The sequence below is a fragment of the Astatotilapia calliptera genome, chromosome 16 (assembly GCF_900246225.1).
Source record: "Astatotilapia calliptera chromosome 16, fAstCal1.2, whole genome shotgun sequence".
In the NCBI taxonomy this organism is placed as follows: Eukaryota; Metazoa; Chordata; class Actinopteri; order Cichliformes; family Cichlidae; genus Astatotilapia; species Astatotilapia calliptera.
Genome location: NC_039317.1, coordinates 13160365 through 13444159, shown reverse-complemented (window position 1 = coordinate 13444159; position 283795 = coordinate 13160365). Strand labels below are relative to the sequence as shown.

General features: G+C 42.7%; 16 protein-coding genes across 44 annotated transcripts; 4 read left to right on the top strand and 12 right to left on the bottom strand.

The window, feature by feature from the left end:
• Positions 1 to 5167: 5167 nt before the first annotated feature.
• bcor (BCL6 corepressor) lies at positions 5168 to 37004 on the bottom strand. 5 transcript variants are annotated; one of them, XM_026144033.1, is made up of 14 exons: positions 36132 to 37004; positions 27253 to 27334; positions 23916 to 27062; positions 22345 to 22401; positions 21618 to 21777; positions 20204 to 20542; positions 18836 to 19120; positions 17229 to 17554; positions 15735 to 16019; positions 8991 to 9157; positions 8107 to 8252; positions 6176 to 6253; positions 5849 to 6002; positions 5168 to 5763 (listed from the first exon to the last, which is right to left on the bottom strand). In XM_026144033.1, the coding sequence occupies exons 2-14, from the start codon at positions 27253 to 27255 to the stop codon at positions 5433 to 5435; spliced, it is 5478 nt and encodes a 1825-aa protein (XP_025999818.1). In that variant the 5' UTR covers positions 27256 to 27334; positions 36132 to 37004; the 3' UTR covers positions 5168 to 5432. The 5 variants fall into 5 exon arrangements, with proteins under 5 accessions (XP_025999818.1, XP_025999821.1, XP_025999819.1 ...); XM_026144036.1 differs by lacking the exon at positions 36132 to 37004 and adding an exon at positions 34598 to 34637; XM_026144034.1 differs by lacking the exon at positions 36132 to 37004 and adding an exon at positions 34311 to 34569.
• Positions 37005 to 46597: 9593 nt separating this feature from the next.
• LOC113007509 (cyclic AMP receptor-like protein A) lies at positions 46598 to 98383 on the bottom strand. Of its 2 annotated transcripts, XM_026144142.1 has the most exons (13): positions 98068 to 98368; positions 93012 to 93064; positions 91471 to 91525; positions 90264 to 90320; positions 90101 to 90161; positions 88174 to 88261; positions 85223 to 85312; positions 84693 to 84731; positions 79163 to 79241; positions 75948 to 75995; positions 70655 to 70737; positions 55985 to 56132; positions 46598 to 47821 (listed from the first exon to the last, which is right to left on the bottom strand). In XM_026144142.1, the coding sequence occupies exons 1-13, from the start codon at positions 98146 to 98148 to the stop codon at positions 47660 to 47662; spliced, it is 1044 nt and encodes a 347-aa protein (XP_025999927.1). In that variant the 5' UTR covers positions 98149 to 98368; the 3' UTR covers positions 46598 to 47659. The 2 variants fall into 2 exon arrangements, with proteins under 2 accessions (XP_025999927.1, XP_025999928.1); XM_026144143.1 differs by lacking the exon at positions 55985 to 56132 and having other exon boundaries at positions 98068 to 98383.
• Positions 98384 to 101513: 3130 nt separating this feature from the next.
• On the bottom strand, positions 101514 to 103540 carry LOC113008344 (mid1-interacting protein 1-B-like). Its single transcript, XM_026145703.1, has 2 exons — positions 103386 to 103540; positions 101514 to 103159 (listed from the first exon to the last, which is right to left on the bottom strand). Exon 2 carries the CDS (start codon positions 102811 to 102813, stop codon positions 102319 to 102321), a length of 495 nt encoding a protein of 164 aa, XP_026001488.1. The 5' UTR covers positions 102814 to 103159; positions 103386 to 103540; the 3' UTR covers positions 101514 to 102318.
• An 8396-nt stretch (positions 103541 to 111936) lies between these two features.
• On the bottom strand, positions 111937 to 125723 carry tspan7 (tetraspanin 7). The gene is made up of 8 exons (XM_026145328.1): positions 125536 to 125723; positions 115506 to 115694; positions 115086 to 115160; positions 114887 to 114982; positions 113541 to 113696; positions 113214 to 113297; positions 113036 to 113121; positions 111937 to 112936 (listed from the first exon to the last, which is right to left on the bottom strand). Exons 1-7 carry the CDS (start codon positions 125599 to 125601, stop codon positions 113053 to 113055), a joined length of 735 nt encoding a protein of 244 aa, XP_026001113.1. The 5' UTR covers positions 125602 to 125723; the 3' UTR covers positions 111937 to 112936; positions 113036 to 113052.
• A 13101-nt stretch (positions 125724 to 138824) lies between these two features.
• On the bottom strand, positions 138825 to 148249 carry katnal1 (katanin p60 subunit A-like 1). 3 transcript variants are annotated; one of them, XM_026145543.1, is made up of 12 exons: positions 147929 to 148249; positions 147201 to 147374; positions 146362 to 146522; positions 145421 to 145574; positions 145174 to 145298; positions 144968 to 145073; positions 142491 to 142649; positions 142133 to 142259; positions 141777 to 141911; positions 141466 to 141592; positions 140262 to 140291; positions 138825 to 140124 (listed from the first exon to the last, which is right to left on the bottom strand). In XM_026145543.1, the coding sequence occupies exons 2-12, from the start codon at positions 147360 to 147362 to the stop codon at positions 139926 to 139928; spliced, it is 1485 nt and encodes a 494-aa protein (XP_026001328.1). In that variant the 5' UTR covers positions 147363 to 147374; positions 147929 to 148249; the 3' UTR covers positions 138825 to 139925. The 3 variants fall into 3 exon arrangements, with proteins under 3 accessions (XP_026001328.1, XP_026001329.1, XP_026001330.1); XM_026145544.1 differs by lacking the exon at positions 147929 to 148249 and adding an exon at positions 147681 to 147871; XM_026145545.1 differs by lacking the exon at positions 140262 to 140291 and having other exon boundaries at positions 147929 to 148247.
• A 289-nt stretch (positions 148250 to 148538) lies between these two features.
• On the bottom strand, positions 148539 to 151217 carry LOC113007810 (ras-related protein Rab-33B). 2 transcript variants are annotated; one of them, XM_026144756.1, is made up of 2 exons: positions 150917 to 151217; positions 148539 to 149783 (listed from the first exon to the last, which is right to left on the bottom strand). In XM_026144756.1, the coding sequence occupies exons 1-2, from the start codon at positions 151172 to 151174 to the stop codon at positions 149232 to 149234; spliced, it is 810 nt and encodes a 269-aa protein (XP_026000541.1). In that variant the 5' UTR covers positions 151175 to 151217; the 3' UTR covers positions 148539 to 149231. The 2 variants fall into 2 exon arrangements, with proteins under 2 accessions (XP_026000541.1, XP_026000542.1); XM_026144757.1 differs by having other exon boundaries at positions 148539 to 149777.
• Positions 151218 to 152555: 1338 nt separating this feature from the next.
• On the bottom strand, positions 152556 to 156509 carry kbtbd7 (kelch repeat and BTB (POZ) domain containing 7). Its single transcript, XM_026145708.1, has one exon. The coding sequence runs from the start codon at positions 156070 to 156072 to the stop codon at positions 154201 to 154203; it is 1872 nt and encodes a 623-aa protein (XP_026001493.1). The 5' UTR covers positions 156073 to 156509; the 3' UTR covers positions 152556 to 154200.
• Positions 156510 to 157376: 867 nt separating this feature from the next.
• Positions 157377 to 159920, bottom strand: LOC113008168 (p53-induced death domain-containing protein 1). Of its 2 annotated transcripts, XM_026145391.1 has the most exons (3): positions 159096 to 159920; positions 158823 to 158986; positions 157377 to 158491 (listed from the first exon to the last, which is right to left on the bottom strand). In XM_026145391.1, exons 1-3 carry the CDS (start codon positions 159114 to 159116, stop codon positions 158257 to 158259), a joined length of 420 nt encoding a protein of 139 aa, XP_026001176.1. In that variant the 5' UTR covers positions 159117 to 159920; the 3' UTR covers positions 157377 to 158256. The 2 variants fall into 2 exon arrangements, with proteins under 2 accessions (XP_026001176.1, XP_026001175.1); XM_026145390.1 differs by having other exon boundaries at positions 158823 to 159920.
• Positions 159921 to 159990: 70 nt separating this feature from the next.
• slain1a (SLAIN motif family, member 1a) lies at positions 159991 to 172983 on the bottom strand. 3 transcript variants are annotated; one of them, XM_026145386.1, is made up of 9 exons: positions 172376 to 172981; positions 170885 to 171021; positions 167320 to 167436; positions 165702 to 165812; positions 165355 to 165504; positions 162738 to 163073; positions 161811 to 161999; positions 161328 to 161670; positions 159991 to 160869 (listed from the first exon to the last, which is right to left on the bottom strand). In XM_026145386.1, the coding sequence occupies exons 1-9, from the start codon at positions 172804 to 172806 to the stop codon at positions 160794 to 160796; spliced, it is 1890 nt and encodes a 629-aa protein (XP_026001171.1). In that variant the 5' UTR covers positions 172807 to 172981; the 3' UTR covers positions 159991 to 160793. The 3 variants fall into 3 exon arrangements, with proteins under 3 accessions (XP_026001171.1, XP_026001173.1, XP_026001174.1); XM_026145388.1 differs by lacking the exon at positions 161811 to 161999 and having other exon boundaries at positions 172376 to 172983; XM_026145389.1 differs by lacking the exons at positions 165702 to 165812; positions 167320 to 167436; positions 170885 to 171021; positions 172376 to 172981 and adding an exon at positions 165641 to 165700.
• Positions 172984 to 174641: 1658 nt separating this feature from the next.
• On the bottom strand, positions 174642 to 183466 carry scel (sciellin). 2 transcript variants are annotated; one of them, XM_026145899.1, is made up of 27 exons: positions 183383 to 183466; positions 182016 to 182047; positions 181194 to 181260; positions 180936 to 180998; positions 180726 to 180797; positions 180607 to 180639; positions 180461 to 180496; positions 180331 to 180366; positions 180193 to 180237; positions 180033 to 180104; positions 179887 to 179955; positions 178933 to 179007; positions 178773 to 178841; positions 178629 to 178685; positions 178018 to 178074; positions 177673 to 177726; positions 177538 to 177579; positions 177356 to 177424; positions 177214 to 177264; positions 177066 to 177116; positions 176832 to 176894; positions 176675 to 176728; positions 176516 to 176578; positions 176341 to 176415; positions 175492 to 175600; positions 175159 to 175261; positions 174642 to 175024 (listed from the first exon to the last, which is right to left on the bottom strand). In XM_026145899.1, the coding sequence occupies exons 2-27, from the start codon at positions 182032 to 182034 to the stop codon at positions 175008 to 175010; spliced, it is 1521 nt and encodes a 506-aa protein (XP_026001684.1). In that variant the 5' UTR covers positions 182035 to 182047; positions 183383 to 183466; the 3' UTR covers positions 174642 to 175007. The 2 variants fall into 2 exon arrangements, with proteins under 2 accessions (XP_026001684.1, XP_026001685.1); XM_026145900.1 differs by having other exon boundaries at positions 177214 to 177261.
• Positions 183467 to 187891: 4425 nt separating this feature from the next.
• Positions 187892 to 250971, top strand: mycbp2 (MYC binding protein 2). 16 transcript variants are annotated; one of them, XM_026145393.1, is made up of 84 exons: positions 187892 to 188689; positions 190727 to 190802; positions 197417 to 197632; positions 198834 to 198987; positions 199188 to 199384; positions 200436 to 200678; positions 201024 to 201095; positions 201302 to 201398; positions 201495 to 201568; positions 205400 to 205538; positions 205760 to 205836; positions 207032 to 207236; positions 207337 to 207501; positions 207645 to 207803; positions 207937 to 208141; positions 208280 to 208425; positions 211576 to 211686; positions 212070 to 212174; positions 213684 to 213803; positions 213913 to 213994; positions 214243 to 214360; positions 214524 to 214882; positions 215023 to 215195; positions 215666 to 215791; positions 216017 to 216144; positions 216356 to 216447; positions 216572 to 216706; positions 216837 to 216920; positions 217034 to 217130; positions 217221 to 217413; positions 217687 to 217961; positions 218143 to 218364; positions 218531 to 218722; positions 219780 to 219986; positions 220100 to 220237; positions 220721 to 220899; positions 220985 to 221127; positions 221217 to 221317; positions 221416 to 221634; positions 221738 to 221960; positions 223043 to 223161; positions 223282 to 223369; positions 223448 to 223497; positions 223620 to 223792; positions 223945 to 224089; positions 224207 to 224413; positions 225407 to 225462; positions 225535 to 225650; positions 225792 to 225889; positions 226912 to 227028; positions 227645 to 227785; positions 228973 to 229050; positions 229915 to 230139; positions 231096 to 231228; positions 231326 to 231451; positions 233550 to 233729; positions 237953 to 239590; positions 239676 to 239845; positions 239937 to 240184; positions 240268 to 240435; positions 240933 to 241090; positions 241191 to 241387; positions 241535 to 241684; positions 241768 to 241928; positions 242356 to 242512; positions 242605 to 242829; positions 242933 to 242998; positions 243155 to 243394; positions 243484 to 243573; positions 243659 to 243739; positions 243843 to 244109; positions 244746 to 245029; positions 245120 to 245243; positions 245338 to 245457; positions 245543 to 245644; positions 245738 to 245866; positions 246048 to 246180; positions 246320 to 246423; positions 247003 to 247191; positions 247276 to 247383; positions 247590 to 247799; positions 247883 to 247990; positions 248181 to 248346; positions 249533 to 250971. In XM_026145393.1, the coding sequence occupies exons 1-84, from the start codon at positions 188418 to 188420 to the stop codon at positions 249646 to 249648; spliced, it is 14280 nt and encodes a 4759-aa protein (XP_026001178.1). In that variant the 5' UTR covers positions 187892 to 188417; the 3' UTR covers positions 249649 to 250971. The 16 variants fall into 16 exon arrangements, with proteins under 16 accessions (XP_026001178.1, XP_026001179.1, XP_026001181.1 ...); XM_026145394.1 differs by having other exon boundaries at positions 187893 to 188689; positions 211600 to 211686; positions 241188 to 241387; XM_026145396.1 differs by having other exon boundaries at positions 187893 to 188689; positions 245147 to 245243.
• Positions 250972 to 252309: 1338 nt separating this feature from the next.
• Positions 252310 to 259540, top strand: fbxl3a (F-box and leucine-rich repeat protein 3a). Its single transcript, XM_026145298.1, has 5 exons — positions 252310 to 252590; positions 253347 to 253724; positions 253851 to 253973; positions 255483 to 255654; positions 256801 to 259540. Exons 2-5 carry the CDS (start codon positions 253347 to 253349, stop codon positions 257439 to 257441), a joined length of 1314 nt encoding a protein of 437 aa, XP_026001083.1. The 5' UTR covers positions 252310 to 252590; the 3' UTR covers positions 257442 to 259540.
• Positions 259541 to 260980: 1440 nt separating this feature from the next.
• Positions 260981 to 264826, bottom strand: cln5 (CLN5 lysosomal BMP synthase). The gene is made up of 4 exons (XM_026145611.1): positions 264620 to 264826; positions 263235 to 263409; positions 262765 to 262990; positions 260981 to 262282 (listed from the first exon to the last, which is right to left on the bottom strand). Exons 1-4 carry the CDS (start codon positions 264721 to 264723, stop codon positions 261795 to 261797), a joined length of 993 nt encoding a protein of 330 aa, XP_026001396.1. The 5' UTR covers positions 264724 to 264826; the 3' UTR covers positions 260981 to 261794.
• Positions 264827 to 265101: 275 nt separating this feature from the next.
• LOC113008074 (glutamine amidotransferase-like class 1 domain-containing protein 3A, mitochondrial) lies at positions 265102 to 270698 on the top strand. The gene is made up of 4 exons (XM_026145224.1): positions 265102 to 265360; positions 267325 to 267496; positions 267651 to 267849; positions 270231 to 270698. The coding sequence occupies exons 1-4, from the start codon at positions 265166 to 265168 to the stop codon at positions 270424 to 270426; spliced, it is 762 nt and encodes a 253-aa protein (XP_026001009.1). The 5' UTR covers positions 265102 to 265165; the 3' UTR covers positions 270427 to 270698.
• On the bottom strand, positions 270699 to 273332 carry acod1 (aconitate decarboxylase 1). Of its 2 annotated transcripts, XM_026145221.1 has the most exons (5): positions 273284 to 273332; positions 272948 to 273109; positions 272428 to 272517; positions 272126 to 272325; positions 270699 to 271789 (listed from the first exon to the last, which is right to left on the bottom strand). In XM_026145221.1, exons 1-5 carry the CDS (start codon positions 273293 to 273295, stop codon positions 270832 to 270834), a joined length of 1422 nt encoding a protein of 473 aa, XP_026001006.1. In that variant the 5' UTR covers positions 273296 to 273332; the 3' UTR covers positions 270699 to 270831. The 2 variants fall into 2 exon arrangements, with proteins under 2 accessions (XP_026001006.1, XP_026001007.1); XM_026145222.1 differs by lacking the exon at positions 272428 to 272517.
• Positions 273333 to 276850: 3518 nt separating this feature from the next.
• Positions 276851 to 278506, top strand: kctd12.1 (potassium channel tetramerisation domain containing 12.1). The gene has a single exon (XM_026145223.1). It carries the CDS (start codon positions 277082 to 277084, stop codon positions 277946 to 277948), a length of 867 nt encoding a protein of 288 aa, XP_026001008.1. The 5' UTR covers positions 276851 to 277081; the 3' UTR covers positions 277949 to 278506.
• The last annotated feature ends 5289 nt before the right edge of the window (positions 278507 to 283795 follow it).

The window sequence follows — 283795 nt, the reverse complement described above, 5'->3', positions numbered from 1 at the left end:
TTTTTTTTCTCTTTGTTCCTTTGAACATTATTATGATCATGGGAGAAATATGGTTTGTAAACAGACATAAACCCATAGACCACCACTATATGCTGACAATCAACAGTGATAATCAATAATCAGACACATAAAAAACACGTGAATATACAGCATAGACAAAAACACACAGACACATAAAATAAAAGGCAGCAAATCGAGACAAAAATAGAAACGCTACTTAATGCTACTTTCGTTTTAAAACCAGCAGCAAACTTGCTGTAAAGTGCAGGTGTTGTGGTCTCCATTATGTTAGAGATTCAGTCTTTCAGGAATAAATGGAATCGAATGCACTTTGTCTTTATGTTTGGGAGAAGGTGTGTGTGTGTGTGTGTGTGTGTGTGTGTGTTACTATACTTGTGGGGACCAACTGTCACTTATGGGGACCAAATGCCCATCCCCATGAGTTTGAAGGCATGTTTGAGACTCAAAATGTGGTTTTAGTGTCAGGGTGACAATTAGGTTATGGTTAGGTTTAGAGGGTTAGAGTTAGGCATTCATTTTTCATGGTTAGGGTTAGGGTAAGATGCCAGGAAAAGCATTATGTCAATTAAATGTCCCCACTAAGATATGAAAATGAGTGTGAGTTGTGTGTTAACTACAGTTGGCAGTTCCTCATTTTCATCTACACGCCTTGAATTCTTAAGTTATGACTTGATCAGAGCGTTTCATCGGGGAAAAAAAGACTACAGAAAAGCTGGTGATAGCTCAGCACTTAAAAATGTATGGTAGAAGAAATGACATCGAAAGATGTTCAAAGGGACGGAAATGGTTCTACAGCTGCACTTTGTCAGCATTGTTGGGAATGCGGTGTAACCAGGGTCCAAATCAATGTAGTAACCAAAGCACACAAAACTTGCCAGTTGTGGATATGTTCAATCAGTATTTGACCTTTATCATTGTGGCCCTACTGGTTTGTTTAGAAGCTGGCACAAAGCAAAGCACACGCCTGTTTTCTGACTTGGCCTAAGGCGGTTCCGTATTTCCACACGTTCAGTGTTAAGTCGCCGTGATTTTATCCCTAAGTCATTGTGTCAAAATAAGATAACCGCTCCATCATCTCCAGAGATGATGATGCGGTGAAAAAAGTCATCTGGTATCCGTTATGCTGTCTTAATTCTAAAATGATTACAAATCGTTCCATGCAAAGCTCGAAAATCGAACCCAAGAAATGTCTGAGAGAAAACATGACTTTTCATAAGAATGCCGTGCCAAATAGAGAAAAAAAAATGACTGAGGGTTAAGTAAGAGCGTGTCAGAATTGTGCACAAGCTGAAGTGTGTCCATTTGCATCCCTGTAGATGTCAACAAGTCATCCAAATGCACTTTGACAGGAAAAGAAAAGTAGAATGCATGCAGAGTGGCACTCAGAAATGGCCCCCTGGTTGGTTTGCCTTTTAGTAAGAGTGGTAAGCTTTTCTTTCTGTCCTTTGTCAGGGTTGCAGTGGCTAAAAGACGTTTCAGCGCTGATTTATCGACACTGCAGATCAAATTTTATCACAACACTTGCTTGAGATTTTTCAGTTCCATAAATCAGTTAAATCATCAGACTATTTCTGGGAGCTCATTAATAATGGAGAAAAACCCCAAGATTCAGACATTACCAACTAAATCGAGCTGCACGCAACCGTTCATTTTTCAGTCTGCTTGGCTCCATTCTAATGAATTTTACTGACAATTAGGAAGAAACAAAGCCTTCACCGTGGGTGACGAGCATATCCACGCCGTATTCTGTGTCATCCCAATTTTTCCACTTAATAGTGCCCATAATAAGTGCTTATTAGAGGTTTATATTCAGAGACAAAGCCCTTATCTGCAATTACATCCTGCTGTTGAGTAAAGTGGGAAGTTAGTCAGAGTAGAGATCCTCTTGACACTGAGTTGTGACCCTCCTGCAACCTCTGCCTCAGGATATGACTCTTCAGAGTCTCAGCTGACAAACTAACGCCTTCAGCATCTAAATTAGCTGTCTGACAGACTCTGACACCTGACACGAGTCTGACACCTTTACCAGGATATCTGCAATGGGCCGTTTCCTCTCGACCTGCATGCAGAAAGCAGTTCATCTCAGACTTTCCTCACCTAAGCAAAAGCAAGCAGTCACACTGAGCATTCTGAGTGATGTTGCTGGACTTAAAAAGAAGTCCTAAGATCATCTTATATCCCCACAATGATATTAGTTTGTCTTTATCTTTAACTTTGTCTGAAGAACTTGATTTGGTTTATGCTCATGTACTGCAATTTGCTGTTTCCATCCACAGCAGTCTGTCTATCCAGATATTTATTTCCTGAACGGATGTGTCGATGTTAATCTAAACATTTAGGGGATGTGGAAGTTGTGATGCAGACTGCAGATTGCTTCACTGTGGGGCTGTGGGCTAGTCCTACAAGTCCAGCAAACCCTGTAACGTGCATGCAATCATTGCTTATCTAGTAGAGTGCACACAGCTGACAATTGCATTGCGTTTTTTTAATATATTTTATAGTTTGCCCGCAGCCCTGGATAGCAACTGTTATTCCTATACCGTAAAGGCGTCTGTGCAGTCTGTCAGAAATGCTCACCGAATGCTCAGATGCCTTAGGAAACCCCCTTTTTCCACACCTGTCTGACTTTCTGAAACTACCAATTTGACATTCACCACCTTCACTGGCTATTGGCCAACTGTGCAGGGGTTGGAAAGCAGCCAGAGTCTGAAGTGGTCTTCTTTTTGTTTTTGAACAAATTTACAGCATTTCTGTCTCTTTTCACATGGAGTGAAACATTATAAATATCTTCCAGGAGACAGTGGCAGAAAATGTTGTCTATTAAAACTCCAATAGCACGAGTCTAGCAAAAACAAAAGCCTGCAGAGCCCAGACGAGATTTTGAGTCCCATCCCGGACCACTTGAGTAACAATATGCTGAAATGTTACCGTGGATTATTTGTTCAGTGACGCCAAACACGTGTTGCTTATCGCTACGGTAACTCCTGAGTGACAGCTGGCTTACAGTACGAAATAACACTATCAAACACAACCTCACCTTATCACCTGGCTCCAAACTGCTTAGCTGAAATATACATTTCCAGGATTATGTGCCACAGAAACACAGCAGCACTACAAGACCTAAACATGTGAATAAAGTAACATATACGTGCTCTTGGCAAACTCCCACTGCACGTGCCTGTGGTGCTTCCCACTCTCGTTTTCGTGCTATGGAAGATGGACACTGTGGATTTAGAAAACATTTCTCAAACAATAGTAAATAGTGAATATATTTCGAACATATTGACATGACGGCATCACAGAGTTTCTGGAGATTTTGAAGCTGCTTATTCACAATGTGAATCTCCCATTTCAAATCTGGCCTGGTGACGATAGAGGCCATTGAAGTAAGTTGTCATGTTCAAGAAAACAGATTAAGGTGATCAGAGCTTTGCGACATGGAGCGTTATCCTGCTGGAAGATGGTGCACTGTGGTCATAAAGGGATGAACATGGTCAGCAACAATGTTTTCAGACCAAGTGCCGTTCCAACCTTTTGTTGTCCAGTTTTGTTAAGGCTGTGTGAACCGGAGCCTCAGATTCTTGGTCTTAGCTGACAGGAGTGGGAGCCGGTGTGGTCTTCTGCTGCTGTGGCCCATCTGCGTCAAGGATAGACTTGTTGCGCATTCAGAAATGCTCTTCTGCATACTTTGGTTATAGTGTGTGGTTATTTGAGTAACTGTTGGCTTCGTATGAGCTGACCTCTGGCATCAACAAGGCATTTTCACCCAGAGAACTGCTGCTCACTTAATATTTTCTCTTTTACAAGCCATTCTAAGCATTTGTGTGGGAAAATCCCAGTAGAGCAGCACTTTCTGAAACTCTCAGACTAGTCTGTCTGGCACCAACAATGAGTCCAAGTTTAAAGTCACTTGTGTACAACAGTAGAGCTCTGTGGCACAAATGAATAGAGATCCGCAGCCTCAGTGATACTGCTCATTTGAAGGAGAACTTCATTGCTGATTTTGCTGATAGTAAGAAGATCATTAGGTGATTATTGCCATTGAAAAAAACCCAAAACTTTTAATTTGGCTAATCAAGTAATCAAATCATGACACACACTCACATATTGTGTTTTCCAATCCTGCCTTGATGCAGTCAAAAACCTCCTGGATTTCCATTAACATTAAAAAGCATCGGCACCCACACAAAAGTTGGGATTTAGAATTGAAGCCCCATTGAATGGGTGGCGTTTGCAGAATTATACACTAGAGGACGCTGCAAGCCAGCAGCTGTTCACCACATAGGCGGCAAAAGGGGAGTTGGCACATTGTTCTCTCAGGGTTGCAGCAATAAATTGCACTAAACCTACAATACTTAAAATTTCCAAGAGATGGCAATAGAGGATCGTGGTGGATCGCACTTCCATCAGGCACAGGAGTAATTATACACACAGATTGAAATCGACAGGGCCCCCATCACCGCTCAACTTCTCAGAATTCAAATGACTTCATGAATGACTTAATGAGGAGCAGGACGCGTAGATCATCTTGCGGTTTGTATATTTATTTTAAAGCAACTTCGTTTGTAAAATATAAATACAAATTATGAGATATTTTAATTACAAAGTTAGAACAAAAAGAACAAACAAACCCAAAACAAAACAAAACTGGACACACCAAAAATTACCTTACTGCAGTAGCCTCCTTGTTATGTACAAGCTGTGCCAAGGGGTGAATATCAACATTATCTTAAAACTTTATTATACAATTTTGTAGTTTGCATGTTAAATTACAGACTAAACAGGAAGCAACATTTGAACATCCAGAAAAAAAACCCAAAAAACAACAACAACAGAAAAGCCCCTGAGGCTCAAGCGAGCACTAAAGTCTGAGGAGGGGATGGCTGGGGGGAGAAAAACAGGACATCATGTGCTTCCTATAAACACAGATACCACATTCAATAGCACAGCCTCGGTACTATTCTGTACAACTACACACATGCGCAATGTGCCGCGCGCTCATGCACGGCATCCAGTTGCTGACAACACGCTTACGCTCTGTTGCCATACAAAATCTTTCAGAGGGGCGTGTGAGCAAAAAAAAAAAAATCTCTTGATATTATATATTTATTTATGTACATATATATATATATATATCTATATATTTATTTATACATATATTAATTTATAAAAATAAGACCATTATTAAGTCTATTGAGTCACAAATATATTGATCCTCAGTTAACAGAGGGAAATGTTTCAGCAGCCCATCAGCCAGTAGGTCAGTCCATCTGTACAGTGCACCAGTGCTGGTCCAGAGTCGGGCCGAAGCGCAGGAACTAAAGGTCAGGCTAAGGCATATCGTCATAACCCCTGCTCGGTTCTAAAGCAAACTGCAGTCGATAATGATCAAGGTTCAGTGGGTCAAAGGGTCAGGATGAGCCCAACTTTTCCACAGCCTTGATTTTGTCCTTGAGTTTGTCACCGGGGTGATCCCAGCGGTCGTCCAGAAACTCCAGCGTGGAGCCCAGCAGGGCTGCGAGCTCTGCGCTGTCTTCCACCAGGTCCAGCAGCTCCTTGCTGTCGGGATGGAAGCCCTCCAGCTCTTCTGGGCAGGAGAAGAGCTGGGACAGAGATGCTTGCCGGTAAAACTCCGCCTCCGCTACCGTCACCACCTCCATGTGAGGGAAGGCCTGCCGGAAACCGCGAGCGGACATCCGCAGCCGACGGAGCACATCGGAGAATAGCAGCCAGTTTTTTGGCCTGAAAGAGAATAATTAACAGACGTTTAGGAATTTAGGAAAAAACAGAGTTGAAAATGTAATCTGCTTTTGAGAATAATGCTCACCCCTGGGAGAGGGACACCTGGATGTTGTAGCAAGGCAAAAGAGGTCGGTCGGAGAACTCGAACTCAAACACCTCCCTTTTATCATCCTCATCTTCATCATCTGGACCTGGGGCGTCTGCTAAAATGTCATAGACACCGCCCTCTTCAGTAGACTCTGGACACAGAAAAAAGGAAAAGCACGGATCGTTTTTTAGTGAGCGTCAACATTACCATAAAGCTGCCTTGCCTAAAAGAGGCCAGTGCGACGTACAGACACTGATGATGTTTAAAAATAAAGACTTTGTAAGCACTAAAGGACACACACGCAGAGTGCTGATCAGTACTCACCACACACAGCGCTGCCATAGAATTCCCAATAAAGCCCTGGGTCGTCATCTGAGCGGCCCTGAAGGTCGGCAAAATAATCTACGGACAGAGGAGAGGAGCGAAGCCTGTTATTCAAGAGCCAAAGCCCTGGGGACAGGCAACGAGGCAAATACAATTGCCCTTGGAGAATACAGCAGAAAAATGGATAAAGAGCGCAGGAAAAAAAAGAGGAGAGAAGGAGGGGGAGGGTGAGGGGGAGTGTCAAGAGAGAAAAGAGAAACAAACAGCAAATGTTTTTGGGGGGAGGAGGGGAGGACGGGAGGGCTGATGGTCAGGGGCCAGCGGCTCTACCACGGGGGAGGAGAGTGGCTGTCTCCGCTGGGTTAGAGCTGGCTCAGTGCAGAGCAGGCCTGCAGACTGCTGCCAGGAATCAAACAAGAACCACACACAGTCGCCGAGTGCGCACACACACACAGAGCGATGGAAACAAACAGGCAGAGGGAGCTGGATAAGCACACCCAGCGAGAGCAAAGTGTGTATTCAGCACATGCGCGCGCACGCACACACTTGCAGAGTGAGAGCTGGGCTTTGTGCCAGTGCTGAGGCGTGGGGCGTCTGGCGTGTGTTTGGAGGGATTAACGGCCTCCAGATGAGTGGGACCAGGTGGAGGGAGGGCAGCAATCGCTTGCACTCGCTCATTTTCTCCGGTGCTCGATCTCCCTGCCGACATCGATCCATCCACCCGCGTTCTCTTCAACATTCAGCACCAGCTTTCGCAGGCGTCTACCTACTCGCATAAACCTCCTCCTGCCACCTGTTTTATTTTCGCCTCCGTTCCGCGATCGTCTCTCCTGCTCGCTACGAGCCCCCGAGTGTCTCTCAGGCAATAGCTTTTAACTAGTTCAGGTAATGCCAAGCAGCTGGCTACAGGGGAAACGTGAGCCTGTTTGTGTGTGTGTGTGTGTGTGTGTGCTTTCATTTCCTCCTCCTCCTCCTGTGCACAGATTCGTGTTGACTCAACCCGAGTACAAACATCAAGCCCTCACAACACACACGTCAGACTGTAGCGTGGCAGCCTTGTGAAAAGACAGGCGCTCACATGCACACGTACAAAAGCAGAGTCTCTAGCCAGAGCAAAGCCCATTTCCGCACGTACGCTGAGCAAACACAGTTGCCGTTGCTAAGTAACCAGATAGAGGAGCTCAGAGGCAGCAGCACGCACCCTGGCGGGCTCAGACTCCCTGTCTAACAGGTGGTCGAGGGAGGAAGGGAGGGGGAGAGGAGGGGTAGGGAGGTCGCTGGAGGGGAGACGGGGATGACAGCGACGGACGTGTCGAGCTGTAGTTGGGAGGATTTGCGGAGGGGGCCTCACACCAACAGGTTGCACAGAGGTCAGAGCGCTGAAAGAACAGCAAACAAGCCAAGATGGGAGCTTTCGGGAACCGGGCTCGTGACCGATCTCTTTAACAGTTTACCCTTGCCTCACCTTTTGATGGCCACACTCCGGTGTGCCTTCTGGTTTTTGTTTTTTTGTGTGTGCGTGTGTGTTTTTTGAAAAAGAAATCCTTGCTTCGCGTTGGCTTTTATTTCCCTTTTCTAGCATTGCTGAGTTTTATGATCTGTGGTCAAAGGCACATTAATATTCAAATTTTGTGGCTTTTGCATTTCATTTTGTCTGCATGAGAGAAGAAACATTCTACCAACTTTAGCTCTTACTACACTGCGATTTTAATAAGGATCTTAAATTAGGTATTAAGTAACCTTTTTTTTGTTAAGATCCGTTTTGTCTTTCTTCATATTGCAGATAATTCCTACATATGATGGCCTAACTCAGAAGGCTTTGTTTGCAAGCCATCTATCACACGTGCCAAAATGAGACTCAAATGGAAGAATCTGAAGTCAAGGACTCAATGTCAATTTCTTTCTTTCATATGTAAGAAAATCACATTTACCAGTGAGGAAGCGCTCCATGCTGTCGCTGTGGGTCATCTTGAGAAGGCCACGGCCAGAATACGTTGCCAAGGTGGGGTCGGCGCCATAAGACAGCAGGACTCTCACCACGTCCAGGTGGTCGTTCTCCACGGCATCATGAATCGGTCTACACACACAGGGAAGTAAGTTCATTGATTAACTATTGGAGTGGTTTTCCAGGATGAGATTAGGGGGGAAATTGCATTTTGCATCATATCTTTACAAATACATATCAAATTAAAATTATAAGAGGGAAATGTCTTCTTTACCTTCTTCAGAAAATATTTTAAACTCGGATCCACATATCCTTCAAAATCTATGGATAAAATTTATACATGGTGTGGAGGATATTTTTGGGAATTCACTTCTGATCAAACTTACAAGAACGATCTATATTTTCCTTTTTTAGATTTTCCCTAAACTCAGACGTAGCGAGACATAAAGTAAAATGAAATTCAGATTTATAAGACTACTGTTGTTCTTACTGCAGATGCTGCAAATCTCAAAAGCAAAACTGCATGGGCAATACTCCTGTAAGACCTGAGCACAGTTTCTTAGAACAGACCCCCCAGTGTAAATTTTAATAACACTGCAATGAAAGTACTAGCCTTCCCTTTCCAAAAGTGCAGCTAATCAGCCAAATCACTGCTCTTGTACAATAATGTAAAATAAATCCCAGAAATTTTAGTTATGAGAAAGCTCGCGTCACTTTATTGATGGCCAAGCCCTGGTTTTCTTTATTCGGGAATTCATGTAAAACCAAAAAAAGAAAATCCCTACATTTCTGCATTTTCCTAAGAGGGGTGTTTATGTAACCGTTGGTGTTTGTGATCAAGTGTGCACGTGCATGAAAGAGTTCGTTTACCTGGTGCCGTCCTGAGCGCTGCAGTTGATGTCAGCCCCGTAATCCAGAAGGTGTTGGACTATGGTGAGCCAGCCGCGGGCGCATGCCTCGTGGAGCGCGCAGTAACCGGCGTAATCTCTGTGATTCACCTCACACACTCTGTTCTCCAGACAGTACAGCACAACCTCCTAAAAAAAATTAAAAAAAAGAGCCAACAAAGAGAGCAGGGCTTAGTGTGTGAGCATCTGCGAAGCAAACACTGCGAGAGCAGCCACACAAGTCAGATGCATGCGCAAACAGTCCTTCCCTTTACGGTTCCTGAGGGAGAAAAATGAAGGAAAGGAGGAACTGAGTGTGTTTCCTGTGCTGGACAAACATACACGCTCGCACACAAATGCTCCATAATACTGGAGCTGGCGCCAAACACATCGAGGAGACCAAGTGTGACTCAACTGTATTTAGCCTGCCAGATTCTCCTCATGCACGTGTGTGTGTGTGTGTGTGTGTGTGTGTGTGTGTGTGTGTGTGTGTGTGGGGCATGGTTGGGCCTGGACGCTGCTGTGGCAGCCAGTTACAATGGCTGGGCTCTGAACACAGCATAATGGAAGCGGAACAAAGAGATTTGATAGCGCCGCTCAAGAGCTGGAAGCGTTTTCTCTGGTCTAGGGCTGTGACAGTTGGAGGTCCAGCACTAAGTAGTCAGACTGGTTTTTATTGGACTGGAGCAGCGTCTGCTGCCATTAAAGAGAGACGAGCCAGAGAGACAGAAAGCAGCCTAAAAGTGTGTCGATACAGGGCCCGTTTGAGTCAGACAAGTGTGCTTTTTTTTGTTAGTTTGTGCCCTTTTGGATAGGCAACTTAGTGTGGCACTGGCTATTACTAGTATTTGTAAACCCAAATAGATATATCCAGACGTTAAAATAGCTTTGAAATCCAATATGTCCTTAAATTCGCATGAAATGAGCAGTTTTGTGACCACGAGTGGCCCGTCTCCACGACACCAGTAAATTGTCCTTTCACTTTTGAGCCTGTGAAAATGGAAATGTCACGTAGAAATATAGAAAAAAAAATAGCTTGAACTCGTTAACATTAACACAATATTTGTCTTAAAACCCCTTGAATTAAAGCTGCATACATTTACATCTTTATTGCTATGTTTCATATCAATTGTAGTGGTATATAGAAGCAAAATTATATATAAATATATCGATTTTTTAAACTTATGGATCCAACTGTAACCACACACACACACACACACACACACACGTGACTCTTATATCCAGACACATTCATACCCTGTCCTGCTGACAGTCCTGTGCCGAGGGGAGCAGAGCTGCTCATCTGAACCTGGGAAATGACTCCAAACTTCCATTTCTATGCTAATTCTAGGCTGCCATCTAGTCCAAGTGTTTATCTCTCTCTCACTCGCGCTTTCAGAACAGGGTGGCTGGAGGGAGGAAGAGGGAAGGAAAGGCAAGCGGAGAGAGAAAACAGACTGACAGAGGGACGAGCAGAGGGTTAGAGAGGACGCGGAACGGGACAGACGAGAGGCAACACCCCGACAGATGACAGATAAATGAATCTGTGGATGAAATCTGCCGGGGCAGTCCTCTGGGCTGCAGCTGATAATAACAAGAGATGAAGGGGTGGTGGGTGGCGGTGTGAAAACGGGGAGGGGTGAAAGGAGTGATAGAGCGAGCGATCGGACGAGCCAGAGAGGCGGGAGAGATAATGGAGAAAGAGAAGGAAGAAGGAAAGCAGGCAAGGAAGAAGTGCAAAATAAAAAGAGGGAGAGAGAGAAATGAGGGAAGGTGGAGAGACGCTCCAACTGGTTTTCTTTCACTGCCAACGCTCTGTTTGCCTGCTGGAGAGAGATTCAGGAGCACTGTGCTCAAGCTCCCCTCTGGGGGATTCCACTTGCTGTGTGTGTGTGTGTGTGTGTGTGTGTGTGTGTGTGTGTGTGTGTGTGTGTGTGTGTGTGTGTGAGTGAATGAGAGCAAGTGTTAGAGAGACTGACGGGTAGAGAGTGTTGATATGCAGCTTTCCTCGGTCTGTGTCTGTGCGCTTGTGTGCCTTTTTGTGTGTGGCTGTGGAGGAGGCGTAGCGCTAAACCTCCGGAGCCGTGTTTAATATCGCTGGGAGAGAGCGAGGAGCTTAGCATGAGAGCCCCGGCTTCCCGCCAGACAGACACACACACGCACTCCTCCGCAGTAAAATGAGACACCCCTCCCCTCCTCCTCCTCTCGCTCTTTCGCTCCGTCCTCTAATCTCCCTCTCTAGAATGCTTCCCTGCGCTCGCCTGCAATCAATGCATCACTCAGACATTTAACCCCTCGCGGCTCGCAGAGTCCTCGCATACAGCACATGTGGTCATGTCGAGATGAATCACGTGCGCAGATGCACGAGTGGCTTTCCTTTGAATGATGAAGTCTAGGCAGCAAAGTTTGTGCGTGCTCAGAAAAGTGAAATGTGCGGATGATTGAGTGCTTGTGTAAAGTGTGCGTGAAAGCCCGGCCCTCCTAGAATGGCACCGCTGGAGGGAGACGGGAAGCCTCAGTATGCAACTACTCATGATGTCAGTCAGACTTCATCTCACACTCAGCCACACATATGCTATTTAAGCCAATTTAAAAAGAAGAATGAAAAACAGGAGGATGTCCCATTCTCATCAGTAACCTGCACATTAAAGCTTCTCCACAGGTGTCTTTTAAATGGGTACGTCCACACTAATCCAGTTTCATTTTAAAACTTCTGCTTTCACATCCGCTGTCCAAAATCTTCGGCCGGTTTAAGAGCCCCGAAAATAAACCTATGGAAGCTCTGCTGACCCAACCTTTGTGTGAAAATAATGAGATATTGTTTTAATCTGGATAAACAATGATAACGCAACACCCGCGTTCACTGATCAAACCATAACAGCTAAGCTTGCGTACTTTTCTTTTGAGGTCGTCCTTCTTGTGCCAATGCCAGTGGCTTTTACTAACGATGAAAAATGGTCCTGCCACTGTCCTTACATTTTCTCTGCAACACCGCAAAGTCTGTTTTGGTTTTCTTGTTGCCGCTTCTACCTTCCACCTCGTTGGTAGTCCAGGCGGAAAAACGAAACCTTGTCTTGAATTTCGTCAATCCTGTTGTGCCGTTGCCTGCTGCACATGCATACCCTGTGGTATGCGAATGGTCTTGCAATAACCGTTTACAGTTGTGTTATTGTTTACCATATTCTGTATATTAGACATAGACGGCCCAAAATGTTTTGCTAATAACCAGCAGGGGGCGACTCGTCTCGTTTCAGTCGAGTTGTACTGAATCCTCAGACCCTCATGCTAACCGTCTGATGATGAAATTTACGTCAAGTCCCAAGCAGACTCGGAAATATAACCCCTGCTTTATGCTTCTTTGAAGTCCACCACTTTGTGAGCATGCGTAGCTGCTGCACTGTAATGTAAATTCTCCTTGCAGTCACCAAAAGCAGGTAGACGCAGACGCCCCCACGGAACTTCACACTCACCGTCTGATGATGAAATTTACATTACTTGGACCCAAGCAGGCTTGTGGATACGGAAAGCATAATCCTTTGTCACTCAGAGATTAGTAGCTATTGGTATTTCGTTGGATCAGAAGATGACAGAGTGCAAATGTAAGTTTGCAAAAAACGTTGATGTTACGTCCGAAGCTAGTTAGCAATCTTTTGCTAACTAGCTCTAGTTAGCAAGCGATACTGCTACTTCCCAACAACATGATGGTGCGAACCCGCCAAAGCAGTTGTCATAGCTAGCTGGCCTGCGACGAGTAAGCTAACGACCCTAACGACCTCAGCTTAAAATTGTTTAGTTAAAGAGATGTGCAGTATTAGTCTGTTTAATGAAATGCAATACAGTTAGTGTGATAACGTGTTAAATTTTGGACTTTTTGGTCTGTAGTTCCATCAAAGGTCAGCACTGTCGGGACTGCTTGCCATCGGTCAAAGCTGAACTTTAAGTCACTGTGGATGTACTTTACCACAAAAACCACTGATCACAGTGATTTCATTTTCCAAGTTTTTCCATCACGCTTTCTGGTCCAACTACGCACTTAAAATGCAATCCAGTTTTTTCCTCTTTGCTTGGATCATACATGGATTTGAGGAGAAAAATCAGAAGCGATTCATGGGGAGAATAAATGACAGATTGCACCTTTATCTGAGCTTTCAATGGGCAGAGAGCTGAGGGGCCCCGAGCCCCAGCACTAGAGGGATGAAGACATCCGCAGAATCTCTGCTCATTACCATTTCAAATGCTCGGAGAGCAAGGGAGAGCGAGAGAATAAAAGGGGAGTGAGGGAGGAAGGAAGAGAGAGAGAGTGGGCTTTCATGTGCAGAGGCACGGATTGCAAAACTAAATGAACGTGAAATATGCACAGTGTCGGCCCGGGCAGCGAGAACAGCACGGAGAAGTGCATGTGTGCTAAAATCGCATGCATGAAGTGATTCTGCATCCTGCATGTGCCGATTTACACACAAACACGCACACAAAAAAGATGCAGCGGTGTATTTAGTGGCTTGTGCGTGCATGAGGAGACACTGAATTTGCATGTTCAGGTCTATGTGGGTGTGCGATAGCGAACGCCGAGAGTCGCCTTGTCTGTGTGGCATATGGAGAAGAAACATGTCAGGATGCCTGTGCATGTGCTTACTGGGTCAGAACGTGCGTGTGTGCGTGCGCGCACGTATTCCGTCGCATGCTCATAATCGGCATGTGAGCTGTGTTCGTGTGCGTGCCTCCGTCTCGCAGGCCCTCATATCTCTCTGCCTGCATGTGATAAGCCCAGAGCTCGCGGCGCTTAAACACCAGCGTGAGACAAGCGCTGTACGCATCTACAGGCTTGTATGCAAGTGTGTGTGTGTGTGTGTGTGTGTGTGTGTGTGTGTGTGTGTGTTAGGCCTTATGCATAGTTGGTGTGTGTGTTCCTGAGCACGTCCTTGTGTGTGCATGTGTGGGAGCCCCAGGGGCCTGCCCCAGGCTTATCGCACACAGGCAGTGAGAGACGAGCTTCCTGAGAGAGAGAGAGAGAGAGAGAGAGAGAGAGAGAGAGAGAGAGAGAGAGAGAGAGAGAGAGAGAGAGAGAAAGAAAGGGTGGGAGAGAGGGGGTTGTTTGCGCAGCGGTCAGTGCCTTGTTTGTGTAGTCTCAGGTTTTCTCCTCCCTCCTCCTTCATTCCCTCTCCACATGCAGAGCGCAGGAAGGGAAAAATGCGAAGGGGGAATGAAAAAAAAAAAAAGAAGGAGAGGGAGGGAAAAAAAACGTTCGAGAGAGACGCATAAATCAGAGAGACGAGCCAGCTTCTCTCCAGCACGGCTGACTGAACCCTGCTGCTGCGCTGCACCCTGTTCGTGCGCGTGTATCTGTGTGTGTGAGAGTGTGTGTGTGTGTGTGAGTGAGAGAGAGCGAGCGAGCCAGGGAGAAAAACAGCCACCGCCACTGCTAACCACAGTCACCACGGCACATTAGAGGGCCATTAGAACGCGATTATACTCCCAGTGCTTACCTCTCATTCACACTCTCGCTCTCTCCCATTCAGACTCACACACATAATCACTGACACACACACACACGCGCGCGCGCGCACGTACCTCATCATCATAAACGTGTCCAAACACACACACAACCATAAAGCAACTGATGAATGAGCAACAAAAGAAACCCACACCTATTTACAGTTTCTGAGAAGATTCCTCTGCTGGTGATAAAAATTATCACGCACGCACACAGGCGGCATCAAAGGAGATACCGAAGGAGTGGACACGCATACAGGCGCCCACACACACACACACACACACACTGAGAGAGCAGGAATCCGCAGCTCAAGTAGCATTAAAACTACTCAGATCAATAAATCAATTTGTAACATCTGTCAACAAGGGGGAGAAACGTTTAGGCTCGCGAAGAGAAACACGGGGGATGAGGGAGAACGAGAGAGCGGGCCATCCAACTTTAATTAAAAGCTTTCGGAGCAATGGGAGTTGCGAGAGAGCGAGAAAGAGTCGGTAAAATATACACAAGTCTCATTCTTTCTTGCGTGTGGGGAGAATGAGGATCTGGTTTAGGAGCAAATGATCGGCAGCAAAGAAAAAAAAATCTCCCGATGCTACGGAGAGGCAGCAAGCATCAGTCTGCGCATAATGATCCCACCGATCCCTTCATGCTGCCTGCGCGTGCTCGTTTCTGTGCGTGTGTGCGCGCCGGGGTGTGTGTCACACTTCGCCTCACGGAAAATTAATGAGATGTGAGAGCGGAGCGAGGCGAGAAGAGGGGAGGCTGTGTGTGTGTGTGTGCGCACTTGTGGGGAAGAGGAGGGGTGCCAACGACAATCTGAGTCACAAAGAGAGGAAGAGAAAGAGAGCGCTGAGAGGAAAGGGGGGGAGGGAGAGAGCGGAAACCTGAGAGAGAGAAAGAGTAGAGCGGGCGAGCCGAAAAGATGGAGCATGTGAAGTAGAAATCGCGAGTGAGGGCGAAATAGGAGGAAATCATACAAGAAGGAAGAAGAGGAAGAATAGGACAGATGAAAGAAGAATCTCAAAAACTCTGAGAAGGGGAAAAAAAAAAAAAAAAAAAGAGTAAAGCGACGTTTGGCAGAGTCACAGACAGGAACAAAGTAGGTGGAGAAAATGAGCTCAATTTAAGAAGGGAGAGAGAAAGCGAGAGATTTGGAAAAGACAAAGTCTGAGGGTGTAAATTGCGAAGAGAGAAAGCAGATAAGAAGGGAGGATGACTTCGACTGAAGCCTATTACCTCGTAGCCCAGTCGCGCTGCTCTCTGAAGGAGCGTCTCCCCGGCGTTCTTGTTCACAATCAGCCGACGAGCCTCTGGCGGGATCGGACGCACCACGGAGGGCTCGGCAGGGGGGGTTCTGTGCAAGCCCGCCGGCTCTGGTGGAACACCGCCCGCTCTGTCATTAGCCTGGAGCTGCAGGGAGGGTGGACAGAGCGCGGTGGGGGAGCAGGGCTTGACTGGAGAGCAGGGATAATGATTAGGAGAAGCGGCTCTCTTCCTCGGAGCGCTGCACTGCTCACTCAGCTGAGGAGAGAGTGAGAGATGGGGAGAGAGCGTTACAGTCCCTGCCACGAAGCAGACGGGACATTGACAGACACACACGAGCACGAGCATCCAAGGGGACAGGGATGAGACTACGCACACGCGCACGGAGGGAAATTAAAATGTGCATCCATGCACAGGAAATGATATCCACTTTTTTAAATAAGTTAAAAGGAGAATCAATTAAAAAGGTGGTTTAAGTATTCAAATCAGGGCCCAAAATTCATACTGAAATTTGAAGCTCAAATCTGTTCTTAAGCCATGTGTTTAGACCCCCCCACCCCACTTATCCTCACATGACTTCCAAACTACCTCTTTAACAGCATACCTACTCTATATATACACACTCAGATTGATTTTTTATCAACAACATCTGTGTTTATATATGACTATTGTGTCTGGGAGATACGCTATGCATCGCTGAAAACACACACACACACACACACACAAAGCTTTCACGCCCTAAAACAGTGCAGGTTGGCACGCCACTTTTCTTTAACTGCTAAACCAACAGAGCCCTCTGAACACAACACACGAGAGAGGGAGTTGCCTGCTTGAGTGTGTGCGTGTCTGACTGAGTGTGTGCGAACACTGCGAGCCCTCTCAGTGGAATTCCATGTCGAAGCAGCTGTCAGGCTGAGGAGGAGCAGGGGAGGAGAGCAGCACGGGCGGAAAACGACTCGCCTTCTTTTTTCTTTTTTTTTTCCCCTCAATTTTTCCCCCGTGCTCTCCCCCCTCCCTCCTCCTTTTGAACTCGGCGTTTCAAACGCTCAGTCGTAGCTGCCACATTCCTCATTGTGCGAGTGCGAGAAAGTGTGCGTGTGTGTAGCTTTGTGTTCAGGAGTGAGTGTGATATATAATTGCTCCAGGGTTTTTGAATGCTTGCGAACACGCAGACACTCGCACCCCTGTCTCTCACCTACCTACACACACACACACACACAAAAAGATGACACGCGTTCGACAATTAAGGCCAGAGACACAAACACATGCATGCGGGGCCCTCCGCAGGGAGCCGCTGAGGGCGCGGGGAGGTCAAAGCTCCAGCAGTCCTCTAAACATTGTAAACATACTTCCTTCCTCAGTCCCTCCCTCCCGTCCCCAGCTGCATAATCAGAGGCGCCAACAGGCATACTGAAACAGAGTCTGCCGCTGCAAACATCCAGACGCCTGCGTCTTGGTCGCACTCACCTTGTCATCCTCAGCTTTTCCCAGCTCAGTCCCGCAACGCTGGCCCGGGCTGCTGGCGGCTGCCTCTTTCCTTTTCTCCCTCTCCCGCTCTCGCTCCCTCTGGCTGGTGTGTTTGGTCTTGCACGGCCGCTTGCCCTTGGGTTTGTCCGTGTCACTATGGCGACGGACCTTGAGGGGAGGGGTGCCTCCCACGGACTGTTCTGGGGCCGGAGAGGGGGGGCCCCTCCTGGACTCCTTGAGGCCACGGTCACCTGAGAAGGGGTTCGGCGGGTGCGCTCTGTCCTTCAGCTGGCTGGGGGGGAGGGGAGCGACGGCAGCAGCTACTCCTGGAGAAGGAAAAGAGGAAGGCAGAGTGAGCGAGTGCGAGGATAGGAAAGTATTGCAAGGCCATCTCTCACCCTCTGTTGGTTTATTAATGAGCACACAGAGCTGTCTGGGAGCGCAGCATGCCTGCTCGCCCAGGGAAAAAAAAATTATAAATAAAAAACACACACTCTCGCACGCAAGCTCGCATAAACACCGCTATAGTGATTCCTGTGCACTTCTTCACTGCAGCAAGGACACGGCTAGGAGTAATCTCCTTAAACAAATGTGGCACTGTCTGGTTTCAGCCTCTTATAGTACATATTTACACAAAAATAAAAAAGCTGCCCTTGAAACCTCAATGTCGAAAAGCTTATTGGAAATACATTTGCTCCTAAGGATCGTTGCAAACCCGCTTTAATCTACTTGGCGATCTGGTCTAGGTCTGATTTCTGCTGCAGTACAACTTTTAGAATAACAATTTAATAACAGCAATTTGTTGCAGAGACAACAGCTTTTTACAATGCAATATCCTTAACAGGCAGATTCATGCATTTCATGTGACTAGTGGTTTTCTGAAGGGGGAAAAAAAAGAAAAAAACAACACACAGACACAGTGGAATAACCACAGTCATCAACACAACCGTTGTCACAGTCATGAGAGGTGAGAGGTAATTAAATAAATGTATATTATTTAAAAAAAGAAAAAAAAGAATCAGTGCCCAGTAATGGTCTGTGGTTTCTACAGAAAAATACTCAAACCCTCTTCTGCTTTATTCACTTCCTTTAATCTCTCCACTGCTCTTTTATTCTCTCTTCTGCCTCGGAGACGCCATTTTGCATTTCTCATAAGGGAAAGCCCTGGCTTTAGTAAGACCCCTCTACCTCACACACCCAACAAAGGGGAAAGAAAAAGAAAATCATTGATCACACATTAGTCACACTCCACCTGCCTACACATACCTCCACCAGCCACTTCCCCTCATTTGCTTTTTAATCATCCTCACAGAGACCCCGCTGTAGATCAGCTGAACATGAAAGAAAAAGCCTAAATCTTTGCGCACCGGGAGGGTGGTGAGAGGCATTTTATCTTGTGGTTCTCTGCGTCCCCCCTTTTTTTTGATTCCTCAAGCCTTTACCCTGGCAAGAGGAAGAATCTCCCCCCCCCCTCGTGCTCCCTGACAGCTTTTGGGAAATCCCCTAAAGACAGACTGCTCAACAAGAAAGTGAAACGTGAGCCAAAGATAGATTTCCGTTACCCTAGCTGAACTCGGCGGTTTGTACGGCTGGTGGTTCACTCTTACCATTAGGCAGCTTCTCGCAGCCCCATTTCCTGTTGATCTCGCTTCTCTGCGCCGCGGCTCTGTCCTCGTGCTCGCCGGGCCTGATCTTGCGCTCGCGCAGGCCCTGGGTAGGGCTAACCAATCGGGGCTGAGGCCATGCCCTCTCTTGCTTGATTTGGGACCCATCAGGTGAAGCAGCGCCCGCGGCGGGCTTGCTGAGTCGCAGTCCCTTGAGCTCTATGCAGACCTTAAGCTTCCGCACCTCCTCGTCGTCGTCGTCGTCCGCACTGGCTTTCTCACGCTCATCTGCAGATGAACACAAACACAGAATGTTGCTTGAAACGCAACAGTTTGATGGTTTTTGCGTTTAAACCTCGATGCAAAGATGTGAAGAGCAAGCTCTCGAGCCTCGGTTATTATAAAAAGGTGATTTAAAAAAAAAAAACGCTAGGTAGTCTGAAAAGTGCATTATGAGCTACTTAAAAGATTTCTTCTAAGTGTCTCTGAGTTGACATTTGGATTAAAAGGTTTTCTGCTTTCTAAAGCCGTCATTGTCACCGTCTGCAACGTGCAGAACTACTGTAGATATTGACATGCAAGCTACAGAGCACAGAGAACAAAGGCCATTAATCAGGACATTCTTATGGCTGGTAAAACCCCATCTAAGCCTTACATATGACACACACCCAGGCAAGAGAGGCAGGGAGCAGGATGTAGAGCAGACAGATTGCGGAGTGAAAGGGGAGAGAAGTCAAGAGTCGGGTGGAGAAACAAAGCAATAAAGGCTGGAAAAGCAGAGGGAGGGTTCTCCCCCATGAAATTCACAGGGGACGGGTATTTGACTCGTCTGCCAGTGCCGAGGAGAACAAGCACGATACCGCATGCCAGCGAGAAAAGAAATAAAAAGGAAACCCAAACAGATGAGGGAAAAAAGAAAGGAGATGAAAAGAGAAGAAAAGAGCAGCTTTGAAGAGGGTGGGTAAGCACAGCGAAGGAACGGCAGTGCTGAAAGAAGAGAGAGAGAGAGAGAGACAGAGGGAATAGCTGTCCCTCTTCGTCGCTTCTCTCGCACTCCACTCAAAGGCAGGATTAAACACTTCTCAGAGCTGGCTGCCACACAGAGCGAAACACAGGACAGAGAGCAGGAAAGGGGAGGAAGAGCGTGTTGTGATGGAACGGATGTGAGGTGGAATTGATTGGGATGGAAGTAGTGATTATAAAAGTGGGATTTTTTTTAAAAAGAACAAGGGATGAAACGGTGCTCGGCATCACACGGTGAAGGAAAACTAACTGGGCGGAATTCTAAGGATGCATGGAGAGCGGATGAAGAGCAGAAGGGGGATGCTATTTGAGGCATGCGAGATGCACGCTTGTTTGTGAAATTCTCACCCGTACAAAGCTTGGCTCTTTTCTCCAAGTGGATCACCCTTTCTCCCTCCATCTCTGTGTCCTCGTCCTCCGCTTTGAGGCCAAGGGGGCGTTTCCTGGTGACCCCAAAGCCAGGGCTAGTCCTCTCGTCGGGAAAGCCCTTTGATGGCGTCAGTGTGGGTGGCATACAGTGACCTTCCTCGCACTCTTTCATCCCCTTCCTGACACCATCCTTTAGCCCTCCTTGGCCCGGACCTCTGGCCCCATCTTGGGCTTCATGAGGATGGGATAAAGGCTCCCTCTGCCCTCCACACCTCTGAAGGACTGGAACTCTGTTGTTTGTGTATGCCGGCCGGACACCTGAGCAAAGCAGAGAAGACGGGGACATGAAGCGAACAGAGGAAATATAAACATAAGATGATGGGAAGGGTGCAGACACACGGGAAGAGATTTCAGACAGAAAACAAGCAGGGAAACAGGGTGACACAAGGTGTGGTTGGTGGGGGTTGACGGAGCGAGAATGCCAGTTAAACACCAGCCCGCTTTTATTCTGCTTTAAAGACAGGCAGTAAAACTTTGATGAGGTAAAGACTTTTTAATCTGATGCGAGCCGAGCCAGCGGCCTGATGGTTCAGTGCAGCCGTGCACACTTCCAGCAGAGAGAGGCACGAAAACATCCTGCGCACATGTTGTGCATGGTGACTCCCATCCCTCTTCCCTCTCCCTCTTTTCGTCATCTCCCTGCCCCCCCCTCCATGACCGCACCACGCCCTTCTCACACAGAGCGTGACTCTACCCCCCCCCCCCCCCTTTTCCTTCCCCTCTCTCGTCGTCGACTCCCTCTCTGTCTCTCTCCATGCCATAATTAGGCTCACACGTCAGCTGCGGCCTCGCTCCAACACACAGCTGGGCTGCCAGCCAATGTAACTACCCCGCTCCCCACCCCACCCCGCTCTTTCCGTTGCGCTCTCCCATCCGCTTTCACCCACCAACTCCCCCCCACCACCACCACCACCACCACAGCTTTCACTCACGCACTCCCTGCCCCTCCTTCTCCCCCATTGCCCTCCCCTCGCCATCGTCTCTCTGCGCAGATAAGCACAAAAGGCTTCTTGAAAATAAAACTCCCCCTCGCTGTCTCTCTTGCCCGCTCATTGGCTTGCGCTGCCTAGCTTGTGTAAAAGTGCGTGCACACACGGACACGCTTGTGTGTGTGTGTCTGTGTCTCTGTGTGTGAGTGGAAGAGTGTCTTTTTTTAGAGTGACCCGGTCTTGCCTCAGCATTTGCTGCAAGTGCATGAGAGCGAGTGTGTACGCTCCTATTGTTTGCGTGCGTGTCCCTTTTTTTTGTGAGTGTTCATTTGCAGAGTGTCTGCATGTATGTGTGTGCATGCCTTGTGTATATGTGTGTGTGTGTGTGGTGCTGGGTTACTCACCCTCCCTCTCTCCCTGCCTGGTGGTGTGTTGGCAGTACTCCAGCACTCTCTCTCCGCACTGGCCGTCTGCCAGCTCCCGTCCTGCTGCCGAGGCAGTCATACACACACCGCTGCCCTCCTTCTCCTTCAGCTCCAGCTCCGAGAACCGCATCATTGCCCGCTGTGCATACACACACAAAAATGCAGAGAAAACCCATGAAAACCACTCATCATCTGCCCATGCCGCGCACACACACGCACCTCTCTAAGCCTAAATCTGGCCTCAACAGCTACACAAGCAAAAAAAAAAAAAAAGCATGAGAAATCACATCGTCTTAAAAAACAAAAGAAGAATATGCCAAAAGAATTAACCCCCCCCCCCCCCCCCCCCCCCCCCACACACACACACACACTCACAACACACATACGCACACAAATACACGCAGGACACAAAGGAGGACAGATAAATCACAAGCACGGCGTCAAGACACAGGTTAGACTACTGCAGCCACTGTCAGTCCATGCGCTCTGGGGCTTAAATCCTGGCTTCTCCCTTCCTGAAACATAAACATGGCTTGGAAACATATACATCTAAGCCCTGAGGCGGAGAGAGGAGATGAAAAGGAGGGAAGAAGGAAAGTAGGGAGTGGGGAGGGGAAAAATAAAAAAAGAAGTGTGCAGCGATACACAGTACAAAGGAGACAGAGCCCGTCAGAGGCAGATGTGATAAGAAATGTAAAGAACTGACCTCCCAGTTAGCTGCAGGTTGACTTATATTACTCCCCTCTCGTGATATGACTTCCATCTAAGCAATTAGAACGGGGGGGGGGGGCTCAATATATCTGTCCAGCATTTCATCTTTTTCTTTTTCTTTTTTTTTAAATAAATGAATTTACGTTACGTTTCTCCACATGTTTCTTTTACACAGAACAGGTAGCCACAATCCCAACAAAAATAACAATCAAATTAAAGTGAATCAACAGGTCAATTAACACTGCATCAAAACCATCAAATAATCTCTGAACTGCACCAGTGACAAATTGGAAAATTTGAATGGAAATAACACGGGCATTTGAGGTATAATTGATGACACCAATTCAGTTTCAGCTGTCTTGCTTGCTTTCTTTTTTTGGCGGCAGGGGGGTGATCCAAGCAGACCACATCTGATTTTTTTTTACGCATCCAGAAATCCAGTGTTTGATAGCTTTGAGTTGCAGCTGTGGATTGACAAGCATGACAAAAGACAAAAACCACAGTTTTCTAAGGTGCATTCACAACATAGACAGACATGTGCAACCTATTAACATTTCTGCCCCTGAGCCAGTGGATAATATAGCATAGTGTGTCTTTGTGTTTCTGTGCTCAGCATTGAGCAAAAGGCAACCCCAAAAGACATAAACAGTTTGAAATGAATAGCTCAGTGTGCATGTATGAATGACAGTGGATAATAGCTAAATGTAGGTGATACTACTGTAATAGTATGTTTATAGAGGTCATGTGATCTTTGTTAGGAGGGCTGGTATTTTAGCCAATGGCGGGAGCGGGGATGAGGAGAATTATGACCTTAGACAGCAACCAGGCAGGACAGGCCATTGGAGGGAGGTGGGTTGGGTGAGGATAGTGAATGGCAGATGGGGGCATGCAGAAAGCCTTAGAGAAACCCTGAAGAGGGCAGCTGTTGGTTGTTAAGCACACTGCAAGCCCTCCACTGGCCCTAACCTTGGGGTTAAGCGTAGCCAAAGGCAGTGTGAACTGTGAGGGTGCCACAGTCATTCTCCCAAACTACTGTACATGTCTCTTTAGCACACTCAGCACTAACATGCTTTAGCCCCAAGGCAGTCACACAAGGACAAGCACATACGGAGACACAAACACGCACACACGCACAGAAATAACCTTTACAATGGCTGCTCACTAATCAACATACAAAGATAGCAGCTCTGGTTAACCTTTGAACTGCCACCCCATTAAGGAGGGTCTCGACTGGCCAGATCCCTAAGACAATGATAAACTATAAAGGGACAATCAAATCTACGGCCAGGACAGTAGCGTGACAGCAATTATATTGTATGCAAAGTATGCCAATTCCATGCAAGGTGTGCTCTATAGGCTGATCTGAATATTGCAGCAGGGGAAAACTGAGAGTGGCCTTTGAGGTTTTATTCCTGTGTGGATGTTAGAAATCAAAGTATGTCTGAAATGTCTGCACATAAGAAAAGTTGCTCATAACAACCTCTCCCCATCCCATCAATTATCTTAAACCCAGTTCATTACGTATTGCATGTATACACAAACGTGCACAGTTGTTTGCAGCCTTACCTGCAGAGCTCTCTGTTCACGGCTCAGCTTGCTCGAGTCAGCATATAGCTCAGTGGTGACACATTTAAAGCGGTCGCCAACGTAGCCTGAGGAGTTAGCAATCCTTTTGGCCAGGCTGGATCTACGAGAGTTTTTAGATGAAGTCTGGCTACCGTCTTCTTCCTCATCCCCTTCTCCCTGAGACTCCCCCAGGTCAACAATACTGTCTTCTTTTTCAGTCTCTCTCTTGGGGACTTTTTCCAGGTCTGATTTCTTCACCATATCTGTGCAGTGTTGTGTAAGGCGAGAAATTCTGCTGTCCCCCCTGTCCCCTTTGTCCCTACCAGAGCTGCGCTCCCCTGATGTTCGAGCACAGCGCAAGGTGCTCTGATCTTGGTCTTCAAGGTCTGGGCTGGGGCTCTGCTCCTCACAGCTCTCCTCTGCTTGGGCAACCAGGCACGGAGAAGCTGGGGATATGCTAGATGTTGCCCCAGCACAGCCAGTGTCCTGGGGAACCTCTGCTCTCCCAAAGGGAGCTTCTGGTTGTCTGTCACTGTGGTTGGGCTTAAGGTTAGGACTCTGTCTGGAGTGGATTGGATAAGGAAGGGAAAGGTGGTGTTTTGGTTCATACTCAGTCTTTGTGAGATTTTGGTTACTATGATAACATTCATTTTGGGAAGCCTTGGTGCTGGTCTCGGCAGAATGTTGTTTGTGGCCTGATGGTGTAGTCTCCATATCTGTGTCTGAGTGTACAAGGTCAATGCAGACAATCTTTTCTCTGGATGTTAAAGAGGAAGAGGGGTGTTTGCTTTGACTGCCACACTGTCCTTGTGCTCCAGCTTCCCTGTCAGGCTTCATTTGGTTTCCTTCGCCTATCTCTTTCCCACTGTTGTTATCTCTGTGGCTTCCACCTTCTTCAACAGTTCCCCGAGATTTCTCCTGTCCCCGGGACTTCAGTGTTGCATCTGCCCTTTCTGCCAGCTTGTTGTCAGAGTGTGTCTGCATCAAAGGATGGGCCATCTCCTGTGAGTTATAAGTGAGATATTCTCCTCCTGGACCAGGGAGATTGTGGTATGGTAAAGGGTGTTTTGCTGCCAGGTGGGTTGGATAAAGGCTGTTGCTGCCCAGCAGTACTGGGTGAGGGTAAACTGGGCCTTTTCCTCCAATTGGCACAGAATGTATTGTCATGTTGTCTGTGATGGGGTAAGGTAGGTATCTGTTGGCATAAGCCAAGCTGTGGTTTAGATAAGCCTCATTCTGTGGAAGGTAAAGATGGCCAGGAGGATGACCGTTCTCTACACAGTGCCTCTTGTAAGATGGCACATCTGGGGTTGTTTCAGCTCTCTTACTGGTCTGGGAGGGCTTCTCTGTTCCCTCTCTGTGGTGACCCGCAGCTGGTGGAGGTTCTGACTGGCTGGGGCTGTGTTTGACCCACTCACCATTATGTTTGGGAGAAAGAGCCCTGGAGTTGACCACAGAAGTGCCAGATGGTTGAGTCGAGGAGTGGTTGGGCTCTTCTATCCTTGGACAGGATGAGCTACGTTGCTGAGGGAGTACTCTCTCCAGACCTTTATTTTTGATAACAGAGGGTGAAGAGCCTTTAGTTTGTGAAAGACCCAGGTCTGTATTAGGTCTCGGAGAGGTGGGCAGGCCCGGTGTGTGCTGTGCGTGAGAAGGTGATGGACTAGGTACGACCCAGGTGGAGTGTAAAGTGCTGATCATCTCTGGTCTGTCTGAGACCTTTGAAGAAGTGCTGCTGACCACACAATGTGGATGGGGAGAAGGGGAAAGGTTTTCTTTTAAGAGCTCTCTGTTAGGGGGAAGTCCATAACGTGGACCTGAAGTGTCCATCTTAACTGGGAATCCATTGGAGGGCAATCCAAAGTCTAGCATTCTTCCAGACAAATCCAAAGGCTTCTCTGCTGGGTCTTTGGTTGCCTGTGGTTGGTGAGCTGGTCTCTCAGAGCTGGCTTTGGAGGGAGACCTGCTGGGTCTTTTCTCAACTCCTGCATTTCTGGGTTCAGGGGCCCCATCTCTTGGCCTTGATTTGTGGGGGCTGGGTCGGGCAGGAGAGGGCTGCTCTGATGCCATGCTGCTAACAGAGAACGTAAGAGGAATGGACTGTGCGGATGTGGATGAGGCAGATATTGAGGAAGTGGACGACACCGGTTGTCCTATCCTGGCAACCGGCCTTTGCAAATCCAGTGAATTGTCGATGAGAGCAGGAGGAAGGGGAGGTTGTGGCAGGCGAGAAGAAACACGAGGAGAGGAATCAGTAGGCAGACTACTGATACCACTAGTAATAATACTACTTGTATTAATATTGTTGCTAGAGCCCTTCCTGGACGGAGGTCTGCTCGGTCTGATACTCCTGTTAGGTGAGCGGTCCCTGTCTATAGAAGCTTGATGGTGCTGAGAAAGAGGTGAGGGTTGGTGAAGCTGCTGTGCAAATGGAGGTGCAACACCAAGCCCCTTGTCTTGGCAGTGTACCAGTGATGTTGGGGCCACGGTGACTGCAGGAATCCTCATAGGTGGTGCCACCAGGGGTGAAGAGATGGGTGAAGCAGGATAGGGAGGCATATAATAGAGCCTGTCAGCAGCAGAGACCGCTGCAGCAGGGGTAACACTGCCTCCCTGGGCTGCACACAGAGAAGGATAGGCCAGGTGCTGGGGAAGATAGGGGTTGGGTTGGCTGAGCAAAGAGGCTTTGTACATGCTTAGAGCTGCATACTTGGATGTGTCCATGAAGGGATACATGCTCGCTTCGGGGTAAGGGCTGAGCCATGGCATGCGGAGGTAGCTGCCACCAGCACTTGCCAAGCCCAGTTCAGATGCTTTCTCTCCAGGCCCTACTCTGCGTTCCAAGCCGAGACCTTCGGCTCCAGGAACCAACACGGGCTTGTGGAGACTTGGATGAGCGCCCTTATAGAGGCCTAGGTATCCATTCGCCGTCTTACGACTGTCCAGAGGGCCATCAGGCTTGTAGATGAGTTCTGGGAGTCCATCCCTGTTATAAGTAAGTGGAAGTGCAGGCGCCTCTCTGCCCTTCTCTGCCTGAAGTGCTCTGATCCCTGGATACACAACCCCACCATGGAGATGAAGCCCATCGTGTAAAAGAGTGCTTCGGTCCAGCCCCATTGCTGCCAGGGGCGTCAACCTTGCATCCACCTGCAGCAACAAAGGAAAAAGTATCTATTAGCACACAAAAAAATATATATATATATCCTGACATCAGCACAAAAACAAAAGAAAAAATACTACTAAAGATTGAAAAAGAAAATCTTGGCTTGTTTTTGCTAAAGTGACTTATGCGACAAATGAGTACAATCTGTACATGGGGATGAGCACGGGGACTTGCCATGTTTCGTGCGATATGGTTCCCTTGTCTTAGTTCCAGGTTGGTTTGTGCCTCAGCATCGACATCACGAACAGATGTTGCCCTGTGGAGATGAGCAAACAGTTAGCTGTCAGTGTCTTGGCTCCGTCACACACACTCACAAACAGGCACACACACATGCAAGCATGCACCGCAGCTGTGTTGCAATGCTGCTGCAAAAGCAAAAAAACCAAACAAGCAATTACAAAAAAGCGAATTCATAAAATTTCAAAAGAGGAAACACATTTTAATTCTTGCCAAGACTTAAACAAATGTGTCTCTGCTAAACGGGGATTAAACGCAGTCCAGGGATGTGCAAGTGAAACGAGGCAAGAGCAACAAAATGGCACTGTCCACTGAAGCGCTTGCTAGAGATGAAAGCACAGTGTGGGCTCCCCACTCCCGCCCCTTCTAATCTGTCAACATCTCCCCCATCCCCATATCCCCCTCCCGTTACCCCCAACCTGCCCACCCTTGGGCTAGACGTGCACTGTGAAGCTGCATCTATTCAGTCACGTTCCTCACACACTGGTTTTTCTATGCCCTCTTTGACCTGCCCCCTCGGCTGCCTCAGCCAGCAGAGCGAGGGAAGATTATGCATCACAGACCAATTCGGTGGGAGACCATTTACCACCCGCCAACACAGAGCTTCAGATCAACAAACACTCACACCAGAACACGCACACACACACACACAAGCACACAAAAAGAATATCAGGCAGCAAGAGAAAAGAGACGACTGTGCAAAATTTTTAATAAACCATAGATTTGAAAAATAAATCATAAATTTTAAAAATTAAGTTGACAATAGGAAACTTTTTTTAAACCCCAGAGGTAGTGACAAAAAGAAGAAGAAAAAGAAATCTTCATAAGACCCCCGTTTGTGTGAAACGTCCTTTAATGTCTTCTGTTTAGTATAGATTAGAATTTTCTTAAAGCACCAGAGTACAACAGGGTTGTTGTTGTATTTTTGTAATGACAGGGAAAATGTGAGAAGTTACAAGAGGATGGTTATCAATTATTCATTACTGCAACAAATTCTGAAGACAACAGATTCAACAACTGGTTGCTAAACCTGTGCTTTTCTCAGCTGGGTGCTGATGAGTTCGATTTCAAAAGGGGGAAAAGAACCAAACACGCCTAATTTAATTAAACTGCTGCGAAAGCAAATGTACAGAAACTTTCTGAAGAGCTAGGATTTTTTTTTTAAAGAGCAGTGGCAACCGACGTCAACCCTGCATGTTCGTTACTGCCTGAGTGACATCACAATGCCCTGAAAAACAATGTCTCACACACACACACACACACACACACACACACACACACACACACACACACACACACACACACACACACACACACACACACACACACACACACACACACGGTTTCAAAGATTTTAATTGCGCAAATGTCAAAGTATTTCGGACCCTTAACGGGTCATGTGGTATCTTAACAGCTTTTCCCTAAAAGATTAAAAATGAAATAAAACCATCAAACAGATGAAAGGATGAAAAAACTGTTTAAATTTGATCCCCTTTTCACGATTTGGGAAATATTTTACTTTGAATTCTGACTCGATCCCTAATTACGGTAAAAAAAACTAAAAATATTTTTTTTCTGAAGGGCAGCCGTGGTAAGCAAGCACATACAGGAGTGCGGTGAGAGACGGTGAGAGAGAGAAGAGGCTTTAAAGAGGGGGGAAATGAAGCTTTGCAGAGAAACACGGCCCCTCGATCATTGCAGTAAAACGCCTCTGCGCCTCGCTGGCACGCCACTTTTATTGCCGTGACCCGGGGCACATTAATCAGCCTGCTGTGGGCCCCTCGACACGGCTTCTCCCTGTCCCATCCTCCCCCACCACCACCCTAAGCCACAGCTCCGCCGCCAGTCCACCGTCAACATCATCCGCGTCGGAAGCGAAACGGGTAGCTTGTGTGAGAGTTCGTGGGCACAAGCGAGACGGTGTATACGCACGTGTGCACGACCACGTGTTCAGCTGCAGGAGTTTCGTCAGTGCACGGGGACGCTGTTCAGAAATCACACCGCTCCTTCCTCAGCGCGTTTCTCTGCGTGCCGCTGTCAAAAAGCGGATCGTGTTGCGCTTGCACTGAAAAGTCTGCGCTCAACCAGAGCTCAACAGCTACAACAGCAGCGGACACAAAACACCCTCATTCAAACCTTTACCGGCGTTTCTGTCCAAATGAAAGAAAACTATCATAAACACATAAATCTGCTGAGCTTCTCTGGAAGGAAAAAACAGCAACTTGGAGATCGAGCGTTTTATGACAGTACTATCTCTACCTAGACTATTTTTAGATGAAATGAGCAGCAACAGGGCCGAGATAAGAGGTTGTATCGGGGCAAAAGTCAGGATGAGGCACCTGATAAACGCTGAGGGGGAGAATGCGTGTCTGCGGACTATCTCCCGCATAACTTCAGAATTGCACGAAAACGCTAAAGCTTTCTTTCTGCCTCCTACATTAGTGGGATATATAGTCATATGTTTATGTTAATATGATAAATGGGCTGGTGTTTGTTTTAGACGCTTTAAAACCTGCTGCTCAGCTCACATCCACATCGCGTGTGCAGGCAGGAAAAGATTAAATCAGGGCCCACAGGCTATCAAGACGCGAGCAGATAAGGTGTCATTAGAACCCTGTAAAATAGGTGTTTGAGGATTTTCCGGGAGTAAGTCCTGACATACTTTCTCACTGTAAGTGGATAGATGGAAAGAAAAGAATGAAAAGAAAAGCAGGAGGTGGGAGAGAAGGGAAAAGGCAGCGTGTTGACGCCCAACCCCACTGGCTAAGAATAGTTTGCGCAACAAACAACTCCCGACGGCCGTCCAATCCATCACGCTGGCCTGCAGCAGGCGGAGGGGGGAAGGGGGGAGGGCAGCGGTCGGTGCTGCTGCGTTTATAAACCAGACCGCTGGAGCGCAGCCCCGACGCGCACCATTAAACTGAAAACCACCGGGTGTTTTTTAGCGGAACCTGGTTTCAGCGCTGCGTTTCAACGGAGCAGCTGTAAACAAAGCCGAAGAGACAGACTGATGAAAAAAAAAAAATAGGAGAGAGGGAGGAGAGGAGAGCCAGAAGACAGTCCCGCTTCTCCCTCCTTTGTTTCCCGTCTCCGATGACAGCGACTTGAACTCTCAGTGACCCGCGGCAGGCGCACCAGAACAAACACCGGCACCACTCATCATTTCCTCCAGGGCTGAGGCCTCTCCCCGCGCAGCGCAGTGGTTGTGTGCATACCAATAACGCGCGCGCGTGTACAGGCCTCATCTCCTTTTAAAAGTTGATAAATGACCGCCTAGAAACGTTTCAGTGAAAGAGCTCGGGGCATATATTAAGCACGGCTGTTCCGTTTTTACGATCAGCCCGCCGCGCGACCCTGTTGTTGAATTTCTCTCAGACTGAACGAGGAAACCGGGTGGCAGGTCTCTGCTGTGCGCCGGGGGAGAATGTAGGCTACATAGGCGCCCTCTCGTTCTTTGTCCCTGGAGCTTTGCCAGACTCTCTGAAGCGGCAGAGCTGCGATCAGCTCTGAAAAAAAAAAGAAAAAAAATGCACTGTGACGCAGGATAATCTCCGCAGCGACGGGGGTGGGGTGGGGATAAACATGGATTAAATGCGGGCGCGCGCGCACACGCACCCCCACCACCACACACACGGGATCACCGTGACGGCGGTGTGTTTACACGCACTCGAAACGAAAGGAATTTTTTTGCGCACACGGCGGAGAACATCTGCGGCAAAACACGTGAACAGCAACTACAGTCTGGCTACAAACTCCACAGCCTCAGGTCACCCGATCCCCGGCATTAACACCCAGCACCGTAATGAGCCGGGAAAGGGGAAAAAAAAAAACCTCGGAAGAGAACGCCGGCCCAATTTTAATGGTTATTGATTATCGAGCCGACGTGTGCCAAATGGACCAATTGATCATCTCAGCGCAGGCTGCGCAATCTATGGAAAGCTGACACGCTGTAGTTTCAGATTTAACAGAGCTGTGAGCGCAAAGTGGAGGGAGGGGAGGGGGGGAGTGAGCAGGAGATGGAGGAGATAAATGTTGTGCGGGGACTCGGAGGAGAGGCGCGCTGCTGCCGGAGCGCGGAGCTGGAAGGAGAGATGGCGGCGCCTCTTCAGCTGTCACATTATTAGCGGCGCAGTTGTAAACAAGGGCCCCCCGCGTCCTCCCGGGCCGCTGCACAGCCGCACGCAAGTCGGTGCACGGTTCAGTTCCCCCCCGCAGCAACACGGCCGTCAACAACGGCGACATTGTGAGCCCCCCTCCCCCCTCGCTCTCCCTCCAGTGCTGTCACCAGGGCTCGGGCGGCGGCTGCTGAACTGGCTCTATTCATCCCAGGCCAAATGAGGACTAAATGGCTCTTTATGCCACCAAAGAACCCGATTGTAACAGAGATGCGCATGCACGAGCCGGCCCGCGTTTACCGGAGGTTTTTGGAAACGCTGGCATTGCTTTCATGTGTTTCTGATAAAAGCACATGATGATGAAGGAATGATCCTCTTTCATGTGCCCTCTATTTGTTCGCTACTTTCCAAAGGCTGAAGTTCCAAAGTGTTTCGCGCAGACGGAGACAAGAGGATGTTTTGCCTCTTTTCATACGCGCTGCTTAATTAACTGCGCCCTGTAAATTAGGCCAGACAATCTCTGCTGAAACAATTAAGTGTTTACCCTCACGGTACGACCCACGTGACCACCTTCCCCACCTCGAGGTCAGAAGCTCCGCGGCCGACACAGGCTCGTGCGATGTTACGTGCAGACAGCGCATGACGCATTCCTGGCTTTGAAGACTGTCGGCGTAATAAACTCCTGTCGCTATTAACATGCTGCGTTGCCAAGAGTCTGTGGGATTTCGTCAGAGATGCCCGAGGCGCAACGCGGTCTAAAAAAGAGAAGGGAAAAAAAGCTTCAAGACCGAGCCTGCAGAGACTAGGGAGGAAGGAGGTGAGGTGTGTCATCATCACTCTGCCGCTAAATCAATCACACCGCGGGCCAGAGCGAGGTCAGCAAACTAAATCCATTCAGAGTGAGATTTAGACTTTAATTACAGCCCCCCACTCGTTCACGTTACATTAAGCCACCACTGATGACATTTATCAACGATCGCTGCTGTAAAATAAGCAAATGTCTAAAAAAAAAATCGCTATTAAACCAACATCCCTGGGTCATCGGCGCCAGAAAGCAGCTGCTAGAGGAAAGAATAATGCTATGTGCCCCCCCCCCCCCCCTCTCTCTGTGGGTAAAGCAGTGGAGAGAGGGGGGGGGAGGGTAAGTGACCCGTGAGCTCCAGACCTCGTCGAAACAAAAAGCTCTCTCTCAGAGAGAGAGAGAGCGAGAGGTGGGTGGAGAGGGGAGAGGAGGGAAAGGGGGAGAAAAGGCGGAGGGGAGGGTGGGTTCTCCCGTTTCATCGCGAGGTCCCGGGAGGCCAGCATGGAGCATAGCTTCAATCAAACCGTGACGTCTCCTCCGGGAGCTGCGCAGCGCCTGGAAAACCGATCTCTCCTCGGCTCTCTGCCGTGCCTCCCGCTTTTGTTCACACGCATCTCGCCTCAGCAGCGAGTGCAGCGCCGGCAGCGACGAGCCTGTTGTTTTATATCCATGCGCGTGAGAGACACACACACAGAGACACACACAAAGGAGCGCGACAAGAATAAGAGCGCCTTCATATTTCTGTCTGGATGTTTACCGGGACACAGGGCATTTCTTTTGACGAATTCCCCCCCGGACTATTTAGAGCACAGAAGGTTTGATAAGCAGGAGCGGGTCCCGTGATTGTAATGACACGCTCTCTCTGCTCACAATATTCCCCGCGTGTTCCCTATTGATTCCGGATTAGAAGCGGACAAACACCGGGGGGGTTAATTGGTTTAAAATGGAGGTGATGAGGGTTGTTTCTATTCTCTTAAAGGCAAGCAGATCTCCAGCCCCCCCGCGGGGCAATACGCTGACACGCTGTCACACATCATTCAGCGGGACAATAAGTCCGGCAGTCCCCGAGGCTGCTGTTGCCTCCAGGTGAACTGTGCGCCCACGGACCTCTGTGCTTTTTACAACTGCGGATTTCTCCACGTCTGCCTGCTCAAATGTCTTTAATGCTTCACACATCACTTCCCCACCTCTGCTGATTAAAAACCTGCACATGAATTGGCTGCACGTATGCAAGCGAGGTGACGCTGGCAAAGGTGAAAGTAATTAATAAACCCCCTCTTTTCTTTGCACGTTTCTGATTCTAAATTATGTCTAATTAATAAAATTAGCACCAGATGCAATCCTGTTTTGCTAAAGGGGGGTGGGGGGGGGGGGGTGTGGCACTGAACCGCACTCTGTCAGCTAATGGGCCTTGGCAATACAACACTGTTTGTGGAAGAAGTGTGAAGTCTTCTCGTGTGAAACAGAGAAAACTCAAGTATGTCAATCTAGCGAAAGCAGCCCTCCCTTTCTGTGTTCCGACACCTGGAAAACAGATCAGTCCCACACTGACTTCGCGGCGCACAGTGGAAAAATGATGCGCAAAACAGTCCGACGAGCTTTCGCTAAAAATAAACTCGGCCCACACAAATGCGAAGTATTTGTTTTAGGCTTCCACGGCGCGCAGCGCTTGGGAACCAGACTCTATTGCAGACGAACCAAACTAAGCAGCCGTCCAAGTTTGTGCAGATAGTGTTTATTCCACGGGCCCCAATGAAATCCGTGCGTAACTTTTATTTGGACACCGAGAAAAAAAAACCCCCAAGTCGGACTAAACCTGAGATCGTCACTGAACACACAAGCAAAAGTTGTTGAACAGTTATTTCAAGTATAATAGAAGTTAAACTTAAAAATACCCTTTCAGTAAGTAATTAGCCCCACTGTCACGCAAAGTCACATTTAACTTCAAATAAATGCCTTCCAGTTGTCCAGCTTTTCTCTGCCATCCCAAGTAAGACCGACGTTTAATTTATATATAAACAGCTCTTTTATTCTGACTCAAAGCCACCTGAAACTGACCCCTCCACCCACACACCCACCCCTTTACAGTGTCCCATCCTGCTCCTGCAGCCTGCCGGCAGCCGTTCGCGTTATTGCAAGCGTTTCTTCGACCGTTTATCCTGCGCGGTTTGGCTGCTGGGGGCTGAAGTGGTCTTTTCAGTAGCTGCTTCCCTCACTCAGCTCGTCAATGAGCTGGAGCCAGCCAATATGAGGCACATCGATCGTCCTAAGAGAGCGTCCCCTAATTAGTGCATGCGTGGCTCCAGGACAGGCAGCAGGCAGGGCAGCACGGAAGGAAAACTCCCCAGATACGAATCTCTCTCACCGTCTTGTCTGCGGTGGAAAATGTGGTCCGATAACATCAACCTTCTAATAAATGAAAAAAACAAAAAGCCCCACTTCGCATAAACGCGCGTGAAACGCAGTCTGCGTTGCTCACAGAGGTGCTTCAAAGAATCGCGAGGTAAAAGACGACTCAGTTTGGAACGCATCCAACGCGCCTCGCGGCGCTTATTTTCAATTAAACTGCAATAGTGGAAGAAGCGGATCGCGCCGATTGACGTCGCGCACAACAGCGTGAGGAGGGTGGCGAAAACGATTTTTAAAGTTAGCGCAGTGTAAGTCAGTGAAGTGGAGTGTGTGTGTGTGTGTGTGTGTGTGTGTGTAGGGGGGGGGAGAGAAAGAAACCGATAATTACGGGAAGTTTATTATTATTATTATTATTATTATTAAGTGTTTGGGTTTTTTTTTTTCTAAGTGAAAGCGTCCCGGCGACACATTCTGTGCAAGAGAGCAGCGCGTATCGGAGCTCCGGGAGGAGGAGGAGAGGTGGAGATGGTAGGAAGGGGGGGAGAGATCCAAACTGGCGCTACGACGAGTCTCCGTGCGCAAAGAATAATCCCCTGCATTGCAAAGCCTAGTCATACAGCAAGTGTGCCTGTATGAGTGTAACGCAAAGTCATATCCGAAAACACCTGCAAGACTCGGCGTGTGAGTGGGGAGAGAGCGAGAGACAAAGAGGTTTCCATCAAGTAGACACGAAGGTGAGCGGTGCAGCCCCCGCGTCCCGTTTCTTCCCCCAGCGCTATACCTTTGATGAGACAAGAGATTATCAGTCCACTCCGTCCAAACCAAACCTCCCCCGCGACACACACACTCCGCGGCACACCAACAGCCCACACACACACACACACCGCGGGGATGCCCTCCAACTGAACTGAACTGTGCATAAACGGAGCAGCAGCGCTCGCTCGCCTTTGGCAGGGCGAGGCTGGATTCCGTAACCTTGTTTAGCGCAGAAGCTCCCGTGTGCGCGCACGTACACGCGTACACACACACTACCTACCCTCAGCCCCACAGGCACACTCGCGCTCTTCGTCACACAACAGGGTGCGAAAAGCCTGAATAGTCACCTTCGAGGACGGCGCCACTTTCAAGTTCGCTAATCTCTGGGATGTCCTTCTCACCTCTATCAGCTTGACAGGGCAGTTGTTAAAAGGACAAACTCATGCTCGGATAATTGTGTGTGTGCGCGCGCGCGTGTGTGTGTTATTTATCAACCACATGCCACTGCCCCGCCGAAACGCACAAAGACCACCCTATGCGCTATTCTTAGAAGTGGCCGATCCTCTCCCCAGTCTGCGCACAACACTGGACGATCGCGCTTAGATTCAGCCCCACGAGGGGACTGTTTTTAATCAAAAACACACCACATGAAAACACAGGATAATTTAAAACACTTTGGACGTTATACTGCCATTAAAAAACAGCGCTACACGTTTCGATCGTCACGCGAGGGATTTCACATCAAAGACACACGTTAAGGAAAATAGGTTCTGATTTGCCATTGATTGCCTCACCTGGTTAATTGGTGCAAGTTCCAACCGTGCTCAGCGCGCCCCGACTCACGCCTTATTTTTTCTTTTCTTCTTTCCCCCCCTGTTTTTTTCCCCCAAGTTAACTGGAAGGGCAGCGATCCGTGCGTACGTAGACTTGCCCGGTCACGGTCCTGTCCGCTGGAGACAGACGATCCCGGCCAGAGGGAGAAAAAAAAACAACTAAAAGTGCCTAACAGGTTACTCACTTGTCATAAAACAAAACAAGTCTTACATATAAAGCTTTGGGTCTTTATTCTTTTGTCTACAAGCAGCTCTCATCCATTCCACTATGTTTCAAGAGGAGTTTTTGCTGCTGAAAATGTCACTTGGGTTTCCATAAAGCAAAAACAAAAAAAGATCCTGCGCCGAGCAAAAACAAACGGCAGGATAAAGAGAAATCCACTAAAGAAAATCCGTTAAGGTCCTTTAAGTCGTAGAGCACTGCGCCGTATGGCCCGGACCCCTGAAGGATACAGGTGACGAGGTCGGCGGAATCGCGGAGAAATTAATTCAGCTCGGCCGTACCGCGCAGCAGCGCCATGTTGGGTTTCAGCGGAGCACGCCGTCCTCGGAAAAAGCCCCTTTCTCCAGCTCTCCGTCACTCCATGTCCTCTCCGACGGCGGAATCTGTGTCGCAGAGGGTTTGCTGAAGGTTATTCCGCGTAGCTTTCCGTCCCGCGCGTTTCCTTCGAGGATCGTAGACAACAGCCCGGTCGGAGCCCTCGGTTCGCACCGAGGACGCACGGAGCTGTACGGGGAGTGCCGCACAGAATGGATGAGCGCTGCCGAGACCGTGCGGCTCGTTCCACTCCCACTCGCGCAGCTCTACCCAGAAGGCCAGTCGGGAGACCGCAATTACCATAAGCCTCCAGCTCACGGCACTCACTGCGCGCGCACGCGCAAAGAGAGACACACACAGAAACACCGACACACACACACACACACGAGAGTCGCCGAAACTCCAAAACAGGAATAGCTGAGGTTTTAACCGAGAATAATTCAGTGATGAAAAATGAAAATAGGTATTTGACTAAAGGAAAAGTTCAATGAAGAACTTGGGTTTCTAGATCTCAATGTGCAGTTTGGTAACAGATACAGGGACATTTATGTTTAAATATATAAAGAGACATAACGAAAAGTTACATATATGCATGTAAATCTGTTTCTGCCTCTTGATTGAGTGAAGGTAATTAAGATGGCCCGATACTCTAACCTAACCACACATACATGGGGGGTTATGTTTTTAACAGCAGCATCTTCTTAGCTTCCTTATTTCATCCACTTCTTCGTGAATGTTCTAATTTTGACTCCACTGTTTTATTTTCAAATTAAATGCCAGTTTGGTCCGTTTTCTCCCTGAGATGAGATAAGGTAAAATCAGCGAAGCACAAGGCAGTAGAGACACAGAGAGAAGAGGGGGAGAGAGGGGGAAGCTGCTCAAGGCTGGGGCACATCTGTTAAGGCTCCCATGTCAAGTAAAGGAGGAGGAGGCTATGAATATCAAGCCTGAGGTGTGTGGATCGTGTGCCTGCATGGGTGTGTGTGTGTGTGTAGGGGAGAGAGAGAGAGAGAGAGAGCTCCAGGCAGAAAGAGAGGAAAGCCAACTGACAGACACACAGACAGAAAAACAGACAGACAGAAGCAGAGTAGGAGTAGGAAAAGAGGGAGACTTGGCAATGGAAGGTCTGGCTGCATTTGCCACAGCTGTTGAAAGTAGGAGTTAAACCAGACAGTCACACACAAATAAACAAAGCTCACAGAGCACTCACATATGGACGCGTTTAGAAGCTCAATTCATCGCAAAGGCCAAAAGTTTGGCGTCAGAGCACGTGGAATTGAGAGAAGAGCTTCTTCTGTGAAATGAAAAGAAAAGGTAGCTGGGTGCGCGACAAGAGCAGTGCTTTTTCAGGCTGGACACAACTCGAGGTGAAAAAGCCATGGTGCAAGTTTCTATTGCAGGCAATTTAAAGATCCTTTTATTTTTTATTTTTTTTCTCCCAAACCTAAATAACTTCAGGGTGAACTGCCGGGCACGTTTGCTCTGATCAGCTCCACCTGTACCTCTCAAAAATGAGACCTATCCCACTGCAACCACAGCTGCTAAACCACAAGACAGCTGAGCCCCGTGTTCACGCTTAACCAACTCGATGTGAAAGCGCCGTTTGCGAGGTGTTAAAATCATTGTCATTCGCGTTGAAATGTTTAATCAATAGGAAAAATGGTTTAATTGCTTTTTATTTCTCTTTTTTTTGGTCAACAACCTATAAAATCATGCATCTCAGCCAACATCTGGCAAGAAGTGGGGCAGGCGGGTTACTCTGCTCAGTCTCAGCTGGTTAAACCTCTCTGCAGTTCCTTCCTTCATTTTATGACCACATATGTACAACCAGACACACTTTTTTTTAACACTTCTTTTTCGCCTGTGTGTCTTCAGACAAATGAAAAAGCTTGAGTTAGTGAACTGTCTATGCTGGTGCTGCTGTACAACAAGGCTGCATTCAGAATAATTTCAGCATAGCGTGAAAAAAGGAAACGCCTTGCTTCACTTAAATGATGCTTGTCCACTGACGCACCAGGTGTTGCTCTGCAGAACCTGAAAAAGTATAATCAATTCAATGTAGATTGATTTGTACAGGACCAAATCACAAGAACAGTTGTCTCAAGGTAGTTTATATTGTAAGATAAAGACCTTCAAAAGAAAAGAGAAAGCGCCAAACAATCAGATGATACCCTGTGAGCAAGCATTTGGCAATAGCGAGAAGGAAAAACTCCCTTTTAACAGGAAAAAATCTCTGTCAGAAGCAGGCTCGGGGAGGGGAAAGCTGTCTGCCTTGAGCAGTTGATGGTGAGAGAAGAGAGACAGGAAAACATTCATAAAGAAGCAGAAAAAGTCTGACAAAGAAATCTAAATCTGAGTCAGCTTTTATCAGATAAAGTAGCACGGGACTGAGTCATGCACTGTTGTTGACATAACTCTAAAGCTGCTGCAACAAGACTCCAATCAAATCACTACTGATGTGACTGCAAAATTAAGCCATACTCTGACATTTAAGTTGTCATTTAAGTTCACGGGCCACATTTAGAACATGAACTAAAATTTCATCTAGAGTGGGCTCTATCCACTTCAGTTTTATTTTGTTTGCATAAGGCCAAATCACAAGCGCAGGTGTCTAAAGGCACTTCACACTGTAAGGTATAGATAATACAATAATACAGAGAAAATCCTAACAATCAGATGATCCCCATATGAGCAAGAGCTTGGTGACAGTGATAAGAAAAAAACAAACCCTTTTAACAGGAAGAAACCTGTAGCAGAACCAGGCTCAGTGAGGGGCAGCCATCCACTGCAACTGGTTTGGTGTGATGGGAGAGAGACAGTACAAAAACACACTGAAAACACAGAAAGTGGAGTATAAACACGTAGTGAGTGAAAAGAGGTGGGTGAAGAAGAAATTTTCAGTGCATCGTGGGAAGCCCCCAGCAGCTTAGACCTACTGCAGTGTAACTAAGGGAGGATTCAGGGTCACCAGATCCAACCTTAACTATAAGCTTTATCAAAAAGGAAAGTTTTAAGCCTAATCTTACAAGCAGAGAGTGTGTCTATCTCCTAAACCCAAACTGGGAGCTGGTTCCACAAAGAAGGAACAGAAGAAACAGTTAAGAAACAGAAGTATGATGGGCTCTTTGCTCTCATTACAATGAAACACTACCATTGTGACCCAGTGAAACACGTGGGCACGGCCCTATGGTGTAACCACTGCTATGGTAGGCCATGGTTATTATCTTTGTAAGCAGGAAAGTTTGAAAAATGAAAATGATTCAGACCTCTTGTTTGGATTGCAACACAACACTTCCTGGTGCAGGAAAAAGAAAAATGCAATGAGAAGTCCTGACATCCTCCTCTGCCTTTCATTAGAAATCTTCACACTTTGGACAGATTTGGACCTTTTAGCGGACCACTTCTGAGCCCACAGGCCGCATGCTTGGCACCTTTGACCTTGAAGGTTAACGATGACAGAAAGCTTCACTGCCACAGAGCAGGTTCACGTCACGGTTTCCCAGGAGCTGTTGCCCACTCCTATTTCACCAGCTGGCGAGGATGTAGCTTGTCGTTCAAATACCTCACTTTAGGAGAGGCTGAACAGGAGCTGCTGACAGATGGGACTGTGTGTAACACATAACACACACCATCCAATAGACTTTTCATGTTGGTTTTAGGAGCATGACAATGAATGGATTACATTAAACAAGAATAGAAGAATTAGGCAATATTTGAGTCTTTCTTAAGAAAAAAAGAAGATAATGAACTTGGCTGAATGAGACTTGTAAGATAAACTTTAACATTCAGTCACTGCTGGTGTTTTGCTTTCTCCTCCACTTTTCCTGTGGATCTAAGGGAGGTAACGAAATTGCAATAACACTTTGAAGAAAAGGCCCAGGACGCACAATATCTTTTTATTCCATCAAACACAGCAAGCCGAGACTCTAAACTACGCATTCTGGACTATCCTGGTTAAGATGTATTATTTATGTAGTTACAAGCGGCAGCTGGCATGTGACAAACTGCCCTCGTAGCTCTGTAGCCAGATTTTGGTTCTGCTAAAATGTTTCTTTCCAGGCTAAAGAAATATGCCAACATTTATTTCCCCCCACTACATATAACACCATCTTTAGCCTTGGCAAAGTGAGTGTCATGCTCTACACGTTCAGCCACATTGCACCATATGTCCCATTTACTTCTGCTGCCCAGATTTTTGCAGGTAGGATCCAACCTGGCAACCCTGAGATCTCCTAGCAAAGCACGGGCTGTTTGTGCTGTTAGTGTAAATACTGGCTTATAAAGGGATTCGACGGGCTACTTTTCAGAACTGTCCAACCGTCCCGACAGTATGCTTTATTATGAGGCTCCATTTAATACAAAGTCACCAAGAATTCTCTATCGTTTACAAATATGGAAAACCTACAGTGCTCACGTGACAGAGTCTAGAGTCAGGAAAAAGGAAGTCAGAGGGTATTTTGGAAAGACAGACATCACTGCACACACCCTCCTCTCTCTTCTCTCCCCTCCAGCTCTGACTCAAGGGGCCCTGATGGCAAGTGGCTCTCTCCATCACTCACTGGGAAACTGGATTAGGATGAATATTGCTGGGAGAAACCGCAGGCCAAACCAGATTTCTGGCGCTGGACACAAAAACACACAGCTGCAGCTCCAGAAAAACACCTTCGCTGACAGAGAGTCTGAGGGAGACACATAAACAGGTCTGGGGAGAGCGAGTCCAGCCCTTTTTTTCTTTTTTCATAATGGCCTCACTTTTATGGCTGTGTGTGAACTTTGCGGTTTGAAAAGCCAGCCCCGAGAACAGCATGTGCCTTTGAAAACCCTCTCAGTGGATGAGAGTGACAAAAACATCCCGCTTTAAATCGTGATGCCTTCCTCTCACTGCCATTTTATGTCATGTCAGAGAAGCACGCATGTAACGTGTGCATCACGCGCGCAGACACAGATGCATCCTGGTGTGGAAAGTGCTGCACTCTGGGGGGTCACAGCGATCCAGCCATCTGCTGTTGCAATCAGACACTGAAGCAGCAGCGGCCTGGCAAAACACGCAGTTCGCATGGTGAGTTCACATGTGCACCTTCGGCGCACGTTTTGTCAGTTGCCTAAAAACGGAGACATAAAGCCACACAGCGCCGACACACATTTTTTAAAGGGGGCTCACTGCCAACACACACGCACGCACAAATGCACACACTCCAGTTAGGCAGGCGGGCTCAGATTGCAGGAAGCTCTTTGCACGCAGCTCAGTCCACAGCAGCCGGTACTAATCAGCACAATCCACCTGCAGATCGTTATGGATCGCTTACTGCAACTCAAACACAGAAACTTGCCTGAACACTCGCTAGCACGCACAAGCCCGGACATGTGCACGTGTGCAATCAATAGATCTATGCTCGCTTGCAGCACGCCGTTCACGACAGTCCACACTCACTGATGTTTTGCTTTGTTCGAGTTCACCTTAAAAACGGTGACTGCGCTAAAGCGTGGACACCTGGGGGGGGGGGGCTCATTTGCATATCTAATAACTAATCGTGACTTTTTTTTCTTTTCCTCTCCTTCCTAAGTGTAAGGCCCCGCCATCAGTTGCTTTAAATCACTTTTGTCTAATCTGCAATTCAAAGCTCCGCGGTTCGTGCGAGGACTCGAAATGCGCTCTGATACAGGCTACCGAAATATCAACACAGAAGCCGCTCTCTCTCTCCCTCTGTGCCACACCAGCGCACGATCACGAGCGCGCGCACACGCTCTGGCACGCACATGCGCGCACCGCTGCCCCCCCACCCCGGTGTTGTAGGGCTAACCGGTTCCCCACAGGCGCGCCACGCTGTGTTAGCGCGGCCTCACCGGGGATAATTACAGCCTGGCGCGGCAGGGCGAGCGTGGCTCCGAGCCAAAATGCTGCTGCTCGCGAGAGAAGCAGAGCGAGCGAGAGAGGGAGAGAGAGAGAATAATTGGAGCGCTGAGAGACATTAACCTATAGATTAAGCCCTAATCAATAGGGCTGCTAAATTCATCGATGCGATCAATCAGTGGGCTCATGACATAAAAAAAATGCGATCCCTGTCACGCATTTCTTATTTCGACCTTGGATGGGGTGGTGGGGATTAGAAACGGCAATCCCCGCTTCCAAATGCGCGCGCATAGAACACTGAACAGACCCGTCTCCCTCTCTCGCTCTTTTTTTTTTTTTTGGAGAATATGAAAACCTTCAAACGAACCTTATCTGAGAGGAAGGAGAAGCGGTGGCGGCTCTCAGCAGCGCAGTACAAGAAAGATCTCTCTCTCCCCCCCCCCCCCCCCCCCCCCTCCCTCCCTGCCTTCCCTCCTCCTCATCCTCCCCTCCTTCTCTCTCGTCTGTCGGCCTCTGTCGAGTTCCGCTCATAACCTCGCCACCCACCCTCCCAGTTCCCCGCCTCTGCCTGCTTTCCGCTGCTGGCTGGGAGCGCACACACACACGCGCGCGCGCACGGAAACAAGCACACACCTCTTTATAGCTCTCTCTCGCTCTGACACGCACCCACAAGCATGCACACACACACACACAGACACACAGGCAGACAGCGTCAATAAAAAGCCCAGCGCTGTGAGAGGCCGCCGGCACTCCACTCCCCCCTCCTGCCACTGCGATTAGCGGAGGCTGGCTGGCTGGGGAGAGGCGCCCCTCTGTTATCTGGGGCGGTGGCAGCCTGTGTGTGTGTTGAGAGAGAGCGGGGGTAGAGAAAGAGATTAATTTAACTCTTTCGGGGCCGGATCGCAGCGCTTAAAGCGCCGCTCGCTGCTGCACTGTGCTCAGGCAGCAGCAGTAGCGGGCCTGCGGTCGACACGCTGGGAGATAGGGACGTTAAACAGACGATTCGCAAGCGACAGCTATAAATAGGAAAGATCGCGGCCACCGAGGTCACGTCATTGGTGGTGTTTCTCGAATTTCAGGGGATTATTCGAGTCACACACAGGCAGGTTTTCTGCACAGCTTATACTGATATTTTTGGACCAAATCCTCAGAGGTTAAAATGAAAAACCTGAAAGGATCGTGCAGCCTGTTGGCAGCACTAGGAGTGACTGCATGCGATGTTTAGATTATAGGGCTGGAACAATGACGCCTGGTCGATTAACTGATCGACAGAAAAGAAGCAAAGCTGCTTCTGGCTTTGTGTGTTTGCGTTGGCAACACAAATATTAGATATAAGGATTTGGGGATATGCGTGATGGTGAGGGGCGTTTGGACTATTTTCTAGTACATTATACTGAATTCCGAGTGGATGCAACTTTTTTGTTTTCAAAATTCTCTTAATGTACTAATTTGGTCTGCGGCTAGAACTTCGTAGGTACCTCAGTGCCTTCTAGTAATATGACGTGATTTTGTCAAAGCCGTTACGCAGAAGGTGACCTTCGACATCTCTACGCAGCAGTCGTGACTGCAATGGCAGAGAGATTAGGGTCCAATTTTTTTAGTGGCAGGCCTGTTCTCCTGCAGACCAGCGTTTTTAACGTTTTTTTTCCTGATTGGTTTTCGCGCTAAAAACTACTTGGTTATATTAAGGCAAGGATCGTGGTTCCGTGTAAAACCCTCCCCTTCGAACTGGTAGCCCTGTGCGTTAAATATGAGTTGGGAACGAGCGACCATCTCAGCGCTTTACGCACAGAAGCCAAAGGACACTGTGCGTTAATGATCCGTGCCAGCAGTCAAAATAACACCCCCTGAGAAGAGAACCGGCTGAGTCGAAGCATCTGGGGGAAATTGATCATTTCAGCTTTTACGAAATCCTGGTTCATACTCTAAATGGAACCTGATGGTATCTGTCACATAAGTGGATTCACATTTGTGTAGACACTGAATCATTTTGTTCCAAACTGCACTGTGATTGGGCAAATCAGTCTCGTTTTTGGTGACGCCTGGAAAAACCACGTGGAACATACACTTAGAGCATTTTCACATCTTAATAAAGCTGTGCTCCCCAAAAATAGAATTTTGGTATTTGGTGATATTTGTTCTGTATTTACAGTTTGATCAGATCTGCTCTGAGCAAATGATCACAGACCCAAGGTCAGCGTTAAGAGGACCTGAGGATTTTGCACACTCTTCTTCTAGATATTTAGGCACTCAAACAACACCAATACCAACACCTTAAAAGAAGAGACTAGGCTAAAATCCATCTTTTGTGCCCCTATACAGATATCAAAAACAGAGTAGTTTCTTACTGTTACAGCAGAGTAAGAAACTTTTGCAGCTGCTACTCTGGTTTTGCCAGATTTGATGACCATGCGTGAAAGACAGTTTTAAGATTTTTGTACACTGCAGTCAACTTTTATAGCATTTGGTATTGTTTTTATGACCACAAAAAATGGCCACATTAACCTGTTGGTTGATCACCTGGGCAAAAGGTTAATAATAAGAAGAAGGGGGTAGGGGTCTTGCACTAGGCCACAAATTGAGAGGCATAGGGGAAAAGGAGCCCAGTTTACAGGTTTCTCTACATTTGCAACAACTTCCACTCAATTATTTAGATCAGTCATGCTGTAATCTCCTCATTAACCTTCTTCAGCCTTTTTTTTTTTTTTTTACTGTAAGCAGCCAGTGAGCTGGTATTAGGAGGTTATACCCTCCCCCAACGATGCCTGTAAATACTGCCGGGGCTCTAAAGAAACAACAACAAAAAAAACAACAACAACAAAAAAAAAACAGCAGACAGGGCTCCCTGTGGAAGCAGAGCAGAGCAGCCACAAACACCCATCAGGACTGCCTGCCTGCCTCCCTTTGGCTCAGAGGTGACAGAGCTCCAGCTTGTTTTTCAGCGTCTGCTGCTGCGCTGTCGCCTCTCCCCTCTCTCTCCACTTCTCCTCTCCTCTCTGTTTCTGTGCGTCACAGCTAGGTCATGGCCGGACTCCAACAAATGCTCCGGTTTCTCGAGCCACACGCACGCACACACACATACGCACACACACACAAAGGCACCAGGAGCACACAAACACTGATCTGACAAATGATAGGGTGGCGAGGCGAGGCGAGCTAATAGTAGGCAGTGCGCCTGCTGACATGCCCGTGGGCCGCGGGTGTTAAATTGTATCCAATTACGGCGCATGCGACGATATGAGGGGGGAATAATAATTCTTCTTGCGTGACAGGGAGATTCGCTTATTTCACGGGATCTTTATATGAAGTGGGGGCGCAGGGCTCGATGTGTTCACACGTTTGTGGGCAAGCTGTGTTGTCTATGCACGTGGAGGAAAAAGATCTGGTTTTCCGGAGGACACGTTGCCCATGATCCATTAATCAAAATCCAGTTAATAACGTTTGGAGATGGGCAGGGTCCGGTAGAGTCCGACCAATAATTAATATCCATTATTTAAGCAGGCCCCGCCTAAAACAGGCCTGAATGTACATACACATAAACAGACAAACACTTTGCAGGCAGGCAAGTGGGAATGAGGAATGGCATCAATGTGAAAATGAAATAAACAGGCCTAGTCTCAGCTTTGTTATGAAATGTCTCTCCTGCTCATTTATTTGATGGAGTGCGCAGCCGAATCAAACCAGCAACAGTGCCGGGGTGGGGGGGGGGCAGTGTGGGTGATACGGTGGTGTGATTGTGAACTGCAAACCAAAGTTTCACCCAGGTGTGGCTGACACTCGGCAGAAAAGATTTAAAACAAAAAGGTCAAGAGTTGGTTTTCGTAGTTCAGTTTGGCAAAGACGGAGCTGACGGCTGGGAGAGATCCGACCGTAACGAAGGCTTGAAACCAGAAAAAACCAAATGGGCTGTGGCAGAGCATAGCAGGTGGTTCACGCTATTAGCCTGACAATCAGCGACACTGTTCCTTACTTCAAAACAGGCTGGCAGAGGCACCTTAAAGAAACAAATAAAAATAAAAAAATAAAAAAGTATCCGTGTGTGTGTCTACCAGGGGATTTATTTGACCAAAAGCATCTCTCTGTAGTTGTTCATAAGGCTGTGTGTGTTGAATTCGGTTCTGCTTGACGGACACCGCCGAGCAGCAGATCTGGACCAAGAAAAAAGTTTCATCTCATCTGGTCCAAGGCAAAGTACAAAAATAGAGTGTACAGTTAAATATGTACAATACATTGATCTGTTAGAAATATTGTATAACAAACAAGTGTAGTATTTTTCATTAAAAAAAAAAAATACAAAATAACCTTCCAGAAGTGAATACATGTGCAGCAGTTGCATCAACAGGAACAAAAAACAGGCAGAAAACAAATACTGTGAGGAAGGTGACATGGGTGCTTTGGGATTTAGTTGCCCTGTTGAGGCATCTTGACTGTTTATAACCCCTCCCACTTCTGTAGTTCAACTCCGCACCCACAACCCCCCTGTTGGCAAGAAAATTGTTCAGTAGCAGGATCAATCTCAGGGTAGATGCAGATGCTTTCACGTCAGACACACGGGATACATCTTAAAGGCCTCCTTTTCAACTAATCTCCTGCAGAGACGTGAAAAGAGAATGCTAAAGGAACACCTTGTTATGATTGCCTTTCAGCGGTCCTTATGGGTTCTTTTTTTCTCCATTTTATTGTTGTGGCATGCCGAAATGCTGCAGACGTACAGAATACGATGCAGAGAGGGAAATCGTTTCAAGACCTTTTTGGGAAGAAGCAGATGCGTTTAACATCGAGAGGATCTTTACAGCGCCCTAGTCCTTCCCCTTCTCTTGTAGTAATGCGCTGAGCTGGAGCTCTGTTCAGTATGTGTGGTGTGTGTGTCTTTAGGATATTAAATAGTAAAGGATGGGGATTAATAATGGAACCTGACAGCTCATCTCCGGCTCCTATCTGCCTGACTGTCCCCCACAATCTTCCCTTCCATTCCCTCCCTACCTCTTTTTCCTCCCTCTCAGTTTCTAATCTGCTGCGTTTCTCTCTGGCTCTGACCCTCCTTCGTGTTCCTTCCCTCCATCTCTTTTGTCTCCCTCGCTCTCCCTCCCTCCCGCTCTCTCAGGGCCCTCGGTCTTTCAGGGTCATGTCAGGAGAGTAGAAGAGCACATTGGTGTCATCGTCATCGCTGAGGTCGGCCAGGTCAGCCTGCGTGTAGCGCACCGCCCCGGGGTAGTACTCTCCAATCCGTGTTCTGTCACAGAGCCGTGACTGCAGAGCCAGCTAGAAAACAGACACGCATACAGTTTGGAATTAGTACACAACACTTATACTGGTGTAGAAAGGATGTTCACACTAAAGCTCAAGACTCAAACGTTTTTGGCCATTAAATTAAAAACAGTGCCCCAGGTAGATAAAAATGAAAATATTAAACCCCAGATTTGCATATCCAAGGCGTCATCGTGAAGCTGTGGGTCGCCAGCCATAAGAACCAATAATCCCCTTCAAGTTCATTTTCTCATGCACCTCTGGACCGCTTTAACCCCGTCTGCTATTTTTTAAAGCATCCATGTTACAATCTTTAATGTGTCAAAACGTTGGCCATTCAACTTCAATTTCATTTTGGCTAAGAGACGAGACTGCACGGAGGGAGATTTGCTGAGCAGACTGAGTGGGAAGTGAAGGTCGCTGTGGTGTGACCAACAAAATCCCGCCTTTTCAAAGCTGTGTGTGCTGGAATAGGATGGCACGAGGAACAACTGAGGTCGTTAAGCATTGAATGTTCTGCCTCGGGACGCAACAGTAAAACTTTTGTTATGGTGACATCAAAATGCTTAAAATTCTATATACTAGTGTGAGAAGTACGAGCCGCTGTAAAGGCCCACTTATGCAGAGTTCATTTTAAGACTCATACTGTGGCTCTGCTAGAATCTTTGGTCATCCTGCACAACGCTAGATTCCAACTTTTGTAAATTCCATGAAAGCAGCGTACTTCAAACAATATGAAAAAGAAAAAAAAAATAAACGGCAGTGCAATAAAACTTTAATGAGCGTCTAAATCTGAAGAAGAAAGTGTGCAGCCCTACATCACTTAAGCATGAACTGCTTTGATGTGTGCGAGTAGCGGGAGAAAATAGCCTAACTGTCCAGTCAAGCCTGAGCATGTAAATGATATGCACGCTTCTAAACACGCTCACAAACGTCAGGCTCATGAGAGGCAAATGAGATTCTGCTCATTTGAGTTTGTACGTGTGAGCAGGGATATCGATGCACAGTGCCCTAGCCAACAATACTGAAACCGGGAAAACGTTTAGTAGATTACACTGGATCTGGAAATCTGGAATTTTCCTGTTTATCTCAGTCACCATTCCAAATGAAAGTGGGAATAACGGTCCACATTTTAACTTTTAAGCTGCCAAAACACCTTGTCTTGTGTTTTGGCTTCTGCTAAGCCCTGGAAATCATTCATAATGCAGTCAAACCACCCTTCCCTTCCTTGATTGCATTTAATTGCTTCACTGGTACTTGAAAATCCCCTCAGTGTGGGGCTGTTTTCGATCTAACAAAGAAAATTACCTATGGAACTCAAGAGTGAACAATTACATAAGCTTGTTTGGGTGAGAGGGGGGGGACTTTTGTCCCCTTTCAATCTCGCAAACATTACAAAATTCACAGCACAAATCTCGTCTCTGGGTTCCACTGACTTTGGTTCTGTCAGATGAGCTAGTGACTGTGAAACGGGAATGTGATTAATGCACAGCAACTGTTTTTATGCTTTTTGAATGGTGTGATTATGCAAACCGAATCAGATGTTTGGCTGTTTTATATTTACATTTATTCAACTGGCAGATGTTTTGTTTTTTAGTACTGTTACCGAGCCAAGCCAGAGTAGCTCACAGTTCACAGGTTTTTCATTGCAGAAGGACAATGTGAGCTACAGTAGGATGGAAAGATGAAGGGTGTTTAGACCAGTTTAGACTGGGATTTTAAAATCCACATTGCTACCAAGACTCTTGTTCCATTGCAGATCATATGAATAGGACTGCTCACAAACCTGCATGGGATTATTCATGTAAGTGGGAGATGTGCTGATGGCTACTCTGCTGAAATACCCAGAAAAGAGTAAAGAAACGCAGAGTGACATATGCCGTCTTTGGCTGGTTGAACCTCAGATGTGCTGCTGCAGTTTGGATTTATTTATTTATTTATATATATATATATTTTGCTGGGGTTTCACTGGCAGCCCTGCCAGAAGGGAATACAGTACACATACACTATAAGAGAGCAAGGGGGAGGACTGAACAGAGGTTTAACCAGCTGAGCCTCAGCAGCGTAACAAGGCTTTGTCTGCCTCTCCTTAACACACGACAGCTGTGATGCGCAGTTTCGGTTATTGGTGGACAAAAGGGGGCCATGCTCGTGTGGGCACGCGGTGTTTCCACTAAAAAAAACAAACCCCAAAACCCCAACAACAATCGTGTTTTAAAATCAGCCTGCTTTGCGTTAAGATTGCCACGATACCGAGACATGTAGGGCTTTGGAAGAGCTTCCTTTCCTGCGTGCACACTCATAAACACAGAGAAGGAGAAGTGAGATGTGAGCTCATTGCAGAGCCACGGGCGGTTCAGCTGTATGGCTAGAATGCAGATCAATATCAGGGTAGGAGCGAGAGGAAGAGGGAACGAGATGGAGAGTACGCAGGTGGGAGGGAGATGCTGGAGAGCAGCAAAAATAATGTAAGATAGATAAATGCCAGAGATGCTGTAACAGGGTACTGGGAACAGAGGAGACAGCAGAAGAGTACGGCGAGGCAGAGATGGGCAGAGAGAGGGAGAAACAGAAGAGCGGCTTCACTGCCGCGAAAGAGGAGGAGGGTGGGGGAAACCGAGGACTAGATAAAGAAAACGATGCCATGACAAAGAAGCAGGTTAATGGAAGAAAATGGGTTTTAAAAAACAAAAAAAAACAAAAAAATGCGCTTCTGTTCACAGTAATAACCTGGTTGTGTGAATGCATGAATCAGATCTGTAACCAGAAGAGGCCTCTCAGTGAAAGTGTGTTAGTTTTAGTTTTAGTTAGACCGACTCTCCTCACGCTTAAATTTAGCTTCAAGAGGAAGCGAGGAGGAATGGAAATATCTGCTAAAATCACGACCTGGTCCGATTTCTTTTTTTGTTTTTTGGTGTCATGATTTGAGTTTTAATCTGGTGTGTGCCGAGTCTTTTACTTAACTTTGTAATTCTCTGCACTGCAGTACGAAACATAACTGGCAGGTAGGCTTACTCACCTTAAAGGTCAGTGTCTAACTAAATTTAGGGGGAAAAAATGAATGGCAGTGAAAATGTGTGGGTGTATGCAGCAAAGGCTATTTGAAAAATTTAACAGCTACAATTTCTATGGCTCAAAGTAAACAGTGTACTGAAAGCCACCGCGCTTCCTGTGTTTTTGCTCAATCTCTCAACTGAAACTGGCCAATAGACATCGTGCAGGCAGCGTGTGCTGTGCTTTTATGTCTCTAGTGACGAGGACCCATGTCCACTACGAGTCTAGACTCATGGAAACCCAGTGGTATTCACAATCATGCATGCTAGCCTAATAATCAACCTGAAATGCCATTAAATTTAATCTCATTTCCATCCTGCAGTTTTATTTTTAGTTGACATGGGAGCTGCTCGAATGGCTGCCAAGATCATTTATTTTGTAAGGTTTTTAAAAAAACATGTAAATTAGTTATTTTTAGCAAACTCTGCATCACGATCTTTCACGTCACCATTCAAATCAAAGCAGCTACTTTTCATAGTGAGAGTGGAACAAATTGTGGATGTTTTGAGGGATCTAAATGTGGTGCCCAAACTCAGCGTTGCTGCCAATTTGCTCCAGTGGCCATTTGCAAGCACTGAAACAAATAAATGGCACATTTTTGCCATACCCTATAAAATGCGTGAGCCTTTCTTAGAACTCACAAAAGTGCTTTTATCTGCACTGTCTCATCCTAATGTGCTATCTATGCACTGAGCAGAACAAAACTGGCAGGGCCACGGAAAGCAATAATAATGCCTTTTTGCTATGTGCTGCATAAGCCAAAAGGGAACCTAATAAACTGAGAACAATTCAAAATCTTGGAGTCCAGTATCAAGGTTTAAAAAATACCAATGGCACAGTACCAGGCATGTTTGAATGACTGAACATATTGGATATTAAAAAGGTACTCCGCACTTAAATGTTGAGTTTATTGAGCTATAAACTTAATGATATTACTGTCACTATTACTGGGATGAAACACGTCAGTGCTGGTGGTAATGACATTTCTTTGCAAATAATAAAAACCTGAATGTCACTGTTTGAAAATGGCTCAATAAGCAATCTACTGTTTTAAACCTTGCAAAGCCAGACTGCCACAGGTCAGACTGTTTAGGGCTCATCAACATGTCTCAGATCAGCTCAAATCAGCTGTGGGAGAACCCCTCCCACCCCTTAGTGTTTCATACTTGAATGATGGAAACTCATTTACATGAATGTCTGCCATTTCCTGCAAACGCTCTACTTAGGGTTTTTCAGTTTTGGTGCAGTGGTTTGGACTTGTGCTTTTGAGGGCTGCGAAAGCATCACCAGACCCTCACATAGCTCAGCAATAAAGGTGGCAAGATGCCCCCTTTTTAGTGAGAGACAAAGACACACAGAAGCTTTAAGCAGTATCCGCGCTGGAGCCAAAGGCTTGAACTGATGCAGCACGAGACCAGGATGGTCAGGACCAGCATGGCCTTCCACCACATTAATGTCTGTTTCAGCTGATTACGGATTTCTTCACCTCAAATAAACCCTCTGTGGCAGACATGTGTCTCTTTCCATTTTCTCTGGACTGGAAAAGAGAGTGGGCAGCCCTCTCCTCACCCTTTCTCACCCTTTTTCCTCATTTTATTTTTAATACGTGGGGGTGGAGTTAGATTAAAAACTGTGGGTGAACTAACATTTTAAGAGGTCTCTACCCAAAGTACAGGTGCAGATGCAGATACAGCAAATGCATTACATTACAGTCGACGCATGAGTCCACTAGTGGCTTGAAGGTGAGCTGTGGTATTTGGTGCCAAGATGTTAGCAACAGATCCTTCAAGTCCTGTAAGCTGGGAGGTGGGGGCTCCATGGATCAGACTTGTTTGTCAAGCACATCCCACAGATGTTTGACTGGATTGCAATCAGGAATTTTGAGGGCAAGTCAACACCTCAAACTTGTCCTCCTCAAACCATTCCTGAATCATTTTTGCTTGGTGGCAGGAAGCATTATCCTGCTGAGAGAGGCCAGAGCCATCAGGGAAACAGTGCTTAGGGTAGGTGGTAATAATCATAGCATCATAGTAAAATCCACATGGATGGCACGACCCAAGTTTTCCAGCAGAACATTGCCCAAAGCGTCATACTGCCTCCACTGGCTTGCCTTCTTCCTATACCACATCTTGGTGCCAGGTGTTCCCCAGATAAGCAAAGTACACACACCTGGCCATCCACGTGATGTAAAAGAAAATGTGATTTATCAGACGAGGCCACCTTCTACCATTTATCTGTGGTGCGGTTCTACTGCTCGAGTTCCCATTAATGCTGCTTTCGACGGTTGACAGAGGTCAGCACGGGCACCCTGACAGTGTTGTTTTTCATTTTTGCTCCTGGTACTGTATGACGTCAAAGAGAGCGGCTGTCCCTAATGTAGTCATCTCAGGCACACAGCTCTGCCTGTGAGCACAAAGGTCCCATCCACCTGCTGTTTAAAGCCTCTGTTTATGAGGAGCAGCGAATCGGAATAATGATGGATCGTTATGAGCTGTAAATCACGCAAGACTACTATCGCGGAGTCCAGGAATAAAAACATGAAGGTGGGAACGAGCATAACAGGTCACCTTTAATTAAACTGATTTTCTCCGCCTACCCAAAGCAACAGCCACCAACAACTTTTCCAAAGTACGTATGGCACGAGAGAGCAGAGTGAAGACAGCCTAGGGAGAAGGAAAAAAGGCGCCTACCCTTTAAATCATGCAAATGTACTGCAGGCAAGCAGCAACAGAGGCAGAGAGGGAGAGAGCGCTGGTGAGTGAGCACGAGGAGACAGGGTTAGGAGGGCCAGGGTGGGGGTGGGGGGTAGGGTTGAAAGCGCAGATTCGTCGCTTTGAGAGAGGAATGTTTTGACGCTGTTGCAAAACCCTCCACACCACCCCCCCCCCCACCTCTCCCAAACCCCCCCCCCGCGCCCCCTTCTCTTCCCCGCCAATCTCACACCTGATGTGTGGGGGCTGCTGGGAGCCGCATGCCAAGATGAATAACAACCGGCTGTTAGTCACGATAGCGCACGAACACACGCCGCCTCTCTCTCTCTCTCTTTCACTCGCTCTCGCTCTGTCATCTTCTTTCTCACCTTCTCTCTCGTTCTCCGTGAGACGCGCAAACAGCGTTTTCTCTGTGATTTACGAACACATTGAGATTCCGTTTCACTTCTCTGTCTCTCTCTCTCTCCGCTCACCACAGTGCAACATTGACATTTGGGCTGAAGGTCACACTGCACATTCCAGTCTTCCACACTGCGCTCACGACCCGTTATCAGCGTGGTTGGTGGTACTGACTAGGCGACAATATGTGTGTGTGTGTGCGTGCGTGTTTGTGTACGCGTGAGCTAAGACCACAAAGAATTTTCTGTGTTTGCGGTTCAATATCTGCTCTGGCTCGTATCTGCAGATACAGTCAATGTTTGCAGATTGAGATAAATCTGTGGAGAACCCTATTGATTGTGGTGTTTATTGAAATGCAACCACGCAGGTTTGTGGTTCAAATTTAAAAAAAGAGAGAAATTAAATATAATATATACACGTAATTTTTTTGGAAAAGCTTGTCTTCATTACATGTTCCTAAGCCCTGAATTTGCCATTTTACACTTTAAAAAAAAGGGGGGGGGGGGGGGGGTTTGTACCAAAAACCCAACAAGCATTTTCCGTACAGGTGGCGTGTGAACACCTGTAACAGATGGTAACAGTCAGTGTGGGAAGTTAAATGGCCTAATTACAAATCCTGAAGCAATTATTTCTCACTGGGAAGAGGGCTAAGATGATGTTGCAAAAAAAGAAGGAAAAAAAAGTAAAATGACTTTTGTAGAATTACCACATCATTAAACTTAAACATCTTCCTTACGTAAGCATTTCAACACTGGTATAAACAGAAAATTCAGCCACTCATTTCGATGCCCTTCAATTCGTATGTCTTTGCTGGGATGGGCTTCAGCCACCTGAGTCCCTGAAAGGAGTAAGCAAAGGTACACTGCAGAGGACAGATGGCATTCAGAGCTTTATAAAGCTCCTTTCAGACGTGGAATCTGTGACATTGCCGACTGAATAGATCTGCTGAAGGAATGGATTTTAAACCACGCTAACAGCAGGAATAACAATGATGCTCAATCTGAAATTCACATAATTCAAATGAGTAATCCCAGCGATCATTTTTGCTAAATGTCACAGCAAAGCTGATGTTTTTTTCTTAGGACTAAAATGTATTGGAAAACTTTGGTGATCCCAGACTTTTAATCCGTCACCACAGATTTAAATTTGCCCATTTAATTCACGTGTCTATTACTTTACAGTTAAACTGAATTATACCTGCTAACCAGCTGCATATTGGGTGGTTGCTGAGTGTGTCTACATGCGTATCCTGGTTATGACAATCTTTTAGAAGTACTCTGTTTTTGTCTTTGCGTCTTTATTTCTGACACTTGAATGGGCCTTTGTTCTAGGTGTTAAGAAACCTGGATATGCTTCTGAACATGTTGAAGTACCCTTATACAGCACATCCAGGTGTCTGAATGTTCCAGCCAAGTTACCTCATAGAAACACAAATAATGGTGGGAGCAAGACATTCAAGTCTACAGAAGACAGTTTGCAGAATGCCTGTTTCTCAACATGTAGAGTGAGACAAGTCAGGTCAAAGCCACCTGGGCTTATGTTTAGTAGCTATGAAGATGAACTGTGAGAAACTATTTGCATGCCTAATCAAATGTATATAAGTGTCATATCCTGAATATGGTTAAAACCAAGATAAGCTTAGGTAACCTGGGATACTCTGTCCATGTAAATGCACACATTGTGACCATGTTTGCATACTTAGCGCTGAACTGTAAGCATTTAACCAAATGCACAGTTTCAACCAGTATAAGCCTCGATTGAGAGCTCGTGTCAGTGCAACAGCCTGATTGGTTCCTCGCGTGTTGGGTTAAATATTTTCAAGTGACACGGACATGTATTTACCTTTATTTTTTGTCACCCAGGATTGATTCGCATCAGTGCAAGTCTTTGAACAGACTACTGTATGCAATCACATGAAAGATGACTGAGTGTCTATTCAAGCGTAACCACTATGTATAAATAGCCTCCAGATTTAAATAACGATGCGGTTCTCACAGGTGTGTGTGAAGTTTACCTGCATGCCAGTTGGGCTCAGGAGGCTCCACCAATCCCTATTCAGGCCAAACACAAAGGCATTGGCCAAGCCGTGGAGTGGTGCCGACAGGACGTGCAGAAGTGTGAGGTAGAAGGACGGTGCTTTAGGGTAGAAGGCGTTATGGAGCCTGGAGGAGGAGGAAAAAAAGAGAAGACAGAGAAGTTTTAAGTTCTCCCGTAAAAAAGTTGTAAATACAGAGACAACTAGGAGCAGAGCTTTAGACGTGACGATGGAGTAATTCAGGGAGAAATCAGAGGGAGAAGACGGCAACGGGGGAAAGGGGAACGGCAGAGAGCGAGAGGTTGATAGAGCAGCAGAAAGAGAGGGAAAGAGAGGCAGAGGACAAGTGAGTGACAGAGTGAGGGACAGGGTGAGAACGAGAAGTAAGTGGCAGAGGCAGAAAAAGGAGAGAGAGAGGAAAAGGGGAGGGCGAAAGAGCGAGTGAGCTTTATATCAGCGTTTAAGAGCCCATTAGGCAGCGTGAGACGGCTGGGCTGACACATTCTTGGCTGCCGCTTCGACAGCACGCAGCACTTTACAAGGACAGGGAGATGTGTAGCGCTCAACTCCCTTCCTCTCCTTCTCACCCCCTTTCTCTCATCTCAGTTTCCTACTTCTCCTGACCACAATTTCGCCATCCCATCTTTCCCTTCTTTTTCATTCCGCGCACGTTTCCCCCGCACGCTGCTCGGCCTCACTCAGATATCGCCCCCATTTCTTTGCATTCAGTTTCATCTATCTGGATATCTCATTTTCATCTTGACTCGTGAGAGTGAGCCGCTATTCCTTTCTTTTCAATTTCCTTCCCCGCGCCTGGAAACCTGGGGCACGACTAGGAGAAGAACCTGATATTGTATGGTGCGGCTGAGAACTAATGGCTGCCTCTGAGAACGATGCTGCTCAGCCATTAACCCTGGATTAACCTTGTATTAGCGCTGCTCGCTGGGCTAGCCCGCCACTAATGTCTTTTATTGATCTATTAGCGTGAGAATCAAACCGCCGCGCGGCTCATGGCATTTTCTGCATGTGTTGTGTTCTTGGGTTTAGTGTGCAGCACGAACTAAGTGGCCACAGTGGTTGACCTCAGGGTCGCCAAAGTCATCTGTGTCTTGGGGGTTGGGTGGGCCACTCTTGTATTGTGGTTGCACAAAGTTACGTGGGACTCTCCAATCACCTATTCCTATGTGACTGTCTGACTCACAGAGATTTTTTTTCATTAGTTTTTGAAATGACAATTATATTGGGGAAATCTTTAGCAATTTTAACACCGCTGTGCTTTAAATCACTCTCTGTAGCAATCACTTCACAATAGCACCACAAATACTGAGCCATCACTGCACCCTGCACATGAACATGACGAGTCTTCGTGGCTGCAGTGACATCAGCCAGGCTAATAAAAATAACTCCTGGTGACTAACCAAATGTGTTTTATAAAAACAATGTTAAATGTCGTGATGCTATTACATCACTGTCACTTTCTAGTCGCACAGGAGGCAGATAATGTTTTAGAGAATACTACTCAAAAGACTGGAAACTTTCTACTTACAATAACAGGACACTGAAGGCCAGATCAAAAATAAACAAAAAGCTTTGTGTAGTGGAGACGTCCAAAGTAGGTTCAGGGCTTGCAACAGGATTTATTTCCAATAGGAAACACATAAACTTACATTGGCAGGGTTATCCTTCAGAGGAGTTTCATTTGATGGCAGATGGTTTAAGCACTGAAAAGGCAATGGATAAATCCATTTTAACACATTTAAATACAAAGCAAGCATTGAAAAGCACCCAGGTGCCAGGAAGAGGAGCGACTCTGTTACTTGCCGTGAGAATAAACTAAAATCGGAGCAAATTGATTTATATTTAATATTTGTCATTATTTTTTGGAAATGACTAAAAAGTTAATGCAATGTCTTACATTTCTAGAGACATAAAAAAGAAAAAAAGAAAAAACCAAACACTATATATCCCAAACAGGAGTCCTCTCTTTCTTACTGGGGATTTATGCTTCAGCAGGAAATTTGTCACCTCAATGTGAGGGGTGATAATCATAAGCATCAATATAAGGATCTCAGCAAATTTCTGCCTATCAGAAAAAGGAATTGGAAAACTTGAGCAACAAAAATGTTTTACCCCACAAAAACCATGGAGCAATTAACACACAAGTCCACCAACACAAGCATAAACACTTCGACGTCAGCCACGCACATGGGCCAAACTGTCGGCTCGATTCAGTCTAAATCAGGCCTCAGTAGTAGATGGAATTTCACAATTTTCTGCCCAGTCTGTCAGGACATCATGTCCAGAAAAAAAACAAATAAGAACTACTGAGCTCATTTTTGTGCTTGAGTTCTTTTGTGGATGTAGACTTCTTCTGCTTCTGCATCACGGTCTTGAAAAAGGCTGCGTGCACCACCCATTTTTAGACGGGAAGATTTTGTTCCCGGAGATAAGATGGAGCTCCAGTTGGGATGTCGCAGCTGTATGAAACTAATAGCTGGTGCAGCTTCTTTGGTACACACAGCTGCTTCAGGTGCGCTGTCAACAGCAGCCTCTTACACTACCAGCAGCAGCGATAGCAGAGCCTGAGTTTCTGCTTGATGAAAATATAAACGAGGCGCTGTACATGCTTTTTTCCTAACGTCTGATAACTTCCAAATTAGCCAGCTTTTTCCTCCACCTTGCTCTCGCCAACGTGACAACTAAAAACACAGCGTTGATTTATGTTACCCAAGCGAGATATGATTACAAAAAAACCCTGCATTTTCAAAATATTTTAAGGTTATACGTTTTCGGATCCATTTGTTATTCCTAAACTTAACCTAGCCTGGCCACTCGCACTTTTGTGTCATTACAGTGTGTTTATTTACAGCAAATTCCAACCCGATACTACAATAACGACCGTGAATGTTTTTTATTGTAGTGCATTTGCAGACACGGTTTTGCTAAATCTGCTTTCTGCTTCATTTTCATACAGATAAATTCCCAACCTGCAAGCCACTCTTAAATATGAAAAGAAAAAGATAAAACTTGCAACAGAGGCTATCCATCATTTTAATTGTGGTCTCTTGGAGCAATAATACATAAATGATTATTTTTTCCTGATGTAACCACACTCAATAATCTCAACGTTTAAGTGAAACCAAACTCTGATCCTTAAATGTGTCAATAAAGGCCTTCAGTCACTGGACACGTTAACATAATATTTGCAAATATCAAATCAAGCTTAATTTTTATGATTCAAATAAGCATATCTGACCAATCGGACCACTGCACATGGCAACAAGTGTGCTGTAGCTCAAAATGTGCACCAGTATTGGATACACAAATAGTAAAATAACACTATTTTACCTCTTACACACAGCTAGATGCTGCGGGTCAATCGGCTCTCTGAAATGATTTCCCCACCTCCTCAGATGTGCTCCCAGCTCTGCCAGCAAGAGTTCAAACTGCCCCACTAACAACATAAAATGTATGGAGGCTATGAAGACATAGGCTCCTTACAGCTGTTACATACACTAACATCTTTTGCTTGAACAACAGTCCAGTTCTTTTTTTTTTTTGATAATTTAAATTCTTTACACGCCATAGAATTTGACTGCTGTCTGCTCATTGCTAATTTAACAGAAACCATGAAGTTTAATGATGCCAAATTCCCTTTTCTAGTATAAATGAACCAACTACAATGTCTGCCAAAATCTTTCGTTATAGAAAACGGGGATGCACGATTCAGTGTTTATTTCTATTTTTTGCCTTGATACTGATCCCGAGTCTTTGTGTATCTGTTTGGCGCACCTTTCTGACCCAAATACTGAAGGTCCAGATTCAAGAACAAATGATCTTTAATTGCCAATATGGATTCGATTTTAAGCTTCTTTGGGCAAATGCAACTGCAGAAATTGAGAACTGCGTAAAGTGTCTCACTCTGTTTGAGTTGGGATGACAGAGAAACTCAGTCTCCTCGTGGTTTATGGTTGTTATTACAAATATGTTTTAAATTGGCATGCCACAGTGGAGGACCGTAACTATGAGAGCGGAGGCTTCAGCTCTGTCAAAACTTAGGCACACACACCAAAATAAAAGGAAAAGGGGAAAGAGTCGTAGTGGCTACAGACGTCATGCCCTGCCTTCACTCCATCTATGCTACAAGCAAGGTACGCCTGGCCATTTGGAAAGGCGACTGTTTCATGTACCTGTCACTTTCTAAACAAACACACACACGGCTATGGTCTTTGGCCCCATTATGAAGTCCTAATCAGTGAGCGATCCAGCTATGGTACCTGCAGCCGGCTGAGAAAGGATGGTATCTATGCCATTTTATGAAGGAAACCTGATAGAAAATTAGACTGAAATTCAAATTAGAACAGAATTATTATTATTAAACCAAAGAAGCTAAATGCAACAAATCCTTCTGAGAAAGTCTAAATGGTCCTGAGGGTTCCCCTCTGCTTTACCATCGAGTTGCTCAGAGAATTAATAATTACTCACAAAATGTATTAATTAATTAGTGAAAGCTTAAATTATGCGCTGACAGAACTCTTTTTTTAACAAGTGAATGAAACAGTCGGCACTGGTTGAAAACCAGACTGTTTCCCAACAAAAAAAGACTGCATAAAGATATAAGGGATACATGTCGCCATCTAAGCTTTGAGGATCTATATACATTTGTGGCACTGTGCCCATATGCTTTTGCCACATTCAGGCATTTTTATTTTTACTTGCATACTGAGGGAAATGCAGACAGTATAGCATCACCTGATGCCACGGGCTGGGTTAGGGCATATTGTAAACAGTGTGACAGTAAGCTTAAGCGTGGGAAGAGAGCTTGGTTCACCTCAACTCCAAGCAATTCACAAGAGGTTAGACTTCTTCTAATATTCTCCTGAACGATAGGTAGCACCACTCAAACCATACCGTCATATCAGTATTGATATAGGAAGAGAAGATGTTTTTTCCACAGTCTCACAGAAACTGTTGCACCATCTCCCTCTGTCTGAGCAGTAACTTTTATATCATTATTATGGCAGTAAAAACCATCATGGTCGTACCTCAACCCAGCTGCGATAGCAGTGGTACGATGTGCCAAGTAACAAAAGTCAACAGGTCAAAGAAAAACTAAAACAGCGGTGCATTTGACAGGGAATAAACGGTCACCAAAAGCGACCGGAGAGATGTTGTACTGTAGGGAAGAGAGAGCTCAGTGTGAAAGTGAAGCTGTCAATTTACTTGCCAATCTATGTTCCCACCCTCATCTTTAAGACCACAAGCTCTAGATCACAGGTGTCGAACTCCAGGCCTCGAGGGCCGGTGTCCTGCAGGTTTTAGATGTGTCCTTGATCCAACACAGCTGATTTAAATTGCTAAATTACCTCCTCAACGTGCCTTGCAGTTCTCCACAAGTCTGGTAATGAACTAATCATTTGATTCCGGTGTGTTGACCCAGGATGTTATCCAAAACCTGCAGGACACTGGCCCTTGAGGCCTGGAGTTCGACACCCCTGCTCTAGATAGTGACCTAAAGAATGAGACTGAGAATACAAGCTGCAGAAATCAGTTTCCACTAAAGGATGGCCAGATGTTCTCTTAGTGATAGGGTGAGTTGTGTCGTTTGGCAGGACCCACTACTTTGCCACATAAAACAAAACTAACTGAAATAGATCAGATATCTGACTAAGACGCCTCCTGGATGCCTCCTAGGTAAGATGTTTTGGGCATGTTCTATCAGGAAGACCTAATTCCCGCCGGATGAGCTGGAGAAAGGAAAAGGAGGTCTGGGCTTCTCTGCTTAAACTGCTACCCCCACGATCTGGAATCCAGAGCAGTAGAAAAACGGATGGATGGATGAATGAACAGATGGAAGGATGGATGATTAAGGAGATTTTAGTGTATTTTTTCTTGTCATTTGTGCACATTTTGTTTATTTTTTAGCAGTCTTACAAACAGCTCCTAAAACTTTTAGATTTAAGTTACGCAAACTTTGTCAAAACCAAGCAGGCACATAAACAGGCTGTTGTTTTTTCCCCTTAAAAGCCCAGTGAGAACTGCAGGAGAAAAGCACAGAAGATGATTATGGAGATTCATCCACAAATCTGGTTATAATCCTCTCTTATCCTCTTTTGCAGCGTGAGGTTGCAAGGTTTATTTGCCATTAATCTGTCTCCATTTACCTTCCAACAACCCTTTAAAAAGTTGTGACAGAAAGAAAAGCACAAGTTGAGTTGGCCAGAGGTCGAATATAAACCGGCAACAAGAATCTACCTGCCGTAATTCTGGATAAAGGTGTCGACTAAACGTCTAAACGAAGCTTAAAATAAAACCAACAGTGCAGCCAGTGGAGCGTAGAGTGGCGTATCCTGGTGCTTGTCAGAGTAGGGACCATTTCAGAACTGTTTTCTGGGTTAGCCTACCGCGATATCTCCGAGGACCAGACCAGCTGCTAGTCACATTCATTTCACTTCCCATTAAAGGTGAAATAAATCAGGAGTCCCCACACAACCTCCTAAGAGACGCAGGAAACACACACACAAAGACACACACACGGACACGCACGAAGAGGAAGTTGGACACATGTGGATACACATAAACACACATCACTGCCCGTGCGTGTGCAAAATAGGTGTCTACATTCAGTCTAACCTGGGTCACATACGCCGAGAATGTCAGAAGGAGAGGAAATGCAGTGGATGTGTGTTTGTGTGAGCGGCTGTGTGTGTGCGCCTGCCTGCGTATGTGTGTCTCTCTGACAGCACAGCGGTGAGAGTGAGTGGGTCTGTGTGAAGGGGGGCTATTTCTGGCGTCTCATTTTTTTTTTCCTGCTGCCGCAAAGAAACACGATCGGCGTCCGGGAAACGAGAGCTGGCAGCAAGCAATCATCTGCCTGCCACACACAAACACACACACACACACACACAGACACATGCAGGCGCACACACATGCGTGCGCACACACACAGACACACACACAGACAGCACCTCGCAGCGCTGAGCAACACGCGCCATGGCAACGGAACAGCCGCAATTAGAGGCGAAGAGCCTTTCCCCTCCATCGAGGGAGAGACGGAGAGCAAAATGAAAGGAAGAAAAAGAGCAGGCGAGGGGGAGAGAAAGGGAGACAGGAAGGCGGGGGGAGGGGGGAGGCTGGGCAGAGACGAGTGTCAGAGAAACGGCGCTGCACAGGAAGGAGAGAAGGGAGAGCGGGAGCGAAAACGGAGAAGACGATAAAAGAGGTGAAAACGTGGAAGAGTGAGGAGGCCGTGGAGGGGAACGAGGGGCCGAGAGCGATGGAGGAGGAGGAGCAGGGAAGAGGGCAAAGGGGTGAAGGAGCGAGGCTGAATGAAAAAGACTAAAAAAGAAGCCGAAGAGGCAGAGAGAGAGAAGGGAAGGGAAAGAGGAAGAGGAGGAGTAGGAGAGATATCTAAAAAGACAGATTGCAAGACATGAGTGAGACAAACAAAAGAGATTACGTGCGAGAGAAACCAAGATAAGACACGGGGGGGGGGGGGGGGGGGGGTGCAAGGAGGTTAGATAGAGAGAAGGGAGAGATGGAGAGGCTGGTGGAGGCGTGCGGAGGATGGGGGAGGATGGTAGGGGGTGGTAGGCTGTTTCTCCTGTGTGAGCCAGGCTAATGAAAGATGAATGAGGGAGGCAGTGGTGAGAAGGAGAGTGTGGCTGCGGGCGATGCCTGGCTGAGCTGCTGTGTGCGCGCGTGTCGGGGTTTTGTGTGTGCGGCGTAGTTGAGCAAGTCTCACAAAAGGGATGATGCTGTGTACACAATATCGGGAGCAAATGGTCAACAACAATAAACACGAAGACACGCTTCTGCGCTCACGCTCGCGGGCGCATGTAGCCTTAAGTCTCAGCCTGCTGCCACCTGTAAGCATGCAGTCAATCATTAGTACTCGCGCAGCGTCTCCGAAGCCTCGCTCACTTATTCAGACCTTCCATCTATCAAGCTGTCACTCACTCTTTGAACCCGTCTATCTCACCTTCCGCATTCTCTGCAAAATCCCTCATTTACTGCCTCTCCCTATCTCCTCCAATATCCCACCCTGCCAGTCTATACCACTTTCCTTCCCTCCGTTTCCATTTCCTCCTTCTATCAGCGTTCACCTTTTCTTTTTCTTTTTTTTGTCTGCCTCTAATTGTTGTGCCGAACATCCTCAGAGCTGTGGGTGAAACGCACTTAAAACAGCTTGGACGAGAACTCCTTCCCCAGAGTGGAGGGCAGCCAGACAGAGAAGTCATCCTGAACCCGATTGCACTTCCTCCGCTCTATGACTGACTGCCTTACTTCTTTTTTTTTTTTCTTCCCTCCAGACAAATCACATGCTTCGCAGTGCCCAAACAAGGCTCTCATTCTCCCTGCGGTGCCGCTGCTGACAGCGAATCAGAACTTTTCTTTGACTAGAAAGTCTAATTCTGTAAAATTGAATTTGATATCTAAGATAAATTATAGGTGGGACAAAATCAATGCAAGTATAGGACAGTAAAGAAGGAGATTTATATATAATTTTTTAAATGTATGCCAAGCTCACATGATATTCTACTGCCTTTCCTGAAGGTTTCAGAAAGATTTTAGCTTTTAAGCCCCTAAAACTAAATCCAGCTCAAAGGTTTCTATTATATCTATATTTCTAAAACATTTAGAAAGACAAACACTAATCTCAAACAGAGAGGATGAAAAATGAACTAGACATTGTCACAGTTTATTTTCGTCTAATTATTCTTCACAGTGCTTCGAGCCATGATAGCCTTTTAAAGGACTCAAAATATGGTAGAATCCACTTGTTGAATCCAGATTCTTCACACATAAAAACTCTAATCTTTGTGGTTTTTCCTCTCAATAATCTCAATAGACAAAGCAATAAAGAAGATTTTTTTTAAACACTCAACACTGGGTTTTTTAAACTCAGTGCCTGAAATTCATTTACATAAAGCTTGACCTGTTGATCCGTTGGTTGCTTGCGTCTCTTTGATACATGTGTGGTGGCCTTTAGGGCAGCAAAAACCCAGGACAGGCTTTTCTTTGTACAGTGACAACATGTGATCAACCGCGCAAACGTGTGTTCAGCTCTATTGCTTGGGAACTATCTGCTAGAGGATGGTGCGCTTTATCTTCTTTCTCCTGGGTGTAACGACACATAGATGAAACCACGGTCTGCATGTGCGTCGTGCTAGTGTGTCTGCATGCGTGTGCGCTACAACTGAAAACTGGAAGATGATCTACTTTGAGCATAAGGTCAATATGGGTGTAAATGCTCCCATTATAGACAACTGCACATGCTTGGTCCAAACACGTTCATTTTTGCCAAAATTTCTGGAATAATCCTGAAACACATAAACAGGCACACCTGCATGGGATGCGCACACACACACACACACACACGCACACACACGCACACACACGGTAACAGACAAAGCGGCATACACAGACCCCAGGGACTAAAGCGGCTAACGTTCACCAACAGAATAAAACCCAAACAAAGAGACATCCTGTTTCCTGGAACACAACACCGCTCAACGCACTGTGCTGGGAGCCAGTAAACGCACGCACACACACACACACAAACAAAATCTCTTCGTGCATCGAAGCATACGTGTTTCCCTGCACCTGATTCATGTACCTGCATGTGTCTGTGCGTCCAGTGATGCCACTGGCTGTGCCTCAGAGTGTTTGTGCGAGTCAGTTCGTCCTTGTGAGCGGCTGTGGCTAGAAGTGTGTCCGTGTGTGTAGGGGTGGGTGCGCGTGTGTGTGTGTCTGTGAGAGAGAGGAGGGAGGGAGGGAGAGCAGATGATAGAGTAGGCTTTAGCTATTCCCTGGAGTGTGAGGCAGCGTTTACGGCACTCACAGAGCAGCCAGAGTGATGAATATTTAAAGACGTGCCTGAAAGAGCAGAGGGAGGGGGAACAGGGTATGTGTGGGTGCGTGTGTATGTGTTTATGTTTGCATACGGCAGAGTGTGAGGGAGGTTATCCAGTATCTCCTTTAGGTTTTGCATGTGTATACCATATGCATATGTGTTCATGTGCATATACACCAGAATGACCCTGTATGCCTATATATGGATATTTGTCTACATGACCTACATGTATGTAAGAGCAGTCAGGTCAGTACATTTCAATGTGTTGGGGTCATGCAAATGTGTTTGTGTGTTCTGCTGGTGTCATTTACATGTATGCAAAGAGATACATGTTACAACTATGTTTCTACTTCAAAACTGAAAATTCAGCCTTGGTGTGTGTGTGTGTGTGTGTGTGTGTGTGTGTGTGAAGTACACACAGCCCTGTAGACCATCTCGCCGTCTCGCTAAATGGGGATGAATAGCGGAGAGTCACTGCTGCTCAATGGGAGACGAATGGCTGTGTGGCTCTCCGTCTCCAGCTGCACACCAATCACTGCCTGTGATGCAAATACAAGTGTGCGCATGCAGGCGCGCACAGTAGGCATGGTCACATAACCACCAAATATTATGTGGGTCGAACAGCTGTCTGTGGCTACGCTATCGCACAGGCAATCGGGTTGCTCAAAGAGCATGACATCTGATGCTACAGACAGGTCAGATTTGCAAACATTGATGTTCTCTGTGTGTAAATAGGTTAAAATAAAATGTCAAAATTAAAGGATTAGAGGTTTCACTCTTAAGTATGTGCTTTCTTAAAATGTTAACTTTCACTCTGCGCAATTACAGTTTAAACCAAGCTAATCTCAACTTTAGTGGCAAATCCCTATAGACTGTCATGTCACTCCTGCAAAACCGCAAATCAAAGCATCCCAAAAAAGACAAGAATGGTTCATTTTGCCTCTAGATCTGAAAAACAAAACAAAACACCACTTATCTGCAAGTTATATCAAGTTCAAAACTTATTTTAGCAAACAGGACAACGCTGCCACTCTTACACTGTAAATTGAAAGTGAGGCGATGGATAAATAAAGAAGGCTTGCAGACAAAGAAAGATGAGAGTTTGGAACCTCACATACTGCCTTTCAGCACCAGCTTACTTGTTCAAGTAAACAAAATACACCACAAAAGATAGTAAGGGTATATACAGTACGAACCACACACCAGACTAGACACACACGCACACACGGGGAGTCACAAACACACGTCCATATGCGCTGAATGCAAGATATTCCGAGAAGCGTAGAGGCAAGGAACGGAAGGAGGGGACTGTAGAAAGGGAAGAGAAAGCAGGAGTGAGAAAGAGAGAGGGAGAGCAAGAGCGCATCCTGGGATGCAGAATGCCGAATACAGTGTGATAAGAGTTAATGTATCCCCCCCACGCCCCTCCCTCCATCCCTCCCGTTTGGCTCTCTCTTTCTTCCTCCCTCCATCCATCCATCCCTCCCTCCCTCTCTCCTCCTCCCCCGCCTCCTCCCCGTTCTCTTTGAGGGATGAATAATAACTGCTGCTCTGAGATTTCCTCCCTCGTTTTTCAAAGCGCAGAGCGGAGATGGGGAAGGTCTGCCTGGCCCGGGTAGCGCGTGTGCGCACACACACAAAAGTGCAGACACGCACTGAAGCACACACAGATGCGTGCGCACACTGTCTTGTTCTCGCTGCTCGCCTGGAGCAGGGAAATCAGATCTCCTCCAGAGAAAGACGAGTGGGGGTGTAGGGGGGCTAGGCGCTGTAGGGAGCCCATACAAAAAAATAAATAAATAAAAAAATAAAAATCTTGTGCTAGCACCGTATAGGCCTATACACACACCACGAAAACCACACAGACAGCACTGAGTGAAACCAAGAATAACTAGGAGGATGCAAGCTACCTCCTGGAGCGGCAGGGTGAACTCAAGGTTACAGACACATCACCGGTTCAAGCCCTGCCGCCAGGGCCAATCTATCCACGCTGAAGCGCCCCCCTGCACAAGGCGCGTAACCCTGATTGCTCAAAGCCAAGCGGCTTTGAAAACTGGAGCTGCAGCTTCAAGACAAAGCTGTAAAGAAAAAGAAGGGGAGAAAAAAAAAAGCACTGAATGGTAAGGCCGATTTGGTGGTGCGCTTTGGTGTTTAAAAGGGGATCGGGGTGAGGAGAGCAAGAAGTCTTGGCAAAAGACGAGCAGGCTGTCCGGGAGGAGCACTTGCACATCGAGCTGCGACGCACCACAGAAATCGGCAGCTAGGTTCCGAAGAGAGGGCTTATTTATGCAAACAAGCGTACAAGCGCGCACAGTAGGAATCTAGACAAGCCTTGTAAACAAACACACACCCACACCATAAAGCACACAGGGGAGGCGATGTGAGAAGCAGACTGTGAAAACTCTAGTCGTGCCCAGGCAGTGCTTACACACACACGCACACAGACGCACACACACACAGACGCACACAAAGAGCCGAGAGAGACTGAAGTGGGAGAGCGCGAGAGAAAGAAGGAGAAGGAGAAAGGGGAGGAGAAGGAGGAGGGATGAGTGCGAAGGTGCGAGTGTCTGGTGCTACTTTTGTGTTGCCAAATGAGGGCAAGCGAATGAGTGAGTGCGAGAGAGCGAGAGAGCGAGCGTGTGAGAGAGATGGATGTGTACGGCGAAATGACGTAAAATGGCTTGTCCGTGCGAGTGTGTGCAAGCGCGGGCGACACGAAATAGGAGCGTTTTCCCATTTCAATTCGCAACAGCTGGTGTCGAATTAACACATTTACCAGTGTGCATTTGGAACAGATTAAAATTGCGTGTGGCGTGTGACTATGTGCGTGTATGTGTGTGTGTTTGTGTGTGTGTGGCAGCAGCAGATGAGGGCCAAAACAAGAGTGTGTTTGTGTGTGGGAGTGTCTGTGTATTAACGCAATGGATCAGGGCAGGGAGAAATGGCACAGAGAGAGAGAGAGCAGCAGAGAGGGTTGCACAGAGAGCGAGCGAGAAAGAGAGAGCTCTACCCGACGGCTTTAGCTGCTGCCCTGGGCCGTCTCTCTAAGCCCTGTTTAGGAGGCTTTGGAGCTCAGATAGAAATAATCCCCCACTCAGACACACACACACACACACACGCGCGCTAGGCATGCACACACAAAATAAAAAACGCACGCACGCAAACACATGGGAGCTGTCGCGGGCAGACGCGAAGAAGCACACACTCCGGTTGAGGCGGACAAACAAGTGCGCACGCATTCACGCCGACACACACACACACACACACACACACACACACACACACACACACACACACACACACACACACACACACACACACACACACACACAGGGGAACAAGCAGAGACAGCACATTCGCCTCGACATGAAACCAACCACCCACCCACGCGCACGCACGCTCTCATATACAACAAAACACACACACTAAGGCTGTCTGCCGTGCGGAAGCAGAGCACAGCGACATCGGCACGACACCGTGACAAACACTTTACACACTCCAGCACTCAGCAGAGGGGAGGGAAGGAAGGAGGGAGAGATGGAGAAAGAGAGGAGGAGGAAGAGGTGGAGGATATGAGGCAGGGGGAGGGAGGCGAGTGAGTAGGGGAAGGGGAGGGGGGGGGGCTAACAAATTAATAGGAGCCGGAGATATATACAGCCAGCGCTGCTGAACGGGGGAGGAGGAGGACGACGACGAGAGAGCAATTCATTCCCGTTTTCTACTCGTTCGCTCTCTGGAGAAAGGCAGAGCCGAGCTGAGCGAGAGCGTATTTGCTCAAGAGAGGGGAGAGAGAGAGAGAGAGAGGGGGGCTTTGTGTCGCTGAGGAGAGGAAAAGTGGAGGAGGAGGAAAAAGGGAGGGAGGGAGGGGGTGGAGTGGGGTGACATAAAAACACAGCAGCAGAAAGATGGAGCGCCTGAGCAAGGAAGAGTGAAAATAAGAGGACAATAACAAAGACTTTTTGAGCGTAAAAGAAGGCGAGAGGAAGGGAAAGTGGCATTAAGGGAGGGAAAGGGGGTGGTGTGTGTAAGGTGGGGGGGGGGGGGGGGGGCAGCGTTAGCGCAGGATGCAGTTTGTCATCTTCATCAGCCGACAGCCGGGGCACGGGAGGAAAGGGTCTGGAATGGATGGAGAGGTGAATGGGGGGAGAAGGGAAGGGTGAGGTGGCGAGCAGGGCCGGGGGGGGGGTGAAGGGTGATGGGCAGTGTTTGAGCAGAGCTTTTGAAAGACGTTGACCCTGTAATTGACCTGTGTCTCCGCCTACATCGCCGTGGCGACAAGCAGAGCCGCTGCAGCTAATCACTTAGTAACCCTGACCTGTCAATCACACCAGTGCTGTGTTGAGATGGGGAGGGGGGGGGGGGCAAATAAATGAAAAAGGAGAGGGAGGGAGATGAGGAGTAAGGAAAGGAAGGGAAAGGAAAGGGAGGGAAGGAGTAATAACAGCGCTGGGGTTATCATTTACTGGACCACCCGCCTCCTCCCACCCAACCCTCAGCCGACGAAGCTCAGGTTTTATAAAAGCCAATAAAACGCTCTATACCTCCATCTCTCTCTCTCTCTCTCTCTCTCCCTCTCACACACACACACGCACGCCCTCCTTTAGCGTTCAACTGCTACGAACGGAAAGAGGGAGAGCAGTGCTTTCCGAGAGTTAAGATAACAGAGAGAGCTAAAGAATGGGAAAGGCACATCAGGGCTTGGAGGGTGGGAGGAGATAAGATAGCAGAGTGAAGCCCCCATGCAAATAAAACAACAGAGTTTATAGCTGCACAGGTGTGTGTCTGTGTGTTACCTGTTGATGAGGGGAAAGATGGACACGAGCAGGTAAACTGAGGGATACCACTTCAACGGCTTGATCTCCTCCGCCAAGGAAACCTAGATGAGAGAAAATTGGCTGCTCACCCATGTAGAGAAACTCAAATGCTCACGTTAATGCTCTCGTCTCGCCTTTGCGTCGCGCACATACACGTGCACGCGCAGCGTCAGTGTCTTCACTGGAAGATCAGAGCGCAGGGGCGAGAAACAAAGGCCAATTAAAACCTAATAAAATATTAACCTGCTGATAATACGCAACATCCACACAGTTATGAGAAGAAAGCGGGGATTTCAATTAAACGAGAAGCAAATACTTTGCAGCAAATGTGAAGGGGATGAATTCAATATCTCGTGGACAAGCTGAGAGGAAGACAGAGACATGCTGCAGCAGCAGCTAAAAGTCGAGGAGGGGGGTGAGAGGCTGGTGGTGGAGAGCTTTTACAAGCCGTTATCTAATTCCCGGGAGAGGAGGACTCTTGCGTCCGGAAGAGGCTGAGAAGCGCGGCCCCTGGATTGATTTTCTGCGCTGTGCTGTTTTTTCGCCCCCCTCCTCCTCCTCAAGGCTAGGTCGCAGCAGCGGAGCCAGCGCAGAGCCTCCTTCTCTTTCTTTCTCCCTCTCTCATACACACACACTTACACACAGTTGGAGCCAGGAGGCAGGCCCACAAGCTCTGGTCTCTACCCCCACATGGAGGAAATTAATTACTCACCAGAAAAACCCTGAGGCAGTCAGGCTCTAACGCAAGCATTTTAAACAATTCAGATGAAATCCAGTGGTATTTTATCTTACGCATATATGCGTGTGTGTTCTTGAGGGGGGTACCGAATGCAAGAGGCGGTGTTTCACTGTGTGAGAAAGGCTGGCTGTATGTGATCTACTGAACAGAGACCAGTCGTATTTCCACATCACTGTCTTTAACAGCACAACCCCAAGGCAAAAACCAAGCTCAGCCCGATTAGCATCTATTATCACGGGAAGCCCTGTCGTCACTGGCCGTGTCAAGATCTGCCAATTGCTAACTTGTGTGTATGGTGTGTGTATGGTTGGGCACTTGAGTGTACGCATACTGCAAAGAATTTTGCAACGTGGAAGAGGAAAAGGACAGCCTGAAGGATGCTGCATGCAAAAGGCAATTTGTGGCTGTGTGAGCATGTGTGTGTATATTTTGGGGGGAAAAAATAAATCCAGAAAAAAAAACAACTTCAAAGACTGCTTGGAGCCAAGTGATCTCAGATCAGATTTCGGTGAGGCGTAGAAACAGGCATTTGAGGAATTTCAGTGAGCCAAGGAAAGGGTGCAGAAGGGTTGAAGAGAAACAGGAAGAGTGTGGGTAAAGTGCCTCCGCTGCCTCGTGTTTTTAATCACAGTCCTCCAGTGTCAGAGGCCCCTGCGCTGCTTGGGAAGCAGAGGGGGGAATGAAACCGTAATTATGTGAAGAGGGCGCAGCGGTCCCAACGTTAATGACACACGCTAGATTACAGACAGCAATCGGGAGCGACCCATCCCCTCCACCACCAAGCACAGCACTCACCCGGGCTTGCGCTCGTCTCAGGAAAAACTTCCTCTAAAAATAAGAGGATCGGGTTTACTGAGGGCACTTTAGCATTAAATTCAAGGACATTTTAAAGGATTTTTGGGAGTAAAATTCAGGAACTAAAACTGAATAACATAATAGATGGAAAATGTTTCTCCTTAAAAAGCTGTACCACATAAGGCGCAGCAGCAGCATCTGCTGCAGTATTTCAGACTTTCAGTTACAACTTTTAAGCCAACATGGCTGAGAAGACCCGAAAGTGCTCTTTTGCTGATTATTTTTATCTTGAAGATGTCAAACGTTGCCGATTCTTTGAATTACTGTGGTTTAGTAATGATGCAAACAGACACTCCTTTGTTGTGCATTCATTCGTAACTGATTACACTTCTGATAAAAAAAAAAAAAAAAACTTGGCTAGGTTTACAAGAAAACGGCGACTGATTACAATCCACACAGCTTCATCGCTGTAGGCTGAACACAGAAAAGTCACCAGCATCACTATCGGTAAATTTTGCCGGCGAACTGGCCAGCTCAAACCCTCAGGTGTGTGTGTGTGTGTGTGTGTGTGTGTGTGTGTGGCTGTGCTGAGCTCTGGGTTTTCCCCTCGCAGCTGAGAGGTTTGCTGGATGAGGGTTTGGGTCAAAATATTGCATCATTTATTTGCAGCTTGTGCATAAAAAAACGTTTAAGACAGGACATACTTTTGAGATAACTAACATTTAAAATAGAGCAGTGGAAGTTGGAAAGCCCGGTTGTTAATGACTGTGTCATTGCTTGGCTGCTTTTGAGCACAGTGGGGATTCTCGGCCTGTGTCTTTGGCCGGCTTTTGCATGCTGCATCACGTATGATGCTCACCATATCTAACATATCACGATACAGTGATTCTGCAATATTTAGGCTATTACAAGGCAGTCGTCAAAAATACATTATGATATCTGTGTTAGATTAGCATGCATTAGTATGCATGCTGTCATTATCTATGTATGAACTTTATTATACATTTTAAAAATAATTAAATTAATTAGCTCTTTAATTTGACTTGTGCCACTGTCTGCTTTTTTCCTCTTCTGTGAACTGCTTCATCTTCTTTGAAAGTTATTTCACTTATATTCATTTTACTACCATTAATTTGATAAGCCTGACTTATTAAATAGCGACTTTGGTAAGTGAAGCTGGTGGGGAATCCTTTTAGACACCCTGTGCGTTTAAATATAGAGATGTCTGGCGGCAGGGCATCGATAACGTAACACAAGAGGAAGAACTGCTTTAGTAATATTGTGTTCCAGCCATATATTTGTATATCACTGCTGATCGTTTAACAGCTGGACAGCTGATCCCTCAAAAAAAGGAGGCATGTGTGTTTTGTCAAAAAGTCAAACGTCCTACTGAGAGCCCTTAAGAGAAAAACCACATACTATTCCCTTTTGCTGGCCAAGAATAAAATAAAAAGTTGATAGACCAATTAGAATACACACGCATAGAGCGTACCCTCAGTGGTTTGCAAGGTTGTGCATGCATGCGCACACACACACACACACTTGTATAGACATAAAAGTAGAGGCCACTGTATTGTTACTCAAGGCAAAGCTTGTGTGGATCGGTAAACAAACATCTTGAGAAGATAACGAACAAGCGACTTGCTGTTTGCTCAGCCAGTTTTGTTGCTACCCGACGGGACTGAGCTGCTGTGTGTGCAGTTGTGCAAATGTATTTAAACGTGCGCACGCGCGCATGTGTGAGGGGTGCTGAAAAACCGTCATCTGAATATCCTCTCGTTGACCTGTGCCGCTTCAAAACCTTGTGGCAATCATGTGTGCTCATGCATGAACACAAACAAATTGCTCAAGAAATACACACACACACACACAGATGGGTCACAACATGTGACTTACAGCACTGATAACTGCCAGCGCTAGTTACGTACGTCACCACTCCAGCCAGATGCAGACGCACATGCACTCAGACAGCGGGAGGGGGGATGATGCTGCGCTGAGTCAGGGAGGAAAAAAAAAAGGGTTGGGAAATGCGTGTGGACACAGGGCATTAGGGGTTTGAGTGTATGTGTGCGTGTGACAGTAACAGAGAATGTGTGAGGCACAGAAGGAGGGAGACGTGGCAGAGTGAATGGAAATCACCAGAGCCAGCGGTCTTCAGACACCCAGCAGGAATCGCTTTCTCTAGTTTACACCTGCTGCTACACACTCGTACACACATGAGCAGGAGCTCACTGGTTTGGCAAGCACAATCTGGGAGGCTGTTGTTGTTGTTTTAAAGCATCGCAGCGCGTGCATAAACTCTCATAAATATTCATGTCCATGAACCTGGCTTGCTGCTTTATTCATGCTGGGTATGAGCACAACAGTGAGAGAGACAGCGAGAGAGGGGGTGAGAAAGACAGAAAGAGAAAGACAGGGAGAAAAAGAGAGAGAGAGCGTGAAGTGAAAGGCAGGGAGAGAGGAAAAAAAACAGATGGAAATGAGCGGAGTGACCGGGAAAGAGAAATACGAGGAAAGAGAGTGTGATAAAAACCACTGCTGACTTATTTACACTCTGTGCTACACATAGCAATTAGCCCACATGAAGACTGTGTGTGTGTGCATTTATGTGTGTGTGGTCACACATTCATGCACACGCGACTCCGCTTAAGGTTACGCCAGTTCACCGTGCAGTAATTATGTCTGCCACTTAGGGGCAGCATCTACATAACCTTAACCCTAACCTGCCCTCCGACACCTCACCCTGCTGGGCAGAGTGGCAACACCAAACAAGGAGGAGGGCGGAGGGAGTGCGAGGGATTGCTGCTGCTAGTTTTTCCTACTATGCATTAGTCATATTGTTTCAATAGCACCTGGTTAGGGAGAAGTAAGGCTTTATAGTCTTCCTGGTGAACAATGCATCATGAGCAGTCAATGAACCAGGTAAAAAGACGTGGCAAAAACCTGTTTAACGATCCACTTTCTAATACCAGGATTTTCAAGAAATCTACTTTTGTTCAGCTTTTCCAAACTCTGTGTCTCACAAGAGATGAGAAAATTGTTAAAAATCAAAGTAGCGGAGACAAGAGGCTTTTAATTTTCAAGTGCAGGTCAAGCATCTTAGATTTCCATCATGCAACCAGCTATTTCATAAACCCTTCCTGCCTACATCCTTTATTTAATTTCTGCAATATTTTGTGTTTTGTGGCAACACTATGAGAAGCTTGCAGAACTGACTGTCCTCACATTTAAACAGTGGCTTCATTGTGTAGTGGTTTACACATTTAAATAAAGTTATGTCTCCAGTCACGTTGAGTCCTGCTGCGATCGGAAAAATTACTTTCGCGAGATAGTTCTGTTCACGTATAACCCAGCACTAATGTGTAAAATCAGTGAAGTGCCCCTTCAGACTAGGCTAGGTTAACCCTCTCCCCAATTAATTTTCCCTTTTTCTATTCCCCTTATTTCTCCTCCTCCTCATGTCGCACTTCTCAATCTGTCTTGATTTACACCTATCTCCTGCTCCATTTAAAAATGAAGCTTAAACACACCTTTACGTGCATGCACACATTTATATACACATACACAAGAGCTCACACAGGAATAGATTTGAGAGGTCAAATTGCTCCCTGCTGTGTTTGACACCTACCCAGCGTGAAGGCAAGAGCTAATCCTACAGACACGCTAATCCTCACATTCTGTGTTTATACGTGTACATGTGCGTGTATGTGCTAAGAAATTTGATGGTCAGACCATTACCTTGCGCCTCTCTCGCTCTGGGTTGAAAGTTCCCAGCCATGACTGCATCTGTGCAGAAAAGACACAAAATAGGAAGAAAGAGGTCAGGGCAGCTAAAAAGCAGGGGAAAAAAAGAAAAATTGCAGTGATTTTCCGATTTTAATCAGATGGGTTTTCCTAGTGAGGAGTGACATTGTGCTTAGAGGTCATTGCCTGCAGTGAGAAACCTGAACAAATATCACACTGACTACCACATCAATGCAAAATCCCACCACCTTCTCACACGCCTCAGCAAAATTACCCAATTCACAACCGAGCGCACAGCTTAGAGGCAGAAGGGAGCTCTTAAACAGCTCCCAGCATCTTGCAAAAAAAAACCCTGATCAGCTTCAGTGCACACAATTTGACAGAGGAAGAAGAAAACAAGGCGGAGGGTAGGGGTGTGTGTGAGGGGGTTGCGTGGGGGAGCGAAAAAAGAGAATTTTGTTTAGAAAAAAGTGTCGGGAAAAAAAGAAGTGGAGCAAACATGGCAGACACGAGGCCTTTGGAAAGAACGTGGGAATAGTTTTCGCTCTTCCTCTGCGTCCTCTCTCGGGGGAATGAATGGAAAATGTCAACAGGCAGGCGCAGGAACACACATGCACACAACCATGCACAGGACTGGGGATTGGCGATGGTGGGATAGGAGGGAGGGGGCTGTATGAAGCCAGAAGGTTTATGTAACCCAAGACATCAGAGACAAATCTCTGGAGGCCCTGTGCGAGCTTCATACGCATGAACAAAAAGGCAGCATGAACAACATGCACTAACAGCTCTTCTATTCTGCTATTTATTAACTCAATGTTGCCATGGTTTCTCGGTGCTGACGTGATTGTCATTGTAAATCTATGCGTGACCGTGGTGTTTGTGCAGTGCGGGGATTAAAAAAAAAAAAAAAAGGACAGCCGTTTGGTCATTAGATTCAACTTGTTTCCACAGCAGCCCTCTGCTGCCCAGCTGAGCACCGCTATCCATCAAAATCAACAAACGCTGATAATAAGTGGCAATATCATTAGGCTTTGGCCAGGTCTCCACATACCCGGCTTTCGTTGCAGTCTCTCTTAAGCCACGCTACTGAAAGGGAAGCGGTTATGCTAGTGGCGTGTTGAGGGGTGAGGGCTGGAAGGAAGGGAGTGGACATGTACAAATTGCATCTGTAAAACAAACACACTCCCAGAGCTCTCTGTGTGGCCCGAAATGACTCATTAGCCTTCAAATCCCTCCAGTTATTATGAGCTCGCACAGCCACTCAGAATGTGTCCTGTTTCTTTTTGTTTTGTTTTGTTTTGTTTTTTTAAACAATCTGGGTGTAAAGGACTTGGAACCCCCTCCCTCGCCACGCCCATCTGCCTCGGTGAAATCGGAAGGTGGAAAAACTTCTCCGTCCAGCTAACATCCCACCTCTCCTCACTCAGCCTATTCGTCTCTATCCCTTTCTCCATAGCGTCGCCACCTACCCTGCTTTCAAAGCTTTTGAAATTCTTTCAAGTGAGACAGCCTGCAGCTGAAAAGAGATAAGGCTTGAGCTCTTCATAAATACGACAGAGAAAGCAAAACGGCAGAGTGAAAGGGGGAGACAGACGCGGAGGGGGAAAGGAAAAGGGGGGGGGGAAGAGAAAATGAGCGGGAACACAGAGAGAGAGAGAGAGAGAGAGAGAGTGACAAATGAATGCAAAAAAGGGATTCAGAATAAGGAAGGTGGGAAACAGATATAGAGACAAGAGGTAGAGGGAGTGATAGCTGAATACTGTGAGCTGAATGAGTTATGAGATGCAGGTTGGAAACCAGCGACATTCATTCATTCTCTTTATCGCAGGCGTGATAAAGAGTGTAGTCTCTTTCCCGTTCCCTGCCTCTCAGCTACCTGCTGTCTGTCTCCGTTGTCGTCTTCCTGCAGCCTGGCTATCTGCAGAATCTCTCTCACTCCACCGTTCCCTGTGCAGCCCAAGCAATGAATGCTAACATTCAACAGCAACACAACGACTGTGAGTCTGATGAGGCTTTGGCCTCGTCCTCCCTTCACGTCAAACGCTCACGAGCATACTGTGGCAACGCAAGTCTACCGTCGCTGTTCCAGCGGCCGCAGTGTGGGGTGTCGTCAGATCAGGGGAATGGCAGCTATGCGAACTTTGTGGAATGCTGCCCCTGGGCTCCTACAGCACCGAGCACGATGAAGAGCCACGCAAAACTACAAGCTACCATGGTGAGCACATCAACTAAGTGGTAAATGAACTTATCTGATTTCCTGCACAATTTAATGGATTGCAGTACAAAATATTGAATACGGTAAAAAATGCCCATCACACAAGAACTGAAAGTCCACAATTATATCAATTCAGACAATTTATTTGCCCAAACATCAATTCCAATTAGCCAAAGTAGACAATTTAGAGTCACACAAAAATTAGAGAAGCATAAAATCCTCATATTCTAGTAGTTAGACCAAGTAAATGTTAGCATAATTAATAAATCAAAGCCATTATATTTTATGTTTTGTCCAAGCATCAGTTTAAAAACCAATTTAAAATGAATAAAAAAGCAGAAATTGGCACAATGTAGCAGCTGCACCAAGTGAAAGAAAGGTATTCTTGCTTGATAAATTACTTTAAGTATAGAACCAGGACGACATTTTATGACACCGTTACTCCAGTATGAAAAAAGTCCCCAGAAATGCATCACGAAACACATTTCTCACTCAAAAAGTTAGATGAGATTATTCCTTGCTACCTTTAAACAATATTGCAAGCTTCTTGTAAACTGTATCTCAGCAGTTTTGACCTGTAGTCATTTCTCTTCCTTAAAGAGCTGCTTGACATTCAAACAACCATTATTACCTTTTCCAAATGCACTGGAAGCGAAAATGAAAACGAAAGCAAACTATGAAATTATCACAATTGTTTAAATGTGTCTAGTTGTCTGAATTCATGTACTTTTGCTAAGTATATGCCACACATTCTCAAATCTCCACAAACCACATTTATCCTTTACATGACTTTTGATCAACAGGATAGGATCGTTTCATAGCGCATAGTGTTTTGGGGAATTTTTTCTTATATCTGTACTTCAGTGAGAACATTTACACCCCCACCCCATCAGTACACCCACAGAGCAGTTCCACTAATGCCAGGTTTTAAAAGCTCACAGCGCCGTCACGTTCGGCTAAGTTGTCTTGAAATAGACGTATATTGAGTACTCACTCTCTTATTGGCCACGCAGATGATCCTGGCGTAGCAGAAGATCATCAGGAAGATGAGGCCGAAAAGAGGCACGTACCATCTGCAAAGCACAGGCGTAACAGATCAATAACAAAACTTCAAACGAGAAACATTATTAAAAGATCATTTTTGCTGTTTTGTCGGTGGAGGTTGTTTCTTTAGCCTCCTTGCTTCAGTTGTAGAAAGTGTGACATGAAATCACATGAACAATATCAAAAGTTATGATTACGGTGATATACTCTTATGCATTCTTAAGGAATTCACACCTTAGGAAAACACAAAAGCAAGCCACGTGTCCTGTTGCTATAGGATTTAGTCCAGACTTAAATAAAAGCTTATGTTTAGCTGGCGTGTCGCATAAAATCATTGCTCATGATCTGCCTACAGATACATTTTTTTCATTCTAGGCAGCGTTATCAATATGAGTGTATACACCAACTTACAAATTTATATAACATACATTTATGACATGACTATGTAAAAACATTATGATAAAGTAAACGACATCGCTTGGAGGAAAGAAGCTACAGCAAATGACCACCTCTGTGCTGCTTTCCTTAGCTTTACAGAGCTCTGCAGTTCAATTTTTAGCTGTTGGCCACCAGTTTTACTTGCAGAAGTGTTGCATTTTTGGAAAAAAATGTCTTGAAGTCCACTGCGTGCTACTTGCTCAGCACCAAAAGGAAATATAGTTAAAGACTTGCTGGTAAACACTTAAGAGCATTTACAAGCTGAGGAGGCAGCTATTTCTCTCAGAGGATTGGAAACGACCAAGAAAGAACAAATGGGCCGTGAATATACGACATGCATTCACCAAGCAGACAGGCACATTACTCTTATAATAATGTAGGCCCCTATAAGAAGGAATTTAAATAGGCAGTTGTTTGTTAAGAAGCTGATTATATCAACTTAACAGGTAAAAACTTAAGCTAAAAAAAAAGAAATTAAAGGTTAGAGTTTATCAGTACTTTTTCCATAACCAGTTCAGGTGAGACTGTTTCGCTGGCTGACACTAGAAAGCATTATTCTAAACAGCTGATGCGTAAAGGGCACACAGTATGTACACAGTCACCAAAGACTGTAAAAAAACCTGACGAGGCAACTCTGGACCTCACTCCATATAGTTTTACATACTGAGTCAAGAGGTAGATGAAGAACAAAAGATCATTCCAGCAAAGTCACAATGCTGTAAATGCATGGCATTCCTATGGGACAAGGGTTGCAATTTATAAAGGGGAGGTGTGGGAGAATAATATGTCAGGTATTTCAGAGCGGATGAAAGCGAGCAAGACGAGCAGGGGAAATGAAGGTGATTACTTTTGGTGGAATGGCAGTCTTATGTTATGCAACCTCTTGGGAGGGAAGCTCAGAGGAGTTTCAACCTCTCCCTGTAATTGTGAAACAGGTCTTTGTCTCACTTTGATATACAGGTTCCTGGTCACAACTTGTCTTTTCAGTCTAGGTAACCCTGAGCAGTCACAACTGTTGTGTTTGTCACCTACCTCATATCTAAAGAAGTCTCAAGGGCTGACATGAAATATGACTGGCCAATCCCCCACCTGTGTCGTCCTATGCATGCAAATTCAACTTTCAATACAACTTTCTGGCTTGCACCTGCACTTGACACAGGCAAAAAATACTGGACAGTACTGAACAAGGCCACCAAGAGTAATTATAGCACTCATGATAAGACAAAATGGTTCAGCTGACTATTAAAACAAAGAGTCTGTCTCAGACCCTTAAATTTACAGACACACGCTTATAAAATGGATGAATGTCCAACAGAGATCATCAAAGTCCTTGGCATAGGCAAATGCAGAATCCAAACATCCAATAATTCACCCATCCATGCATTTTCCTCTGCTTATCGAATTCAGTGTGGTGGAAAGGCTGGAGACAACCCCAGCTGAGAGGCAGGGTACACCCTGGACAGGCTAGCAATTTATCCCAGTTCTAACACATAGATACAGATGACCATTCACACTCACAATGACACCTATGGGCAATTTAGAATCACAAATTAACCTAATGTGTATGTTTTTGCACTGTGGGAGGAAGCCAGATTACTCAGACAGAACTCACGCAGACACTGGACGAACACGCCAACTCCAAACCGAAACACTGACTCGTCTGTCTATTTTGTGCTCACCCATGGTTGTCCTCCATGCCCGAGGACTGAAAGAAACTCACTGAGCATTATTAAATTAAACTTTTTATTGGAGGAGGAATCCGATACAGTAGGCGTTTGTTTCAATGCAGGAAACAGGCTGAGGGAAAGGCTCCTTTATGTGCCTTTATGTCTTGTAGGGAACATCGGCAGACAAAGGATACTGCCTGTCTTTGAAAGCTGGTATGACTGCATCTGCATGTGTGCATCTGTGCAGGTTCAATAACGGCATGGGACACTGATGAAAGCGTTTCAGGGGGAGACCTGTGCGAGCGTCACCCCGGTGTGATTTAATAACCCGCTCTCCGGAATAAACAGCGTCCAATTACGCCAGCGCACGTCCTGTTAATGATGGAAAGACGAGCTTGGGGGGTGGGTGGGTTGGTGGAGAGGGGAAAAGGAGGGATGGCCTTTTTAACGATAGTGTGGGGGGCTGTGAGGAGGAGAGAATGACGGGCGGCAGCTACAAAGTGCTCTAATTAGCATGATAATGATCTGCCATTAGAGTCCGCTGTGCTCTACAGCTGAGCACTACCCGGAGAGAGAGAGTCAGAGCAGGAGGGAGACGGCGAGAGACAGAGAAAGAAGTAAAAGCAGAGGGAGAGAAGATTCAGAGTGGGCAGAGGATGATAAAAGTGATGAGATGAATAGAGAAGAGGATGCAAAGGTGGATAGATGACTGCGGATTGCGGCTCAGGACCAGAAAGAGCAGAAATGAGAAAGAAGCTCTGGGTGATTAAAAGGCAAGCAGAGGGATAAGGTCGCAGTGAGAATGAAAGGAACAGCAGAAATTCGTTGCCCCCGATAGATCGACTAGGGAAAGATGGATAGAAATACGGATAACCACAGTGGGGTTTTCAGAGGACAACAGTGAGCAAGAGTGGATTGCCTGAAAGTGGCAGAAAGAAAGATCATCGCAGATGTGCACAAATTCAATCACTCGGCCTTAGCCTGGCCTTCCCTCCAGTACGGCTCTGAAGTGAAGAATGAGGCTCGGTTGAAAGAAGTCTTAATTGAAGTGCCTGCTAGAAGACGAGAGCATGGTAGAGACCCGTCTATGCAGGTTAATGATCAACTGCAGCCGTCAGCTTTGACCCGGGAGATCCTAGCACACAGGGAAAGATCATGATCAACCACTTACGCAAGAAAGGATGGCCTGACAGACAGAAAGAGAGGTGGAGACTTAGAAGCAGGGAAGGAGGAGAAGTGTGTTCAGGGTGAAGGTCGGGTCTCACTTGATGCACTAATGGAAAAGCCATAAGGTATCTACAGCCTAGCTAGAGGTGCTTTGACTTAAAGGCAACCCAAGCGTTGGGTGAACACAACAGAAATGGACAGCAAACTGAATTCAAATGGAGCCTCATATTTACCCACTGATCATCAAATTAACATCGCTCTGTCCCACCTGGACCTTTACATACTTGAAGTAAGCATAAGATCTACGTGTGAGTGCTAAAATTGTTGTTATTTAAAACCACAAATGGTAGCCTCATGTTAGAACTGAAGTAAAGAGCCAGGAGATCAATCAGTCAGGAGATCTATGGGTATGGGTCAAATCCCGGACAAGCCCCCACTTATGTTACATCCGAACTCATAGACTGCAATATAAAACCGACAGTGACAGCACTTTATAATAATAGGAGATTTACTGAAATTACTACATAGGCTAGGTTCAAATTTAGGGGCATGTCTAATAAAAACATAACTGGAAACACATGATGACCAAAAGCAAAGAAATGAGGTGTCCAGTCCAAGCTAACTCTTAGTGCCCTTATGCACACTTTCTCAGGTGTGGACAAAATGGTAAATAAACATGGGCAGCATAAAAAAAAGTCTTGCATTGCCGCTGTGAAGAACTTCAGTGCTGCAAAAGAATATAACAATGATCACAGGTATAAAAATGCATTTTGTAAGAAAATCTGCACGCATTTTTGCATAAATCTGAACCAAAGTACTGATCAGATCCACAGACTTCTGTAACATCTGTAAAGCAATGCAGCTAAAACAACCACATAACCATTAACTTCCACTTGCAAAGTTATTTTCACTGTTATTTCTCAGCCTTATGCTTGAGTGGGGCCCGTGGCACACACCGATGGGGGACCTCTAAGAGCGTTGACTCAGCTAAGCTCGAGTGCTTCCAATTGCTGACTCAAGCCCTGAAACTCTGCACCTTCATCACACAGCCCTGTCCTCCGCTTTGCTTTCTCCTTCCTTTTTCATTCCCTTTCGCACACCCCCTCCTCCATCAAACCTTCCCTGCCTCCTCTGTTCTGCCCGTGCGCTTCGCTGAACTCTGATGAAGACGCACTACAGGGCGTGGGCAGACACGAGGACAATCTATTTCTCTGACTCCCTTCTCCTTCCCGTCCTGCAATGCCGATCCTCTTTCCTTCTCGTGCTGAATAATTCCCTGTCTCCGTCCAACTAGACTATGTATGTTACCCCTCCCGTCTTTTCCACTTTTCACCTTTAATGCTACAGCCTCTGCCCCCCACAAGGTGTCAGCAGGCTGTGTGTGTGTGTGAGTGCATGTGTTTTTGTCCGTTGACGGGTGCTGCCTTGGCCTCTAATCTCTCGTCTGGTTTGATGTAATTAAGGCTAATGAAGATTCCCTGATCCTCTGAGCGGCTCGTCCCCCTGGGCCACGACAGCGTGGAAAACTAGAAAGAGCCGGGGAGCAGAGGAGCACTGATAAAAGAGACATGGGCTCGTTTAGCACAGCTGATAGCTATGTGTTGTTCTCTATATATGTGTGCGTGTGTGTATTTGTCTGAGTGAGTCTCCCTCTGTGTGTGTGTATACGTTTGTGTGCTTATTTGTTTAAAAAGATTGATTCCCTGCTGATGCTGCGAGCAGCAACGCGATTACCTTGGCTCATAGCAAAGTGTTGTTGTGTGTATGTGTGTGTGTGTTTACGTGTCTGCACCGGCAGATTGGCAGAGCCCTTGCAGACTTAGGGCCAGTTGCAGAAAGCAGTAGACAGGCATAATCCTTCATAGCCGTCCTAAACACTTAAATACACAGTGTAGCAACTCCCCTAAATCTGACAAGGCAGAGGCAGACACAGGAACATCCACACACACACGCACGCACGCACGCACGCACGCACGCACACACACACACACACACACACACACACACACACACACACACACACACACACACACACACACACACACACTTACTTCTTGGCCTTGCACCAAGGGGGAAAAAAACCCTGCAGGCTCCCCTGACATGCAACCCTTCACATTTCCCCGCAGAGACAGCCCTTCTCCTCCCTCCTCCTCCCCATCTCCCCCAGTGGGGGAAGCTTTGATGGCGGTGCTGAAAGGGTCTACTTACATCCCAAATCTCCAGGCTACGTGATCGTCTGTGATCCAGCTGGGGGAAGAGAGAGAGAGAGAGAGAGAGAGCGATGAGGGGGTTACAAAGGAAAAGGGAGAGCGTGAGCGGAAGAGAGACTTGTGTGACTGCAGAGGGGAGAAGCTGTGCAGCTGTAGCTATTAATAAGCCGAGAGTGGAAAGAGAGAGCCGAGCCCGGAGATTAAGGCTCTGTCCCAATTCTCATTCCACCGCCTCCTCTCCTTGGCCTCTTCCACTTTTCCTCACCCCCTTTAACAACCCTCCAAACAAATAATGCCTTTCCCATTTACCACAAGAACCGGAGAGCACGAGGAGGTGTTGCACTGTGATCAGATGTGCTGATAATTGCCAATTTTAAGCACATAAACTCCTATAATGGTTGAAGCAAATCTAGAGTTGGAATGAGGCCAGTGCTGTGGCCTCCCTTGAAAGAAAAGACATTTAATGGAAAATACACGGTCACTAGCTGACAAAACACAAAAACTACACTCTAGCTGGGGCTTACTCACCACCAGGCTCCTGCGGGGCCATAGTAACCCTTGAACAGCGGCAGCGAGGCCATGACCAAAGGTACCCCCCACGCCATCAGATGGTAAAACCTGATAAAAGGAACACATTTATTTCATTATGAGCACAGAGGGTTCGGCAGGTTTTTCCCTGGAAAAAAAAAAGCTTATAAATAAATCAATTCTTTTCTTCTTCACTTCATCCCTTTGTTGGCACTCACACTAGGGTCATTTTTCAGGTCCAGACGAATGTCTATAACAGCCAGACAGCCAATTACTCATGGTAATATAAACCATAATTAGCTTAACTGTTGGGGAAAAGATGATTTTCAGTGGAAATCCCTGCATCAAAACCACAAGCAGGACGCAGATTCTCACTCAAGGGGATCCTAGTGGATGGACAATTTAAGTGTAACTGTGTACCTAAAATATGTTTGTGCACTATAAAAACAGTCTGCTTTCAAAGGGAGGAGGTTAAGGAGGCTGGAGAGCCTCATACAGGCTATCGATGAAAAATGATAACAGTGACGGTGACGGCCTTTTGAGCGTGTGTGTGCCAGACGAGGTGTGTGCGCCAGTGTCTTCGGCGTCTGTGTGGGAGTCGATACTTCATAGAGCGTACAGCGTCGCCTGGTCAATAGAGTGGAAGTCCTGCCCTGACTTGTTCCGAGTACAGTCAATCGAGCAGTGGTGACACAGCTGACACACGCTCAATCCCACTCCAGTTGTGTGACACACACACCCACACACACACACTTTATCACTCTATTTCACTGGGGCGCACTGTACGCTCCCCTCTCCCCGACCCTCTTGCTGATGGACAGCCCTGAGTGTGTGGGAGGAGCAGGAAGAAAGGAAAGGCTGCTGGTTTAAATAGAACAGAAAAGTAGGCGGGAGAGAGACATAGTAAATATATGGACAGAGTTTGTCTTTAGATCGAACATGAGAAGGAAGTGTGTGAGAAAGATGAAAACAAGCAAGCAAGAGGCCAGAAAGAAAACAACAAAACAAAGAAAGACAAGGCGGGAGGATACAAACGGTGAAATCGGTGCTGCCAGTGTATGGCATGACAACTGGTGCATATGTGGGGGGGCTTGTCAGGAAATCAATGCTGAGAGCTCACAGAGCCCTCACTCCCCACCCCCTCCCAAACACACATGCACCAGCATGCACGCTGCAACACACGCATCACACACTTGCAATGCTTTGAGAGGGAGATGACGAGGTCCGGAGCTGCGCTCAACATGGGCTTAATGAGGCACAGCAGGACTGCTATGCGTGCTGCATTTCACACACCTGCATACACACCCACACGTGTGCAGACACACACACGCACGAGCTCATATAGAAATCTCTCTCGAGGCTCAATCTCATTTCTCACTGCCTCACACCACTCCTCTATCGCCCCCACCCCTTTAGCTTCTATCGCCCAGCACATTCGGTTTGCGCGAATTCTTACTTCAAATCCTCATAAACATTCACACACACATACACACACACACAAACACACACACATGAGCGCGTGTGCACACTTCCTATCCTCTCTTGCATCCACTTCAATCATTCTTAGATCATCCGGCCTCCATTCTCCATCTCCTCTAGCAGTTTGTTCATTCATAAACCATCGCGCTGTGTCGTCCCTGTGAATGTGAGTGCGAGAGCGAGAGGGTGGGAGGTTGGGTTAGGGGGCTGAGACGTAATTGCGTATGGATGCAAAGCCACATACTGCCTCCTAAACACATGCAGCTTCTCTCCGCAGAGTCAACACACGAGAGCCCCACTGACACGCCGTCTTTGCTTCGCTCTTACTATTAAAGCGCTGTGTTTTTCCCCCTCTTCACATCATGTGCGACCAGCCGCAAATATACAGATATATCCTCCTCCCACTTTGCTCCCCCAGGACTTATAAGAGGTATGCAGCAGATAAGGCTCTGAAGCAAGCTCATTTTGGCCTCCAAGTTTGCCCCTTGCCAGCACCCATAAAACCGTCACCTTTTGAGTTATACCACCATTATATTGTCTGGCGTATTGCTAATCAATGCAGGAAAATTCCCATGGGGGTGGTGGTGGGTGGCGTACACATCTTAATGGCCCACCCTCTCGCACACAAGGGTGGGACTTTTTTTTCTGGACCACCAAGACACATCAACAGGATACGCCCATTAACAATTTGGCTTGACGTAGCACGCATAGTTGCGTCTTTTTCCCCCCCTTCAGATTGTGCATTTCTCTCACAAAGCTTTCATTAGGCATTAAAAATGCAAAAATATTACACACACACACACAGGCAAATTCACACTTGCGCCATGGAAAGTGCTCATGGGAGTTTGAGCGACAGCAACATAGAGACATAGAGCCACAAAGCGTGAAGATGGGTATGCGCACCCACACACACACACACAGACACACACACACTAGAACGCACTTAACGGCTGACACTCACTCCCTTTTCAATTAGAGTGTCGGCTGGCTGGAACATAAAAGGAGGAGGAGGAGGGGTCTGTCAATGCTCTGTGGGGAGACACATGCTCTGGCAGACCAAACATGCATATGGACATACAAGACACACGCGAAGGAGGAAGAGCCCAAAACAAGACACAAATAAACATTCAAATGTGGACACAGAGAGAAAGAAAAAGAACTGTTCATGCACACGAGGGATAAACGGATTATGTTAAATTTAAATAACTGATCAAATTATTAATAACTGGCAAGATTAGAAAAAAATACAATCAGTGACATCTTTGATAAGTGATAAACAAGTGATTGCATCCTCTCCAATATGAGGAATTGTCGTTGCTCTCTTGAAACACTACAATTTGAATACATTTACATTTTGTGAAGCAGGTTAGAAAAAAGGACATTTAAAGACACAACAAACCAAACGATAAATCAAAAGAAGTTATACAAATAAAATAAAATAAAAAAAGATCCTCAAGTAGTTCCCTACTTACATTTCATATCTGTTGGTGCTTATTTCTCCGACCAGGTTGAGGTAGAGGTTTAGTGTGATGAGGCAAACCCAAGCCAAGGCACTCCAGTCTACAGACACACACACACACACAGAAAAACACCAAGGTCAAATTACAACACAGCTCGCTGCCACACAGCATGCACCTGCAAACGTGTGTCCAAACATACACCTATGTATGAAAGAGAGCGAGAGCGAGAGAGTGAGTGTGTGTGTGTGTGTGTGTGTGTGTGTGCGCGTGTGTGCATGTGTTCCACTTTTTGATAAATGAAGGCCCATTCAGCAGTAATATGAGGGAAACCTGTAGCTTAGGGTGATGGATGAGAGGTGGGAGCTCAAAGAGAGATAATGATGAACTGTAGAAAAGCAGAAGGGAGATAAGACTAGAGAGGGAGGGAGAAAAAAAGAGCAGTAAAGTGAGGGGCAGGGTAATCAGGGGTGGAGGTGGCGGAGTGGACTACAGCGAGTGTTAAAACAATGAAAAGAAGATATAAAGAAAGGAGAAGGAAGGCACAGTCAGCAGCACGGGAAAATGGGTGTACACAGAGACGAGGAAGAGTCTAGAAGGACAGCTTCGCATTTACACAAATATATTTTCCACTACGCATGCTCCCCTTATATTTAGGGAACCTTTGGGATTGCTGTGCAATTGCCAAGAAAGAAGAAGAATGGCTGTTTATGTCATTATTTTAATAAATTACTATCACTGCAATAGCTAATGCATTTTACATAAGCAGAAGGCAGCCAAAGGTTTTCTCGAGCTGGACAACATACAGCTCGGCTTCACCTCCTGTCCCGCTGCTGCCCCTGATACCGCCTTCCTCTATTTCAAACACATTTCATAAAATTTTATTGGTGGGAGTTAAAAGCGGAGCTGTGCTCTGCGGCTCCCGCCAGACTCGACGCTGTGCTACAGAACAAAGTGCCGGTTCAGCTGGTGTTTATGTGCGCCCGTTTGTCCTCAGCGCGAGGATCCTCATGATAAACCAAGGTGACACACACCAACCCTGCAGCACTAACTCACCGCCCATTACCCTGCATCAATCTGAGTGTGTGTTTGCGCGCGCGTGTGTGTTCGTGTAGGTGAGTGTCTGCCAGCGAGACCAATAAAACGAGCCTGGTGTAGCGTCGTATTAACAGCCAGTCCTAACTAAGAATCTTTAAACTAATCAACGCTAATTGCAACAAATGCAAGCAAAGCAAATACACCCGAGAATCCTGAAGCAAATGAACACTAAGAACCTTGAGGTGTGCCCGGTTGTCACAAATGAAATCAGAAGTCCTGTATTGTCATTGGCGGAGAATCGTCTCCTCATACACTTTTTAATGCACCGCCCTCTGGTTTGAAGGAGGTACACTAAAAAGGTAGCAACAGGCCAATGACTACAAAACACAGTCGCAAATATTACACACCCATACTTGGCACATATTTGTGTGTGAATACTTGTAAAAGCTGAGCCGGCCTAACCACTTTGTTAGCAACAATGATCATTGCCTTTTTTGGAGAACTCAGGGTAGGACGCGCTGGGTGGAAATTAACGGAATTTTATCTGGCTATCTATGACACAGTCCCTGAATTAATTTTAAATCCATAGCATAAAACAGAATAGCCACAATCACAATGCCAAATGCAACAAAAGCACATATCCATTCATATTATGACTGAGAAAAAACACACTGATTACCAACATATGAGTAAGCATCTCTAAGTAATGAATATTTCTGATTTAAGGATCTATTTTAATACCGAAAAGCAGGGTTGTAGCAGTTATTTGATCAACAGTGGAAAGCTCACTTGAATGCACAAACAACTTCCCTTATATTTATCTGATGTCTTTGCTTGATGTCTATTGTTACACATGCTTGTCATGCAAACTGCACCAATAAACACTCAATTAAACTGTTCTTACCAAAATACGTTAGCCACCAGGCTTGGAAATCACAAAGTGATCCATCTGGTTGGGACTCACCCTGGGCAGAGAAAGAAAAGCAGCACGGTTTTACATTTTTACAACCGCTGAAAACAAAAAAAGACTGCGTGTGTGTTTAGTGGAAGACACAAGAGTAACTCACCATGACATATGCTACGCTGTCAAAGGCGGCGGCTACAGTCAGGCTAAGAATCATCTTCTGTACAGTGGAAATTAAAAAAAAGACAAAGGATTATTCTCTAAGATAACATCCAAGGTGGAAAAAAAAGACTGCGTATTTATATTCACTTAGAGAGAAGGGGCAAATTATTGTTCGAATGATCACTGATGTAACTGACAGACTGGGATCCCTGGTGACAACTCAGTGAAAATATCAGATACGAGAGAGTCTTCGTATTTCCACTCGCTTTAGAGCAAAATCATTGTATTTTATATGAAATGAATCAATAATCTGTACGCCGCAGAATTTCCGGAGGGAAGGTTGTGCTCGCCAGATGTTAGTTAAATTCTGCCTGTAAAGGTGGTAACACAGTGTGGAAGTGGCTGCACACAAAAAGACACACACACACACACACACACACACACACACACACACAGGGTATTTTATCAATTTGCGTCCCACAGTGACCCGGCCAAGGCTACAGAGCAGGAGGGGTGGGGAGGATGGGGGTGAACAGAGAGAGGTGGAGACAGGAAAAGAGCGCAGGAGGGCCTTGAGAGCACTAAAGACTATTGACTGACAGATAACCTTTGAAAGTGGATGGACTAAAGGAGAAGGTTTATGTGGCATAAGAGGAGCAGAGGAGGAGGATGAGGAAGAGGAGGAGGAAGAGCATTAGGGATGTAAGGTCACTCCCTGCAACCTGCTCCAGAGGTAATAGGATCCATCAGAGCCCAACACTAAGCTGTCATTTACTTCAGATTAAGAGGATAATATGCACTGCTTCTAAACCTGACATTCCTGCTGGACCGGCTTTAAAAAACACAAAAAATTCCACATGGTCTCAAAAACACAAAACAGAAAGAGCAGCATACTGCAGAAAAACTCCCTTTGACTCGACGAATGAAAAAGTGGAGAAAAAGCTAGCCAACATTTTTTATATATATTTAAACTTCTTCATTTGGAGAGAGAAAAAACAAATAAAGAAAAAAAAAACCCAAGACGGCAACCACTATCGCAGAATGACCATTAAGTCAATTAACTCCACATTTCATTAATCTGGTGCATTTTAATTGGATTCAATTATGCCAAGATTTGCCATGGCTAATTAAACATCTTTCTGCTGGCAATGAAGCAAACAGGAAAAGAAGTGTCAAACACATACTGAACACCGTAGGTACAAATTTACCTGCGCCAAAGAGTGATACCTGCGAAGCAGCCAGATTACAAACAGCATGAAAACGCTGAGGAGAGAGAAGAAAAACATCAGTGAGATTGGCTAATTACAAGGGCACCGGTTTGAGCATTACAGACCAATTACTGCTCTATACATCATCACAACTCCAGCACGTAACCCTGCGGGCTCTCTTGTACTCTTAACTGCTAATACTGTTTAGCTTGTAGTAAGATCACTAAGCATGAAAGCTTGTTTAGGCTGAAATTAATAAAAACTAAACCGCTACGGCTTGCTTAGAGTCGTGTGGCGGGCCTAATCCGTGTCAACAAAGGACCACCTGGGTTAAATGTTGTAAAGTCAAAGCAGTATCAATGCTAGAGTCCAATATATGAACTGCTAACTAAAATAATTGTCCACTTAAACTCTTAATGCTACCAGCCTGGGGGTTCAGAAAATTTTGATATAAATTATTTAGTTTCATTACTATTTTCAACTATTTTTTTCTACCTACATAAGCAACCTCAAGGCTCACTGGAAGCTTTACATGGACAGTGTTCATTATTGGTATTATTCCTATAAAAGGTGACTGAATTTTTTGCTGTTATAATGTCATCCACCCCAACACAACCCACATCTTCAAGCACTCTTAATTATATTCTATAAATGTTATATGACTAATTCTAATTAGCAGCTTAGCCAAATATGTAATACTGTGGAAAGGCCAGTGACCTATTAAGCAAATTATCACCAACATCAAATACCACTAACACCTACATACTGTGTTGGAAAATATCACTGACTGTACTACATAATGCACTGATGGCCACTTGATTACCTTAATTTATCTATTCATGGATGAGTAAGTAATACTCTTAAAGAAATGTCAAGCAAACAGGATGCAGAAGGGTGATTTTTGGGTTTGATCTACAAGTTTGCTAAGTCTGAGAACACAAGCACTGCAATTTCATTTTCATTGTCAAAGTAGCTCAAAATACTGCAGTCATCCCTCGTGTTATGGAATCTGCCCCATGTGTTGCCTGTTTTGTTTTCTTTTTCTTTTTTGTTTTCAATTTTCATCAAGTCATCAAGTCCTCCTTCAACTCTGTGGCTCTGGTTAAAAGCACAAATTTTAGATCAGTGTGAGCAGTGCAAATGCGATGCATACATCATCCTTTTGTCATCCTTAATTTGAGAAACACCCTTCAACCATGTTTTGAGTATTGACATTGCATAATTTATCCATCAGAGGGCAGTCTGCAACTTCCTTGTCACACCTTTGGAACACCAAAAACAAAGCTACCAGTTGATCCATGCAAATCAGGCAGGGTGTAAACAAGTAAATAAACGACACATAAGAAATATTTTTTTTGTGTCTGAAAGAGAAAAATAAAATCAAATTTCTTTTTTATATTGCCAAACACCAATATTGGTAACGGTCTTCAAAATTCTCACATCACTCAGTCTGTATATCTTAAATACTTAGCAATGTAGAAAAAATCAACCCCTGAACACAAAGAATAATTTGAGGAAGATATAAGTCAAAATATATTCACCATCCTACTAACGAGAAGGTTCCTGTGGCTCGCTTTACTGTTAAAATCACCCCCTGCAAAACAAAAAAAATGAATCTTATTAGTGTCCAGGTCACGTGCACTAATCATAAAAATATATAAATCATAAATCATATAAACATCTTCAGCTGACTTATGCGTACTCCTTGTAGTGTACTCTGTATGATCTACTGGAAGCACTGGAAAGCACTAGAAGCACGTACAGCATCAGATGTACAAACGCTGTGCCTGATAAGCTCAGGCTACACGTCTGCCATTTGTTCTAGCATGTGTTCTCTGTGTTTGTGTACATAAATGCAAACATGCAAGCTTAAAAAAAAAGAACAGGATTTGCATACACTTATGGCAACCTGGGCATCAAAACTGGAGGCACCTGACACATCTACAGTGTCCATGAACCTATTTTAATGCACTATAAAGAAAGGGTTTCTGAGGAAGCTTTGGGAAATGAAACACAGACACAGCTAGAACCTGACACTCTACATTTTCTGCTAAAAGCTGTGTGCAACCTGAAACTGATCTCAGAAAGCGAAAGAATGATGAGAATGAATTATATGTGAGTCAGTCCTGTCAGTCTGGGTAGATGAACGAGCCAGCAGCAGAAGCCTTGCATACAAAACAGACAACGGCATGTCCGCACAATCCAACATGCAACATCGCTGCACTGGCCCTTTGCACACATCCAACACGTGTGTTCTCGGAAGGGACACATCAACAATAACAAGGAGCTCCTTCGATCAGTCTGATAATCACTTCCGCAAAAAACAAATGCTGCGTCATATCCAGCCCTTTCAAAAAAAGATGGAAATTTACTGCAAAAAATTAAGTCTTCCTTTAATGCATAACTTAGAAGTTAAGACTTTCAAAGGTTTTAAGATAGGAAAGATTTCATTTATTTAAAGGCATATTTTTCAAACATTCTTTTTTGTCTGTGTGGCCTTCCTGTTGTCTTCGTTTCATGTGAAGGACTTCCAATGTAGTACTGCAGGAATGTTAACAACACTCAGGGTACAAAAGCTCATAATTCCATTTTTTTATTTTTTATTTTTCTCCTCATATCATAGTTGTGAGTTTTACCTCTGAGTCTCATTCCTACTAAAAACTGACAAAGTAACGAACCTTCAGTGAAAACAGCCTTATTTTAACATATATGGCTGTTTACTTTGACTATGTAATGAAGGGTTAGACACGGGGGCTGAGTCAGAAAAACCCCCCAACAAATCCTCACAATTAAGCAGCTGGAACAAGAAAGTATTTATTAATTTTCTTATTTGATTGTGTATAAACTATACTGTATTGCTAATTATATTTTTTAATTGATGAACCCATCAGTTAAATACTTAAAGATTTCAGCTCTAAAGGTAATCAACCACACACTGTGTTAAATCCACCAAATTCTTTGCAAAGCATCCGATGTAGCAGAATCCATTCAGAGGGTCGGTGTATATTTGTTGCCATATGTCTCCTTCCACTTATCTTGATCTGGTATTAAATGATGACTTGAATTATTGAGGAAAAAGGCTGTTTATTTTCAAAAAGCCGCAACCAGACTTGATTACTGCTAGACCTGCTCAATTGACAAATCAGTTAAATATAATCTATCTAACTAAGTGAAATAGGCTAAAAGATCTCAAAATACAACACAAGTAACAATCATGCCAGGTGGTGGCCGTGTGATGGTCAGGGGCTGCTTTGCTGCTTCAGATGTTGATGTAATCACAACTTCTGCTCTCTACCATAAAATCCTGAAGGAGAATGTCTGGCCCTGAAGGTCAAGTGCACTTAAGTTATGCAGCAGGACAATGAAGCATAAAACACACAAGCAAGTCCACCTATGAATGGCTCACAAAAAACAAAAATCAAAATCAAATTGCAATAGCCTAATTAAAGAATTAAAATTAAATCTGATTTCACATGACCTCAAATGGGCCGCTCATGCTTGAAAACCCTCCAATGTGTCTGAAAACAAAACATTTCCACAAACTGAAAGGCTCATTGTCAAGGTGTTGCTAAGCCAACAAAAACATGTGCATTAACATCTTTCCCACAATCTTTAATAATGAGAGGATAAAGTAAGAAATCGATGAATAAAAACTGTCCAAAAACTCAGATAGCTACCTTCTTCACTGAGGAACATCTGTATGTGGGTTAGTCAGCTATTTCCCCGGAAATTGCAGTTACCTTTGCATCATTACTGATCTGGGCGCCGCACAAGACAGCCCTACTGCAGCACACTTTATCAAGCGCAGCTGAGCTGCTGCAAGAACTGATGATAACCTGCAGCCTGATACTGCTGGCACACGAGACCCACACCTTCTCACACAAGCAAATTTAGTGTACCAGAAAAAGTACTGATTTTGTCTTTCCAATCTAATCTCCCAAGCTCATGTCAACTTTGGTTTAGGCAGAAAGCTACGCCTGATAAATTTATTTATCAATGACCTTTTAAAGAGTGCACACTCCATACCACCTGTATGTCTAGTGCCTTATAGTATCCAGGTTTGGCACTTGAATTTGCAGAGAGGTGCTGATTGAACCCTCAAGCCGCTTTGGGTTTAAGGTGATTGTTTGCCATGTCTCTCTGTCTCTTTTTTTTGTTGTAAATATTAGCACAGGGCTGATAGATGCTGTTTTAACAGTTGCGCTTTCTGTCTATGTCATAAGGCAGTTCAACACCACTACAGCCCCAAAGCAGCAGAGGAATGACACAGAGTTTGAGCCGCCAGAGTGCAGGGTTTGGCCTTGGATTAGAGATAAGAGGAGCAGTTTCTATGTACCGGTAGCCTACCATCAGACTTTCAATCCAGATTACGCAAAGAACAGAGGGCCAGCAACAGGAACAAAGATGTGAAGTGATATGGGGAAATTTGAGGAGGTTAAACACCAGCAGTATTCTTAATTAGCTTCAAAGGACTGGTGGCAGGCAGAGGAGATTCAGCAGTTCAGACAGATGATGCCCTTTGCCAACCCCCTGCTGAGGAAGAGACTGTTCTTCCTGAAGTAACTGCTGTTGCCATAGTAAAAAAACAAAAAAAACCCCACAACTCTCTGACACATTTTGACACTATACAAACACCATAATATTCAAAGAGGTGGTGGGTTTTGAGAGGGCAATGAACAACAATCAGATATTCAGAATATAAAACTGGATCACTGACCGCAGATATGCTGCCAATATCTGCATAAAACTCTGTTACATTATTCTATCACTGCATAATTACTACTGATGTATTAACATGTTAGCACTACCTTCATGTTGTACAAACATTAACTGCTTCAAACAGACTGAGTAGTTTCATTTATAGGAGGATAAACAGCTGCTGCTAATAAATTAATATTGTGGAGTAAAAGCTACTGAGCCATTCTACAAGGACACTTCTGGTCCCACCCAGGAACTTGAAAATATTCCATGCACAAAATACTAAAACACGCATTTTCTGTGTAAACTACTCTTGCTCTCCAACAAAATGTAAAGTTAGCTTTATAAAGTGGTTCCAAAATATTATTTAAAATACAAAATAGCTCTTGAGAACCCCAAAAATGACCTGTTGTCTTGTCCCAATTTCTTGATGCCCAAACTGCATGTCAAGAGGTAAAATTAGTTATAAATACAATTTTTATGTGGCTTTCATTTCTTCATACATGTCTCTTATAATTGTTAAACAATTTTATTTGACACCAACCTATTTTAAAGAACAGTAATTATGCATGACCCCATGTGCAACCCCGCCACCAAAACCTATTTAGCGTTTAAAAGGAAGAGAATAAACAGTGATATGACACAACAAACAGAATGTGATATGATCGGATCATGTGCGAACACCACGGGTAAAACAAAGGTCAGTCAGTCTTTTGTGTTTCTGTCCTGATCAGATCGAGACTGTCGCTCTAATCAATGCAACTCCGTTACAAAAATAACCAAAACAAGACAAATTATTTTCAGTTTCCTTCCTTTGTTTAGGTAACTCCATTTAGCTGGCATTCTTTCCTCAGAAAGTGCTAATTCTAGGTCTAGCACTACCATAAATAAAAAAAATTTAAAAAACTCACTGCAAATAAATGTTAAAAATTCAGTATATTTAAACCTTGTTATATTATTTTAATTAATAACAATAGTTTATCTCAAATCTCAAAAGCGTTTAATCTATTGCCTCTTTATAGTTTGAATTATAAAATGTATTTGAACAAAGACTTGTGTATACATTGTGAAAATCTGAAAGAAAGAATAAAAGGTGCGACAATTTGAAAAGTTGCTTACATTAATATAAATTAAGCCTTGTCTGAATTTGCATTGAATTTGAATGAGTATTCAGCATAATGATGACTATCTTTTACTTACATTAACTTGGTGGTCAGGATTATTTAATGAATATTTTTCAAAATCGACTTTTTCTAGTTTTGGTAAAGTAAACAAACTTTGTTTTAGTAAACAAGCAGCCCAATGATAGCACACATCATTTAGGCCTAAATGGTTCTCCACGAACGATCCAGCGCTTCCTCAGAAATCTATGAGTGGTGGCACTCATTTAAAAAAGAACATTTAATTGAGTTGAATGAATTTAAATTCTAATTAACATCTAAAATTACTAAATTGGCTCACGTATCATTTTTATATAGACAAACATATGAACGTACTCTTTCCAAGCCTACAGCTTAGATATAAACTAAGATATGTTAACAATACGTATTGACAGTAGTGTTTCAGTGTAAGGCTGGTTAAGTGTGGGTGAGTGCAGTTATCGTTTAATGAGCCAGTGGACCTCACAGTAGGTTTCTGAAATGACGTTAACGTTGATTAGCCGCAGCTAGCATGGGAGACGCCTATGAAATCGGGTGAAGTGCCAAAGCTTAGCAGCAGGAACCAAGCAGGGGTTAGGTCTTTGTTTATCAACTAATCATTAACTAAAAACAGGATGGGACATTTCTTTTACTCTCTTTTAATCAGCAGAGTCCCCCAGAAGAGAAAAACGGTAAAACGTTTCGCGGCTAACTAGCTAATTAGCCAAAAGCTGAAGTTTAACTGACGTCAACTACTTACGCATTGATAGTCTCCTGAATGAGTGTTAAAAAATATGCAGCGTGAATCGTTACTTATTGACTTTGGATCTGGACTGGCCATATTTGATTCGCAGCGATTTTCAGCCAATTTCGCTTCGATTTGTTTTTATTTTGCTGTAGCTTTCCATTAACTTCCTGTTTCTACCGTGTGCGCAAGGGGACAAAACTGATAGACACTGTTTGCGAAAAAATCGAGTGCAGACGTTTTGCAGCCCATGTTTCTGAAAGCCATACAAAAATATGGTTTTTGAAAAGTACAGTGATGAGGTAAGATTTTGATCAGGTGTTCTGACCCACTATTATGTATGTTTATATATGTATATATCTGTAAATTTGTATATCTTTTGGTGTGTTAGTGGGGTTATAAATGCAAATACATTCAACAAAGGAAGAATTTATGATGGATGGGGCATAAACAGAAAGAAAAAGTGTTGACGATTAGTTATCAAATACTGGAAAGGGGTGGGATTAAATGAGCTTATGCTTCCTCCTACTCCCTTTTGAACATGCAAGCTATTTATAAGTATTATTGTTTTGTTTTCGTTTTGTTTTGCTCAGTTTTTGTGTCTCTCTTTTCTCTGTTGTTGTTGCACTATTTCAATATGTTCAAAATAAATATACAATACCATACCTCTGTTCTCCAGTTTAACAAAGGGACAATAAAGCAGAAACATTACCTGTCCTGATGTGTTATGGTGAAATGTGTAAGGTTTATATGGCCATAAAAATATGATGAAATAACAAGATTGTTTTTATTATAGCATAACATCTCCCCAAAATTAAAAGAACCTTTACGCTGAGTAAGCTAGTGAATGTTCACATGAACAAAGTTTTGCATTCTTATGTTTATTTAAGCAAGATATCTCATACCAGTTAACCTTTAGTATGCAACTAAGAGGTCGCAAAGTCCCCCATGTCTAACGTGATTATGGGCACAAATAATTAAACAAACATAAACAAGCACAACCCACAAAACATAACCTTGTGATTCCATTAAAGCATGTTGCAGCATTACTGTCTGGTGACTGACAACAAAAGCCTTTCTGGTCATTTCTGGTAGCCATTTTAAGGTTGAGATTAAGATAAGATTGTACTATCTCAGCGGATGTTTTTACAAACTGCCAGCTCATTTAGACTACTGATAAATGTAGCAAAGCATGTTACCTTTGTCCTTCGCATGGGCAGGGTTTAGATTTTGTGCAAAACCTCTGAGATGTATTTTCAAGGTGTGTATGTTTGGAGATTTTTTTATTTTTGTGGACTAGGCTCTGTTTATATGCATTTTAAAGGATGTGTAAATTTTATGTTTCTCTGAAACAAGATAGGCAAGAGAAAATTAAGCAATGTTTTCACTTCATTCCATGTTTTGTGTCTCAATATTGGAGTGGTTTACACATTCACTTAACAACCTAATGATTCCCAGTTCATTCGTAGGAGCAATTTTTCCTTTTGGGACTGCATCAGGAAGAGCATCTGCCATATCAAACAGGCAGAGATACCCAGTGTAGTAGCCATTAGTAGCTTTCTATTAGTTATTGTAGATTTTGTTCATGCATTGCATTGGGTATAATTAAATATACAAGTTAAATAAAAGTTAAAAAAAAATCTTTATTTCAGTTAGCTGTAGAGAGCTTGGCTGCATCACAGAGATGAATGTATTAAGTGCGCTTCATTCCTCAAATGTCACCTTTCCTTTCAAATTGCCTTATTTGCTGATGATTGTGGCTTTTTGTTTTCTGCAGTTCTACACAAGTGTGAATGAAACAGAGAATCAAAGTGGAAAGTGGGTGTGTGCATCTTTGTTGCCCTATTGTTACACTGGAACTCCAGCTGTACCTGCTGGTCTTTGAGGTTGTCACTACCTCAGTGAAGGAAATCTGTTTTCTGGGTGTTTTCTGGGTGTTACATTAGTGTGTAACACATGTGTAACACATGTGTATATTCACAACAGACTTGGCACTCCTTTTCATGCATTCCAAAATGCTTACATACTGTAAAATGTTAGTTTGATGAAAGTAGTTACAGAGCACACCTAACTGCCACAGGTATTCCCAGACTGCAGGAAAATGCTGATTGAACAATGTAATTTCAAATATTTTACATATTTTCTTTCTGTGTCATACACTTAGTCAGTTGGAAATATCCAGAGGAAACAATGAGATTTTAAGAAAAGGAAGTAACAAGTCTTTTTCGACGCATTCAAATACATGTAATAATTATCAGCCTTTTATCACACAGAGCCCAGTTGGGTTAAGGTGTTGTCACTCGAAACTTAACTGGCAGGTAGCATTCCTTCTACTTCTACTCTATAACATGTTTTTAAATTCCAAATGGCTGAATGCAATTGTGGTAAATCTGAAGGTCAGAATGCCTTTCTGTGAATCTTTTGGTTTTTAACCTGAGAGGTTATCATAGCACGGACAAAACTGCAGTATTGTTGGGTCAGGCTGCATATGTTGGCACTCTATTGACTGCAAATACAAAAAGATCAGCTAATTCCCTTGCTGGTTTTGAGATCCACCTTTCCCCAGAGATTGTCTTTAGAAAATGCAGACAATGCTACAGCGTCATAACCTATTTTTTTTCCCCCAACAACAACACAAATGATCAAAAAAGAAAAAGAAACAAAACAAAAGTGCAGTTGAGCAACAAAATATTTGGGTGTTATGATAAAATAACTCTAACAAAACTCATACTTTATCTGTCACCAGCTGATAAGAGCTCAGATCAATGACTTTACACAACCATCATCACTGTGAGATAACCAGTCGTTTTTAAAAGTCAAGGATTGAAGCTGAATGCAACCAGGAAGTCTGGATGTTTCCGTTCTCTCTCTTTTGTAATGTATAACCTGGCTCTTTCCATCTCTGGATGCATGTTCATGTTGCATATTATTTTAAAAAGATGGTTCAAGTTTATAATGCATAATTTGTGGCAACTCTTAACATTACCAACACTCTGAATGTTTAAGAATAGCCTACAGGCTTTCATTGTGATCAAAAGAGGAAAGATCAGTTGTGTTAGGTGTTTAGCTTTAAAGCAAATCCCAAGTAAAAATCAAGAAATAACTCCATTTTTTGCCGTCTTTACTCAATAGTTATTCAATTTGTATAGTATCTGTTCACAAAAGTCAACTCAAGGAACTTTAGATTGTAAGGTAAAGACTCTACAATAATATAGAGAAACCACAACAATCACACAATCAGCAAGTGCCTGGCGATAGTGGGAAGGAAAAACTCCCTTTTAACAGGAAGAAACTGAGAGCAGAACCAGGCTCAAGGCAGGGTGACCATCTGCCACAAAGGTTGGGAGTGAGGGGAGGGAGACAAAACAAAATAATACGCTATAATAATCTCCCACTTTTTATCTAAAATGTAAAACTGCAGTGATTTTACAAAAAGAAAAAACAAAACACAACAAGTGCAATAAGTTTCTATAAAAGTTTATTTTAAAGACAAATATTACCAAGTACAAAAATGGGGCATAAGGTGCATACAAAAGCATCGGCTTAAACTGACAGATGGACATAACAGGGTAAAATTACAATAACTAATGTATCTCATGGAAAACCTCATTATTCTCCATCCAGAAGAATTATCCATCGTTTCCAGTTCATTGACCATTTAGGACATGAGGCGATCATGGGCAGCTACAATAAGCATCTGCCTCCTTCCAAAGAACTTTACATGAGACACATTAGACTAAAACAACAGTCAATACAGTTCATCTGAACACACTAACATCATCAGTGTCGCAGATAGGACGCTAAGTCTTTTGTCAGTATCCCTGTCAGTGAGGTGGTTCAGAAGAACAGTCTAAGATCCAACAGACTACTTCTTCTCCAACTTTGAAATAACATCTGGCTCTTAAACATACAGAGTGAGGTAATAAATTACACATTAAATAAAAGGCTTAAATACGTTTCATCTGTGGATCACTTGAACTGAAAGCATTCTGCGTGTGACACTTTGGAGTGCAAAAATATAGTCAAGTGTGATGAGCACGCAAATGCTTTCTCCAAGATCAACACATCTACAGTCAAGACCACAAAGTAGACCAACACCATTTAGGCCTGTAGATAAAAATAGCTGCTTTCTTTTCTACCATTCAAATGTTTGTCCATGAATTTCATCAGTAGTAACAGCAGCAGCAGCATGAAGGCCTATTCAAAGAAGACACTTTTGTCATTCAGTTAACGAAAAGAGTCTGTGCGTCAGAGTTTATGTGGGCTCTACTGGCCCCAACCTCCGATGCCAAGCTCCTTCTTGTAGCGCTTGGTGAGAGAATTAGCCTGGTTAGTGAGCTTGGACAGCACCATTTGCAGCCCGGTGAGATGGTACTGGAACTGGCTCTGCAGATTCTCGTCTTCAATCTCGTCTTCCTCCTCGGATGAGGCTGAAGAGAGGGAGGACATCGACATCGAGGAGTGAGAGCGAGTGACTTTCATGCTCTCTTTGCGCGTCTCGTCGGAGGTGCCGTGCCTGACTCCCCACTCGATCTCCCCGCGGATAGATTTAAGCAGCTGGTAGTAGCTGTACATGTCCCCCTCGTCCTCCTCTGATTTCAGAGAGCTCATCTGGCTGTCCTCATCCAGCGGGACATCCCGCAGCAGGCTGGGTAACAGGATGGTCTGGTCCATGTTCTTTACGGCCCCGATGAAGCTGTTCATGGCGTTGAAGAGGGAGTTTTTCTGAGTTGTGGTTTCTTGCAGCTGCATCATCATCATCTTGGCGGTAGTTGTTTTTTTCCTCCAAACGTGAAAGCAATGATCCGAATGTCTTGTCTCGCTTTCCTCTCTTCTGTGTGTGCCCAGCTGTAATACCGCGCTGATCGGCTTTACGCAGAGGCTGCTTTTCTGTTAATGCTCCAGCGAAGATTGGCTGCCCTCAAGCAATCATGCGACTTGCTCTGGTAGTCGTGCTCGGTTCTTGAGCTTTATCGCTCAGTTGCTTGCTCTTCTCGATCGTTCTGAAACGCGTCGAAAGCGCTGGGATATATACACACAGGTAGTTTCAAGGCGGTGCCACAACCTGTTTGTCGAGTTCTACCAAGAGTAATCGGACCCAAATGACCTGAAATGGCACAGAGCAGAGAACAGAGGTTTGGCGCTTTCTCTAGAAAAGGCGTGGCTTTATGTTGACAGGTAGACTAGAACACATTCCACAGTAAACCTCAAACACCGATGCAAAGCTCGAGAAAAAGCTCAAAATCGAGTTCAGACGTCAATTAAAGCCCAATACACGCGATGTTTCACGGTGCGTATTTACGCGTAACAATTTCATCCCAAACTTCACTTACTGTGCAACGTGCCGTCCTGTAAACCTACAGTGTACCGCTGTCTTCCGGTAAAAAAGTCGCTGAGATTACATCACCACATCCCACATTCTGTTCCGATGAAGCACACAGCTGAGGCACGTAGGGTGAGGCTGTAGCGTGCGGACCGGTATTATGAATATTCATTATCCAAGCCATCAGCCCATCACTTTGGTTTCCAGGCAAACCAATCATGACCCGGAGGCGGGACAAGTCCGAGTTTGACCAATGAGGAGACGGTAGTCGTGCAAAGAGCACAGAAGCAACACGTGGAAGAAGTCCTTTCAACGATGTATATTTATAGTGTAGTTATTGGAATCCTTGAGAGCTCGACCACGTAGTGCCTGTTTTCTGTATGTGAAAGACACTCCGGTAGAACTGGTACTAATGTAGAGTTACTGGGTTCATGATCTGGAGTAAAAAAGCACAGGCAGCAAGTCTACAGCAGTGACATCAGCAAATTATAAGCAGCAGTATAATAGAAGTATTCAGTGGTTCTTTATCTGTATTAAACGTTAGTATAAGTGTTTACTGTTGCAGGTGGAGGGGGTGTAGCCTGTGTTAAATACTTTATAAAGCTGGGTGTTTCAACGTTGGGGTGTGTCAAGTGCAAACAGTCATTACACAATTAATGCTTTAAGAAAGAGGGGGCAGTAATGTCCTGCAACATCTATCACTCAATTATCTTTGAATTTTAATTCCTTTTTCTCTTTGTGGATCAGGTTTTATTTGGTTTAATAGCACAGGGAAGTTGCCTGGTGTCCTCTTATGCTAATCATATACAGTATGCTTACAGTCTATAATACTGTCAACTTGTTTTTTCATAAAGCAATTTCTTTTTTTGGTGTATTTTGTGTACAAAATACCCATAATAGGCAGAAATACCATGGATACTGTGCATCTATGGCAACAAAAATGCAATTAAAGTAACAAAAAATGTGATTAGAGTACAGGTTTACTCGTTACTGAGTACCAGTCTCACACTAACAGAAATATAACAGGCCTGCTGAACTCCTCTCGGGGTAATTTAGTCCATAAACCAGGTGCAGCGCTGTCAAGGTTTGTGAGATTACGCTTAAAATCTGAACTGTTGCACCAGCCGGTTTCCAGCAGTGGTGGTGGGTAGCTGATTTTCGTCTGCCCTTCAGCTGCTGGTAAACAGGGGAACTCCCACACAGCCCCTGCATCAGAAATAGCCCAGCATTAGTACTTGATACACTAGGTGCACCCGGTGGGAGTCTGAAATCTGAGCTTTGGTAAACACTTCTGGCCAAGGTGAAACTGTACACACATGTTTTCCACATACCACCGTCAGCAAAAATAAAATTCCACCATGTTGACAGGCATTAAATCAAAATGTGTTAAATCAAAACAGGGATAAGCTCATATGAATGATGTTAGGATGTGTCGGAAGTTAAAGCACGGATAAAGGGGTGGCCTGAATCATGCTGTGTGTCTTGGAGATGATGTATGCGGGCACGGTTTGTTCTAGATTCTTTGTAAATGCATCAGCATTCAAGAAGTCTCACTCAGCAAGAATTGTGAGAATGTGAAGACAAAAACCTGTTTGCTGGGTTTCTGTCTCTCTGTGTTTCGTAATCTACCTACAGCTTCTCTTTGTTATGTCCCTTGTCATATCGTTTCCACCGCACACCCAGTGGTGGAGGAAGTATTACTAATACCAATGAAACATACTTAAAGTTTAAGAATCAAACTACTCACTATGTAAGCAGAAAGGTTGTGTGTCATTATTCTATTGCTCTATAACATATTATTGATTCATACTCATTCATATTAAGCAAAAACCAATTTGTACTTTTTTAAATTATAATGCAAAGGTTAGCATGACAAAATATATTTCCCTGTGAAATGCAGTATGAGCAAAAAGTAGCATATAAGCATTAATGTAATGCTGCTTTTGTTTATTTTTGACTTTCACTGTACTCTGTGTTTTATCATCTGTTTCAGTGCCCTAAACATATAAATAAATACAGCAATATGCAAAAGTATCAAGCCAGCCTTCATTTCTTTATATTTTGCTAGGAAAATGAGAACTAGGCGCAGAGATTTATTGAAACGTGCAAACATGTATGGAAATACAGTACACAAGGCCAAAAGAGAGTCTGTGCAGCTCTGACAAGCTTGAAAATCAATAGTTTGACCACCTTTATTCTTCAACACAGTAGTCTTCAGGTAGAGATCTCTGACATTCTTTAACAATCCTTTTGTTCTGTTCTCTGTTAAAATGATCCACACTGCTTCAATAATGTTGAGGCCTGTGTTCCGGGGAGGCCAATCCATGGCTGACAGTGTTCCTTTGTGTGTTTTTCTATTCATCTATGCCCTTTACTGCATTCTCAGTGTGTTTGGGATCATTGTCATTCTTATCATTGTTTATCTGTTGTGTTTTAAGCCTGACATTTCTTCTTTTTCCTTTCAGTTTTCCAGTTTCCTCGAAAATCTTTTAAGGACACTCTGCACAGCATGCCGAGATGTGTAAAACTGTGTTTTTCATAGTCAACTAAAAACATGGGGGCAAATGATTTCTTTTTACAACATGCGACTAGTAACAAAGTGCCATTTCTTTGCTAAGTTGCCTCAACACTGGTTCATTCCTTGAGTTAGGTGCAATTTTTGTGCTTGAATGATTCATAGGTCAGTGTTAAATGGCTTAACAAACCCCGGAGAAGCCTGGAGAACTATCACTATCACAAATTAAAAGAAAGTCGAGCACCTTGGAAGGAAACTATAAAGAAAGGAGGGCGTCTCAAGATTTTTGCACAGTACTGTGCTGTAGAGTGAAGGCAAAATATTGAAGAAGTAAAAATGTGAATGCTTAAACAAAGGACCTTTTCTGGATAAAAGCAAATGTGCTTGGAGCCTTGTCCCTGTCCCACATCCCTCCCGCTCCAAAACTGCAAAGCCTCATGAAAACAAATGAACTAATCTTAGTGCTGCTTTGAAGATTAGCTGATCCCAGATCTAGTTAAGAAAAAAAAAAGAAACAGGTCAGCAGAGCAAATGTGCACCACTGCAGAGGAGAGATGTGAAACTGGAGCTGGCTTTGCTTTCTCAACAGACCTGTCAGTCATGGACCCCACCTCACTGAATTCCTCTATTCTACCGTGAAAGGCCTTTCCACTTGTCAGAGGACGTACCGCGCCTGAATGCAACAACCAAACCCGGATCAGTTCGGGAGAGTTTCTCGATTGTGTGTCATGTCAGGAGCTGAGCATCCACCGATTACGGCGGGTGTCATCATCATCCCCGAGGCTTCAAAGAGTAAGGGAGAGAGAGGAGATAGAGGAGGAGGGGGAGGTGGTTGGGAGAGAGGGTTAGAGTGGTGTGCTGAGCTATAGGAACAGGCAGCTTGAGTGGGAACTCTAGTACTTGTCATCACAACTGCATGTTGCTGAAAAGTGTGAGGCAGGGGTGTCTGAGTTAAGCGGGGAAGCTTGAGGCGAAGCAGCAACAGCAATTAGAACAACAACAGCTGCGAGAACAACAGCGACAACAGCTCCCATCACAAACAGACAGGTGGAATGGGGCAGGCCTCCTATTTTACTTTATAAGACAGTAAATAAGGCGTCACCGTGGGGTGCAGACGGTAGGGTGTGGGTGTGGGTGTGTGTCGAAGCAGTCAAAGTAATTCCTGTTGTGGATTTAATACGATTTTTAATCAGCCATTTAAAAGAACCCAACTTGTCTTTCATACTGAACCTCGTGCGCCGCTTAAGGCTGGCAGCCATCACTGAGACAAATCAGGAGCAGCGTCCAATGTAGCACATTAGCATTTACGACAATAAATGGGAACCTTCTAATGACATAATGTTTTCAGGTAAGAAGGACTTCAGATACTTGGGATACCACGACAGGGGTTTGAAAACTTTACAACAATACTGCAGTGAGTGATTTCCCTGTTTTTGTACAGTTGTTGGATTTCATGTAATATTGTAACTTATTTGTAAATTTTAAGCACATTTGGACTATTTAGTTACCCCAAAAGAATTACGTTAACACGCATTTCAAAGCTGTGGACTTTTGTGTTTTTAAAAGGCCTAAAAATAATGAAGCTGTTTGAGCGTCAGGAGGAGAATTTCGGGATTGCTGAATGTATCAACACCTTGCCACAGTGACCTTGGTTAAGATTGGTTTTTGGTTTTCTTTTCAGATTTCTGCATCTTTGAATTATTGAATAAAACATCTTACTGATGACTGTTTGTTGTGCAATGAACTCTCTAAAGTCTGCAGAGTAAACTGAACAGTGCAGTCATAAAACCCATGAAAACAATGACGTATGTCCCCGGCACAGGACAATGCGACTGCTAAAGCTCATCGGAGGAAAGCCGTCCTCAGTTTTAAATATGTCACTGTGCTTTTCCGACTTTGGTAGCGTCCCGATGCTTTTGAGAAAAGTCTCTGCCAAACTACAATAACTAGGTCAAGTCAAGCTGCTTAAAAGAAGGCTTAAAGTGAGGTAGATGCAACTTCATAGGGAAAGAGTCTTGTGCACACCATCGCATTTAGGGGAAAAATAGGATGCGGCATGGTTATACTAAGCTAAAATGAACACAGTCGTAGCAGTTAACTTTTTTTTCCATGATCGTTATTGCTCTAAACTGTTTAAGAGGGACATTGATTCAACTGTACGGTCATTTTGAGGCTTCAGGTATTGAACTTTATTGCAATACTCTGACCTAATTAACACAGCCCAACAAACGGGTTTTAAAGGATATTAAAAGAGACTTGAGGCTTTCCCACAGAGTCTGGTTATAATTTGCAGTCTGGGGGTGAGGGGGGGGGGGGGGGGTAGGGGCGTGGGTGGAGAGGGGCCCCCCAACAACTCCTGACCTCAGTAGTTTTCTCTGACCGCCCTGCTGATCCACCGCGCACTCAGAGCGGTCACATTTCCGTCCGCTGGCTCATTTCAGAAGGCAAAGACTCTAAATTCTCCTTATGTTCTGTGTTTTCTTTTTTCTTTTCTTTCTTTCTTTCTTTTTTTTTTTAAAGTGGACTGACGATAAGCAGACTTATCTCCTCATAATTAGACCCGCTGCACTGCGCACACACCGACGCGCTCTGGAGCGGCGCTTTGTGTGTCTGCCGTGCGTGTGAGTAATAGCGCTTCCCCAGTGAATGCCTCCCTCTAGCCTATAACCCATTATGTGCAGTCGGGAGGCGGAGGCGAGGGCGAGGCAGGGCGCGGGAGGCAACGGCACGCACGCTCCATTAGCGGACCCACTGCCGCGCCGCTCTGCCGGTAATTTGCGTAACGAGATTGGAGCGAGCCCAGTCGGTCGGCGCGGTCTCCCCGCGAGTACCAGCCTCTCTTCCCCTATCGTCGCACCGCTTTTTCCGGCCTTGTTTCCGACGCAGCCCGCAGCAGCAGCAGCTGCAGCAGGGGAGGAAAACAGACACACAGAGACCGGGGAATGTGTGTGCGGCGCTTTGACAAATGCGGTTTCCCCTCCGTGTTTTCTCCCCCCTCCCTCCGCACGCTCTCTCTCTCTCTCTCGGTGAAATCTCTCCACAGTTCCGTTTTGAGCTGATAACCAGGCGCCATCATGTGGACGAGCACGGCGTGATAAGATAAAAGAAACGGCCACCTGCGCCGTTAGCGAGTGTGCAGCGATGCGGGAAGAGGGAGCTTTTGAAAGGACTGGAAGAACATAAGTGAAATTATTTATAGGATGAGATCACGTTTAATGGAAATTTACATTTTTGTTCATTTATTTTATTTTCATTTGACTTTTTAGGGGGTATTATTATAACACCATATAGGTGCTTGTCGTCTATTTAGCCTACGTTTAACATGTTGTTACTTTTAATCCGATCTTTTCTCTACTTCTCGTTTAAACCGAGGCCCTATACACTGGTCAAATTACGAGCCATCTAGTGAATCAAATACGGATTAGATATAATTTCCCAATTTTAAGTGAATATTTTTAGTGAACCGAGTGGGGATTTTTTCGTGTTAAATGGTAAATGGCCTGTATTTGCGCTTTACACATTCAGTCATCCACACATTCACACACTGGTGATGGCAATCTACATTGTTAGAAGAAGTCTTATGGAAACAACAGGAAATCATGATGCAGAAATGGCTACAATGCTGTGCAAAATTCTTAAAAGTCAAAAGCAATAAAAAATAAAATAGACTTTATTGTAGTTTTTCTTTTTTTGAAGTGGTCTTGAGGAGCAGTTCTGAAGGTATTTCAAAGTTTTTCTTTGGACATTGGCTACTTTTTCACTCATTTCCAGTGCAGTCCTTGCACCTGAGCGTTTTCAGAGGAATGTTTCTTTCCACTTAACACCGACCCATGACTCATTCAAGCTTAAAAAAGACACCCAATTCAAGGGATGAGCCGGAACAAATTGTAAATCGTATCTTTAGGCATTTTGTTACAAGCAGCATGTCACAAAACAAATAATATCTACAGCATGCAAACGGTATCTCAAAGTCTTGTCACATTAAGAAATTTGAAAAAGTCCAAAAGAAACCTTAGAGATGCACCTTACTCTTCTTCACTGAAGACTCATCAGAAACGGTGTCAACGGAAGAGTGGCTGTCAATGTATGTTGCCATTTTCCCTGCAGCATATAAATAAATGAGGGATGGTTCAAACTTTTGCACAGTACTGTAAATGAAAAAAATCCCCAGTTACGTTTCTGTTGAAGCAAAATGACCACAGTGCAAACAAAAGTGTTATTCTGTATATTTATTGATAATAAGACCACTGATGGTGACTTAGTCGATAGTAGACGGCATGGTGCAGTTCTTCTTCGGGTGTCTAGTGACCCCATGTGTAAGCAGGATGGTATTACAATTTAGTATTTACAGGAAAATATCAGTTCAGAGAAAGGTAAAGTAAGTTTAAGGGTGCTGGAAAACATACATTCACTAAATAAATATACAGTTTCAAAAGCAACAAGCTTTGAAAAGCCACAACCAAATACTGACCAAAACCGAATAACAACAGGATCCACAGAGTCTAGACGCTCGCACTCTCTCGCTTACACGCACGCTCAAAGTTACAGAGATAGTCAGCTACAGAGGAACAAAGTCTCACACGCACACGCATACCGAAAGAGAGATAAAAAACCACTTGGTGAAAGTGTAAACTGAATGCCAACCGAACTCTAATAAATACACAGCTAAACTGCGCGTTACTCTCAACGAAACATCGGCCACGATTCTTTTTTTCAGTGCGGGGTCTTCCTATAAACTATTAAACAAATACAGCACAAAGTGTGGATTCAAAACTGTGACACAACATTTATACTGATTAGCATATTAGAATGAGAAACGGTATGTCATATAAATTACATTTCCGATACATATCTACAGCTGATGATGACGATGATTAAGCATGTTGCATGGCACCACACACAATACAGTAGATGAACACGTGTCTTCTTGCTAAATCTGGCATCCTTTGCCGTAGCAGACCGCTGACGTTAGCTCAAACCAGCAGAAAACAATTGGCGACCCTAATGATTCGACATGACACTAGCAAGCTGTAAAGCGCTGCTCTGCGAGCTCTTAACCACTAGAACGAAGCAAAAAGTAAGACGGGTCTCTTTAAAGCTAAAATCTGCCAGTAATTTCTACATTTTCTACATATAATAACACGAACACGAGTACTAAAACATCACTAAAGTGTCAGTATGCGTCATATAAGTGCTTGTTTCCCCTTGCAGACAACTTTCATCCTGTTTTCCATCTGTTCTCTATATCAGCAACACTCTAAATGTGCTTGCAGAGACTGTGTAAAAGTCAGGGCCTTTTTTCTGTATTTAATTCATTATCAGGTTTACAAGTATGACCCTCAAAAAACCCCAGCTGAAGCACATGTGGCCTTTGATTGCTCCTCAAAGGAAGCTGAAGAGCAGTAACCTTAACGATTACTAATTACTAGAGGTCTAATTCAGAGCCTGAAAAAACCCGGTCACACCAGTATTGAAGCAAAATCAGTACATTTAAATGAACTTGCAGTAGTGAAAAGATGTTTAGGTGACGTTTGCATGTTTTTCTGTTTTGGTTTTTTTAAATTTTAAACTGGATAGTCCAATTTTTTTCTTTAATATTTATTTTAACCCTCATCTACCAACCAAAAAATGTAGATACAGTTATCAGACAGCTTTCAATGGTATAATCTGTGTTTTGTAGAAACTGATTGAGTTAGCATCTACACTAATCTAAGGAGCTTGGAAAGACAAGCGTCTGGACTTCTTTAAGTTTCCTGGAAGACGTTTCACCTCTCATCCGAGAAGCTTCTTCACTTTTAAGAGCAACTAGTGAAGTCCTATGGGAATGTCCCCAAGAAGGTCATGGAACCTCTATTGATCCTCTACCTAATCACACGAGCCAAGGTGTGAAAACAGGTGTGGACCAAGGTTTCAGGTGAACCCACTGTGAAACCTAGCCCCACCCTATCATGTGATTTCCTGAGGTCAAAAAGCCCAGGATGTGAGTGGGCATTAAGGCGTCTGGGAAGGGATCTCAAAACTGGATTATAGACAGTTGGTGTCGTAAACCACCACCTCTGTTCAACGCTGGTTGTTCACAGTGGACATAGATGGCTTCCTTAAATCCTCTTTCAAACCGCCTGTCTTCTCTGTCCGACATGGGAACACTGGCATCCTTGAAAGAGTGTCCTTTTCTTTTAGATGCAGAGATGCTATCTACACTAATATGCTAATTGGCAATTGGTGTGACCAGGCCTTTTAGACTGACCTCAAAGGTGTGACTCGCTGAACGGACTGCATTTCATTCCATGTAAAACTAATGACAGACTGTAAAATGTGCGCAAAGTTGACTGTTATTTTGTAGTTTGGTATTTGTATCCCACACTAAAGTTTCCAAATACCATTAAACCTGTGCCATTCATATTTAAACTACCTAAATACATTATTTTAGACAAGAAAAATATATCATGCTTTGTCTTAAGGTTAAAAATAATCTTTCCCCTTCTTTTTCGGCTTCCTCACTTTTCATATAAACCTAAAACATACTCCTCAGTGCATGTAATCAATTCACAAAGTGTCACAACCAAAGGATACACAAGGATGAGCGACAGCAAAGTCAAATGCAACAACTGAATCTACCTAGTAAAAGGATTGCTCTCAAGCTTTAGCAAAGTCATTTAGTACAAACATGTGCAGTGTTTTTTTTAAGCATGCTGCAGCCAACTGAGAAACCAAGTTTGAGCCCGCTCATCTACCCGAGACCAACACCGCTGTCCACTCAAGACAACTCTGGTCTACCTGCTTGCCGTGGGCCGTCCTGATCTGAGATACGTGCCGGTGAGCAACTTCTACATCGAGCCGCGATGGAACGTGTGGTATAGAAAGCTGTGGTGCAAGTGAGTCATGGAATGGTGCTTTACAGTAAGATACATTAAGATATTACATTAAGATCACAGGCAGAGAGATGGAGGGACGTAAATTCCAATTCGGATGTTGGGTAGAGTTTCAGGAATTTACTCTGGTCGTGTGTCAAGAGTCTTCGTCTCTAATTCTCTTCGACTCCCTCTCTGAAAGATAAAGAAGAGTTCACGTTGTAGAATAGAGAGAACAACGTTTTTCTTTAAATTTACTTGGATAGGTGATCTTTGGTTTTTAATGGCTCCTACCTGCCACCTCACATCAGCTACACCATCTCATACTGATTGGCTGTGATGATCCTGGACAGACAGCAGGCCAGCAGCATGCCAATCAGCTGAAAGACAGAAAAATCGGCGCGTTGAGGATTTATTTATACACCAAACACCAAACGTGCACGCCGTCACCTGCAAAAACCTCAAGTCCTACCTGTGAGAACGCAATCCCAAACGTCACTCCTGCGATAATGGCCATGTTGGTCTCCATGAAAGAAGTGACCAACTCAAAGCAGCCCTGGAACACAGGGGGCAGGTTAGTCCGCAGAGTGTACGGGGACATGTTATATGAGCAAATCAGAGGCAAGAAGGGTATGTGGGAACGTATCTGAGGCAGGTGTTAGTATATGGAGAAGGCAGGGATTTGAAAAGGCACGTGAGGACGTCTGATGTAAACATAGCTACCTTCTAACCTGTGAGTTTTATCGACTGTCTGACAGCAGATAGATGAGAAGGAGGAAAGCAGAATACAAAAACTGACCTGGTGGTACACCTTGCTCGGGGCTACAGTCGCGTTGCGAAGGTCTTCGAGGTGGCAGTCAGAGGAGTTGAAGCAGCAGCTGGCAGGAATGCCATTTGAGGGATAATACACGCTCTCAATCCAACTCGTGTAGTTATAAACGCCACAGCAACGCAGCTGAAGAGAGGCGGAAACGGAGAAAGATCAGAATTATCCTTCAATAAATCCACATTAACGACGAGTCAAAAATACAGTTTCCTTTGTTCAACAATTTCCCACATCTTCTTATGTACATCAACCATTCACACCTACACCCACTTCAGTGTCACCAATTAACCTAGTAAGCATTTTTTGGACTGTGGGAGGAAGCCAGAATACCCACCCTGACACAGGAAGAACATACACACTGTAATGTTGTAAGACAATGGGTGTTAACCACCACACCACCACGCAGCGCAGTGTCATTTCGTTTTCAGCAAACGCTGCTTACAAAGGAGTGAGTTCAGCATCAGACCGACACACTTCAAACGCATGAGCCGTGTATGGCAGCTAAGCAACGGTGCCCATTGTTAATAGTCTTATGCCTGATTTAGACACTTTGTAAATCTTTCTAGAAAGATTTCTCGGTCTACAGGAAATGAATTTCTCACTGCATGACATCCACTAACTGGGGTGGCGACGGTTTGACCCTCGGTTCTTTGAAGCCAGGCAAATGTGGGTTGTGCTGTAAAGGGCTTCGAGTCATGGATCTGATTATAATGTGATGTGGCTTTTTGTACACAAACAGTGCTTAAAAAACAATTGTTTGATTGGCTTTGTTGGCAATAAGAAAAATAAAACGTGTACTGACATCTGTGAACCTTTAGCTTTAGTCGCGTGTTTTGATTTTCTGCTGCTGGATTCTTTAGCTGTTCATTCCTTCTTTATTAGCTTATGCTAAGACTATTTTTTTCATATCCTCTCTCTCTTTCTCATCCCATCTCTTGCTCCTTTCCTGCTCCAAACGCATCACATCAGCTGGCAGAGGCGTGTTCTTTCCACAGTTAAATCAATCTGATTTTGCCACAGTCCCTATGTGCGAGCCAATCATTTCCGTCCTGTCAAGATTTTTTAAAACTGTTATTTCCCCTGCTGCTGTCAGCTGTCATTGCAGTGTCAAATCAATGCAAGCCTCCTCTACCCTCTTTAACTCCACTGCCTGTGGGTCTCATGAGTAGTCCTACCCTACCCCCCAGAACTCCACAATCATCCTTAACCCTTTGCTCCACTGTCATAAGCATATGTAGACTCCAACGGTGGCGGTGGGGAAAAATACCACTTTAAAGTGACGATGTCTCATTTATTTAATCTTGAGGATGAGGGCTCACCTTGTGCTGCAAGTTATCGACGGCACGGCTCGCCTCATCCTCGGCATTGTAGTGCTTCACCGCTTCGGTGTACGTTCTGCGGAAGGTTCCCTTGATCTGCGGTTTAGGGGCGATCGTAAGCACAGGCATTAACAAGAGAAAGGCTGTTTACTGAGCTACAGTCTTAAAAAAGAAAGAAAATTGGTACATGCATACTGACCTCGTGGCGAAACACAAATCCAGAGATGCCCGCCACTAACTCAGCGAGGAAGACGAGTGACAGAAACATGGCATACTGCAGAGAAGGAAGGGAAGGAGGAGGGAGATTTGCATAGTTAGTGTGAAAACCCTCTGCTTTAGATGAATATCATTTGCCTATGGTTGTACTACTACACAACACACACACACACACACACACACACACACACACACACACACACACACACACACACACACTCCAACACATTTACTTGACTGTCATTAATGGAACAAAGTGCCCTGCAGCAACCCCTCTGTGGGATAGCGGTCAACCATTATTCCCTGTATAATGTGACCTGAAGCTAATTAATCAGCATCGACACCATTCACTGCAACATAACACCCCCTCCACCCTCCCCCTCCTCCTCCAACAGCCTCTCACCAGCTTCAGCATCCATGGGCTTCCTCTGCAGGTGGCGAAGCAGCCAAACAGGCCGAAAACAATGATGACTGTCCCGGTGCCGATGAGGACGTATGGGGCGTTGGTGGAGTTGTCGGCTATCAGAGAGATGTACGGGCCCAACATCAGCTTCCCCCATACTCCCACCGCCAGCAGGATAGCTCCTGTTATCTAAAGGGTGGAGGTTGTGAGCGAGACAGATGTTAAACAGAGAAGCACGGAGAACAAGAATGAATTTTGCGGAGCAGGCCTTTATTGCTGCACCTCTGCGATATTATGGTTTACAAAAAGTTGTGTTTTAGCGCCACGGCAACAGGGAGGAGGAGGAAGGGGATCAATACAGAACAAGAAAGGAGTGCAATTAGAGTAAGGAGGAGGAGACGGGAGACCGAAGACACACATTTATCTGGAGTACAGGATGGCGATCACCTGCTTTACACACACACACACACACACACACACACACACACACACACACACAGCAATACACAGAGGAAGAGAGAAAAGGAAAGAGGACAAATCAAAGAAGCTCTTTGATCCGAGGCGAGACGCTTCCTCCTGTTGCGCCTCTCTTAGCATTTCAAATGAAGGCTACGGATAAAAGAGCGTGTTGTACGAGGCAGCTGAAGCGGCGTGTGTCTCAGCTGGGTATGTCTTGCTGGCATCAGAAAGAGAGCGGGGTGTGGAACGGCTGCTGATGAGCTGACTCCAGCGAGGGCCAACTCATCATCCTAACCTCCTTTCTTCCAAGAGGAGGCTGTTCGCCGTCCTGCTGCCATGGCCCTCTGACTGGAGGGGGAGCAGCCTGTACAAAATGTCTCTGTGCAGCCTGAAACCTTTAAAGCTAATGAGAGAAATACACTCGGCTCTCTGCGGTTCCCTCTTAGCTATTAGTCACTGATGCAGAAGCGAAACAGAAATGATTAACAGCAATACGGAAACCGGGGCTGCCTGTAAATTCAGAAAAGCCTCCGCAGGTTAATGGTGGTGTTAACAACATTTACACTTTGCCCCCTTGGCAGGGTGCACACACAATGCCTCGACAAAGGTCTTTCACCGTGACTAATAGCCAGCCTGTGCTTTGACTGAGCTGCTTTGTTCTGACTTGTTTGTTTGCAGGTTTTGAGCAAACCTTAGGTGTCCTTTTGACCTGTAGCTTCAGAATATAATAATAAAATGCAGTTGCGGAGTAAAATGGCTCAACGTAATTGTTGCTCATGCAAAAATGCGCTTATGAATTTTCCTATCAGCATCATGGCATGCCCAGACAATGAGGTCAGCTACGGCCTATGGAGAGGCAAAGCACTTTAACTGAACTAGCGCTGTATCTTCAAATTCCTTGTTTGAGGCTGTAAAAATAATTTGCATGAGTGATTCATCCAATAACCCCTGGGACAGACTGCCGACCTGTCCAGGGTGTACCCCGCCTCTCGCACCGTGACAGCTGGGATAGACTCCACGCATCCACGACCCTGAATGGGATAAGTGTGAAAAAAATGGACGGCTGGATGGTTCTACCCATTATGTGTTCGATGCATCATGCAGCAGCATTGGGTCTGACAATGACTATTTCAGCACTTTACTCCGTGCATGCACATAAGTTGACTTGTGCTGTCTTTAAATCATTTGCACTGTAACAACACACAAAGCACTACAAATTGACATATTGTAACTTTAAAGTTGATCTCAGTACAAACATGAGGCAAGAACTGATGAATGATTAATTCAGTTTCTCGCTCTGTTTTGGTCTCTATCAAATAGCTGTCTTGTTATCTGCTCTACAATATTAACCACTGAGCTGCATAATTTATCTGACCCCAGTTTGATGGCGAGCATGCAGTGAAATGTAGCTCAATCACAGCTTTTTTGGCTGATACCAGTCTCACAGATTTGGAAAGAAGGTTGTTGAAAGCAGTGAGACTAAACCAAACTGTTAAAGTCACAAAACAAAAAGCTAAAAGACGCTAAAGAGCTGCAGAATCTCTGTGGCTTCATCACTACAACTCATATTATATACACTCATCCAATTATTAGTAATAGAGTAATGCTCATTATATGTATAATCAGGTGTAAGTAGGCAAGGAAAAAGACTTTTGGCAGCAGAAGCCTTCTGGTTTCCATCTGTGTGTGCTTATGGTTCTATTGACTATATTATGTAAACTAATTATGTTCGAGCAGGCTTGCAGGTAAACAGTCCATGTGGAGAGCAAAAGCAGGATGGCATTTGACAACTATGATCTTTTTTTTTTTTTGAAATACCTTAAAACAGAAATCTTTTACAGTCATTTAATCTTGACTAAATAATAAAATTCAACACATTTTTAGGCAACTTTCTGTGACATATGCATGGCTGTCTGTCGCCCTTATGAACTTGAATTGAACACTCTACAAATGAGAGACTTCAGAGCAGGGATTTCAAACTCATTTTTAATTGTACAGCCCACTTTGACTTTAAGTGGACCGGACAAGTGAAACTATATTATTATTATTATTCTTTGTTTTTCTTGATTGATGAACATTTTCTTCTTTTTCTTAACAGAAATCTCTATAATAGACAGTGAAAAACAGTCATTTAACTGTTTATCTATTACTTCGCTGTTTTGGTGCCTTATGAATGGCTGTGGAGGAGGTCTTTATCAGAGGAACAAGCGGTAAAACTTGTCATTTTTGTAAAGTACAAAAATTTATGTTCGACATCATATTTTCAGTCATCCAGTGGACCAGATTGGAGTCTTTGCGTGGCCGATTCTGGGCCCTGGGCCGTATGTTTGACGCGCCTGCTTTAGACCATCAGCAAAAAAATGATCGATTCGCCTACCTCTGTAATGCGATAATAATCGACGCAATTACATTTTGTTGAGAGACTGTTTTCGGACACTTTATAGATGGACGCTTCAAATTAAATAATTGACAAAGAAATGCACTTCATCACTTCACTGATGCAAAAATCATTTTAAAAATCCAATAGTGCCATAAAGCAGCTGTGGACAGTGATTTGCAACATTACCCCCTGAAAGCCAATACAGTGGAGAGAACATTTCTGGTTCATAAAATCTATTTTTTTCCCCTCCGCACTCTCAATTTAAATCTATACTGGAAAACCAGAGGACACTGAAAGCATTCAGATAACACAATGTGATATAAAGAAAGATATATGGGCTTCGAAATGTGGAAAGGAGAAAAAAAGCAGCATTTTTAAGAGGCTCCACAGATGCAAAAGTTTAAACACTATGACTAAATGGGACAGGCCTGCTATTATACTGTCATAATAGCAGACCTAATAAAAGAAGGTACAAAGTGTTGGCTAAACTGATGCAACTTAACATATGTAAGCAAGCTGTTTTTTTCAGTTCCCTGCTCAGCTGAACTGAAGGACTGCGGGCTGATGATTAGATTCTTTAGTAATGACAGCTACTCTTTCTATTAACAGTGAATCTAATAGCCAGAGCAGACTGTCATTCCGGAGAACAGTCCTCTTGATGACGATCTACTCACTGTTTATGGCCATCAGCGACAAAATGTCTCTCCTCAAAAGAGCCGCTGCCGCTGCATACCAATAAATGATCATCTTGTCACTGCTAAAGTGCTAATTTTAAAGTCAACTGGGAAATCAAGTCAGAGAAGCATGGGGCAAAATCGTCTCGACTTCACTTCTGCTGCTGAATTTCAAACACCTCTGCCTCCTCCTCCTTCTCCACCCCCCTCCACCCACCCACCCTCGGGTGTTTTGTTTGAAATTCAATGCCCGACTGGCCACCCTGGTTCCAGCACAGAGTTTAAAACAGGTCACCCTCCTCTCTCTTCCCTCCTCCTCCTCCCTTCATCGGCCTCATAAAGAAACAGAAGGTGCAATGACAAAATATATGACTCCACCACCTGCTCTGCGTTCCCCAGCCCAGTATGTGCACACCCATGTATGTGTGTTCTTCCCAATTATGACATTATTTGCCACGAGAAACCCATAGAAACACTTCTTCTGCACTAAATGTGGTGCCAGCGCTCTCTCCGAGCTCTGCCCTAAGGGGCTGAGGACACCCAGTGAGCCGCGAGACTCTTCTGCACTTTTGGCGCACGAAGCATGAAACCTGAAGCTGTTGATGTAAGGGAGTGCTAAAAGACCATCCAATCCAGACTAAATATAAAAGTTCACACGCGTGACACCGGTGCATGTCTACAATGTAGGAAGACACAGCACAACTCTTCTATTCAAGAGTTTTTCGACTACAGATCCTAACTCGAAGGGCTGATCTCAGCTTTAACGACGTTCTACAAAGTTAGGGTTAATTCAGTTAGGATTTATTCAGGTTTTGCTCAAAGGAAAGTATTGAAGCTTTTGGGTTTTCTTTTTTAGCTTTCTAGGGTGAATGTTCAGGGTGAGTGCAGAGGGGAGCTTTTAGATCATTTCCCCCTGGCTATATCTGGCTGCTACCAAAAAGACAGACGGGAATAAGTCTGTAATGCGCAATTATGGCTAAAAAAGATCAGTCACACAGTACTGTGTTCAGTGCTGCCTTATGTTTGTACTGTTCCCTGCATGATCATATTTGAAGACTGGGCTGATAATCAAAAGGTAAACAGAGGAAAATCCAAAGCACTGCAAATCAAACAGAGATAGCATTTCACTCCTCACTTCACGGATTAATCGCAAACGAATTTATCTCAAAATTTGGTTTTAGCGATTCCTTGAGTGATCTGCCGTTTCAAATCCTCGGGAAAAGTAGTATAAGGAGTGTTAAATACAACTGAGCAGAATCAATTTTTTTTGTATTATTTTCGAATCGGAAAAAGAATTTGCAGCTTAACACCCTAGTAAAAAAAGAGCTGGCAGAAATATTGATTGTGCACTACAAATTTAAGGCTTTTGTAGCGCTGTGTTGGTTTGCATAATTTGTATTTGCGCTTTCATTATTAAGCGTGTAAAATATTCAAACAACTCTAACAAGCTTGAATTTGGTATGACAACCTTTATGCTTCAACACAGCCTGACCCCTCTTAGATATGTTTTCTTGTTATTTCTTGTTGAGGCCCGGGCTCTGGGGAGGCCCATCCCTGACAAGATCTCTAACAACACTGGCGAAAAAGCCACCCCAAACCACGACAGAGCCTCCGCTGAGTTTTACAGATGGCTGTAGACACTCATTGTTTTGTACATATTGTCCATGATCTTAACCAAAAATTTCACATTTTTATTTATTGTTCTATAAGATGTGTTGCCACTGATTTTTAGTCTAGTTCCTGACAGCCTTTTAGGCATTTTTCATGGATTCATTAATAAATAAATGGTAATAAATCAAGTGCTTTAACAAAGTGAGTTAGGTGCCTTTTATTATAGTTGAATGACTCATTGGCAGTGTTGGGACTAACGCGTTATTAAGTAACGCGTTACAGTAACTACGTTATTATTGTGGTAACGAGCACGGTAACTAGTTATTATGCCAAAACCAGGAACGCGTTACTCGTTACTGGGATTTAGATAGGCTCGTTATTCGTTACTTCGTGTGGTGGCTATCACGGAGCTTCCACAGATTCAATAACATTAGCAAGTGGTGGAGGCCAGCAGGTGGATGAGGGAAAGGGGAGGCAAGAGGAGAGACCCGAAGCGACTGCCGGTCCGAGTGTCAGGTGAACTGAACTTCAGGTAAGAAGTTATGACCTGTAGTCCATCTGGGTCAGACATAAACCAAGTTTATTTTCGTTGTGCTGACTTTTTCCTACTGGGTACTAGCTAGCATGAGGGAGTTTCTATACAGCTGGGTGGGTGCTATGATGTTACTGATGTTGAACTTTGTTTTGTTCATAAGGTTAAATATTAGAGTTGCCAACCGTCCCCTAAAAACGGAATCATCTCATATTCAGAGAAAATATTACGCGTTTCATATTGAGCTTAAAAGGGACGTGATTTGTCCCGGACTTCAGCTACAATGAAAAAGATACAAAGCTGGAGTTTTTCTGTGTCTTTGCTGCACAGCTGCCTCTTCTCCTCTCATCCTCTCACCCTCCCTCTCCTGTTTCTACTTCAATCATTAAACTGATCAATGATCAGCTGATCGACTTTTCTCTCTTGTTTGTTTATCGCCCACAGAAAGGCGAAACCAGCTGATGTCGCGGTAAACAACAGCAGCACGTTTAAGCTTGATCAGCTGATGTTAGAATTTAATTAATATTAATTTCTAGTATCAGCTGATGTTTGCTGGAGCCACAGCTGTAAACCTGCTGGTCATGATGTCGGTTTGAATATGTGATGAGAGGGAAACATGAAGATGAAACCAGGAGATGTCCTTACTGAATCATCAGAGCTGTGATGGAGAAACAGGTTTACCTTTTAGGTGACATGAATGAGTTGAAGGGAAGTTATGAACTGTTTCTGAGAGACAAATAACACCAGGATCCTTTTTTCATGTAGCTGACAGCTGGTAACTGTGCAGGGGCGGATCTAGCAAAGTCTTACCAGGGGTCCATGTAGGGCGTTAACAGGGAAAGGGGGGCACAAAGAAATACTTTCTTATTCTCATTTAAAATGTCTCGCTTTTAAAAAACAATTATCTGAGTCTTACAACAAACGATTGATAGATTGATACATTGATACATATATACCATGAAAACAGTGTACATCACTGTCACAACAGTGTTTGTTTTCATTCAAAGGCTTTATGATTTTTCCTATGTCCTGGGCCGATTTTTTTGTCCCAGTCCAGCCCTGTATGCAGCTCATCTGCAGTCTGGTGTTACCTACATCTTCCTATTCAGAAGGCAGAATTTCCGAGTTCTGAGTACAATCGAAAGCACCACGACTGCAGTTTTTGTGTTGGATGTAAAAAGCGCACATGACGCTGTGACGTAGGCTAGAATCATAGCGGCGGTCAACAACGGTCTAGGCGTGGGATTTCTCTCGTGGAAATGTGCACATTATCTTTTCCTTTCTATTGGTAGGTGGCACAGTGCACTTGTGGCAAGTAAGCAAGCTAGAAGACTGGCAAAGTTATGGAAGAAACACATTAACAAGAGAATTCTGAGTAAAACCAAAGTTACTTTCCCTAGTAACTAGTTACTCTGAAAGTAACGAGTAACTTGAAGTAACTGAGTTACTTTTGAGAGAAGTAACTAGTAATGTAACTAAGTTACTAATTTAAAGTAACTTACCCAACACTGCTCATTGGTAATTATTTTGTGGCTTAACAAACAAAAATATTCCTCTGAAAATGGTCAGGTGCATGGGCTGGCAGCCAGTGTCCAATGACAAACTCTGAAAGACCTTCAGGAAGTCATTTTTTAAAAAATGACAAGAAGGTCTGGCTGCTCAGAAAAAAAAAGAAGAAAGATATAAGAGATGGCTCAAGACTTTTGCACAGCACTGTATCATACAACACAACAGCACAAACCCAAAGGACAACCCTAAAATTACAACTCTTCTGCATAGCCAGCAACTGAAATTGGAAAAATAAAAAAACCCTAAAACAATTATGTAGTCTATATATTATTGACTGATGTATATTGAAACACATTTGAATGATATTTCAATATAAATTAAATATCTTGTTCTGTCTTCTTCGGTGGGAGGATTTAATGAATTTCCCTCTTTATGTTATATTAAACTGAATATTTTGAGTTTATGGACTGTTGGGCAGACAAAAAATACTCTTTTTCTAAGTGTTTGCTACATAAAACAATAATTTGGAGTAATTGCTTATTGCATCACCGCTTTCAGCAAAGTGCTGGATATTTACATCCTTTCACAACCACAACAAAACAGGGAGTCAACAAAACTAATAAGCAGTATCTGCATTAACGTCACATTTAAAGCTAACAGGTATTTTACTGCTAACAGGAACGCTGTATCTCAATATGACACTGCCACTGTGTATTTACAATCCACTATTTCAGATAGAAATACTATCCTGTTGACTACACCGCACTTATATTTGTTATGCAGCTCTACAGATTATGATTTAAAAGCTGACAAAGCGCATATAAAACACACACACAACAGTTTTTATGTGGTTAGTTAAACCACACAAATCTACATTTAAATGAGTGGAACTAGTTCTGCTGCTTCAAACAGCAACACTGAAATACAGCAATAATTATGAAGTAGCGGTAAAACAATGTGAGGCTGACAGAGCTTACAGACCTTTTACTTTTCTAAGCTCATTTTTGCTCTGCAGTTGAGTATTTCACAGCGCTACATAATGCCAAAATATGTCATCACAAGCAAGACTCCTACATTGTAAAAAATAGGGATAAGGACAAGAATCGATACAGCATAGTACAGAGACACAAAATAAATAAATAAATTAAAACACTATGAAGAAGAAGACTCGTCTCATCTGACAGGAGGCAATCTTTCTGCAGGCAGTCGCAGTCTGACTCAGACTGACTGCATTTAATCTCAAATTGCTGTCTAATTTATAAATGCAGACAGGTTGCCAACATGCTACCATCAGTCTGAATGACTCTTTATCAATTAGTGCAGTTTCGACACAACTTGGTGCCCCTGGTTGTATCCTGGTTACATTCCTGTAGAACAGAAAGGTTGGTGAGCACAAATATAATAGTTAAATGTGGGTTTATGTCTATGCAGACAGCAAAGGATGTGTGATTTTTGATCATTTATCACCAATAAACGCTGTATTATCAGAAACAGATTGCATGTAATTGCTAACTTGAGCCCCTGATGCTGTCTTACAACATTTATTCCAGGTTTTAGTCAGAGTGTTGACAATATCATTTTGAAGACAAAAAGAAGTAAGATAACGTTATCTTATTGGATAAAACAGATCCTGAGTGTTTAACTTTGAGGACCTTATTTGCGATCGTAAAATCGCAATATTTAATATCATAAACCCTAAATCAACCCTTAGTTATTCTCTAACGGACTTATACTGCTGGGGATTTCCATGATGCACTGAGTGTTTGTCTTTCTCTCACCGAGTGTTTATGCACCACTCTGCAATTAATTATGAGATATTATTAATCTCTGGCTATCTTCCACAGCACGTCCTCTGTCTTGTCTCCCTACCCTCACCCCCAACTGGTCGTGGCAGATGGCTGCTCCACTCTGAGGCTGGTTATGGTGGAGGGGTTCTTCTTGTTAAAAGGGAGTTTTTCCTTCCCACTGTTGCCAAATCTCTTGCTCACAGAGGGGCGTCTGATTGTTGGGGATTTCGCTGTATTACTGTAGGGCCTTTACCTTTACATAAATAAAATGAACATCACAAAATGTAAAAAATAATTTTTTAAAAATCGCAATATGGTAGAGTGAAGTGTTTCGACGATAATATAGCGGGATGTCTGGTGAGCGCCACCTTTAGTAATAAGTAATTAGTACACAATGACTCGTTTTAAATTTGATGCCTTCACGCATTAATATGAATCAGCTAATCGCATATTTTTGGTCGTTTATTCATAATTTGTAGTCCTTTATGTAACGTTTGAGTCTGGAGCGCAACAGAGTAGCATCATGTGCACTTGTTTCTGACGATGAAGTAAAAATAAATTCCACCACTGAGGCTACACCGACGGTGCGAGGGCCCTTTAAGAATCTATACCAGCGACCCCGAAACCTATAGTATGTGGCCGGGGAAAATGGGCTCTAACCAGGGCCTCATTGCACAGACCAGGCCCTTAACGCCGGAGTTAAACCATCGCAGTGATGTTAACATCATCCACCTCGCTAACTGATACCAACCATGATGCTATATGTGATATAAGCTACGCACTGACGCCCAGCAGCCAAAACGGGCTGTGTGTAACCTTAACCCCCGTTACATAGCCCGCTAGTAGATAACAAATGTCCCACAGACGCCGAAATAGGCGGCTTTATTTCACCTGTGTGGATTAATATCAAAATTGAGCGTTTATTCAAACGACGGAATGGATCCGTCGATGATGCTGGCACTGTCCACTCCTTCATCGCGCACAACAAAAACAGAGCAGCGGCGGATTGAGATGGACTGACATCTTCCTCCGCAGGGTATTTCTTTTGTGTTTAAGAGGATAGAAAAAGGCTACCTACCCAAAATACGAACGAGTACACGATGAGGAGAGTTTTAAGGCAGGTGATGACCGGTTTGGTCTCCATTGTGGATCTACGCTGGACCCGCTGTGGTAAAAATTAACGGGAGCAGAAAAAAACAGAAACGTCTCCTGCGAGCTGTCGCGTTGCGCCCCTGCTCTGATGCAGCCGCACGGCGTCACTAGACCTGCTCACAGCTCTCAAATCATGATCACTGCTCTTTTTTTCATTTAGCATCAAACAGCAGCATCGATTACTGCATGACGCCAACAGTTTTTAATAATGCTGAATTTCCTCAGTGGCGGAAGAAAAATATAGATCCTCGGGGGTGACTCCAGTAAAAGCTTCTTAAAGTGAGTGAAAATAACAAATACTCCATTACCAGTCAAAATTTACACTCCAAAGGTTATTCAGGTAAAGTGAGTACCATGCATTGGTGTGTTGTTAAGTTTGCTGACTTACAAAGAAATGAACAGTCTCTAATTTTTATGGAGAGACAGAATATCAACCAGAAATTCCAGAAAAAAAGAAACCACATTATACAAAAGTTAGAAATTGATTTGTATTTAATCCCCGAGCAAAACATGACTTAGTACTTGGTGGAAAAACTCTTGTTGCTAAGTACAGTAGTAAGATGTTTATTGTAGTAGCTGATCACCAAGTTTGCACGTGTCTCAGTAAGGATTTTGTCTCACTCCCCAATTAAGGAAACTCTAAATCCTTTAGGTTTCTTGACTGCTGCTTGGCAACTTAAAGCTTCAGCCCCCTCCATAGATTTTCTGTAGGATAGTGGTCTGGAGACAAGTTCTCTTTCCCTTGCTGGAAGAACCATGACCCATCTTTAGTGTTCTGGATGAAGGAAGGGAGTTTTTGTCCAATATTTTATGGTACATGGCCCCATCCAGTGTGTTGGGGACCCTGTACCCTTAACAGAAAAAATAGCCCCAAAGTCCCAAACACAGCAGGCACATTTAATGCCTAAGAGATCGATTTTAGTTTCATCCGACCACAACACTTTCTCCCAAGCCTTGTCTAAATCACTCAGCTGTTCACTGGAACCTTGCGGTTGCTGCAAGATTTCAATCCATTATGCTGTAGTGCATTACCAATGGTGTTCCTGGTGACTGTGGTTCCAGCTACCTTCAGATCATTAACAAACTCCTCCAGTGTAGTTTTCAGGTGATCTGGCACTCTTTTAATAAGGCAAGATTTTGCATGGAGCTCTAGACCAAGCGAGATTGATAGTTTTAGATCTCTTCCATTTCCAAATAATCACACCAATAGTTGTTACCTTCTCACCAAGTTTCTTGATGATGGTCCTGTAGCAAATTCGAGCCTTGCACAGCTCTACAATCCTGTCACTAACATCCTTTGACAGCTCTTTGGCCATGCTCGTGGTGGAGAAAAATTGAGATAGAATAAGACAGAATAATACAAAATGTGAGTACAAAAGTACTCATGTTTTGCACTCAAAAGTGCAAAAAATTCCTAGAAGCTTAAATAAAAAATGTTGGTATATTATAATTACAACTGAAAATGTAAAAGTTCCTAGAACCCTTAGATTTTTTTTTTTTTTTTTTTTGGCCTGTCCCGTTTGGCTCTTTTGCCATCAGAATTGTTGTCTAAAGGCAAAGAAAGATGCCCAACAGATTTACTTTACCAAACTGACCATCCCAGCCTTGCCGTAATGGTCCATTTGATTCACCTTTTATTGTTTATTTTATTTTCACTTACTGAATACGGGACAGACTTGACTGGGGGAAAGAAGGGGAGAAAGAAAGAGGGAAAGAGAAACAGCTGAGAAGAGGGACGGGGGAGAAGGACAAAAGACAAAAACCAACAGAACGGGCAGAGAAAAAAAAATGCATATATCAATCACCTGGATCACCTGCTGAGAAAGAAAAAAGAAAGCAAGCAGAAGAGAACAAGAGTAATAGAATAAACAACATCACAATGATATATGGGAATATGACAGTAAATACTAAATGTTAAACATTATTGTGCAGCACATAAGATCAACAGAACACAGTGTGCTTTGAGGTAGGAGCCAAAAAGGGTGTAGTTTGTGGGTGTGATCACCAGTGTGTACACCTGTGAGCATGGACGCGCTTGTTTTTTTTTTTTTTTTTTAAAAGGTTCCTTCATGTAATAATCTGCTAGAGGGTGTGGGGGGGCCACAGCCCCGTCCTCCAGGGCGTGAAGCAGGTGTGGAGGAGATCAAAACTCCAGACATCCAGAGGCCCCCAGAACACAAGAGACCAAGGAAGACCAACAGAGGGGCAGCTGCGCCACTGTCCCGGAAAGAGCTGAGGAGAGTCCCAGATGAGGGCTCACTCAGCAGCCGCGGAGCAGAAGCCAGGGGGAGTTGCAGTGACGCGCCCGTGAGCTCCGCCGGCAGCCAGCTGGACGCCCATCCCCGGACACAAAGAACCACCAACGCACCGATGTCTGAGGGGGTCCGCCACTGGCAGGGAAAGTGGTGGTAGGGGGAGATAGGCCTCCAAACCTTGGAGGGCCTGAGATGTCCCCAGAGAGGTGGCGCCTGACACCCAACCTGACATATAGACACAGACATACAGGCACACACAGATACAAACATCCATTCCCACCCTCATGCTCTCATATGCACTTACTCCACACTCAACCAACGTGGAGACAGACATAAAGAGACGTTGTACACACGATCACACTCCCCAAGCGTACTCTACAAACCGGGTCTAGGTGCCCCTGCCCCTGGAGGGGGGAACTGCACCCAGACCCAGGTGGTGTTTCCCTTTTCGCAGCAGCAGGAAGGCTCCACACTCCAGACCGCAGTCGGACGGTCAACTCCTCCTCCTAGTCCTAGCCCCCCTGCTCCAGCAGGTCGCAGAGAACGGGGGTGAGAGAAGACTCCAAACCTCCCTCCACCCGCTCATTGTAGTGTTGATGCATGTGTGTTCTAAGGTGCATTTAAAACCCAGGAGGGCATGGAGCTACCTGCCAGAGAGCAGCAGGTAAGCGCATGGTCCCTCCTGCTAGCCCTCAATGTCTACGTGTATTTAAAATTGAGAGGTGGGCAACGATGCCAGGGGTGGGGTGTACACCCTGATGGTACTTTGGACTCCGTGCATCGTGCCCACCCCCAAGATCCTATATGTATGTGTAATGAGAGTGTGAGTAATGTGAATGTCTAAGTTGTGGGATAAAATTGAGGCAGAGGCAGCCAGAAGGGGACAGAGGGGGGGGGGGGGGGGGGGGGGGGGTAGCCTCCTCTGCACCCTGGTGACATACCCCTACTCCAAGGCCCTGCATGTGTGGGTGGTTGTGGTGGAGCGGGAAGAGGGAGGCAGCTGGAGATGGGGAGGGAAGGAAGGGAGGGGCAAGTGACCCCTCCCTGGGGCCAGCTCCCCCGCTGACCCCAGTAGGCACCCCCATACTCCGCGACCCGCCAGGGAAAGGGGGCCCAGGCCCATCCAGACCGGGCCCAGTGCAGCAGCGCCGCCCGGCCCCACAGAGCCCGGGACAGTCCACCCAACCCCACCACAGAGAAAACTGCACCCACCCCACCATCCACTCATCTTCCAGACTACATAAGACAATAAACACCCAGGCTGAGATCTTCCTCCACCTCTCCTGTATCTCCCCCTCCTGCAGAGGCAGCTCCTGAGGAGAGGAAAGCTCCTGCAAGATGTGACAATCTCCCCCACCAGTTGAAGAGCCCCCCAGGTGGCTCGACGCACCGGCGGCACCCTGCTCCAGGGCTGGGCCCCCATGCACCCACCCGCCCACAACCCCGGCAACACACCAACCAGGACCCAAGCCCCCGAGGCCCGGTCCGGGTCCCAGCCCAGAGACGGAGCGCCCCCAGAACCTCACGCCCATCCCGGACCCACCCAGGGGCAGCCAGGCTACCAGGTCAGTAACCCACGTCCATCAGCACAGACCCTCCCCTAGCCCCGCTGCACGCAGTCGCGAGGAAACAGTCACCGGAGAGCCAACAGAGCCCCTAACCGGACATGACCGCTACCCCGGGTTGAGCCCCCCAAGGAAGATGCCTCCGGGGAACCCCCCGACGCCCTAAGCCTGTCCCTACCCCCACACCAATCACAACAGTGAAGGCGGGACCAAACTATGACCCCCCCACCCCCACTAGGTGATGGAGCTGATCAAAGGAGCCCAGAGCAATTGATCTGATGTGGTGGCAGAGGCTGTATCAAGACTAATGTAATCTAATAGATAATTTCTATATTGGTTAGAATTAAGATTATTTTTATTTTTCCAGTTCATGAGGACTGTTTTCTTGGCTATGCATAGGGCAGTGAAAACCATATGGGCGATATTCTTTTCTGAAGTGACATTATCTAAGCTGCCCAACAAACACACTAAGGGGGAAGTTGGAATGTTACATTTCAGACACTTCGATAAGTCTTCACATATCTCGCACCAAAACTTCTGAACTGGTGGACAGAACCAAAGAGCGTGGATATAATTGTCCGGTGAATTGGTTTGGCAGTGTGAGCAGTTGTTGGTAGACGTAAAGCCCATCTTGAACATCCGATGACCTGTATAGTGCACTCTATGTAATATTTTGTATTGAATTAATTGAAGACTGGGATTTCTAATTAGATGAAAGGTTTTTAAGCAAATCTGAGACCAGAAGTTTAGGTCTAAGTTAACTGATAAATCCGCTTCCCATTTTGCAATAGGAAGTGATATTGATTCATCTGTTTTAGAAAGCATTCTGTATATTTTGGATAGTAATTTGGGGGGTTTAAGAGTAAGAAATTGAACCACACTTGGTGGTGTTTGTAGTTCAACTTGACCCGGTTTAAATTTCTTTTTTACTATGGATTTAATTTGTTGATATTCTAAAAATCTTTTCTTGTTGATCCCATATTGTGTAACTAGTCCGTCAAATGAAATAAATTCTGTTCCTTCTAGTATATGTTCTAAATATTTGATTCCTTTATCACTCCAATCTGAAAAGTTTATCATATTATTGTTTTGTAATATGTCAGGGTTGTTCCAGATAGGTGTACGTTTGCATGGGATTAATGAAGATGCCGTCAATTTTAGAAACTCCCACCATGCTGTCAGAGAAGAGCTGATGTTGATGCTTTTAAAGCATTCATGTCGTTGGATGTTTGAGCTGATAAATGGTAGGTCTGAGATCTCTAGATTATTGCAGAGTGCTTGTTCTACATCTAGCCAAGGTTCATCTAAGAGGGTGTGTTTTAGCCATCCTGAGATAAACTGAAGCCTGTTGGCTAAGAAGTAGTGCTGAAAGTTAGGCAGTTCTAGTCCTCCTTTATCCTTGGTCTTTTGTAGTGTTTTTAAGCTTATACGTGGGGGTTTATTTTTCCAAAGGAATTTGGACATACATGAATCTAGAGATCTGAACCAATCTTGTGGCGGTTTAGTTGGGATCATTGAGAATAAATAATTAATTTTTGGTAAGACCATCATTTTTATAGCGGCAACCCTTCCCATGAGTGATATGGGTAGAGATTTCCATCTAGCCAGATCATCTTCTACCTTCTTTAAAAGTGGGATATGGTTTAATTTAGTTAGATCTGCAAGCTTGGGAGAAACATTAATACCTAAATATTTTATATTTCCCGATTGCAGTGGTGTAGAAGAGGAATTATGGAAGGAGCAATTAATCGGTAGGACTGTAGATTTTGACCAGTTAATTGAGTAATCTGATATTCTTGCAAAAGAGTTTATCAATTCAATCACCCCAGAGATATTGGTTTGTGAATTTTGGAGAAAGAGTAACACATCATCCGCATAAAGGCTGATTTTATGTTCCACGTTCTTGCATTTTATGCCCTTAATTACTGAATTCTGTCTAATTGCTGCTGCTAGTGGTTCAATAAAAATTGCAAATAGTGAAGGGGAGAGTGGGCATCCCTGCCTGGTGCCCCTCAAGAGACAGAAGCTGGAGGATGTCTGGTCATTTGTTCTAACACAAGCTGTTGGGGAATTATATAATATTTTTAACCAGTTTATGAAAGAGGATCCAAAACCAAATTTGTGTAAAGTTGCAAATAGAAATTTCCAGTTAACTCTGTCAAATGCTTTTTCTGCGTCTAAAGAGAATATTGTAGTTTCTAGGTTTTTACTGTATGAGTAGTCTATCAAATTAAGTAATCTACGTGTATTTGTTGATGAGTGCCTACCTTTTATGAAACCAGTTTGGTCAGGATGAATTAAGAGGGGGGTTATTTTCTCCAGTCTCTTTGAGAGAGCTTTGCAGATTATTTTAAGGTCTACATTTATAAGGGATATTGGACGATAGCTTGAGGGATATACAGGGTCTTTGCCTGGTTTTAGCAGGAGATTAATGTTTGCAGAATTCATATTTGATGGAAGTCTGCCCTTTTCTTTAATTTCCAACAACGTTCTGTAGAAAACTGGTGCTAGAATCGACCAGAATTCTTTGTAGAATTCTGCAGGAAAGCTGTCTGGACCTGGAGCCTTATTATTGTGCATACTTATCAGAGCTTCCTGGAGTTCACCTGGTGTCAGTGGTGAATCCAGTGCCATTGCTTGAGTGTCCAATAATTTTGGAAGAGTTATGTTGTCCAAAAACTGATCAATTTCTTTTTTAGATGGGTTTATTTGTGGTGAATACAACGTTTTATAGAAATCCCTGAAAATGTTGTTTATTTGTATCGGATCATATATTGTGTTCCCAGATAAATCTTGAACAGCAAATATAGTTGTTTTTTCTTTATTTATTTTTAGCTGGTTTGCTAGAAATTGACCGGATTTATTACCATGTTCATAATTTTGTAGGCGTAGTCTTTGTACTAAGAATTTTGTTTTTTTTATCAATTATCTCATTTAATTCTAGTTTTGTTTTGCGTATTTTGTTCAATGTTTCCTGATCTTGGTGGGACGCGTAGGCTTCTTCTAGTGATTTGATGTTTTTTTCTAATTCCTGAATATTTTTGTTTTGTTTTTTCTTTTTATGTGATGAGAAAGAAATTATTTTACCTCTCATCACAGCTTTCCCTGCTTCCCATAGAACAGAAGCTGATGTTTCGGGAGTGTCATTATAGTTCAAATATGAAGTCCACTCTTTTTTAAAATATTTAATAAAGTCTTCATCTTTAAGTAGTGATATATTAAATCTCCAGTTTTTCTTGGCGTAGTATTATTCTTGTGCATTAGTGTTAAAGATACAGGACCATGATCGCTGACAGCTATAGGGTGAATCTCAGTGTCTGAAATGTCGTTCAGCAGTGAGCTGCTGACCAAAAAATAATCCAGACGAGAGTAGGAGTGATGGACATGTGAGAAAAAAGTATATTCCTTACTGGTGGGGTGAAGGGAGCGCCATGCATCGCAAAGACCAAAGTCGCTCATATACTGTTTGATTATATTTGTGGACTGCCAATTACGCTGAGTTCCCGCTGTATTGAGCCTATCCATGTCTTCATTTAGTCCAAGGTTGAGGTCACCTCCAAGAACAAGTGTGCCATCTAAGTGTTCAGAGAGTGCACTGAAAAAACCGTGAAAGAATGAGGGATCATCAACATTTGGACCATATACACTTGCAATACATAGCTTTTTATCACGTATAGATAGTTTAATGATTAAGAATCTGCCCTCTGGATCTATAACTGTATCGAGTACTGTGAAATTAATATTTTTATGTATTAAAATTGCTGCTCCCCTTTGTCTAGAATTATAACAAGCTGAGAACACATTAGGAAACTCAGGTGTTTTAAGTTCATTCGAACCTCTAAGAGGTCTGTGGGTCTCTTGTAATAGGACAACATCTGCCTGTAGTTTTTTGAGTTGGTTAAATATTTTTAACCTCTTTTCTCTGGAGCCAGCTCCATTTATATTCCATGTAATGAACCTCAGTGTACCCATAGATGTTTGTGTATAACTAGGGATGTATGCTGTGTGCGTTGCTTAGACAGGTGGAGAGAATACGTCACTTGTTCATAAATAAAGAGAAGGAGAGAGAGAAAAAATGTGTGGCGAGATGCTCCCTGAGTCTGACTTTGTGTATGCATAGTTACTAATATGAGTAGGCTTGGCTTAAGTGTGTGTGTATCTTATATGACTGTGTGCGCTGTCTGACTGATGTAAATGTGCTGCCGTTGAGCGCATGGTGCGTATGTGTCGAAATAAAGGATGTTTGTGGATGAGTGTCGAAGCAGGTGATCGAGGCAGTGAAAGGAATAAAGAAAGAAACCAAGGACAGGGGTGAGCAGCATAAAACCAAGAGGGGGAAAAGAGAGGAGGAAAAAAAAAAAAAAAAACGAGAAGAAAAAAAAAAAACAGAAACAAAACGTAAACATTCCAATTAAATCACTGACGGAGAGTGACGGTGTTAATTCTGCTATGAAATCACACTTTAAGATGCGATTTGATACTGGTAAGTTAAACAGATGTTAATGCAAGTTAGTGTGAGTGGATAGGGAAATGGTGTAGCTGATTCTTATCTGGTGTGAGGTTAATACAGCCACGGAGTGATGTTGGGGTCGCGGTGGAGCTGTCCGTCCACGTACAGCCGGTCCACAGCGATGACAGCGCGGGAGCCCTTCTGGATGAAGCCGCGTCGGATTGGGAAGAGGACCCTGCGTCGTTCCAAGATCTCTTTGGGGAACTGGTCGTTCACGCTGAAGTCCGTTCCTTTTAATTCCCTGCCGCGGCTTTTCACATGTTGCTTTTGTTTGAAGTGGCCGAATTTGGCCACGATAGGACGTGGTCTCCCGGCCGTAGCCCGAATGGGGCCGAGGCGATGTACCCGATCGAAGACGATGTTCTTCACAGTGTCCTCCGGCAGCTTCAGGTGGGTTTTGATGAAGCTTTTTACCGTGGTCTCCGCGTCCTCTCCAGCGGCTTCTGGAATACCAGAAAATACCAGATTATCACGCATGCTACGAGCTTGTAGATCGATAACTGTTTCTTTTATTTTTTTATTTTCTCTATTGAGCTGGGTAACATTATCTGTGAGACATTTCACCGACTCCCTTAGCGTGGCATTTTCAGCAGCAAGCGTTTCCACCTGCTGCTGGCTGTACTCCAGGGATTCTCGCAAGCATTTAAATTCTCGATGAAGAATCTCCACCAAGGACAGCCTTGCGTCGAAACTGGACAATCGCTTGTCGATTGACTCCAATATGTCGGCAATATCTTTGCCGGCTGGCGATGTTGAGCCGGGGGAATCTGCCGGGCGTTGTCTTTTCGACGACGGCGTCTCAGCTTTGGCCGGAGAAGCTGCACACGGGGTCTTCTTCATCACGAGATCCTGAAAGCACTGATCGATGTAATCTTGGAGAGTCTCTAAACTCTCCTCGTTGTTCTCCAGGGTGTTGGAGATTATTTAGACAAATAGTGTTAGTTATAAGACAATTGATAAGTGTATTTGGTAATGCTGAAGCTTAAATGAATTTGTTCAAATCTAAACTACCATTTGCTTTAATTTTCCGCCAAAATCTCCGGCGTCTGACGTCAGTTACAACATGAGTCGCTTACCTTGTCCGTCACTTACTCACCTGCCCGAACCCTTAGATTTTTAGTTTTTCCAAATCGTCTGTGGGGCTTTAACAGCAGTACAAGCCCCCACTGCAAAACAAATACTAAATGGTATGTTATCTGAGGTGAAGAACCTCAGTGGGTCACTCAAAGCTACAAGGCTATTAGAAAGGGATTCCAAGTTCACAAGACCACTGCGTATTCCTTCATAAAGAAGTTCAAGAGCACTCCAACTATGTCAAGGTTGTAATCCCAAAGTGTCCTCAGCCTTGGTCCAAAAAGGTTGTTCAAGTCAGCAGTAATCTAAGAATGACCTTCAAGGCCATCTTGGAGAACTTGTCAGCCTGAACCAGAAAGAAGCTGCAGTGTACCTGTTTAGCTTTTGGAAAGCAGCGCTTAGAGAAGAGTGAAGCTTTCTAGTCATCCAGTTTGTGATCTGGCAAAACAAAACTCGAGCTGTTTGGCCACATGGTAGCAGTCTTTATATAGAGGAGGACAGGAGTGCATGCAATTCAATTTTGCTTCCTTTAGTACAGGCACAGGATCACAAAAAGTGTGAGCTAGATTCTTGATCCTTGATGAGAACATAAAACAATCGGCCTCTTGTTTGGGTTTACGTGTAACTGTATCCCAGACACAAGGCCAAAGCTATCCAGAAATAGTTCACCAATAATCATATGAAGGTTCTTGAGTGGCCTATGCTGAAAAAGGAATGGCCTAAGATACTGAAAGACACATGCAAGAATGTGGTTGTGAACTACAAGAAAACACATCACTAAAACAATATTTTATTGATTATTAAAATGGCCATGGTTGATTATGAAAGCTAACATTTTGAGCACTCTGGCAGAAAAACTTAGTAAAAATTAGAGTTTTCAGCCACTGGTGTTGGAGATCTTGTCAAAATTAATTGAATTATGAACACAAAAAAGTACCATGAGGTTTTGATCACACATCCAATACCATCCGGGGAAAGGATCTAATTCGCAATAGCTTCATTTTTCAGCAACACACTGCCAATGAAAAGCATCCCTTGGATAGAAAAACACACAGTGGAACACTATCAGCCATGGATTGGTCTCCCCAGACCCTGGATTTCAACATTGTTGAAGCAGTGTGGGATCATCTCGACAGAAGACAGAAAAAAAGGCAGGCAACATCCAAAGAAGAGCTTCAAAAAGCCTGGAGAACTATTCCTATAGACTCCTACAGGAGCTTGCTTCAATGAGTTCAGCAGTGTCATAGAAATAAAGGTGGTCACACCAAATATTGTAAAAACTCTGTTCTTACCTTATGTTCTTTACTACCATGTATGTCTGCACGTTTCAAAACATCACTTTACCAACTGACAATTTTTCTGGCAAAATATAATGACACGAGGCATGTCTCAAGATTCTTGCACAGTACTATATATATAGTGTGGAAATATTGGAAAAAAAACTACTTTTGTGTAATCATATATTAAACAGATACCTTCAGTGAGCTCTCCAGCTGTATGGGTACAGTCCTTTCAGATAAATATAGATGCACACAATTAACTGGCAAGCAAGTGAATGTTACTAAAAATTTCCATATACAAGAGTTTGAAAACCTTTATAGAGTTATGTATTGTTGTAAAGAAGGATATGTCATATCATGCAAAAATAAATAGCAATGTTGGCACAATGCAGATAAAATCTGGGATTTAGACTCTAATACAACATATACGGTCAACCCACCTTCAGAGTGGGGACCGAAGACTACTGTCGAGATTTTAGTATCTGATTAGTAGGGCTGTGCGATATGACCAAAATCTCATATCCCGATATAAATCACAAAAATGTAACATTTTCTGTAAATTCTGTGAATGTCGGACAGCTCGACTTGCGGGAAGTGTTTCCATCTGCGCGTCATGTAGCTGGAGTCCAGTGTTTTAACTGATGCATGAAACTATACATTTTTAAACACAAGTTGTACCAGCCGCCGTTTTCTTTGTATTTATTACACGGCGTGCTGCGGGGAAAAGCTGTTGTTTGAGTCTAAGGTTTATTTTTTAGCACCTGGCGGCTCTTTTTTTACTTCTCATCCGTAAATAATCTGCTCTTTCACGTGATTCAGTTTATTTTGAAAAGTCTCAACAGGATCTTGAGCTTTATTGTGAAAGGTTTATGTGGAAAATAAACAAGCGGACACGCGATGGTGTTACCGTCGTTGTTGCTAACCACAACGCATAAAAACAGGCGGTTGTCCGTCTGTAGTATGGTTATATTAAATATAAGAGAAAGAGAGAACTTTAAGAAATTAATATAGCCACTACAGTGACCATCAAATGAAAAAATATTGCCGTAAACAGTTTATTTTGCGACACCACGAAACAAACGATAGTGTAAAATGAAAGATATCGTTATATGAACAGCCCTACTGATGAGGTTTTGTTTAGTTTTTTTGTATAGAATGACACTGCTTCTTCATTTCTGTGTGAAACTGTTTCATAATTAGTTTGTGCTTGTGGCAAAAAACATGTTTTGTGAGGTCACTCAAAAGTCTAGTCAAGGCCATCCTTGCACTTTTGTGAAGGTTTTTATCTCGAGGTTGTCAGAGTGTTGTTGTCAGAGTGCAGAGGCACAGTAATCTCCTTTTTCTTTCCGTTTGACCAGTCTTTTCTAATTAGCTTCCAGTACATTTCAGCAGTTGGAAAATTCGAGCATACAGACGCCGTTTGACAATAAATCCACCTGCAATAAAATCTGTTTAACATTTATCGGAGAACAAACAGTCAGGGCTAGGACTGCGCTTTGAACCAATTTGTGTGATGTCTGAATAAAAGACATTTCAGACATCAAATGCACATCTGTTGGCCTAGAAAAACCTATTAGCGCCTGAGCACTACACAGGAAAAACAGAAGAACAAAAGCCAGCATCTTAGAAAATCTTACAGCTCATACAAATCGTACGGTGGTCATAGTGTATTAAGTGTAGTAAACAGGCTGATGTACCATCTCTAACCCAATACACAGACTAATCTACACTTTGCTGCATTAACATCACACCTGCTGTCATGCCTTTTTAACCTGCACAGGAGCTTTACAGAGTTTTCCGAAGACACCTCAACTTTTGGCTCAAATGCCAACAGATCCATCTCTGTTCAGCCAATAGTGTGATGCAGCTTTTTCTGGAGAAAGAAAACGTAAGAGGACTTTCTTTCTTTTTTTTTTTGTGACTAGCAGCAGCAATTCCAAGAATAGCCGGTATAGAATTACATATAAAAACAAAAAGGAAAATATAAACATACCATCTGCACTCAAAAAATAAAATTCTGTTTTTTTCCTCATGTAATTTTGTTATACAAGTACAGTATAAAACATGACATTAACTTGAAATTGATCAAATGGAATTTACTTGCTTGGTATCTATTTGGTTCATACAAAGCATATTTTCCTTAATGATTAAATATTTGAATTAATAAACTTAAAAAAAACCCCAAACATTTCAAATGTCAAATAATTGCTTCATGTTTGCCTTTTTTGAGTGTCCCTTCTATTCTACAAGACATAACCTGTCTAAGTTTAAGTGTTTACATTAAAAACAGAAGTCAAGGATTTTTGGTGAGGTAAGTATTTTCTTTAATTTAACTAAAAACAAACAAATAAACAAACAGAAAAAATAATTCATGGTTCCAGTGCTCATGTCCTCTTTTCAAAAAGTATGACTACATATGCTTTTCTCATTGAAACATAACATTAATTAAAAACAGATATTAAAACCAACAACACAACATAAAACTTAACAGAACAGACAATCACTCAGTCAAAAGACACAAAGATATTGCGCCGTGTGCCAGTGCAACACTTTATTCTAAACCTACCACAATATTGAGGTTCAGTTCAAGTTTGTTCAGTCAGCAATAAATACATGAGCTCCTCAAGAAGTTTTTTATGACACGGGGGCCTCGTGCAAGAACAGATTTGTCCCTAAGTGACAGATTTAAGAGAACTTCTCACATTCTGAAATGAAATTCATGAGAGGTCCACTCGTGCACTTTATATAGAGATTTTTTGTTAATTTGAAAGACATTTTCTTTAATGTTGCCTGCTGTGCTGCAGTAATTTCACCAATATTTCTGTAAGACGGTGACCTATTTGCAAGTCACTGTCCGGGTGCAACGTGTGTCTGATAGGATATCTAACTCGTTTAGCTGTTTTCACACCTTGAATTATTCTAGACATTACTTCACAGAGGCGCATGTGATCGGAGACAGTTTTAACCTGCCCGCTCAAGCCTGTGTGAAATCAGCCTGCACTAATGTGAGAATAGCGCAGCTAAATGTTCGTCTGGTGTATTCACACATTTTGTGTCTTGCCTCCTGCCTTATTCAGATGGCCCCCTCACCTACAGCAAATCTAACTGGTAACTGTTTCCTGCTGTGTGCCACATGTAGGAAAGAACAACTATGGATAATTTTCAGATCTAATTCCCTCGACTTTTTCCAGGGAGTCTTGTGTGAAAACAGCTGTACACGGTTTCAAACGGTGTTCTTAGATGCTGGACTTGAAAGCTCTGCAGTGTAAAACTGTTCTTGCATGAGGTCTCATGTATAAAACCTTATGCACATTCCCTGTGTGTATTAAGCTGGTAGTTTACATAAAAGTTCCCAGTGTGAGAGGTTTACCCAGCCTTCATCGGGTCACCTGAGTGGGCTGGATGACTGACATCTCTACAAACACAGTTCTGGACAGCAAGTGAAATTGCAGGGGTGAAGCCACCTTTTTCATGTTCCCTAAAAGGCACCAGTCTTTCTGATCCCTGATGTGCTGACTTGTTGAAATACAAGCGCTCACTCCACTGCTGCTTTTCAAGGCCTTAAATATTTTCAAAGCTATCAGTCCTCCTCTCACGGTTTTCGCCTCTCTGGCTCTAATCACCACCGATCTCTATACTGACCCGAACTCAGCCATCCAGGCTTCGTATTTTTCCAGGTCTGCAGCAGAAACAGACTTTGAGATCTTCTTGAGTGTCAGTGTGAAGTCCTCCATGGTCACGGGCATCTGCAGCTCTTCTTTGGACAGAGCTCGGATCTCCTCGGGGCTCAGGCCTTGGATTCGACGACGCATCGCCATCATGGAGGCGTCCCTGACGTATGTGTAAAGAAACAAGCAGGGAGTGGACAGAGGCAGACAGAAGACAGTTAGTCTTGGCACGCCAAACATAATTGCACTGTTTTAAATTACACATTTGCTGTGTTTTAGCCCTGTCAGAAAGGATTGTACCTGAGCTGTGATGAAATCCTGCAGGCTACGCTGTATGTTGGACAATGAGCATGCATCCAAGGTCAATGAAACAATGTGAGGGAGAGATGAGCAGAGACAGCTTTGGATGCATGAAATGCCTGCCATTCCTGGCAGTGCTACAGCAGAAAGGATCCCCACATCAAGGACAGGACAGTGAGGATAAAAGTCTTACACTAAAAAAACTGCTACACTGCACTACAATCAAAACAGTGCTGCGTGTTTGAAGAGACAGAGCTGATAAAAACACAACAGGGACGACGTGACCTCATGATCTGACAGTCAAATTATCATTATCGTGTGTGCAGTTACTCTTTGCATAATTTGCTTATTTAGCAAGTAATAACAGAGTTATACATTTAGGTAGAGATGAAGCAAATTACTAGCAGCCTGTGTTCCTGAGTTGATTGGTATTTATATGGAAAGGTACTAAAAGAAGGCATTGCAGTTATGAATTAGATAAAATTATTTTTTCTCAGGGCCAGATTAAAGTACCACAGTGATTCAAAAATTGGAGGTTTACTAAAAAGACAACGATTTGTAACTTAAATTTAGTCTACATGCAGGTGCAGGCCACAAAACATGACAAAGCAATAGGTGGCGATATAACCCTAACTGTCCACTGACCAAGAAGAAGAGACATAAAGGCCCACACCTTTCAAATTGCAAGGTAAAATCCCTACCCCGGAAGGAGTTTTTCCAAAAGCTCTGTAAGGTTGAGGCTGCTGAGCACGAAAACTGCTTTGTGGCAGTACTTGTGAAAAACAGAGAGGAAAAAGCCTGAGCTTCCAGTGTGCTAGCAGGACGATCACTGAGGAAGCAGCACTACTCTTGCTTCAGGCTTTTAAAAAAGATAAATTGCACAGCAGCATTCATAAGCCACTCTGGATAAAGTGAATTAGGAGAATATAAAATCAGTCAAAGTCTAGTTTTACACAGCACTCGCAAATTGGGAACTCTGCTAAAGACCCAGAGCCAATCAGAAGTTTTTAGCTCCACAGCAACAGTTTGCCATCTCACCACTTATTACATGCTACCCCAACAGTAACGTGCAGTGATAACAATCTTTTAATAGTTTAGGTACGAGCATATTGAAACAAAGAACACAAAGCAGCATTTGCTTTACTGTGTTCTGTATATAAAACATGAAACATAAACTGATAATCAGTTTCTAAACCATGCACACCTGCAGACGTTGGTGATGTCTGCTCCAGAGTAGCCCTCGATCTTCTCAGCAATGAGGTCCAGATTTACGTCTGTAGCCAAATCCACCTCTCTCAGGTTGATCCTTAGAAGCTCGACACGACCAACAGCTACATCCAAATACACACAAAAATTGTTTTAATTTAAGGGCAATGCATCTGAAAACCAGTTAAGGAGAAATGGGAATGAAAAGCATTAGAGAGGCACATAAAACAATGATTAGAAGTCCACGGTGTTACAAAGTCATCAGTCATCTTAGTTTCTGTGCTGTCAGTCTGTGCCTGGTGAGGTCACCTGAGGGCAGAGGGATGTAGATCCGCTTTTCCAGCCGTCGTCGCAAAGCTTCATCAATGTCCCAAGGGAAGTTTGTGGCAGCCAGGACCATCACCATCTTAGAGGGGTCGTCACCCTCCAGGGCTCCCCCAACACCTGCTCGCAAAAAAACAACAAAACAAAATTTTCAGCTTGTTTACGCAACACATTCAGTTTCAAAGTATCTCAAAAAGTCATTTAGCTGTAATGAGGCGCCAAAGGGACAAATGCATTATGACACCTGTCCCGTTTGCTTCTAATTCAAATTTTTGCAATATCCTTGATTAACTGTAACAGCAAGCCGCGCACAGCTTCACCCATTTCTCTAATCCACTAACCATCCATCTGAATAAGAAGTTCAGATTTGACCCTGCGGCTGGCTTCGTGTTCATCAGATGTTCCTCTCCTGCCACAGATGGAGTCGATCTCGTCTATAAAGATGGTCGTTGGCGCATAAAATCGGGCCTGAGAAGGAAGAAGTTTCGCATTGTGAGTTTCCTTTCCGCTGCAGTGCACACACATGTAAATAGGAAGCGGCCGCATTCTTCTGTGCTGCTTTTATCCAAAGTGCTTCGTAATTTCACTTTGATTCACCCATTCAAAAAACATACACGCACACTCACAGGGAAGGAGATAAAATGCAAGGGTTCAGCATTTTGCCCATAGGCCCAAATGCTTATTTCCACACACGCTCACCATTTCAAATAGCAGACGGACAAGTTTTTCCGACTCGCCCCTGTATTTGGAGGTCAACGTGGAGGAGGACACGTTGAAGAAAGTGGTCCCACATTCTGTGGCCACGGCTTTGGCTAACATGGTTTTCCCCGTACCTGGAGGGCCGACCATTAATACACCCTAAAAAGCAAAATGTCACACAATCTTAAAACATTAGACAAGTAAACAAATGAACACGCACACACAGAGAAAGGATCAGGCTGCAAACACAGAAGATCAGTATTCAGTTCACTACGACCATTAACAGTTGTTATATCAGTATGCGGCTCCCACATTCCTTTTAAGAACTTCCTGGGAAATAGACTTAATGGCTGCCTTGTCAAGACTCACATGAGAAGATCGATACCAAGTTAAACATTACGATAGTTGAGCACACAGGAGATTTGGGGGGGAGGGGGCTAGCTCAGTCCAGATGTTAAAAAAAAGAAAAGAAAAAAATCCATTTACCAGCACCTCTAAAGCTCGCTCCTGTGAGAATAGGATATTAGTCTGAATGTGAATGGATTGCCTTCCCGTAGACTGTAATCCCTGTTTGAGACTGGATAATTGCATGTTATTTAAAAGCCTGTGATATTAAACAAAAGTGTCAAACCCTGATTTAAATCTCCTCTATAACCATTTTTTAATATCGCTGCCACTCCGCCGTCTAACATTTCTATATCTGCTTGGCGCCTTTTGCTACGGAGATTACAGAAACCACAAAAGGAAGCACGGCTGACATAATCCATTTCATTTTAAAGAAATTTTATTTTTATGCCTCAGTCAATTTAGGCTAGTGTGTCTTATGCTGACTGCAGGACTGAGTCGAGCGACTCGGAATATAAAACAGTACTGCGGTGGGTATTGATCAGAATCTCAGCAGGAGCAGATAGGAGCGTATGTGCACCTGCATTAGGAGTAGAAACACTCAGACGTGCTGCAGAGCACAGAACAAAACGGAACTGCGTAGACCTAAATGTGCGTGCTAACAAAACACATACCTCCACTCACCTGTGTGCTGAGAAAACAACCATTGACCTGTTTTCCTCTGCAACTGACTTATCGCTCTTTAATTTTACTTCACCTTCAGTGATTAAAAAAAGAAAAAGAAAGACTATCCATCTATTTAAAGTTAGTGAAGAATTTTAATTATGCATGCCTATATAAGACAAATGAAAAGCATTGTGCTGCTATAACTCCCCCCATAAAGTATTAACCCTCACATGGTTGGGCCTCAGGGGAAGCAGTCTCACATGATGAAAGTTTAAACGAGGCTGATGCAGAAGAAGCCTCCCATCTCTGTGGAGTCTGTGGAGACTTTGACTTTGTAAAAATATTTTAGCTGCCGCATTTTACTTGTGATCAGGCTACGTGATCAGCCAATCTCCGAAGCTTACTGCTCTTTCTGAATTTAGCCAACTGCATTCTGCAGTGTATTGGTAGATGTTACCTGTTTAGAGATAATATGAATGACATTACATATGCAAGTTGTTCCATTTTATCAAATGACATTTGCAGACTGGTTCTTATTCTTAAAATGTGTCTTCATCTTCCTCATCAGTCATTTATTTGAGGCAGAAGTTTTCACAAATGAAAACTATTTGATTATTTAATGGTTTTTTGTGATGTTTCTCAAGCTCTCTGTGTTAGCGTGCTCTCCCTCTCCACTCGCTGAACCTCGACTTTATGGAAATTTGCATGCATGAACACAAGACAGAAATATAAAGGAAGGCGTCACTTTCTGATTCTGAACAGGCACGACTTGTTTAACATTTACTGTTAATGTTACTGTTAGGCGAGCCAAAATATTATTATTTATTGTCTTTATTTAAAATAAGCACATGTTGACTGTGAACGCCTTCAACGTGATTTTATGCTGTATTTACTTGGAACTGTTAAGTTGTTGGTGGAATCTTTTATCCCACGGCAGAGTTGTTAACGTTAGAAGAGAAATGATAAGTTTGACATTTTAATTAGTCAAGTGAGAGAGAGAAATGTGCTGCATGAGGCCAAATCTCACAGGATCAGATACAATGAGACGATATTTTTTTAGGAAATTATACAGGAACGTTTGGAAACACGTGGACAGAAAGGAGCAAGATAAAACAAAAGTCTGCAGAGCCGAACTGAGGCTGACTTGAGTTGACAGTGATAGTGTCAACAGAAATGGCGCACTTGAATAAAGTACTAGATTTAGTGTGAAGCTAACTAGTCTTGATGTAGAAGTTGGTGTTGACCTTAACGCTCAAACTTTGATGTAGCTGGTGCAACATGCTGCAAGATACTCAAAATGGTAGGTGTGCTACTGAACAAAGTGAGTATCTCACAGCTGAAAAACATCTTTATATACTTCTGCAATTACTCGCTCATTTTTTAAAACCCCCAGTAAGGAACTAGATAAAGTTTGCATGTAGAGAATATGTGAAAAATCACAGGTGTGTGTGTGTATGTGTGTGTACCTTCCAAGGGCGGCGAATGCCCTTAAAGAAATCAGGCATCCACATCGGCAACACCACTGCTTCTCTCAAGAGCTTCTTAGCATCTTCCAAATCAGCAATGTCATTCCTGCAGTTTACCAAAGTAATTAGCCAGCAGCACTGTTGAAATGTGTCCTCGTTGCAGAACCTGAGAAGTATTATATAAGTATCAGAGGATACTTCCATACCAGTGCACGTTAGGGTTACGGGACACAATATCTCTCTCCAGCGAATCCACTAGGTCACTGTCATATCCTGTGCCATCAAACTTCTTATGCCCTTCATCCCCCGGCACATCTCCCCCTTTCTTTCCCTGATGGAGACAAAAAGGTGGAAAAGAAACAGAACAAAAACCTGATGTGTTTGGAGCACAGACTTACTCATTTCCTATTTATCAATATGTTCACTAAACCATGACACAGCTGGAGTCTGAACCTTATCATCTTTGCATTTTGTGAATCCCGGCCGGTCTCCTTTAGCATTGGCCTGAGCACGGCCTCCCGGCCCTGCCCCTCGATGCTGCAGGCCAGGGGACTCTTTCCTCTGCTGCTTCACTCCACTGTTGGGCCGCTTTATTGGAACAGGATTCCTACAGAGACACACGCGCAGGAATATACTAATGGATAATAGTGTGATAATAATAGGACACACCTACATAGAGAGCCATCAACCACAGGTTCCCATCGGTTTACCAAAAGTTCCTTTAGAGCATTAGTTATAAACGAGCTCTGCTACTTTTCTGCAGAGGCACATTGTGCTTGTAGAGATGAAAGTGATTATGCAAAATATGTCTCTTTGTACTTTAAAGAGCGCTTCCTTATGGAGATGTTGTGTTCCACAGAGTTTCTGGGTAGCATCAGTAACAATCATCTCTGTCAAAACTGATGTACAGTAAGTTAAATACAGATATAGTTTGTCACTAAGAAAGCATTTGTAATCTGCAGTTAAAGGGGAAAAGTCCATATTTTGTGTTTTTGTTGTTTTAAACTCAACATGAAAAGAACAAAAGAGAGAACTGACAAAAAGATAGCAGTCTGCAAGAATCTTTCTAAGCTTTCCTGGTATTATATGTATTATATATATATTATATATATTAATGGACTCAGAATAATAAAATTTTTCCTCCAGAATTTAGGAAGTGAGGCTAAGACACTGCACTGAGCATTTAGTTTAATAACGGGTGAGATTGGAGAATAGTTTAAAACAAAATTATAACCCAAACCTTTTTAGATCACAGTGTGACATGCTTACTATAACGCTAAATATGTTTGCTGGCTCACATTTTCAAAACTTCACTTATTTATTTTAACTGACCGCAGGAAAAGAAGAAAAAAAATCCATGAAGCTAAAAACGTAGCTCCAACACATCCACACACCTGTGCTCTGCAGGGATGGGAGGGGGCCACACAGCTGGATCTTCTAGTCTCTCCTCTGGCTGCAGGGCTTGGATGTCAGTCGGCTTCTCTAACTTAAAGCTCTCCAGCGTTGCCATGATACTTTTCACTTGCTCGTACTCCTCAGTCAGTTCCTTATTAAGCTGGAAACAAAGGGAAGAGGTGCACTGCATCACTGACCATCCAGCTGAAAATACAGCAGCTGAACTAACAAAAACATACAAAAAAAACCCAAAAACGAAACAATGCACAATGTTAGGCCAAAAAAAACAAAACAAAAAAAAACTCCTTCATGAAGCAGGGCGTAAAACACAATATACACACACACACACGCCATATATATATATATATATATATATATATATATATATATATATATATACACCACACACACACACACACACACACATACATACATACATACACGTGCGTGTGTGTGTGTGTGTGTGTGTGTGTGTGTGTGTGTGTGTGTGTGTGTGTGTGTGTGTGTAACAATTTGGGTAGTTAGTTTTAAATTCAGGATTCTTTGACTGCCGTGCTTCTCTCTTACAATGTCTCTGCATTTACACCAGCAACATTACAGAATGCTTTTACATGTGTTTTGTCCACCAGAGACGACCAAGCTAATAGATCGGAACAAACATGAGAAATTACACAAATGAAAACTTTCTTAAAATAATGCACCTTAAACAAAAAAAAAAAAAAACAAACAAAAAAAAACAGCCTTTGACATCAAAGGAAAGCTTTTCATCCAGGATTAAGTCCTACGTACAGTTGAACTGAAGTCTCAGGTTCAGTAACTAATATACCAGGGGACTCACCTGTTGCCATCTGACTATAAGTGCAGGGTCTCTGAGGGACTGACACTGCTTGTGGATCTGTTGAATGACGCCCTGGTAGTACACAATGGAGGAGTCATAGTTCCCAAGCAAGGCGTACTCACGGCCCTTCTTGGCGTTGTCACATATTTCTGCAAGATTCATGATTTATAACAGCTACATGGAAAAAAGAAACAAGCAATTGCATGACCTGATTAGTGAAACAGTAAGAGTTCAAAGGTTAATGCTAGTTCAGTGTTTCAATCTGAAAGCCTCCACATTTTCTTCCTTTTATTATTATTATTATTATTATTATTATTATTAAGTGTCCTCATTATAACCGAATCTCATAACAAGATGGGGCAGCTCCTTGAATGTCGGCTGCCCATCAGATAACTCAGAAACGGCTACACCCGGTAAAGCACGTTAGTTAAGCTAGCTGATGTCGGTTTTGAATGAACACATTTGCCCGGGGCGCTTTACCTGATTACTAAATGAAACCTCTGTTCAAATCAGCTTCTTTTTTAACACACCCTATAATATTACCGGCGTTAGCCCTTTGCTAGCTTGCTACTAGGCCACAGACGAGAAAACAAAACGAATCCTGTGCCAATAACCCAAACGGTACTTAATCCTCCCAGCTTGCGTTCAAATTTCCCGTAGACAAACACACTCACGACGAGCTAAATTAAATTTTAATTGCGTGTTCACAGAAAAAAAAAATCTCATACCTGTATGAAAAGCCCTCGCTTGTATGTTTTTAATCAGATGTCCAGCATTGAGGACAGTGTTACCATGGCCGCGGAGAGACGCCGCGCGAGGAATACAAACAGCTTTTTGCCGTGCTGCTTTCACGGATTTGCTGCAGGCTGGTAAATGTGACACCCTAGACGTCGCCGATGAAAGCAACTCAGCTGCCGACCTGTGATCGTATTAATCTAACCTAGTAAGGCCTAAATGTGTTAGATGTATTCTATGTATAACTACAAAATTAGCTACAAGTGACGGATTTGCCATTTTACATGTTTTCGCTAATTTATCAAGAACTATGTCGTGCACAAGTCTGCCACTGGTCGCCGCTAACGTGTCAAATACTGCAAGATATCGTCTTTAATTTCACTACAAAGCTTGTAGCTGTAGTTTTGGAACTTTTAATCATGTAACACGATCCTTTTCAGGTGATTAAGTGAGACTTTTTTTTCCTTAGCAGAAATTAAAGTGGATCTAGATTGTCTACAGGTCATGAATTAAAATGAAAAATAATTGCTGTGAAGCAATAACTGACAGAGCAGTGACATTACACTTCGAGTGGCAAACAACACCAGAAACATTCAGAAAAGATGACACTGAAACAACCACTTTTATTGATTTGCATCTGTACAGTGTATTATTATTATTGTATACATGCAACAAATGAAACAGTCAGCTGTGGTGTTTTTCCTCAGATCCACTGAGTTTCTTTTTCGGCATGCTTTTCAAGTGAACTATGTGGAGCAGCTATATTTTATCCCTTGTGTTCTTGAGCTTTCTTTCCAGACAGCTCTCCATGTGCATGAGCTGACACAAATACATTCAATAACAGCACCAAGTCTCACACTGCACTTTTAAGAACTAAAATATCACTTCAATTGCAATTGCACAATTGCAGTGTTTGTCACAGTATCAGCATATCTTATTGGTCCCTTTACACACACACAAAAAAAATCAAATTTTCTCTTCATTAAGTTTGTCTTTTAATTGCATTGAGAGCTGCAGATACATTGTAGTGCAGTAATGTTGCTGTACTGACGACGGCTGCATATCATTTATGATCATGCATCCACTAAAGTGCGCTCTGCAATCTTCAGTTTGCAGACTCGGCGATCGAAGTGCAGTTTGGGCTACAAATACTCAGCATACCTCCATATGCATTCATGCATTTTACGGACTTGTTTATTTAATTTAGCTGTGCCTCATACCAGGCAGGGAAAATTGTAAAATCTTGCCAAGCTTCTATCATTTCTAGCTAACTGATTTGAGAGTGCTTTGTAAATTTTAAGCCTCGTGTTGTTGAAATCTGCTTTTCTCAGCACACTCCTGAAGGACTGCCATTATAGTATTAAATAATCCAAGTACATCCATGGAGGATGTAGGTGACCTCAGCATTGACAAGTTGCTGCTTTCCCGCTCTCTCTGGTTCCACATTTGCCTCAAATTGCTCTCACTGGGTTGCTTTAGTCTCAGGGGTTTGTGGCTCTTCAGTCTGTAAGCTAAAGTCAGAAAGATAGCATCCACGTTTTCCTTCTCAGATGGGTCCTTGGCTGAAGTCTCAAACAGTGGGAAGTTGTAGCTGTCAGCGAGACACTGTGCGGCTGATGTGGGAACCTCCCGGCGGTCCCTCAGGTCACACTTGTTTCCTACCATGATGCGGGGCACAAGGGGCCCCACGGAGTGCCGGCTACACTCCTGAATCCACTCGGGGATGCTCTCGAAGGAAGAAAGGCTGGTCACGTCGTACACAAAGATGACAGCGTGGACGCTGCGGTAGTAGTGCTCCACCATGCTCTTCCTGAAGCGCTCCTGACCTGCTGTGTCCCAAATCTGTAACTAGCACAGCAGAAAAAAATGATGCCACAGAGTCCTATTTAAAGCATATGGCCAGTGTTATTTTATATTTGTGCTTTTGCCAGCCAGTTCAATAGGAGGCAGCAAAGCGTCATTCCAGCTTCCCTATTTTGTTTATGCTGCTCAGCTCCAACCTTCAACGTTTGTTCTTACTACATATGCTTTATGTGTGTGTGTGTAAATATACATCTCTATTTCTGCAGAGTTAAATACTGGTTTTTTCTTAATGATTCAGCATGATGCATCTTGATTTTTTTTTTTCAAAACAAAGTTTTAGCAGCTTCAGGGAAACAATGGAAGGATACTGCACAGCAGAATAAGCTATACATTATCACCACAGACTGGATTTTTGCACTTGCTCAAACAAATGTTGGTTAAGTTAGGATAGTTAGGGCATTTTTGCAGCAGACACTTGGGCATCTTACAGAAGGAGAACCTGAAGTTTAAATTATTAAACCAGAGATGGCTGAATTCCTTTTATCGGCAATCGGGTAATGTGCATCCTGGCTCACTGCCTTTTACTCACTCACTGTCATGGTTTACTGAAACACCGACAGACAGAGCTAACATTAGTGTCATTATTATAGACTGCATGTTCCCACTGTGATGAGTCAAATTGTCTGCTGTGGAAAGTGCTCCAAAATAGACCTTTTTTGACAGCATCTCCAAAAAATGGGTTTAAATTTGCGGGAAAAACTATTAAAAATCTACTTGGGTGACCTGTTATTGTGTTGCATCTGGATCACTTCATCAGACTGGGGCATGATCTGTTTCACTTTGACTGGAAGCTCGTAAAAAGGGGGGAAATCTCCAGGCAAATGAGGATAGAATGAAGATAAACACTTATATGTGGAAGAACAGAAATGACTATGAACTGGCTTTACACCAAGTTTCGTTATTCCCTTTCTTGTGAACAATGACAATGGCCTCATAGGGGTGACAAAGCCTTCATTTTAACAACTGGTCAAAGTAAGCTCCATCACATGCCTACAGGCTGAAAACAGACTCCAGGTCAGGCTCTGTGAGCTGACCTATAAACCTAACATAGCCAAAAAAAACAGTGAACGTTCACAGGTATCTGCCGTGTGCCTTTCTTGAAATGTAGGACTTCTCACCTTGATACTCTCTCCGTCCAGCTCCAGCGTCCTCTCTCTGAAATCGACCCCGATAGTTGCCTCAGGGTTTTTCAGGAAAGTGCCCCCGCAGAACCGGTAGGTCAAACACGTCTTCCCCACATTTGAGTCTCCTATTACTATTATCTTGAAAATCCGAGCGTGTGTAGTGTCGTATTCGTGGTGAGAGGAGAGCTCCAGGGAATCGTTTCGACTGAAAATTGTGTCAAATTCCTCCCCAGGTTTGTTTTCTATTGCCATTGCTCATCTTCTCGCGGTCTGGACGGCGCTACAGCTCTGAAATATCGCGAGACTCCAAAGGAGAGTACCTTTGAACCTATGTACTTAAATGTAGCTGTAGGCTACGTGCAGAATACAAGCAATTCATCAAATTCTTGTGTTATTTAGCTGTACACATTATTCTGTAGAGATCCGATAGAGAACTTGCTAGAGGAAAAGAACAATTAAAAAATGTAACGTGGAATATGGTTAGAGATTATTTTCCCCTTTCCTTTCTTTTGAATTATTCGTGGGGGGGGGGGGTTGTATCCTATTTTGAATTGAATAAGTGGTAAAATAAAAATAAAAAAATAGACGAATTCAAGTCTGAAAGTCAGTATTTCAGATACTTTCCAATAAAAATCTGATGGTGCTTTACTGCAGTCATAATTACTTTCATGAGTTTTGACTAGACCCCCAACACCGCTGGCTGAAGTACAGCCCCAGTTTAGAGCCTCCACTGTGTTTTGGAGATGCATGTAGATGCTCACTGTCATACCTCTCTCCTGATCTCCTCTGTAAATATTTATGATGACTTGAGTGAGAAATGTCAAATTTGGATCCATCACTTCGCAAGACACAGATTTTCAGTCCAGGTTTTATGTCATTTGGCCATACACAAAAATGACAGCACAGTTGTGTCGATTTTTTTTCTGTTTCCTCTCCTTGAGAATGACCTCATGGCAGCCAATCTCTCCAATCCCGATTTGCCTTCAAGGAACAGCAACAACCCACCCTCCGCTATTTCTTAGAAAAAACACTTACAAAAAAAAAGAGACTAGAAAGTCTAACTACTTGGAAAAAAGAAATGAGGGGTGGATCAAGACTTCAGCACAGTCAGTACAAAATATTTCAGAAAAGTTTTTTTTAAATCTATAAATTTTTATTTTTAAAATCATGTATGCTATTATACTTATTTACATACAGACATATCACTCAACCACAAACACTTCAGTAGGTATCCTCCAAGAGCACAAATATATTAACCTCATACAAATTTGTACAACTTACAAAACAAAGAGAACATCTAACAATGGAAATCCATTAAACAGAGACAGTCTCAAATAAATACAAACATAAGATTTTTTATTTAAAAAAAAAAAAAATCATTCTGCTTTTCTGTAGCAATTCAATCAGTCAACACATCATGAATGTCTCATAAAAAAAAAGTATTACCATTAGTTTCATTAATGACACATTTTTCTATTAAAACTCAATCCTCCTAGAATTAGAACCATGTTTCTGTTTTGCACCATATTAAACTCACAATACTCACAAGAACACTCTTCAGAATCCAAACCTTCCAGTTTCACCACGCAGTGGCAATAAATACGACTTCTGTAAAACTCAGCACTACACACACTTGTAACTCTGCAGCATACACTGATGTTTATTTGACACATTTACCAAAAACAGCTTTATAATCCACAGCCAAGCACCCCATCTACTTCAAGAAACTTCATTATTCATCAGAGAGACAGTCGGGACTCCACTATTTTAACAGTTTATTTTGTAAACCCAGCTCTGGAACCAGCAGCTCTATTTCTACCATGCCTTCGCTGCATGTCATTACCCACAGTTCCTCCCCCTTTACTCCCAAAACTGCTTGATAAAAACCCCTGACTAAGAGTCACTCATGATTATACTCTTCAGTGTTTTCAGAGGTGCTGACTCAACTTTATGGTCATTGTTTTTGTGTGATTCATTATTCTGCTGATGAGGATATGTAATATTTTATCTCCACCATTTATCTCAGTAAGTGCAAATAGCGTAGGGGTTGCTTGGCTGGGACAATGGCTTCTCTGCAGTCTTCTGGCAAGCAGATAAATCATCACACCCAAGCAATACTCAAAACCCCTCCCCCCCAAAAAAACTGTTGCAACACACACATTAAAAATAAAGTATAGATAAGAAAACACACACATACACTCTGTGATTTCAAACAAAACCATTTGTCACCAAAACATTGTGATCGCACTACATCTAAAAAGGAACCTCTGTCATCGCAAATGGGCTAAACCTGAGAGAGTGTACAGTACATTGGCTCCTAGACTTCACGCAGCAGTTTTTGGAGCACCGCCCGTGTGTGTGTGTGATGTCGCTGTGTGCATCAACTACATAAAAAGGACCATAAATTTTAAAGCCCAGTTCATAACCAGTTCGTTCATAGTCATAAACAAGAGGCACTTGAGATGTCTGATATGACAAACACTCAAGCCATGATTTCACGCTGATCTTAAGCTTGCATGCTCATTTATTCACTCTAAAGAGAAAAGGCTTACCCAAATAACTCTTCATGTAACATAATGTTAAAGCTTAACAGCGGCTCTCCACTTAGGAGTACTAGTGGGCACATTCGTAGAGCTTTAGGTTCTTCTGTAGCTCTCTGGTACAGCTTTGTCAAGCGACATCACTCGAATATCTCAGCTCGAGTTTGACGTGGACAAATCTCTCACAGGCTCTACGAGCTAGGAGAGAAGGGCCTCAGGAAGCATGTGACGAAAGCATTACAGATGTGGCATCCATGTGAAACCTTTAGGTGTTGCACGCAAAAGACGCAAAGCACTACTGCTAATCCATAATTTTTTTCCCCCTTTTCTACTCCTTAAACTTTTGTTTCACTTGCACTTTCACTGACACTCTGTTTCCACATGGATCAAGTGTAGTCCCACAGATTCTCTGACATTTTTGAACCAGGAAAAGCAAGGTTGGAAGTAACAGCGTTAAGTGAAGGCTCAGTTCCAGCAATTATTGCAATTATTCCCAATTAGTAACCCCTGTATTTGCCCAGCAGAAATGCTGTGAAAGAGGCACAGTAAACATTTTCTCTGGTTTTATGCATCCCAATATTAACATTACTGATCACACGTATGAAAATATTTTTTTAACAACCTGTGCTTCTCCTGACTGTTTTAACACTGAATAAATACTTCAATGCTCCCCGTTAGACAAAACCAACCTGTAAAAACCCAATAATTTAATTAATTTTGACACTGCAACACACTTCACTACCAGTTCTCATCAGAGAATGAGCTAGAGCTGCCAGAGTCTGAATCTGCATCTGTCAGCCCATCAAAATCCCAGTCTGCACTGGAGCCACTGTCATCGTCCTCCTCTGTGGAGAAGCTGTGGGCAGAGCTAAGGCACGCTGGGTAAACACGCGTTGAAACACATACGGGCCCCAGCGTGGACACGTACACCGCCATGATATTCTTCCACGTGTCCCTGGCCGGGTCGTACTCGTGGATGAGGACTCTGTTCTTGTTGTGCTGCAGTAAAGTCTGAGTGAGGAGGAGCAGCTTGCCGTTGTGTTGGATCACCTGATAATTTAGAGCTCGGCTGTCGATGGGAATGTCGCCGAGCCTCTTCCACTCACCCCTAGTGGGGCTGTAGGCTTTCACCACAGGGATGTCGCACACACAGACAATCTGGTCCTGGAACACACAGGCCTTGTGAAGCTTGTCTCGCCTCAGCGACCCACAGTGGCGCCAGCGGTTCCTCTTGGGATCGTAGCAAAGCATTCGCCTTTTGTTCACCACGTACAAGTGGTCATGTAGGGCTACCACCTGCATTTTACCCAGAGAATGAGGCAGAGGAGCCACAAACGTCCACTGGTTCCTCTGGACGCTGTAACACTCCACCTCCTTCAGTCTGGCATCCGTCACCGGGTTTCTTCCTCCCAGAAGGTACACATGCCCGTTGAGGTAGCCCATTCCAGAATGTATTCTGCCCAGTGGCCTCTCTGCCAACTCCTGCCAGCTGTTGAGCACAGGGTTGTAAAGCCAGAAGTGTTTCGAGAGGTGGGACGCCAAGTACAAGTTGTTTTCAGGGGTGGCACAGGCGATTAAGGACTCCATGGTGGAGCGTTTGTAATCCTGACTGCTCAGATCCTCTAAAGGAGGGGCCATGAAGTACAGGTCCTCCGAGTATGGGTCGCAGCACATTATGTTGTCATTAGGTAGGCCAAAGAAGAGGATCATCTCTTTTGCGCTCACACCTATTCTGTGTTTTGGCACATCCAGAGTAGCAGACATGACACAGCCGTCCTCGGGGGACTTGTTAAAAAATGATGCCAGGTATTTCTCAATGAAAGGCCTTGCCATGAGGCTCTCCAGGTAACACTTGTCCTTCTCAGTGAACAAGTTCCAGCGGACACACTTTAGTGCTTGCAGCGCATCCTCTTTTTTCTGTGCTGCGTTCACCTCGATCCACTGCAGAGCAGCCGAGCACACCTTCTTCTCACAATCCACATCCAGGGTGTCCAGAGACAGCAACTCCTTCAGCTGCTTCAGGTCCAGCTCGCAAAGATCCCCCCCATTACACACCAGGCCGAAGTTCCTGGCAATGAAAGCTTGCGCATTCTCCTTCAGCTCGGGGTTATCATAGGTGTCAGCAAATTTCAGTACCCCCACACAGTTAGACAAGTCCAGTCTCCTTGTCATGAAACTGGAGCAAGCTTTCCTGATGTACTCCAGCTGGAGCATGTTGGCCGCTGCATACAGCCTCTGCACGTTACTCTCCGTGATGGTCACCCTGCCCGTGTAGCAGTAATCGATGATGACGGACATAGACTCAGGATCGACCCCACGGATGACCACAGTTTCCTGCACGCTCTCGTTTAACCCACCGGTGAACATGCCTTTGAAGTAGGGGCTAGCAGCTGCCAGGACGTTGCGGCTGCAGAAGAAAAGTTGGCCGATGGCACCTCTGGTGGGGTTGCCGCTGTGCTCCAAAGACTCCTCTTCATACTCAACTCCGATAGTAACGTCCCCGAGCAGCCGGCAATCGTAAAGCAACTTCAACCCGTTCATCAAACCCCGAGCGTGATTGGCGTCCTCCAGCACCTCGGGACCACTGAAGCAACTCAGCGCCGAGGCCATTGTTGCAACTTAAGCGATTAGTTAGCTATTTCACGTCGGCCAGTGTTTCAAAAAGCACCGTGTGACGCGGTAAACATGCTCGGTAACGCCAAGTTCCCCGAGCTCTGATAATGACACGTCCGTTTACACGTGAAAATCAAACATAAGCAGTGTGGATAAATGCAACAGCGATTTAACAGCTGAACGGTCGCCGGGATGTCTGAAATCCGGCAGCTGTCGGCCTGTAAATGAGCATAATGTCACGGTCAAAGTAGAAAAAGACCCGCACACTACTTCCAAGGAGCTGCTTTACCGATAACGTTCATTTTCACTAAATTCCTCCTCGTTGCTGTTTTCTGTTTTGAGTGTAGCAGCTGGCACAAACGTCAACACGGCCAGGTTTTGAGCTACATATTCCGAGAAGAACTTCCACAATAAAGTACAGTTGTACGTATAGATATCGCGCGTTCTTTTAGTTCATCTTTTTAAGCAGTGCTATACGCTCTGGGTGGGTTTTAATATTCTATTTTGACCACGAATCTCATTTTAAAATACGCAAATTAGTATTTTAAATCAAATTAAACAAATTTAAAAAATCTTATTTTGAAGGCTTCTTTGATTAACTTCCACACTGGCTCGTTGCGCACTCATACAACCTTGCTTAAAAAAGAGTGCCCTCTGATTGGTTTGTGCAACTGGGTCAACTGAATTTGATTGATTGGAACATAATATGGTTCCTCCCACTACTTTCCCCTTTGCTAAAGCGGATAATTCTGGAAATTAAACAATGGACCTCTATGTCTTTTGTGTTTACTTGTATTTTTATATAATTGTGTTATATATATATTTTTAGAAACTAATACTATTTTGTAATAATCTTAATATATCTATATTTCTTATATGTTTATTTGTATTTTTATGTAATTGTGTTATTTCATTTTTATATCATTACCATATCTTCAATTAATCCTTATGTATTATTTCTAATTGCTCACGTGGTCTCAGTCCTTACTGCCTTTAAGCAAAATTATTAATGTAATCCTTTTACAGTCAAATTTTACATTTTGTCCTCAGATAATAATCAAATCAAATCAAATCAAATCACTTTTATTGTCACATCACATGTGCAGGTACATTGGTACAGCACATGTGAGTGAAATTCTTGTGTGCGAGCTTCACAAGCAACAGAGTTGTGCAAAATACAATAATGTAAACAAGCAAAATACAAGAATGGCTACATCTGAAACTAATAAATATATGTACAATATATAATAGTATATGCATTTCTGGATGTGTATACTAAATATTTTTCTACGTGTGTGTGTGTGTGTGTTAATTAGTTAATAAACTAACTAATAGAAGTTTAGTAAACTAAATTCTAAAAATAGATAATAGATTATTAAGCTGAGGTGAAGGCGGTATCATCATCTGTGGTGTCATCCTTTCATCCAACTCTCAGCGTGAATCAATAAATGTGTTTTATGAGTCCCTGCTCTCAGTTAGATAGTTGTCCAGCACATATTGCCACTATAAAACTATAATATTTTAATTTAATGCTTAATAACTCCCCAAACCCCATTTATGATTAATACTGAAGTCTCTATAGTCTGGCATGGGCTATTTATTTGATTTGCTGTAACACATTAGAGCTTCTTCTCTGTGGTATATGTGACAGCCAGACACTATGCATAAAAAATATGAAATATATTCATACCATCATTAAAAAATCATGTCCCTTGCACTGCAGTTTAGTATATGCATCATTCAGCCACATGTGCATATTGGCCCTTTATGGTCAGATGTTTGTTTAAATGCAGTATACATATCCACCAATAATTATCTCTCCTTAAAATGGTCCCATCAGCCATACCTTACTACAGACTTTTCCATTTACACCTGTGCTCTTTGTAGCCAACTATAACAACATATATACACAGTTGATCCACATAAACTGTCTTGACCTTTGTCGTTTGTACATCAATTAAAATAAATAAACTTTTTGAAATCAAAAGTTTATTTAGGATTCCAAAGACAGCCTTTATCCTTATTGCAAAGCTTTAATTTCTTGCACTACAAAAAGTAGCATATATCATGATTTGTTGGTTAATTGACTCTGAGTCCATTTGCTTCTTTGCAGTATCACATATGCACATGTAGAACACAAATTACAGACATAGCCACAGCTACTTGCGTTTTCACCCAGGTTTAAGTGAATCTACGACTTAGGTCGTTGATTTTACGTAGTGCGTCTCGGTTGTCGATGGTCCTGTGGACTGTGATGAGGAAGGGGAAGGCAGAGGGAAGCTCCACCCTTTGACTCAGTTTCTGGTGACCCCAGTGAAGGCAATGCAGTCTCTCAGCCAGGTCCCGTCTGCCAGCTCGTTCCAGTCCGTCTTGCAGCAGCTTGGTCTTATTTGGCTTGTCCCATGACTTCTCGTACCTGCAAATAAAGAGGGACCTCTAAAAAGTATTTCATGGAAAGAAGAGAAATTCACTGATGTATAAAAAGCCAAAAAAAAAAGAACTGTATAAAAGTGACAGAGTGTCTAGAGAGCCCAAGTGACCATGATAAAACACAAATAAGTTATTTAAGTTTCTCACATGAGATTGCTGGGCATCTGCTTCAATTTCTTAAGACTACAATGATTTCAGATGACGTATAAAATTGGACTAAACACTGCTAAGATAAACAGATGTTGCCTTTTGATTTAGAAACACCAGTTTCTAAACAAAGCACATGCTACTTTCAAAAGTATACACACAGACTTTACCAGCTTTCCAGCATGGCCTTGGCCTGGACACTCTTCTCTGTAGAGCTGGCGTGGAAGCGTCCTATCTCAGTTCTGTTGAAGCCAAGCTCATATGCCAAAACTGTCCACTCAAAACCAAGCTGCCTGGAAATCTCCTGCAGCGTCTTTAGATTGATCACAGCATCCTGTAGGCAAAAAAATAAATAAAAAAGAGGGGAGGGGGATTCCATTGAGAAAAACGATCTAGTATAAATGATCTGCGCAAAAGTGCAGAAGAAAGCAGATTAGACATACCTCCTGGGCTTTGTTGGGCATTATCAAAAACTCCAAAAGGTCAGCACTGTGCACTCAATATCTGTCTTCAGGTCTGGTTTAATGATTTTGCGCAAAAGATAAAAGATAAGAGATTTTAGTCACCTTTCCTGAGGTACAGTATGTTAAAGTAGGGCGTGTTTGAGTGTTACTCTGGAGATTTAAAATCAACATACTCACTTGTTAAACATTAGTCACTTTGTGACCACCTTGTGACACTAACAGCTGCCACAGTGAATCTTCCAAAACCTCAAAACCCCCTAACTGTAATGTGCTAAAACTGAATTCTACATTTATTTTTTGAGCAGTAGCTTCCATAATATCAGCGATATTAGCATTCAGATATACTTTACACTTGAAGGAATATAGGACTGAACTTGGTTTAGTATTGTATTTTTACTAGGGAAGAATACAGGAATATGGTTTCACCCTTAGACCACCATTACTCCAAATGCTTTTAAGCTGAGTCATATCTGAGTTAAAGAAGGCATAGAGTTTGAACTGCAGTAAGTAGAGCTACAACTCCCCATTCATCCATCCCTTCGCAACTTTTCAATGGCCAGGTCATGGGGGGCAGAAGTCTAAGTCCCCAGCCACCTGTTCCCAAACCAGCCAGGAGACATAATTTCCTTGGTCTGCTCAGGCATCTCGTACTAGTGGGAGATGCTCAAAACAACTGGAGGCGTTCAGACATAAAAACAAAAAGAATTGAGGCGTTTCTGTGTCCTAGAGAGCCTATAGTTATGCCTTCGTGGGCAACATGCTCCTGGTAGGGTTTCCACAGCTCATCACTGGCTGCAATCCCTTTCCCCTTTTGCAATTTACCTATTTTCCCCCTCGATTCTTTACAAACAATTTTAATGAAGAAGAATGAAAAAACGTTTTGAAATGCTTTTATTCACTTTAAAAATTCACTTCCTCTTTAATTTCTTGCCATCCATTAAAAGCATGAGGGCTCCTTGTGCAATATCACTGCAGCAGTTACGCTTATCAAAGAACATTTCGGAATTGAATGTAAACATTAAATAAAAAGAAACTAAACAAAAGATAAAGTGTGTACAAGGTCATTAATGGATCTAATACTGAATGTGTTAATCAGAATTCTGATCCAAAGTGCTGCAAGGTCCAGCCAATAAGTATAACTAACATAAATTACATTACTTCTTCTTCTTTTTCACTTTTTTTTTTTACAGGCACGGGAAGTAACAAAATTCCAACTTCAGGTTCAACTTCATATCTGACACCACAGCCTGAAAAAAATAGTACTTCCGAAACTAATCATATGAAATCATTAAAAGCATGTACAAAAGCATGGGATATATTTTTCTAAGCTTTCGGTTGGAGAGAGACGTTTATTCTGCTCAATGCAAGAATTAACAACGACAAACCAAGAAACACATATCAGAGAGGATCTGTTTCACATTTAACAGCTGATTATCAGAGTATTGCCTGGTTGTTTCATGGTGTGTCAAGTCAAGGTTAAGATCCAGCCTGCTGGACCTGCACGCTCAACAGTCCTCACTTTGTCCTTCAGCAAGGAGTAGTGCTTATATTCATGATATCTGTCACTCTCACAGGTCGCAGCCCAAGTCTAGAGACCTGCTGAAAGAGACATTTTAAATCAGCTGGTGCCTACACAGCGATACCCTGTGCACCTCTCAAATTTCAGCTTATTTGGGTTCAGTAGCAGCCATCTTTCCAGCTGCCGTCCCTCAGGGCACTCAGAGCAGCCAGGCTCTTTGGAGGAGTAAGCAAACTGCAGACAGAAAAAAACCCAATATTATATAAGCATATAAGTTAATCAAAGATAAATAAAAAGATCCATCATCCCACAAAGAATCTTGTCTGTTTCTTTTAAAAGTTTCAGGAATCAGACCTGTGAATCCAGTGTGGTAGGTGAGAATTCTACCATTGAACCACCGATGCCACACCTAAAGATTGCTACATTACCACTCACCCACATGCTGAAAACACTAATAGTCTGACCAGGTTTGTCATCATATACTTCAATTGATTAACCAATTCATGGCTCAGAAAATTATTTTTTTACTGTCATCAGAGGATGAATTTTACCACCTCTGGTGATCCCCTGAGATAACCTTCTCATCAGGTCTAAATTTGAAGTTATCAAGTGCCTTTTTGCACATGCTCGTCAGTACTCATGTTGTTGTAGTTCTCCTTTAAACCCAAAGGAGTTAGCATATGTGTGCTTACCTGCGCGTGGGTTGGGTGATTTTACTGGGACGTGGAACGCCACTTGTTCCTATGAAGGAGGCTGGCCGAGGGAGGGAACTGCGGGGGACAGCTGACTGGTTGGTGCTGGTGGGTTTGAGGGCCTGTGGCAGCAAACTAATGCTGCTGCTGGGTTTGAGGGGTTGAGGCAGCGCGGCACTGCTGGAGATGGAGTTCAGACTGGCAGAGGTGGACAGAGAGGTGGAGGTGGGTCCCTGCTGGACTGTGGGGCTTACGTAGGCTGTCGCTTTTAGAGTGTGTCGCGCTGTTGTAGGGAAACTCCCGACACTCTGGACTCGCTGACTGAGCTGGCCTGGGGAAGGAACTGAAGGAATATTGTGAAGCAAAAGTGTCACTGCAATCCCTAGATTTTTAGTTGTCATCATTAGGCTGAGCGTTAACAGTTTATAAAAGTGATTTTTTCCTTTCTTTGATCATTCGCACACATAAAAACAGGCGTCTTACTGGAGGATTGAAGTCGTGCAAGCCCACTCGATGAGTCAAAGCTCTGGCTGTTCCGGAGGGAGGGCATCGTTGGCAAAGAGGAGGGACCGTGGGAGGGTGGGTTGACAGGGGAAGCCAGGCATTGAATGCTGGGGACACTAGGCATGCTGGGAGCTCGGATCAGGTTGGGCATGCTTCTTCGCAGCTTGTCTATGCAACAACATCAACAAAGCTGATCAGGTATTGCAGGTGCCCAGTTAGCATTTTTTTTTTTTGGCTTTTCAAAGTTTTAGGATTTTTTAGGGGACATTTTGGTGAATATGAAAGTAAGCGCTTTTAGCAAATATTTAATACATAGCATTTTCTCCTGTAGAAACACATCTTAGTTTTACACTTTAAATTTAAGCAGAATGACACGTCATATCCATTAATGAATGAATCTTTTCTTGTGGTCCACTCAAAATGTTGCACTATTCTTTTATCTATACTGACTTAATTGAACTTAGGACTTTAAAGAGGGGGAAAGTCTAATACTTGCTCCTTAAAGTAACAGCAGTATCAGTCTTAGACAGTCATGCAGTTATCTCTATAGACTGATATCTGCATATAAAGACACGCAATCTGTAGAGAAGGGACAACTGTGCTTTAATAGCTTTCTGTTTGCATTCCTCTTTTAGTCTAATTACATCTGAGCGGGCCTTGGTTGCATGCAGATAAACAGTGTGTGAAGAGCAAAATGATTGCATTTGCTGAAATGCAATCTTGAAACACTTAGCTATCACCTGATTAACATTTATCAGATTTTAAAATCTCTTCAGCATTTATAAAGATTGACATGCTGATAGAACAAGAAGTGTGGTCTACTGGAAGTCCAAAGATACTGACTGATCACTGAGTTTTTAACAGTCCTCTATCAGACATGTTCCCAGATCAGATCAGGTCACTCACCTGTGCTATTTGTGTATGCTGTTTGTGTCTCTGTGATCAGGCTAGAGGGTCCAGAGTACTGGGAGTGTCCACTGAGTGAAAACTGATGGGTGGTTGAGCTGCGTCTGCAGTCTCTGAAACTGGAGAAGGTGTGAGAGTGGGGCAGGCTGCCCCGCTGCATAGAGCCTGTGCGGAACAGTCGAGGCTGGGGAGGTGGGAGCTGGTCGTAACCCTCGTCCTCCTCGTCCTCCTCCTCGAGATCCATCTGACTGCGCCTGAGGGTGTGCAAGGAGAAGCTGGAGCTGCGACGGCTGGCCGTGGCTGTGGCTGAGGTAGAGGCGTAGTCTTGTCGGAGGCCTACAGGGGCGACAAATCAATGCATTTGTCCGAGGAAAGCACGAACCCTACGTGGTATAGGACACATTTCCTTCTGGAGGCGCCCCTCATTCATTATTCACTTACTGAATCGGCAGACCAGACTGATATAGAGAAGTTTATTCTGAAATGTCCTGCATAATTTAATAGCACACAAGCGCATCAAGATATCACTTCCTTTCAACTTCGTAAAGGTCAAACATTTATGTTAGTGTCAGCCATTTATTGGCAATGTTGCACAGTAATCTTTTCCAGTCTCTCCACAAGGCAGTGCATTACTGTTTACAACCAGAGTGGCTGTCAAACAAACACAAAAATCTCAGTCCACGAGGGCCGGTGTCCCTGTAGGTTTTAGATCTCACCCTGGGTCAACACACCAGAATCACATGATTAGCTCATTACAAGGCCTCTGGAGAACTTCAAGACATGATGAGAAGGTAATTTATCCATTTAAATCAGCTGTAATGGATCAAGGACACATCTAAAACCTGCAGGGACACCGGCCCTCGTGGACTGGGATTGGGGGCCCCTGCTGTAGTGTATATATAGAAGTGTTCACGCATTAGTGTTTAAAGCAATGTCAAACAATTTTCATGCCTTACAACAAATTTGTGGGTGGCTGCAGGTACGTAGAGAAGAACTTCAGTGTGACAGTTGGTGTCTGATTAAGGACTGTTTATGCTGAGGCAAGAGTGATTTGCAGCTCCATGCCATCTATCACTGTACCTGCTGGTGTCCAATCAACACCGAAAGACTTGATTCATACGTCTCAGATATTCTCTTATGTTTGGATGACATGAACTCCAACTGTGTTTTCAATCTCATAAAAGGACAGCATTGGCACATACTGCTTTGGCAAAGGGTCAGTTAATCAGTTTCCTATGAGCAGTGTTTCTACATGTTTCAAAATGTCACACTTTTCCACAATCAAGTTTTCAGATTTCTCGGCAGACTTTTCAGACCATGTCTGCCATCTAGATGCAAATAATAAATGTTTATTTTGTAAACAAACTGCCTTACTTAATATTTAATATTTTAGAAGAGAAGAAGGGTTATAAAAATATAGAGCATTATGTGGATGAAGCAATGTGTTAAATATTAAATTCTATGTTGTGACACTGACTGGATATTCTGACTGCAGTTTGATATAATGGCTGCATTGTAAAATTATTATGGGTAATTGTATATAAAAAACTATATTTTTAGATAGGTGCAGATATATAATCATGGATCACAGCATGAATATGTATATATTCATGTAGAAAGAGACTGTGTTTAGATATGTATATGTATTTATAGCTAGTGCATATGTAAATATTAGGCTATATAATCAGGAACACAAATATATGATAAATTAAATAGGGGGCAAGGAAGTGAACAGGAAATGGTAGATATTTGGGGGATTTCAGTCAATGGGGTTTCATCACAATAATATAATACTTGTCTTTTATTTTGTTCTTGTGTGAGTTTCTTTCAGTTATTAACATTTGATACTTAAATGTTCAAAATAAAGATTTCATTCATCCATATATTCTGACTGCATTCTATATATGTGCGGTTAGTTCATACCAATCATTTAACCCAAAATTCAAACAAGTTAAATGCACGGTATTTTACTCAAGTTGACCAAGTTACCTTCCTTTCCTCCATCACTAAGTAACTTATATGATGGTTATTATGATGTGACTGTGATGTTTTGTTCAGGGATCTTCCAGTTTCACACAGTTTCAGGCACTTGTGCAGAGCTGTTTTCCAGTCCTGTGATGCACAGGCGTAGAGGCAGCTCTGCGTAGGAGTGCGCTATGCGTCGGGTGTCGTACTTCTTGCCTTCCTTTTCTCGACTGTAGCCCACGCTTTCTAACACATTGGTAAACATTTTGGCTGCGATGGCTCCCTGCTTCAAATGCCTCGAAAAACATTCTGCTTATATCATTTTTATTAGCAGAGATGAGAAGAAATTAAGAGGAGCAGTCTAGAAACATTAACAGTTTCCTAGATTTTGCTTTTCTAATTCATTCAATTATTTGCTGTAACAGTTCTACAAAGCCTAGCAAAGTGCCTCTGCAAGCAGCTGCTGTCCTTTGCGTAAGCCATAATTCAAACCACCGACCACATTTCTATGTCGGAATATAAAGTGGACAAAACACACACAATCTGACAATACCATTGCAACCCATCACGACCTCTATCTGTAGCAGCGTTTCCTCAAATTTCTCCTATTTTCCCTCACATTTTGTATGAAACATCTAAACAGTCCACTCACTCTCCTCCTGAAGTCGTGCCATGACCTCCACATCTGTCATGTCCTGCAGTTTGTAGCTCATGGAGATCGAGTCATCTTCCAGCTCTGACACACCCACCTCGCTGTCCAGGGAAGACTGAGGGGTAATCGCCGCGTGCCGACGGCCCACGTCTAAAAAAAACAAAACAAAAACAAAAACATGCACGTCAACATCCCAACATTCACTTTCAAAGCATTTCTCTGACCACGTCTCTGAGTTGTGAAATTTATGTGTACATAACTGTCGCAGATGGATGGTAACTCACACCTGATGAAACTGTAGAAATTAATGACACGGCAGAGGAGACGTGTTGCGGGTGATTTCTTACTGTGGAGAGTGGAGTTTGACAGGAAGGTGGGTGTTCTGTCAGCGAGGCTGCAGCTGGCCCTGAGAGGGAGACTCGGCTGGAGATAGGACTGACCAGATGACGGCAACGGAGCTTCAAAGGAGAAAATCACAGCACGAGAGAGAAGAAATTCAATCACTGATGACTAGCCTAACCTGCACTCTCTGCTGTTTGTGTTAATATAGAACACAGATGAACGAGCTGAAGGAGCTGTCTTCTGGTGGAGTCTGAAAGTGCTTGCCTCCATCTGTTTGAGGGTATGACCTTATAATCTCCTCCCTGCAGTTTGGTGTAATCTGATTGTAAACTCCAAGGAGCAGGTTGTTTAAGAATCTGGGTTATGTAGCGAGTTCCAAAAGCATTTTGGAAGCAACAGATGCTTTTGGCTCGATGTTGTTATTACTTTTGGATGAGACAACAACTATGAGGTCAGCAGAAACGGTTTTAATACGAGCAATGACGATTATTGCGCCCTAAAGGCTAAAAGGCTTTGAATGTTGCCAATGCAAAATTTTAGCTTTTGCATTATGTGAATTTTTTCCTGTCATTTGCTTTGTTTTGTGATGTTGTTAGATTTTGTTTTCAAGGGGTTAGAGACGCAGGTTTGAGTTACCTTGCAAAAGTTGCCCAATTTAAAGAGAAACGAGATTAAACATTACCGTCAAGGTGTCACTATGTTAGCATGCTTCAATTAATTCTAATTAACTAATTAATTAAGTTACAATGACTCTTTAAAAAAGAAAACTGTTTTTTTAATGTTTCATTATCGCCCACTCGCACTAGAGTAAAACCTGGATGGCAACATCCAATTACCTGGTGATTGCACTGATAATTTTTGCTTTCAACCAATGGATTGGCCCTAGATGCATAGAGCATGCAACTCCCTCAACTTCTGAGCAACCAGAGGAATGTCAACTGCAAAGGTCTGGTGGGAGGCAACCTGTCTCAGACTGCCATCCTGTGTGCAAGGTGTCACTTTGCAATAGAGGACTTGTTTCCGCTGGCTGTGTTCTGGTTAAATTCAACTAATTGCAGTCGTGGTCCTCGTCTCCATTTCAAAAACAATGAGCTCATGTTCAAGTTTATTGTACACTTTGATCGTGCCACAGTCTCCAAAGACTGTTTCATCTAGTATGACTGTACCATTGTTGAAATCACTTCCAAGCATCTTTATTTATAAGGGCCAAATCACAGTCACCTCGAGGCACTTTATATTGTAAGTTAAATACCCAGTGGACTGGCTATATATGTGTGTGAATGTGCAAACCCATTAGGATTCATCTTTGTCTGTAGAAGATCATCAAATCAAACAGTTTTTGAGAGATTTCAGTTTGGGCCAAATCGGGGAACCAATCAATAAACTTTCATTTCCATCCACAGGCCAACTCTGACAGCATGCTTACAAATGAGATAATAAGAAACGTAATAATCCCCCACCCCCCCAAAAAATAATGGCTCTTTTAAATAGTGAAACTTACCATTTAACAAATTAGTTTGTTTAGTGATTTCAGTTTGTAGGTACATACTGACCCACTAAGCCTACCAGATGTAAGAGTGTCTGTTTTGTGGTTAGCAGGAATCAGATGTGTATTGGTGTTACCTGAGGACTCGGTTAGTGCAGCAGGTTTAGTGTAAGGCAGGATGGGGCAGCTGAGGGTGGAGAGCCCCTCTATGCAGCTGTACGGACGAACGGAGGACACTCCTCGCCACCGCTTTGCTAGAGACAGGATTGCAGGGAAGGGCATGTTAGTCTGATTGCTTTAGCATGTAGCACAAACATACAGTACATGGGTTATATATTTTAAGACACTCTGGCCAAATGTTAATCTGCTTCTAGCAGATCAGTACTGACCTTGCAAATGTCTGAGCTCGGACAGAAGAGGCTCATACAGTAAGACGAGGTTTAGCTTACCACTGCGGCTTATTGGGCTAAACCGCAGTTATCTTTTGGCTAGGTCTCAGGATAAGCAGGGATTGTGCATGTAGGCTACAACCCATTCCCAAAATCAGAATTAGATTTACTATGAACTAGTTTTTTTGGTGTACACGGTTTATTTATAGTCCTTAAATGTGATTTTCATTACTTTATTCATTTTATGGTTCAACACTACAATAACAGGGATAGCACAGTAGGTAGAGTGGTGGCCCCATGATCGGAAGGTCGGGGGTTCGACTCCACTGAACGGCTACCCTGAGGTACCCCGAGGTACCCCTGAGCAAGGTACCGTCCCTACACACTGCTCCCCAGGCGCTGCATTGGTGGCTGCCCACTGCTTCACTGGGTGAATGGGTTAAATGCAGAGGAGCTATTTCCCTATGGGGACTAACACACACACTTTACACTTTACACTTAACATGCACTTTATTAACGGCAACTAAGAGCATTTGGGTTTGGGTTACCAGATTGTTTGCTGTCATATCTATTAATTTCTGATAAATAGCCATTAAAGCAATTAGTTGCAATATAAAAAACCCTAGCTACAGGGTACACTTTTAGAGGATGATACTATTATTCTTGTTAATTAATGCCAACTAGCAGTGAGTAAATTCAGCTTGGTTATATAACGTGCATTCAGTGTGTCTGATTGGTAGTCTGAGAGGGTTACACCTGACAAAGTGGAGCATTCGGCACTCCTGACACAAATAAGCTCAAACTCCACTGGATGAAACTAGCATTCACAGCCAGTTGCACCAACAATGGCTGCTGGCTCTCAAATACAAGGATGTATTCATGACCCCGAGGAGGAGAGCCAGCCTTCCCCGAATACAGCTTTAAAGGAAGAAGAGAACCGTCAACGGCACAAACACACACCAAAAAACATCAACACAGACACTAACAAATATGCATTATCAGGTCACAGTGTGGAGACCACCCACAATTAATATGAAAATATTCCATCACAGGAAATTCTTTCGGATATTAAAGTCAAAGCACGCAGGTGAGCAGCATATAGAGCTTTGAAAGTACAAGTCTCTTGCACAGGCTCTTGGTGCAGGGAGTGCTGAGCGAATCTGACTCGACAACCCATTTAATGTAAGCATGTTTCTATGGTAACCATATCCCCATGCATGAGAGCAGAAACTATAAAGCACCAGATCTGAAACTGGGCCCAGCAGCAAATATATATTTAATAGCACGCAAGTATATGAGCCGTAATGATTTTGGATTTAGGTTAGCTCGTACATATGTCCCATTATCATTTCTGAAACCTCAATAAACCCCTTGCCCCACTTAGTGGAAACATGCTTAGAGAAAAGGATATTATAGCATGCAAAGACTTTGCTTTGGTCTGCCACGAGTAAAGGTTATGCAGCTGTTAGTAAAACAAAAACTGTGAGGATAATGACAGAGACCGTGTTAAAATGAAAGCAATGGTGGATAAAATGCACCGTCATTGTCAGCAGTAATATTGTTGGTAACTAAGTTGGGTTTCAACCATCTAATCCTTAAACAACTTTTGTTTCAATGACTTTGCTAAAACAGTATTAACATATACATTTAGCACAAAAACTAAGGAAATTTGAGTTTGGTCGACTATTTCTTTGTTGTAACAATGCTTCTTGACGATAACTGTTGGAAAGTCTGTTTATTTCCCCTTAAATGCTGCCATATTTGCAAGAAAAATGCATTTGTGTGTTGAGCAGCACAGCTGAGTATGTAGGTTGCGCCTGTGAAAAGCTGGTGACCAGCATGTGAGGAGGAGGTGGAAGGCTATTGTGGCCGTGTATGTTTCCTATACATGCTACAAAGGCCCCTGTTTGTTAAATGAATACATTGTTAAGCTGTCAGTATGTCTTGTTTCTTCAGACTTCAATCATCCAATCCAATAAACAACACGAAACAAGAGTCAAAAGCAGAATGAGCTGTTTGCTGTTGGCAGAGAAGATCTGGCAGGTTTTCATAGATTTGGCAAAAACTCAGAATCAGTATGAAGCTGCAGTGATTCAATCAGGCCGGCCGCAAACTGCAGACATACCTGTGATACTAGTTCATCATTCAAGAAAGTGACAACAGCTGTACGACATATATGTAAGTGACAGAGTTAAAATCAGCATGTGTTTTATGGGAATGTTTTTTCCCAGAAGAAGCTATGGAGAAAGAAAATTTAAGGCTGTGAGATGTAGTCATCTTACTTTGAACAGCCATAAAGCATATAGACCAGCACAGGCCAAAACTGAAAGGCTGTTAATGTGCTCATGGGCATATTGTTATTAATATACATGCTTTTAATATAAGATCAATAGTCTATGTTTTAATATCATAGTTACTGTCACTACGGAAACGCCATTTGATTCAAAGACTAAGTAGCTACAATAATAACAGATTTATCGATTCTAGATAATCACAATAATCAAACTGTTATGATCATATAACAGATAAAGGAAAAGATAAAATCAGATCAAGACTGGATCGTCCATTATGAAATCTCATACAGCACAATATTTGTAATACCGTAGTTTCATGCTTAATTCTCATAATGCTGTATGTGAAAACTATGAGTGGATTGAGTTATGAGTTACTCATGAAAATAGGTAATTAGGTGACATATAAGTCTCGCAAAATGTATATCAAATATGTTTTTTTAATAATTTATTTTGTAGGCTACACTTTATACTTTATTTTTATTTATAACCTGTATTTAAATTTAAAATGTAAAAATTCCATCACTTAAAATATACTTTTTTCATAAAATCCAGTAAAATCAGGCTGTTATTAGAGGTTCAGATGGTGCAATGATGATAACTTAATGAAAGCTTTATAATTATTTCTGCATTATTTTGCAGTGAACACAGGGTTTAGCCTTTCATGAACACACATCAAGCTCTTCCAAGGTGATCTTTCTTTAATTCATGTATAAATATCTTCATCTTTAGTGGATCTTAAGTACAGCCTGAGATGTGTACACGTGAGTCCTCTGCTACTCCAAAAATAACCACTCACTGAGAACACAGGGTGAAGTAAAACTCACAACTTTAAAGAGAGAGCGAGTGAAATGTTGGAGCCGGTGAGCTCTGTGCAGTGAAAACCTCCCACGGTTCACACGCTGCAGAAGAAATTCTGCTGCACATGGAAACATTTTGTGTGAAGTGTTTTTCAGCTTATGATCACATTTCAGCAGCCAGCGAGGCGGATGTGGCCACACCTGGGGCTAAGTACACTGTACCTTGGTCCAGTCTGTGACAGAGGGTCATTTTAGCGAGCTCCACCTCAGGCCCCGGGTGGTCCAGTACCTGCCTGCACCACTGGAGAGGGCTGAGGAAACTGTGGCCATGCAGCTTAGCTTTGGGACTCACATACAGCCTGGAAAATGCAGCAAAAAAACTGTTAGATCTTGTCACCTTTACAGGCAGCCCATGTTCTTTTTTTTACACACAAAACACAGATGATAAATTAACTCGGGGCTGCTGTGTATTTGCAGTGCAATCAAAAAATAGTTGCTAGAGAGCAAAGAAAATAAATAGCAGCTCAAGATCTCAAAGAGTGTGTTTTACAGCCCCAACATTTCTCAGCTGCTATTACCCAGTGAAATAAAACCACTGTGGCTGTGTGATTTTTATACAATCCAAATGCCAACCAAATGCCCTAAAAGCTTCTACAACATGGGAAGAATCTCTGGGACCCAGACTTGGAACTGAAACGGAAAATGGACGGACCAAATGCATAGACTTGCAAATGGCAATGTTATCTTTTCTGTTGTGAAATTTAGTCAATGATCAATTAGATGGAATTTATTTTTATGTAGTACATGAAATTATCAACCTATTTATCAGCAAATCTCTTCTTCTTCTTCTTTCTTTACGGATCGCCACAGCACATCTTCTGCCTCCATCTCACCTCATCCTCTACCATGAGTGAAAATAATTTAATTGACCTTTATCGTCAGCCAGAAAAGAAATTAAATAAATCCCAAGAAATTGCACGTTTGTCACTGTGTGTGTGCCTGTAAATCCTAGTATACTAGGTTCCCGGCCTGAAGCTAAATATCTAAGGAAAAGAAAACTTGCCAGACAGAACTGGGCTTTTTTCCCCTCCAGCAACTAGGCCACAGCATTACACTGACTTGGGGGTGGAAGGGTAATTGTGTTAAATGTAGTAAAGCTATACCAGCACAGCGGCTGAACTGTATCTCATCAGCACTGCATTCAGCTGTGTGCTACATTTTCCACATCGTCACACCAGATACATAAAGCTGGAAACGGTTCAGCAGTCAGATACCTTAGTCTACAGCCTGTGCTTCAAAGTAGTTCAGCCTATGGCTGAACACAACACACAAAGCCGAGCTGTTTGATCAGAGGCTGAAGGGGGGTCATTGTTTCTAATTTCATCCAGCGCTGCCTACTCTGAATAGATACCTATGCTGCACGCACAGTGCATGCTGGGATGCCCAAAGCTTGTGTCAGATCTGGTTTTTATTGTTTTGCTCCTCGTGTAAGAGTCACTCTATTTGCCAGAGTCTGTAAGTCTGTTCCACCAAAACAGATGCAATCAATACATACGATACATGACATACACTGCCTCAAAATGATGGCTGGTTCACTGTCATGTGGCCCATGAAGCATGTATTAGGGTCAGACCAACATAGGGGGAAACTGACTTTCACTGTAAATTCAAACAAGGCATGTAATGAACTGGTAGACATAAACAGAGCAGTTACCAGCTATCAGGCTCTAAGACGGGGAGCACGACGTTGAGGTCCAAAATCTCAACCTCATCCAAAACAGTCGTGTCTCCAGCGGCGCCGCTGTCCTCCACAGCGGCATCAGGAGACGCCGAGCTCGGCTGAAAATAGGCGAAAGGTTCCTCCGCTGAGCCTCGAGGTGCGGGGACACTTGAAACGTCATATTTAGCAGAGAAGCTGTCGCTCGCGCACGCCGTACCCCCGTGCAGACACGACAACGAGGTCTGAAGATGAGGGCCGATGGAGCAATTGTTTACAGCGTTCGCTCGAGTCCGCAATTGTTCGTTTTGCTTCTCCAATTTTCGCACCAGTTCCTGCAGCTTGAGCACCTCGAGCTCCGCGCTGGTAATTTTATTGTTGCCATTGACGTCTGCCATCATCTGGGGGTTCAACACCTCTGCTTCCATTTGGTAAAAAACACATTGAGATGGGCGGAAAAATAAAGCACGGCCTGCCTGCAGAGGGTCCTCTTCTATTCAGAGAGGGTGTCCAGATTCCCCCCTTTAAGCTGCTACACACACTCTCACAGATACACACTGATGATGCTGCTGCTGCTGGGATGACTGCACAGGCTCCATCTGATTGGTCAGCAGCTTGGAGTTCAACTCCCATCGCACCACTGCTGAGGAAGTATTTATTATAGGCACACACAGAGCGGATAACCTGAATGTTATTCTCAAGCTACACTTTCGGTCTTGCACACAAACAAAAAAAAAAAAAGACTAAAAAACGACCCCCCCCCCCCCAAAAAAACAAAAACAAAACAAACAACAACAACAACAACAACAAACAAACAATATAAGTAGCCCAGTACAACTGTGGGGGGGCATTTAAAAAAATACTCATTTATTTTTTTTTAAAATAACAAAAAAGTAGCTACAGCAATGGCAACCACTTCAATATGTACTCCCGTTTCGCTGCTTGTTAATGCAGTTATGTTTGCAGGTACATTTAAGCATGCAGACATGGTCAAGACAACCTGCTGAAGTTGCAACATAGCATGAGATTGGAAAGGAAAGGAGATTTAAGTGACTTTGAATTTGGCGTGGTTGTTGGTGTCAGACAGCCTAGTCTCAGTATTAGAGAAACTGCGGATCTACAGGGATTTTCCCACACAACAATCTCTAGTGTTTACAGAAAATGGTGGAAGTGAGCAAAACGTGTGTGGGTCAAAAAGCCTTGTTGATGTCAGAGGGTCAGAGGAACATAACCGGATTGCTTTGAGCTGATAAGAAGGCAGTCACTGAAACAAACATTCGTTACACCCAAAGTATGCAGAAGAGCATCTCTGAATATACAACGTGATGAACCTAAAGGGTGCACACACTCACCAAAAATGCACCATAGTGATTTGAAAAATGTTGCCTGGTTTGATGAGTCTCAGGGTTTTTTTGTATTCAGATGGCGGAGTCAGAAATTGTAACGAATGCGCAACGTGTCAGACCAGCAGCAGAAGACCACACCAGGTGTCACTCGTTAAGCTCAGCCTACAGTTTGCATGGATCACCAAAAGTGGACATCCCTTTATGACTACAGTGTATCCATACTCTGATGGCTGCTTCTAGCAGGATAACGTGCCATGTCACAAATCATCTCAAACTGCTTTTTTGTGACATGACCACAAGTTCAGTGTACTCAAATGACCTCCAGAGTCACCAGTTCTCATCCACTGAAGTACTAACAGGAGATTGTCATTATATGCAACTTATAAATCTGCAGCAACTGTCTGATGCTGTCATTACAATGTTCGGCCTCTTTAGAAGTTCAAATTTAGCATAATTTAGTCCTTATTATGGGCTATGTCACTAAAATAAAATATGATATAGTTTCTTGAATACAAATTAGTTGGGCTAATTGATTTGCATGGCAAAGCTAGAAGCATATCTCATGCAGAAAAGATGTTGAAGACTAAAATATGTATCGAATATACAGTGGATATATAAAATCGATGTAATGTTTCTTTTTTAATAACATAAACCCAAAATCTTCAATAAAAAGTCTTAATAAAATATGAAAGCATAATATTTTTGCACATAAGTGAAGACCGTAACCCAAATCAAGTTCCTGAACCCACTAAATTAACCAAACAGTGCAGAAGACATGAGATGATTTTATTATAATATATTGTATAATTATCCTAAAATTGTCAAATATATCAAGTTCCATTAACTGTAAATTATGACTTTAATGGGTAGATTACATTTCACTGGTATATAATTAAGGAAGAAAATGAACACAAATGTCTTAAAAGAAGTAGAATATTTTAATTTTATTAGATAAAGACACTTTATAGCTTTTATTGCACAAAGAAAAAGCCCCCGGCCCTCAATATTGCAATGTATCGTTTTAGAATGAAGTTTCCCTACAAAATGCAAGCCAAAGACAATAAGAGCTGATATGGTGCATAGAGGTAGATACAGAAACACCAATATCAAGGCAACACAGCTACTAAATAGTTTATTATATACTGCATTCATGTTATTAAAATGTAACTGTCATTTCACAAAACACCCACATAAAGATTTGTCAGCTCATTGTAATGCTAGTCCATGAGATCCCACGACACCCAAAGCTGATAATCAATAATCCATTAAGTATATTTGGAGCATCAGCGTTGCCATTTTTCTGTGGGGGAAGGATGTACAATTTGAACTAAGACCTTTTGAAATTAAAACAAATAGAGTAATACATACGGTACAAATATTTAGTCACTGGAGCTTTACATCCAGGAAAATGAAGAAATCCTAATAATTACTTACCTTTGGTGACCTCAAAGCAGTTCGAACAGTGAACCATACGCTTGTAAATCCACAAGCTGTCCCCAGCCTTTAGATTACCCAAAGTAATGTTACACACCTCACACTGCCAAAACACAAATGCTCACATGAGGAAACAGAATCCTGAGACAACAATGGCTGTATACATCAAAAATATTCTGTGAGGTCTTAATAATTAGGAGTTCATGAGTCACTGGTAATTTCAAAACAATACTAAGACTTTACTTTGGTAAAGTCTTGACATAGTTGTTTTTCAACCACTGCTTGTTGTTGACCAAAGAAAGGAAAGCCCCATCTTAAAATTATTTTACTCACTTTAAAGCAGGAAGCATGGCATTTCATATTTATGTCATCCAGGACCATCTTGGCATCACCAGTGAAGGGCTTACGGCAGACTGTGCACAGATCTTTCTCTAGCACTGTCCTGTGTGGGACAAAAATTTATCAAGTGTTTATATTAGAGTAAAAGAAAAGTGACTGTATATATGTGTTCTTGATTTAATTCTATTAATTTTGTTTCGGTTTTATTTATATAACACCAAATCACAGCAACAGTCGCCTCAATGCACTTTATATTTTAAGGTAAACCATACAATAATACAGAGAAAACCCCAACCCCAGTCAGACACCACCTATGAGCAACCCTTGGTAACAGTGGGAAGGGAAAATCTCCCTTTTAACAGGAAGAAAACTCTGGCAGAGCCAAACTCAGGGAGGAAGACAGGATAAATATCAAGTTTACCTTCTTAACTTTCAGCAAACTATAACAGCAACAATTGGATGGACTGGTGCAAAAACAATTACAGCAGAAATAAATGGTCCCCTAGTTCTACCTCAATTTTTTTTGATTGCCTTGAATGCTGAGCAATGCCCCCTACAGCTAGTTAGGTTTTTAAACAAACACGTGATCTTTAGGTTTACTTTAGGTGTATTTGCTAAAAAGCAATTATTAACATGCTGACATGCTGTATTAAGGTGGTTAATGTGACAGATGCTTAAAATCTGCATATCAGCACATTAGCATGCCGATATTCATGCTTTGCTCAAAGCAACACTGTATCCAAGTACAGCTTCACTGAGCTTCTAGATGACAGTCAGTCTGCACACTTATTTCCACACAAATGTTTTCAGTGTCTAAAAAGGCTATTGCTGCCCGATTCCTACCTTTCAGGAGGTGCATATGCACTCTTCACGGAAGACTTTGAGTAGGTTGGCTCTGACAGAATGTCATCTGACCTGCTGAGAGAGTTAATGAAAGAGTGTTGTTTTACTAACTCGTACAGTGTTTGTGTGCCAGTGATAAGTTTTGGATTCGTTTGTTCAAAAAATAATTTAATACCTGCGGCTCCTGTATGATGTAGAAGAGTAGATGGAGGGACTTGTGATACTGGTGTACTCATAACTGTAAAAAGATAACATGGCCCAGAGATTGCATGTGGAGTTTAGAATATGTTTAGCGCATACTGTTTATAATGTCTTTGTTTGCTTTGCTTCATACCTGGAGTCTGGTCTGGAGTAAGTATAAGTGTTGCGGTTGCTGCTATAGTCATCACTGAGTATGAAAAAAGGGAACAAATCAGGAATAATAGAAAGAGTATAACCACGCTGCACTATATTTTTATAACAAAAGGTTGAGAGACAGTGATAGTAATTACCTGGTAGTTATGGTATAGGAGGTGGTGCGAGTGGAGGGTATATCACTGGAGTATGAACTGTAGCTATAAAGAGGCAATGGATTTAGTTTGATAAGAAAGAGCTGGATGTAGAAAATATTGTTATGATTAAATAAATTAGAGTTTGATGAGGTATAAAGAAACAGAAATTCTAAAGGAGAATAATAATAATTTGAATAAGTAAATGGGTAATCCAGGAGTGCTCTGTTAGTTTACCTGGAGAGGCTGCGGGTAGAAGATGTTGACACTGGAGAGGGACTTTCTCCTCTAAATGACAAGATAAACAAAAAAGGTCAATTTGACAAAACTACACACAAACTACACAATTTTTTGGTCATTTTTGTCATTCATTTCTACTGCTTACCCTCTGCTGCTCTCCACAGTGACAATCTCTGTCTTTTTGACGCTTGAGCTGCTAAAATGGCAAAATGTGAGGTTTCATCCACCACAATGGTGAAATAGTTGTTTTGTTTTTTAATGACTAAATGTTCGCTGAGATGTCTCACCTGACTGGGGAAGAGGAATCAGATCTGATGGAAGTAGGCAGCAGGGTGTCATACAGCTGATCCTCAGCTCTGCAGTGACAGAAATGTAAATTTAGTGATTATACTGTATGTGCAGTTCTTATTTTTTTTAAATTCTGTTTTCTTTTGTACAACAGTTGAGGTTTATACAAGGTTTATCTTACTTAAAGGAAGTCTTTGTGGGGGTTTTAGCTTTAAAAACATCACTGAAAAAGTAAAAAGAACACCAAACATTTTACTGTACTGTTTGTGTATTTATATCGGTGCCACTGTTTGTGTATTGTGCTGTAGTAACTTACTCATCATAGCTGCTTTTCACTGTCACAGTCTTAGTAGTGGACACGATTGATTTGCTGTGACGAAGCCAATATCAGGTATTACATAATGATCAGTAACGTATGATTATAGTGTCAAATTAAACAGCATCAATTTACTTACTTTAAATGATCTCAATACACCATTTATAAGAACATACCTAATATATAACATATAAGGTATACTGTGACGTGCATTGTGTGCTTTTCAGCAACTCTACTTTCGACATCATTAAATTCAATAACAATTGCAACAATTTATTAGATTTTTATTACAGCGTGTATAAAGGCTAAACGGGAGGACTCATAATGAAAGAGTGTATGCATTACCTATCATCAGCCTTGACTGAACCTGGAATGAGTGTATCATAGAGTTGGTCTTTAGCACTACAACAGACAAAAGTAAGATACATTGTTAGTCGTTTTTTAATCACATTTTGCTGCGTCGAGCTTGGAAGCTCCCTAAACTTTATGGTGCTAATAAATATTTTTTTTTAAATCTCTGGCATATTACAGAGTTTAATAATAGTTATTTACATGGAGTCATGACGTCAGCAAACTTAGTCATGTCAGGAATATTTAGATTCCTGAACATTTACTCCAAAGTTACTGCATGCAAAAAACACTAATCATATTCACTCACACTGCTCTGTCAGATGTGTTGTGTATACTATTTATTTTCAAATGGTTTATTGATCAGCTATGTTTTGTTAAACACTAAAGGAGACTAATACTGTGGGACAACTACATTGTGGTAGCTCAATGTTTTGGACAAAAGTACATCTCATGGCACAGTGCAATATCAGATAGTAGAATAACAAATTAAATTTATTGCTATATAAAAAATGACTTTTATCTGACTAATTTGAATATGTCATCTTAACAGTATGCAGAGGGTCAGAGGAACATAACCGGATTGCGCGCGCTAGGATGGTACTCACTTTGTGTCAGTGCTGCTTTTCACTGTCACAGTCTTAGTTGTGGAGATAGTTGTTTTGCTGCATAGAGAAAAATGTGTCTTACTGAGAATGTAATTACTGAAAGCCTGGTGCCATGACCAATATAATCTAAGTTCTGGGCTTCACCTCTCTGTGGGTGACAGATCATCCTGGATGGATGAGGGGAGGTGCGTGTCGTAAACTTTGTCCTCCGTACTGCACAGAACAATAAAAATATAAATAAATCTGAAATTGCAGGTGACACATGGGTTATAATACTACACTAACTGAATAATCTGTGTCTTACTCTTTGGTGAGGGTAACAGTTGTCTCCGTCACTTTGGGTGTCGTTAAGGTAGGTGAGTAGGGTTGGTATTCTTGCCTGTTTGGAAAGATGGGGAAAAACTCAGCCTCTCATGTAGCATGATGTGCTTATATGTGGCCTCTTTAAGAAACTCTAAATATACATCTAAGTGCTGCAATTTCTAAGATGCTTTTAAAATACTGGGTTAGCTTGTAAAGCAAAAGCTGTTGTGACTTATTATATCTGAAGGCTCAGCCTTACTGGCCTATGACTTCTAAGTGAAAGTAGCAATAAGTCAGTATGAAAATATTCAGTGTTCAGTATACTACTAAATCTTAGTTTTAGCTATACACATACACAGTGAAATTGTATATTCTATGAAAAACTAATTACACCTTTCATATTTTCATTAAATTTAAGAGGGTAAGTTGCAGTTAGGAATCGATAATGAAATACACTTAATTGATCACCCAACCTGACTGACATGATGTTGCAGGGGACTCGTGACTGATAAAATCATTCGAAAATGTATTACTTCAAGTTTTTGCTGCTAAAGGTTGTTCTACAAGCTAATGAATCCGTGCGGGTACTTAGTGTTTTACAGGATTGCAAAGAGTCCTGTCAAGAGTTTCCTTCTCACAGGACTGGTGTATAAGTTCTGGCAAGTACAGTCTGATATTACTATTTCACAGGGTCATTATGATTGATTTCATTCCATAAAAACAATTGTTAAATGTTGTACTTGGTTTCAGTGGAGCTCTTTTTTAACGAATTGATGTATAACTGGGTAGTCTAACCTGTAATGATTAAAACTGATGTTGGTCATGTTACTAAATATACTTGTTAGTTGCTCGACTTCAGATTCAACAGCCTGATGAGTGACGATGATGCTGTTTCTCATACTGAAGTAAATAATTAAAATATTGCATCTACTATAAATCACTACATTATTTTTACCCTTTGCTGGAAGTCCTGACCCGGTCAGAGAATGTCCCAGAGCTGATTGGAGTTTTAGTCACAGGAGACCTATAAAGGCAAATAAATGTCAATAATATGATACGGATTGCATGTGTAATAATGTAACTTGATGCAGTGTTCCCTACTTGACGCTTTGGGTGGTGGTAGTAGTGGTCTCAGTAGTTGATCCATCCTTGGTGACTGTGGTTGTTTTGGTGCTGAAAAAAGAGAGACGTGAAACCCATTTACTTAACGTGTCATTGTAATGTGTTAACTTGCTGGTGTGTTCATGCATTCCTTGTGTACCTTGTCTTTGGATACTCTGTCACAGTAGTCTTGGTTGTGGTGGTGCTGCAGGGACATGGAAATACAAGATTACACATTATATTAATTTCTCCTCTGTTGATTATTGCATTAGATGCAATGGACTGGAGCTTTACGTACACAGTGGGTGAATCTGCCTTCACAGATGAATATGTACTGTAACAAAGAGGCAGATCATTCAGGTGATTTCCTATTCAAAAATTCCAGAAAGAGTCAATTTTGGGCTATGAGTGGTTTTACAAAAATGTACCTTTTAGTGTAGGAGGTCTTAGTGGAAGAAAGAGTGCTGCAAAACAGAAAAAAACTCTTACTTAATCTCATGCCTTGAAGTGCACAAATTAATAATAACACAACTGTAACAAAACTGTGACTGTAAAAGAAGAAAACTGTACTAACTTGGTCTTCAGGTCATTCTGCTTTCCACCGAACCTTCAGTGAGAGAAATGACTCATTATTGTTCCTGCCATTTATATGGCTTTTATTTAAATATATCACATGTGTCACACAAATGGTACCTCTTGCTGAGCTCTTGCACAGATGTAGCTGTGTTGCTTGGTTTGGTGGCTGTTTCTTCTTCAGGCTCTAAACTGTGAGAAATGCATAAAAATTTACAGGATGCAAAAGAATAAGAGACTCTTTTCTTAACTTGAAACCAGTCATCACAGAACATATTAGTGTTCCTTCATTTGTCTGCAAATTAAGGTGAATTTAAATGTTTGTTTTACCTCGCAAGAGTTTCATTGGATTTGTATTGACCTAGAACACTTCTGGCGAAGTTTGGATCTTGGCTGTAGGAGAAAAAAAACTATTTACACAGAGATGACTCAATGCTGTGACTCGCAAGAGGAATGTGAGAAGGCCTTTTTTAAGGTTGAAAGAAATCTGAGCTTTGACCCAAAAGTCACACCCAACAATTCTGCCATTCTCTAAATGCATGTGTGCGTAAGCATCTGTGTTTTAACTTTTATCCTTGTTGTACTTACTCAACAGGTTCTTCCTCATCATCTGGTTTTCTGATCCAGCTGTTGTCTTTTAGAAGAGAAGTCTTGCCTGGTAATACAGGACAGAAAAAATTACACATTTAAGGACTTAAAAGTTAATACCTGTTTAACAGAACATAATAGAGCCAATTAAAAACTAATTAGCACACTGCTCCTGAAAATTAAATGAGGAAGGTATTTATAAAGTTTTCTAATCAATGAATACTCTTTTTTTGCATCTCAGGTCTTGTCTTTACTGCTGCACACTGCAACAACTGCACATTGCTGTATTCGAGCTGTGGTTTCTCTCACTGTGATGCACTTAAAAATTAAATTAAAATATAGCATGTATGGGGCGAACATAAGTACTGGGCTTGTGCATTTGTAAGTATTTTAAGTCTTAGATGAAATAAACTACTCTGTTTTTAAAATTGATTGGTTCATTATTTGTAATTCGAATTTCTGTATCATTTATATCACTATTAATATACAAAAATATGTATCTTTATATATTTATAATATGCAATATATCCTTCAGTCTATTTTACTGTTTTTCCCCCATTGTTTTTATTTTGACAAATTCTTTTTAGTTTACATACTCATTTTGACTACAAGCAATAATCTAACCTATTTCAGTGAGTGTAATAACAAAGGGAAACAATTTCATGCATGTTTTAAATATATTAAGTATATTATTAACATAATTAATAGGCAGCAGAGTCATATAACTACTGGAACCTTTCAGTCTTGCATCTGCTATTTTAAAAATCCACATTACTTAGAATTTGATTTGTAAATTTTATTCTTTGATATTTCTCAACTTACCAGTTTTGTAAGCGCTCATTTTGAAATTTTACCTGTAAGTGTGAAACAACAAGAACATTGATGAGAAAACAGGGAAAAAATGGAGCACAGCTCATTAGCCACTGGGTGGCACGCTAGGCTAAAACCTTTTATGTGCCGTTGGTGTCTTTATGCTGCATAATGAAGTGAACAAGTAATCACTGCTTTCTGCCATCTGTATACTTGTGTCATGAGCACACACATGCCCTTCATGGACAGACTGGATTTATGAGCTTGCCTTGTTGGGTTTGACACTGCATCTGTAGTAAATCAAAAGTTCTGTTTAACCCCAGACTCAGGAAATATTAAGCTTAAACTGGTTAGTCTTGATTTGTACCCACATGTAAGACACACCCACCCACAACACACCTTCTCCAAACACACCTTTGTCATCAAAACAGAGACCTTTTGCTGAGAAAGGCGTGACAGGCCACAGTCGATCGATGATAAAGCTTGCGCCCTTTCATTTCACCCTCCAGCACGAACATACATCATAAACCTCAAGGTAGACTTACAACCCCAACAGAAGTTATAACTGTAAATGGCATATTTGTCTGTTCATGAGTCCAATTAGTTTTTTTTTTGTCATTGTTATGTGTTTCTGGGTATTTAATTATCGGACAAAAACAACAACAACAACAATCTTCTAGTTTCTAAAAGATAATTTAAATGTTTTCAGATAAGATATCATAAAACAGATCAAATCTCTCATCCAGTGGTTTATCGGATCTGAACTGTTGTGAGAAAAAACATTAAAGGCAGAATATGCTCAAAAAACGTTTATGCCCAAAATGCTGACTTTAAGTAATTTGATTACATGTAAAGTTTCCATGTAATTTTGTTACATAAGTACAATTTAAAATGTTACATTTAATGGAATCTGATCAAATGAATTTCACTTGATTTTATACATTCTGTTTTTACCAAGCATATTCTCCTTGATTATGATTCATGTTTTGAATAAAAAAACTTTTGATTTTATCGCTTTCATCACGTTTCACTCGAAATAATTTCTTCATCTTTATTTAGGGTGATTGTTTTTGAATGCACAACTGCAAATCTGTCCGTTCTGACTCCTCTTTGTATCTGTAAGGCACCATTATTTCCTCAAAAGAAATGCAATCTGACATAAACACTACAACGATATCATTACATAACCCGACATACAGTGTGTTCTCTGATTTATTTTCCTTTACGCCTCAATGCAAAACACCATCTCAAAAAACTCGTCTCATATACAATCTCAATTTATCGAGTATATTTTTAATACCTCTGAAGTATCATTGCACACAGTTTCAGCTAAAATAAAAAACTGATAAAACATTCACACACAGAGAAAGAGTACATACCTCCACAGAAACCTCTTTGACTTGATGGAAAACTCTCACTTCCAGCTCGGCGCTCAACACCTGTCTGTCACGCTACACAATCACACCCTTGTCATTCCTTTTGCTTTAAACCTTAAGGGAGTGGAGATTCAAGGCCACCCACGGGCGTGGCTTTACGGAAGAATCAGAGAATAGGTTTTCTCTCTCTGTCGCTCTCATTCTACATGTTTCTATCTCCGTCATCAGTGTTTCCTAATTGCTTGTTTTTCGAGAACATGGAACTGGGTGGAGTGCTGAAAGACCTGCAGCTCAACTTGAGTGATGAGGAAGCAAACCTCCAACGTGGGTGTGGGATTCTCTCTGTCCTAATCCTACTACAGGCTTGAACTTGCATAAATATATTTTTAACACTAGAAAGTAATCTTGTGGCTTTTTTATGCTCATTGTGGTATAATGTAAATTGAAGATAGAAATATAAAGCATGCGCACACACTTCACTCACTTCATTAGGTACACTTCTAACCAAATTAATCCAGTATGGTAGTTCTGCTATAAATTCCACCTATTAAGAATCCTCTATATTTTTGCTGATGTTGTCAGTAAAATGATAATTCTATTGGGGTCATGAGACTGAGAGTGTACTCAGTTGCCTGTGATTTTAAATGTAAATGCTGCCTGTGGTGGTGTTTTTATTGCATTCAGTTTTGCAGATAGACTAAATGAAGTGGCTTGTGTGTGTATTTGAATATTTTTGGAGGCGTTTTAGCATTTAGTACGACAGTTAAGAGTAAAGCTTGGAGAAAGACAGCACCAAATGGCATGGTGCAGATTCAAACCAGAGCCTTTGCAATAGCCCGACAGCTGAATGAAGGGAGCTCAACCAGAACCCTGTGTTTTTAATGTTGAATGTAGATTTCTGAAGGAGTTGCCAAAGGTACCAGTTATACCAACTTAACATGCAAAACAGGGATGTTAAACTTGTTTTACACTTGTTTTACACCCCTGCGCTAACTTAATATAATGAAAGACGTGCAGTTTGTCAGTATGTCCCTATTTTTCTCCATGATTAAGAAAATGCTGCTGTAGTAAATGAAACTTATATGCTTATCTTTGGGCTTAAAATGTAAGAAATAAATGTGTAAAATTACAGAAAAGGCTTTGGTAGCTCATTGCACAGACTGTCCAGTAATCCTTTCTTTCTTTCTTTCTTTCTTTCTTTCTTTCTTTCTTTCTTTCTTTCTTTCTTTCTTTTTTTTACTGTGGACCCATTGTGAAAACCAGAAATTCCTCATAAATGTCTTTAGCAGATATTGAAAAAGTGTTATCTTCTCTCATTTACTAATTACTTTCATGTAGCATGAACCTCAATGGGGGAAGTCTTTATCAGTAACAAAAGCTGTAAAACCAAAAGTACAGTTAAAATTTCAAAACTGGTGCCCTCCTTCATTGAATTGGAGTCTCCCCACAGGTCTTGTGTTTGAACCTCTGAGTAAAAAGATTACCCCGCTATATAACCATGTATCAACATTTCCTTGAATTTATAGCACTTTGGATGGGAGTGGATACTTTACACGTGTATAGTAATAAAGGTACTTGTTATCTAACATCACTGAGGTCCAATAAAATTTCACAACAACCCAAACTCAGACCTTATGCCTTTGAGGCCTGGTCACAAAGCAGCTTGGCTACTGATGATTGATTAGCTGTTTCTGTTGCCTTAAACATTTAGACTTTGAACAAGATTTCTTCTGATATGTAATTCAGCTGATTAAATAATGTGTTCTGCCAGCCAAACTGACATAGCTGACTTGCTCAATGACAGATTTGGGAGGTCTCAGACCGATGCTTAAGAATGTCAAGTGACAGTCAGTCTTGAAGCATGAATGTCACACTGTCTGTGTGTGAGCTTGATTATTGGGAGTGCCGTCTCTTGAATGGTCATAGGTATGAAAGGTGCATAACATCCATGGGTGTGACAACACAATACTGATAGGTGAAATCCTCCTAGTAACAGCGACAGTACGAGAGGAATGCAGGCTATCCAGACCTGAATTAAAGGTTAAAGCAGTCTGAAGCAAAGATTTTAAAAGACACATTTTTGAAGGAAATACCCTCTCAGCTATGATTATGATTTGTCTTTAACTAACTTGTCTGCATATTAATGAGCAGCTTGAGAACCCTCAGATTAATTTCCTTAGAGTTCGAGATGTCTCTGCTCTCTTTGCAGTCTTTACAACGTTTAAGTAAAAGATCAACACTGGGTGGCGCTAGAGCTATAATGATAGAAATTATTTTCCAGGTTGCTTAGCTACGTGGAAATATATAAATGTGAGACAAGTTGCTCAAGGCGAAACATGTCCTTAAGATTTACTGTTAGTGAGTCAGAAGAAAAGAATAAATATAACCTGTGCTATCAAGATGACTGAAAGAGTTAGTTGTAAATATGACTGTCAATACCAAACAGATAAATGCAGAAGCTACTTTCAGCTGCCCCTTTAGTAACAAAGTGTCACAGGTCTCTTGAATTTTGTAACGTGCAACAACTGCACTATTTAGAAGAAATTCAATCGGAAAAAAATCATATAATAATGCAGTGAATGCATTTCACTCTAATCCGAGCAATTTGAACATAAGAGGTTTGAGTCAACATCAGCACTTTCATTCAAGCATAAATGAGGCACATCGATGTGTGCGAGGAACCAATTAATTTCCTCTCCAGTCATGTAGAGAAACACATTAGGAGTCATTAGCTGCCATTAGAAACACAGTCCTACTAGGTTTTAGATCGTTAATATTCTCAATGAATGAAAAGAAACAAAATACGACAGATGCTTGAAAAAGATTAGGCACGTTTGAAACTAATTGCTTGAACTTTAAACACCACATTTCATTTCCCAGGATGAATGAAGGCTGACATAGTTCTATCCATATAGTTGATTTTGTCAAGGCACATTATGTCAGGTCAATACTGATGATGCTGCTGAGACACTATGATATAAAGAGATCAGAGTTAAAACGTAAAACCTAACAACCTACTTAGACTCTAATAGTAGCCCCATCTCCTATGTGTGTGTGTGTGTGTGTGTGTGTGTGTGTGTGTGTGTGTGTGTGTGTGTGTGTGTGTGTGTGTGTGTGTGTGTGTGTGTGTGTGTGTGTCTGAGGCGGCTGGATATCGTCTCTGTCAGCTCTGCTCATGTTTGTGTCCTATATGGACTTCTACTCTGCCCAGGCATCCCTCCCCCTCCTCCCTATATTTACTGTAACTGGCCAGAGCTGAGAAAACCAGGGGTTAATAAGGGAGCAGCCTCTGGATGCGACTGCATCTTCAATACCGAATCATGCTCTTTTCATATCCTGCCACGTAGAGACCATTACAACTGCTATGATGCACTTCAAGAGAGCTGCTTTTCACTTCTAATATTTCACATGACAGCTGTGAGAACACAATTCTTCAGGTTTTGTCATGGCAGATGCATGCTGGCACTCTGACACTGATAATCTCTGGATGCTTTCTCGGTTGCTATGAGAAGAGACAGTAGACCTACCTCTCTCTTGTCATTGGGCCACTGCAATACTGTGCAGCCAATAAAGCACCACTAGGGCCTGTGTACCCCTTTGTCATTCTTTCTCGCTCTCTCTCCCTAAATAAATGCATCACCCCTCCACATGCACAGACATTTAAAGGGAATGCAGCGAAGCATGTTTGAAACATGACCTGCTAATTGCATCATCCGTTGCTATATCATACATGAAAGTATAAACACCTGTTTCCTTTTCCACCTTATACTGCAGTAGGGTGTTTTTTTGGCCTTTGCTTCCATTTTGATGTTACCCAACACAGTGTTTCTCCTTTTTTCTTTTTCTTTTTTATCTCTCTCCCTGGAGCTCCCCTGCACCCCTGTGTCACCCTTTAAAATATCGCCATCACCATCGCAATCTGGGTAATGCATAGCTGACGCACTTCGGTAATGTGCAGCTTTACTCTGAGGCAGTAATGAGAAGATAAAACAACCACACTCAGTGAATAATCCCCCCACAGCAGCACGGTGAAGATCAATTAAGAGGGACGGCAGATCGATAACTGCAGTCCTGGTGCCAGCTAAGGAGAAGTTCAAGAAGGTAGATCAAAGGGCAGGGTTCACAGCTACACAGGGTTCACTGTGTAAATGGAGCAATGCTAAATGGAATAGTGCAGCACGCAAAAAAAAAAAAAAAAAAATCAAAGCAGTTTTAAAAATATGCAACTCTGTTTTTAAAGGCCACTCTTATTGCGGACAACGATTCCAAGAGCAATCCATCTGTGTATTTGTGTGTGCCAATTTTAGATCAACCTGGGAGGGGCCCTTGCTGTATTGACTTCTACAATTTAAATGTCCACAATCCAACTGTGCACAGTGTTCAAAAAATAGCCCTGCGGATTTGCCTTTGATCTATGAGGCCGTCCTTAGCCTCGACGATTATTTATCTGATGTAAAAAAGAAAAGTGAACTACGCATTTGCAGCGATTGTGTAAACAGAGAAGTAATTGATCAGCTAAATCAATGATAGCATCGCTCGGTTCAGACGTATGAAAATATCCCGGCATGCTGGCGACGCAAGGCTCGGCCAGGGAGGGGAGGGATGATGGAGCTAAGATGGCAGCCCAACTGAGGGTGCTGCCTCTCCGGGGTCAAGAAATATTCAAGAAACGAAGCAAAAAACGAAACTCGACAATGCGATTTTTCTAAATGAATGCTTTCGTTTCTGCTTTTTCGCGAGAAATTTCAGTTATGATTTGAGAGGATCATCCTTGGAGTCGAGCACCGTGTTGACGCTGCGGCCGGATCGCAAGACTACACTGGGTTTTTAGCTGCACCACCAGATTGGCTACAATTTGCGCTTATAACCGCTGAGGACCGTGGATGCTCGTTGTTGTTTTTTCGCAGTTCGTAGCGGACAAATGATGTGACGTGTGGCGGATACATCGACACGTGGATTGCGTCTGATGGCTAGAGATTATTTGGCTGTGATATCTTTTGTGTGATATATACATATATATGCATTGTTCTGCAAAACGATGATGTGTGCTGCTGCGGCAGCGGCCGCCGGTGGTGGGATTCTGCCCTCCTTATCGCCGTCGATGGGGCTGGGTGTCAGGGTCATTTCTGGAGCAGGAGCCGACCTCTCCACCGTCGGTTCGGGGATGGGTTCTTGCCCGACACCCGGAGTCCAGTCGGATTGTCGGACTCGGTACCAGCTTTTACTCTCAGGACGAGCCCTGGCGGAGAGATACAGACGGATTTATACCACCGCCATCAACGATAAAGAGCAAGGGATAAATCAAGGAAGGTGAGCGGATAAAATGAAATCAAAAATATCGCGGAGGCTGGGCTGTCATTCGTAGGGCTAACCAGGCTAACGAAGCTAAGAGTAACCCTTGCTCAGTGGTGCGTCAGTCAATACCAATGAGCTAACTTCCACGTATATTTCTTATTATATATGGTTCTGGTTGCATCTCATTTTTTGTCACACAAGCGCGTGTTTTAACTACGGGTAGTATTTCAGGAACTCCATAATTTGTTTGCGGGTTAGCTTGCTAGGTAGCAATTTTGACTTCGACTTCCTTAGCTTATGGGAGCCATCTAAGCTAACGTTACGTTAGTTCACCCTGATGCGAGGGCTTTGCATTCCCGGTGCAAACTGCTTCGGCTATGAACTGACACACTGTGACTAAAACGCAAGCTTTTTCTACTCGAGACATGTCCACTAGCGAAAAACCTCTCTGTGGGGTGGGTTCGCGTCCAAAACGAGCTAGCCGGCTAGCTGTCATGGGAGTAGTTTGTGATGTTTTGAGTGAGGTGCGATCCGGCTAAATGCAAACATGCGCCCCACTTGTGTAATATATTTGTTTACTTATGTATTTATTTATTAAACTGTCATTTTACTTCATTGTCACCGGCCAAGTTGTGGTGTTGTGTGTCTAATTAGGCCCAACGGCGTCATTGTGAGCTAGCTATTGGGAGCATCCGACCTTTCACCAGGTTATCTTAACTTAAACCGGTTAAAGGGAGAGGAAAAAAAGTCACGAGGCTGACTTTGGCTTGCTGTGTATTTAAAAAATAAACGACAAACAAATAAAGAAACAAACACAAAACATTAACTGCTTATTGCTACTGTGCTCACACTTGTTTGAAACGTGAGCCGTGTTTGGGTGAGGATGTGTGGGGAATTTGCTGAACTCATTTGCTGTTCTAGCATAAGCGGGTAATACACTTACGTCATTCTAGTAAGTCAGGTTGTAGACTGAATAGCTGGATCATCGCTGCATCCTCCCCTCACAAATCCAATTGCTGTTCTCAGTGTGTACAATGGTTGCTTTAACCAAGGACCAACATAATGCTGAACGCTACTCTGTTTTTATAAACAAATGTTGAATTAATTGGTGTATATGAAGGAGCAGGCAGAAGAAAATCCTCAGTCTGTCTAGTTGGTTGCTCATGTCCTTTTCAACTAACATCTGCCACCAGATGTTTATTTAAAAAGTGCTTATTTAAGAAGTTGCTTATTTAAAAAGTCATAGGCATGCTCAGTTGGCCTGTTTTGGAAGCTCTTTGGAGAAAGTTGCTAAAAAGGAGTATCTGGATCAGCCTTGATTGAGACCTGATATCATGCTATTTGTATGGTGCTGGAAAGCAATATTCAGCTATGCTATTAAGTAAAAAAAAAATAGGACACTTAAAACCTGTAAATATTTTATGCTTTTTTGTAGTGAGTAACTGTGGTGACTAATTTTAGTGGCGTTTCTATTTCTAGCTTCGTATTACATCTTATTGACAGGTGGATTTGTAAGAGAGACTGGCCACAAAAAGTCACTGCAAAACAGATTTCAGTGACAGCTCAAAGGCATCAAAGGGGAATTTCTGCAGTAACAAACTAGTGCCTATTTTGGGAAGGTTTGATATGAGAGGCAACAGTGAATGTGAATTTCCTGATGCACTTATGGCGGTTAAGCAAGATGAACTGTGCTTATAGATCTCTTTGCTCGCTCTGCAGAGTGAAACAAAAATGAAATCGACACAGTTGTGTGGGACGTTAGAAAGAATTTAAGATTTTGACATTGAAATAGTTTGAAACCTTGCATGAAGAAGAATTGTTTACCTTCCCTCATGTCTGAAGTGTTACTATGTGCTGTCTCTTTAAGTACAATGTTGACCTTTGCTTTAAAAATAAAGTGATCCAGTTGTGCACATTTCATTTTTACACTTCCACCTTTGGATGATAGCTTGAGCAAGCTTCTACATCGTTTGAATGTTAACAAGAAGTCCAGAGTTTTTGCTTAAAAAGAGCACAGTTTTGCAAAACTAACGGATCACTGTTTGCTTCCAGGGGAAAGAAGGCATTGAGTAAGAAGAAACTTAAAAGGCGACAGAAGGTCAAGTCAAAAGTCAAATCAAGAACAAAGGTAAGAGGCACTTCAATGTCTAAAAGCTGTTAGGCAATATTAAACTTTGACTTGGACAACCTTTGCTGTACTTGTAAATCCTTAATTCACATTGCTACTACTCTGTAAAAAGTAGTAGGAAATAATCACTCATAACCCTCTCAGTGCTCCTTAAAATATTTAATAAGCATAACACATACTTTATGTATTTAAATTTCTCTCCTCGTGTGAATGAAAACATCAGTTTTATTTGTAACTGCCATGTTTGCAAATGTGTTGGTATGTCTTTTTAGCTGGCTTGACTCTATTGAACGAATTGAACAGATTAAGGATGAGATTAAAGGCGAGATTAGCTCCTGTGTTGTCTGGAGGGTATTTGGCACAAACATTGTTTTTCGTTAAGTCGGGGCCGATCGGGCGTCAGTAAGCCCGTCCACACAAGAAGCTGACGTGGTGGATAGGCGGAATGAGAGACACATGGGAGTGGCTCTGACTTGTTCATGATGGCCTGTTGCCGAGCAACCTAATGTGTTCCACATCTCCACGGCAACTGTTTCCTGCTTCAGTCTCCTCCTTCCAAAGAGGGATTCTAGCCTGCATCAGATGATGCTGTTGTGTTTCTCTTTCAGGTGGAGACCTTGCAGGGCCAGCATTTGTTAACAAATCCTAAGATTTATACATTTTGACCTTGGACTGCTCATCTTTTTTTGTCCTACAAAACCATGAGTTCCTGCAGTCTGCCTTTGGTGCTGTTCAGTCCCAGTTAACTCGACTTAAGTTAACTTTTTATTGCATAAAAACTGCATTTTCTTCACGCAGTTGTAAAGTTGTCCAACTCTTGGTTTTTGTGGTTTTTGTTTGTAACAATTTTTGCTGCCCTCTTGGCCAGGTCACTCCTTAAAAAAAAAAAAAAAAAAAAAGGTGTGAAACTCAGTGAGACCTAATAACAAAATCTGCAATAAGCACAGTCACCTTTGATTATGTCTCATGTTATTATTATTATTTTTTAATTAATTTTTTCTCATGTTTGATAGCTTGGTCTCCTTTCATGATTTCTTGTATATTTCTTAGACTTTTTTTAAAAATTATGTTTTTGAGGAGCTTACAGGCATAAGCAACAGAGATTAACATGATAATAGCAGAAGAGAAAAGAGGCTTTACTTGGACTTCTTTCGTCATCTTTCTCCTCAAGTGTTCCAGACAAGCAATCCGGCGTAGAGTGGCCGAGTCAGCTCAGGTTGAATTGCTCACAACGCTATAAGATATTCTGTGTGGTAGGCAAGGCTGGCTGCCAGGGAGGCATAAAAATGTGGGCTCTTACTCTGGCAGTCGTGCTCTATTTGTATGTGTTGTGCTCACTCTTGCTCTTTCACGCCTCTGACACTCGTGTAGTCAGACAAGAGCGTGGTTTGAAAGCTTTTCTCTCCCCCCTCCCTGTCTGCTTCTGTGCTTACAAACATGAAAGTAGAGTGAGCATAAAGCCAGAGCATAAACACTTATCATCCTAATGAAGAGGATGATGTAATGTCTTGTGTAAAGTGAAATGTGTTTTCTGTGCCATTTAGAAAAACTGTCATTATAATACCAACATAATCGTGCAAAGTAATACATTGAAACGAATACTGTCAAACTTGTATATTAATGTCTTATTAAAGACAAACACGGGCAGTGAGCATGAGACATTTCATTCAGTGGATTTAAGAGATGTGAGGGCTTTCTAAATTAGTCATGCTATGGCAGATAATGTGATGCTGTCTTTGTACACTAGGAACTCCCCTACCTGTGTCACACACCACAGGTGATGTAGTGTTCTTGCAACAGTTCTTTTTTTGTGTAAGTAATACTTTAATGATTTCAAAGAAAGGAATGCCTAAAACATCACATCTAAATAATATATCCTAAGGTTATATTCATATACAACTATTCTGCACTTGCGAGATACAGTTTGGAAATGTCCATAAAGAGCACATTTCCAGTTCAGAATATTCAGACCGTTGCATCTGCAAACTATTTCCAGCTTTCTCAGGTGGTTTGTGAAATAATGCAAGTGCTGGGGAAGGTTAGGCATCTAAAACCTGGATTGAATTCATTTAAAAAATGAATGAATGAATGAATGAATGAATGTGAAGGAAATAAAGTCTGGGGACTGTTGAGAGTTAATGTGTTTGTCCCAGTCCTCAATTGCATGTACTTTAGTTGCCGCACTAAATAAATGTGACCACTTCCTGTATTTGAACTACTTTTTGACATTGTAACTGTATGAATGTTTTGATACATGGGAAATGTGAAATAATTTTGACGAATGACGTGGCAAATATAATCAATAGTGTCTCTGTTTCTGCACGCATTTCAACAAACGAAGAAGAAATAAATACCACAGCACATTAATGTGCATAAAGTATCAAAATGGAAAGGAAGTGATCAAATGTCACCAGTAGGTGTGGGTAGCTGGGCCATATTATTTGGGTTAATACTGGTTAAAAACAAAGGAGGTTATAAGGTGTTATCAGAGCAAAGTAATAATTCCCTAGGCAGGATGACAACACAATCCCAGACATGTCTGAGAATGAGAGCAGTGCATCAACCTCGAGTGACAATTTAGTACCTAAAAAGAAAAAAGAAGGCATGCCCTTCAATAAAGCGCAGTATTTTGCCAAATATACAATAAAGCTTTTCTAGCTAAAGGTGAAAACAACAAACTTGTTTGACCACTTAAGTCAAAAACACACAGTTCAGTATATCCAGGCTCTGAAGGGATGTAAAAGGGGGGGATGAACTGGTGATTGACCTAAAAGTAAACTAGTGACTCAATCAAGCGTTGCTGGAGCGCTCCTGTCAAAAGGAAGAGCAAACGTGGATGGAAACTAATGACATGGTTGTGTGGTGGAAAAGGAGGGCTTTTGCAATTAAAAGCTGGAACCAAGAAAAAACCAGGTGGAAAATATTTGTCAGTTTTAATATGTGACAGTATTGCGCAGTTCTTGAATGGTTACAAGGAGATGTCACTTTAGTCATGGTTAAAATAAAATGTTAAGATGCTATCTTACTACTTTTGTGCCTACATTACATTTGACTTATTCTGTGACACTGCATATAATGCTGTGTCACTACTATTTCTCTGTAATGCTGCTGGCACTTTGAAGCAGTAGATTCAGATTTTGAATGAGGTACTCTGTCCTCAATGACAGTGGCTCATTGGAAAAGAAGGCTGGAAGATGGCCTTCATTTCATTTGGACTAATAAATGCTACTGCCGTGCAAGCTTCAGTAATCGATAAAATCTTGTCCAGTATTTTCTATATCATCATAAATATAATTATAGCAAAGTTCTTTAAATGTTGAATTTTGAGGCTGTTTCCCATCACTGATCTGTTTATTACAAAAAAGTCTATATCAATCTTAATCACAGATTTTTGTAGAAAGTCTATCTAGAGATTTCCTGTTTGACTTCCTCAAAATTGAACAAAAGCAATTCTGCAAATTCATTTTTATTTTTATTTTTAATAAATATTGTAGGCTGAAGCATCATTGCTCATTTCCTTCTTTGGGGAATGTGCTGACAGAACTAAATACCTCAAATCAAAGATGCTCTTTGAACTGATGATTGATCTTATTTATGATACTATGTGCAACCAATAGGAAGAAACTGCAGGACAAAGCCAGAAAACATGATGACAATGATCAGCAAGTATAGCACCACACATTCAATTTAACATGTGTAGTGGAGGCACCTCTGTCTGATTATAAAGTTAGTGCAGTCCTAGAGAGTTGATATTTCTTTTGTTAATGCGTCCTGCATAAATCGCTGATTGAGACATTTCACCCTAATCACAAATGTAAATCACTGGTAGGTAGGCTTGGATGTCTAGCAGACAGAGGTGATCTGTCAAAAGACCAGGGACATGGTATAAAACCTGATTAATGGGTTAGCAAGGTATGCTGAACTTCATGTCAGAGTTTACATTGTTGGAAGTAGCTGAAGATAGCTCTCACTTAATCTGGCTAGATCACCATGGTAACTGATGGTGGACACATAAGCTGGTTTAAAATTCACAGCTTATTTTATTTTTTCTGTCTTTCTGATCAAATGCTACATCAAAGGCCACCTTTTAGCACGTACAGATTCTTGAGTTAAAAAGCTTGAGTTAAAACAGACAGTTGCTAGGCTGACTGGGGTTTGGTTTGAACTTGTTTTAGAGTACATCTGTTAGGCAATTCATGATGCTATGGACTAAAAGTCAGGATATCTTGTCTTCAATTTATCTTTCATCTGTGGTCCATGACTTCTTGTTGCTCAGTAAAGGGTTGGTTGCAGTAGCTTAGGACTGCTAATGTATTGCAAACATATATGGAAATTCTATACCACTCTCCATGATGGTGCTCTCCACACTGCTCTCTCAAATGGCATGAAATGATGAGTAATGCTCCTGAAAAATTTAATTTATCATTATACTGCTGCGGCTCTTGTAGTGATGGTGTAAAAAGCTATTTTGGTGAAGTGTGCTGCATGTGAACCCACAATATTGAGTTTGGCTGCTACTTCAAATATGTCTCAAAGCCTAGTGCTGTCATACAGAGATGAGCTGCAGAAGTAACAGTTAAAAATTAAATAAAAGCTACTGCAATTGCTTTATGTAGATGGAGACATGTCTATAGCGATCAGAACGTATTGTTTTGATCATATAAATCATTTTTATTCACATAATTGATACATGATATAACCAGATTTTTTTTCCCCTTCTTTTTTGTATTTAAGAACATTTATAAAGTAACAAACCGTAGGTACGACTTTATGTTGTAATTTAAGTACCTCTTTGCACTAAAGATTTTGGTTTCTTTTATCTAGCATTAACTCCAAATCTTTGAATTACATTTAATCAGATGACCATCTAGTCTAATAATGTCTTCATGCTTATTAATATAGGGTTGAAGCTTGAACGGTTTGGAAGCAAGACACAAAAAAAATTGTATAAATATTAATCAAACAATAAATGTCTTGGTATCCAGTTCTTGTAGAGACGGGCCAAAACTGCTGAGCTTCTTGCATTAAACCCACAGCTTCAGCTTGCAGGATTTTGATGTACCTTACCCTTCGGTTTTTACTTTATCTCCTCAGAAATCATATTTTCCTTGCTTCATGGGTTGTTACAGTCTTCTGTGTTCAAAAAGGCTTTAAGTGCTCCGTGCAGACAATGTGCTCCTTTGTAAATACTGCACAGTCACTTGGTCACAAGAGGCTAGGTAGGAAAGCAGGAGACATAAGTGTTAGATGAGGGCTGGAGGCTGATTTGAGCTGAAAATGAATGACCTTTCTTCCCAAATAGATGACATCACCCTCTGTGACGGTGATGCCAAAAGTGCAACACTGGGAGAGAGGGACAATCGATCAATGTGATTCTCTAGAGGTTGCCTCAGGACTGTAGATCAAAATGCTTTGCTTGGTGGGATGGTGAAAGCTTATCAGTTAGTTTATCAAGTTTCTCTGTGAGCTGTAGTTTCTCCAGTGATTATTTGGATTGGAGTCCTTAATCTTTGATGTAATGATTAGGATGCAAATTCTCCCTGTTGACTGGTCCAACTCGTTTACATCAGTGATGGCTGACTTGATATTACAAACAGCACTTAGTGTAACACAATTAAACAACATGCAAGAGGCACCATCAGCAAGACTTCTCTAAAATGTCTTTTTGTTTCTAATCCCAGTAGGCATGGGTAGAGATTGTAGACTGTTTGCCTGTTCAGTGTTAATAATTGAACCTTTTAATTATAATTGTGTAACATAATGAGGATTTTTAAAAATATTTTTAATTGAAGAATTATCTGCTTTAAATTTCTCACCTCACTGCACAACAGTGATGATTTACGTTTATTATTATCTTTTTATTTATTTTTTTAGAAATAACTTGGCCATGCCAGCTTATTTTCTCTTGAGTGCCTTTTAAAACTTTAATTTCACCACCTTTTTTGTTGCAAAGACATCCTTAAGCATTTTTTCAGTTTAACTTTTAAGTTCAGCTCGAACTAAGTGGACTAAAGGACACGTTTGCGCACTGTTTATTCAGAATATTGTGTAATTAATTTTGCAACCGCGAAAATGGTCTTGAGCGGTTCTTGAAATTGGGAAACGCTCGCCTAGTCTGTACAAAGCAAGTGTCCTTAGGAGTCTGAAGCAGAATGAAGAGTTCTTTATTTTCACAGTCACCACGTGAGAGGACAGTGATGGAACTAACCGTGTAAATATGGTGTTCAGCAGACGTCTTACACTCCCAATTTATTTTGGTTATATAATTTTGTTTCAACTTGCATGTAACAGAAAACATCTGCACAGAGTCCCTGAGGTGTAGATTTCGGGAGATTTTCTCTGAGGGATTCTTACCTCATTTGTTGTGGTCAGTAGGCAATGTGCTTTAGAAGTGGGGAGGGTATCGTCAGTGGGCCAAATTAAATTCCTTCTAAAGTAACTGAGTCATGAGGTACACAAAGGAGGAATGGATTACCTACTTGTCAATGTACAGCAGTTATTTTACTGTACCAAAGTGTATTGAATTTTACTATAAATATTGATGTTACAGTTTATAAATGTGGTTTATAATGAGGATTTTCTAACCGACCCTCCTCACTCTTGTTTCCACACAGGCCGAGAGTCTAGATGGAGCACTCTGCGTGCCAGACATCAAGCTACACAGCAACCCTTCTGCATTCAATGTCTACTGCAACGTGCGGCACTGTGTGCTGGACTGGCAGCAAAGAGAGGCCTCCCTGGCGCTGGCCTCCAGGAGCTCGGTACAGAGCGGCGACTCAGACAGCGAGGAGGAGGAGGAGTACCGCGAACCAGCCGTGAAGCTGCCAAAGGTACAAGCAAGGAAGAGCAATATCAGCTGCTTATGTTGTTGTTAGCTGCACTTCCTACTAAAGCGAGCCAGCGTATTCTTTTGATGGATCTGTGAGATCCTTTAGGGCTTATTGTTTTTATTGTCATAATTGAGGTTTGTGTTACCAGAGATTTCAAACAACCCCCACCCCAAATCCTGTGAGGCTTCCCCAACTATGTCCTTTTCTCCGTGTGCCTGTTAGAAAAATAAATTCACTCTGTGCCCCTGCTGTTGCCGGGCTGACATTTACACCTGGGAGCAAATTTTACAGTTTGATTTCTAATAAAACTGTCTAAATTAGCTTTCTAAATCTGCATGACAGAAAATTTTTGCTCAATGAAAATACTTGCATCTTATGAATACTGAGTGCTGCTGCTCCCTCGTTCACAGCATTTTTGGATTTGACTTTTTTTTTTTATTACTATTATTTTTATTTATTTTTAAAAACCAGATCCCCATCACGATGCAATCCTCTCAGGGATTTGTCTCCTTCTGGTCCCGATCTAGTGATCTTTCACTCTTTGTTTCACACTTCATTGTTTAAAAATAATCCTGACTAATCAGTTTTGTTAAGATAAATGTTGTTTTATCACTGATACCTATGAAATGATTGGTATTGATATATTTGCCAATTTGATCTTTAATTTTAGCTCAATAACGGTGGCTAACAAACACTGTGATCGTAAGCGTCAGTGAAGTCTCAGCTACAAAAATCTTGAAAGTCTTTTTAAAAATATTATGTGTTTTGCAATTTTCCATTATTTTTTCGTGCTGTGCCATTTGTATCCTCCTGTACATTAAAAAAAAAAAATCCATTATACTATATTCGTTACACTGATTTTAAGCTTTCACAAAACAAGTTCTTCAATGAGACATGAAAGGACATTTGAATCATTATGTGATTCACTAACAAGCAATTCTGAGAGGGGAATGCTGAATGCCTTCCACTCTTCTCCACATAGCCAAGTAGGTCTGTCATTATACAAAATCTAAGTCCTTCGTAGTCCTCTGCATGCTGTGGGGCCCTGATCAGATGTAGTGGCATTGACTGTAAACATCCACTTCAAACCTTTTAGGGCATGCTCATCTGTTTGTTTTAAAATATATAAAAGAAAGCAATTTAACTTGGAGTGCGTTGTTGATTAGCTCATAGAAACCGTGTTCCTTTGGTGCATCTGCAGATCATTGGCATTGGCCTGTGTGGGGTTTTTGAGCTGATAAAAGAGACTCGGTTCTCTCACCCTCTGCTGTGCCTGCGTAGCCTGCAGGCCTTGCTGGACATGCTGCAGGGACAACAGCCTGAGGGCTTCCAGACTGAGCCACCTGATGTGTTAGGTAAAGCAGTATGTGTACTGTCTAATGCATTCCAATGTAATTAGCATATTGTATTTGAAGTATAAAATGCTTATTTTTATGTTGAATCTACCAAATATATAACGTTTGTCGTTATTACTTTGTTCAGCCATCTTTACATATTACACTTTAATTGTTTCCTCAAATGGCCAACCTTCCAACCATTTGTTTTGCTTTGCCAGAGTCTCTTTTCCAGTTGTTGTTGGAGACCACGGTTCGGAGCACAGGACCCAATGACCCAACGGGACAGGCCATCACTGCGCTGTCCTGTGCCTGCCTCTTCAGTCTGGTGGTGGCCTGGGGAGACACGGGGAAGATCCTCCAGGCAGTTTCTGCCATTCTTACAAATAATGGCAGTCATGCCTGCCAGACAATACAGGTAAGCAACTAATTCAAACAAATTTGACTGATTGTACATGTGTGTCTTAACTCTTTTTACATGTCTATGATTCATTTTCGAAATCAAAGACAATGTAAGAAGAGTGTCAGTCCACCCTAGTCTTTGTACTTTTTTGTTATGCGTTTCTAGAACAAGTACATTCTGAGATTTCACAATATTTAAATGATTATCTGTTTAAATCTCAGTCAGATGTCTTGGAAGTAGACATTTATGTGATCCTCTTTGGTTAAGCACAAGCTGGAATCCGTTGAATATGATCTTTTCAGTTTCTAAACATTTTCCACCAGAACATGTAACCCTTCTCTCATGTGCTCCATATTGGTAAACATGTTTTTGATTACCAAAGTGCATGCTGAAGTGGATAAAGGAACCTGGCTCCATGCGTTTCTCAGTGCAGGGAGTCTCAGGGCAGTGTCTGGACAGCACAAATTGAGTTTTGGAAAATGTCAGGCTGCTCTGATCTCCGGTTTGATTATTTTACCCTGACTGCATTCTTCCGCCAATTACTCATTCTTCTGTTTGCTTCTGTCCATAGCTTGTCTTTTGCAATGTTTTTTTTATTTCCTCTGCTCTATACCAAGCTGTTCTTTCGAATTCTTTGCCAAGTTGAACAGCAAGTGCTAATAAGTGGAAAGGGTTTGTGACTGAAAACATACTTCTCCTTTTTCTGCATTTGGATGCAATTTCCACATGTGATTGTGGCATAGCGGGGACTTGTAGGCTCACACATTTTATCCTATATAAACACTGGGCTGTGTTTGTATTTGTTTTTTCCCCTTCTTTGCTTATCTTTTATGTATTAACTGGATTATGAATCATCACAATGGCAGTCAGGCTTTTTGGGAAATGTGGGTCTGCGCCTGTCTATGTTCCGTTTCTTTTTTTCTTTTGTGTTTGTTTGCTTTTGTGTTAACAGTAAGATCAGAAGTATGTGTAATGGCTGCCATGGGAGATTGTGTGAAAATGCCACAGACAAAAAAATGTACAGGAAACTGCAAGTTTTCCTTCTTGTCTTCCTAAATCTCACCAGGTTCCCACCATACTGAACGCGTTACAGAGGAGTGTACAGGCTGTTCTGGTGGGAAAGATTCAGATCCAGGATTGGTTTGGAAATGGCATCAAACGTGCAGCCTTGATGAACAAGTGGGTCCTGAAGGAGGTGACCATTGATGAAGATGAGCGCTGCCTCCTGCAGACTGATGGTTCCTTCCTGTATTTGCTCTGCAAGGATGGACTCTACAAAGTGGGCTCTGGATACAGCGGCACTGTCAGGGTGCGTAGCAAGAGCTGCATATCAGCTGATAGCAAGAGCTGCATATCAGCTTTGTGCAGTTATATTGCTTGAATTTTTCAAAAGCTTTCTGCAGCGTCAGAAAATGACTTGGCTTCAAAAAACTTCAAAATGTTTTATTTTTTTTAAAAATACCCAGTTTATGGAAAAAAAATTTGTTTGGAGCAACATGGTTTTTCTTCCAACTTTTTTACAGCAGTGCTTTAAAAGTGAAAATTAAGATCATTTTCATTATTCATCAAATAAACCTTTTTTGTTTTGTATGACTTTATTTAAGGCTTGTAACTGTTAGTTTTTGTCTTCTCGTGTGTATTCAATTCCTCACAGGGCCACGTGTACAACTCCACGTCTCGAATCAGAAACCGAAAGGAGAAAAGATCCTGGCTGGGCTTTGCTCAGGTGAGTAATGCAAATATTGACATGTACACATTTTTCTTACATTTTGTTGAATAAGAATAAAGAAAACGTTGAAATATGTGTACGTGTATGTACGTATTTATATACACATGTGTGTATATATGTACGTATACACGTGTGTGTGTGTGTATATAAACACGATTGGAGCTAGTCATTGACTTCATTGATCATCTGTGTTTTGTCTTCAGGGGTATTTGTTGTATCGGGACACAAGTAACCACAGTATGTCGGCCCTGAAGATCAACCCTGAGACTCTGGAGCATGAGGGGACGGTTGCAATGCCAGGTGATTTATTGACTTGTATTTAAACACCTCAATTAGGCATTAAATTTTCAGTGAACAAAATATCAGGTATATTAACCATCACATTGAATTTTGCAGGTCAGCATTCAGATGGACAGAACATCATCTTCACTGATGGAGAATATATTAACCAGATTGCAGCCTGCAAAGATGTAAGTTTAGTGTTCCTGCTAAAGCCCATCAGTATTCAGTTTTACAGTAACACACTTCATCTTTTTTAGACTCTTAGAAGAATGTGGTGAACTTAAACTGAAACTGATTCAGTATGCAAAATATATGTTTTTCCTGCATGTTTAACTAAACCCTGAAGAAGCTAGCTGTGCATCTGTACTGCTGAGTCTGCTGTAAACACAGGGGAGAGAGCTGGCTTTATTATGCACCCACTTTCTTTTTAATTCTAATGAAATTGTAGTTTTGAATTTTGAATTAAGATAGTTGCAAATTTATTCACATTAATATAAATCTATAGGCAAGGTAAAAGGCTTTCGGTGCAGGAAGCTATCTGGTTTCCATTTGTAGTTTGCTTATAGTCCATGGTCAATAGACAAATCATGTTTGAACAGGCTTAGATTGTCCATTAACATGGCAAGGCAGAGAGGCAGCGTATTTCGCCTAAATGCAGTTGTGAAATCATCTGTCAAACAACGATTTAGCTTTAAGCCTTTGAAAGTTATCTGCTTTCATTAACGGTGACTGGCAGATGGAACAGGAAGTCTTGCCCTACTCATCTGATGACTACACAGGAAGCATCAAGAAACTTGCTGTTGACAACAGAAGCAACTGCTGGATTTATGGCCCTGCATTTATAGCCATTTGCATAGCTTTTAGGCTCTGCAGAAAGCAGGATTAAGGAATTCAACCAATGCAGAGGCCAGCAGTGAGGATGCTATATGTAGGCTGACTGAAAATTAGTTGAAACATTTGCAAACGGAAAAACAGCAGTGTTCGCTATGGCGTGCGATCAGATATCAAGAATACATTAAGAGAAGCAAAAAAACGGTGGCTGCTGTGGACGGTATATGTTGTTTGGTTTGCTCTGCATAGCATCTATGGATTACCAGTGGAGTACCACGCTTGGACCATGAAGTTCCCAGATTCAAAAAACAAGTCGCTGATTCGCTCAGAAAAGCACGTCTTCCATTAGTACCTACTTGGATCGGCTCAGTGTGTTTTCCATTGCAATAGAGTACAACCTAAGTGTGTGGGGTCGTTATAACAACACAGCCAAGCATCCCGTGACATAATTTGTATGTGACATGAACGCTACAACAAAAGCAGACATCAAGGCAATGGTAGATGTGCTGATCAGTCTGACGTCACATTTTCGGATCGCTTTCAGGTACTAAAAAAAGTACCTGGTACCTAGGGCTGCTCGATTATGGCAAAAATGATAATCACGATTATTTTCACTGAAATTGAGATCACGATTATTTGACGATATTTATTTAACCCTTTAAGACCTACCATAGAACCAAGTCCACCAGAGCTTATATTATTATTTTTTTTACATGCTGTAGTGCCATTTGTGGGAGCATTTCAAGTTGCTATACATCAATACAACTGTTATAGCCCATATTTTAATAATATGTATGCATTAAGTCCATAGTAATTACATAAATTGCAAAAAAGTGCAATAAACTACAAAAAAAATTGAAAATCGTTTTTGTTTTGTTTACATATATTTCTACTTGGAGAAATTTAAGAGGTTTATCCCTCAAAACTTTAAATACAATAAAGTTGCAAAAAAATAGTTTCCCACCACAGGAAATTTATTTTGAGTGTCTTCATAGTTTTATTTTGGAGATACAGCAATTTTTATATACTGCAGGAAAAACAAAAAACAATCCTATGATGCAAATTTGCAAAGAAAACAGCAGGTGCATAATTTCACTGTGGGAAGTGTTACGAACAGCTGATAGTAATGGCAAAGCGTGTTTCTGGAATATTATGTTTTTGTTCCTGCAAGCGCTTTTTATGCAATTTTTGCAAAGCTATATGTGGAACGAAACCGTGACCGAGGACAAGCTGATGGCATCAGATGTAAGTACAACTCCTCCGGTTTCATATGCAAAACAAATTATTGCGCTAGCTTACACGGTTCAGGTTCTACAGGGATTTAAAAATAGTTACGCAAAACGGAGCGTGCTGCTCTGACCGGCTTTAAAGGGTTAACAATAACTTTAAAAAAATAATATAAAATAGTGTGCAACACCACTGAAGTTTTTTTTTTTTTTTTTTTTTTTTAAACTCTCTTTTCAACCAACGGCAGTCACTCTCCTCTCCAAATAACTTCTGCTTAGCTTTCCGGGCTTCCCTCGGGTCCTCTTAATCAGCGGTCTCCACCCTTTTTTGCGCCACGGACCGGTTTATGCCCGACAATATTTTCACAGACGGCCTTTAAGGTGTCGCGGATAAATGAGGGAGGGGCTAATAATCGGCTCAGTCATTTTTAATGATCGTTGAAAGCCCAGATCGTAATCGTGATTAAAATTCGATTAATTGAGCAGCCCTACTGGTACCTACCAGATATTACCACTTAATGGAAAACCTTAAAACCTGTGTCAGTCCGTACCAAGCCGCCCCAAGTAGGTAAAAATGGAAAAAGGGCTATACAAAGAATTGTTTTGCTTCTCTTTTGAATTGTCAAACTTGAATTGAATGGGGAAAGATGGCCACTTCATACCAGCTGGTATGAATTCTCATAGTGACAAATCATTTTTACACGCACTTGTGCAATGACATCCTTACCTTCTTAACAGTGCTATCTGCTTCGTTTCCTTTTGTTAGTTAAAATGAGGTTAACTTTTCAACTTGACTGGACCAGTGAGGCATCTGTCCCTCCCTCACTCCAAAAAGACTCTCAGCTGATCACCAGCTGTGCCGTACAGGGGGCCCAGCTGTGTTTGTGTGTGCTGTGTATATGTGTGTGTGGCAGTGAGGCAAATGGCACCACATGTGGGTATTCTCTGGAGAGCTTAATCTCTCAAGCAGTTATCTGCATAAGCACTCTGTAATGTGAGTGGGGGAGGGGAGTCTCTGAAATCCATATATCTGCCATTGCAGCAAGGCTGTTTCTACACTAATCAAAGGGGGTGGAGTACTGCATGGGGCTCAGAAGCTATATGCATTTATAGTGATCAGCTGGCAGCTTAAACCACCTATAGTTGGAGTTTAATGATTTGAGGCCCATATGCTCTGCTCTGTGGAAATTAAAGCACATTAGATGAGTCTGTCATTATCACCACGCAGTGAAAACCAGAATAGTCCCACGTCCCAGCATCCACCCCTCAGTTATATCCCTGTTATCTTATAATTATTTCCTCGAGGTCTTCCCATTTTTACTGTTTTCTTTTCTGTAAATCGTCACGGCCATAGTCATATGTCCTGCGCTCTGCCATGAATCAATGTGATCAATCAGCGTGTCACGCTCTACACCATGCTATTAATATTGTCACTGAAGGGGATTTCAGTACTTCTCTCCACTAATTTATATATAAAACACAATTCTGAGTTGATTAATAAGTAGAACCTGTGAAGAATGGACAAGATTTTTTTGCACCTAAAACTTTTTGTTTTCTGTTTGTAGTCCAAAATCTATTGACTTTATTTGAGAGGGCTTTGGCTGCATACATGTAAACAGCTATCATGAAAAGCAAAAGAGTGATTGAATGTGCTTTAATATACACAATGATGAGCAGATTGAGATAGAAGCTTTGGGCTAGATGTCCACACTAAAAGCCCCCAAAATATTGTCCGTTATCCCCAGAGGCTAAGTCAGCAGACTAGCTAATAAGTTGTAATGAATGAGTAATTGATTCTTCATGCAGTTCATTAGTTATTCACTTTGGGTGTGACCCATTGTAATGATGGGAGCAGGGATGCATTTTCTCTAAACAGAAGTGTCTTTTGTTAAATGGGCCTGGACCATACGTGACACTGTTGCAGTGTTTTGCCATGAAGCTAAGCTGTGTTCTTTCCTGCAGGATGGTTTTGTAGTACGGATCTATACTATGAGTTCAGACCCGGCCCTGCAGCAGGAACTGCAGCTTAAGCTGGCAAGGAAATGTCTGCACGCTTGTGGCATCTCTCTTTTTGACCTCGAGAAGGATCTGCACATCATCAGTAAGTGATGCAAAATACAGATAATATGTGTAATAAAGCTTCACATGCTTTTGTATACCTGCTGGAAGCATTCTGCAGTATACTTGTGTTTGCAAGGTTGCAAATGTGTCAAAAATTGCTCATAACTTAATGGGATTCTTTTTTTTAAAAAAAATGGTGCACAGTACTTCCAATCCTGTCCCCTTGTGTTTTTGGCTCTAAATGCTATGTTCTTCTCTCAGGCACAGGCTTTGATGAAGAGGCAGCATTGCTTGGAGCAGGCAGGGAGTTTGCTCTGATGAAAACTGCCTCAGGAAAGGTGAGACTGGTGGCGTGTCTGAAATGTTTAACAAAAATGAATGTTGGAAGCGCTTCAGCTGCTGAGCTTAAGAGCTTTTGTCTTGCCAATGACAGACCAGGCACTTTGAAGGGTGAACCTGTGGTGGGGGAAGGACTCAGTTGTGTTCCTGCTTGTTTGACTGCATTAAGCCCATCGTACAATTTAACATTCCTGCAGTTTATAACATCTGTACATAGTTAGCCTTAGTCAGATTTTCCAACATCAAGCTGCACAAAAGCCTAATAAGACAGACCTTTATGTTTAGGAAATGTTTGCTAGCCCTCTTAGCTAAATTATCTTTAAATAATACAAAATTACAGAGTTGTTTTTATGTCTTAATGTCTGCCTTTTTTGTGCTGTCAGGACACAGCCTTTATTAGTGGTTATAGGCAGGCTGAGCTAAAAAGCTTCTGAACTGGCGTTCCTGTATTTCAGCCAGCTATGCAGTGAGTCTCGCCCTACAGTACAATGTCAGCAACTTCAGGGAGGCACAACAAGGCAGACTGGAAGAGAAGCTTCCTATAGTTTTTGAATTTATATAAGAGTAGAATCAACAGGTGTTATCAAAACTGTCGATACAAGTAATTAAGTGATCAGAGGTTTACAATACTCTCTTGTATAATAAGATGAGAATGCTAACTATGAATGTGGTTTGGGTGTGTGATTGTTTGTGCCTTTTTATTTTTTGTAGGTGTGGCACAGTGTGCTTCTCTTCTGCAGTAGATAGCAGTCTAGGATAGTTGTGTGTTACACATTCCTTTGTGTAGAGACCTAAACTCACGACACGTTTTATCTGCATATTACCAAGAGTGGATGGGTACAATGGGAACAGATGAATTTTATCCATAAGAAAGTATAAGCATTTAACTCATGACCCAGATTGGGTATGCTTAATGCATGCTACTGTTCTCTCAAATGCTACTGGAGGTAGTGGAGTTGTTTCCAAAGTGAGTGCTGGATAATCTGAGTCATAAAAATTCTTTTGCATACCACACCAGACTTTTACATATATGACTAAAAGCTCTTGTATTTGAATTGGCAGCATACACACAAACAAACTTTAGTATAAGAGCCTCAGACTAACATTTTGTAATCTTAAATTTTCTTTTAAAACCCAAACTGTTTTCAGTCTTTTTGCATGTGTTTAAATGAGTCTCCTTGTGTTTTATTTTAGATCTACTATACAGGAAAATACCAGAGTCTGGGTATAAAACAGGGTGGCCCATCAGCAGGGAAATGGGTGGAATTGCCCGTTACGAAATCTCCGAAGATTGTCCAGTTCTCAGTCGGCCATGATGGCTCTCATGCGCTGCTAGTGGCTGAAGATGGAAGTGTATTCTTCACAGGGTCTGCCAGCAAAGGGGAAGATGGAGAATCTAGTGAGATGACTGTTTTCAAACATTCACCTTGTTAAAACCGGAATGAAAGCCAACTTGGCTGAGAAGCTAAATGTGATGTCTGTTGTGTTCTTTTTTTCAGCTAAAAGTCGTAGACAGCCCAAGCCGTACAAGCCCAAGAAAATGATCAAACTGGAGACCAAGACAGCCGTGTACACAGCATGCAACAATGGCAGCAGCAGCATTGTCACCAAGGATGGAGAACTCTACATGTTTGGCAAAGATGCTATATACAGTGACAGCACCTGTGAGTTGACAGAAACGGAGCATAGATATTTCAACATTCCCTTGTCTGGTTTAATCAACGCTCTACAATAATTAAAATTTGTGTCCAAAAGAATTGCTCATTCTCTAAAATCTTTATATTCAATATTATTTTCCTCTCTACAGGTCAGGTGACAGACCTCAAAGGTCATTTTGTAACTCAGGTTGCCATGGGTAAGGCTCACACATGTGTTCTGACCAAAAACGGTGAAGTGTGGACGTTTGGGGTGAATAACAAAGGCCAGTGTGGTAGAGACACCGGAGCCATGAGCCAGGCAGGAAAAGGTGAGAAGATGGACAAACACACACAGACAGATAAACATAATAAAATCACTCAATTTGAGTTTTCCATTTAAGTACCGTTTTAAATTCTGATCGATCTGATGATTTTCTTTTTTTGTGGACATATCTGTTGTAGCATTTGGTGTTGAGAACATGGCCACAGCCATGGATGAGGACCTAGAGGATGAGTTGGAGGAGAAAGAAGAGAAGAGCATGATGTGCCAGCCAGGCATGCACAAGTGGAAATTGGACCAGTGCATGGTTTGCACAGTGTGTGGAGACTGCACTGGCTACGGTGCCAGTTGTGTCAGTAGTGGACGACCAGACAGAGTGCCGGGAGGGTAAGAGACTTATGTCAGGACAGCATCTGTGTTCTTAGGAACCAAAAAAATACTCGTGACTGATGGGATCTTTTTAACTGCATTAAAAAAAAAAAAAAGTGATATGAATATCTGTTTTGTTTGTTTACTTTGAACCAGTATCTGTGGCTGTGGATCTGGAGAGTCTGGCTGCTCAGCGTGTGGCTGTTGCAAAGCCTGTGCCAGGGAGCTCGATGGTCAGGAGGCCAGGCAGAGAGGCATCTTTGACGCTGTGAAGGAGATGATTCCATTGGACCTGTTGTTAGGTATGCTAAATGATATCTTCCAGCATATTAAAGCCCAGATTTTAATCGTGTTGGCGCAGTGACAAATGCAAGGAGCTAGCCAAAGAGCTGCCCATGCTATTTTGGTTCATGTGAGTGTAAAAGTGCAAAGGGAGTGGGCAATGAAATATTCAAGTAAGGATTAAAAAAAAAAAAGGACTCTCTGTGTGCCACATATCTCGTCGTTCTGAAATTGCTCTGCCAATCACAGTGAGAAATAGAGAAACGGCATTTCCAAGAAGTCCTTAAGTCCTCTGCATGGTTTACACCTGCATTTGGGAGAGCAACAGTGGCACGCAGCATTGTTAAGCTGCAGGATATAACATTTCCCGCATAAACAGGAGAACACAAAGTTACATGGACTGCTGAGAGTAGAGGTATATGTGGTTATTCTGTGGCATCCAATCGTGGTAAATACAGAGGATGGCGGTGCATAACAGCACTACCCTCTGGTCTGGCAGTTCTAAATTAGAGGCTGCAATTCTGTCAACATAACAGAAGTGAGTACACGCCTGTGCAGTGTTGCTAGAGTATCAAACGATTCACTTTGCAGTAAATGCTTTACAGTAAGGTTGTTCTTCCTTTTTTATGAAACAAAAGGTTCAACTTTTTAGAATGATGGCTTTTCACAGCTCTTGCACAAAATTTCTGGAAAGAAAAATCTGCTCTTCAGAGACAAATAGTTTTAGCTGCTCTTTTCTAGAGTGGTTATGTTGCTCCATTTTTCTCTTTAAGACTCCCCAAAGGTGTTCTGTTGGATTCGAGTGAGGCGAGATAGTTTCTCCTCTTGTGTGGTTTTGGCAGTGTGCTTCGAATTGTTGTTATGCTGGAAGGGTTCTGGTGACCGGGTGCTATCTTGTCAGCCAGTATTTTAGTATATCCACAGGCATTTATGGTTGCCATCTATAAATGTTCTCTCCCCAAGACCTTTAGCTCTCATGCTGCCCCTTATTATCGCACTCCCACCTCACTGCTTCGCTGCTGGTCATTGCATTGACTGTTGTAGTTGTGGTCTTATTTGAGCTGAGCAGATTTATCTTGATGTCATCTGACTGAAGAATGTGTGCTCTCAATAGACATCGCATTTCTTTTCTCGTTCTTTAGCAAAGTTTAATCTTGTATTTTTTTTTTTTTTTGCCAAATAGCAAGGAGCTTGTTGTTTTTATTTTTTCTCTACTTTGACACCATCCATAGAGCCTGGTGTTATGCAGTGTCCTCGCATTGTTCGTTTTCTCTCTTGATGACCAGAGTTACAATCCATAGTGTCTGCTCTCAGTGGATGACCACTGCTTCTTCTCATTAGTGATACTATGGCTTTGGTTTAGCTGCATTCTTCCTGTATTGTGCAATAGCTTTATTTATTTATTTGTTTTTTAATGCTTCTGGTTACTTTTTGAGGAATAATGCAAACACAGATAAAGCCCATAAATCCCAAACTGAGAAAGATCCAATGTTCACAGGTCTATGTATTTTGATGATTATACAGTTGGGTTTAGTGGACATCATAAGTAGGGCTGTGCGATATGACCAAAATCTCATATCCCGATATAAGACATCTATCGTCCGATGACGAAATGAATCATAAAATTGTAACATTTTCTGTAAATTCTGTAAATCTCGGGCAGCTTGACTTGCGTGAAGTGTTTCCAGCTGGGCGTCATGTGCCTGGAGTCCAGTGTTTTAACAGATGCATGAAACTATACATTTTTAGTCATAAGTTATAATGGCCGCCGTTTTCTTTGTGATTATTTATTACACGGCGTGATGCGTGGAAAAGCCCGTTCTAACATTTGAGTCTAAGGTTTATTTTTTAGCACCTGACGGCTCTTTTTTTTTTTGCTTCTCATCCGTAAACGCTGCATACTCTTTCACGTGATTCAGTTTATTTTGAAAAGTCTCAACAGGATCTTGAGCTTTATTGTGAAAGGTTTATGTGGAAAATAAACAAGCGGACGGCAGAGCCACGCGATGGTTTTACCATCATTGTTGCTAACAACAACACATACAAACAGTCGCTTGTCCGTCATTATTGTGGTTATATTAAATATAAGAGAAAGAGAGAACTTTAAGAAATTAATATAGCCACTACACTGACCATCAAAACAGTGAAAAAATATTGCCGTAAACAGTTTATTTGCAACACCACGAAACAAACGATAGCGTAAAATGAAACGATAGACGTTTTTATATCCTCATCCGATATATATCGTTATATCGAACAGCCCTAATAAGTGTACTCAGTTTTGTTGTCCTTTTTGTTTCTACTTTAGGATCAGTATTAATAATAAAGCCGTTCCTTTTGGTTTTTAAGAGAGGAAGCACTCTGTTTGCCAACTTAGAAATAGTGCTATTTATAATTTGATATACATTTAAATAACTTGAGATTAAAGCGATTCATGTGTAGTCACTTCTGTTCTGTTCATTCTATATCCATAGTACCAAGTCTCAACCATTTTAATAAGAAGGTGATCAAAGAGTAGAAATCGGTCATAGATTAAAGTGCAGGTAAATGGGAATCCTGCTTTAATCACAATATCTCCAAATCTGTGCAAAGTATGAAATCAGATACATCGTCCATCATTAAACAACTCCCCATCTTAAAGGTCAGGGAAATGTAAAACAACTGGAGAGCTACTTGCGCTGGTTGTTGCGCCTTCATGAAAATATGCTCTTCTTTTATCCTTTATGCTCTGTCCTTCATGCAGTATATTCATCTTGGCTTAAACACCACCTGCATTGTTTACATTTCACTTAAAGCTGCAAAGACTGACAAATCATATGCATGTTAAAATCTTAATGCATATAGATGATGTGACTGTAGCAGCTATATGTTTAGCTGTACATACCTGAGAAAGATTGTCCAGGGCTTAATGTAAGCACTGTATGCTAAGCTTATGAAGGCATGGTGCTTATGCTACATGTCATAATGTTTGTTGCATTTGCTTGAATACATTGCGCACTTGTCACTCATCCTTGGTTATAATCCTTGTGTCGTGCAGAGTCGTTGCTTCTCCATCATGTCTCTCCATCATTCATTGATGTGTGTCTTGTTTTGTTCCGCCCTGCTTTGCCTTCCCTCCTCCTCCTGCATCCTGTCTGGGCTGGCTGTATCTGCGGCCTTTTTGTTTTCAGCTGTGCCTGTCCCTCCCCCTCCAGGAGTCAACATTGAGGAGCACATTCAGATCCGCCAGGAGGAGAAACGACAGAGGATCAATCGCCGGCATAGGTTGGAGGAGGGAAGAGGTATGATTCAGAGCTAGGGGACTAACTTTAATGAAGAAGTGTTTGTTTTGGGATGTAGAAAGGACACATTTCTGTGATAGACATTTCAAATAGGAGAGACTATGGAGATGGATGTAACAAATAGGCTTAATTGTATGTCCATCCTTTTTAAAAAAATAAATAAATAAATAATCAAGTCTCAGGTTACCGGTACTTACAGGTGCTGTTGTGAGCTTGGGTGTCGTGCCTTGGTGACTTCCCCCTTGCTTGTGTCTCTACTTTTATTTATTTATTTAATTTTTACATTTTCTAGCATATGTGTATGGTTGTGGTGTAGTATTATCATGTGTTGTTTCCCATTTGTGAGCATTGTGCATGCATGTGAAAGTTTCTTTCTCCCCCAGGCCCCCTTGTTTTCCCCGGTCCCATTTTTATGAACCAGCGTGAGCAGGCCCTAGCCAGAATAAGACCCCTTCAGGCACTAAGGCATAAACGGGACAAGCACAAAGGTACTACGGTCTTCACTAACTCAACGGGTGCAGAGACACCCCTTTGACTTATCTCCCAATCTGGCTGTCCCGCCCACCTCCTCTCACTCTTTGAAGGCAGGACTCTTGTATCTTCACCAGGTCTCAAAGTTTTCATCCACGGAGTACGATGCAGTTAGTAAGACGAAGGTAGAAAGCTATGTCATTGCCTAACTGGATTTACCGTCACCCCCATAGCAAATAGATAAAGCTACTGCATTACAAGCAGAGACACTGGGGAGAGTAAGCTTTGACAGTTGACAAGTCTGACACATTTTAAATGTGAAACATTTCGTGGAAATGGCTTAGATGTGTCATCTTAACATTAAGCTTTGTTTGGACACTCATTGTTTGGACACTCAAGTGTTGAAATTGTTAAGACATTAATCAAATAAGTCGAATATGGCCATATATTTGTAGGGGTTTTTTGTGGGTTTTTAAACCTTTTTTTTTTTTTTTTTTTTTGGAATAAAACATCACTTTCCTTTGGAAAAACAACTGCTGGATATGAAGATGGATCCTTGCTTCTTCCCCCCCCCCCCCCCCCCCCCCTCGTCTAACCAGCATAATCCTGGAGGACAGAGAACATAATATAATGTGACTGTTAAATACCTGTTGAACCCCCTTTTTTTTTTTTTTTTTTATTAAGAAAAATGTCATTTGGCTACAAAAATGTCAAATATATCACTTTGTGTGCAGATGTAAAGCAAAAAACTAATATGTGCCATCTAAAGACATAAGAAGCATAACTTGTCCCACTGGCACTAATCACTGAGTGGTTTATTAGTCTGTTTTGCTTTGATGTTTGATGTGCATTTGTAAGTGTAGGTCATTTAGGTTGCATCTAATAAGCATTTTTCTTCATGGTTTTCACAGGCATTATGGCAGTGCCTGGTTTTGACCTCCAAAACTGCTTTCATGTGCTTAAGATGTCATTTTAGGAGCACTCTTTTTATTCTCTAATATTAAGTGTAGTGACAATGAACTAATTTCTTAACCCCTCTAATTTTGGCACCATGAGCCAGTCAATATTTATTTTGGGCCAAAAAAAACAAGAATCCTGAATATATTCTCAGTCACTGTACTCACTGTAATGCATGGCACTCCTCTATCCCAACCTCCTCCTCTCACACACCACAGCTGTGACCTCCTGCAGGGCTCAGGGTAAACCAGACTTCCTGTTAACTCATAAGAGACAAAAAAACCCCTCAATTCTTTTTCAAAACTGTTGGTAAGCTATAACAGAACTGGTTATCAAAAGCCTTTGTTATGACGGTGTGTCACTCCTTGCTATCGTTTTTTTTTTTTTTTTTCTTTTTTCCCTTTTCTCCCCCCTTTCTCCTTTCGTTTTTTTTTTAAGACCTCTTTTCCCTCCAGCTCTGTTTTTTCGAGGATTGTGCAGAGGCTTCCACCTCAGCGGTCTAAAGCTGCTACTAAACTTCACTCTCTGTTCTGTGCTCAAATGTGCTGACTTCAGTGTTTGCCTTATAGATGGTAGCAGTGAGCGTGGGGAGAAGGATGCTAGCAAAATTACAACCTACCCCCCGGGGGCTGTGAGATTTGACTGTGAACTGCGAGCAGTTCAGGTCAGCTGTGGTTTTCACCACTCAGGTGGGTGCTTTTCCCTCATAACAATCACTCGGTTAGATTTACCTTGATAATTATAGAAGTTGTTTAAAGCAACTAGTAAGAGTACAGTAATCGTCATGTTGGTTTACAGTGGTGCTTATGGAGAATGGAGATGTCTACACATTTGGGTATGGTCAGCACGGGCAGCTCGGACATGGGGATGTCAACTCCAGGTATTCTTGTCAGATGACCTTGTTTTTTCTTTAATGTGATAGATGTATGTTCAAGTAAAAGTAATTATTTGTTAGCCGTAGAATAGTTTCTGTAATTATCCCTGTATATTCTAGTATTATTTAAACATTAAATAATTATAGCAGAACAGACAAATGTCATGGGTATTAAGAGGGAAAACTACATTACAATCATACATTAACTGCAGTTTTGTGGACACACAAATTCATTTAATTTTTTCCCTGCTTAGGGGCTCTCCAACTCTGGTGCAGGCTCTTCCTGGTCCGAGTGTGCAGGTGACAGCAGGCAGTAACCACACAGCTATTCTCCTCGTGGATGGGCAGGTCTTCACATTTGGCAGCTTCTCGGTGAGTAAACAGAATCTATTGCAATTCTACCGTAATGCAAAAGTAATCTTTTAAATGTAACAAATGTAACCTTTGTTTTAATCGGTCACGATTGCTTTTGCAAGTGCTGCAGATTTCTTTTGCACTTTGTTTCTGAAACTTAACACTCTCCTTGCTTTTCCAGAAAGGGCAGCTTGGTCGGCCGATCCTGGACATGCCCTACTGGAATGCCAAGCCGTCTCCCATGCCCAATATCGGTGCCAAATATGGACGAAAAGCTACATGGATCGGAGCCAGTGGGGACCAGACATTCTTGCGAATCGATGAGGCTCTTATCAACTCCCATGTCCTAGCTACTTCAGAGATCTTTGCCAGCAAACACATCATTGGCCTCGTGCCCTCCTCTGTGTCTGAGCCACCACCATTTAAATGCTTGCTTATCAACAAAATGGATGGAAGCTGCAGAACCTTCAATGACTCTGAGCAGGAGGACCTGCAAGGATTTGGCCTCTGTCTGGACCCAGTGTATGATGTTATATGGAGGTCAGTGTGAGGTCTATGCTTATGTTAACCAAGGGATAAGCTGGATTTCATCTCAACTCTTTGCTGCACTTTCATTAGTCCAGAAATATTTCTAATTCCTTGCATGTTTAATCCCTGTCATTATTTCCTCCTGCTTCTAGGTTCTTGCCAGCCACCAGAGAGATGTGGTGTTACAATGCAGTGATAGCTGATGCCAGGATGCCCTCTGCAACAGATCTGCAGGCTCGCTGTAGCATCCTTAGTCCAGAGCTTGCATTACCGTCAGGATCACAAGCAACCACCACTCGCTCTCATGGAGCCCTACACATCCTTGGTAATCCTTTACACTAGGCATTTACAGTGTCAAATTGCTTATGGGCCTTATGATCTTTTTGTAATTACCTTTTATTAAATCATTGACTTAACTTCTCTGATGGGGCTTTAGCTTAGTGTATGTAGCTCCCGGGTGTTTCAAGTTTTAGCTGCTGTTCATTCACTATTATCCAATGTGATAGACTGGTTGTTAACAAGTTGGACTTAATTTTATGCTTTTATAGAAATGTTATTCTGTATATAACTGTAGGATGTTAAGTTGTTTTTCTGGCTTTTTGTTTTTCCTTCTTTTTATGAGTGAACTCTTATTGTAAGTTTTTCATGGGAGACTGTAGTATCACCTTTTAATCAGTTCAAGAGAAAACTGATTTGACCTCAGTCAAACAAATGATGTGATTGCAAGAATGCTATGACCACTTCTGTTGATTGTCATTTGTTAGTAAGATGAACTATGCTGTTTCTTCCACTTAGGTTGCTTGGATACACTGGCTGCCATGCAGGAACTGAAAATGGGTGTAGCCAGCGCTGAGGAAGAAACCCAGGCCGTGATGAAGGTCTACTCTAAGGAGGACTACAGTGTTGTGAACCGCTTTGAGAGTTAGTTCTTGTTCATAAGTAATGACTGAAAGAGACAGGACTTGCACTGACTGATTGAAGGGATTAAGCAGCTGCCTAGTTTGATATATTGATGTTGATCTCATCAATATATCAAACTAGGCAGCTGCTTAATCTGTAACATTCAGTGAGAAAAAATGCCATGGAAAGTAAGTGATCATCTTTGTGACCTTCATAACCTGACTGTTCCCTTATGCGATGTTGCAGGTCACGGTGGTGGTTGGGGTTACTCGGCCCACTCTGTGGAGGCCATCCGTTTCTGTGCCGACGCAGACATCCTGCTGGGTGGGCTGGGCCTGTTCGGGGGACGAGGGGAGTACACTGCCAAAATCAAGGTGTGCAGTCCCTTGAAATATTTTTACAAAAAAATGCTTTAATTGCATGGATGTGCAAGTTTTTGAAAACCATAAGTCAAAACAAGGTTATGTAGGATTTTGAAATTACTACCATAGGTGTATCTTATAGGGGTCTATGGGTTAGTACGGGCAGTATTTTTCTTTTTTTTAAATTTATATAATATATTAATCAGTTTCTGTTGTTGTGCAGCTGTTTGAGCTTGGCCCCGATGGTGGTGACCATGAGACAGACGGTGATCTGCTGGCTGAGACTGATGTACTGGCTTATGACTGTGCTGCCAGGTATAGTTAATGTATTTGTATTTTTTGAAAGTGGTTTTAGCACTTAGTTTTGTGGCCATTTCAGTAAAGAAAATGTTGCAGAATCATTTTAAATGGCTTTAACTGATGGTGATCTTATTTTTAGGGAGAAATATGCAATGATGTTTGATGAGCCGGTGCTGCTGCAGCTTGGCTGGTGGTATGTGGCGTGGGCCCGAGTGTCTGGTCCCAGCAGTGACTGCGGCTCCCATGGGCAGGCTACAATCACCACTGATGATGGGTAAAACTGATTTACAGTCACCGTGATAAATCAGTAGAGCTGATGGTTTATTTTTCTATATGTTACATTCTTTTACATTGCACATGTTGATTTTTCATGTGTCATGATTTGTGTTTTTCCTCCCATTTAGTGTTGTCTTTCAGTTCAAAAGCTCAAAGAAGTCAAACAATGGCACAGATGTCAACGCAGGTCAGATACCTCAGCTGCTTTACAGGCAAGTACTCTCATTTTGTTAAAAGTGGTGCATGTTTTTTGGGGGGGTTTGTTTTATTTTTTGGTGCCTGTCCAATAAATAAGCTTTATTCTCTTTTCATATTTTAACGTTAGGCTTCCTTCAAATGATGGCAATGCATCTAAAGGCAAACAGCAAACCAGTGAACCAGTCCATATCCTTAAACGCTCATTTGCTCGTACAGTCTCAGTGGTGAGTACTGTCCAAGTGTCTCTCTGCAAGTTATGTAACAGGTCACTTAAAAAAAAAAAAATTGAACAACGCTGTGTCATCTCGTTGTAGGAGTGTTTTGAGTCTTTGCTGAGTATCCTTCACTGGAGCTGGACCACCTTGGTTTTGGGTGTGGAGGAACTGCGAGGGCTGAAGGGTTTCCAGTACACCGCCACCCTGCTCGACCTTGAGAGACTGCGCTTTGTTGGCACATGCTGCCTTCGCCTGCTCAGGGTCTACATCTGTGAGATTTTTCCCATTGCAGGTAGGAACACAAAGCACTTTATCACTGACAGCATGATGACTGATAGATGGACGACGTCAAAGTCTTTCTTTGCAACAACAAAAGAGTCTTATTCAAACTGTTACTATACATTAAACAAATGATATATAGTATGTACATAGATTTATATTTATAAAACAATTAAAAAGTTAGAAGACAATCAGTGATTGTGATGTTTTTGTTTCTTAAAAAGTGCATTTTAGTTAAACTGTGTCTTCTGATTACATCTCTTCTTTTCCCGTGTTTGATTTCTAGCCAGCACCAAGGCTGTGGTGGAGGAGTCAAGCAAGCTGGCAGAGTGCGTAGGAAAGACACGCAGTCTGCTGAAGAAGATCCTGTCAGAAGGCATGGACAACTGCCTGACCAAGCTGGACAATGACCCACAAGGCTACTTGTCTCAGCCTCTTACTTTGCTGGAAGCTGTGCTGCAGGAGTGCCACAACACTTTCACCGCCTGCTTCCACTCCTTCTATCCAACCCCGGCTCTGCAGTGGGCCTGCCTGTGTGATCTGCTCAACTGCCTGGACCAAGTATGATGATTTCATACAGCTTGTTGACACATTAAAAAAAATCTTTTAGTTTTAGATGACATTTTACTGTACTTTCATTATTCAAACCCTTTTTCTACCTAACAATGTTCAGATAATTTCAGATGAAGGCTTAAAGAGGGGGGAAAAACTGACCCTCACCATTATTTTTGCTGTATTTCAGGATATCGCTGAGGCTAATTTCCGTACATCCAGCAGCCGTCTCCTGGCAGCCGTAATGTCAGCTCTGTGTAACACATCGGTCAAGCTGACCTCCATCCTGCCCATTGCTTATGATGGGGAGGTGCTGCTGCGTTCACTGGTCAAACAAGTAAGCACAGAGAATGACTCGGCCCTTGCTCACCGCTTCCCCCTGCTGGTGGCCCATATGGAGAAGCTCAGCCATGTGAGTTGGCACTGCGTTAATGTTTAGTTGTTTATCGATACAGTCAGTGGACATGTTGAGATAACTCCATTTGATCACTATCACATTCTCATCCAAATACCTAGATGGCCTATAAAAGAAATCAAAACAATCATATTAAGTTAGTAATATTGCTTCCACCTTTTAGACGGAGGAGAACCTAATGGGCATGACCAGTTTCCGGGAAGTACTAGAGAAGATGCTGGTGATTGTGGTGCTGCCTGTGAGGAAGAGTTTGAGGAGGGAGGTTGAACTGTTCTCACCACATTTGGTCTCCAACACCTGTGGCCTGCTGGCCTCCATCGTTTCTGAGCTCACCGCCTCTGCCCTGGGCTCTGAGGTAACTTAATGTGCTCTAGTAGCCATTGACCTATGCTCCCACAGTACGCCTGTATGTGGGGCTACTGTTTTGGCTTTAAGCTATGGTCCTTGTGTGCGCTTGCAAAGCCCCACTCGCATTACCAGAAATTTCATCTGTACATGCTTATTGTTCTGGGCTTTGACAAAGCAACCTTTTTGATCACATTGATTTGTAGTTTTCAAAGGGATTTGATTTGCATCCCAGTCACTACAGTTCAGCCAACGTTTGAAAAGAAATCTGTCACTCGTGCATTTTCTCATTCTTTTTCTTTTGTCCTGTCTTGTGCCATATTCTTCATATTCTCAAGGCTCTATTGTTGTTGAAGTAATTTCTCTCAGTGACACACTATGTCCTTACTGCAGCTTTAAAAAAAAAAACAGAGAGCTCAGAGCTTTTCTGTATTGTCTATACAGCATGCCGAGTCATTAGGTATGAGTGGCAGACATCTGTTGGCCTCCATCGTTCACACTCTACATTTAATTATCATCACACTCTTTTTATACTCATGTACTGCAGTCATGACTCTTTAGCTCCTGTTGCCATAGTAATGTTACTTGACAACTGCCCTCAACAACTACTTTTTTTTTTTTTTTTTTTTTTAACCCTCTCCCCCCAAGTCTGTTGTCACGGAAACTACTTTCTCTCCAGAGTACCTGGATAGGTCCCTCTGCAGCTGTGTCTGGTTCTCAGCAGTCACAGGCTGATATAAATAGTAGTTACTAATGCATACCAAGCATGAAATGGTTTTATTTCACTTTCATTTATTCTTTTCTGTGAATGCCTTTTGTATGTTTTAGCAACCTTTGAATTATTTACCTTTTCCATCCATCATTTACAGTGTTTGCTTGAACTCTGGACATTTGGAGGGTTTTGGTCATTTTACACTTTATTACGAGTATTGCTACCTAAAATTATGGATTGTGATTTTTTTTTTTTTTTTTTATATATTTAAAAAAAAAACCATTTAGTGTCTTTCTATTTATCTTCGTCGTCACGTGTGTTTGGCTATATTTCTTAGTATTTCATCCTTTATTAGGTTGATGGGCTGAACTCGCTCCACTCAGTGAAAGCCTCTCCGAACCGCTTCACTAAAACAAGCCAGGGCCGCAGTTGGAACACAGGCAATGGCTCGCCGGATGCCATCTGTCTGACAGTGGATAAGCCAGGCGTTGTGCTTGTGGGTGTCTGCGTATATGGAGGAGGGGGCATTCATGAGTATGAGCTAGAGGTGCTGGCTGATGATGTAAGTGACTGAAGGTTTTTTGCTTTTTTATTTGTTTTGTGGTGCTGCTGAACTAGTTTCCAGTCAGTTGAATTATTTATTCTTGTGAATCTCTTTGTTCCCTTGACCTTCAGGCACAGACAGAGCACCCAGGGGACTCTGCGCATTCTCACAGGTGGACATCTCTGGAGCTGGTGAAGGGCACATACAGCACTGACGATTCCCCTAGTGATATTGCTGAAATTCGCTTGGATAAGGCTGTGCCACTTAAGGTACATAAGCAGTATACGACCTGGTACATAAATGTGTTTGGCCCTAATAACAAATTTCCTCTTTGTGACTGCTCTGTAGGGGGTGAATTTTTTTTAATATATATTGATCTGTTTAACTTATGGTTAGCTTTAAGATAATGTAATGTCTCCGAGGCTAAGTCATTAAACTAGACCTCTCAGCTGTGCTTCTGTCGTTAGTGCCTTCATGAGTGTTTTTAAGGCAGATATCTGACAGATAATATGGCTTGTGGTGCAGCTAATTGTATTTGAAACATTAGCGTGATACGCCCATATACTCTAAAGAAGGCCTTTAGCTTGCCAAGCTAGCTGATGAATTGGCACTATATGCTCAAAAAAAGAGAGATAAAGAGGTGTCAACATGCAAAATGCCAAACTCAAGAATTTAAAATGACAGTACAGATTTTTATATACAGTCTATAGTTAAAAGGCAAATATTTATTTAATAAATTTACCGTGTTGCAGGAGGGGGTGAAGTATGCAGTGCGATTACGGAACTACGGTAGCCGGACGGCTAATGGGGACGGAGGGATGACCACAGTGCAGTGCTCCGATGGTGTGTCCTTCACCTTCAGCACCTGCAGCTTGAGTAGCAATGGGACCAACCAGACCAGAGGACAGATCCCACAGATTCTCTATTACAGGTATGCATAAAGCTAGCATCTTGTAATTGCTTGTATCAAAAGTTGTTTTTTTTTTTTTTCTGACTTAAGTGTCTCATTGTTGAAGGAGTGAGTATGATGGGGACCTCCAGTCTCAGCTGCTGAGCAAAGCCAATGAGGAAGACAAAAACTGTAGCAGAGCTCTGTCTGTGGTCAGTGCTGTGGTTAGAGCTGCAAAGGATCTCCTTCACAGGGCATTTGCTGTTGATGGTAAGCATAGCAAATTTTACACAGCTATTACAAAAACATTGGTTGCTTGTATTTCGGCCTTTCTTCATTTTGTCCTTTCTTGTCTCCAGTGGATGATATTCCTGAGCTTTTAAGCTCTTCTAGCCTGTTCTCTATGCTCCTGCCCCTCATCCTGGCCTACATAGGCCCCGTGGCTGCATCTGTACCAAAGGTATTAGTTCACACTCAGATGGTTTACCTGTCTTCTTAAAATACCACATTTCTCTCTGGTGTAGCACTGCGGCTAACTGCTTGTTCTTTCACATCCAGGCTGCTGTTGAGGTGTTTGGTTTGGTTCAAGAGCTGCTACCCGCTGTCTCTGCCCTGAACCAAAAATACGCCCCACCCACCTTTAACCCAAACCAATCCACAGACAGCACTACTGGCAACCAGCCTGAACAGGGCCTCTCCGCTTGTACCACCTCTAACCATTATGCAGTAATTGAGAGTGACCACCCTTACAAACAAGCTGGGGTCACTCAGTACAGGGTAAGGCATCTCTTGCCATGCTTACTGGTTTTAAAATGTGTTAAGAGAAAATTCTAGAATTTTAAGTTGCAACTGATTTCCCTTGTGTTTCACCATGCTTCAGGTATCATTCCCGGACTGCGTCCGCTGGACCACGATTGAGTTTGATCCACAGTGTGGCACTGCACAACCAGAGGATGTCCTGCGTCTGCTAATCCCAAGCCGAACACTCCACTTGTCTAACCTAAGTGCCAAACCCTTGATCCACGACACCATCAACACCTGGACTGAGCTCAAAAAGTTCTCAGGTTCAACAGGCTGGCCAACCACTGTCCTCGTGCTGCCAGGTGAAAACAAACAAGCTGACCAACCCCAACAAAACAGCAGGATAGCAAGTTAACATTTATTGGACAATAAGCTACAACAGTGTTATTGAATCCCAATAAACTCCAATGTTTCTAAACCAAGAGGCTTAGAAAAGCCAATATACACTAGTGGAGTCAATGGGAAACTCTGAACTAAACTAATGACCACCGCATTTTGGTTAACCTTAGGGTGTACAGAAATGTACAATAGGCACAGATGTTTATATAACATATAAATAGTGTTATTATTTATATTACAATTATTAGTACCTTTTGGTAGACACAACCTTTGACAGCTTTTGTTTTCTAATCTTATTTCATTTTAACGTATTTAAAGCAAGTTTGGCTGATGAATGATGTAAAAAAATTTAAACTGGTCAGATTGTATATGACCAATATTTTTTTTTCATTTAACAAAACTAAAGCAATCAGTTATGAACATTATTGAATTAGTAACAAAAGTTATGCATCTGTCCTTTATGACTGGCATAATATTTCATCGCCAGTGACCTTTGTTCAAAGCTCATGTGGTGTATCAGCCTCTGCGCTACAGTGGTATTATTCTTTGCAGGATTATTATATTTCTGCCATAAGTCTTTAGTGGTTAATGAACTTCCTCAAGGCAGCGGAGTGAAATGTTGCCCTGGATCGTGCGTTACTTTCGACAGAAGGGAACTCCAGGCTGGAAGACACCTAAAAAAAACTTGTATACCACGGCGTCCACAGAGGCAGAGACAATGCATATTCTGTAGGAGGACCAGTATTCTTTGTTTACTGTGAGAGAGCTAGCAGCATTTTAATGAAATCTGTTGTATACTTAAGTATGAGCTCTGATTGAGTAGTGACAACATTCTTAATCCAACAGATGTTCATGAAGCCAGCTGCAGCTCATTGATGATAATTGTTGGCATCCTTTGTGTACTTTATTCTACTTAATGATGCTTCACTGAGCCACCTGCCGCAGCAGGCAGCCATTAGTTTACAAATTATTGTTTTTACAGAGCTCTGCCTAACTGTCTCGTGTTAGATGCATTACTGTGTATTTCTGCTCTATCTGGTTCCAGGAAATGAAGTGCTCTTTTCACTTGAAACAGCCTCAGATTATGTGAAAGATGAGAAAGCCTGCTTCTACGGCTTTAAGTGTGTGGCTGTGGGATATGAATTCAACCCCGGTCCTGATGAGGTACAGATGCTCTTCAGTGAATTGTGCCACCCACCCTGAGCCTGTAGTTTTACAGCACTTTGTATGTCCTCTGTAAAAAAGTAATAAATACCTTTCTGACAGATGTTTTGTAAATTTCAGGGTATTATCCAACTGGAGAAGGAGTTGGCCTACCTGGGTAGTGTGTGTGCTGCGGCTCTAATGAAGAAAGACTTGGCCCTTCCTATAGGTACAGAAAAAAGTAAAATCGGTGCATTTGAGGCAGCCTTTTGCATAACTCGTATAATCATGATTTAATTTTTTGTAGGCAATGAGTTGGAGGAAGATCTTGAGATTCTTGAGGAAGCCTCTCTTCAGGTATATTGTCTTTTAAGTTAAACCTTCCCTGATAATTTATTTAAGTTAAAAAAAAAGAAAAAGAAAAAAGAAGAAGCTATCTCTACTAAGCACTTAACTTTCGAAACTTTGTTGCCACTCAGGTGTGTAAGGCCCACTCAGGGATCCTTGGGAAGGGTCTGGCCTTGTCTCACTCTCCCACCATCCTGGAGGCCCTTGAGGGGAATCTACCCTTGCACATCCAAACCAATGAGCACTCCTTCCTTGAGGACTTCATCACCTGTGTGCAGAATTCAAGTGGGGGACGTCTGGCTAGGTATGCTTCCATCCTTGGATGAGAAAGCAAAATTCAAATTGAATGAAAATTACCTCAGAAGAAAATTATTCATATTGAATTTCAATTCTTTGAGATAAATAATACTTGGGCTGTTACTACATATTCGTTCCCTCTTTGTTTGACCAATGCAGATGGCTACAGCCAGACTCTTACGCAGATCCTCAGAAGACATCCCTGATTCTGAACAAAGATGATATACGCTGTGGGTGGCCAACCACTGTGGTGGTTCAGACCAAAGACCAGTATGGGGATGTGGTGCATGTTCCTAACATGAAGGTCAGGAAAACTCTCTTAAAAGAAAAAAAGAAACAATTATGTAATTGTGTCTCAAGTGCCAAACCTACAAAAGTAGTTTACTGAATTTGTCGGTCACCGTGTTTGTTTTGTTTGTAGGTGGAGGTGAAGGCCGTACCTGTTTCACAGAAAAAGTCAGTGCAACCAGAAAATGTGAAGAAGTTGCAGCGACTACCTGGAAGCTGTTCCCCTTCTTCCTCTGGACCCGACCTAACCTTTGGAGGTTTGCCAGTGCCCAAGTTGGAAGCCACCTATGAGCCCATGATTGTGAAAGAGGCTCGGTACATTGCTATTACCATGATGAAGGTCAGCATCGTGTAACTGGGGCGCCACTCGCTACCTCACCTGTGTATATTAGCCTGTTGCAGATTCTGTACCTCAGGTTGGAGCTGGGTGGTTAGATTCTGAAATACAACATTTAACATTTGGTAACATTAAATAATAATTATTTTAAAAACAGAGCTTTGTTAGAAATGGCTAAAGAAGATAATAACAATATACTGGGAAATTTAAAAAAAAAATCTGAATACACCTGCCAGTGAGTACAGATGTAAGCTGAAAAAAAAATGTTCCACATAAATGTGTATAAATGGATGCGTATGGCCTGTAGCTTGAAGACTGTAAAAGCTCCATGTTATTCTAATCCATTTACTGTGTATGATAATGAGAGAAGGGTGTTACAGGGCTTAGAAATTCTTCCACCAAGTGGTTCAGATTAGAGTAGCATTGACAGACTTTTACTGAAGGACGGCTTCTGTGTATCTGAAGAGGATAAAAAAAAGTCAAAAATGAATGGCTTACCTTGGGAGTGACAGCCTTTTAGTTTGTTATATAAAACATTCAAAAAGCCGGTTGTGCATTTTTGTTGCATGGTAGTAATGGAAAAAAGTGCTCCTTTGCCATCAATCAGAGGCTAGTCACAAGGCTGGTGTTCATGCTCTCCAGCTTATGATGTACTTAAATGGAAAGCCTGTATCAGTAGCCCAACTATGTCACTTTGAAGAAAGCTAAAGTCAAGCTCACGGACAACTACAGAAGCTGAATTAAAATTACAGTGTGCTACTTTTTCTTTCAGTTGTTGTAGCGTAATCCATTAATGAATATCTGATTGGTGCCGGTCTTTCAATTAACCAAACAGCAGTTACACTAAGTGTAAAGAGGGGTAAAAGGCAAATTGTTGAACCCATCATGAGTTTGTATCATAGATGGGGAATGTGACTTGACTTAAAAAAAAAAAAAAGTGGGGGGGAAACTAGTGTATTTGCTGTTGCTCTTACGTTACATCTGTGTCTGTTTTAGGCATATGAAAACTACTCCTTTGAAGAGCTGCGCTTTGCTTCCCCCACCCCAAAGAGGTAAGACGGTGCAGAAAAAAGAACAGACTTTCCTAGGAGACGCAGTCTACTTATTGTTCATTGCCCACACAGACCCAGCGAGAATATGCTCATCCGTGCCAACACTGATGGCACCTACAGTGCCAATTGGACTCCAGGAGCAGTCGGCCTCTATACGATCCACGTCACCATCGATGGCATTGAAATAGGTAATTCAGTCTAAACGCGCGTTCAAAAAGCTGGTGCGTTCTCTTAAGTCTTTCCCCATAGAAGCATGAAATTTATGTGGAGGCAATAAATTTCTTGTGAATTTACAAAGTCGAGTTGTAAATCCTTTTTAAATGATTTAGATGCTGGTTTGGAGGTAGAAGTCAAAGACCCTCCCAAAGGCATGATACCACCTGGGACTCAGATGGTCAAGCCAAAAGCTGAGCCTCAGCCTAGCAAGGTGAGTTTTTCTTTCAGTTGACCAACTAGGACATGAACATGAACAAACATGCTGAACATTACCATGCAGTCATCCAGCAAATGCAACTCAACAGAGATGGCAACAGGATTTCCTGCCAGCACCAAATTCTAACGGATTGAACCAGCTGCTTTATGCAGTATGTTGACATCAGTTTCATCAGAAACACAGAGATCCTTTTTGACCTTTTGAAAAGTTTTTTTTTTTTTGTTTTGTTAGCATTTCAGTTCATACTGAGAATTGTATATCACCTCTGTGTAGCTTTTGGCTGTTTGCGCCTCCTCTTTGGTTTGCTCTGCTGACTAACGATTTGCTGGTTCATAGGAAGCAATGAACCTCAGTCCAGTCAAAGATATTTTGGTCACAAAGTAAACGAGCAAATAAATCCAACTCTTTTATAATGCCACGGTAGATTTCGGTGTGATGTCCTTTCTTTTGTGATGCCTCTAACTAGATGAAGACAAACATTAAGTCTGAGCACTGTGAGTCTGGTTGTTAGGTTCTATCGTGCATGTATACAGACTGTGTACGTTGACGAGTACTTGTATGGTGTAGGAACTGGAAATTGCTTCAGATGCAGAAATTGCATCTACCTGATGTTATGCACGTTGGGGTCATCATCATTTTGTGGCCTTTTGAGTTTTGAAATCCATAATGGGGGAAACAAGCAACAATGTGTGCCTTTTTCAATCACTTGTGTATACTCCTTTTGGACATGTTTTAAAAGTTTTGTTTTGATTTTTTTCTTCATGCATCAGTGTAGATAACACACAACAAACTTCATAACAGGTGCTAATGAAATGAAGCTCCTTAAGATTGGTCATCTTTTGCTGTGTGTATGCTTGTACTTGGAAGCGGGCTTTGTCTGGATTAAAGCATGCGATCTATCACTGTCAACTGCTTTCTCCTTTTTCTTTTCCTACTGCTCTTATTGACTTTATTTTTCTCCTTTCTGTTCTTTACCCCTGCCGCTCACGGTCTCCATCTCCCCTCTGCTCTCTCAGGTCCGCAAATTTGTATCCAAGGACAGCGCAGGCCTGCGTGTGCGTAGTCACCCCTCCCTGCAGAGTGAACAGATAGGCATAGTGCATGTCAATGGCACCATCACTTTCATTGACGAGGTAATTGACTTTAGACCAGGCAGAAGACCTAGTATTCTATGTGGAACACCAGGGTCCACTTTTGTCCTGTTTCTGTGTTTCTTCTTGTTTGAATCAATAAGAGCCGACTCATAATTATTGTAAAATCTAGAGGGTTTTTTTCTAGATTAAAGTAATTTTGAGTCTTTTTACTCTTTTTACATGATTTCTGTAGTTTCTTTGTAATTACCTCTTTCAATAATGATTACTACTTCATAAATTTGTTGCTCTTTATGTTGCTTATTGCTCTTGCAAGGCACTCTGAGGCTCCATAAACAGCTTGAACACCATCCTCATGAATCCAAATGAGACGATGAATTCTTAAATTACTACGCACTTTATAACTGCAATGTAATGTGGCATGTATTGACTGTATTTGTCAGCCCTGCACAATATCTGCTCTCATCTTTTGTCGTTAGTACCGGAAACATTCATGTAATGTTTCACCTGCATCCTGCTTCACCATGAGCGTGGCGTTATCTAATTACTTTGGGCAGCCTCAGAGATGCCGTGCGTATGTATGAGGGCACTCCCCTCCTACTTCCCTAGTAACAGGATGGCATGCCTTTGCTCTACTCTGTTGCTTGTTTTCCCTTAGATCCACAATGATGATGGTGTGTGGCTCAGGCTCAATGATGAAACTGTAAAGAAGTATGTTCCCAACATGAATGGGTACACTGAAGCCTGGTGCCTCTCTTTTAACCAGCACCTGGGCAGGAGCCTACTGGTCCCAGCCGACGTAAGTAGAAGGCGGCCTGCTGAGTAGCCTGTCTCCGTTTACGATTAGAGGCTCCTGCACTGTTTATTTTGGGGAAGAGCTCATCAGTGTTGTTTAATGATAACGGCTTTTCAAGGACTTACCTGGGTTTGTCCTTGAAGCATGGTAAATCATCAGAGTATCTTATCAGAGTGTACCTGCTGGGGTGTTTCTTGTGCATGGAATATCTCGGTATGAAACTTTGACTAACACACTGTGCAAAGGAACAGCAGCTGGAGTGTGCATGCATTAACTCACGTTTGAAGGCAAAAGGTTTACTGTTACATGACCATCATGTGTTTAGCTGTGGACTCTTGGCTCACGTGGTGAGGCGGTATATGTTTAGTGCATTAAAGTAAACCCCAATGCAGGGCCGGTCAGACAAGGAAAAATGTAGTGAAAGAGCACTTGTGTGCTGTTTGCCTTTGCTTATTCTGCACTGTTGAGTCTTCATTTACTCATCGCTTCTCACTCACAGTTCATAAAGAGTTGCTCACTGCAGCATGTGATGGCAAGGAGTTCCCCCCCACACATTTTGCTCCATGCCGCAAAAACCACCCTAAAAGTGCCACTGACTCAAATGGGTCATTCAACTGGGTATAATTCAAGAAATTGATGCCGTTTTAAATGGGAATGTATCCAAAGATGGTGGTTTTCTGTCATGAAGCAGTCACTGGCCTGTGAAAGGTTTGAGTGGATAATTGTACCTCTGCATTGGGATGCAGTGCTAGGAGGCTTCCATGTCTGGTCTCTGTCTGAACAGCATGACACACTACATCATCCAAATGGGGAATTTTTTTGGAAGTTTCTTCTCTATATGTCTTTATTTTTACATTTTTTTTTAAGTCATTTGGTCATGGATTTGGACATAATTGCAATAAGGTGTTGGGAGTGAATTTTCAGTGCCCCTGCAACATTTTTTTTTTCTTTGTATGTTTTGTTTTGTTACTGCTTTTAATTCTGCACTCATTGGCTTATTTCAGTGCTCCACAACTAACTGGCCTGTCTGAATCTGTCTTCCTAACTTGACTTATCCTGGAAAATCCACAAGAGCCAAGAGCTTTTTTTTCTTCTTCCAAAAAAATACACTAGAACCTCCCCTTTCCCGTTTTTCTCTCCTTTCTTGAGTCGTCTACTGTTTCTTGACTGTTTTACAATTTGTTGCTCAGAATGTCTTTAATGCTAGCCAAGGAGTCAGGGATATCGGCTTTTTGTCATGGACCCCCTTAACTATATTCCCACCACAGGTGAGTTGTGTGAAGGAGGGAACATAGTTTGACTGCCCCATAGCCTATCGCCTGTTTCTTTTCTTGTATCCTCGAACACCTTGTGACTTTGTAGTTGTCCCACAGTGTGAATTTGAGGTATAAGAGGTCAAACTGTATTTGCATGGTTGTCTGTACCGTGATAATACATCATATCGGTGGCTACTGAAGACTCCGCAGTGATCACATTTAGGATTAATAGTAATTGTTTGTATTAAAGCTTGTATGTTGCATGGAGATGAAGATAATAATGTTCAGACTGTTGCATGAGGTCTTGTTTGAAAGGCTTGCCATATCTAGTCCTGTTTCTGTGTGTGCCATAGCATGCCCCCCTTTAACTGAAAATGAGAGCATTTTATTTAAGTTGTTGGTTGTTTTTAACTGGATTACTAAAATGCTAAAGTGAGTGTTTGTCAATTCTTTGTGGTTGAACAGTGTATTTTTAATATCAGGGGCAAATTGCTGTATGATTTTACTGTGACGACGGATACACTTACTTCCTTTCCAGTTTTGTGCCAAGCTCAGCTGGCTGGCTGCTGTGTGCAGCTTCATAGTTAGTGAACGGATAAGTGAGTTGCATCGGTTTTGTCACTGAACCGTTGGTTTAAAAAAAAAAAAAAAAAAAAAAAGCAAATATGCTATTTGAGACCTTAAAGATGGCACTTAATACACGTAAAGAGGGCTGAACTGCATGGTTTTTACAGCATTTCCCTGTGAGGCTGCTAAGTGCTTTTCACCTTCACATTTCTGGGCTTTGTAGTCTGAGCCCTGTGCTGGTCTTGAACATTTTTGCAGCCTATTTTATTGATGTGCGCTGACTCTAATCCATGCTCTTAACTCTTGCAGGAGGTCAGGGGCCAGTTGGAGGAGAACATAAAGGAGGTGAGCAGCTGCCCTTCCCACGAGGCCCCCATTCGGGTGCAGAACAGAGCAGGGCAGGGCGGCGGTCCGGGGCTTTATAAGGTAGTGAAGACCGGCCCCTCTGGTCACAACATCAGAAGCTGCCCAAACCTTAGGGGTATCCCCATTGGAATGTTAGTTCTTGGCAACAAGGTCAAGGCCATAGGCGAGGTACGCACTCACCCCAAATAATCAAATGTGTTTTCTGTGGCTGGAGCTCAATTATTCAGACTGCTTGGATCAAGCTATACTGATTTTTAGTAGATTTTGGCCTTCAAATGTAATCTCTCTTTCAAAGGGGAATACATGAGCTGCTTCTGGGTGTGTGTGTGTTCTCTATCTTTCTACCCATTGCTGTGGCAGCAACAATTTTCTGCTTGATTGACTAATTCCAGTTTGTCTATGAATCCACTGCAGTTTCAGGGTGTCACATTCAGCTGGCTTGAGGTCTCTCAGTGGAAGCCTAATCACAAAATGCTGGAGCCTTTCTGTGCCTTGACTGTACCTTTCCTGCTCTTGTAATGTTTTTTGTCAATATAAGAACCTAAGTTATTTCTTGCCTGGCGATGTGGAGCCTCTCCTCTTTTGGTTATGACCTGTCATTGGCTGCGGTGGTGGTGTGTCATGCTGTTCAGTAGTTTCCTGCGCCTCTACTAGTGTGTGTGGATCTGGGAGATGCTGCCTGCACATACTAATACTTTCATCTGTTTGTGTGTTTTCTGATTTGTTTTTTGAATTTCCAAAATGATAATATTTCAGGGAGTTGAGAAAACACAGCTTCATGCATTTACCTTTCAATAAACTAGCCCTTAGAGTAAGTTTTGTTTTTATTTATTTATTTATTTTTTTAATTTCAGCTCATCAGTTTTGTCTAGCTGTGTCTGCTAATACACCAAATTAATTTATTGTGATCTGCTGCTCTATATTCTGTATGTGTCAATCAGATGGGATGAATACTTGCATGTCAGTGATCTTGCGTAGAACCTTTTGTATGTGGTGGATACGGTGGATGTAGGGTGGGTGAATAAGAAAATTGACTGTAGCTGATTTTGAAAGTGGATTCACATGTGCTGTTTGTGCGTGTGTGTATGTATGAGCATGGATAAATAGTGTTGCTTATGTATCAGGTGGTCAACTCAGAGGGAACCTGGGTACAGCTGGATAAGAACAGTGTAGTGGAGTTCTGTGAGAGTGATGAAGGAGAGGCCTGGTCACTGGCCAGAGACCGTGGTGGAAACCAATACCTTCGCCACGATGATGGTAGGTGGCGTGGCTGATTAAACGGTTTCTAACCCAGATTTAAGCCCTCCTAATGCCAGATTATGATGAAACAATGTTATTAAATTGACTTTTTCAGAGCAAGCATTGCTTGAGCATGGGAACCAGACCCCGCCACCCAGCCCTTTCTCTGTGCAGGCCTTCAATAGAGCCTCAACTTCAAATGGAGCACAGGGCTTTGACTATGGCATCTCCAACAACAAAGGTAAGGTCAGCTTGGAGTAGAGTTAACTTTACAAAAATGCATCATGTGCAGATCACCTTTCCAAGATATAAATTCTCTTTGCTTCCTTTTCTTGTTTATCTTGTACTTTATTGTAACAAAGGCATCAGGACTTTTAGTTGCTCTTCTCACTAAAATCCTTTCAAATAAACCATTACTCACCAAACGCCACTCTTTGCGTATAAAAAATGAAACAATTTAATTCATTTTTGCTATGCAGATATGTTGCTTTATCAAATTTAATTTGTTTATAACGTCAAAAAAAGCCGAAATTTGCAGTCACAGTGTATACTAGTATCAGACCTTAGTTTCAGTGATGCAGTTGGAGTCGGTTGGTCTTTTCAAATCACGGGCGCCATCTTTCATCTCTTTTTGTTGTGCATGCTTTTTATTGTGTCTACCTTTTGTTATTTCATGCCTGATATTTCTGCATTGTCAGGCATAAATTTGCTTGCATGGGCCAGTCAGTGTGCCCCTGGTCATTTGGGCTACTAGGGGCTTTGTTTTCAATGTTTGTTTGCAATGTTTTCTACAATATATTGCCAAATACTGCAAACATCACCTAATTAAAGTCAGTGTTTCTGCTACCAAAGTAGCAGGGTTTTTGTTTTTTTTTTCAAATTGCTTTGCTCTTTCACAAAAAGGAGGTTGCCCCGTTAGGATTCTTAGTCATGCTAATCATGGAACTCTGGTTATGTTATGCACAATGATTGAAGTTGAAGGTTGTTTTACTTGTCTAGATGTCAGATGCAATAAATCTGCAACTCTAATGCTCCTGCATAATACCTTTGCTATGCAGATTGTAAACACATTGTCAAGCTTTCTTCTCTAAATGTCTGTTGGCAAGGAGTGCCTATGGATTACCGTTATACTTGGATGAAGTTAAGACTGGTTGTAATGTGGAGAAATGGATGTAGTTGCATCCTTTTAACAGGGGCTTGGGTAATCAATGGTAGTTTGTCGTGAATGTTTGTATTTACCTTGACCTGAAAAATCCTTCCCATTTACACAAGGTACATAGTCAACCAACCTGTAGAAGCGGTGTTAAATCTGTAATTCAATACAGATTATAAAAATAATAAAGTGGCGCTGAAAATATTTACTGAAACATAGAAAATGTGCGTGGAAATGCACGTCTAGAATAAATACTCAACTAATACAAGCATGTCCACCTCGATTTTACAACTCGTTCATGAGTTGAAAGCCCCCACTGAGCCATCTAATGGAAAGTCTGAATCACTAGCCACCTCTGGGTTTGAGTTTTCATGCTGTGAGGCGGCATTGTGAGTGGGCTCTGAGTGTGCAGGACAGAGAAACCTTAAAAAAAGAAATGGTGTGCTGATGGTTATCATCCCTCACTTTACAATGTATTTTATAGACATTTACAAAAAAACCTCTGGGAATATGTATCGACCAAGTTTTGCAGCTTGGTGCGCAGTGAAACCTTTCACTAAGGAGAAGCTATCCAGTGAGATTTTCCCAAGATGATGATCTTGGAACTTCTTGTGAGGACATGCAGGTTTTTTGTAAGACTGAGCCCTAAAATAAAAAGAACAATATACATTTTCCATAAACTGTTAGGAAAAGGGAGGAAGTGCTGCTGTGCTGTGGTGAAAAAAGTACAATTTGTTGTTGCTAATAGGAATAAACCATCTGTAGTTGCTGGAGTTATCTGGTAGAACATACCCTGTACTGGGCAGATTTTTAAAGTAACCAATTTGATTTTTTTCCCCCTTCAATAAAAAACTTGTTGGGAGTTGTTGTAGTTTCTTCCTTATATACTTCTTGGCTTGTCTTTTTTGATTTATTTTTTTTAAACCTAGGACCATACTAGAAATTTTTGTGCTCAGTTCATCCAGAATAGTATTAAGCCCACTTAGGCTTCATGCTAGTTTCCCAATTCCATCTATGAACACAACTGCTGGGACTCCGGATGCCCATAATAGCTCCTCCTCCTCCTGGCTGATGATTGAAATGATTGATAAGAAAAATAGGTGACTGACCTACATCCCCCATTTAGAATCCTTAAACCATAGTAAAAGCTTTAGTTTGTCCCCTTCCTCTGTCTCCATGTTTGCAGGTGACCGGTTGAGTGCCATACTGAATTCCATTCAGTCTGGGCCCTTCCTCTCAGCAGCTCCCTCCTCCTCCATATTTGAGCAAGCTGCCCAACCTCCCTCCTCTTCCTCCCTTGTCCACAGCCCATTTGTGTTTGGACAATCCCCCTCCCAACTGTCTCAGCCACAACCACAGCTTCTGAGTAAGTCTGTCCAGCTTTCTGACAGCGCTTGCTAGCACAGATTTTGATCCTTTTCCTCCCAACTTTTCGTTTCATGGAATTGTAATCTGTTTTTAATTTATCTGTACTTTTGGGGGAGAACAGGATGATATGTGACACATATCGGCACAGTTGTGTTGTACGGTGCAGAAATATCCTTAACAAGCCGACAAGTCTATTCCATGCTTAAATCTTGTTTCTTATAAAAAACAGGTGACATGACCTTTAAATAATCCATGAGTTGGTACTTTCACTTGTTTTCTAAGCAAGATTTCAAACATTAATAGACTCTATATCCAAGTCAACGGGATATTTTTGCCATGCGCTCAAGTAATTGGCCAAGTTGCTTAATTTTCTGCTTGCTGTGCTTGCTCTCTTGTTTAGCGTGCCTTTTACCCTGTTCTTCATCTGCTTCATTGCTGCTTTGAAATGAAAACTGCATCTTCCATCCTTTAGTAACAGCTTGTTTCACTTTCACCTCAAACAGCCCAGGCTGTGACAGAAAATGCAAACAGAAGTCTGAACACTTGTTTGTTTATAGCAATTATTAGGTTTGGGGGGGATTTTGTTTGTTTGTTTTAAACAATGAACGGCTTAAACAAAAAAAAATAAAATAAAAATCAGCTATTAAGTAATGATATTCTACGTATACCAAGTTTGCGCTTGAAGTGGATAATTCAAAATTTTAAAAGCCCTGCAATTCAAAAGACACTGTCTTGTAACACCATCCAAAATCAGTTCACTTGTCTCTAATATTTTCTGCCTGTGTAGCACCCTTTCTCCCTGTTGGTCTTTTCCTCTGCTCTACTGCGTCCTGTGTACTTGTTGTTGTTGTTTGTTTTGTTTTTTTTAATCTGTTATCTATTTGTTACGGAGCCCTGAAGATGTCATGGAGAGCAGGGATATGTTTTTGTTCTTTTAATGCTCAACTTCTTAATTTATGTTCTTGTTTTAGTATACTAGCAGTCTTCCAACCTTCAATAATTTTATAGTGGCCACCTTTTCTAAATGAAACTAAATAAATAACATTACTGAAAACTAGGGCTGCCACAAACGATTATTTTGATAGTCGACTAGTCACCGATTATTTATGCGATTAGTCGACTAATCAGATCATCATCCACTGGACGTAAAACTACAGCTTATTGCACCAGCAGCATCTGCTCTTATATAACTATCATTAGCTTACAGCTTTAAGCTTTTAAGGTGCTAACTAAAAATAAAGACAAGATGATAGTTTATTCAATTTTAATGAAATTTGCAGATTGTTTCGGTAAAGTTTAATAAACTCCTTGCTATCTAAAATATAACAGGACACCGGAGTATATTCTCCAGCATTTCACACTTCTGATAATCAGCTGTCTGCTTGACATTTATTCAGCTGTGTAAAAACTATAACTTTAATCTCAGCCAAACCGATTTACTCAGGAACAAATAAAATACAAAAAAAAAAAAAAAAGCCAAACAACATTTTTAATTTATCTAAGTGACTCATATATATTTAACCTGAGTCGCGAAAGACGGCGGTGGGTTTGAAAACAATTTGCCGGGAGTCCGGTGTTCTCACGGCGCTAGTGACCTAGCCCCCGGCTAGCTATCGAGCTAGTGGGTAACAGACGTCTCCGAAAACGTCGGAGCGCTTTTGAAAATATGTGGTGTCCTGATAAACTGAGCCGATATTTGAGGTTTACACAGCTACATTCTCGCCTGAAAATATGTTAAACGTTTATTTTGTGACCCAGAAAGAATAATAAGAGTAATATTAAAACTAACTAGCTACCGCCATTGTTGGAAACTGCGCTGGGCCGCGCTATGAATTCTGGGACACAGCTGCTTCTTCTTCTTCGGGGTTTAACGGTAGCTGGCATCCTTGTACATGCTGTGCTGCCATCTTCTGTTTCAGTCCGTTATTACACTCTTAAATCCTGCTATTATTCCTGCGTCTTTTGCGATCTTACAAAGCTTCAAACGACACGTCGACTATTAAATCAGTCGTCGACGATTTTGATAGTCGACGTAATCGTGACTAGTCGACAAATCGTGGCAGCCCTACTGAAAACACTGTATCAACTCAGATGGATGTACTATGAAGGAAGTTCAACAAAGTCAAGCTTTCTTTGCGTGAGCTGGCTTGACGAAACCTAAAACCCCAGTCGGAGATGAGTTTCATGACCATGGTTATCACGCGTCTGTTATGCTGGATTTTCTGCTTCATGTTCCGTCTTCACATAAAAAGGGATGTTTTGTATAAGAATATTTCCTCTTGGGAAATGCATGTACCTTCCAAAGACAGTGCATTGCACAGTGCTGTAACTTTATGGCTGGGCTTCATTCATGATGATAAGGTGTAGGCTAACAAGTTGCATTTGCCAAGTAGAGAATCTTGTACTTTAAAACATGCTGAAAATGAAAGAACTGGTTAAAACATGGCACTTTCAGTTGATTTCCAAACTTTATTTGAAACTGAACATAATCTGGTCTGGACCAGGTTAGGTTCAGCATAAGTTACCATGGTGATTTAGCCAGGTAAAAAGTGGATCACTTTCATGATACTGAAAACTCCAGTTTTGAGCTTGACATAGCTCACTAATCTATTAATCTTGCTTTTTCGTAGGGCAATCCAATCTTCACAATCAGTGCCTTTCCAGGAAATACAGTTTTAAATAAAATCAATATAACCCCCCCCCCCCCCCCCCCCAAAAAAAAACAAAACAAAACAAAACAAAAACAAAACTACCTGCTTTATAACCAAGTATAAAGCCTCCTACCAAAGGTTGTATTGTTGGCCCCAAAAGAGGAGAGGATTTCACAAATTAACTAAAACATGTGCACAACTTTGTCCATGACATTTACAGGGTTCTTTGTTTTTCTGTTATTCTTCTATAAGTGTTTCTACACGCCAGTCAGTTTGTCTGTTGATCCCCTCATCACTGTAACATGTTGTCCTTTTGCCACTTTCTACTCCACCTCCTTGACTCCATTGCCTCTATGCCTTCTTTCTTTTTCTCTGCGGTGGCCTCCTTGCATTCCATGTCTTGTTTGTTTACCTGCTCCACTGTTTTCCGCTGTAGATGGTTCATCATGCAGCCTTGCTTCTCGCGAACGTGTGCACAAAAGCAATGTGTCCGTGGCTGGGCATGGTACTGCTCTCTCATCTCTCGCTCTGAGGCAAAAGGGTGGGTAATCACATCATGCATCATGCCTCCCCTCAGACTGAACAGATGGTTGGTAGGAACTCAAGTCTGCTCTGTGGTGAATCGAGGGCTTTGTGCTCAACTTTTTGGGGGGGGATTATGTTAGTGCAAAGCTTTAAATTATGGTCTAATGGGAAGAAAATTGAGGAAAAACTGCATTTAAGACTTATTCAGTGTTGCACATGATTTTAAAGTCGGTTAGAAAAAAGGAATTTTCAAGCTGTTCATTGAATAGACATTTTTTGGATATTTGTAGTTGGTACATAATTACTTGGTTTCTGGTCAATACCAAGGCTATTTCTAGTATTATCAGGAGTGGTCCCTGAACTGGGCTGAGATTCATCTTTCATCAGTGCTTCCATTATCCAGTAACAATCTCATTTGCAAAACATCTGGATCAGAGGTGTCAAACATTAGGGCCAGAACTGGCTCGGAAAGACGGCAATCAGGGTCAGTGCATGGCTTTGGACAATGTTATCCTACTGATAAATCATTGATTCAGCTGTTGCTGTTTATACTACGCCACAGTAATTAAGTAATGGATACTTTTTTTTTTGATTCAGTTTTTACAATGGGTGCACAGTAAGTAGATTTAATTTTTTTTAATTAGTGTTAAAGAAAATGAACAAACTCTATTCTCATTTAGAAAAACCGAGACATGTTGTTTGAAAATTGCATCTTTTCGTATATATTAAGATATCTCAGGCATTTTAAACACTGCCAGAAATGGTCCAGCCCGTTTAAGATCAACGTGGGCTGCATGGGCCCATGACATGAGTTTGACACCCCTGATCTAGATGGTCACATAAGTCACTAGTTTGTTTTAATAAAATGTTTCACTGCCATTTACATTAAAAGACATAACTTCTTTCACATTCCTGACATTAGCTCTCTTTTACTCTTCATTCAGTTTTTCTGTACCTTTCTTTGTTTTTCTTATTACGTTTTTGTTTTTCACTCTTACTGATACCTTTTTTGTGGTGTAACTGAGTTTCACCTGTTAATGTTTAGGTGAGCGAGGGAACCTCATGCCTGGTGCACGGCCGATGTCCCCAGCCTCCAAACACCGTCAGGAGAATCGCTCAGCCAAACAGGAGAGCCGCGGAAGTCGCTCCTCTGAGCAGAGCAGGGTCAAAACAAGTGAGGGTGGAATGACAGCTAGCGAGGCCCTTATACTGCGGTCCGACACGGCCAAACTGAGGTCTGACTCGCACAGCCGCTCCCACTCGCCCAATCACAACACACTGCAGGCTCTAAAGGCAGATGGTAGAACTTCAGGAAATCGGTCTGAGTCTCCGAATCCTGGCTCTCGCTCTTCCTCTCCCAAACAAAAAAGTATATCCACGTCAGGCAGGTCTAGCCCCTCCAGCAACTCTTCCCAGCACTCTTCTTCACCCCACCATGACAAGAATCTCCCACCTAAAGTTAGCCCTTCGTCCAAAGCCCAGCTCGATCCTCCAAGAGAGAGATCCAAATCAGACTCTTATACTCTGGACCCAGACACACTGAGAAAGAAGAAGATTCCCCTTACAGAGCCACTTAGGGGCAGATCTACCTCCCCCAAACCTAAACTGTCTCCTAAAGACCCAAATAAAGGGATGACCGGCAATGCAGAGAACCGTGTTCCCTCACCACATGTTACCCAAGAGAACTTGCACAGTGAAGTCGTGGAGGTCTGCACCTCTAGCGCGCTCCTCTCCAATGAGGATGTCAATGATGAGAATGTGGAGCTCCGTAATGCTGAAGAAGGCTCGTGTAAGGTGCACTTCAGCATCGGCAAAGCCCCTGTCGAAGAGGAACTAAAGAGCCGCTCTTCACCCAAAGTCAGCCGCAAAACCTCCAGTCGACACACGCGTTCTAAAAAGGACAAATCCGGGCCTCTGTTTAAAGGAGAGAGCACAACTAGGATCACAGAACCTGCCAAACAGGCCATGTCTCCCTCGGTGGCTGAATGTGCACGCGCAGTCTTTGCAGCGTTCCTGTGGCATGAAGGCATTGTCCATGATGCCATGGCCTGCTCCTCCTTCCTCAAGTTCAACCCAGACTTAACCAAAGAGCACGCCCCCATTCGCAGCTCCCTGGGAGGACAGGGCGCTGAGGAGAAGGAGAGCAAATTAAAGAATCGCCACTCCTTGGAGATTTCCTCTGCACTTAACATGTTTAATATTGCTCCACATGGCCCAGACATCTCCAAAATGGGCAGCATCAACAAAAACAAAGTGCTGTCTATGTTGAAGGAACCTCCGCTGCCAGAGAAGTGTGAGGATGGAAAAGGAGAGTCCATTTCCTATGAAATGACTTCCCATCCCTCTATGAGGGCAAAATCAATCTTACCATTAACACTGCAGCATTTGGTTGCATTCTGGGAGGACATTTCTATGGCCACCATCAAGGCAGCAACTCAGAACATGATCTTCCCCAGTCCGGGATCCAGTGCCATCTTAAAAAAGAAAGAGCATGAGAAAGACAGTAAAAAGGCAAAGAAGGAGAAAAAGAAAAGGGAAAAGGCAGAGGTGCGTCCAAGAGGGAATCTGTTTGGAGAGATGGCCCAACTTGCAATGGGTGGACCAGAGAAAGACACCATCTGTGAGCTGTGTGGAGAATCGCACCCTTACCCTGTCACGTACCATATGAGGCAGGCTCATCCAGGTACAGTCAGTGGTATCTTGTAACACACTTTAAATTGTAAGTCTTTTCTGTTTCTTAACGTCCCTCCTTTGTGTTATTATGGCAGGCTGTGGCCGGTATGCAGGGGGTCAGGGCTACAACAGTATTGGCCACTTCTGTGGTGGTTGGGCTGGAAACTGTGGAGACGGCGGCATAGGAGGCAGCACCTGGTACCTGGTGTGTGATCGCTGTCGGGAGAAATACCTCAGAGAGAAACAGACTGCTGCCCGGGAGAAGGTACTGTTTTTAAATCTTCCTCCTTGAATCAGCTTCTGACATCATACTGACTTCCATGAAATAAACTCCAGTGTTTTCCTTTGTTTTCCAGGTGAAGCAGTCGAGGAAGAAACCTCTGCAGGTGAAGACTCCAAGGGCGCTGCCCACTATGGAGGCCCACCAGGTGATTCGGGCCAACGCATTGTTCCTACTGTCCCTCAGCAGTGCAGCTGAACCGAGCATGCTGTGCCACCACCCTCCTCGGCCTCTTCATTCCCACCTCCTCCCCAGCCTGAAGGAGGGTGTCTCAGAAGAACTCCCCAATAAAATGGGCTGCCTCTACCTACAGACACTAGCTAGGTAATTACAAGCTCAGACATAGAAAAGAAAACCTTACAGTGACGTGTTTTGATAAAGATTTGAGTCTCTTACTCTTCCTTTAGACAACACACTGAGAACTTTGGAGCCTACCAAGATGATAACCTCTTCCAAGATGAGATGAGGTATCTACGCTCAACATCTGTTCCCGCGCCCTATATTTCAGTCACCCCTGACGCCTGCCCCAATGTGTTTGAGGAACCAGAGAGCAACATGAAATCAATGCCACCCAGGTAATTGACAATGAATTCAATTTTACTTCTTTTATTTAAAAGAAGAGTTAATGGCAGCTCTGATTTCTTATTACAGAGATTTTTTTCCTTTTTTTTGGTTTATATGTTAGGTTATTTGTTTCCACGTTGTTATTCATAACTGACCAACAGATGATGAAATTGTACCAATAGGCACTGTTTGCACAAGTTGTTCCCAGCTTGTCTCTCCCCTGCACATTCTGACAGCCAGCGCACTTAATTAAAAACGTCCGCCTCTGTCATCGCAAACCACATCTTAAATTGTACAAAGAAGGCTTTGTGTTTGTGTAAAGGTTTTTGTTTTTTTTATTGTTAACATCTATACATTCATGCGTCCCTTCCTCCCACAGCTGCAGCAGCTGCTGAACATGTCCATGTACTGTTCTGTCAGCCAACACTTCGATATTGTGTTTAAAGTACTTGAATGTCCTTAAAAATATTTAAGGGGTAACCAGCATTTGTTTGTTTGTGTCTTTTAGTCTCGAGACCAGTCCAATCACAGACAGTGACACGGCTAAGCGGACGGTGTTTCAGAGGTCTTACTCAGTTGTCGCATCAGAATATGACAAGCAACATTCGCCCTCTCCAGCACGGGTCAAAGCTGTGCCCAGACGCAGGGTCCATAGCGGTGATGCAGGTAATCGCGTCTTGTCATTTCAAAAAGTGCTTATTGGTTCTTCCAGAGTGAGTTACAGCACCGTGTGTATAAATAAACTACTTTGTCTTCTGTACAGAAGTTGGCTCTTCCCTGTTACGTCACCCATCCCCTGAGCTATCCCGGCTGATCTCAGCCCATGGCTCCCTCAGTAAGGGTGAGAGGAACTTCCAGTGGCCCGTCCTGGCTTTTGTTATCCAGCACCATGACCTGGAGGGCCTAGAGGTGGCCATGAAGCATGCACTGAGGAAATCTGCCTGCAGGGTGTTTGCCATGGAGGTAAAGTTGTCCGAATAACACAACTCAGTCTTGCCTTAATTATTGTTTTAATTACAATATCTTGGGTTCGTAGGCAAGTATTTTAATATTACACCCATTTCTATATTATAATAAGACTAATACATTTTTTTTTTATTTCCCTGTCAGGCATTCAACTGGCTTCTGTGCAATGTGATCCAGACCACCTCTCTGCATGATATTCTCTGGCATTTTGTAGCATCGCTCACGCCATCGCCATTTGAACCTGAGGATGAGGAAGACGATGAGAATAAGGGGAACAAAGAAAATTTAGAACAGGTAATGAGTTGTTTAAAGTTACGGAGGGTGATAAGAAGGTGGCTTTACTGTACTTTCTAATTATGAACATCGACTCTGCACAGGAGCGAGACCTTGGCGTTTGCGAACACCCTCTGTCTGACATTGTTATTGCTGGGGAAGCAGCTCATCCTCTGCCCCACACCTTCCACCGCCTCCTTCAGACCATCTCTGACCTCATGATGTCACTTCCCAGTGGCAGCTCACTACAGCAGATGGCACTCAGGTACAGTTTCTCTTTTGGGGTGGCTGTAGCTCAGGTGGCAGAGCAGGTCAGCCACTAATCAGAAGGTCGGTGGTTCGATCCCAGGCTGCCTCCTCGCTGCATGCCAAATATCCTTGGGCAAGATACTAACCCCGTGTTTGCCTACTGGTGGTGGTCAGAGGGCCCGGTGGCGCCAGTGTCCGGCAGCCTCGCCTCTGTCAGTGCGCCCCAGGGCAGCTGTGGCTACAATGTAGCTTGCCATCGCCAGTGTGTGAATGTGTGTGTGAATGGGTGAATGACTGAATGTAGTGTAAAGCGCTTTGGGGTCCTTAGGGACTAGAAAAGCGCTATACAAATGCAGGCCATTTACCATTTTGTGCCTCCTTTTGTAATTTTAGCAGCTCTGAGCTTCTGTGGTAATATAAATGATTGTGACTCTTTGTTTAAGGTGCTGGAGTCTCAAGTTCAAGCAGTCCGACCACCAGTTCCTCCACCAGAGCAATGTTTTCCATCACATCAACAATATCCTATCCAAGTCAGATGATGGAGACAGTGAGGAAAGCTTCAACATCAGCGTGCAGTCCGGATATGAAGCAATGAGCCAGGCAAGAAAGTTAACAGCGTATTTAGCAGCCAGCACCTGAGCTTACTCATCTGTCATGATTTAACTTGATAAATATGTTTGTACCTCGTACAGGATCTCTGCCTGGTCACCTGTTTGAAGGACCTGACCAGTGTCGTAGACATCAAGACATCCAGTCGCCCTGCCATGATCGGCAGCCTAACAGACGGCTCCACCGAGACCTTCTGGGAGTCTGGAGATGAAGACAAAAACAAAACCAAGAGCATCACCATCAGCTGTGTGAAAGGCATAAACGCTGTTAAGGTGTCTGTTCATGTGGACAACTCCAGGGACATTGGGGTAAGCAGGCAACGGCACAACAAGCGTTGTGGTTAAAACCTTGCTTCTGCAACAATTTCCTGATGGATTTGAGTAAAATTCTTTTTTCCCCTTATATTTACAGAACAAAGTTACTTCTGTGACATTCCTGTGTGGAAAAGCAATAGAAGACCTCTGCAGAATCAAGCAGGTATCTATAATTTAACTTGCTTCACAGTGAATGGCTCTTGTTTTCTGGGCTGCATATACAGTTTACGTCTAAATTATTCTCCTTTTGAAATAAGGAGTAGGAAACAAACCATCAAATAACATGGCAGTTCTCTACCTTTCTGCGATTCTGTCACAGGCTGACCTCGACTCGCGTCACATGGGCTGGGTGACGAGTGAGCTTCCTGGAGGGGATCATCATGTGATCAAGGTGGAATTGAAAGGTCCTGAAAACACCCTGAGAGTACGTCAGGTGAAGGTCCTCGGTTGGAAAGACGGCGAAGCCATCAAGATACCCGGACAAATCTCAGCCAGCATGGCCCAGCAGAAGAACTGTGAAGCTGAGACTCTCAGAGTTTTCCGCTTAATTACCTCACAGGTCTGCTCATCTGCCTTTTCCACATACCTGCAATTAGCTCTAAACTCTTGTAAGCGTTTCTCTTTCTTAAACTTTGTTTGTAAATGTAGGTGTTTGGAAAACTAATCTGTGGAGATGCAGAGCCAACTCCAGAGCAGGAGGAGAAAAACCTGCTTTCATCTCCCGAGGGAGAAGACAAGGTCAGCACTTTAGTTATTTAACTGTTTGTTTAGTGACCTCAAACCTGATGTTTTATACGTGCTCATCTTGCATTTCTGTGAACAGGCACCCTCTGACGCTGACCTCAAGGAGCACATGGTGGGAATCATTTTTAGCAGGAGCAAACTGACCAACCTGCAGAAACAGGTCAATAGCAATTTCACTTTAAACCGTTAAACAGTGAAATTCCGTTGTCATTTCGTGGAAATATCACTTCCGTCAGCTAACCTCAGTGGTGTGACATTTTCAGGTTTGTGCACACATCGTTCAAGCCATCCGCATGGAGGCAACGCGTGTGAGAGAGGAGTGGGAACACGCCATCTCCAGCAAAGAGAACGCCAACTCTCAGCCCAGCGACGATGACGCCTCCTCTGACGCCTACTGCTTTGAGCTCCTGTCCATGGTCCTGGCTCTGAGCGGCTCCAACGTCGGCCGCCAGTACCTGGCCCAGCAGCTCACGCTCATGCAGGACCTGTTTTCTCTGCTGCACACGGCTTCTCCAAGAGTACAGAGACAGGTGGGAGAGGATGTAAACAAAACAAGAAAAACCTTTCAGTTTAATGATCAGAGGAAACTTGTGCGGCTTTCTTGTAAACATATTTACATCAGCATTGATTGTGTATTGATTACACTTCCTTCCTCATTACATTCTGAGTATTTTGAAAGCTGCTTAGTGTAGTTAGTTTTAAGTTTGGCAGCTTGGACAGTTCCTGTTGTTTTGCTGCCACCTTCTGGCACTCAGTGGAATTACATGATTTGGCAGTGTGATTGTTCATCACTGTTGAACCATTTACAGACAATATTGGGACCCATCTAGTTATTCCTTGTGAGTGCCTTTAGGGTTTACAAAAAGAAAAAACTTTAAACAAACTACTGTGGTTTAATTTTTGTGTTAAATGTTGACGATAAAAAAGATTTTCAGTTGACTTAATCGCTCACTGTTGGCAACGGTGTGGTGAAGAAATCAGAAGAAGATCCAACTAGAACAAAGACGTCTATAAATTCTGTCTTTAAATGACTGTAAATTTTGGTGTAGAGTCACTTTTTCCATAAAAGGTTTTAAGATATTTGTGTTTTACAGATATTTATGTAAATACCTTGTGAGCCTGTTGAAAGTATAATCTTGCTTACCATCTGATTGGCTACTTCTCAGGTGACTTCACTGCTTAGACGTGTCCTGCCGGAGGTGACGCCTGTGCGTCTTGCTAGCATCATTGGGGTGAAGGCTCTGCCACCGGCAGACATCAGTGACATCATTCACTCCACAGAGAAAGGTGACTGGAACAAGCTCGGCATCTTGGACATGTTCCTGGGCTGTATCGCAAAAGCCCTCACTGTGCAGCTGAAAGCCAAAGGCACCACAATCTCTGGTGCAGCCGGAATGACAGCAGGAAAAGGGGTCACCACAGTCACGCTTCCAATGATCTTTAACTCCAGGTAAGGCTCTGTCTTTTTTTAAAATTTGGGATGCTTGAGATTTCCTGAGGTGTAGTTCCTGAAAAATGACAGCTGTGTTATATTCTTAAGCATGTCGCCCCCTCCTGTTATGCTCAGCTATATCCGCAGAGGGGAGAGCCACTGGTGGATGAAAGGCTCCACTCCTCCACAGATTGCGGAGATCATCATAAAGCTGGTTAAAGACATGGCAGCTGTAAGTTTTTGCTGACTTTTTAATCCATCTCTTGTTTCACGCTGTGTTAAATTTCTTATGTGGTAAAATGACCTCTACATTACCTCTTTATTAGGGGCACCTTTCAGACGCTTGGTCCAGAGTTACCAAAAATGCAATAGCCGAGACCATCATAGCACTGACCAAAATGGAGGAGGAGCATAGGTCTCCTGTACGCTGTATTGCAACCACAAGGGTATGAAAAATTTGTCATACGCAATTACATAACCTTAAAAATATTGTGTATTTATTATATATCACGTTCCTTTGCTGTTACCTAGCTCTGGCTGGCCTTGGCATCACTGTGTGTGCTGGACCAAGATCATGTAGACAGGCTGTCCTCTGGTCGCTGGATGGGCAAAGATGGCCAGCAGAAGCAGATGGTGAGAAAAAGCTTAAAGCTACACTGTATGGCAAATTATTAAAGACAGATCATCAAAAGAGTAATTATTCATTTACTCGTCTTGTGTCTGCAGCCCATGTGTGACAACCATGATGATGGTGAGACAGCAGCCATCATCCTGTGTAACATATGTGGGAACCTTTGCACTGACTGTGACCGCTTCCTCCACCTGCACAGACGCACACGCTCTCACCAGAGACAGGTGAGGTTTAATTTATTACTAGAGACAAATAAAAACAAATTAAACGATATTAAGTAGCCACTCAGGTGGGGAGCTTGAAGTATAATTATTAAGTATAATTTATTACTCAATATTTCACAAGCAGTTGAGGCACTGGACATAATTTTTCCTGCAGTGTACAATCATTTTTAATGTGTTTTAGGTGTTTAAAGAGGAAGAGGAGGCCATAAAGGTGGATCTTCATGAAGGCTGTGGGAGGACCAAGCTGTTCTGGCTCATGGCTCTGGCTGACTCAAAGACTATGAAGGCCATGGTGGAGTTCAGAGAGCACACAGGTAACACTAAAATGGGCTTTGTTGGGTAACATTGCATACATATGGCCATATCAGTAAGCTGATAAAATGACTTCTACTGAAGCTGCATTTTCAGGGCTTTCATCTATTCCTATTTTGACCAAGCCTAATAATTTTGTAGGTAAACCAACGTCCAGCAGCTCAGATGCCTGCAGGTTCTGTGGCACGAGAAATGGGACTGAGCTGTCTGCAGTGGGTAGCGTCTGCTCAGATCCAGACTGCCAGGTACCACGCTTGATCTATGGCATGAAATCTCAGTGTCTGTGCTTGTAGTCTATGCAGATGGACTGAGGGGTTTATTAAAACTGTGAGCACCTGGTTTAGTTTCAATAAAAAATTGTTATAGAATATTTTCAATGTCATAAACCTGAGCTGCACCTAAAGGGTTCTCAGTTGTGTCTAAAAGCCTTATCTGGAGTGAGCTGAACAAATACTGGGTGAGGAGTCTGAGAGAGCTGATGCACACTTTGGAGGTGATGTTGAACTCTGCGGGAAAAGTTGAGAACAGGCAAACAGCAAAGTTTCATCAAATTTAACTTTGTAGTTTTTGCAGAAACTTGCTGACAACCAAACAAAACATTTAAGCTTCAGAGCTGATTTCCTTTTTAAAATTTTAAGATGAGAAATGAGCCTTGAAAAATCCCTTCACCCTAGTTTTAGTGTAATTTTGTGTGTTTTCTATTTATGTTACAAATAAATAGAAAAATCGTGGAAATAAATCAGCTAAGCTTAGCCCAGGCTGAATTTTAGATATTTTGTGCTGTACTTCCTAACACTAACCAACTCTTTCCTGTGGCCACTCAGGAGTACGCTAAACTGGCGTGCAGTAAGACTCATCCCTGCGGACACCCTTGTGGAGGAGTCAAAAACGAGGACAGCTGCCTGCCATGTCTGCACGGCTGTGACAAGAACACGGGCTGCCTGAAACAGGATGCGGATGACATGTGTATGATCTGCTTCACTGAAGCCCTGTCTGCTGCTCCTGCTATACAGGTAGCTCTTTGTTCGTTAAAAGCATCACATCGGGATTTAAATTTGTCCTCCTGTTTAATGTTTAACTTTTTGATCCGTTTCCAGCTGGACTGCACTCACGTGTTCCACCTTCAGTGCACTCGGCGTGTGCTTGAAAATCGCTGGCTGGGGCCTCGGATCACATTCGGGTTCATGTTATGTCCCATTTGCAAGGTAAAATGCTACTTGACCCTCTCTGACTTACGGGAAGACAAAGGGACTGGACTATTTTCACCACACCTAAATTTTGATTGACTCAAGTTTAAGTGCTTTGTTGAAAAAGCGTTTGCCTCCCATACTGCGACTGCTTTTGTTCATTATCGTTTTAGCATGTGAAGTAAACCCAACACTTGCTGGCCTGTTTGTCTTGTTGTTTGCAGAACAAAATCAATCACTCTGTGATCAAGGACCTGCTCGATCCCATTAAGGAGCTTTATGAGGATGTGAGGAGGAAGGCTCTGATGAGGCTCGAGTACGAGGGTCTGCACAAGAGTGAGGCAATAACCACACCAGGGGCACGCTTTCACAATGACCCTGCAGGCTTTGCCATGAACAGATATGCATACTATGTTTGCTACAAGTGCAAGAAGGTACCACCTGGATGAAAGACCCAGTATATTTTAGTGGAACTGTGTTATAAGGATGGAGAATAAATGACGCTTTTCTTTTCCAGGCATATTTTGGGGGAGAGGCTCGCTGCGATGCAGAGGCAGGACAGGGAGACGACTACGACCCCAGTGAACTGATCTGTGGAGCATGCTCAGATGTGTCCAGGGCTCAGGTGGGAATTGTGTCTGCGAGGAGCACTTTAAATGAATAATATGACATCTGTAGAACTAACAGACCTATATGTTGTTAAGTGAATAACAAGAAAGAAAGAAAGCCAAACCTTTCCTTAAAAATGGTGCTCATCTGTCCTTGAAGAGCAAAATATAAGCCCAGCCCTAATATCTTTTGTGTCCTTTCATCAGATGTGCTCCAAGCATGGAACAGACTTCCTTGAGTATAAATGCCGGTACTGCTGCTCTGTGGCTGTTTTCTTCTGCTTTGGCACCACACACTTCTGTAATGCCTGCCATGATGACTTCCAGAGGATGACCAGCGTCCCCAAAGAGGAACTGCCCCATTGTCCTGCAGGTGCTTAACAATTCCTATGTATTTTGTCATCATGTTATCGGCAATTGGCCACAAATTTGACATTTTGACCGTTGCAGACTTAGCTTTTGGAGCCATTTATGCATTAGACTGTGAAGTTTGTGAAGGCACTTGCAAGTTTGCTTATTAAGGTGAAGCATCCACTTGTTTCAGCATCTGCTTGTCACTCAGAGTATACGTGCCGCCTCCTAAGGCAGGGGTGTCAAACTCAAATACACAGTGGGCCAAAATTCAAAACTGGAACAAGGTCGCGGGCTAACATTAATATTTATTGTAAAAAAAATCTTCCTCCAGATATAAGAATGAATCTTTTCTTATGGACTCAAACAAGTTTTGCTGAAAAACTGAATATGGAACAAGCAAAGCTTAATACTAAACAATATATATATTAGCTGTATAATACCAGTAGGCCAGCTCTAATAATAATTTGGTATGGCTTCGCGGGCCAAATGTAATTAGGCTGCCTGAGTTTGATACCTATGTGCTAAGGGATAACTTTAGTACAATTTTAATGAGTGGGTTATGAAAACAAAACAAAAACAGTTCCTGTTCAGATGGCATGAAAGAGGAACTTTGCAACAAAAACAAAAACTGTTTATTGTGGCACACTTCTCTTAACATGCAGGTCTGTGTGTTTCCACTTGTATTTGGAGTCAACTTCACGTGTTCATTTGAGAAACTGCAGTAGCCACGGCTTGGCTTAATCTTTAACCCTGGAAGTTGCTACTTAATAACAAATGACTGAAACTTGGTCACCTTGGTTACTGTGTACAGAGCCACTGTCTTTGAGGAGTTTAGATCAGTGAGAGTGTCCGTCTCTTACTCTGAATAATGATCGGCTGTAACCTGATCACACTGCTCGAAAGACGCAGCTGACCTTTTGCTGCTCCTGTGTTTGCATCTCCCATTCCTGTTGTTGCTGTTGTTGTTGTCGTCTACAGTATCTGCAGTTATTACAGATGCTAAAGAACAAAGGAAGGTTTTGTGTCAGGCCTATTTGAGAAACATGATGTTCTTACATCTGTATAACTCTAGGATGACAAAATATTTTTGACATCCTGTCCTACGCTCCCTGCACCTGCCCAGAGTACAGTAGCTTGATCTCTTTTTGTATTTGCCCACCAGAAGGTTTAATGCTAATGTGTAAACGTTGTCCTCTCTGTCACAGGGCCTAAAGGCAAGCAGCTGGAAGGCACTGAATGCCCTTTGCATGTAGTCCACCCACCAACGGGGGAAGAGTTTGCTCTTGGCTGCGGGGTGTGCAGGAACGCCCACACCTTCTAAACAACAAGACTTTTTCTGAAAACCAGTTTGTCTACTGTGATTTCTGGCTGCTGCTGCTGAAGCTCAGCCGCCAAGTTTGGCTCTTGCATTGCCAAGACTCCTGGACACTGGACCAGGTTTCTGCTCTACGCCGAGAGTCCTCAGGTCTGCTCTTTCACCACCGTCAGTATCCTTGGATCCGCTGCGACCGCGAGCAGTAACTCGTTTGGGTTCAGAGTGACCTGAATGGGTGAGGGGAGGGAAGGAGGGGGACAAAAGAACAATTGAATTAAAAAGAAAAAAAAAAGAAGAAAAAAATAAATTTCTTGTGACGTGTTTGCATGCGGCCGTTGTATTCCCTCGGCTTCTATAGACGTTGCACACCTCCTGATCACTCAAGTGTAACAATACAAGTTTAAACATTGAATATGAATTAATTTGCATATAGGCAACTGTGGATCAGCGTGGGTCTGAAAAAAAGTTGAAAAAAAGAAAATATGGAGCAGGCCGTGTTTCCAGCTTCCTAACTATAAATTTAAAATATTGTTGTATGTAAACTTTTTCGTAAACTTGTACAGTATTCTCCGCTGTCAAGTGCATCATGGGTTGACAGAAGAAGAAACAAAGGAGTTGAGTTGATGGATAAGACTGTTAAGAACATTATGTTTGGGAGGAAAATAGTGTACGATTTATCTAATCTTGTATATAATGATACTATTCAAAAATAGCTGTATTCCGAAGTTGCTACTCTTCACTTCAGTTTTGTTTGATATTCTGGGTTATGTTTTGAGCCAGAACTTTTAATGAAGTGCAATACTGGGTGTGCCTCCTATTTTGCAGCTGTTTAACCTATGGAATGTATGTCAATAAAGCCACTGTACATTTTTATACAGTAGACAGTCGTAATTTTCCCCCCCTCTTCTAAATGTCACATCTCTTCTGTTGTCTGGAAATGAGAAGATGGATCCTGGCGGCTGCAGTGAACGATGGTGGATGTAAATCCTGGTTGTAATTTAAAAAAAAAAGAAAAAAAAAAAAGGATAAATTTATATTAAGACATGAAAAACCCGTCTCACAGTATAACTGACTACAGCTGGATGATTTGAGGGTGCCAGTCTTCACACCAAATAAAATATTGCACCTGTAATGCTTTTCCCTATTAGGAGGCAGGGGTAATGGGAGGGAGAGGGGAGGTCAGGGGGGTGGAGTATGGAAACAAAGCAGCTGCTGTTTAAATAAAAAAAAAAATAAAAAAAGCTTCATACTTGTGAATCTGCTCTGTAATATCTGTGGTGGATGGAGTCAAATGGTAATAAACCAGGTTCTTTGTTTTCGCAAAGTAAACACCGTGTCATCCATTAATGAGTGGTCACATTTCTGTATTCACGACTCAGAGGAAAAGCTAAAACATCGGTGCAAATGAAGAGAGGGGAAACTGTAAAAGAATGAGTTATCCTATCATAGAGTCAAAATGTTAGGTTTGTCATACTGACTATAATAGTGTGACGGTTGAAAGATTTAGTCTTTGAGCAGCATTAAATAACACACCTTTAATACATTTCAAAAGGTTTAGCTGTGTGTTTCCAGATTTGCACCATAAGTGCTGAATTCACATTAACTAATGAAGCACACTAACTTTTTCTTATTTTATCCTGTTGAAGTTTCTTGGGCACATGTGCAGTAAAAAGGTGCATGTAAGTCTGTGCACTGCTGGAAGATGAGTAAGAGACTGGCACCATGCATAGGTTGCAGGTCTGTTGCAGAGCCCCTCTCAGTATGGCGTCCCTGGTGTTTATTGCTGACAGGAGTAGCAGGATGAATTCTACTGTGTGCAGGGCTGTACTCTGACCAGACTGGAACTTTTCTTTGGTCTTCCTCTTTTCCTCCTGTCTGGCAGCTCCATTTTCAACCTCCTTTGTCCAATATATCCACTCTCCAAGAAGGAATTGTGGATATATTGCTTCACTACACGTCTCCAGCTGAGCTGTCCCTCTGACATACTCATTTCTAATGAAGTGAAAATCTAAGTGTCTCTTTCACCTCAACCTCCTTTTTGTTAATACCAGCAAGTCCAAACCATCTTGTAAACATTCCCTTTGCAGTTATCCGCCCTCTCTCTTCTTCACCTCTTTTGTGCACTGGCCATTGCTTTGGATGGTTGTACACAGTCATTTAAAATCCTCTTCTTGCTAGCTCCACTGTTTCTCCTCTCCCTCTTATTAACACACATGCAATCTGTAGTCTTCTACTAGCTTTCACCCCCTCTTCCCTCCAGAGCATACCTCCACCTCAGGGCTATCTTCCACCTGTTCCCTAAACATCAGTCTCTGGTTAACCTATCACCATTGCCAACAAGAAGGGGGTCAGAGCAGACCCCTGATTTAATCCCACCTCACCACTTTGTCACTATCATCGTGCATTTTAGATGGATTTTGTTATTTTAGTTGTAGTTTGTCTCCCTCTCTGTCTCTGGAACAGTATTACTGTATTCAAAAACATAATCTTCTCAAACAAAGCAGTATTATATTTTGTTGCTCTCTAGAAATAATCATTGCGTTATGAAGGCTCCCAACAGGAAAAAAAAAACACGCTGTATGCGATTTTATTTTATTAGGATTCGGGTGAGTTATCACTCAAACGGAGACGATCTTTACCAACAGCCATTTTGCATTATGTATCCCATAATGCACCGCTGCTGTCACGACAACATTTCGCCATTTCGGGTTTGGCGGACGCTCTGTAACTCCCGCGAAGGAATTAGGTCAGCCGAGCGGAGGTGTTTCTTCACTGAAAACATTTCTCGCTCGTTCTCGTTTTCCCGACGGCTCTCTTATCGTGCTCCGATGCGTGTTACCTGGCTGCTGCTGATGAACTTTACCAGCGTCGGCCCGGGCTGAAGAGTCGAGTCAGTTGTCGGATTTTCTAGCTAACAGCTAGCAAGCTAGCTGTGTGTAAACAACAAGGTAAGAGTCACTAGTAAATAAATAATGAATGTTTATAGACTTGGTATGAATGACCAGTGAGTACAGTGGGGTTTGGTATATTTGCAGCGAATCAAGTGAATTTGCAGCACCAGTTAACTAAGTCGCTCTGTTAGCTTGTAACACACTTTTACGTTAATAAATAAGCAATCGTTAACTTGGTTAGCGGTTGCATTTACTCCCCTGTTAGCTTGCTAACTTTACGAGCCACTTTATTGCATTTGTGTGCGTTCATTGTAACTATAGCACTGACAAGCTCAATAACGTTTGTTTATTTTTTCCTAAGTAAGGTTGTGTGGCTGTAACGTCACCTCAGTCACGTTTCCTCTGAAATACGCAGTGTCACATGCGGTGCAACTTTGGTGTGAGCGTTAACGAGCGGTATAAATCCAACAGTTAAAGGCTTTAATTGTACTTTGGAAAAATGATGATTATTCAGAGAAACACAAACATGAGGGGATGAAAACAGATTTTTTTTAAAAAGCTGGAATGTCTGCAGACCCACCATCTGCACAATATGGTAGCTGCTAGGAATGTTTTAATTATTTTGCGGAGTGCGTCAGAGTGATAAACATGCACATTTAATCTGCACCTGTTAGTGCAGGGACAGCAGGGCTGCAGCTAGAGCTTATTGATTCGTGACGTCCTTGATTAGACACCTTTCAGAAGATTGGCACACGTTTCTAAAGTAATGGGCATGTGTAGATTTATTAATCAGTGCATTTTATTTTGTAAAAGATGAAACGGATGAAAGGAGGAGAGGAGGGAAGCGATGACTCCTCCTGTGAGAGTCCAGCGGAGGTTTGCAAGAAGGTGCGAAATCAGTTGAGCGAGGATTCGGAGCCACATGTTGCTGAGTCGCTGGACTGTAACTGGGCACGGCTGCCTCAAGAGCTCCTGCTGCATATCTTCCAGTACCTGCCACTGCTGGACCGGGCTTATGCCTCCCAGGTGTGCCGTGGGTGGAACCAAGCCTTCCACATGCCTGAGCTGTGGAGATGCTTTGAGTTTGAGCTCAACCAGCCAGCCAGCTCTTATCTAAAAGCCACACATCCAGATCTTATTAAGCAGATCATAAAGAGGCACTCCAATCACCTGCAGTATGTCAGCTTCAAGGTAAAAATGTCTGTGTAACTGCGTGTGCCCTCATTCTGGGTTCAAACGTTCATAAGCAGCTTCTGTTTAAAAATGTTTCTTGGATGTTTTTCGAGTGATATGCAATCTTTTCCTTGTTCTTATCAGGTTGACAGTAGTATGGAGTCTGCAGAGGCAGCTTGTGACATTCTTTCACAGTTGGTGAACTGCTCACTGAAGACCTTGGGCCTCATCTCTACAGCCAGGCCCAGTTTCATGGAGGTTCCAAAGGTATAATTAACACAATCACGAGGAGTCTGGGTCTTTACAGTGTCCTGCTCTTTAGATTTGTAAGCAAAATCAAAGGAATTCTTGTTTTAGTGTACATCCCCTCTTATCCACAGTCTCATCTTATCTGAGATTGGGTCTGAAAAGCAGCATTCTTATGCATGGCAAATGACACTTTTATTATCAGTCCCACATTTTCAAAAGGACACAGGACTTTCTTTATTTACATACCATGAGCTCTATTCCTTGAACCAGGTTTCATGGAATCTAGATGTCATTGAGCAAACTAGGCTAAGGGCTGGACATTTCTTTTTTTGGTGTGTTTGTTTTATCAAGGATTGGAACCTGCTGCACGTTCTGCTATGTGTAGAAACTGACACACCCACTGTCGTCACAGTTCGCATTTTAAAACCTTTGAGCTCCTGAGCCAGTTTTTAACAATCTTAGTTGAATTCTTTTGAATATTTCAAAATCAAGTTTAAGAACTTTTAGGTTAATTAAAGTAGAAAAAAATCACTTGTTTATGAACTCTTGAGATCTTTGTGACATTCAAAAGCTGTTTAAGAACCTGTGATGACGTCATAGAACTTGAAACGTGCAAACGGCCTCACTCGTTCACCAGGGTGTGCTCCTTTTAGCTTCTGTTTTAAAGACAGCATAAGCCTCTCACAGCCTGTGCTGCTTTTTGTGTGACTGTGGATAAATATTAGAGGACGTGTTGTTCTTGGATTATCTCACAATGCGGTGCTAGTTGCCAAGTTGCGAAAACACCTTTTGGCATAATAAAATCTTCTCAAAATTGCCATTATTACTCACATTCTGTCAGAGGGGACATTTGTTTGAAGCATTTGAACCAAAAGAAAGCTGAATGCAAAAAAAACAAAGACTTGTTTTTTCCACATTTTGGAAAATAATAACATATTACATCATTTTCATCATAAATACTTTTTTGCTATTATAATATGTACCATAAAGTCAAATAGACACCCTTCCAATGCTTTGCACAAAAAGGTTTCCCCATTTCCTTGTCCTCAGTTTGTAATACAGATGTATGCAGTCTAGCTGTCTGCAGCACCAAAGCTTAAGATTAGTTCAGAGGTCCACCCATGCAGTAGACACAAATGAACACACCCTCGCATTTCTTTATTTCAAATTTGTTTACCTTGTCTACAGATTAAATCTACAAATTAAATTTGTATGTAATCTTAACCCACTAATTGTGATTACATTAGGGTTTCTTACTGTACTCAGATTGCAGATTGTGTTTGTATTGTTATATGTAGCAGATTCCTAAGTTTAAGGTTGTCTCAGTAATTACAAATAGTGGTGTGTGAGCCATGACAGAGGTCTGCCTGACATACCAGGCCCACCAAAAAACTGTATGTTAGTGGGACAGATTATGTTTGGGTAAAAGATCATTCCAGACACAGTTGATTAAATCTGGCATTTCGAAGGCGTCAGTCAGGTTTAAAGATCGTTACAATTCAATGTGTCATGTTTGTCCTTCCACAGTCTCACTTCATCTCCGCCCTGACCGTGGTGTTCGTCAACTCCAAATCGTTGTCTTCGCTGAAGATTGACGACACGCCAGTTGATGATCCATCTCTGAAGGTGCTGGTGGCCAACAACAGCGACACCCTGAAACTGCTGAAAATGAGCAGCTGCCCTCACGTCTCTCCTGCAGGTACAGTCTAAGTGCATGTGTTTTTATTTATTTTCTACTTCCAGCATGAATGGAAAATGAGTATAGCGCTGTGCAAAAGTCTTGAGCCACCACTCATTGCTTTTTTTTTTTGCTTTTTTTGCTTTTTTTTTTTGGCTTAAAAAAAGAGAGACAGAATTTGGGTGTCAATGGGGGGGCATTATCAGTAGTTCGTCAGACCTTCTGAAGGTCTTTTCAAAGTTTTTCTTCAGACATTGGCTGCTTTACAGTCCTTGTACCTGAACATTTTCCAAGTAATGTTTTTGTTTATAACATTGACCTATGAATCATCTCAAGCATAAAAAGGCGCCTAACTCAAAGGATGACTATATCTTGTGTACATAACATGCCTGGATAGAAAAACCATCAATCATTGATTGGCCTTCTCAGCTGTTGAAACACATCTTTACATAGTGTTCTGTTGAGATGATCCCACAGCATTAAAGGCAGCCGACATCCAAACATAACAATTAGCATGTCCTTCGAGAATCCTGGATAACTATTGCTGAAGGCTACTTCAGTAAAGTTTGCATAACAGAGTTCAGGCTGTGTTGAAGAATAAAAGCGATCATACCAAAGTTGATCACCTTTATTGTTGCACAGACTCTGTATTTGCCTTATGCGTGGCGTTTCCACTTATGCGTCAATGTTTGAATAAACTGCTGCACATATTTTACATTTTTGAGGAACGTATAAAAAAACGAGAGGTGGCTCAAGACTTGTATACTTTACGCTGTATTGATTGAAAAATCACACAGAACTTTATTCAGAGAGATAAATTGTTTAGGTTTTGACATAACTGATGAGTTGATAGCTGAACTTTATTTCTTTATTTAAAAAAACCTGAGAAGAGTCAAAACTATATGTCTGTAAAACTGGTAGTGGGAAACTAACTTTTAACCTCAACGACTCAGTAGATTTAGACCATCCTTCAATTTGTAGGTCTGATGAGGGACCATCTGAGATTATATGAGAGAAATCCCCTTTTCCTGAAATTCTGAGCTAATATGATTGCTGATTAAACTGCAACTTGTCAGGGGGATGCAGTCAACCTGTTCTTTGATTGAAAGTGAAAACACGATTTGAGAATTGGTCGCATTAATTGAAACTATCTGCCTGTGCTTTTAGGAATCCTGTGTGTGGCAGACCAGTGTCACGGGCTCCGAGAGCTAGCGCTAAACTACCACCTCCTGAGTGATGAACTCCTGCTGGCGCTCTCCTCTGAGAAGCACGTCCACCTGGAACACTTGCGAATTGATGTGGTGAGCGAAAACCCCGGGCAGCACTTCCACACCATCAAGAAGAGCAGCTGGGACGCTATGATGCGGCACTCGCCCAAATTTAACCTGGTCATGTACTTCTTCCTCTATGAGGACGAGTTCGGGCCCTTCTTTAATGAGGAAATCCCGGTCACACACCTTTACTTCGGGCGCTCAGTGAGCAAAGAGGTCCTGGGCCGAGTGGGCCTCCACTGCCCTCGTTTGGTGGAGCTGGTCGTGTGCGCCAATGGCCTGCGTCCTCTGGATGAGGAGCTGATCCGTATCGCCAAACACTGCACCCAGCTGTCAGCCATCGGCCTGGGTGAGTGCGAAGTGTCCTGCAGCGCGTTTGTGGAGTTCGTTAAAATGTGCGGCCGCCGACTGTCCCAGCTGTCCATCATGGAGGAGGTACTGATTCCAGATCACAAATACTCCCTGGATGAGATTCACTGGGAGGTGTCGAAGCACCTGGGCCGGGTCTGGTTCCCTGACATGATGCCGACCTGGTAGAGAGTGAAGCCTGTGCTCAGAGTTCAGTATGTCGGGTTTGTGGTGCGGAACAATCATTGCCTCCATGTTGCATTGAAAAGCCTCAGCTGGGAAGCTCGATGACAGCATGGAGAGCATGAACTTGCTGAACTCTCGTTAGCAGTGCAGGGATGTAATGTGCCACTCGACAACAACACAATGTTATCACATTATCATGGAAATGCCACAGAATTCCTGCTCGGCTTAATCCGTAGATGGAATTCAGCAAGCTGGCTTCGACCCACAGAAGAGGAAATTTAACTAAAAAGCAATGTTTTTATAACTGCAAATGGAGTTATATGTACATTATAGGCTGGGTGTGATAATCTGTGTTGTGAGAGGGGTGTGTGAGTATGTGCATTTATGTGTGAACGTGCGGGTGGGTGTTTACATGTTTTCCAACATTGAGCAGTAAATTGGGACAATTAGGTGCACAATAGCATGTTGTTACGCTACCACTTGGCCTACATAAATCTGGTGTGAGATAGCAGCTCTGCACTCTGCAATACAATATGGCATTGACCGCATGGTTGTCTGTACATAGGATGTGACAGAAGGTGTATTTGTCATGTGTGGCTGAATTTTGCAGAAGAGTAGCTGGGTCCTACACCTCATTTTAACCTAATTTAAAGAACAGTGGTTGTGTTGTTTGTCCTCCTCGCCTGGGGAGCTCCAGTCGTGTCTCACAAACCACGATTGTTGAACAAATGGAAGATGGCGGAGAGAAAAAGAAATGTGTGTGTATATAGGTGTCTAAATTGTGACGTGAAGGTGTATAGTGTTGATTGATGTCATTGATTTTTATTTTTTCTCAAAGTTATATTTTGAGGAGGTTTTTTTTTTTTTTTTTTCTCCCCCTGCATCAAACACAAATTGGCCTGACAAATGATTTTATCTATTTTGGAAAAAGGTTTATGTACAGTTTTAGATTTCTTAAGCACCTTAGATGAATACCAAATGAGATGGAATACACCTGGTCCTTGAGACCAAATATGGTGATTATTTATACTGTACTGGGGCTTTGTTGAGTCAAATCCCCAAGTGCTGCATATTGAAGTTGTAAAGCTCTAATTAAAACAATCAAATAATTCTATGTAAATAGTGCACAGAAATGTCTGAATTTGGAGGGTAGAGATCAGCGGTCTGTTCTTCATGCTCAGATTAATTTGTAATGATTCAGTAGACTAGTCTGTATAGCTGTTGGCTTACAGTGCATGCTGGAAATGCAAATCCAACCCATTTGTTTCTCAGATGCATTAAAATGAAAATATTTTTTATGTAGGTTTCATTTGTATCTTCTGCTATTTGCCTGTTCAAGCTCTAAACCCTGGTTCTCTGTTGTGGATATCTGCCCTTCCACATTTGTTTCTTCATCATGCTATCTTGTATACATGAGAGGAAGCAGTATTTACCCATTATAAACACTGTCTGCAGATTTTTCTTGTGTTCCAAACATCCATTCATTTCAGTCAAGAGGTTTGGCAAGTCAGATGAGTGAAACAGTTTTGTTTTTTTCCTTTAAGAAGGAAGTCAAATGCATCTGTATATAAAAACGCTGTGTGTTTGATTAATATGAGTAGAAATGTATTTCTTTATTTCACCCTCTGTCAGGGTTTGAAGTTTCCTTAACTGGTGGCTTGTCTTTTATAAAACCAGAGTGCAAGTTATCCTTTACTAGAAGGATCTTTTTCATACTATAGCCACTAGAGAAGTTAAAAACTGTGTAATTGATTAATAGGGATTATGCTTTTTTTAATGAATTTCAGTTTTTCAGTTAAACAAAAGCAACCAGCAGTGGTATTTTTCTTTGTTTAGCTGGGTTTAGCTTCCACCTATTGTCGCCGTGGTTTTGTTGGATACAGGTGGTCCTAATGTTTTGAGTCCACTACCACAAACTCGATCCTTGGAGGGATTTTATTACTTCCTTTAATGTAGTGGAAAAAGACCCTGTTTTGTGTGTGCGTTTTTAACAAAACACACACAAAAACAGTTGCCTTGAAGTGTTTTATATTTCAAGGTAAAACTATAGTAATAGAGAGAAAACCCCAACAATTACATGACGCCCTGTGAGCAAGCACTTGGTAACAGTGAGAATGAAAAACTCCCTTTTAACAGGAAGAAATCTCGTGCAGAACCAGGCTCAGGGAGGGGCGGCCATCTGCCACACAACTGCTTGGGGTAATGGGAGGAAGATGGAGAAAGAGTATGCATTTATGGCGTATACATATTAAATATTTAAAGGTTTTTGGTAGTGGACAAACCTTATGCAGCACTGCATGTCAATAAAAATGTAGTTTATTTCTGCCAGATTTCATTCCTTTTTACTCAAGTTTTATTTCATATACAATAACTGAGAGACTTGTTGCAAGAGGTGCTTCTTAGTATTATTGAATGAATATAGCCTCTTCACAGTATTTGTTTCTCATCACTGAAGAAGTGGATATCTTTGCTCATGTACATTAGCATCTGAAGGGTACAGTAACACATCTCCTGGTTATTTTATTTGAAAATGTGTGCAGTGCATTAAACAGTGGCCCTAACGTGAAGCCTGTTTTCACTGAGAGCTTGTCTGTATTTGCTTTTATTGGACTATTCGGCTGGGAAAAAAATGCTTCACATGGTAAATGCTGAACGAGAGAGCATTATTTAAATTTTGTCACGAATATGATTGTCATAATTATTATTTGAACTTTATTTGGGAGTTAACAGGTGTTAAACACTCTCCTCTAGTTTTGCTTCTGTATGACAAAAGCTTTGTCTGCTTTGCTTTACTGGTCACCTGTCTTGAAATTAAAATTGTTTTGGACATGTGATCTCACACTGTAATAAAAATTTGTGAATGTACTCTGTGCAACTTTCATGTAATTATTTTTCTTTATTAACACACGTAGTTAAACTCCATAAAAGGACTCCGTTATAAAAATGGGATGCATTTGAGATGAGAAGATGTATGAGCAGTTTTCTTAAATTATTATTTCTTAAATAACAAGAAGAAATGAAGTAAAGGGGTGGGGTTGTACATGCATCTTTTATTTATCAAGAAGTCTCTTTTTCGTCATCATATGTCCAAAAATAACAGGAAAATGCAGATTTCTGTCAAATAAGCTAACCCAGAAGCCCTGCTTTTACTGTGTGTGGACTGATCGCACTTAAACATGTAGTCAACCCACAAACGCCACTTCTCGGCCAGGAAAAGTCCTGCTAAATGTTTCCGAACATTTAAACACTGGAAAGTCCAGAAGTGCTGTTTTTTTTTTTTTTTTTTTTTTTTCTTAACTGGTATTACGAACACAGAATGTTATGAAGCAGGAAAAGCACTCAGCAGATCTGTACATAATGCTCCTTGGTGAGAAATACTGAATTGAAATCTATTTTCTCTTGAAGAAAATGAGGTTTTATCCTTTATGATTGAAACCTTTCGAACAGCTACAGTTGTGTGGAAACTTTTCACAGGACTCAGGTCCTCCAAAAAACTAAGTACACCCTGAATGCTTCCATAGGAATTAAGTAGCAGCTAGGTGATGCTAATCAAATGCACTTGATTAACTGATTAACATCAGCAAGTGTGAGCAGCTCTTCTTTCTAAAAAGAATATGACAGCATGACTTAGCTTTGCAAAGTTGCATCAGAACAAACCACAGGAGTTCTGCAACAATGTCCTTTGGACAGATAAGACCAAAGCGGCCATAATGCACAGCACCGTGTTATCAGCATAAATCTTTCATACCAGCTGTCAAGCACGGTGGTGGAGGGGTGATGATTTGGGCTTGTTTTGCAGCCACAGTACCTGAGGACCTTGCAGTCATTGAGCCAACCATGTACTCTGTATACTAAAGTATTCTAGTGACAAATGTGAGGCCATCTGACTAGAATATAAGCTAAAGCTTGGCTGAAATTGCATACTCCAAGTGGACAGAGATCTCAAGCACAGCAGCAAGTCTACAACGAAATAGCTGAATTTTTGTTGTTGTTGTTATTGTTATTATGACCGAGCCACAGTTCAGACATCAAGCTGATTAAAAGGCTACACAGGACCTTAGGAAGGTTGTGCACTGATGAATAATGTAATGATGCAGTAATGTAACGTATATGTAAGTCATATAGAAAACAATGACTAGTTACTTCTGCAAGCCACTGAATCGTGGGGTGTATTTAGCTTTTGAAGGACTTCATAGTCACGTGACAACTTAGTTGAAACGTTTTTTCTTGCCTGCCATTTCCAAATAGAAGAAAAAAATTAACCATTCATTGAAGTTTATGTTAATATTGTTGTCATTAGCCTTTCAGCTAATACTATTTACCAATAAAATAAAAAATTAGTAGTCAAATGGGATTTTAAGGCAAAGGCACTTCTTCATATGTAATCCGCACATATGGAGGTTTCATTGGCAGATGCCAGTACTCAAAGTTGTAGTAGAGGTAGAAGCTCCTTTCCAACACGACCGTCTCAAAAGCCTCCAGCAGACTGATCATGGCATCTGCAAATGTCTGGTGTGGCCTAAATGTGTGGTAAAATTTACGGATGTCCAATGCCAGATTTTTCAGAGCAGGCTGTCCGAAAATGGCGCTGTCATTGCCGAGGTACGTGGGCTCTCCGCTGTACAGGTAGATCTTGGTGTAGTTGGTCTGTGATCGGCTGGATAGTTTGGCTCCCAGCTCTGTAAGCTTCCTGTATGTGCGGTGGACAAACTGGGAACAGTCATAGGATTCGAACCACACCGTGGCGTTGGGGCTGGGGTCAGACCGAACTGCCCACGTCTCGTAGTAGATCCCAGTCTCGTTGTCCTCCTGCACCCAGCGGGCCATGTCGTTGAACTGCTGCCCTGGAGAATTAAAGAAAAACATGTTAATACCAGAAAAAAAAATGGGTGTGAAGCAGAAAGTCCAAGAAGACAAGAGTGTAAAAAACATTTTATATGTTCGAGGCATTTAATTCTTGGATGTGCTCTAGCTCTCCCTGGACAAGACAAGCTATCAGTCACAAAACCAGAACTGCCTGTTTTGGGTTTTGGAAGCTATCCAGGGCCTCCTGAAGCCAGTGAAACAGTCAATGCAGAATTTCTGTTTCAACATGCTGTCTTTCTACAGTTTTCATGATTACCAAGTACCCTGGATGTGTATCTGACTCAATACAAAGTACAAATTTTGTAGTTTTACAACTACAAAAGCAAAATAAGCTGTTTCAGGGTCATGCTCTGCAGGATATATTTGTAGTAAAATCCACATTATCACCAGTCATATCCACTGATGATGTAACATATCTAGTTTTATCTCGGCTTCTCTGTGCACAGATGTCAAGTCTTACCTGTGATTACTCCAATTTTCTCTAAGGTGCCATTCTGTGACCAGTGTAAATCATCAATGCCTTCAAAGAAGCAGGCAGCTCCCTGGTTGCACCAGAAAGGTGCGTACATGTCTTGTCTGAGGTGAGGAAAAGTGCAGTTGCCCAGCTGAAACAGCTCGTACCACTCCATGGTGTAGTTGGTTCCTGTCTCTGCACTGCTGAACCCAACAGCATCATGCATGATGTGCTGTAAAGAGAACAGAAACATACTCTGGTTTTATGTATGTGTGTGTGTTTCTATGAATAATGTAGCTGCAGCTTCACTTCTGTTTTAACAGAGGGAGTATTTTTATTAGCCAGAACACAGCGGCCCCTTCACTTCTGTTTTAGAGAATAAAATATTAAATACGAAAAGAACAATGTGCCCTGGTGCTTTTTGCTTTATCCCTGACTTGTAAAAAGACATTTCAGAATTCAAATTACACACTTACAAACTTTCCCAGCAAACTTCCATACTTGAATTCCCACACTGGAGTCTGCAGCCGATACACCGAGATGGTGTCGCTGTCTCTCATGTAGGGAATCCGTCCATCTGGGTCTCCGGTGGGGCAGAACGGATAGAGAGCTTGACAGTAAGAGTCCACATCAGGCCGACGATCGAAACGCCTGTGGGTGACATGAGACACGTCAGATGGTTGGTCAAGGTTAAAGTCACTGCGAGCCCAAAGCTACTTCATGTTGCTCTACAAAAATGAGCATATTATCCTAAATAATGTTATTTAGGATAATATTTCAACTCAAATATGAACTAGCTGTGACACTGTTTTAATTTATACTAAAATGTAAATAAAATTGTTATAATTTGGAAACCTCAAAAAAAAATTATTCACAATACAACTTAGAAAATATATCAGACGTAACTGACAAGACTGTACCAATTTAGGAAAAAAAAATTGGGATGGGGGCAACAAAAGGCTGGAAAAATAGGTTAACAGCTGGAAGAACATTTCGCAGCTAATTAGGTTAAATGGCAACAAGTCAGTAACATAATCGGGTCAAAAAGAGCTTCTTAGAGAAAAGTAAAGACGGGGAAAGGTTCACCAATCCCCAAAACAAGGCGTCTACAAATTGGGAACATTTTCAGAATAATGTTCCTTAGTGTAAATTCAAACTTTCAATCAACAACACACAATATCATCCAAAGATTTGGAGAATCTGGAGAAATCTCTGTGCACAAACACCAAGGTCAAAACTCAATACTGAAGCACTGCATTAAAAACAGGCATGATTCTTTCATGGAAATCACTGCACGGGCTCAGGAACACTTCCAGAAATGCATGTCTGTATCACCATACCATCCACAAATGCAGGTTAAAGTGTAGAAACAGCCAGAAATGCAGCAAAAATTTCTGGCACATCCACTTTAGATGAACTGCTGCCTGCTGATGACAGAAGGTCACAGAGCCATTACATACATTTTTGTGGCGCGTTTTTGGAAATGTATGAAACCCACTCCACTAATTCTGCTGCACAACTGAGATACTCCAAATTCCAACATTTTTAAGTCACGTGAACGTACCACGAATACTTCCTCGGGTTGCTGTCTAAAACAAGGCTTTATTGGGACAACAAGAACACACAAAATCACAAAATGTCTTCTTAACATGTCAGTGAACGTGTAACATCGGAACAGACACGCTTTCTAGGAAAAAAACATAAAAGTTGCGAACTTTGTACTGATCAAAACGGACTAAGCGACCATTCGTAATTGAAAACGAGGTTTATTTGATCGTCTTTTCCAGTTTTCTTCATTATCTGTCACATGATTTAACGCTAAAGAGCGGAGTGAACGTGGAAAGGTGTGCGGTCTTTATACCTGTAGGGTACGGGCCACTTCTGCTGTCCATTAATCCTGAACTGAGCGACGACGTGCAGAAAGAGGAGCAGTTTGAATCCCAGAACGACCTCCGTGTAAAACATGTCAAGGCCGTAAAAAAACAGCAGTTACGAAGAGGACTATCTTCCCATGACTCACCGCCTCTAACTTCCTCATTACAGATCACATGGTTTTGTTGATGATACCAAATCACATGACCACACCAGACAAGAATATGGGGCGCCGTTTGTAAACTGAAACACGCTGAAATTAATGGCAATTTTTCCACATTTAGCTAAAAACCTTTCTAAAACATGTTTTTTGAGTCATGTTTTTTTTTTTTTTTTACAATATTTACCTAAATATTTGTAACCTTTATATTTAAAACACAGTTTTAGCAGTTCAATCTAAGTATTACTCAATTATTAAAAAGCTGTAGTGCTCAGGTGAGGACACACGATGGCGTAAGAGGGCGCGTCAAACTACTTTTTAAAGCGCAGAAGAAGAAGCGGCATCCGGGGGCGTTTTGTCCGCTGACAGTCCGCCATGCTCAGTCTTCTGCAGCACTGTGGTCGCAACTTACTGACAGCTAGGACCCTCCAGACCGTGAGCAGCAGTTATTATTCAGCGCAGATGGGCAAACGCGTGGCTGTGGTGCTGGCGGGCTGCGGCGTCTATGACGGCAGCGAGATCCACGAGGCCTCCGCTGTTTTGGTCCATCTGAGCAGAGGGGGTGCGACTGTAAGTGTGACACGCTGATTTTATCTGCCGCTGCCCCTGGAGGGAACACATCAGAAATGTTCATTAGCTTCCAGTTTGTCCGCTTCCACTTCTCCGTGCTGGGCAGTTTCTACGATTTTTGCACTTTTTATTTGCAGTCCGACCCGTGAGCGTCCTTTGACCTCTACCTGTTAACCAGACTGCGCACAGTGACACGAACAGCCTTGCAGAATGTTTTGTGCAAACTGCTGAATAATAAACGACTGAAATGCACCGAAGTATTTAAAGTTCCTTAACCTCAACAGTTATCTGCCCCCAAGAAAAAAAACACCCAACTCTTAGTAAAGCTTATCTGGTCCGCCATGTTTATTTATTTATTTTTTGCCAGTAAGTATGGTGTGCTATTATTTGTGTAGTAAATGTTTCAAGCTGTGTTGGGTCTTTTAGAGTAATTGCTGAGGGAAAATGCTGCACTCTGCTGAACAAACTGTGTCCTGACATAACAAGATTTTTGCTGCTGACACCATCATTTTCTCCATTATTCCCAGAGAAATTAAGTTTTCATATTTGACAAATGCACCAGTACTGATATATGTTTTATAGCCGATAACAGCCTTCACTGGTTAAGCAGGAAGGATGCCACATCTGAGTTTAATTGGTTGTTTCTTATAAGGCAACTCTTTCATTATTTGGACGTTTGAAAGGGTCCCTGAGGCAGCCAGTTTGATCAGTATATGGTCCTGTCTGAGCTGCTGATGGGTAGCTTCAGTGAAATGTGAAGGCCCGTGTACTTTCAGCAGCTCTCTGTACCGGCCTTAAAGGAATGGTTTGTAAAAGTCCAGAAAACGGGCCCAGAGAGCGTGATAGTGTGTCCTTTTTCTTACCAGCAGTGCAAACCTCTAAATGGCCAAGTGACTTTTCCAAGCCTTTCAACTCTACCTATGTGTGCAGTTAAATCTGTTTATAAGTGTTGCAGTTTTGGCTGGAGCACTCTGAGGAAATTAATTCAAAAACGTATCACATTAACTTAGAGCCTCTGAGTGGAAGCATCCACCTGGTGTCTATTTAGCGCTCTGCATGTAGAGGTGCAAGCTGACCATGATGGGATTTTAATTTTATTTATGTTTTAATGAGACTTTTTTTAGTTTTGAGGCTTGAGGCGTTTCTTAATTTCTGTTAGTAATATAACCAATCGTAACCCTCCAGCTGGACTAATCAGTCACCAAAGCAACTGGTCAGGCATATCTCATAACAGAAATTTTTGTCCTGCCTATTAAAAGGTTTGGTGCTCTTCAAAGAGCCACCAGTAACAGAAAAGCACACATACTTCAGGTAACCCTCTATAAGACATGCATTGAAACACTTTCTTCCCTCGTGTGTTAGGACTTCTGTTTAGTAATACTAAGTGGTTACAACTATTAATATCACTATATTATTGTTATTACTACTTTGATTGGTGTTAGAGAATTTCTCAATTATGCAACATGTCTTATTACTGCACATTACAAGTTGCTACCTTGCTACAAATTGCACTCCTTAGAGTCCATACCTCATATTTACCCTACATATTTAAGGACCTAGCTAACCCCTCACAACAACAATGGTAGATAAATGTTTAAAAACAGAGCTGCCTTCATCCCGTGAAAGATTTCTCTTTTTTCCTCAAGGACAGAAATGACAGTTGGGACTGGAAATTTTCTCAAATTCGTCTTACAAAGTTTCATTTTTCAGGAATTAACATGGAATGACCCAGACACATGTCTCAAGCTTACAAGAGTAGTCATCAGTCAAAGGTCCACTATGAGTCAGGGAAAGTGTTGCGAAATGCAGATATTCTTAGGTTTTGAAATGCTGCTCTGACAGAAGTTCTGTTGAGTTAGCTTCAAGAATTGTGATGTTAACAATCATTATTAGTTGCCTGGTGTGCTTTTTTTTGTTGTTTTTTTTGTTTTTGAACTCGTCTCTGCTGCTTTTATCACCTCCAGGTGAACATGTTCGCACCCAATATTGACCAGATGCATGTGGTAGATCACCTGAAAGGTGCGCCTTCTCAGGAAAAGAGGAATGTGCTGGTGGAGAGCGCAAGGCTGGCCCGTGGAAACATCCAGGATCTGTCTAAGCTCAGCGTGAAAGAGCACGAGGCTGTTATTTTCCCAGGTTTGTGTTCATATGTATTTCGCTGGTACAATCGAAGCCTACAGAAAAAAGATGTTGGGAAGGTCTGAGTAAGGTCGAAACTGAAGTTTGTATTTCTGGCTTATGTACATCCAGACATTAATCACACCTCTTCCTCATTTTTGGTGTTTTACAGGCGGCTTTGGAGCTGCGAAGAATCTCTGTACGTGGGCAGTGCAGGGCAAGGACTGCTCTGTAAATGACGAGGTCAAGGCTGCTCTGCAGGCGTTCCACAGCGAAGGCAAACCCATCGGCCTCTGCTGCATCTCACCTGTGCTGGCTGCCAAAGTGATCCCTGGGTGTGAGGTCACCGTCGGCATCGAAAAGGACGACAAGTGAGAAATGCAACATGGACTTCCTTGTTTGCGTTCTAAATTTGGACTTTTAAATGCTGCAATTGTTGTGTGCAAACTAGAGCAGGGCGATATGGCCAAAAATATTTATCACGATATATATTTGAAAATTTGCGATAACGATATAACCGACGATATAATTGATGCGAGACAAAATACAACTCCACAACATTACTAGCGCAAAAAGACAACCTTCCATTTATTTTCACTTAAACAAGAAGCTGGTTTTTATGTACATTAAAGCTTTATAAAAATGTAACAGTGCAAATGCAAATTCCTTGCTGAAAGTTTAACCAAAAGGCATTTCCAGTAGAAATGGGCTGACATATCCTGAGCACAACCATGTATAATATCCACTGAAGTTAAAAAGAGGTGCTTTGCAACATTAAACTGCAGTGTGCAGTACGTATTTTTCGGACCATAAGGTGCACAGGATTATAAGGCACATTAAGCGAAACAAAGCAGTCAGATAAATCAAACTTTATTAAACTCATTCTTCTTGCTTCCTCCACTTCTGTACCATTGATTCATTAATGTTGAATTCTCTGGCAGCTGCTCTATTCCCATGTTGTTGCAGTATGACTAACCTCGTATTGTGGATGGATTATCTCAGTTGTTCTCCTGACTGAAGTTTGGTCCGTTTACAGCATCCTGCCATGCGATTGCATTTGTCTCTAACCATGAAGAACCTTCACGTTAACTTTTATAAGTGGAAAAGTGTTAGTGTTTGTCCTCCAGCTTCACTGTTTATGTTATGCTAACATAGCTGTGTCGCTAGCGATCACGTAGCACATCATTATATACCAGCTAGCCCAACTTCAATAACCCTACAAACGTCACTGCTGTTTAGTTTCCTGTCTTCATTTATGTTGGAAGTGATAGCAGAGCTGTACGTTTGATTTTTTTTTCAGAAATCTCTCAGTCAGAACATGCAATATCATGCTTAGGTAACTAGCGAAACTAGCGAGCTAACTTCCGCTAGCTTCCTGCTAACTTCTAACTCCGTTAAATGTAATAACTTTTGTTTTCATGGATGCCTGGAAGTTAAACTTTATAGTTACACCTGGTAAAGCAGCAATGCTGATCGTTTTATTAAAGATGAAAGAATTTAGACAGTTTTTAACTCTCAGTGATGCTGCAGTGTTGTTTGACCTGAAGCATACTGAGTTTAGGACCCAGATTACTCCCAGATTTAAGAGCATCTTAGTCTGACAAATATGACAATAACAACGGCCGCTTGCATGTTCTGCAAAAAAATGTGCTTTGTTGTGTATCTGACGGACAAACACCAAACCAGTTCCACATCACGGAAGTTGCACCATTTTTACAAACCAATTCTGGTTCATCTGTTTCACTCAACAATCGGCCATGTGCGTATGAAAACAAAGGCACTGCGCATGCGCGTTTTACTCCCATTCTATCGCGATATTTCATTTTCCTATCGTTGCCTAACATTATACCGGTATTACCCTGAACGGTATAATATGGCCCAGCCCTAGTGCAAACAGTTGTTTCCAGAGACTACCACGTGCTGGGCGTGGGCTTGTTTACAGCCAGTCTGCCTGTCCTGTTGCACAATTTCTTCCTGTTTCCATGACAAATTAATTTGATTACAGTGTTAGATTTTTAAAAAAGGACTTAGGAGAGGATCCGTCTTTGTCAGAGTGGTGGCTGACTGACACTTGGACCAATTGATCGGTTGACAGATGTCAAAGCCAACAATCAGTTGAGATCATGATTTTGTTTACAGGCAAAATAATATTATAAAATTATTTTAAAAAATTAACAGAATAGAAGAAAAAATGTACCATGTAAACATTTAATCTGGCCGATGTCTTCTTGCAAGTGTGCTTTTACATAAATGTGGCTGATACCAGTAACCAATGCATGTTTCAGTAGATATCTGATTTGGATGCTAGTTATTTTTCCCCTTTGTGCTGGGTAAACAAAGGTCTTTCTTATAAAATATTGGCTGTTTTGAGTGATTTAGCTCTTCAACACACAGTCTTTGACCGTGTCTACATGCCTAAATGTTGCTGTAATGTGATTGGCAGATTAGATATTAGGTAGTTAATGAGTGAGACCCACTGGTGCACTGTGCAGGATGCTAAATATTTGATTGACAGGACAATCACTGGTGTGTTTGTGTAAATAGGAAGCAAAAACTGTTGGGTTCTTTCCATGTTAAGGTGGAAAGTCCCTCTGTAAATGCAGTTTGCAGGCATAATTGATGCATCTCCAAAACATATAAATAGAAATTTCCAGTTGTTAAAAGCAAAACCTCAAATGTTCCTAAGATGTTTGCAGAAATCTGCTTTGAGCAGCAAAACATTAAGTAGTGCCTCTTCTCCCCCACCTCTCAGGTATCCAGACACCGCTGACACTGCAGCGGCCATCAACCAGCTGGGCTGCAAGCACGTGAGCAAGGGCGTCGGCGAGAGCCACGTGGACGAAAAGAACAAGCTGGTCACCACCTGTGCCTTCATGTGCAACGCTCCGATCCACGAGATATTTGATGGAATCGGATCGATGGTCCAGGGCGTCCTGAAACTCGCCTGAGTGTAATCAGTAGAAGGTCGAAACAAGGAAAAGACTTTTGCAAGCTGTGCGGTAGATGTCTGCTGAGCTGGTTGCAGAATGGTGTTGAAGTGATTAAAAGCACTAAAAGATAATCTAGAGTAGCAGAACTGAGCTCCTTGTGAGCTGAATTTTTGAGTTTGCGTGTCAGTTTTACTGCTGCTGTCGTGGCTCCGCCCCACATCTGTCACATTTTAGAGAATCAGCTGCAGGTGAGGATAATGTTCTCAGAAACAAATAAATAAATAAACGAATACAAGAAAAAAGGTTCAGTTTATTTCTGACCACAGAAGAGAAAAAAGTATGTACAACATATTTACACGGTTATTATTTAATTCGTACTTTCTTGAAAAGAATACAAAGCTTCATATAAAGATATGTGTGTAATTACAAAATCCTCATTCTGTCCAGGTGCTCTTGATTACTTGTCATTCTCAGATATGAACCCAATATTGAGCAATCTGCCACCCTTTCAATGTTTCCTATAACATCAATGACCCCCTCCACTCCCTCTGTGCACAGCACAGACGAAGCATTCACACTGAACTTATCCACCAGGTGCTTCAGAGTCAGCGGCTTCCGCCAGTGGCCGTAGAAAGTGTCACATCTGGCTGTGTAGCTCGGCCCCTGGTGCGTCGCTATCTCGACCTCGCAGTACATCTTGTCAAAACTGGGCAGGTTATCTTCCGGCGTCTCCAAGCTGACTTTGCCCAGGAGCTCCTTCAGAGCGGATCGGCCGATTTGAGCGTCGCCGAAAGACGCCACGGTCACCTTGTTATCCAGCAGTGCGGTGCAGGCGTTGAACTGGAACGAGTGCCTGGCTTGGTGTTCTGTGGCAGGTAACGGGCAGTTAACGTACTTGGATGGAGGCACCCGAAGTGTGACATGCCGGATCTGGCTGAGGTCAAATTTGCCGACTGCGTTTTGGAGCTTTTCCCGGGCTGCTAGAGCTGCATCGACAACCCAGTGCATCCCGAGGTGAGCGGGGATGCGTTTGAATGCCACGTCCTGATCTTCCAGAATCCATTTATATGCTCTCACAGCAGAATCCGCCATAGCGGAGGGACTGTAGTCTTTGTAGTAAACACCAAGCCCTCTGTCCAAATCCAGTATGGCTGGATTTCCCTTCAGTCCTATCTGGGCCAGCCGAGCGGCCTCTAGGCCTCCCCGAGCAGCGTTTCCAATGTGGAGAGGTTTGGTCTGTGTGGCAGCGTTGGCTAAAGGCGCCCCAGCAGAGGAGGCTGCTATGGCAAGAGCATGAATGCACTGTTCAGGGGACAGACCGAGGAGCTTAGCCGAGGCTGCAGCGCTGCCCATCACTCCAACAACACTGGGAGGGTGGAATCTGAGAAGCAAAACAACAAGATTTACTCAAGCGTGACATAGTGATTCTGATTAACTGGAATCACTGCTTCATTAATCAAACAGTTCATATGTATTTTAATCATCAGTTTAGTCATTTTTAAAGGTTTTTGTGATTTCTCCTTATAAGGTATTTTCATGTGAGCACAAACCAGAATCCAGTCACCACATCCACCTCTGAAACCCAAAATGAAACCAAAACTGTTTTCTTGGCTTGACAGCACTAGGTACTGGTGAATCAAATGCTCTAGTCTTTCTAATCTAAATGAGCTGGAGAATAAATTTATTCCAGAGCTGAAAATATTTCCAAACTTGATACCTTTCAGGGATGTTGTAGGCTTCTTTGGAGAACCTCAACAGTCTGCCTTGAACTTCAATGCCAACATTGAAGGCTAGCAGGAGATCCAGACCAGAGGGCTGGCTGGGAAGTGTCTCTGCCAGGGCCAGCAGCGCAGGTAGGACAGCGCCCGAGGGATGAGTCGCAGGGTGCCAAGTGTCGTCAAAGTCCATGGAGTGAACCTAATAGACAGTCAGGCAAAGACGTGATCAGGGATCGAAGCAGAGCTGGATCATAATTCCTGTTTTCTGCAGATTTTTGCTTTTGTAGAAATCCAAACTTACAGCGATGCCATTAACAAATGCAGCGTAATGAGGAGGCAGAATTATATCTGATTGACCCCAAACGCTGCTCCTTTCCCGCGATGTGAACAACTGGAGGCACATTAATATGAGTATAAATGACATATCAAAAATAACTAGCAGCAGAAAGAAGATTCTAATCACAAACCGGACTATTAAAGAAGTGCAAGACTTGACTGGATAATCAGTCATCAACATGTTATGGAAAACAACTTAATAATTTGTCAAGATTGCAATCAGGGCACAAATGAAGCAGGACCGATCGTATGTAAAGGAAATCCACCGATGAGCAGAAGAGTATTTTAATTTCAGCTGCACAAACAACCTCTGATGAGCCCATATAAAGATTTTTATGTGATCACTGACAATAGATACAAAGTACTCATGTATTACTAGTTTCTGTGTAGAATTAAATGAGCATCTTCTACATCTACCCACATCATAAGCAAATATTTGTCAGCAGTTGTTTTTGCAGTTATAGGGTAAATGCAGTTCACTGTACCTGACTGTACTTCAGAGCCTTATTGAAGACAGCTGTTCTGGTTCCTAATAGTCCGACACCGAGGGTGTCCAGCATCATCCTTTTGCTCCTGTTAATCACACCATCTGTCAGCTGTGAGGTGTTGAGGGCATGGATCCCAGCTCCAAAGCTCTCTGTGATACCCTGAAAAACATTCCACGGGGCTAGTCAGTTCAAATCATGCAGACCTCCAGAGAAGGTGCAGCTTATTGTGGCTATAATCAAGTTAAGATGCTAAGCTATACTGCAGGTCACCAAAAGCCAAAAATACTTTCCAAAAGGTGCCTTTATTAAAGCTCATACAGCAACCAACAGTACCTTGCGAAGCATTGTTCAGTCTTCACAAGCTCTTCAAGTGACTAAACATCCAAGCATAGCTGGCTTTTATAATTACTCTGTCTGAGGGCTGGACTGCCAAATTTCCAAAGTGGCTAAAAACCCACTAGGATGAGAAGTGGGAACTTTCGCAATGACTCAATGCTGTCTTTTCATTTATGCTGGTTGCCAGTGCACTGGGGAGTCTGCACAATCTGCACACAACAAAATCTTGTGACAGCTGATTTTGAAATTGACAACATTTTCTGTGTTTTAGTAGGCACACATGATTCAATCACACGACTTAAAATAAAATGTTGCCCCTAAAACTGTAAGACTGCTAAACTCGATCCCACAGTAACTATATTCATCCTACATATGCAATTTTCTTCTGTCCAATTCAATCTCCTGCTCCTCTGGACACACACCCTTATGTACACTTTATAACTCACAATGTAAATAACTTGTGCAAGTGCACTGATCTACTGCTCAGACTCATCTTATCAGCCCTCAGATATATGCATTACATATACATAAACTCATGTTCAGTCCAAACATGCAATATGCTTATTCTTGTGTCCAATCTTACAATTCAATTCAATTTTATTTATACAGCGCCAAATCACAACAACAGCCACCTCAAGGCGCTTTATAATGTAAGGTAGACCCTACAATAATACATACAGGGAAAAACCCAACAATTGTGGGTTATATATTTATAGAAGCATGTGTGTGTGTGTGTATATGCAGATATATACTGTATGTGAATATGTAGTTGTGCACATCCACACACATACACTAATTCAACTTTCATAATGGTGCCCAGTAATGGAAATTCATTGATGTGCAAGGGGAAGTTTATAAATGCAGAAATGAAATAGGTGAAAATCACGTGATAAAGAGTTTTTCATTTTCAGCCGCTGATTATTGAACCAAAAGCTGTGGCTTAAGTTTTATTGTTACCAGTCGCTCACAACTGCAAACCCCAAATCTCCATCTGGTCCAGTTTGCATATAAACGTGGGCTTATTAATGGTTATCACTGATTGTTATTTGTTTTCCGGGTAAACTCTGATGGTAAACCAAAGTCTTTGAAGAAATGAAAGTGAAACAAATTCATCCATTTCATGTAAAAATGAGGAAAACTTGGTTGTGTTTCTCTCTTTTCAAAAAGATTAGTTTACATGGAAGGGCTTAATTATGTAATTCCATAATGTGCTTCCTTTCCAGCTGCTCTTTTTGTATTATACAGATTAAGCTGATACACTATGTAACATTTTGCTCAGATTTGTGTAATTATGTCCAAGATAAAGCTGAATAAAACTTTCTACCTAACTAAATTAAAAAAAAAAGATACTGTGCTCTTAAAAACTGCAATAACATAAAAATCTATAAGAACAAGGCTTTGGTGGATCACTCTCCCTGAGACAGGAGGTCCACGTGACTGTGACTCTAATGCTCCGTGCTTTCACAAAATGGTGCAACTTTGAAACTTCCTAAATGTCACCCATGGCCAAAATATCCCACAACACACACTCAAGAAAATCACCACCAGCAATATCATAAAAGAAGCAAAGCAAATATTGCACTGGATGATTATTAAATGTGTTTCTGGCATATTTTTGCTTGTAAGTGACTTAATGAGAACTTTAGTTTGTAGACAGAAAGTCAGTCATTTCATTACTATAGTTTAAGTTTAAGATTTGTAATAAGTTAGGGGTTATATTAATGTTTTATGCATCTATCTTGCATGTCACATAGTGCAATGTGACTGATTTCTCATGTATATGGCAAGAATTTTAGACACTACTTCCTCTATTGTAGCTTAAATGTTTTTTTATAGTGTTTGCCCATGATTGATGTCTGGATTTGTGTTCACTGACTGCTCTGCCTTCATGTAATTCTTGGGACTGTGTAAACAGCCTGCCATGTCTGATTCTCCTAAGATGTTGAAATTGAATGTGCCTTGTGTTGTTTTATGTCTGGCCCCCGAGACTGGCTCAGGTTTAGTATAACATGCTCCTGCACAACAATAAGCTGGTTCTCTGCCTAGATTACACTAGAATTACAGTTATCACTCCTTCTGTTTGGTTTTTCTCATTTTCTCATTTTGTTTAGAAAGTATACTTAGGTATCACAGGTTTGAATTTATTCTTTTAAAAAGGTTTTACTCAATTAATAAATTATACCCATCAGAACCTTTTATCTGTGACTCAACCCTCCCCACCTGGATCATTCATGTTACGTTCTTCCCCCTTCGGCTTGGGCTGCTCGGGTCATAGCACCACTTTAGAACCACTTTGTGAAAGAATAAAGTATGAAGTGGGATAGTAGTAGACCTGCATTGAAGGAATATGATGCAGTGCTGAAAACACTGATTAAGAACTGTTGTTTGAAACGACTAATTACAGTAATTCTTTCCTTCTTTAAATGGCTGTTAGAGAGCTCTCTCTCTCTCTCTCTCTCTCTCTCTGTGTGTGTGTGTGTGTGTAAGTTACTAATTAGCATTTAGAATTAGGTTAGGATGGTTAGACCTTAAAATAAAAAAAAAAGCGATACAGTTTGTGTAATTTTGCTTCTGTACACCACCACAGTGGATTTTAAATCAGCATGTGATTACAGTGCAGACTTTCAGCTTAAATTAAAGTGGTGAAATAAAAGGACTGTATTAACTGTTTAGGAATTACAGCCATTTTTATACTTGGTTCCCCATTTCCAAAGGTTCAAAAGTGACTGGACATTTAAACATTAAACATTTAAACATTTTTCTTATTCGTCCACAACAAACTAAGACGTGGTGCTGATTTCAAGTGCTGACCTTTTTTGGGTATCTTGGAATGCTTGGTGTGAGGTAAATACAACTGAAGGAGGCCATTGTTAGGCTGAAAAATCAACCAATAACACAACAAAATAAGACAATAAAAAAGGAAGGCTCTAGTGAGCTCAGAAACGTGAAACAGCGTGGAACACAACAGAAGACAAAGGATGTGGATGACCACAGAATTCTTTCCCTGGTTAACAAAAACACCTTCAAAACATTTGGCCAAGTCAAGAACACTCTTGTGGAGATAGGCTTGTAGATTTCATGTAGGGATCGACTGCAAAAAATGTTCATCCAAGTGTTAACAAAGTTCCTTACATGTAAAATTATGCTAGCCTCTGAAAACAAATAACTGTGTATAAAAATGGCCATAATTTCTAAACACTTAATGTAACACTTTTGCGAAACCTCTTCAATTAAAGCTGAAAGTGTACACTTCAATCACATCTTAATTGTTAGATTTAAAATCCACTGTGATGAGATACAGTGACAAAACTCACTAACAAAATGTTATGGCCCTAACTGTAATTAATATGTGAGCATGCGCTGAATGCTGGCTGCATTTCCTTTGCAAATGCAATGGGTGTCACTATTTCCATATTTTCCAAACATCTTTTTAAGGGAATGACTTGGACCAGTTTCATAGTCTCTGGTTTGTGTGTGATCCTAATGGATTTGCATTCATTTGGAGAGAAAAAAAAAACACCCACACATGCTGTAATTTTATCACATCGGTATTTGCGCTACAAGGTCAGGAGGAAGGTGACGTTTCTGGTGGATACATAGATTCTCTCTCTCTGTGGATGAGGAGGGAGAGCAGCATTGGCACTCTTCACAGTCATTCAATAGTTAAATGTTAATTCAGCAGTCACCTCCCGGTACGCACGCACGCAGTAAGCCCAAGCTTCATAAACGAGCTGCTGCCGCTGTGGTGTCTCAGTGTTTCCACTGATTCCACATCAGTGAAGCAGCTCAGAGAAGATGGCACTGGCGGACACAGAGCGCGGAGTGTCCAGCTGCGGGGATTCGGGCGCCCAGTTTTCCGAGATCATCGAGCTGAATGTCGGCGGACAGGTTTATGTCACCAGACACAAAACTCTGATCGCCGTCCCAGACTCACTCTTGTGGAACATGTTCAGCAAGAAGTCACCAAAGGAGTTGGCGAGAGACAGCAAAGGGCGCTTCTTCTTGGACAGGGATGGGTTCTTGTTCCGCTACATCCTCGACTATCTCCGAGACCTCAACTTGGTCCTCCCGGACTACTTCCCCGAGAAAAGTCGGCTGCAGAGAGAGGCTGACTTTTTCCAGCTTCGGGACCTCGCAAAACGCCTCAATCCCCGGGTGAGTAAAGAGAATTCAATCAGCGAGGAGATCAGCCAGAGCGACACAGAAGACGGCGGGCAGCAGTGCGGCTCCTCCGGCGGCTTGGAGACTTTACGCACCATGTCTGTCAGCGGAGCCATGCGCTCCCCGTCTCTGGACTCTAGAAAGTCCGGCTACATCACGATAGGATACCGCGGCTCGTACACTATTGGCAGAGACATCCAAACCGATGCCAAGTTCAGGAGAGTGGCGCGCATCACAGTTTGCGGTAAGACCTCTCTGGCCAAAGAAGTGTTTGGGGACACGCTGAATGAGAGCAGAGACCCGGACAGGCCCCCTGAGAGATACACATCCCGGTACTATCTCAAGTATAATTTTCTAGAGCAGGCATTTGACAAGCTGACAGAAGCGGGATTCCACATGGTGGCCTGCAGCTCCACAGGCACCTGTGCCTACACCAGCAACGATCCCAATGAAGACAAAATTTGGACAAGCTACACTGAATACGTTTTCTGTCGGGAATAACCAACACCATTCGCGCCACATCCGTGTAAATATACCTACATTTCACACCACAGAGGAATGTCTTCGAAGAGTAGTGCAGTTTCTGTGCTGATTGGTGACTTTTGTTAAGGAGTGACTGTACCATATTGCTCCATTATTGCCAGAAATTAGACACAAAATGCTCCCTCATCCCCCAACAAATTATTTTACACACAAGACTTTGTTAAGATGGGTTGAAAAGATGAAGCTGTTCTGAGGTTCAAAGTGAGCAAAACTCAAAGCACTGCAAACATCATCTCCATCTCATAGAACTGCATGTCAATGTTTCAGTCATGTCTGACTCAGTGCTGTGTGAATTGAGTGGCATCCAGGAACAGACCAGCAGCAATTAGTATTCAGTGTCATTGTGACTTCTAGGCTTGCTCGAGCACTTGTTTGGCCAAGTTTTGTATTATCTAATAGGCTCTTATAGCAGTTCTATCACTGACACGATTGTACTTGTATGTGAAGTGTTGGTAGAGTTGTATTTGTTATAAACTTACTCATTACAAATAAAGTCTTCTAACTCTGTTATTCTCAGCCATTTGCCAGTCATCCTACCTTCCTTTTAATGTCTGCACAAAGATTACACAACAACAAAAATAGTGGCATTCACCTCTCTCCAACCTTTTAAACCATCCTCAGTGGGGGAATCAAAGAGTCAGCCTCAAAGAGAGATGCCCTACACAGAAATCTCACTCCGTCATGGCAGTGGAGCCGCCAGCTCGACAAAATTTGTCACACAGTTTTAACCCAGAAGCGACGTGTTACAGAGTAGTGTCTCTGCTTGTCATTGCACTCACGCATGACTTACAAAATCCTGACTCTGAACTTTCCTTGCCTCCCACTTATTGTATCACATTTGCAAACTTCCCTTATAAGGTGCTATGTGCTTCCCAGTAACCTTTGCCCTGTTATACCCCCCCCCCCCCCCCCCCAAAAAAACAAAAACAAAAAACCAACAAACAAGCTCCACATCTGAAGAGACAAGCCTTTAAATATTGCAGGAGCATCCTTTTTTCCCTCCTACCTATCCATTTTGGTACACAATTTCATCAGCATGCAGCGTGGATGCAAATAGTGCAGCTGTGCACACATGATGTCATTATCATTTCAAGTGTAAATAATGAAAGGGTCCAGCTGCACACAAATAGGAGGGTTCAGTCCGCCAGGGACTGTGGATGAATGGAGATTCGATTGGTGTACCTCGGCTGTGGGGGACGGATTTTTTTTTGACTGGCCAGCGTACAGCTAGTCCTGGATTATACATTTCATTCAAAACAGACATGTAAAAAAAAGTCCCCACATTCAAGGCCACGGGTGGGATTATAGGAAATCGGGGGCTTACAGAGTCACAGTCTCTGTAGGGGTCCGGGACATCCACCCAAAGGGAACATCTTTGCTAAATGCATCACTCTGCTTCAATTTGGTTCAAGAATGTTGGAGAAAGGTTCTTTTCATGAGGTTGACAATTTAGACATTACTGTTTGTATATAAATGGTTCATAATAAATGCACTCTTAAAGATAATTATGCAGACAGGCTTTTCCATTTATGTAATTTTGTCTTTTCCTGTGTGACATTTAGATGTGTCACATCAGGAAAGGAACAGGTGACAAAAACAAAAGATGGCTCATGCAGGCTTTCTCTTGTGGCTCGCTGAGATACTGAACCAAGAGGTCATTTTTGTTATTAGCAATATCTCAACCTTTCCTACCGTAAGATATCTTGAGCACTTTTACTAAGTTAGCTTTACCTTTGCATGCACACCGGCTCACAGCTAAATTGGAAATGTTTGCGAATAAGCATGTGCATCCACCCCCAGAGTCTAAAAATACACTCCAGATATAACAAAGTGACACCGACTTAAATTCAGACCTGGCAAGTTAATCTGAAAAGAACAAATTCATTAAAAGAGAAGAAAAGATGGTGATATTATCAGAGCTCATAAGCAATGTTTATAGTGATGTTTGCTTGGCTGATACCAGTTTAGCTGCCCTATATTGTATGTCTCCTAAGTTAAGCCTGAGAGCCAAGTGATAGATACTTTACTTTGAACCATTTGTTATGAGTTATTCAACAAAGAAATCAGTGTAAATTAGGGAGAAATGATGCTGCACTCACACAGAGGACAAAGACATTAGGGAAAAATAAAGTCTCTCTTCCTAGGCTCAGTTAAGAAAAGAAAAAAGAAAGGAAAAATATGTGTGTGTTTGGGTGTGTGGAGCCAGAACGGAAACCGAGTCAGAAAAGAGCCATTAGCCCAGCGGAGACTAGTGAAGAAACGCTTCCATTTCAATTAATATTGTACAATCCTGTTCAGAAGGATAACTTTTCACATGTTATCACCCTTGAGAGGAAATTATGCCAGACCAGGAGTTTTTGAGGAGCAGTGTCCTACAGAACACGATAGCAGCTTTGCAACCCAGGCTCATTTTTAAGCGTAACGCTATCCATACTGCATGAAATCCAATCATATCTGTTGATTATTTACAGCTGGATGAACAGACGAGGGACGAGGCAGCCCGAATGAATGTGTGACATACCACAGCAATAACAGCTGCAGTTACTGGGACAAATTTTCACACACAATGTTATATAACTTACTACTGTGACTAAGATATTGTTACACAGCTGCATAAATGTAAATTATTTGGCTAAAAAAAGAATCATTTTTGTTTTAAATGATTTAGTTCCATCCTGGAATACAAAGAAGTCTTGGAAATCTTGGATGAAATGGTCAGGGCACACGAAAGATGTCTCATAAGATATGACCGCATTATCTGATACTAGTTATAAACATTTATGTGCTTTGAATTTGAATAAAGCTCACGCGGACCCTCGCATGGGTGAGTTCTGACTAATAAACAAATCTGGGAAAAGAGGTCAAGAGCTTATATTGAATTTCTTTCATGTTGTTTTTTCTCATTTTTTCTGGGAAGTTGAAACACACCACGCTAATAACTGCTCTGAAGTTGGGAAACACCCTGGATCAGTCAGCCATTCGTCATGGAGCTCTGCATAAAAACAATGATGGATTCACACCCACATTTACACACGGTGCAGCGCGAGCAATTTAGAGACTCCACAACACTTGCATGCCCAGGGGCCGTGGGTGGAAACCCACTCGGACATGTGCGGCAAACGATGTTATTCACTGCTACGCCAATCATTCAAGCTGTTGCAGCACGTGCACACCCAGCCCCACTCTGCACTTTGATACATTTTAGACAGAGAGCATAATTTTGCAATTCCCGAGAGAGGGCTCTTAGCTGCAATTTGAATTAAATGATAAGAAATCACAAAAGAGAGTCTTTTAGGACAGTTTTCACTAGTCTCCACTGTAATACAATACCCTATGCTGCTTTAGATTCTGGTAATGCTTCATTCAGGCTAGAGACAAAGTCATTTTAGTATTTTGTTACAAATTTTTAAAGGGTCATTATTAAACACAGAAGTCAGAAATCTAAAAGCGTTGCTCTGACTGTACTTTTCTTATTAACTCTAAATACATGAGAGAAAAGTGAAGAAACAACAGAAGGGGATGAAGACAATGATTCTACTTGGTGCTGCACTGGGGCAATAAATAAAGGCATGATGAGAACAATATGCAGTACTGTATGATGTATGAGATGGTAAACATGAATGACAGATACTGAGGAGGACACGTCCCATGAATGTGCTACCTTTCAGCGATGTCAAAATGAAATAAATGGGCCTTCAGGTTTTTCCCTGTGAGTGATGAGTGGATAACAGAGAACGAAGAAGGAAGGTCAGAGATTGAGTCAGGTGGCAGGTCAGCCACAGAGATATATGACTTTGGACTGTCAGAGATCATTAGTGCTCTTTCCTTTCTAACACACTTTCTTGTTATATTTGCTGTTCTCTCTCCGTTCAGCTTCCTGATATGAACCTCAGCAGATTGCTTGCATCTCCCCGGGACGCCTCCTCAATCGCTTTAGATCAAAGTCGGTTTCATTAGCACATCACAAACCTAACTCTGGACAACGGGCTTCATTATTCTAATTCAGCAAAACATTTTAAACTTGACTTCACAACGGGGGGATACGGATCCGTCGGGGCTCACAGGAGGATAGCGCTCCCTGCTATGTGAAATCATAACAGTGTAGCGTTTCACAAGGCTTTTGGAGAACTCAAGAGAAAGGGAAAAATCTACAAGTGAGTGCAGAAATAAATGATTAATTAAAAGCACTAGCAGCTTTCTTTTTTAACCAGAGCTTCTGAAGTCCACTTAAATGCTGCAGTGCTTTTTTTCTGCAGTGAAAGAAGAAGCTTTTTTCTTCCCATAAAAATGAAACATTTAATTTTGCTCAGTGTCTTTTCTACTGAGCACAAACAGAAAATAGAGGCATTCAAAATCTGCATGAGTAACAAAATAGAAATCTAAATGTGTGCGTCTACTTGTTTACATAGACACTCACAGTCAAGGCTCTTTTCTTCCTTGCAATTTTGTATTCATTGGACAGCTGAGGCTGACAGGAAATGAGGAGAGGGAGAGGAGATACGAGTCCTAACAAAGGTCCTTGGTTAAATCTGACAGGGAATATTGTAGTTATCTGACGGGCAGCTCAAACACCTGGTCACCATGCCCTGCAAATACAGTAATGGATACATAAAAGTCAGTCCAACCTTATTCAGTTAATGACTGAATAAAGAAAAAGAATGCTCGGGAGGAATGATCCAACTTTAATCTACCTTTTAGTCACAGAATACGATGTGATTGGGCATGAATTATTTTGCTAATTTGGTTTAATTACATTACACTGGCCTAATTCAATTACCATTTGGACCCACTTGTTTGATAGCAAATTAATTGAATCTGCAATTATTTGAATACATAACAGGTCAGATGATTTGTGATGGTAAAGGTCGTACTAGGATCAGTTCAGCATAAGGCGACCAACATCAACTGACAAGTACAGCCTCTTCCAAAAAACTGCAAGCAGAGTGCTGTAAAATATTTGAGCTTTATGAAACACAAAAAAACGTCATTCTATGGGGCCATAGCTAAAGGATTGAATGCCATAGTAGCAAATGACTCATTGGTGGGATCTTTTTTGCCATCATGAGAACAACAGTAGCAAAAATTATAAAACCATAAAGGCAGTAATATTAGATTACTGAGAGCAATATGGATTATTTATTTGTTCCACATGCGTACTTGTGTTCATAGGCACTAAATACCCAAATTACAAACTGAAAACTAACTAATGCTAACCTTGAAACAAAGCACCTGCTGCTGGAGCCACTGCTGTCGTTGTTACAACCAAAGCAACTCACTTCACATCTCTACGGAGCCCCGCAGGGGACATGGGAGAAAAAAAAATTAAGACGGACTTTTGCGAGATCTCGCAAAACTATCTCGGGATCTCGCAAAAGTTTTGCGAGATCTCGCAAAACAAACTCGGGATCTCGCAAAACAAACTCGGGAAAAGTTTTTCGCAACTTTTGTTTTAGCCGCAAAAGTTTTAGCTGCATTCTTCCCGTTAGCTCGAGACCCACTACAGCCGGGAGGAACACCGCTTTCCCGGCACATCGTGCCTCGACCTCCCGGTCGGCTTCGAGCCGGCGTCCGAAGAATGCGGCTAAAAGTTTTGCAAGATCTCGCAAAAACTTTTGCGAGATCCGGAGTTTGTTTTGCGAGATCTCGCATAAGCTTTGCGAGATCCCGAGTTTGTTTTGCGAGATCTCGCAAAAGTCCGTCTTAATTTTTTTTTCTCCCATGTCCCCTGCGGGGCTCCGTATCATGTCTCTGGCAGCGCACTGTGAAGAATTCCTAATGTCTTATTTCAGCTCTTTTTAGATTTCT

Bases quoted from the DNA above. Each gene is read 5' to 3' on its own strand.
- bcor (XM_026144031.1), bottom strand. From the start codon at position 32,128: ATGTTAATAGCGACAGGAGTTTATTACGCCGACAGTCTTCAAAGCCAG. The intron at 27,335-32,009 runs GTGGGGAAGGTG...TCATCTCCACAG, and splicing joins GCGGAGCTTCTGACCTCGAG to GGCAACATCTGTTCGTGATG. The intron at 6,003-6,175 runs GTGAGTACTGAT...TTCTGTGTCCAG, and splicing joins CTATGGCAGCGCTGTGTGTG to AGTCTACTGAAGAGGGCGGT.
- LOC113007509 (XM_026144142.1), bottom strand. From the start codon at position 98,148: ATGGCCAGTCCAGATCCAAAGTCAATAAGTAACGATTCACGCTGCATA. The intron at 88,262-90,100 runs GTAAGAACAGTT...GTGTGTCTGTAG, and splicing joins CTGGTGGCTAACGTATTTTG to ACTGGAGTGCCTTGGCTTGG. The intron at 85,313-88,173 runs GTAAGTAGGGAA...TCCTTTTATCAG, and splicing joins AGCACCAACAGATATGAAAT to GTTTTACCATCTGATGGCGT.
- LOC113008344 (XM_026145703.1), bottom strand. From the start codon at position 102,813: ATGATGATGATGCAGCTGCAAGAAACCACAACTCAGAAAAACTCCCTC.
- tspan7 (XM_026145328.1), bottom strand. From the start codon at position 125,601: ATGGAGACCAAACCGGTCATCACCTGCCTTAAAACTCTCCTCATCGTG. The intron at 115,695-125,535 runs GTAGGTAGCCTT...TCCACCCTTTAG, and splicing joins TGTACTCGTTCGTATTTTGG to ATAACAGGAGCTATCCTGCT. The intron at 113,122-113,213 runs GTAGGACTTGAG...TCTGTCTTTCAG, and splicing joins TTGGGATTGCGTTCTCACAG to CTGATTGGCATGCTGCTGGC.
- katnal1 (XM_026145543.1), bottom strand. From the start codon at position 147,362: ATGAATCTTGCAGAAATATGTGACAACGCCAAGAAGGGCCGTGAGTAC. The intron at 145,074-145,173 runs GTATGGAAGTAT...GGTAAACTGCAG, and splicing joins CGTAACCCTAACGTGCACTG to GAATGACATTGCTGATTTGG. The intron at 141,912-142,132 runs GTTAGTGGATTA...TTTTGCGAGCAG, and splicing joins ACTTCTTATTCAGATGGATG to GTGTTGGGGGAGCCCTGGAG.
- LOC113007810 (XM_026144756.1), bottom strand. From the start codon at position 151,174: ATGGCAATAGAAAACAAACCTGGGGAGGAATTTGACACAATTTTCAGT. The intron at 149,784-150,916 runs GTGAGAAGTCCT...CTGCTGTGCTAG, and splicing joins TGGACGGAGAGAGTATCAAG to TTACAGATTTGGGACACAGC.
- kbtbd7 (XM_026145708.1), bottom strand. From the start codon at position 156,072: ATGGCCTCGGCGCTGAGTTGCTTCAGTGGTCCCGAGGTGCTGGAGGAC.
- LOC113008168 (XM_026145390.1), bottom strand. From the start codon at position 159,031: ATGGAATCCCCCTCCCCTCTTTTTTATTTATTTTTTTGCCTACAGGAT. The intron at 158,492-158,822 runs GTAAAGTCTGTG...CTTTATTTGCAG, and splicing joins AAGGCCATGCTGGAAAGCTG to GTACGAGAAGTCATGGGACA.
- slain1a (XM_026145386.1), bottom strand. From the start codon at position 172,806: ATGGAAGCAGAGGTGTTGAACCCCCAGATGATGGCAGACGTCAATGGC. The intron at 171,022-172,375 runs GTAACTGCTCTG...TGCATTTTCCAG, and splicing joins GTCTTAGAGCCTGATAGCTG to GCTGTATGTGAGTCCCAAAG. The intron at 165,813-167,319 runs GTAACACCAATA...TCTCCTTTGAAG, and splicing joins TGCACTAACCGAGTCCTCAG to CTCCGTTGCCGTCATCTGGT.
- scel (XM_026145899.1), bottom strand. The intron at 180,105-180,192 runs GTACACAAGGAA...CTCTTTTTTCAG, and splicing joins ACAGAGTATCCAAAGACAAG to CACCAAAACAACCACAGTCA. The intron at 179,008-179,886 runs GTAAAAATAATG...CTTTCCAAACAG, and splicing joins GTCAGGACTTCCAGCAAAGG to GCAAGAATACCAACCCTACT.
- mycbp2 (XM_026145392.1), top strand. From the start codon at position 188,418: ATGATGTGTGCTGCTGCGGCAGCGGCCGCCGGTGGTGGGATTCTGCCC. The intron at 208,426-211,575 runs GTATGCTAAATG...TTTTGTTTTCAG, and splicing joins TCCATTGGACCTGTTGTTAG to CTGTGCCTGTCCCTCCCCCT. The intron at 231,452-233,549 runs GTAAGGTCAGCT...CCATGTTTGCAG, and splicing joins TGGCATCTCCAACAACAAAG to GTGACCGGTTGAGTGCCATA.
- fbxl3a (XM_026145298.1), top strand. From the start codon at position 253,347: ATGAAACGGATGAAAGGAGGAGAGGAGGGAAGCGATGACTCCTCCTGT. The intron at 253,725-253,850 runs GTAAAAATGTCT...TGTTCTTATCAG, and splicing joins TGCAGTATGTCAGCTTCAAG to GTTGACAGTAGTATGGAGTC. The intron at 255,655-256,800 runs GTACAGTCTAAG...CTGTGCTTTTAG, and splicing joins CCCTCACGTCTCTCCTGCAG to GAATCCTGTGTGTGGCAGAC.
- cln5 (XM_026145611.1), bottom strand. From the start codon at position 264,723: ATGTTTTACACGGAGGTCGTTCTGGGATTCAAACTGCTCCTCTTTCTG. The intron at 262,991-263,234 runs GTAAGTGTGTAA...TTCTCTTTACAG, and splicing joins GAAGTTTGCTGGGAAAGTTT to CACATCATGCATGATGCTGT. The intron at 262,283-262,764 runs GTAAGACTTGAC...TTAATTCTCCAG, and splicing joins GAAAATTGGAGTAATCACAG to GGCAGCAGTTCAACGACATG.
- LOC113008074 (XM_026145224.1), top strand. From the start codon at position 265,166: ATGCTCAGTCTTCTGCAGCACTGTGGTCGCAACTTACTGACAGCTAGG. The intron at 267,497-267,650 runs GTTTGTGTTCAT...GGTGTTTTACAG, and splicing joins CGAGGCTGTTATTTTCCCAG to GCGGCTTTGGAGCTGCGAAG. The intron at 267,850-270,230 runs GTGAGAAATGCA...CCCACCTCTCAG, and splicing joins GGCATCGAAAAGGACGACAA to GTATCCAGACACCGCTGACA.
- acod1 (XM_026145221.1), bottom strand. The intron at 272,326-272,427 runs GTAAGTTTGGAT...ACTGTCTATTAG, and splicing joins CATTTGTTAATGGCATCGCT to GTTCACTCCATGGACTTTGA. The intron at 271,790-272,125 runs GTATCAAGTTTG...TTTGCTTCTCAG, and splicing joins GCCTACAACATCCCTGAAAG to ATTCCACCCTCCCAGTGTTG.
- kctd12.1 (XM_026145223.1), top strand. From the start codon at position 277,082: ATGGCACTGGCGGACACAGAGCGCGGAGTGTCCAGCTGCGGGGATTCG.